At 36.4% G+C, this 288358-nt stretch overlaps 2 protein-coding genes and 2 long non-coding RNA genes across 6 annotated transcripts; 2 read left to right on the top strand and 2 right to left on the bottom strand.

Annotated features, from left to right (window-relative positions):
* The first annotated feature begins 52584 nt into the window (after window positions 1-52584).
* On the top strand, window positions 52585-57857 carry LOC100367035 (E3 ubiquitin-protein ligase TRIM71-like). The gene has a single exon (XM_002741155.4). The coding sequence runs from the start codon at window positions 52856-52858 to the stop codon at window positions 55160-55162; it is 2307 nt and encodes a 768-aa protein (XP_002741201.1). The 5' UTR covers window positions 52585-52855; the 3' UTR covers window positions 55163-57857.
* Window positions 57858-70594: 12737 nt separating this feature from the next.
* On the top strand, window positions 70595-71130 carry LOC144342261 (uncharacterized). The gene is made up of 2 exons (XR_013418732.1): window positions 70595-70667; window positions 70918-71130. It is a non-coding gene; the product is annotated as an uncharacterized LOC144342261 (long non-coding RNA).
* Window positions 71131-79073: 7943 nt separating this feature from the next.
* Window positions 79074-178605, bottom strand: LOC144341991 (uncharacterized). 3 transcript variants are annotated; one of them, XR_014929866.1, is made up of 5 exons: window positions 178483-178605; window positions 176537-176593; window positions 143284-143369; window positions 142331-142435; window positions 79074-79152 (listed from the first exon to the last, which is right to left on the bottom strand). It is a non-coding gene; the product is annotated as an uncharacterized LOC144341991 (long non-coding RNA). The 3 variants fall into 3 exon arrangements; XR_014929865.1 differs by lacking the exon at window positions 142331-142435; XR_014929867.1 differs by lacking the exons at window positions 142331-142435; window positions 143284-143369.
* A 7860-nt stretch (window positions 178606-186465) lies between these two features.
* LOC100378934 (acylamino-acid-releasing enzyme-like) lies at window positions 186466-281381 on the bottom strand. Its single transcript, XM_085500557.1, has 22 exons — window positions 281348-281381; window positions 272961-273196; window positions 272231-272321; window positions 271987-272062; window positions 270856-270986; window positions 270601-270738; window positions 270272-270363; window positions 267438-267478; window positions 267094-267215; window positions 245721-245775; window positions 239899-240002; window positions 237205-237345; window positions 232443-232584; window positions 228817-228903; window positions 228117-228197; window positions 227791-227879; window positions 227362-227472; window positions 226128-226176; window positions 195418-195448; window positions 189916-190018; window positions 188166-188272; window positions 186466-186711 (listed from the first exon to the last, which is right to left on the bottom strand). The coding sequence occupies exons 1-22, from the start codon at window positions 281357-281359 to the stop codon at window positions 186612-186614; spliced, it is 2139 nt and encodes a 712-aa protein (XP_085356683.1). The 5' UTR covers window positions 281360-281381; the 3' UTR covers window positions 186466-186611.
* Window positions 281382-288358: the final 6977 nt, after the last annotated feature.

The raw sequence follows: 288358 nt of genomic DNA, 5'->3' as shown, positions 1-288358 counted from the left end.
TAAAGTAACCGTTTTATCAATTTTTGAAAAATCAAGAAAAAAGTGAAAATTTCCCTTCATGTTACCTTAAGACTTATCCATTCATAGAAAATAGCAACATTGTTACTCTTAACTCAGTCATATGGAATTATAGAAATATTCTTATTGGGGGTAGATCTTTATTCTTACATAAATTTTTTAACCATAACATAATATTTGTTGGACAACTGTTTCACGACACTGGTCGTCTATTACAATGGGAAGAAATTCAAGAAAAGGGTTTTTCAAATAGATATGTTTTACAATGGTTTGGTCTAATACATGCACTACCAGCTGAGATGAAACAAAATACAAACATGAATAATTATAACATACCAGAAGAACACCTTGTACATTTCAACATTGGTACTAATTTCTTCCCATTGTAATAGACGACCAGTGTCGTGAAACAGTTGTCCAACAAATATTATGTTATGGTTAAAAAATTTATGTAAGAATAAAGATCTACCCCCAATAAGAATATTTCTATAATTCCATATGACTGAGTTAAGAGTAAAAATGTTGCTATTTTCTATGAATGGATAAGTCTTAAGGTAACATGAAGGGAAATTTTCACTTTTTTCTTGATTTTTCAAAAATTGATAAAACGGTTACTTTAGACCTTGATACATCATCCCAGGGTTACAAAAGATCGAAATTGCGAAATAACGTTGCTTAACGTTGCATGTATTCAAGACGTTAGCGATTGGATGTCTTGTAATTTCCTACTTTTGAATGTGTCGAAAACTGAATTTGTGTGCATGTCGTCTCTGAGATTCTCACAAGACTCGTGTCCTTTGTCTAGTATCGCAATTGGTGAAGAATTGGTTAGTGCTTCGTCAAGTGCTAGAAACTTAGGTGTCTTGTTTGATTCGCAGCTATCTATGGAAACACACATTTCTACTATTTGTAGATCTGGATATTCCCATCTAAGAAATATTAATCGTATTCGTAAATCATTATCCCAATCTGATACTGAAAAGTTGGTACATGCATTCATATCTTCTCGCTTAGACAGCTGTAATTCATTATTGTCTGGTCTCCCTGTAACTAAGATAAAACCTCTTATTCGTGTACAAAATGCAGCAGCCCGCCTTGTCACTCGTGCTCGAAAATATGACCACATTACAGACATTTTTATTAAACTTCATTGGTTACCAGTTGTACAAAGAATCAATTTCAAATTACTTTTACTAGTGTATAAATCTTTGTATGGTTTTGCCCCAAATTATCTATGTGAATTAATCGAATTTTATGTACCTAGTCGTAGTTTAAGATCTGAATCAAAGTTTCTTATTAAAACTCGTCAGGTGTGTAGTAAAAAGTCCAAGGTGTTATACAAAGACCGTGCTTTTGAAAATTTAGGTCCTAAACTTTTTAATGAATTACCTCTGTCTGTTCGTTCTAGTCCTTCAGTAGACATTTTTAAATCCAGACTGAAAACGCACTTATTTAAATGTGCTTTTAATATTTGACTGATTGTTTATTGTATCAGCGCCTTTGATCTTCATATGTTGGAATTGTTGCGCTTAATTAAATAAAGTTATTATTATTATTATTATTATTACTACTAGCATTAATATTAATGATTGTAATACAAGAAATATATCCAAATCTATTGTGGATTATAATTTTATTACTCCCAGATCAGAAATTGTTTTTGTTAACTTGCTGAATGTAGACATCGATTGCCGTGAGCCAATCTATTCAATGCCATTTCTTTTTACAATTGACAACAAACTAAGCGAATTTCTACTTTACTAACAAATGTTGTGTTATGTAAAAAAAATCATTAAATCGTTTGGCAATATCAAGTGGGATAGACGCTTTCCTGTCGCCATATCTAACAACTTTCGGGACATTACTTTTAGATTTGATGTGACCCCACAAACGTTTAGCGTTATTATTTATACACTCCTCAACATTAGCTTCATATTTCCACGACTTGGCCTTATTAGCAGTGTGAAAGGCATTATGTGTATCGGCAAACTCGTCGTAAACCGATGATAAAATACATTTTTGAATGTTACGTTACGCGAGTAATGAATCAGTAATTAATATTACAAAAATGACTCAATGCACCCTTAAAACTGTTTACAAATGACCATCTTCCTTGGAACAACACTGATTACGACTATTTATTCCATGAATCCGTAGTTGATAGGCGGAAGAATGTCGAATTAGGACGTCTCAATTTTATGTTTTGTTAAATTGTTAAGTGCGAATCTAACTACATGCAATCACTCGAGTTCATTCGTACGTGATATTGAAATCACAATGTGTTTAATGAAAGTGTTAATTACAAATATGTTATAGCAATTAATAAAAGTCAATTTATGTTTAACAAATGGAAATTGGAATCTGAATCTAGGTGTTTTTCACGACGACGACTGCAGTGTCGTGTCAGCAGATTTAATCAGAATTTCATTCAACTTGACTGTTGTTTCATCAATATTCGTGTTATAGAAATTATAGCTCAAATAATTGCTGAAAAGGAATGCGTTATTTTTTAACATCTCTGCATAATTTTTTTGAGTTTTCATCCCTTACATATTTTGATGGATGGGGGTGCAACTGATCAGAAGACTTGTTATGATATGTATTGTAGTTAAATATTAGAGAAAATCCAATAGGACAGTGATCTGATAAATAACTAATATTATAAACTTTGAAATATTGGATTTGTTCATAAAGATTCTTTGTTGTTATGCAATAGTCTACTGTGCTAGATCCTGCTGGGTGATTATTGCCAATTAAATCACCAATTTTCCTACCATTATAAATGACCAAGTTGTTATTTATACAGAGTTCGACTATATGCATTCCCAATCATTTTTTGAGTTTATCTTGCATATGCCTGTTACTAAACATTTCAGCAATATAGTTATTTGGTACTGAGATGTGTTCATCGTCGTCAAATACAATATAATCTGCTAGAGAACCTGTACGACTATTGAAGTCCCCAGCAATTATTATTTCACCTTTATAAGAGAAATTGATGATTTCCTTTTCTAAGATATCAAAATAATCATTGCTAAATGATAATTTGAGTTTTCATTAGGTATGTATATGCATCCCAAATATATGTCTTTGTCTAAAGAAAAGTATTTTTTATCTATTTTACACCAAATGAAATCACTTATTGCAGAATCAATTTTCTTCAGACAATTGTTAAATTTGGACTTAAATAATAAAGCAACCCCCCCCCCCATAATCCCTTCTACTTTTGTTTGATTTCCTTTTTCTATTTGATCTAAAACTACTGTAACCACCTATTTCTAATACATCACTACTACTTTGGCTACCTAACCATGTTTCCTGTAAACACAGAATATCAAAATTGTTAAAAAAAGAAATAAAATCAGTCTTAGCACCAAGACCATGAATGTTCCAACTCCCAAGAATTAGGTTGTGTGGATAACACATCATATATATTCTTTTTGTCAGTAGAGGGTTTAGCAATACAGGGTTGTAGGCAATCTGATTACAATCTTCTGTAGTGTACGGGCTTTAATTATTTTGGCTATAAACTTATTTTAATTTTTATTTTTATTATACTTGTTATTAATTCCTTTTTATTTTACTTTGATTTTGATTTTGTGATTTTTATTTTAAATTCCGCCCTACCTACATCTGAGCCGATGCCTATGTAACGAGATTTCAACGAGACCCACTATCGACGATTTTAGTCAACGAATCACAGACCTCCTTCTATAGCGCACATGATGACGTCACCGGGCAGAGTCAGGTCGCAAACACACTCAAATAAAATGGCGGATTATAGTACCGACGTTAGCGACCGAGAATAACACGGCTTTTCGGTAAGGTTATCATTGTCAAATGCAACGAAAGTCATTTTTATGTTAATATTGGTTCGAGTTTAGATCGTTATTTTGCGTAGTTATTCTGGGAGTGACGATTTTGTTTCCACCGGTTCGACCGAACACCGGTGTCTTTTTCCAGTCGCTTGCCCTGGAGACGGGTGATGTTTTGTTGACGATCGGGCCAAAATTGTCTACGGTATTGAAGCCGTAGCTGTAAATATTCATCAAATTGTATCAACATTTTGTACATTATACAATAACTCTTTATTAAAGTAATTTGGACTGGAATAAAATATTTCTATTTAGAACACATCGCAATTGATCAGGAAATATTTTTTTGCTCCAATTTTCTACGTCGATGCCGTGGGCCGGTGACCGTTATACAAGTTAAAATCAGTTTGCATTGTTTACTATAGCTGTTTACAGTGTTCTAATCATTACAATTTACTTATTTTTTTGCTTCCATTCTAGATAATTATGCTCAGTGTTTTATGTAAAATTGAAGTGATTACTGAATGAACGAACTTTGGCTGGCGAAGATGTATCTGGCCCGGGAATCTGGAAGTGTACACATTTGTTGGAAGTGAAAAAAAATATTCAATGTAATGACAAAAATTGTAAAATGCTGTGGAATTTCTTTTGTAAATAAAAAATATACTAGCAATTTTCTATTAATGCTTTATTCAAGTGGGCAAAATATAATGTACAGAAAGCTTGCCCGTAGAGTATCGCTACACTGAAAAGTAAGCAACCGACAGCCTGTATAAAAAGGGGGGCTGTGATTGGCTGTTACTTACGCGAGATTTGAACGGGACTTACATAGGCGTCGGATCAGATGTATGTAGGGCAGAATTATAAAAAAACACGAACTCAAAATCAAAGTAAAATAAAAAGGCATTAATAACAAATATAATAAAAAATAAAATTAAAATAAGTTTATAGCCAAAATAATTAAAGCCCGTACACTACATCAGATTTTAATCAGATTGGATTGTAGGTTAATAACTTTGTTAATGTATAAATTGATTTACTTATACAATGAAAACAAAACTAGAATATTTAGAATACATGTTTACCAATAGTTTGGCTGATTTGAATATCTGTGATCTTTGTTGTTTAAGTTGCTATTAATGGTACGTTTAATATCTGCTAGCAGACTGGTACCACTCTTCTTTATATGCACTCCATCATCAGTAAACAGATCTCCAACTTTGCTAAGTTTTCTGTGCTCGACATAGATACAGTTCTTAGTTTCATTACATTTGAGTTTGGTTCATTGGTTTACCTCATTTATTGCTGAATTTATTTTCCCTCTGTTAGCACCATGTCTTAGTAATATACTCGACACTGCAAGTCTTGTATTTGTGAACCTTCTCTTGAAGCTGTCAATCATGTTATCCATTTCATTACCAACTCTTTAATGTTCATTGTTAACCAAGTCATTTGTACCCGCATGTGTTATTATCTTGATTTCTTACATTAGCTATGTATGACATTGCTTCTGTAGTTGTTGATGTTTGAATTTTCTTTGTTCTTTGATTTCTGTACAATATTTCAGGGTTAATATGTTTAGTTATAGAGTCACCTATGATAAGAATATCAACATTTCTTAAATCATATTTGGCATTTGAGTAAACTTTGTTGCTGCTGTCTTCTTTATCAGTTTCCTCATTGTCATCTGGGGTACATTCCACTAATGACCGTTTTTTTCAGTGTTCACTTTATTATCATTACTGGTGTTGTCTTCAAGGCCGTACTGTGAACAGACAAACCTATTTTCAGTTGCAAGCGGCAAAGTTTGAATGTCCTTTATCTCCATTCTTATTCCCTGTAAATCTCGTTTTATTTCTTTAGAAATAGCCGTTTGTCTATGTTTCGTTTCAATCTCCATTTCAGTTTGAGCAGCTATGAGATTTCCTTTCCATGTCTCATTGATGTCAATCAACTGCTGTCTCAATTCTTTAATCTCAATGGACATGGCGGCATTGTTATCCTTGAGAGTTATCTCTGCTGTTTCTCTTTTTCTGCAGATTGTTTGCTTTCTTTTTCAAATCCTGATATTTATTCTCTATATTGATGTATTTATCTCCTATACATTCAATTATAACTTCAAATTCAGACATTTCCATGGTCTTACGATGTGCAATTGGTGTACTTGTTGCCTGGTCCACGAACAAGTTCAAGTTTGCTTTTCCAAGATGGCGACTGTCAACTGTACCCTTGTTTACATTACCGTTGTCGCTCTGAATTTGCTCACTACTCTGTCGAATCCTTCGAAGCAGTTACCGGAAAATCCATTTGTTGATTGATGACATTGTTTCCAGTCTGATACAATGCCTGTTTTCCTCCCAACGGTTATTGCATAATAGTTTTTGCTGGTTTTATTCTTAGTTGCACTAACCTTCTTAGACTTCTTTCGTTGTTTCTTTGTACCGGACATTTCTATCTCTGCGCATAGTTGATCCAACTCGTCGTCATAGGTAAAACTGCTGCTTCTAGTTTTCCTCAGGCTGCGTTTGGTTGGCATGATTGAGTGATTTTATAAACTTCGTTGGTTATTTATGGATGGATTTATGATATTTTGCAAGAGCATATCAGCCTACAACCGCTGTATTGGCACGAAACAATAGAGCTCACATAAACACGTGCTTTACCATCATGGCGGCCATTAAACAATGAGACAATACACGCATATCGTCCCCATGTGATTACACTGTGACAAGTGGTCTTCCAATCAAAATATGCCGTTTCACAGAGTGCAATAATCGACATTCGGCGAGTCGCACTATCGCGTAACAGAGCTAGTTTTTAGACCCCCTTACATACATGATGAGACACACTCCTGATAATCACATGATCGTGCCAATGACTGCAGCGATTAGCTGATCGTATGTTTACGCTTCCACACTTTGAAGACTTGACTTTTAACATAGAGAGTTGGGAACCTTTGTAAGAGAGGGAGGATAACGGGAGAACTGGACAGAGAGGGGTTACCTCAGCTGACTGTTTGGAAGAAGGAAGCTTGACTATCTGTAATGAACTAATTGTATTCTTTGGGTCAAATCTGGTATCTCTAGGTGTAAGTGCTATCAGCCAAGCGAGACGAAGGTCCCCTTTCCTCGACAAATCATCTTGAATTTTCAAGGTGAATGTCTCGGCGAAGCACTAGAGGGAGGAATATCCGAACGGAACAACACTGTGCAGGCGGACGATGCGACAAGTGTTCATAACATTGTGTGTGTGGGCGGGGGAGATTCTGCAGAACAGTCCGACCGAAAAAAGTGGCGACGCGGAAAGTCTAACTTGCAATTTTTCTAATTGAATTGAAACATGTTTTACGAATTGCACGCTTTCGGTTGTCAAGTTGTCAAGTTAGTTGTTCGCGCCGCTAGTGGCAGATCAGGTTCAAGCTGCGTAATGAACATACACTTAGGGTTATTTTCAATTTCCAATATGGGAATATAATTGCTAGGATATGGACAATTTTGTTTGGCCGCTGAATGTTATCCAAGTGCATCATTATTAATGCATCCTGCGTTTCTTGTGGAAATGTAATGTCTTGTATGATTTGTTGGCGTAATACTTTATATTGGGAACATATCATAACAAAGTGAAGTTCATCTTCTATTTCATTCTGTGTACATTGTTTGCAGGTATTTTTGGTTGCATATGCCTTTCATTTAATTGCTAAAGTTCTCAGTTTTGTTTTTTCAGTTATATTTTCTCTCCAGAAATTTATATATTTTTGTTTGACAACTTTGCCAATTTGCTGTATTTTCTGTTGTTCTATGATTTCAAAATGTCCTGCATAACAAAGGAGTTTTAAAATAAGATTATACACATCACGCGTTAATGTTCACAAAAAATACGAAATTGGCTTGTTCCGTAATTGTTGATGCTCGATTATTTACCATATATGAACATTTCTCTTATAATATTACGTATCACTCGCTGCTGGGACATTTACTGTGAAATGTCATATTTATAATATATTTATATAGCTATTTCATCATGGCCTTCGGTTTACGTTCGGTTTACGGTTTACGATTAACATTAACCCACGACGCCACTCTTATCAACCAGGTCTGGGAACAAGTGATGAAGGTAACTGTAATGTATACATGGACTTCTGTGATGTGTGGACGCCCTTACTTGAAGATTACCCTTAACACGTGATGTAACCTATTTCTAGTATGACAACATATTGTAATGGCGGCCTGTATGAAACACATTCGTGTGGGCTATTGACAAAACATGGAACGACACAAAACGAGCCAAACAACCCCTAAACGAGCCAAATAACTTTCAAAATGAGCCAAAAACGAGCCAAACGGACCAAAAACTAGCCAAATGAGTCTCACACGAACCAAAATTAAGCACAAAATCAGTAAAAAAAAGGGTGAGTGATCAGTCATTTTGAAAGGATACTGTCATGAATTTGTTTTTGCGTATCTGTTGACCGACTTAATTAGTTGATTATTAGCTGAATTGCTGTGTTATGTCTGTCATCGTTCAGGCCTATTTGAAGTTTTGGACGGAACTTGGCTCAGTGATTTGGAACTAATTACCAGATAACCGCTGCTATTTAGATTACTCATTCTGACAGTTTATATTCATAGTTATTAATGTAGTGAACGATTAATCAAAAGATATGACGTATTCAGTACTTAGTGTGATTGGCTTTATGATTGAAGGTTACGCCCTAGAGTCTTTTTACTGCTTTGTAATTGGTTAGAGTTTTGAAAATGAATAAAGAGAGTTTGAGTTGGTCTTGGCGAATACTCCACGACAGACGCAATCGAAGGCAGTCCTGGAGAGTCTTGGGGCGAGTGTTGACGCAGTCTAAGAGAGTCTTGGGTCAGCCTTGTGATAGTCTTGGGGATTTTTCCCCAGGGCGCTGTGTCTTATAGAGTGCTCGATTGACCGACTAAGACGAGAGCTGAAACGTATTTCGTTGTGTGTGTCTTATTTGACTGTAAAGTATAAGTGACTTTCCCGATCCCATACCTCAAGGGGACGAGATATAGAGACGAGACGAGATTCCCCCCTGACAAGTGTGGAGAACCCAGAGAGAGAAGATTTCCCCCCTGATAAGTGAGTGGAGATCCCGGGCAGGTGTTTAACACACATTGACATCCTGTGAAGAAAAGTGAAATGGCGAAGGTGTGTCTTTCTTGCGAACCGAACCAACTGGCTCGATGGCAGAGACAAAACTGCGCTTGACGACTAACGGCTTTACCCGAACGACACCGATGTACAACGCTGAAGAGATGAAGACTTCTGAACCCCTTCGGAAGGACCAGTATCGTATAGGACTGTATAATAAGAATTGAGCGACATTAAAGACAAGATGAAGAAAAAGAACGACTCGGACTAACGCGACGACAAGAGGAGACGCTTATAGACTATGATTAGAACTTTAGCTATCTGTGTATTGCTTAGAGAACCGCTCGTTGGACACTGTAACTGACACTGTGTAACTCAGGACGTTGAACTCTTTTCCACAATCCCAACACTATTGCTCAGTAATGTAATGTATTGCTTGCTTTTCCTATCGTTTTTACCGTTTCTTTTAGTGATGTTGAATTGTATGTATGTGAGCGCCCAGATTTTTGTTTTGAACTGATATTTAGTGACGTGCGAGGTCCTTTATAACGATTTAAGCGCGCCTCAGTGGACAAGTATTTGCAACACAGTGTTTTGCGTTTTGTGAAGTTTTATGGAGTTTCAATGAGTTTATGAGTACGGATTATGATGGGGAAAGTAATGCCCCAATGAGTTTTTCAGAGTTTTGAGATTTGTCGAGTACAGAGATACCGACGTTTTAAGAGTTGTTTTTGTTTATGTGTTGTTTTCCGGAATACTTCTGACGCTTTTTGAGTTGAGAGCGCTTTGTAACGTTTTTTAATATCTTTTTGGAATGGAGGTGGTGCGCTTATATACGTATTGTTTGATAACGCAAGCTTTTGTTCATGATTGACAGGTTTATATGTAACTCAGTAGTTTCTATCGTTTTGCTTTTCCCCGTCTTTTTGCCAGAGGAGTAATGTGTTATGATAGCTTTGTCTTTGCATTCTGTTTCCACGCCGTATGACTTGTGTTTAGATTAACGACTTGTGAGTTCAGTTGAAGTTTATAAGCGTATATGACAAGAGTTTGATTAATAGCTTTTTTTATTCATTGTTTATTAGTTACCGCTTTGCAATGCTTTAACCAAGAGACACATCCCTGGTAATCACGTGATCGTGCTGTCGACGGCCGCGATTGGCCGATCGCTTGGTTACACCGCCATGCCTTAGTTTTTTTTGACCTTTTGATATAGAGTTTGTAACCTTAGTAACGGAGACAGGGCAGCGAAGGGTTACCTCAGCGAACCGTTTTGAGAAAAGTGAGTCGATTGGTAGCCTTTCCCTTGTTTTTGATTTATAACCATTGATATTTGTAACTTTATAACCATTGTATTTAGACTTTATAATCATTGTACTTAATTAGTGTGTTTTACTCTTTTTTGATTTATACCTTTTATTAGTATTGTATTCAACCTGTATGACGATGAGTAGAGGACGGTATCTTTGATTTATGAACGTATTATGCCAGGAGGCACAATCTCAGTTTGGGTGAAGGGATGTGTCATGAATTTGTTTTTGCGTATCTGTTGACCGACTTAATTAGTTGATTATTAGCTGAATTGCTGTGTTATGTCTGTCATCGTTCAGGCCTATTTGAAGTTTTGGACGGAACTTGGCTCAGTGATTTGGAACTAATTACCAGATAACCGCCGCTATTTAGATTACTCATTCTGACAGTTTATATTCATAGTTATTAATGTAGTGAACGATTAATCAAAAGATATGACGTATTCAGTACGAATTCAGTATTCAGTATTCAGTGTGATTGGCTTTATGATTGAAGGTTACGCCCTAGAGTCTTTTTACTGCTTTGTAATTGGTTAGAATTTTGAAAATGAATAAAGAGAGTTTGAGTTGGTCTTGGTAAATACTCCACGACAGACGCAATCGAAGGGAGTCCTGGAGAGTCTTGGGGCGAGTGTTGACGCAGTCTAGGAGAGTCTTGGGTCAGCCTTGTGATAGTCTTGGGAATTTTTCCCCAGGGCGCTGTGTCTTATAGAGTGCTCGATTGACCGACTAAGACGAGAGCTGAAACGTATTTCGTTGTGTGTGTCTTATTTGACTGTAAAGTATAAGTGACTTTCCCGATCCCATACCTCAAGGGGACGAGATATAGAGACGAGACGAAATTCCCCCCTGACAAGTGTGGAGAACCCAGAGAGGAAAAGAAATTACCCCGTGATAATACTTTGAACTGGAAGCTGGGGCGCTGTTCTCATCTCGCTAATTAGGCGATGTCTCAGAAGTCAACACAAGTAAATAAATAAAAAATCGTAATGAATATATGTACGTATGCAAATAAATTAATAATAAAATGATAAAGATACTAATACACAATTATAATACATCATCAAATAATAAATTGGTCCATGGCTAACTTAAAGGACGGCCAAGTGAAATTATAATGTTTTCTGAAAACAACTAGTATTTGGTTTTTGGTGTAATTTCAATGAATTAATTAGCAGTAAGCAATTAATAGATTTAGAGTTTAGCTGTGATTTTCAAAGTTTTACCTGTAGTAGTGACATTTGTTTTTTTTTAAAAAAAGATTTCTAAATTTTAAAATTTAAAAAAACTACTTCCATGTATAAAAAGTCAACGCAGCCAGAAATCGTCTTATCATTCTCGCATGATACGCCACAACAAGCAACGCTCCTAACATAGCTCATTATTCCATAAACTGTAATTTATATCATGGAATCTAGAATACCCCGTCACGTGTAAGAGATGTTTTATGTCATTCCGTTTAATTCCCGTATAAACACCAATTGCAAACGTTATGAGCATATCTTCTGTTCATATCTAATGCCACATAATTAAAGCATTTTTACTGCAGCACAAAGTATATGTATGGTGTAACTTTTCCCAAATATATTATATAACTGTAAACATATGTTGGTTGACGTTGACTGTATTGTCCAGTATGTGTAATGCACGCAGTAACTATGTCACTACCCTATTGGTAAAACGTTAGGTTAAAGTTTGTAATTGCTGCATTGCATAGAAAATATCACAATATTTGAAAAGAGATTTAATTCAAGCACGCAATAAATACGTCGTACAATTTACTTTCAGGGAAACGCGATATAGGGTAGAAACAACTTATTTTCATTTGCCACCCCCCAGATCTTAGGAATCTAAACAGAAAACATCAGATACGAGTTTCCCGTCATGCCACACGTCAGTCAGTCGCACCCTCAAGTAATGCTGTTTATGTTAAATACCGGAATACCTTATTACCCGAATTGATGGTGTTAATACTAAAGCCTACAATTAAAGTCTTCCCACTTGTCCAGGAAAATGGACTTTGTATGTCTTTTTTTTTGAAATGTCTAACTCTATCTTTAGCGTGTAACGTATATCAGGTTTTATGAGATTAAAGCATGGTAGTTCCTTTTTTCAATTTACACGTATAGATATTTCTTTCATCAATTATAATTATATGGTTTAGTAGAGGGGAAAAGTACTTGTCACCTAATATAATCTGTTTTGCTGACAATTTTCTTGTGCATCCTAGTTTTGTTACCCATAGATTAAAAATTGATGTCCAGGGGATTTTAATAAACTCGCGTTCAACGAAAAGATGCACTAGGTTCTCGGTTGTACCATGACAAAATGAGCATAAATCTGACGATACTAATGGCGAATTCATATGGAATAACATTTCATTTGTGTACAGGATATTGTGGTTTAATTTCCACTGAAACTCCCGTAGTTTGCTGCATAGAGTTACCAAAAAAGGCATGGAATAATGAAATTCCCAATCCTTGTTACCCGGATTACACAAAGTATTAAGAAAGAGTTGACTTTTGGGTGTTGTAAAACCATGGGAGGTGAACAGTTTACGTAATTGCTTTTGGGTGGTATTTTCAAGTACAATTATTTGTTCACCGGTGACCGGAGGCTCTGGTCGTACACAAATTGCACGGCTATTCCTCCAGACAATGCCATACCACTGAAGTAGCTGAACATAATTGAGCCCTAGTGATTGGAGATTAGACCAATTTTTAATTTTCCCATTTGTGTCAAATATATCTGCAATGTAAATTATTTCTGCATTAAAAAACGTTCTGTAAATGATACTTTTATTTTGAATGAGGATATTTTTGTTATTCCATATGATTTCATATTCATGCGAGATGTTTTTATTAGGCCCAACTTCACTCCACTGTTTTAGTAAAGTGTAATAGAATAATGGGAGTTTAACATTGAGTAAGTCAACTGAAAAATTACATTTAAAAATGAAATATCCTCCCACATATTCCAGGTAATTGGTAAAAAATAATTTCCAAGGGTGAAATTTAGGAGATAGGTATCGTTTACCCACCCAACATTAATGTATATCAATCATATCTAAACCTCCTTGACCTATGTCTCCCATCAGTGTGTTGCGTGCTACTCTATCGTGTCCTTGCCATATGAATGTATATATTTTAGTATTTATGAGTTTAATATCCCGTTGTAGAATTGTAATATGGTTGAAAATAAATAGTAATTTTGGAATAACAAAAGTTTTAATAATCTGAGTTCTGCCAATAATTATCAAACTACGTCTAGACCAGCATTGCAACACACTATTTAAGCACTTTATTGGTATATTTATGTTCATTTCATATGCTGCTTTAGCATCATAGGAAAAGAAGACCCCGACAATTTTGATAGGAGACATAGGCCATTTCACCCCGAAATGGAAGCGCTTCTTGGCGGAAGCGCTATCTGCCCAACCAAATTGCTTCAGTTTTGTCATAATTGACCTTTAACCCTGAAACCAGGCAAATTTGTTAAAAAGAGAGAGAATATTTTCGCCCGATTTTACATCTGCAACAAAGCAGGTAAGATCGTCGGCATAGGCTGAGCTTTTAATTTGTTGTCTACCAATAGATATCCCTTTAATCCCGTCACTGTGTTTCTGATTAAGTAATAAGAGCTCCAGAGACAAAATAAACAGTATTGGGGATAAGGGGGTCACCTTGTCTCACCCCCTAGAAAGGCCGAAAAACCTAGTTGATTCACCCATTTTCATTACACAGCTCACCGGATCTGTATGAAAGCATTGCACCCAACGTAGGACGGAAGGACCATAACTAAATATTTTCAGACATTGGATCATATAATTCCAATCTAGGCTGTCAAATGCCTTTTGAAAATCGACTGCAAGAAGTATGCCAGTTTCGTTATTATCCTTCGTGTAGTTCGTCACACCCTCAATTACACGAACACATTCCCCAATTGATCTATTTTTAATAAATGCGGTTTGTGATTCCCCAATTAACTTGTCTAATACTTTTTCAATTTTTTTGGAAAGGATTCTAGCAGCAATTGTGTAGTCAGTGTTAAGCAGGGTAATTGGTCTCCAGTTAGACAGATACTTCTTATCTTTGTCCTTTTTTCTCAATGAGGGTAATAACTCCTTGACGTTGACTACTGGACATGTAACCAAGTTCTGTGGCCGAATTTAGAGAGTTAATTACATAAGAATTACATAAACTCCCATAGGTCTTGGGGATTGTTTGGGTTATTATATTCCTTCTCTCACTTTTGTAAATTATTTTTAATCAATTCAATATATTTATTATTTATTCAATTTTTTGTTGTTCAATTTCCAATATAAATTCCCAAATTCCCCCCACTTGGTCTCAAATATAAGTAGTAACAGCAGAGTGATCAGATAATGCATTGGGCACAATATCACATTTTGATACCGACGTTTGCAACGAATTACTGAAAAGACAATAGTCAAGACGACTCTAAATTAATGTCGGACGTAATCGTCTCCACGTATAACGTCTCCCAGTTGGGTTTCTAATTCTCCAGATATCTGTTAAATCAAATTGTGTCATGATATTTTCCATGGCTTTTATGGAACTTTTCCAGACCACTGGATTACCCCCTGACCTATCAAGTACATTATATAGAGTTAGGTTATGGTCCCCTCCCCAAATAATTTCCAGTTCCGGGTTTGATTGAAAATCTCCCAGAAAAATAGAAAGTTCTTGGAGAAATAGGTGGTGTTCGGCTTTAGAGGTTGGGGCATACGTATTGATAAAAAGATACGATGTGTTTGCTATATTGATTGAGACTATGACTAATCCTCCGTCCTTGTCAATTTTTACATGGTTAATTTGATAGTCTGATAGTTAATGTCCCCTTGCTAGCAGAGCTTCCATGAGAAAATATATAGTGGCCTGGTAAAAGGTTTTGCCAGCTAAGTTCATCTTTTGGGATAGAATGACACTCTTGAAGCATAATGATATTATATTTGCTATCGTTTAGCCATTGGAAAATCTTCTCTCTCTTTTTGGCGTCAGCAAGTCCCCGGACATCTAGGGAAATTATATTTATGTTGGTAGATATTTATCCTTTATGTAGAAAACTATATATGGGTAACTGTATGCTGCATTGTAAGACTGGATGAAAGATGGCTCTGTAAAACTAACAAACAAATAAATAAATAAAGTACAAGTATAAATTGTGCCCAGTTGCTACAACGCCATTGGACACACACAGAATACAATAAACAATAAATACAAACAGAAAAATATTAAAGAAAACTAAAGCCATCAAGGTGCTGTTCTTGAGGTAACTATCTACCCAGCAAATTATACAATATTACATTTAATTAAACATATGCCACTTACTTGTTAAATATTCAGTTTGAAATGGCTAAATAAGTTAATAACTGAATAAGTAAACGACAATGACAATCAATCGATAACTTTTTACCTATATAATTCACCGCGACGTGGACATTAATCAATGGAAATTAAAATATTACCTGTTTCAAGAATAGCATTACCACTGGAGATTCGTATCCTGTTGTAGTGAAACTGCTCTACATGTTGTATGTACTAAACATGTAGTCATGTGACTTATTATGACAGCCATAACACCATGGCATCACCAGTCTGAGCGGCATGAAAGTCACTTTCACTCGCAAACAATCGTTCACCGAGAGCAATACTTGTTGAGAGAGTAACACACATTTTACTTGAGATCTGAAACAATCTTCTCATCTTTTACCATACGCCAGGCGAACTCATAAGCTAACTGCTTCAGATAGTCGCACGAACTGATAAATATCTATACCGTGTTAATTGAGTGCGGAGACTGTAGCCATAATGTGGTAAATACTAGTAGTCTGTGTATCGTATTTAGCATCAGTTGGCATACATGGTATTATATCACTCAACGTATCATGTGGCATAGGCAGATGATTGATTGTGGGGCTAATGTAACACATGACCAATCATCTCATAATGATCGACATTATTTAAGGTAGCGAGACTATTATTTGTGTTGAAAATTACGTTTTTCACATTTATTTATTAATTGATGAAATGCACTATAAACTTTCATATGTCAACATAACATAGAATGTCATGTAAGTTGGTTAAAATGTAGATTTTCTGAAGGGAAGCAAGGCAGCCTCAGTAGTGTTTTCCAAAATCAACAACACAGGTTTAATCTGTGTGCCTATAAGTTTCAAAGATAAACTCAAGAAAAAGCAATGTTAGGATGTGTTATCAGTAGCTATCTGACACACAATGAGCGTTTCCAAACATTTGAGTGGTTTGTTTCCGCCCCTGTTTGTTTCACAGATTAGTCATTTGCATATGAATGTGTCAGACACAAGGTCACACAGCCACTGAAAAAAAATCATTGATTTTGGTTTTTTCATATGCCGAATTTATCCAATTATAGCTATCCCATTCCTATATTTTTTTGGTTTCCAATAGCCTTACACATTTGGATGTCCCTACACATATTAAAACAGACCTTGATGGGAAAACAAATTGATTGTGCCGATAAACAAGCTTGAATATCTTTGCTGTTACTTGATGAACGTTTTCTAGGAGTTTATGTTTTTCAAAATACAAGGTCTTTAACAAAAAATAACGTATACTTATTGTCGTCGGATTAACACCAAATTTTCACAGCTTTAAGGTGACAGTGAGAGAAGCTTGAATGTGTCCAGACAAACTATTTCATCGATTATTTACCAACGAGTTGTGGTTTGAGTTGGGGCCAATGCGACTAAAACAGTAATTGAAATTCAGCACACTATTTTTTAAAAACGCGTTGCATGAATAAAACTGACCAGACACATTCAATTTACCAGACTATTGAACAACTAGGAAAAGTGAAAAAAATACTTCTTATCGCCAGCATAAATGCGTAATTATTTTTTTTACAGAAAAAGTAATTTTTCACCTTTGATTGAGTAACGCGTCGTAGAATGCAGATACGGGCATGCAAAATACACTTGTGAAAAGCTTGAAGTCTGGCGATTCTAAAAATATATACTTTCCTGGGTCTATTTGTAGTCATTTAGTCACAATTAGAAGATGAAAACAAGTATGCAAATAATAGTCCCGCTACCTTAAACACCTTTTATACCTTTGTGTGTTTCGGGTTATATCAATGTAAATCCGGGTATTCTATATTTGTTCATTGTGATATATAAAAATAGTGTTAAAATAATTTCGCTGCACAGACGCATTTATCCAACCAGTAGAAAGCTTGACAAATGGCCGCCACCATATGAGGCAGAAATAATCAACATAACGTTTCACGTGACACCCTTTATTCGTTTCATCGTTTTGATGCGCAATGCGCATATTTGTTTTATCGGAGATTCTCCTTTAAAAACTTGTCAGAAAAAAAATACAGAGAAAATTTCTTTAAAAACAAAACTTTGAAAGAATAACTGACTCCTTTAATAGAGCGAAATACAATATTACAGGTCGTGACAAAATCCAGCTCAAAACTTAAAAATAAAGTAATTGCCTTTCAACATTTTTCAACATTATTGTTCAACTCTTTATTTTTTCCCTATAATGTCATTCACAGTGTTTCAGACAATCAAATGGGCGAGTCCGGATAGTGTGTCAAAAAAACACGCTTGTATGCGTAAGCATTTTGTTGTGATAATTTCCAGGTTGACATTTTAACAATGATTGGTTCTTATTTCCACACCACGTCATATCAATCATTCGTTACTGTGACCAAAATTTACTGGTCGCCGTTATCACAAGTTACAACGCGCGATACTATCCTTTGTAATATCTCTCCATTTTAAGTTACAGGCCGGGCGACACCGAGCAACATAGTAAATATCACAGTTTTTTATTCTTACCAGTCATTGTTATCTTTTGTTTGTTTGTTTGTTTAGTAGTGTTTTTTTTTTTAAGATTTATTTATTACTTAAAATTATTATGCATTAGTTTGTTGATTGTGTTATAATTATTTATTATTTACTCACTCATATTATTGTCATGATTTATCTTTTCATGTATTTCGGTGAGGCCGTTTTTTGCAGTTATGAGCTATTTCCAATGGTGACCCCTGGATAATCCACACCTGCTCGTAACTTGTCATGATCAGGTTCATTAGTATGTTAGGGAATTAGTGATTGGAATAACTGGCTGATATAATGGTCGACTATGGAAGTTGGTTAAGTCAACGAGGCACCGATAAGTATGAGAGTTATGTCGGGGGCAATTAATCTGACATTATGGCGTGTTGAGTACTTTGCGTGATTGGCTATATGTGTGAAGGCCACGCCTTAGAGTCTTTTAACTTCTCTGTAATTGGTTAACAGTTGGAATGTGAATAAAACCGATCTCAGTTAGTTGTGGCAAGCTCACCACAAGGCGGAGAGTCTTGATACGGCCGTGGGAGAGTTACAACGCGGCTGAGACCAAATGTGACACGATTCGATTCTCTGTGTGGCTTTGTTCGATTAAAAGGTGGAGAATTCCCCAAACTTAGTACCTCTGAAGTAAAGGTTTAATAACACATGTAATCGTTCACACTATCATGAGATTTTTATCTGTTTATTGGCGATTCGCTCCACTAGGATTGCCCATATAATCACTTTTGTGGCTTTGTATGTGTGTGTGTCTGTGTGTGTGGTTTCCAGTGTTTTCACGTATTATTACTTCTGTGATTTTTTTGGCTTGGCCGATTTCACTCAAACTTGGCAGGTATGTCACACCTTCACCATAGCTATTAGAAAAAATCTGATAAAAAATTGTGGCCCACCGTTGCCATAGAAACAGCCAAAAAATGGTTTTTGACTACTTTAGCCCCAAATTTATCACCTCCTACCAGTCTTGTAATAGCAGTGTTCAAATGATCATGCTTTTTAGTTAGGCTACGTTGTGCACTGGTCAGAGATCACCGGCGCCAACATTGTCACACTGTATGAACGTAATCCCAACGCAACTTTGAATGAACTGTGAATGCTGCCTTCATTCTAGAAAATACTATCGCAATACGGTTGGAAATAATAAATGTAACAGCAGAATACATGCTAGTAATAAACTAAGTGACTTCTAAGGACTGAATGTTTTTTGCGAACTTCGTATATATTTAGTTATAAACCGACATTAGCTTCACGTTCATGTCCTACCATGGAAACATCCAAAAACATGTTGCTGATTTTTTGAGCGGACGGATCGCCAACCAGCCTACCGGATTGTTCATTTATTATTTACTTTTGTCATTGTGTCGTTCGGGGACAGCGCCCCCAACTGCCAGTTCAAAGTATCCTTTCAAAATGACTGATCGTTCACCTTTTTTGATTTTGTGGCTAATTTTATTTCCTTTGTTACTCGTTTGGGTAGTTTTTGGTTCGTTTTGGGTCGTTCCATGTTTTGTCAATAGCCATTTGAAAGGATGCACACCAAAGGAGACTTTTGATGAAATGAAAGAAACTTATGGCGATGATGCCCCATCATATGACCTTGTAAAACGCTAACATCGTGAATTCAAACATGGCCGGAAGTCTGTGGAAACAGAATAAAATTTATAGTCCCTCTTCTACCTTTGATGAGGCATATGTCCGTCAAGTTGAGGCAGTCATTTTGGAAGATCGACGCATTATTGTTCGCCAAATAGCCCAAGAGGTCAGCTTTGTACAGGGACTGTGGAAACTATCATTCATGACCATTTGCATATGCATGAGGTGTCTGCCAGATAGATTCCCAGGTTGCTCACACCTTTCCAGAAGCAAGAACGCGTCAAGTGCTCGAGGATGAATTTGGAGATGTCCCAAGAAGATGAGTCAAAATTTTTCAAAAGACTGATTACACATGATGAAACTTGGGTGCATCACTATGATCCAGAGACCAAAGCCCAGTCAAGCAGTGGAAGCGTGATGTAGTGATGACAGATTTCCTGGCAAAGGGTATCACAATTATAGGAGCCTATTACGCTTCACTTTTGATGAAACTAAGAGAAGCTATCAAAATCAAGACGTGGGGCACGATATCCTTCTCTTGCAGGACAACGCACCGGTTTTCAACTCGCATATCGCCAGATCAGAAGCACGGGCGTGTGGCTATGAAATCCTCCCCCATCCCCGTACTCTCCTGACCTTGCACCCTCTGACTTTCGTCTCTCCCCAGCCATGGAGTTGTTTTTGAAAGTAAAGCGTTTCCCAGATGATGCAGCCTTGATTTCTGAAGTTACGATGTGGTTGGAGGACCAACCTAGGGGTGTTCTACAAAAACAGTGTCCAGAGCTGCATCAAACGATGGGAGAAATGCATAACTCTGGTGGTTCCTATGTAGAGAAAGTCTAATATCTGTGCCGAGTATCCCCACACTATGGGAAATGGGTCAGGGGCATTACTTATTGAACGCCCCTCGTATGTATGTCTGTCTGTTCCACAGATGTTTTAAGAACCAATTATAGAGTTTTAATAAAATGTGGTACATAGATGCTCTGAAATAATGCTCAGACTTGAATAGTTGTTGAAATCCTTGCATGTTAATTACCTAATTTACATATTAATATGCCAATATTTAGCATTTCCACCAATATCTTAAACATTTAAAATCCATTAATTATTGTATAAATATTAATTAACTTCATGTGTTCTTAAGAAAGCGATAAGAGAAATTTTCATTTTTTTTGCAACATTTTTCAAAAAATTGATAAAACGGTTACTTTAGACCGTGATACAAAAGCTTATCAAAAGATCAAAATGTTGTAAACACGCTGCTTAAACGCTAACACAAATAACTACAACTGTAGTTTTGTGGATAACGGCCAAATAAATACGTGGAATCATTAATGGCTAAGGACCTGGCGTAGAATTGGAAATTACTCCAAATAAACAAATGTCCAATTCAGGAACAGGATTTGGTTATTGATGAAATAGTAGGGCGCCACCAGACGGTCTGGCTTAGCAAGTGCGTCGTGTTTCTCTCATGAAGTTGACGCTGATTGCACACAAAGAAAGCCGCTCATCCCGCCATTGGATGGCGGCACATCGTGTATGTGGTGTTTACAAAGGACGTGCAGATGATCAGTGGTTCATTGTGACCAATAATAAAATGATTGGTTGTCCAACTGTGGGCGTGTTTTTTATTTCTGTGCTAAATGTGCAACACCAGGGACGTAACGACCAACGTATTTTATTTACGAATTGTACAGCTACCAGTCTACAGCCTTTTCAACATCAGCATCCGTTACGTGCACATGTTGGGATCTCGGCACGTGCCGAAATTTTAAGCCTTCATGTTTGGAGAGAATTACAGCACTGGGTTTACGTTTGTCCGGACCCACATCGGGACCTACTCGGCTCGTGCAGAAATCACGCTATCATTCGTCGATCTGTTAGTTGACCCAAACATGGAAAGCGATACACATATGATGAAAACAATAATTGACATATTGAAATTAATTCCTTTTTTGTTATTATAGTATTTATTACGAGTCATCATGCAATCAACGGCTTAGAAGATTCGATTTTTTTGTTTACGTCAATGTAGCATTGCAAGAAAATACCGGTTGCAGCACATGAATATTCGTCGCCGACGACAGTTTGCATTCATTTCATTCATTACTACTGTATCCGATGATATATATAGTTATGTGTTCTCTGAAAATTCACCACTGATTTCGGTTCGTGCCGAGCGTTCAAGTAGATCTCTAACGTGAACGCCACTAATGTGTACTCGAAAGTGACTTGGCTGAGAAATGATTACGTACTACAATATACTAACACTGACACTCTTTTTCTAACTTTCGAAAATAATGGTTTTAAGAAACATTCATTGTGTGTTTTAATCATAGGTTAATCAACAGTATGTTTATAAGTTCAGTCACGGTTTTAGTAACCGTGGTTCAGTCACATCAGACAAAACAAATATCACTTAATGCCACAGTGGTAACACCTCTTTTGTTGTAGAAGTAACACACGTGATTATAAACAATGTATTAACAAACAAGTGTGAGCTGTCTTGGCTGAGTTCAAGTGCAGCCCCTTACACGTTTTTTTTTTCCAAAACGTAAAATATTACGGAACTTCGTTCTATCATACTAGACTTTTCTTTAGATTTTTGAAATGTCATGAAATTGAACTGATAAAGACGTACAAGAAGCGTGATGTATTGGAGCTAAGCACGTCTGGGGGTACATCAATCCTCAAGCCACGACTGTGTTTGTCGTTGATGGCGGGATCATGACGCGGGAGTAATTGTACTTAACAAGCAATTTAAAAACAAGCCGTACGAGGGCGCTATATACGAATATGGAATAATGTTATTATATTTGCTTATGCTCATTTAAATTGTAAACGGTTATACACACCATGTAAGGATAAATATTATAAGGCAGTTCCCGGAAAACGTCAAAATAAATGTAATTTACAATGGGCGTACTCTGCGTACATGACGTGGAAAAACACAAGAATACGCCGGGAACCGTTCACGTAATGATCGGTTACCCAGCTGTATATGTTGTTTCAGTTTCAACGTAAATTGGCGTATATTTTTGCATTTACGTTTCTTCCGTCCAACTTAATCAGCGGTTATTTAAAAGTATACGTTATAAACGTTGAACGGAAATCTGCGGTTTTTCAGAAATTACCGTTGATTTACGTTGGACTGAATGAACGACAAACGTAGCATTTCCGGCTGACGGTTACGCGACGGATATGCCACCCCCATAGTCCAATTGTTACGCGACGGTTACGCGGCGGATTTACTGCATAACCGCCATGTAACCGTTGTGTAACCGTACCGGAAACACGCGATTTCATGCCGTGAAAGTCCCGCCATTTATTTCTCATGGTTGTTCAACCATAGTCGTCTGCACTAGTATCGCGAGTTCTAAGTTTGGTTTACTCAATGTTTACTATGTTGGTAAAACCGCGCAAATTCATTTTACCGCCACTTTACACCAGTTAATTCCGTAACCCAAAGGCTGAAGCAATTTCACATCGACCAGACACGCCCCAAAACAGATGACGAGATTTGACAGGATCGGCCAATGCGCATGCGTATAAAACAGCTGGTACTAATATCCTAATTTCCTAATAACTTATTTTGCACTCGTGCAATGCAAAATACATATTTGATTAGGTTGGTTGGCCATCAGGTACCATCCTATGGCACCCAATTCATATATCACCAATACCATAGTACAGAGTTATGTTGACAGCGAGTCACAAATAAGACTAATATACTAAATTTGCATTTAATTAATTGTAAGGATGAGATTACATTGTGAATTGGCCATGATGTACCACGGATCGCGCGTACATGAGAGTTGTAAACAATATTTATCAGCGCCGTCATCGATGAATTGCATAAGATCGCGTGGTGGCAGAGATATTTTTGTGGAAGCACATTCCATTTCCGACACACCCCGTACCAGACTTCTCGTTCGTGAGCATTATTTATGGTCCTCGTAGTTGACAGTCGAGTGCAAAATAACCACCTCATCATTGTTTTAAATATTACGTAAATTTTATGTAATGGTTTTGAAAAATCTTTATAAATAGTTAAAATACAGAAATAAACCACATTTTTCATGAACATATTGGGGAGAGGAAGTCATTAAAAATAGCGATATTATTGAAAATGTTAATTATTCTTTCTGCAGATTACTCTTGGGGTTAAAAAGAATGCTACTAGGGGAATTGGGAAGATACCCACTTGCCATAAAAATTAACACACAAATAATTAAATCATCAGGTTCAGATCAAAACTCCCAGAGTTAATAAAAAGCACTTTTGATGAGGTCAAAACTGTAAAAACTGGGCGGAAACAAATGTCGACAAAATAATCAGTGACAACAATCTTAATAATGCAATAAAACAACAAATAAAAAAGAAGAAACCACTTCAAACCAAGACTATCTCTGCTTTACTGAAAGAGAATTATATGATAAAATGGAAAGAAGCTATATTTGATGACAGCAGAGCAAATGGTGGAACAAACAAATTGGCAAATTATAGAACATTCAAAACACAGTTTAAAATGCAAAAATACTTAACAACAATAAATAATATCAAACTGAGACACGCCCTATGCCAGTTCAGAATCTCTGATCACAAACTTCATATTGAAACTGGCAGGCATTGCAAAACTCCAAGGAATGAAAGAGCCTGTAAATACTGTGATAAAAAGCAGATTGAAGATGAAATAAATTTCCTTAATGCACTGCAGTCTTTACAATACACACAGAATTGAATTATTCAAGTACTGTAAGGAAATTATACTAAATTTTAGTATGTTAAATGAACTAGAAGTATTCGAGGCAATTATGAAATATTGTTCAGGAATAACTGCACAATATATACAAAAATGTATGCAAATGAGATGTGAGCAACTCCACCAAAATTAAAAATATTCATTCCACAATAATTATGACTCTAATGTGATTTTATTTTTTACCTCAACAATATTAGCTAGTATATTATATTATATTGTATTGTATTGTGCCGTATAAGTTTATTATGATCCTTTGCGTGTTTGTAATATTATTAAGCTTTATTTAGCATTATGTGTAGTTGATTAACTTTACTGTATCTTAGTGTAGTTTAGTTTAGTTTAGTTTAGTTTAGTTTAATAATTTGGGGAGGTGACCATAATTATGCATTGGATATTGTTTTGGATCGTAAAGGGGGGAATCCAAGAGTATGGCGGCGATCATTAGATTGGTATAATAAACTAATGGAAAAATTTAGCCTCATTGATATCTGGCGTATACAAAACCCAAACTCTCGTTGCTTTACATGGAGTCGTTACAGACCTGAACTCATACAGAGTAGAATCGTTTATTTTTTGATTAGTGAATCATTGCAATCTTCTGTATTATCTTCTTCAATGAAACCAGGATTGAAGTCAGATCATTTGGCAATAACTCTCTCCATTTCAATAAAAACATCAAAACGAGGGCCCTCATATTGGAAATTTAACTCTAGTTTAGTGAATGATAGCGTGTATATCGAACAAATCACATACAATTTTCCGTTATGGTTACAAAAATATAACAATCTGAGAAATCCCCTTCTAATTTGGGATTTAATGAAATTTCGTATAAGGGGTCTTACAATTACCTATTCAAAGAAAAGAGCTGCAGAAAAAAGAAAGAAGATTCAGAAACTAAATGTTGAAATACTAGCCTTGGAATTGGAATATAATTCGGATCCATCGGAACAGTTGTTGGATAGGCTTGAAGGCAAAAGAAAATCACTAGAAGAAGAATATGACTATATAACGGAAGGGTGTATAATTAGGTCGAGAGCAGATTGCTACGAATTTGGGGAAAAAAATTCAAAATATTTTTTAGGCCTAGAAAAGACTAACCAGACTAAAATTCAGATAAATAATTTAATTGATATATCAGGAAATATAATACATGGGGAAAAGAATATTTTATCAGAAATCGGGAAATTTTATTCAGAATTGTTCCGATCAAAAGTTGTGACTGATAATACAAACATTGAGACATTTTTGAACCCATTGAGACTTCCCCATTTAAAAGAATCTGACAAAAATTTGTGTGAGGGTCCAATTACATTGAAGGAAGCTTACGAGGCTCTGCAAAAAATTCCAAATAATAAAACACCGGGGAATGATGGTCTTAGTGCCGAATTTTATAAAACATTTTGGGCTTTGGTGGGACCCTGTGTGGTGAAAGCATTGAATTATGGGTATGAGGTGGGTAAATTATCAATTACACAAAGACAGGCAGTGATATCATTACTCCCTAAAGAAGGAAAGGACCTCAGATACATTAAAAATTGGCGCCCCATATCGCTGTTAAATTTGGATTATAAGATTGCGGCTAAATGTGTTGCCTTGAGAGTGGAGAAAGTATTACCCTCCCTTATTTCTGAACTCCAGTCTGCTTTTGTTAAAGGTAGATATATAGGTGACTGTGCACGTCTGATAGATGACCTTATGAACTACACAAAAGACAGGAATATACCTGGAATTTTATTTTGCATTGATTTTGAAAAGGCATTTGACTCTTTGGAATGGCAATACATTTTTGCTGTTCTAAAGAAATATAATTTTGGGGAGTCATTTATTAACTGGATTCATTGTTTCTACTCTGATATCTCAAGTTGTGTAATGAACAAAGGCTTTTCAACTGGGTATTTTAACATGAATCGAGGTGTAAGACAAGGTGACCCTTTATCTCCTGCTTTGTTTATTTTAAGTTTGGAACCTTTACTAAATGCTATATCTGAAAATAATAAAATAAATGGTACTCAGATTGGTCCAAATCAAGTGAAATACACTGCTTATGCAGATGATCTCACCACTTTTGTTAGAGACTTGGCTTCTGCTACGGAACTATTTAGCAAATTGGACTGTTTTAGTACTGTATCTGGGCTGAGGGTAAATGCGGATAAAACGGAAGCAATGTGGATAGGTAGCTGGAGACACCGAAAAGACGAACCTTTAAAATTAAAATGGTGTTCAGATTGTGTTAAAATTGTCGGTATATATTTTTCATATAACGATGATCTTGCGACTTCAATGAATTGTGAAAAATATCTTGTGTCAGTTGGAAAGCTTTTAAAATTTTGGGCTTGTCGTAATTTATCTTTACTCGGTAAAATACAAGTTATTAGATCCTTAGCTATTTCCAAATTACTGTATACGTTTAACCTTATTTCCGTTCCTAAATCAGTATTAGTTAAACTCAACTCGATGTTTTATAATTTCCTCTGGAACGGTCCTGATAAGATCGCCAGAAACACTGTGATTGGTAATATGTTAAAGGGGGGTTTGGCTATGCCGGATTTATTGAGCATGTGTGTTGGAGCAAAAGCAAATTGGGTTAAAAAGTTTTTTGATAAAAATTACCATCCATGGAAACAAGTTTTTGATTGGTATCTTAATTCGGTAGGTGGAGCAAATTTGTTGTTCCAGTGTAATTTTAATAGGGAAATGTTACCGATAAACTTGCCACCCTTTTATGAGTCTGTTCTTCATGCATGGTCGTCAGTAAATTTACATAAACCCCCGGAAAATCTTCAAGAAATCGCAAGTGAGATTATTTGGAACAATCAAAATATTATTATTCAAGGAAAATCTATCTTTTATAGGGAATTGTATAACATAGGTATAGTTTATATTACGGATTTATATGATAAGAATGGTAAAATTCTGTCTTGGGATCTATTGGTTAATCGTTTGGAAGGCACGACAATTTTTTTAAAATGGTTTGGTCTTGTGGATGCAATTCCGAAAACTTGGCATATTAAACGTTCTTATGTTGTTAGACCCACTCTCCCGGTAAGTGTTCCTAGTGATGGTAAAATTATAGTTATTAGCAAAATGTCTACGAGAATATTTTCCCAAATACTAGTTAAAAGGAAATTTACCCCCCCGAAAAGCGAAATATACTACCAAAATTTGTTTCCTACTATAAAAAAAAAAAAAAAAAAAAAAAAAAAAAATAGTTTAGTTTAGTTTATTTAATCTTACACTATTTTATTTTATTTTATCTTTATTATTATATGACCATAGAACAACTCACTGGAGTTCGATTTTTCAACGGGTGATTATGTTAATGAGTGTTCTAATTGACAATCATCTAAGCCAATCACAACGTCTCTTCAACTGACCTCTGACCGAGAAGACGTCGGCTGATTGTAGCAGCCATTTTTGTTTAATTCTACGACCAGTACGAGTTACTTTTTTACACATTGTGATGAATTAGAAATAAAACTACAACAAACTCGAATTTCAACGTGTGCCATGTTGGGTCTGCAGTGTGACCTTGACCATATTGACCTCATTATGCACGTATTTCCCACCTCATTATAATAAGTGCACTCATGAATATTTAATAACAATGAATTTCCTGCAGAATAAACCAGTCGGGGTGATTTCGCGCTAACACCTCCATTTTTTTTAATTTTATTTAAACTACAAAAACAAATTAATCGCCCTGGCTGTGCCAGTCTACGTCTTGCCTTTTGCTCTGAGCATTCCGTGAAGGGAAACATTTTGTGATTGACAGTTCATTTACATTCGAATTAAACCAACGTAAATCATTAAGTGTGAGAGCCTCTAGCACGCATGAATGAAATTTCTTGCATATTCGAATTCTTAATTTTCGAAAAAGAAAAAATGCTATTTCTTGCAAATAAAATAGCAATTAAAAATAGTCATAAGACTCAATTTTCAAGGACGAAGGTTGTTTGGATCGGACTGTTTCTTTGTTACGAGTTTGTTGTGAGTCTAGAGACATAACAACGTTATTTTTATTGAATATAGAATATGTTCTGTTTCAATACAGGATTTTGATAAGCCAATCGGGCAATTTTACCAATTTCTTACTGGAGCGTTTCCTGTTTAATTGGTCCTCTACTCTCCATAAAATGGCAAAGGTATTAGCCCAGAACGGACTTCCTGTTCAGCGCGTCTTTGATTGTAGGAATGTTTACGCCACTGTACGAAAATACGCACACTCGCGATTTTGACAACATTCACATAGGATAGTGGGAATAGATGGAAATACCAGTTACATCACTCAAGAAGACTAATGATTCGATTGCTGGCCGGAATAGCGGTATTTAATATTCATTTCTATGCAATATGTCTACACTCGCGATTCTCAATTTCGATTTGTAAAATCATATCGCTGCTGTGGACGGCGACGGCTGACATTGTTGTAGTTCTGCGCCTTTCTTGGCACAGGCAATTGATTTTTTTCTTTTATTTTACTATTCTGACGTTTACTTTGTCGCATTTTGTATATACCAGTCATACACTGACAGTAAGTAAACGGGCAGGGACATAGTCAACATGAGTCTTTGAAGGCCCCGGAGATCGTCATCGTACAACATTAATGGACGAAAATGACATTACAATCTAGTTTGTTCGAACAATCCGATATTTATGATGGAGAACAAAGTACACAAGTACTGTCTTCGATATACTGCAAAAAAAGTGAAATTTGTCAAAATTTGCAAAATAAACTGCATCTCTACCTTAATATACCTATTTAACCGTTGTTGATTTTTGTACAAAATTACAAGAGCACAGAACAAACAACTTACAACAATCGAAAGATCAAAAACAAATACATTATTAAAGGGCGGCAATCGTCGCGCAGCGTCCTGTTCGATATGGGACTCATGGCGACGTATACAACGCATGTAAAATATATTGTTTATTTACATGAAATTCGAACACGAGGACAAGGATAAATAGTGGTTTTTGTCAAGGCTATATACTAAATTTATGGAGTACATGTATGCATTAAAATATGTATACCCATTAAAATTATCAAAGCTTCAAATGTAATCATAGTACAAATGTAAAGACAATTATCGAGATAAGATTGGATTTGTTGAAAAAAAAACATTGTCTAATTCGTGGTGGGAATCGCCAAGCCAGTTTATAAAATAGTGAATAAACATTTTCGTAAATATTACTGACCGCGAAAAACACCCATCGCGAAGTGTCTTGTTTCTTCACAAAATAATTTTAATAACACGAAGTTGATTACCTGGATGCATGAGTTTGACCCGTTGCACGCTTTGTTTGGAGTTCAAAGTAATGAACATAGTCATAACAAATCATACTTGCTAATTCCGATGACAGAACGTAACATGGATATAGCTTAGTCAAAAACAAGTAAACGTTTCAATTGAAAACTGCAATCTGATGAAGCTGTAACTGGGCGATACTTACCCATCATATTGTATTTCTTTCACCAATTACTCACGAGCAATAACTAAAGAAGGGACTGTTTTCTTGTGATTTCTAAGGCGTCTAGCTATTGTTTCACCGTGATAATAGTTTTATTGGATTTCTTATCAGAGACACTCAAAGTATTAGCTTGTTTGTAAACATTTCGCATGTACAGTGGGACAGTAATGTAAGTCAGAGGACTATCCTTCGTTTTACGTTTGCATAACAACGGAAGCCATGTCTCTCGAACGCTACAAATTATTCGTTATCTGACACGCTTAATAGGTTCTGTGATATTAGTGGTTAATAAGTTTGGCCATTCTTAGTGTATGTTTATAATAATACTGCAAATCTGCATTATTTTACTATCCAAAACTGATTTTCTCGAGTTTAAGTTTTGATTCAGTATGGCTGATTGGGACCACCGTCATATCAAGTGCGTTCGGGCTATGACATTCTAACTCGCACTTATCGTTCAAAAGATAATGACGGTGCGTAATATGTCTGTTTTTTTTTTAGAAAATGCTTTGTCACTGAATAATAGTCTGTAGAATTTGTCAAGCATGAAATAATTAGGGGACAAAAAAACCTGCGTAGAAATCGGAAATATAGGTCTTTTGAATACCGGGGACAGATTTCAATGGACTTGATTACGTACAATGTATGGCGCAAATTTCACCCTGAAACTCCGCAGCGTGCTCTCGCAATCACGGATTTAGTCATTTTTACAAGGTTCGCCATTTTTGTTGTCACATGGTACTTATGTAAACAATGACTGTCCAGTTTGTACAAACTTGCCTGTCTATACTTTTGCTTTTGAATCATATACGCTAAATTGCGGTTCTGAATGAAACAACAGACAGAGAATGCTTTATTCCAAAAACATCATCAAACCCTTCTCGCTACCTTAGTATGCAGTACTGCTGCAATTAGCGACATGCAACTAGTGAAGGTATCTGACAATGTGATATGACTAATGTAACAGATAACCATATATGGTCGTGTGACCCTTATAATATGCATAACTTGAAATATCTTAAGTACTGTTGCAGACAGGGACAAGCAACTGGTGCTATAATTTTGTTTGTCTGACAAGATATATGACCAAAATATCAAGTCATCATATATGGTCATTATTTCATTAAATATTGTTAATTAAATTGTTATACCATAGCTACTTGGAACCATCCTGATCATTGCTTGCAGTTATATTTTTAACTGCCACATTCGCTCTATTAGACGCACATGTACTTACTGTAAATAACAATGAAAAAGACAAGTCTATGTAAAAATGATTTTGCATGCAATAAACACAATTTCCGCATTATGAGTATTGAAGACGTGTTTGTAATATAGTAAATACAGTTTTCCTTATTTATACTTCATGCCTCCAATACATTCAGCACACACCAATTAAAATAGATTAATTATTATTCAATTCTTGAACATGGAGTGAACAAATGGAAAGCTTTCAGAAGAAGTGACATTCAGGAAGATGTATTTATTGTTGTTGTTAGAAGATGGTTCACATGCAACCTTTATACCTGGTCAGCAAAGTAAAGAATTCTTTTCTACGTGCCGATATAAAAAGGAACTTGGGAAGGGTTACCAGAGGATTTTCATGTATCTCTGCACAGAGGAAGATTATAACATCTCTGAAGGAGTATATGAGGTTTCTGGGAAAGAGAATGACAGTGGACCAGATGATGGTTGACTGATAACACAGCAATTGAATGAAAATACAGGAACCCTTGTGGACCATCAGGTGCATATGATAAACATGGTGCTGATGGTGTGTATGCTTTCTTATTTAGAGATGAAGAAGTTTGTCACATACCTGATACAGAAGAAGCTCAAACATCTCAAACATCAGTTGAAGACATACCCCTTGAGGATATATTGAGTAACTTAGCTGAACAAATTAACCATGATACAATATCTAAGTTTAACATTTCAAGAAACCAGCTATTTGATTGTGTCAAAGACTCAAGCGCAAATCATTCAGTCTGTTTAACAAAATCTCTGTTAAATTAACTGATGATGAGGGCTCTTCAGAAGGTGCTGTTGATGAAGGTGGCCCATAGTGGGAAATGTTGACTTTGACTATGAACCATATTGTAGGATCCCATCTGTCTAGATGGTACTTCAACTACCAAGTTTCTTACATGCATTAGTAAATCTGTTGATGAAAATGAATATTATTTGGTAGGCCAAATAATTACTATGACACTGGTACATAGAGGTCCTGCACCCCACTGTTTTGCAGACCTTTTTTTCAATGTAATAGTACATGGAACCGAGTCAGTAAAACCAAAACAGAAGATCTTCATGTAGGTTCTGCAGTGAAAGAAGATTTGTTCAAACTGAGGAATGTTAATGTCGAAGAAGCAAACAGTGTTATAAGCTGAACGCTAGAAAATCTACTAGAACTTGCAGGTACATGGAAGCACATTCAAAGTGAAGATGAAAAGGAAAAAGTTATTCGGGACACTATCAAATAGTACCTATTTGTGATAACAAAAACAGCCCTTGACCATTCAAGAATGGTCCATCTACTCTTGGTGTATTGGCAGCAATCCAAGAGTATCCCTCTGTCTTCAAGCCAGCATTTTGTTATGAGGCTGTACCAATCACTGCTGTGACATTTGCAGTATCCGAGAAAGTTGTTATTACAAGAAGTGAAAATAGATCAACTGCATATAATGTAGAAAGTAGAGTACTTGCCCACAAGATGTGGAAGAAAGTGTAGCTTACTCTTGCACAAATTCTTATTTTCAGCACAGGCTGTTGTGTGTGTTTGTTGTTGTGGAAGTACAATTCCTTCATGAGAAAGAAGCAGATGAAATGCAGTCAAAGTTTCCAAAGGCCAATACTTGTGCTGGTATTCTTAGCTTACCTGTTGTTCACAATACATACGATGAATCCAAGAATGCTATGGAATTTGGTATTGCAAACACCAAAGGTTTTGGTAATGCCTAATATATTTACATGCAGTGTATATAAGCATACTAGAGTAGTTATACTGTATATTTGTTATAGTAGTTAGTAGTTAAATGTTAGATTGTAAGAGTCTATGTTATATCTTTCTGTTGTAGTAGATGGTGTATACAATATGAAGTTAAGACATCATTATCTAACATTTGTAAAGTGAGAGTTTTGTGGATGCATATTTCTACACACAATGAATTCATGATTCACGCTAAAGCTCATTATTAAATAAAACGTGTTAATAATGATTGAGGAGCGTTAATCTCTTCCTAATCACATATGAAACTATAAATGTATGGTGATTCAGATACACAAAATGTCATATCTGTATAAACTATGAATCATAACGCTCTAAGTAAACTACAAAATCAATGATAATTCATGCAGATATTCAAATTCCATTATATGCATAGTGAACTAAATGTTTAGACAATTCTAGTGCTTCTTTCCTGTCATTAGGTTTTGCAAAATTACATGTATTTATTACATATTGAAAATATAAAATATTCCTGGTATTCACATTCTTCCTCCACGTCAATAATCTGGGTATTTGCATACTCCATCTCTGTATCTAGTACAGGTAATGCCATGTGTTCTGCTCCCATGTGGTATTCAGGCAAATAATATAGTGAATCAGGTTTTCCGCTTACAGTGTCGTGCCTTGACCTTCTAATGTAATGTGTATTCCAGTGCTGTAATACATGGTCCAAATCTGTTTAAAGCAAACTTGCGAAACAAAACCACAAACACTTTATGTGCTGTTGGTATCCAACATTCATTGAATCTTTGAATTATTGGAACGTGTAACAAAGAGCCATAGTACTTTTCTACTGTGACCATCTATATAACCGTGAATAGGAAAACCAAATGGCTTCAATTTATCGTAGCCATTGGCATGCCAGGAAAAGTTTGGTCCCGGAAAGATGTACACTCTTCTTTTAAGTCATTGTGCTTTTTGCAGCTCTGTCTCTTCGGGTCCAACTCACGCAAGAGTTCCTGTACTACAATTTGTGGAACTCGGTTACCTTTCAGCTGAAGTGTATGCCACACTAACTGTCTAACATTTGTGCAAAATGTTCCTCCTATTTATATCGTAGTCGGGGGTTCTTCTCCTAAATTCGTATTTCTTAAGTCTTCTCATCAATTTACTCTTGCTTATATTTATATCATAATACTTTGAAAGAAAATTAAGGATTTCGTCATACCGATACCCACTGAAGAAGAAGCACTTTATCGATTGTTCACCGTCAATTTCATTAGAATCGGCAGCTGCATGATAATCATTACCTCCATGTACTGCAGCCATAGCAAGTGTACGTACGATATACCTAAGTGTAGCTGCAGTTCTGTAGCTCGCTTGGTTTCGCTGTCGGTTATTTTGTTCCTCGTGGTGTTAACGCGAAACCAGGGAGCTACAGTTCCATCCTATGCGAGTTACCATATTTTACCGACCTGAAATCAGGTCGGGCCGTAACAGCCGTTTTTTTTTCATTATTTTCGCCTCAAGTTTCTACTGTCGATGGGTCCCGAAACTATTTCATCAATTATTTTGAGGGCGATTGTCCGAAATTGGTCGATTTCACGACGAAAACCGCGGAAAACTACAGCGAAATCCCCGCGTTTGCCGCCATCTTGAATAAGTTATCGTGACGTCACAAAGCGTCACAGTTTTCCCATTTCACGCAGTTTTCGCCGTGAAAACGACCAATTTCGGACAATCGCCCTTAAAATAATTGATGAAATAGTTTCGGGACCCATCGACAGTAGAAAAGTAGAAACTTGAGGCGAAAATAATGAAAAAAAAAATGGCTGTTACGGCCCGACCTGATTTCAGGTCGGTGAAATATGGTAACTCGCATAGGATGGAACTGTAGCTCCCTGGTTTCGCGTTAACACCACGACGAACAAATTACCGACAGCGAAACCAAGCGAGCTACAGAACTGCAGCTAACCTAAGTGATGTGTATACAGTGTAAGTACTACACAAATATGGCTACCAATGCAGTGAATTTTGGGATACATAGCGGTCTTACGTTGTTTATAATAAAAAGGTTTTTGAAATTTAAGTTTTGTATCTTTTTAAAATGTTTGAAAATTTGAGAAATTAAATTTGTATAGTGGAAAATAAAGTTGTGTTTTAAAAAAAAACATGTTTGTGTTTTCATTAAATTAATACTGTGCATGAAATGAAAGTTATACTGTGGGAAATTGTTTTTACGTTTGGTAGATAAAGTGGTGTTTTTAAATTACAGGTTTGTTTGGGGATGTAAATTTGCGTTGTGTGAATTAAAGTGTATATTACGAGCATTTATAGTATTGTTGTGTGAATTAAAGTTACTTTGTCATAAGATAAATTTGTGGTATGTGTTGTGTTGTGAAAAATTAGGTTTCTGTTGCAAGAATTTAAAGTATAGTAAATTAAAGTTTTGTTTTGTAAAATAAACTTGTGTTGCGAGAAAGTTAAGTTTTGTTACGTAAATAAAGTTGTGTTGCGACAAATTTAAGTTTTCTTTGTAGAATAAATTTGTGTTGCGAGAAAGTTAAGTTTTTTTGTAAAATAAAGTTAAGTTTTGTTTTGTAAAATAAAGTTGTGTTGCGAAAAATTTAAGTTTTGTTTTGTAAAATAAAGTTGTGTTGCGCGAAATTTAAGTTTTGTTTTGTAAAATAAAGTTGTGTTGCGAGAAATTTAAGTTTTGTTTTGTAAAATAAAGTTGTGTTGCGAGAAATTTAAGTTTTGTTTTGTAAAATAAAGTTGTGTTGCGAGAAATTTAAGTTTTGTTTTGTAAAATACAGTTGTGTTGCGAGAAATTGAAGTTTTGTTTTGTAAGTTAAATTTGTGTTTTGAGCCACAAAGTATGTGTTACGGGAAATGAAACATGATGTGACACCTGTGGGCTACTATAATATTTCTATTAAATACAACAATTGATAAGTCAGCATACACAAAAAGAAAACAATCCAAAACGCTTCAGTTGCTTCATTGACTTCAGAACAGCGTTTGACCTTCTTTGAGGCTCCTCTCAAAAGTTACATTTGCATACGATCATTTTTTTACTTGAGCACGGAGGAAAATCATTGTTTGTTTACATGAAATTCGAAGACGCCGCGCTGTGCAACGACCACCGTACTTTAGGATCATAAGCACCAATTAGTAGTGAATTAGGTTTATGGATTGCAACATGACATCAAAGGAAATGCCTTGATTTGTTATTCGTCCTCTTCAGTGTCTATAGTTACAGAAGGTGGCGTAATAAACGTCATGTATCTTGTATCATGCAGTACTGCGCCCGCAACGACAGGAATGTACTATTAAACGTCATGTCTCTTGTATCATGCAATACTACGCCCGCAACGACAGGAATGTACTATTAAACGTCATGTCTCTTGCATCATGCAATACTGCGCCCGCAGTATAAATTGTCACTTGTATTTTCTTACATTTTCGTGAGACTATTTGCCTCACGGGAGTAAAAAACCTGGGATAAAGAAATGAACCATGGGGCAAATGTCATATGTCTGGTGAGAACAATAACCTTTTCCAAATTGCCAAAATGTGAATATTTAGAACTTTTTGTAGACTTGCATATAGTATTTTCTTGATAAAACTGTCAAATAATATGCAATGAAGGAACATTTTAACCGTATGAGCAACAGACCACAATAAACAACATGCCATCGAGTAATGTTTTGCTGGTTATTCTATACTACTCTGAATTTACTCATTCTTGTGACATTGCGGTCTCACGTGTAAAGAATAAACTTGAGAAACTTACACAATGTTGTTATAGGATAGCATGAAAGAATATTTTTAAATCATTTGAGCCTAGATACTAACGAAAATAATCATTTGACAATTTCGGAATAAGAGTATTCTCCTGGTAAGTATCTTACAATACTACCCCCACCCTCTCCTGTGATCAACTGATGACGGATAGCCAACGAGGCGTTGTGGCGTTTAACGACTTGTCGTACTACATTCCCGGGAGGGCACTTGAATTGCAACTCGGTACGAGCACTGCAACACATTATTGGTGGTTTAAAAACAGAACGTACGGTGTTTAGGGAATATTTTTTTCTAAAATTCTAAAATAATAAGATAAACGCAAAGAAAGGGTATTTTCAACCTCAATGTATTAATTAATTCGTTTGTAAATCCCTCAGCAATCCCACCGGCGAATCTCCGTAGTGAGTATGTATCCCATCATATATGACATTCAAAATTCGGGGGTATCCCATCGCAGATATTGTTTGTACTTAGAATGGGTTATTTTGTGTGTAGGCATTTGGAGGGTTATTGAAAAAGCCATATTTGAGCATGGGTAGCCGTGCCCTAATTCGAACACCCTACATTACTCATTTACTGTGTGTTTCGTCGCTCATCTATCTCGCGTATTCGGTAGATCCGAAACTTGTCTTCGTATTGTCGTTATCAAAGGTACGTTATATATTGTATAAATAACCAATTTCATATTTAGATCAAATAATGTTGTCTGATTTTTGCACCCACGCAACACACTTGCCGAAAAACCCAGGAACACAACACTGTGTGGTCAACATTCCAATGTGAAGTGCGTGCATCACATATTAGTAGTTTAAACTCGGACTGCGGGGCATTGTACTGTGACTGTTTACGGCAGTGTCAAGTTCAAAAGCAATCCCAAGACACCTATCAATTATTCACAACGACACATCAAGGATACTTATTAGACTGGTCCTTGGGCAGGTGTGATGACATCACTTCCTGTGCATCTTTAGCCAGAGAGATGCATTCCACACATATTGAGCTTACATTATGTTACCGTCAATACTCATTGTTCGTGTTAACCCGAGGGTAAGTCCCGTGCATGACAAATAGAAGGATGTCAACGCCAAAAACACACCCTGTTGACACTGTCTACAAAGACGACATTCCATAAGGTGGCAATTCGGTTTTGTGACACCATGGTCTGTTTCTAATCGGTGTCACAAATGATGGCAGTTATAAATCCAGGCTGGTGCTGCGCTGCCACTGAGTTGCTAGAATTAATAATACTTGTATAAAATAAAATAACTCCATTTGAGAAGGTGAGGTGCAATAGTATTTTATCCCAATTTTACCTTAAGTCTGGGCCAATCTGATTAAAATCTGATGTAGTGTACGGGCTTTAATTATTTTGGCTATAAACTTATTTTAATTTTATTTTTTATTATATTTGTTATTAATGCCCTTTTATTTTATTATTTTACTTTGATTTTGAGATTTTTTTTTAATTCCGCCCTACCTACATCTGATCCGACGCCTATGTAACGAGATTTCAACGAGACCCACTATCGACGATTTTAGTCAACGAATCACATACCTCCTTCTATAGCGCACATGATGACGTCACCGGATGGCAAACACACTCAAATAAAATGGCGGATTATACCGACGTTACCGTGAATAACACGGCTTTTCGGTAAGTTTATCATTGTCAAATGCAACGAAAGTCATTTTTATGTTAATATTGTGACTCGAATGGTTCGACTTTAGATCGTTATTCCGCATAGTTATTCTGGGAGTGTTGATTTTGTTTCCACCGGTTCGACCGAACACCAGTGTCTTTTTTTCCAGTCGCCTGCCCTGGAGATTGCTGCAGTTTAGCAGCTCTTATTGGCCGCTTAAGCTATTTTGATATTACGTTGCGGCCATAGAGCTGCAGATCGCGTCCATTGAGAACCGCACAGTTCGCCGCCCCGGGATCCCGGGGCGCACGCTATTTTTGATGTTATCGAACGATTTCAATGAAATTTAAAACGAATAAAAGTTATCCTTGCAAACACAAACATCTTAGGTATCTACTGACCGAAAATGAAGGACTATTTCTTCTTGAAAAGTATATATTTCTGTGTATAATTAGACCGAACGTAATTTAATCGATTGAACGACGGATTTCAAGATGACCTCTGTCATGTGTCCTGATCACATGACAATGACGAAGCATGCGCAGTTGACATTTTAACTGAAAATTGAGAATGGCAGGTTTTTGTATTCATTGTGGAGATGAGTTTCAGAAAAAAGTTAAAGGGTATCGCAGGCAATCCATTGCATCTAGACTTAAAACCTCAGAAACTGTTGACAATGCATTAGTGAATGTTCTAAAGCTGAAACCCATTACCCCGTTGGCTTGTTGTCTCTTTCCGTATAATATTGAGGAGCATTGGTGGTAAAATATACATCATACTTTTGCCATACCCTGTTGGTAATATGGCCAATGTCAGTATATTATTTAAAATACAAGTAGTACCTTCTACTTGTTGAGCTTTTAGGTCAAATTTAAAAATATCTTTCAGATTCTGGTCAAAAGACTCAACAATTTTGTCCTTTGTGAATTCCATGCTGTCTGCTGTCTGCTCCTGTCACTTGTAACACTCTTTGGCAAGTTACAAGATTATTTTTAGATTTTTCACAATATATAAATAAAACTGCTTGAAAAAAATATTTTTAATAATACATGTACTTTATTTGATTTTTTTCAAAAAAAGATGAGTCACTTAATGGTGAAATGAAATTAAAATTATAAAAAGCCGTCTGCCGTTGTTACGTCACATGAAGCGCTGTCCCAGACAGGCGCCGATGGCCGTCTGCTGTAGTCACGTGATTACACTCGTCACTAAAAGAGCCAAGTCACGTGATAGAGGTCGGCTTCAAAATGGCGGCGTTCAATCGGAGGTTTCACTTCGGCACAGTTTTAACGTGAAATAGTCTCATTTACACGGGCAAATTTGCTTAAAGCTTGCTGTAATCAGTAACAGATATATTTCTGAGAACATATTTGTCTATTTTTTCCTACAAGTCGAGGTAATTTTATTACAATCACAATTTTAATGATACATAACTGGCATATTTAAAAATCTGTGCATTTCTTTAGGGAAGGGAACTGCAGCTCTCTGGTCGCCCGCAACGTATACCACGACCAAGAGAGCTGCATAAACTGCAGCAAGCCCTGGAGATAGCCCTGCGTACAGTGCTGTGTGTAAGGTGACGCGTTTGATTGATAGATGTCCCCACCACAGCCCTGCGTACCTCCATAGACAAAGTCCGGGACTTTGAAAAATATAACTTTTTTAATGAAATAACATGCCCAGGTACCAAAAATGATGATCGATTACCAGATATATCTAGAACACCCAGTTCGGAGTCCAGTTGTGGATGAAATCGGCTACTTGCCCTAAAAACAAACCATTCTCTCGCGTGAATGAAATTAAAAATGGCGGCGTTTGGTGGATAATTCCTCCGATTTACAATTTGTCCGTCTTTACTAGTTGTTATTTAAAGACATTTCAGTTTCAGATAACTTTGTAATGCTTGTTACGGATAACTATCGCCATTTCAACCGATTTCGGCTGGGAAACTACTTATTAAAAGTTATTTTTAACTTGCGCACCAATTACGGTGCGCTCCCGGACTTTGTCTATGGAGGTACGCAGGGCTGTGGTGGGGACATCTATCAACCAAACGCGTCCCCGTACACACAGCACTGTACGCAGGGCTACCCTGGAGACGGGTGATGTTTTGTTGACGATCGGGCCAAAATCGTCTACGGCATTGAAGCTGTAAATATTCATCAAATTGTATCAACATTTTGTACATTATACAATAACTCTTTATTAAAGTAATTGAGCTGATTTGGACTGGAATAAAATATTTTTTATTTGGAACACATCGCAATTGATCGGGAAATATTTGTTTGCTCCAATTTTCTGTGTCGATGCCGTGGGCCGGTGACCGTTATACAATTTAAAATCAGTTTGCATTGTTTACTATAGCTGTTTACAGTGTTCTAATCATTACGATTTACTTATTTTTTTGCTTCCATTCTAGATAATTATGCTCAGTGATGTAAAATTGAAGCGATGACTGAATGAACGAACCTTGGCTGGCGAAGATTTATCTGGAAGTGTACACATTTGTTGGAAGTGAAAAAAATATTCAATGTAATGACAAAAATTGTAAAATGCTGTGGAATTTCTTTTGCAAATAAAAATATACTAGCAATTTTCTATTAATGGTTTATTCAAGTGGGCAAAATATAATGTACAGAAAGATTGTCCGTATACACTGAAAAGTAAGCAACCGACAGCCTGTATGAAAGGGGGGGGCTGTGATTGGCTGTTACTTACGCGAGATTTGAACGGGACTTACATAGGCGTTGGATCAGATGTAGGTAGGGCGGAATTTAAAAAAATCACAAAATCAAAGTAAAATAATGAGATAAAAGGGCATTAATAACAAAAGTAATAAAAAATAAAATTAAAATAAGTTTATAGCCAAAATAATTAAAGCCCGTACACTACATCAGATTTTAATCAGATTGAGTCTGGGCATAATCTCTGTTGTGTCCCTCTCCCTAGGCTTAAATTACACAGACGTAATAGAAAAGCGGATGTGAACAGTGAATGGTGAACATCGCCCCCCACATATTGGTTACGATCATTCGCAAAATAGATGGGGTCTAAACTGCATTCGAGTGCCAAGGTCCAATCCGTGACACGTGGCGGCATTTATTATATAACATACATGGCACATAAAGTAAATATGATTATGCCAAAAAATCATTTCTCAATATTGAAAACGACAACGGAAATTGAATTTTACCCATATTTTCAAATCCGCATTTGTCGAATTGAAATACAAAATATAGAAAATTACATTAGCTGCGGTACATAATACGGCCATTTATTATTTATTTACGAACGTCCCCATAAACATATCACAATATGTGATGAATTAAACATCGTCGAGTCTATACCGCACAAATCTAAATTGAGGTACACGCAAAAGGACCGACATATATCCGGTGGCAGTCAAAACATTGTGGGGATACGTGATGCGGAGTAATTCTCCTGAATACAGCGGTACTGTGTTTACATAATTTTTCTTATCAGTTTGATCTTGATACGACCTTCAATACATTGTTCAATCCCTATGCCGACTAAATTTGTAACTGCGAGACTGTTTTATTCGTAATGTTGTGACTTTGTATTCAGTTTATCAACAACAAAATACAATATAAAACCAGTGTAACAAGTACAGTGCCATATTACTCGCGATCTGTGTCGTACAGTTTTGTTGTTCGACACCTCCACCAGATACATGCTTCGTTCTTCCTTCGCGTTGATATTAACCGACATACTGCACGCACCAACCCCAACCACCGTGACTAGTACGGGCGGGCTTCATGTTATATGCACTGTTTCGTCATATGTCAGTGCAAGTCATGTCGACATATTTCAATTTTCAGCCAATAGAAAACGCCGTAGTATTAGAGGTTTGGCTTAAATGACATTCTACTAACTGTTCACTCAATGTAGATGACTCAATCGTTTAACCAATTAGACTTTTTCAGTTTTCAGCTGGCTTTGGTCTCTGTACGGTTGCTACCTTGTATCAAATCTCACAGGTTGGGTTTTTTGTTTATGTTGAAAACAGGTCAAGACCCAGATGAAATAATGAAATTTGACTCCAATATTCCAATTTTCAATTTGTTGTAGTACGCCCTCAGCCCAATTTAATACATTAAGCTCGTATTTTGAAAGTTTAACTGTGATAATGAGAATAAAATAATGAATGGCCACAGTATGTAGGGCAGATGTAGGGGTAATTTAAAATGGAATAAATCCGCTGTGGCTTTATTACTTGAAACATTAAATATGGACATTTTTCATAGTCTAAGTGTACATTTCAAAGATGAAACATGACGTTTTGCCATAATTCCATCTTGTTTATTTGATACACACAAGAAAAAATGAATGACCGCCAGGTGTCACGGATTCATGGCCAACTGTAAGATTATGTTTCACAATTTTTTAGTAGTATTATGAAATTTACATTTAACATAGTCAAAAATTATTCATACTAGATTGCGTTGAAGACTTAAATAAAGGACACTGACATATATATGATCAATTGAAACATTGCCTATTAGTATTTGTTTCTGATTGTGTACATTATCTAAGAGGATCGTCATAATAGATAAAGCCTCTGGTAAAAAAAAAAAAAAAAAACATTAAAAAAGACACTAGTATGAACGCCAATCTGATCAATAACTGAATTGTATATTTAATTTAATTATATATATTTTATTTTATTTGTACTATAATTGTTTTAGTATCTTTAAGTACATTTTATTTTGTATTATTTTAACGTGATTACTAAAGTTTAAATAAAATAAAATAAAGTATATAGAAAGTATATTTAAAAAACAATTAGAAAAAAACCCAGACGCCGTCAATTATTTGCAATGACAATGTAACTTATTTAGTTTGAATTTTATCCACATTTTATCGTATTTTTATTTTGTTCTTGTAATAACTTGTGTGACAAATTAATAAGTAATTCTTATTATTATTCTATTCTATTCATTGTACGCACCAACACTTGCTGCTGCGTCAGAAACAAAGGATGAGTTCTACGAGGATCTCACAGCTACCATCAGGAACATTCCCAGTGACGAACAACTAGTCCTTCTAGGTGACTTCAATGCAAGACTGGGTGACGATCACTAATCCTGACCATCGTGTCTTGGAATGTTTGGTATGGGCATGGAACTATAAACCCCATGGTATGGGCATGATGAATGAAAACGGACAACGAGTGCTTGAGTTTTGCACATTTCACAACCTGTGCATCACAAATTCATACTTACGTTTTGGTGGTTGTCACTGTCGTCCCTGGAATCTTGCCGATAACGTTTTTGTTCCAATTCACGTAGCTATCGCCGATAAAATTCAAAAAATCATTTAGTAACATACCGGAAATCAAATTAGCATAACAATGCTCTTTACCTTTGTCTCCATTTTTAATTTTCCTCGACACCACAGACAACTAGAACATTTAAACCTTATTAGGGAAATTCACTCGCATTAAATTGCGTTCGCCATGCTAGGCTACAATATGTTAAAGTTCTTTACTTTCTCATGGCATAAACACGGTTTTCACCCTTGCTTACTAAAAGTAAAATATGTTTGGGTCGTAATCACCATAGCTATCGCTGCGGTAAGTAGTCTCTCATTTTCTGTTGGAATGCAACAAATATAATGAGTTGCGTGCCAAACTGTTCAATAAAGCTAAGGATATGATCCCAGCATTTGAAAATAAACCTGCAGAGAAAAAATTCATGGAATTGTTACAGAATGAAAACATTATTATACCAGTAGCACAGTTCATAAGTAAAAGCTTTGAAGTCAGGAAGCAGGGTCTTACTTGACATCTTAATGCCTGCTGTCAATTTTGTAATTTTATATTAGATTGTATTTTAGAGATTTTGTATTATTTAGTAATTTAGTGATTGTATTTGTTATTTGTTATTTAGTATATTGTGTTTTTGTTTTGTTTTTTTATATATATTTCTCCGTGTACTTTGTGGCCATTTTCTTTCCCTCCGGGGATTGTGTAAGAGTCAATAAGTAAATAAATCTCACCTCTTGGTTACAAATTTTGGTTCCCGGGCGCCTCTAACAGATAACCTATATTACCGCTGGGCTGAATCAATTATATATCACCCAAAAAATGAATGATTGGGTGAAAATCGTTTCTTTTTCGCTCGGAAAGGCATTCACGCTAAATTTGGGATCCCCGGGCGCTTCTAATAAATAATCTATCTAAGCACTGGGCTGAATCATTACTACCTTATACTAAAATATGCTTGGATATTTAGAGTAGTAACAAATTCCCACTTCCGGTCTAATTAGACCTAAAATACACCACGAATATACACTCTCGAAATATAATTTTTGGTATGTGTTGGTTCTTGGATATTTCATCTTCGTCATCCTGTACTTTGTTTAGTAATTTGAACTTCCCAGTTTGCGTAAAAGGGAGAGTTTCGCAATTTCAACATCGAAAATGCGTTTGCTTTATTATTTGCTGAGGGACGGCCGCCTAGGTATGTGGGCTGTAACTTGCAGCACATGAACCTAAAAACGTTAATCAAACAAAAATGATGTTGTACTAAAGTCAAAAAGTATGTTAAAGGTCTTCATTTTCTCGTAGCAAAAAAATTATTTGATTTTCATTCCCCTCAAGAGTCAACAATGGTATATGCCTCCATTTTACGTCACAATTCGAAAATTCAAGAATTCTTTCATTTCTTTGTCAACTAATGCCGGAAATCAAATTAGCATAACAATGCATTTGAAGGTTGTCGCCATTTTATTCAACAGCTTTCCATACAAGCGCCACACCACAGACAACTAAAACATTTAAACCTTTGTTTGTTCACGTGCATTAAATTGCGTTTTAAGTCTGGTACCATAAATTGCGTTTTAGAGTCCCTCAAGTTTGTTCCAAAGACTGCAGTCGCACCAGAGATGTTCGTCGTGAAATTCACGTTTAAAAACGTTTTTGACCTTTGTCACCCATACTCCCACCAGCATGAATTACAGCACTAATATTTGTTCCCCAGGAATCTATAATCAAGTAATACAAATGGTGTCACTATGCAATATTTTTGGTGTAACTTTACATTTACAAAACGATTGGGTCGCAGTTACTGTAGCTATCGCAAAGGTCAAAATTCTCTCACCCTTGGATATTATCACTATTTTTTCGTGCCGGAGGGTTTCATATCCCAAATTTTGGTTCCCAGGCGCCTCTAAGTATCCAAATTTTCTGCCTAACATGTTTTCAACGAATTCAATAAGTAGGTAAATAATACAACATATTCCACTAATATAAGTATATAAAACCTCATGGGCCTGAAAACTAGCAAAGACGGGAAATAAAATGTTGCATTATTATCGCCATGTTTATGTATCTTTGACTATTCTCTCACCAGAGAGAATTACATCACGAACGTTTGTTCCCCAGAAGTCTGTAATAAAACTGAATTCACGTGCTAAATTCATAAAAGGTGTGTGTCATTTAGGGCCTCACTGGTCACTACGTTTCCCGGAATCGATTGGGTTGTAATTACCATAGCTATCGTTGAGGTCTCTCATCCCTTGGATACTATCACTATTTTTTGTTCCCGGAGGGATTCATGTCCCAAATGTTGGTTCCCGGGCGATTCTAAGTACTATATATAACAGTCAGACACTAACAAGTAAGTAAGTATAAGTAAACAGCCCGGTCATAATAGGAGTCTGAATCAGTTAGGACCTCGAAATATCGTCATCACACAGTATTCCATTAATGAACAAAGTTCACATAACAATCTTATGCTTACAAATAATCCCATAATTATTGACAAGTTGTTACTACCTTATACTAAAATATGTTTGGATATTTAGAGTACTAACAAATTCACACTTCCGGTCCGATTAGACTTAAAATACACCACGAATATTCACTTTTGAGGTTTTTGGTATGTGTTGGTTCTTGGGTATTTCAGCTTCGTCGTCCTGTACTTCATTTAGTAATTGGAACTTCCCTGATTTCAATATCGAAAGCGCCTTGGCTTAATTATTTGCTGTGGAATGGCCGCTTGGATACGTGCTCTGTAACTTGCAGCACATGAACCTAAAAACGTTAGGTTATCAAATTCACAGAAAGTTGACAATCCCTAATATTGCTAAATCAACAGTTGTGAACTTTATCAGGATTCATGCATGAAGTTACACATTATTCTAGGAAGGAAAAATATTGATTACTTTTGTGCAGGTTATATAATAAAATATGAAATAATTAATATTTCATTTTTTTAGTATATCTTTATTCATTAAAATATGTACACATTATATCTAATTGGGCTTGGTATTGCCAAGCAAGTTTATAAAAGTATAAACAAATATTTTGTAAATAACACTGACCGCAAAAGAGAAGTATTACTGATGTAATATTTTATATTGCAATTTCTTTCCATTTGAATTTGTTGTATTGCAATGCATTAATAATAATGGAAATATATATATACATTTCTTTATTTCATTGTCGAGAGTGAGTTATACATTTTGTTACGTACTACAATTTGTCTATATTTGAAAACAGTTATGGGGAATATTAATTTCAATAAACAATATTCAACTATCCTTTGCAACACCAATATGATCATAAGGGTAATTTTTATTGGTTTTTGAAACTAGAGGCATTAGCAGAGCATGGGTCTTATTTTGGAACTCCTGCCAGGATGGTATTCCCAGATAGCGCCAGTTGTTAAAGAAACATAAAACTTCTCAACAAGGATGAAAGTACCAGTTACTGAGACAAAGCCCTACTTCCCGCGAAACACACCAGATACGAAACCCACTTACCGCGGAAGCTACTCACTGCGAAGCTACTAGTTCATATCACCAGATAAACATGGAAGATTGGGCGAACATTTGAAACGTTGGTCGTGATATTGCATTACTTGCATTACATTGCGTTTTTGTTGTGCGTTGCGTTTTTAGAGTCCCTCGGTCAAAGATTGCATTCGCTCAGAGATAACCAGAACGTTGAAAAGTTCGTCGTGAAATTCACGTGCAATAAATTTTTTTTTGAATTCACGTGCAGTAAATTACGTTTTCGGAGACCCCTCAAATTTGTTTTTGACCTTTGTCAACTATTAAATATACAGACGTGTGAAAATCCACTACATCTATTTATACAAAAACAAATGATCAAATACTACAACCGCGCAATAAATTCGTATAACGCAATAACGACACAATTGAACAACATCAATGAAAGTGGCACAATTAATTTGACAGAATAACAACAACTGCTGAACATACAGTAAATTTAAAAATGAATTCGAGTTAGAAAACTATTTGATATCACTGAAAAATTATGTAAATTTCGACTAAGCAACCACAACTTAAAAATAGAAACAGGACGACATTCCAAACCAAAAACACCTGTAAAAAAAGAATATGTGAACTTTGCACAAAAAGTCAAATAGAAGACGAACAACATTTCATCAAGACTTGTCCGTTTTACAATGACCAAAGAAAATCAATATTTGAGAAATGTATAAAACGAATTAATAATTTTGATAATTTTACAATTGATGACAAATTTACACTGACAATGAGTTATAATTTAACCTCATTACATATCACACTCGGACAATTCATTAAAACTGCCCTGTATCGAACATTTAACCCGAGTGAAGAATGGAAAGACTATCTGTGCCTGAATGCGATCACCTAACCAGCACACACCGTGGAAAACATCCCCCATGGCAGTATCGTCTTAGTACATTGAAAATTAAAAAAAAAAACAATATTTAAGCCAAAATAATTAATCACTTCACCTATGGGAGGGGGGTGGTGGGACTAAATTACTAGTAAAGTCATACACCGAGTTAGCCCAGTTAGCTACGCTTTTCTACAACCTTGACCTGTCTAGATAGACTACTTAGGATTTAAAATTCACATCCGCATGCGAGAATGTCTTATACTTATATCGGGTAAGCGGTTTATTTCAATGTAATAACGATTCCATCTTCCTAGTCGACCCATTATTACAGCAAAAGATACTAATGTTTGCTTGAATGAACTAATTAATAATATTTAGATATTGTTCAAATTCTTGTTTCAGTCCTATCATGGTTCTGTTTTATCTCCATGGTCATATCTAGTTAAATGTCGATCAGCAGTTAATATAATTAAATAGAATAATTTGCAGGTCACCAACATTTGAGTGCACATACTATGCACCAATTTGTCAGTTTTGTAATATAAAATAAGAAAGTCAAGGTAGATCACTTCATCACGTCCAATATGAAAGTGCCATGGGGATAGAAATTATCCAATTACCGATGAAATGAAAGACACAGAAGTGATTATGTAATAGTTCTCTGAACTCATATATATGCTATCCTAAGGCTAAGAATAGATACGTGTGTAATCCCTGCCAGAAGAGAAGTATACAAGGTCGAGAGGTCGTTGACTGCTTCGTATTATGAAACTCACTATGGGCAATATTTATCGCCATTTTAGCTGATTGTTAGTAAATTATTCTTGTATTTACGATGTGTGATAATGTATATAATTTGTTGCTCACACCTATAGGACTCACAAACCGTAGGACCCTGCTCATAGCGACGTAAGCAAAAGGCAATGTTACTACTCGAGCGATCTACGCTCATGTCTTCACACAAAAAGGCTAATATTGTTGATGCCATGGATGTAAATATGTAAATTTGTGCCTCAATGCTGATACTTTGGAATTGAGCAAATAAATGGATGGTGTGGCTACCGAGGCTACCACGGTTATATAAACTCGTGATAGTAATTAGATAGTAATTTTTGCAGAATATGTATGCTTTAAATACGTGTCTGGTAGTTAATGTAACCATTTTAATTCCTTCCGTGGAATTTTAAGTGTTTCAATAAACTAAACCAAACAAACTACATTTGATTCAGGTCAATACGTATCAGGACGAGTTCGCTGAGTATATACTTACATGTTTGACAGTACATATTCCGTCTAATGAAACGCCGTTAGTTGTTCGCTGTCAACACCAGTATGAAAGGTACAGAAAATGTAACATTTGAGAGTGTGAAGAGTACAACCTGCATTTCGACTTGTCGCCAGGCAGCGCAGACCTGACTCTTCGCCAGGCGTAGCAGACCTGACTCGTCGCGGGGCGGCGCATACAGAAGCATGTACAGCAAGCCATTACACTATGTGCGTAACACAATTATTCCCATTATAAAACAGACAACAAATTCGAATTAGTTATCCAAGCGGATACATTATAATATCGAATATCTTCAAATCAACTTAGACATCAGCAAGACAAATTCGTTGGTTTTACGTATAGCAATATTTGTTTTGCGGTGACGTAATCGCGTAGACAATGTATTAAAAAATAGCCATTTGTGTATGATCCCAGCCCAGACAAATTAAACGGTGCACGGTAAAAAGGTTACAGGAAAACGGTGATGGAAAAAGTCACAGGAAAAAAATTACGGGCGAAAAATAATAATATTATGTGGAGATTTGTTGTGAGTTACAAAGTAAAGTATTGAATGGAAATGAAATTATAACAATATGTTTATTCATATATGTGTGCTTTTTTACCAGTTCATCTTATTTCATATAGTATGTTTTTCTAATTCATGGACAGCGTTACATGTTTGTATGTACTAACATTATTTTCGGGATTGCATAATTTAATAAGAAAAATACTGCCTTTCCTTGAGTGGGTGATGGTAAAAGTGATCTGACAGTGCGTTCACATGGTGCGTAACATAATGCTCCGTGACCTTCGGTAATGTTAGGCGTTCCGCGTGCAATGAACACTGTGGCGAGCTGCCGAGCCTTGTCAAGCCAAAGGATGGCGAGTAGACAGCGGGAGACTGTCGAACAAACGGGATGTGTTACATGCAAACAAGTTTAGTGTATCCCAGAATGGTAGAAAGAAATCTACGAATGTTGCGATTGGGTTGGAGATTTCGTTTCACAAGCTGTTTTATTTGTGGGTAGTTTTTTTCCTTTGTGGCACATGTTGTCTGTTTTATTTTGAATGAAGATAAAACAAGATTTAACTTTCTTCACTGTTATATCGTATAGCATTAAACGATAATACTTCTCAAGTGAATGTAGTTAAAGCCAGTTGAAGCATCTACCACTTTTAGCGAAAAGTGGTAAAAATATAGCCACATATGATCACGCACGCTTGTATAAATACCGGTTAGCTGGGCTAATGAGTCGCCATTCATACCAAGTTGTTTTGTTTCCTTTCAGCAACGTCACAAATATTCGAAACAGGTTGAACAACTACTAGTACTATACTTATTACAACTACAGTGTTTTACGGACATTCTTCGGTCTATTGTTCCTCTGTTTCTAAATGTCATGATATAATTGACGGCATCGTCGATGGACGGTAGAAAGCTTTGTGATATACGTGATTGCTGATTACGTATCCGGTAACGGGCATGACTGCTGCTGCTGCTGGCAGAGTTGCGGTCTTTCAGTTTCTAAAGGATGGTCCAAAGGCCTCCTCCCCAATCCATTTAAATAGTTTATTCTTTATGTGTAAAGCAAACTAAAAAAAGCTAGTAAAATATATGATAAAACGTATTCAATGTCAAACGGCAATATACAAATACGGGGATATTTACAAATAAATTGTGTTTTTTTTTGCGTCCACAATGATATTGTACCCGACGTGGTACACGGGAAAGTGATTGTATATAATGTTGTGCAAAGCGAGGACAAACAAAATACTGTAAAACACGTCTTTTAGCTAGCATGTCATTTTAGCTAACCTGTAATTTTGCCAATTCAAGATGTTGCTAATTTAGAATAAAGTATATTCTCACAATGAGATTGTTGCCATTTTAGGTAAATTAAGATTTTGTCAATTCATGTATTGAGTCAAATTCGCTAAAATGGCATGTAGCTATTTCAATGTGTATTACAGCACATGGCGCACTAATGATATCTATCTCAGATACGGTTTTCCGGAATATAGTCTTAGAGATGGAGGCACTACACGTCGGTTTTGGGTGGTCTGAACCATCGTTTCTGAGCAAATGGAAATAAACCCGTGGTTTTTGGTCTAGTATGAGCTTTTCAAGTTGTCACAGGCCCCATCACACGCTGAATTCCTTGTTTTTTGTTGTGAAAAGAAAAGGCTTACCCGTCGTTAAAACGCATTAAAACTACAATTTAACACTGTATCTTCACTGGTCGATTGATTTTTGACATAGACACTACTTTTAATATATGATTTAGAAAATTGTGTTTTCGTTCCATTTAGCAAGAATGCTAGAATGAAATTAATTCTGGTATCACAAAGACTGCGTAATGCTGCTTACGTTAATACATGTATGGTGATATTTTTAAAACACACTACGTGAAAATACGTTACGAAAACGTGACGCGACACTGCTGTGTTGGGCAATAGTACTCGCAACCAGAGGGACTGTGTCGCAACAGACACGCCCGTCCCAACGGGGATTTTACGTTGCATAACACAGTTTTGTTTTCTAACTTTTAAACTCCTTCAGTAGGTTGTTATGAATTAATAAAAATAAATACATGAGCAGTACTATTAACGTAAAAACGACCACGCCCATTTTATAACGAATGCGTGAATGCAAATAAGCGGCCAGATTACAGCCACCCAGTAGCCTATCATACAATATTAAAAATAACAGGTCAAAAATAATACGCGATTCTTAAAAAACGGGACTGCATCCTTAGATACAATTTAATCTAAGTCAAGCCAGCGTTGATCTGACACGCCAAAGTTTGTTTTGACTTGCTCACGTGTTTAGCTGTGCGCTATGTGTATTGATTTGAACAGGAACACTCAATACTCGCCAAAAGAAGGTGGGGAAGGTTGAAAAACGAGACGAGCACAGTCCCTATTTCGTCGTCGTATTACTGTTTCATGGATATGCAACGCTCGACATACCTGTTATTTGACCTAGATATTTAACGGTAATATTATAGAACGTATTATCCAATTCTTGCGTTATTGGTGTCAGTTGACACCACGGCAGGGGCATTATAACGATGAACTTTTGTTGACCTTGTTATTGACTTTGAACTCCACAACCCCTCTCGAGAAGGTATTCGCGGCGTGGAATGATTGACACCTGCTAAGAAGCGACAACGCGCATGTGCATAATTCTTTTGCTGTTAGTTCTCCACCCACTGGCACATAAAGCGACTGGATGACGCCGACAAGAGCGTACAAAGAAACTTCCCTACCTCAGTGCTCAGTGAAAACTGGTAGGTCACACTCTCTATGTACTCCCAGAAACATCGTATAACTGAGGGGCATGTTGGACTTCTGTTAGGGCAGCGGTTGACAAGATATCACGTACAACAGTGAACGGGTTGGGAGGGAAACTCCGGCAGGGACTACAGCAACTCGAACAGCTGAGGCCGCGGGAGTTTCCATGGCTGTGGTTAGAGGCGATTGAACAAGCCGCACAAATTGGACCAACTTTACGCCGGAACAACTGGAATAACTGCGTATCGTCTGTGTCCAACGCCCCGTTTACAATCGACCCATGTTTCATATCATCGATGGCCGCGTTTTCGGACGAGTTGAACGGGCAGTTGTCATGTCCGCTCTGTTTAGACCGATTCAACGACCCGAAAGTACTGCCTTGCCTGCACAGTTTCTGTCGGAGATGTTTGGATGACAGGGCCGCTGAACCCGATATACTGCGATGTCCGACGTGTCATCACGAAGTGCCCCTCGGTGATAATGGGATCGACAGTCTGCCTTCTAACTACCTTTTAAATAATATCTTAGATGTAGTGGGTACGCAAGACGAGGATTTAGAAAATGGATTTGGAGTCGACCGGTTAACCGATAAACAGCGACTATGTAGTTCATGTGATGACATCCGAATCGCCACGTCCCTGTGCCGGGAATGCAACGAACATCTCTGCGATCGATGCGTCTCGGCCCACCAACGTGTCCGTTTGACGAAAGAACACACCATTGTACAGCTCAACGACAGTTTCTCTTTCACCAGATCATCGCCGTTTGTTACATCTCCGCTACAAACTGTTACACAACAATTACCGACTGATCGAGCGCCCAGTTACTGTGAAATCCACGAACACGAGGTGCTCCGTTTGTACTGTGATACGTGTTCCAAAGCAATATGTAGGGAATGTACCATGCAAGACCATCGCGGCCACAGTTGTGTATATTTACAAGACGCTGTACAGAACTGTAAATCAATTACAGGGAGGCTACTTTCCGACGCGAAAATGGGGGTACGTGCGATGGAAGAAAGCATCGCCATGACTCAAAACATGAGTGAACGTGTGGAGGCAAGAACCCAGGCCGTGGCAACTGAAGTTCGCTCTACAATTCGAAGACACATCTTAGCACTGGAAGAACGGGAGAGAGAACTACTACGGAGAGTTGAGAAAATTCGGCAAGTGAAAAGTAAATCGCTACACACACAAGGGGAAGATCTGAGACGGGCGCTGATTAATATGGCACAGTGCATTGAAAGCGTAGAAGCGGCGTTACAGTCAGGCACTGACATTGATGTATTGAAAACCAAAGATAGAATGGTATGTCAACTGCAAGAATTGAAAGCACTTCGCGGACATTTACAACCGCACGAAGACGACACAGTTTTATTCACTCCTCCCGATGCCGCCTTGCACACTGCAATCAACGCACTTGGAATTATTAGCAGCAGTGGATATGCCCCAAATTCTACAGCTTCCGGGGACGGTTTAAAACGAGCTCTTCGAGGGAAAATCTCAGTGTTCATGGTACAGGCAAAAGACCACCAAGGCGAATCGCGTTGCGTGGGTGGTGACCAGGTCAATGTCATTATCCATGGACCGGAAGGTGGGTTATATCATGCAGAAGTCATTGACCGGCAGAATGGGACATACACTGTGAGTTATCGACCTCAAGTTGAAGGCCAGCACATCATATCAGTTACCATTAAGGGGAAACATGTCATAGACAGTCCATTCAATATTGATGTTAAAAGTGGCCGTAATTACTCCAATATTGGAGTAATGATGATGTCATTTGGGATGGAGGGGGAGGCACTGGGTCAGCTTTGTCGTCCATGGGGTGTCTGCACTAGCAAAGAAGGACATATTATTGTTGCAGATCGCAGTAATAACCGTATTCAGATCTTCAAACGTGATGGCACTTTTGTACATAAATTTGGGTCTGCAGGATCACGGAATGGTCAGTTTGACAGACCGGCCGGTGTTTCGGTGGATGGTCAAAATCGCATCATAGTAGCTGACAAAGATAACCATCGTATTCAGATCTTCACTTTAGAGGGGCAATTTTTGTTGAAATTCGGGGAGAAAGGTGTAAGAAATGGCCAGTTCAATTATCCATGGGATGTAGCAGTGAACAGCGATGGAAGAATTCTTGTATCTGATACCCGCAATCATCGCATCCAGTTATTTCAGCCTGATGGCACTTTCCTCAACAAGTACGGCTTTGAAGGTGCCCTGTGGAAGCATTTTGATTCACCACGAGGGGTTGCATTCAATCACGAAGGTCACATGGTTGTCACAGATTTCAACAATCATCGCTTGTTAGTCATTCACCCTGATTTTCAGTCTGCTAGATTCCTTGGTTCAGAGGGAAGCGGAAATGGTCAGTTTCTCCGTCCCCAGGGCGTTGCAATTGACCCAGAAGGCCACATCATCGTTGCTGATTCACGTAACCACCGCGTTCAAATCTTCACTCCGAATGGCAACTTCCTGTGTAAATTCGGCATCCCAGGAGCAAATCCAGGCCAGTTGGATCGGCCATCTGGAATCTGCGTATCACCAGATGGCCACATTATTGTAGTTGACTTTGGCAACAACCGCATTCAAGTCTTCTGAATGAGTTTGTTTAGCTGGTTAGAAATCTCAGGGAAAGTTAGCTCACAACCAGCTTAACAAACACACTTTACAAGTTATACGGGTAATGCAGAGAAGGCTTGGAAGCTGTGGACTAGACTGAGATATTGGGTGATAGAGTGAGTGCCTATGTACTAAGCAGTCATCCAGTCTTAAAATGTAGCTAAAACACAATATTTTTTGTACTGTGCAAAATCCTCATTCATACTTGGCATAGCCATGGTGCAGAAGTTATGCAGGAAATTTTACTATATTCAAAATTAATAGGAAATTACAAACTTCTCAAGTTTTTTTTTTGTTATAATCCTCATTTCAATTTTTCCAGTTAAACTTGGATAAAAATTGTAGCAGCTGCTTGATTTCTTTTTGACATTGAAAATGTCAACGGCTGTTTTAAAATTGTTTTATAAGCTTTGTATTTTGGCATATCTGAATTTTGTTTAGGGGGAGGACGACTAGTGCCTCGGTATTTGTACAGCCTTCAGTACTTGCATGATCAGCCTTAGCCCAGTTCCAAGAACTCTTATTTGCAGTGACTTTTATGAAATCTACTTTTCAGGCAGGTTTTGACAAACCAAAGTTATATATTTTGTAGTTTTGCTATATCAGAGGTCTTTATATGTATATTATAACAGTTATTTTTCTTGCATTTTTTCGGCAAGGAATCTAAATTCTGAAAAAAATGTATTTAGCTGTTTAGACATTTTTTTAGAACAACTACCTCAAATTTCAGAAAAGACCGAATGCTATATCTACCTCAAACCATCCTAGTTTCAACTTAGTCATCGGATGGCCACCGTGCATGTTCAAGATAATGTTGAAAAATGTCCATTTTCCATGATTATCAAACATCTTCTTAACAAATGACAGTTATGAACTGAAGATATTTTGTTACTTTATTGGTTATATATAAATTTTTTGGGTTAGTTAGCAGTGAAAAATAAACCTCCAAAATGATGTGAAATTTTTGTGTTCATATTTTTAAATCAGAACTGAACCCCGATTTAATTTAGTCTCGGCTTTACTATGTGTGCGATATTTCAATTGTGCAATCATCATGCAATAATGTTTTGCTTGGTAGTTGAGATGTCAGCCAAGCGATAAATATCCACAACACTACAGGTAATTTCAGTAGAAATAATGAATATCAAATTTATAAAATGAAATTAACCCAGTTTCACTGTACGCTTCTAAAAAAAGAAAATGTGATGAAAATGCAGGTTAATTTTTGATTTTGTGCATTTTTAAGTAAACAAAAATCAAATATTGTTTTGACACTTGATAAATGAACACTATTATAGTGCGTCTGATTGATGTACATTTTTTGTTTAATTAGATGCATTATTTATGCAGATTTTCTTGAAAATTAAATTATATGCAAGCAGCTTTGGCAGTGGAAAAAAATGCAGTACAGTACATACCTTGATACCTCGTACTTGAATTTACATAAATAAACTTGACATAGTATCATTTCTGACAATTCTATACCTCATTATTTTTTAGATAAATGTTTTTTTTCATTGCTCATAAGCTGCCGTATTATAAAATGACTAAAAACTATTATACCAAAGATTTTAATAGGGTGCTGTTTTACTCAACTCTGTTCTCATAATTTCTAGGGTTTTGAAAAAACTGGTATGATAACAAGATTGTTTCTTTAGTAACTGTTTTTCTCTCGCTAAGGATGCAAACATTTAAAGTTCAATATTTTTTTGTGGTGTTTTTTTGGTAATTTAGTTGCATTTAATGGACAAGTAATCATCCAAATGATTTTTTTGCTCAGAATTGTTAGCTTTTCAAATAAACATGACTTGAGTCAAAGGTCAAAGACCTATCTTTTAAAGAGAAAAATATTACACTAAATTATCCGTTCAAGAAACTCTTCTAGCTCAAAGCGAAGAAAAGATACAATTGATTTTTATCATGTCTGTATTAACTTGCTTATGCTGCAAAGTCAGTCTAAAAGTTTCAACAAAGCTTGGTGTAAAAAATGTATAGTTACAGTGATGCATTTTTAAGATAATCATTGTATGTGTTTAATACTGTTCAAAGCAGAAGTTTGAGATCTCAAAGTACACAATAAGTTTCTACAACATTTATTCCATTCTAAATAATGAATCTTAATTTTTTTTTCATGGAAATTTAAAATAATATAATTGTTGAATGGTGCAAAATTTCCATGTTAATATAAATCTCACAATTCATAAGTAAATGTATGCAAAGCCACTCCAGCAACTGGAACAAATTGTATTTTTTTTTGTTAATTTTTTTTATATATCTATATATATATATATATTTGTGAAATGTTGAATTGTCCTGTTTCAAGCTGAATTGATGGAGGTATAGGAGAAACTGTTGTCATGGTTACATTATAATTCACAAGCTCAGGAATGAATTTAGTGCAAAAAGATAACCGTTCTAGCTCAAGACAAAGTTGGCTTTTTTTGTGGTCAGGAACATGACCTGGGTTGACGCTACAGGGACATGATACTGGGATCTCGCGGGTGGCTGGACTGTTGGGCAGGGCAGGGGAGGGGAGGGGAGGTTAGGGGAGGAGGGGAGGGGAGGTTAGGGTCTGTGCGCGTTTGTGCTTTACTAAATGTAGGTATTGATATATTAAAGTGTGTAATTCTAGAAATGCTATTGCAATTAAAAGCTATTGTCTTCAGGTTGATGATTTCACTTGTATTGCTGTCTTTTTTTGCCCCATCCCAATATACTGCTTAATTAATGTTACCAGTACATTTGGTAATATGCCAAATTTTAAAGAAAATGACTTTAGTTCAAGAGCCTAAGTGAAATGGTGTAACTATTAATTTCTTAATTTACTTCATGAAATTAAAGGACTGTTCTATGGGTGTGCACAATGAGTGGAAGTATTTGAATGCATAATGTGATAATCACCCGTTAATGTGGATTACACTATTCATCCACATGTGGGTTTTTTTTAGCTCCGCTGTTGACTTTGTCATGCAGAGCTACAAGTGATTGTCTGCTGTCGTCCGTGTCAATGTTTTACTTTTTCGGCTTCTTCTAGAAAACTACAAGCCTGAATGCTTTGATATTTGGTGTATATGTACCTTGGGTAGGCTTCTTAGATTTGTTCATTTCGTGGTATCTTCAATTCTCTCATTTTGATGAATATTTTTGTAATTTTTCATAAAAAGTGATATTTTCGACTTGTTAAAAACAGCACATCCATTTCCTTTGATATTACATATATAGGTACTACATGTGGACCTCTCTCAGATTTGTTTATTTCGTGATATCTTCAATTATCTAATTTTGATAAATATTTTGGTGAAAAGTGATATTTTCAAATTTTTGCAGAAAACAGCAAGTCTGATTACTTTGATACTATACATATTGTTCATTTTCTAATGATATTTTCAGTTCTTTAATTGTAAAGTGCATTGCTAACAGCAGAGCTATCTCAGCCGATAGGCTGCTTGTTTTTTTTACATGTGGACTTTGTCTGGAATCACAAATAAAATATTCCCTGCTACAAAATTCCTTGGTCCGACTTGTGCAGTTGAAGTTATTTTTATTTTCCCAGAATGCATTTGCTTTTGGATTTAATTTATTGTTTCTTTAACTTTTGAAGGGTGATATCAACAGTATTGTTACGTTTGACTCATAAAATCTGCAAAATAAAAGTGGTTTACAGTATATAAAATGTGCGCACACTGGTTTGTTGATGAACGCCAAGTAATTTAAACAAATGTTTTCATTTGTTCGGATCAAAGTGACACGAATGGGACTTGAAATTTAGTTTAAATTGTCAAAAATTGATTACAGACCTTGACCCACTTGTACGAGATGTATGTGAGTTCACTGCATGTGATTATTTTGTTCTGTTGTGATGTGTCGCCCTTGTTAGTATGTCATAATCTGCCTACTATACTCATAAGCACTTAGCGTAAAACAAGTTTAACATTTGACCCATCCAGTCTAATCTATGCTAAGGGGTGAACCAATTACATTCGTTTTACATGTCTTGTGCAATATACAGGGGCATGTGCACTAATGATTTGAATATATGTCTTGTGCAATATACAGGGGCATGTGCACTGATGATTTGTATACATGTCATGTGCAATTTACAGGGGCATGTGCACTAATGATTTGTATACATGTCTTGTGCAATATACAGGGACATGTGCACTAATGATTTGTATACATGTCATGTGCAATATACAGGGGCATGTGCACTAATGATTTGTATACATGTCATGTGCAATATACAGGGGCATGTGCACTAATGATTTGTATACATGTCATGTGCAATATACAGGGGCATGTGCACTAATGATTTGTATACATGTCATGTGCAATATACAGGGGCATGTGCACTGATGATTTGTATACATGTCTTGTGCAATATACAGGGGCATATGCACTGATGATTTGTATACATGTCTTGTGCAATATACAGGGGCATGTGCACTAATGATTTGTATACATGTCATGTGCAATATACAGGGGCATGTGCACTAATGATTTGTATACATGTCATGTGCAATATACAGGGGCATGTGCACTAATGATTTGTATACATGTCATGTGCAATATACAGGGGCATGTGCACTGATGATTTGTATACATGTCTTGTGCAATATACAGGGGCATATGCACTGATGATTTGTATACATGTCTTGTGCAATATACAGGGGCATGTGCACTAATGATTTGTATACATGTCTTGTGCAATATACAGGGGCATGTGCACTAATGATTTGTATACATGTCATGTGCAATATACAGGGGCATGTGCACTAATGATTTGTATACATGTCATGTGCAATATACAGGGGCATATGCACTGATGATTTGTATACATGTCTTGTGCAATATACAGGGGCATGTGCACTAATGATTTGTATACATGTCATGTGCAATATACAGGGGCATGTGCACTAATGATTTGTATACATGTCATGTGCAATATACAGGGGCATGTGCACTAATGATTTGTATACATGTCATGTGCAATATACAGGGGCATGTGCACTGATGATTTGTATACATGTCTTGTGCAATATACAGGGGCATATGCACTGATGATTTGTATACATGTCTTGTGCAATATACAGGGGCATGTGCACTAATGATTTGTATACATGTCTTGTGCAATATACAGGGGCATGTGCACTAATGATTTGTATACATGTCATGTGCAATATACAGGGGCATGTGCACTAATGATTTGTATACATGTCATGTGCAATATACAGGGGCATGTGCACTAATGATTTGTATACATGTCATGTGCAATATACAGGGGCATGTGCACTAATGATTTGTATACATGTCATGTGCAATATACAGGGGCATGTGCACTGATGATTTGTATACATGTCTTGTGCAATATACAGGGGCATATGCACTGATGATTTGTATACATGTCATGTGCAATATACAGGGGCATATGCACTGATGATTTGTATACATGTCTTGTGCAATATACAGGGGCATGTGCACTGATGATTTGTATACATGTCATGTGCAATATACAGGGGCATGTGTACTAATGATTTGTATACATGTCATGTGCAATATACAGGGGCATGTGCACTGATGATTTGTATACATGTCATGTGCAATATACAGGGGCATGTGCACTGATGATTTGTATACATGTCTTGTGCAATATACAGGGGCATGTGCACTAATGATTTGTATACATGTCATGTGCAATATACAGGGGCATGTGCACTAATGATTTGTATACATGTCTTGTGCAATATACAGGGGCATGTGCACTAATGATTTGTATACATGTCATGTGCAATATACAGGGGCATGTGCACTAATGATTTGTATACATGTCTTGTGCAATATACAGGGGCATGTGCACTAATGATTTGTATAGGGGCATGTGCACTAATGATTTGTATACATGTCTTGTGCAATATACAGGGGCATGTGCACTAATGATTTGTATACATGTCTTGTGCAATATACAGGGGCATGTGCACTAATGATTTGTATACATGTCATGTGCAATATACAGGGGCATGTGCACTAATGATTTGTATACATGTCATGTGCAATATACAGGGGCATGTGCACTAATGATTTGTATACATGTCATGTGCAATATACAGGGGCATGTGCACTGATGATTTGTATACATGTCTTGTGCAATATACAGGGGCATATGCACTGATGATTTGTATACATGTCATTTGCAATATACAGGGGCATGTGCACTGATGATTTGTATACATGTCTTGTGCAATATACAGGGGCATGTGCACTAATGATTTGTATACATGTCATGTGCAATATACAGGGGCATGTGCACTAATGATTTGTATACATGTCTTGTGCAATATACAGGGGCATGTGCACTAATGATTTGTATACATGTCATGTGCAATATACAGGGGCATGTGCACTAATGATTTGTATACATGTCTTGTGCAATATACAGGGGCATGTGCACTAATGATTTGTATAGGGGCATGTGCACTAATGATTTGTATACATGTCTTGTGCAATATACAGGGGCATGTGCACTAATGATTTGTATACATGTCTTGTGCAATATACAGGGGCATGTGCACTAATGATTTGTATACATGTCATGTGCAATATACAGGGGCATGTGCACTAATGATTTGTATACATGTCATGTGCAATATACAGGGGCATGTGCACTAATGATTTGTATACATGTCATGTGCAATATACAGGGGCATGTGCACTGATGATTTGTATACATGTCTTGTGCAATATACAGGGGCATATGCACTGATGATTTGTATACATGTCTTGTGCAATATACAGGGGCATGTGCACTGATGATTTGTATACATGTCTTGTGCAATATACAGGGGCATGTGCACTAATGATTTTATACATGTCTTGTGCAATATACAGGGGCATGTGTACTAATGATTTGTATACATGTCTTGTGCAATATACAGGGGGATGTGCACTGATGATTTGTATACATGTCTTGTGCAATATACAGGGGCATGTGCACTGATGATTTGTATACATGTCTTGTGCAATATACAGGGGCATGTGTACTAATGATTTGTATACATGTCTTGTGCAATATACAGGGGGATGTGCACTGATGATTTGTATACATGTCTTGTGCAATATACAGGGGCATGTGCACTAATGATTTGTATACATGTCATGTGCAATATACAGGGGCATGTGCACTGATGATTTGTATACATGTCTTGTGCAATATACAGGGGCATATGCACTGATGATTTGTATACATGTCTTGTGCAATATACAGGGGCATGTGCACTAATGATTTGTATACATGTCTTGTGCAATATACAGGGGCATGTGCACTAATGATTTGTATACATGTCATGTGCAATATACAGGGGCATGTGCACTAATGATTTGTATACATGTCATGTGCAATATACAGGGGCATGTGCACTAATGATTTGTATACATGTCATGTGCAATATACAGGGGCATGTGCACTGATGATTTGTATACATGTCTTGTGCAATATACAGGGGCATATGCACTGATGATTTGTATACATGTCATGTGCAATATACAGGGGCATATGCACTGATGATTTGTATACATGTCTTGTGCAATATACAGGGGCATGTGCACTGATGATTTGTATACATGTCATGTGCAATATACAGGGGCATGTGTACTAATGATTTGTATACATGTCATGTGCAATATACAGGGGCATGTGCACTGATGATTTGTATACATGTCATGTGCAATATACAGGGGCATGTGCACTGATGATTTGTATACATGTCTTGTGCAATATACAGGGGCATGTGCACTAATGATTTGTATACATGTCATGTGCAATATACAGGGGCATGTGCACTAATGATTTGTATACATGTCTTGTGCAATATACAGGGGCATGTGCACTAATGATTTGTATACATGTCATGTGCAATATACAGGGGCATGTGCACTAATGATTTGTATACATGTCTTGTGCAATATACAGGGGCATGTGCACTAATGATTTGTATAGGGGCATGTGCACTAATGATTTGTATACATGTCTTGTGCAATATACAGGGGCATGTGCACTAATGATTTGTATACATGTCTTGTGCAATATACAGGGGCATGTGCACTAATGATTTGTATACATGTCATGTGCAATATACAGGGGCATGTGCACTAATGATTTGTATACATGTCATGTGCAATATACAGGGGCATGTTCACTAATGATTTGTATACATGTCATGTGCAATATACAGGGGCATGTGCACTGATGATTTGTATACATGTCTTGTGCAATATACAGGGGCATATGCACTGATGATTTGTATACATGTCATGTGCAATATACAGGGGCATGTGCACTGATGATTTGTATACATGTCTTGTGCAATATACAGGGGCATGTGCACTAATGATTTGTATACATGTCATGTGCAATATACAGGGGCATGTGCACTAATGATTTGTATACATGTCTTGTGCAATATACAGGGGCATGTGCACTAATGATTTGTATACATGTCATGTGCAATATACAGGGGCATGTGCACTAATGATTTGTATACATGTCTTGTGCAATATACAGGGGCATGTGCACTAATGATTTGTATAGGGGCATGTGCACTAATGATTTGTATACATGTCTTGTGCAATATACAGGGGCATGTGCACTAATGATTTGTATACATGTCTTGTGCAATATACAGGGGCATGTGCACTAATGATTTGTATACATGTCATGTGCAATATACAGGGGCATGTGCACTAATGATTTGTATACATGTCATGTGCAATATACAGGGGCATGTGCACTAATGATTTGTATACATGTCATGTGCAATATACAGGGGCATGTGCACTGATGATTTGTATACATGTCTTGTGCAATATACAGGGGCATATGCACTGATGATTTGTATACATGTCTTGTGCAATATACAGGGGCATGTGCACTGATGATTTGTATACATGTCTTGTGCAATATACAGGGGCATGTGCACTAATGATTTTATACATGTCTTGTGCAATATACAGGGGCATGTGTACTAATGATTTGTATACATGTCTTGTGCAATATACAGGGGGATGTGCACTGATGATTTGTATACATGTCTTGTGCAATATACAGGGGCATGTGCACTGATGATTTGTATACATGTCTTGTGCAATATACAGGGGCATGTGTACTAATGATTTGTATACATGTCTTGTGCAATATACAGGGGGATGTGCACTGATGATTTGTATACATGTCTTGTGCAATATACAGGGGCATGTGTACTAATGATTTGTATACATGTCTTGTGCAATATACAGGGGCATGTGTACTAATGATTTGTATACATGTCTTGTGCAATATAGAGGGGCATGTGCACTGATGATTTGTATACATGTCTTGTGCAATATACAGGGGCATGTGCACTGATGATTTGTATACATGTCATGTGCAATATACAGGGGCATGTGCACTGATGATTTGTATACATGTCATGTGCAATATACAGGGGCATGTGCACTGATGATTTGTATACATGTCATGTGCAATATACAGGGACATGTGCACTAATGATTTGTATACATTTCTTGTCCAATATACAGGGGCATGTGCACTAATGATTTGTATACATGTCTTGTGCAATATACAGGGACATGTGCACTAATGATTTGTATACATTTCTTGTCCAATATACAGGGGCATGTGCACTAATGATTTGTATACATGTCTTGTGCAATATACAGGGGCATGTGCACTGATGATTTGTATACATGTCTTGTGCAATATACAGGGGCATGTGCACTGATGATTTGTATACATGTCTTGTGCAATATACAGGGGCATGTGCACTAATGATTTGTATACATGTCATGTGCAATATACAGGGGCATGTGCACTAATGATTTGTATACATGTCTTGTGCAATATACAGGGGCATGTGCACTAATGATTTGTATACATGTCATGTGCAATATACAGGGGCATGTGCACTGATGATTTGTATACATGTCTTGTGCAATATACAGGGGCATGTGCACTGATGATTTGTATAGGGGCATGTGCACTAATGATTTGTATACATGTCTTGTGCAATATACAGGGGCATGTGCACTGATGATTTGTATACATGTCATGTGCAATATACAGGGGCATGTGCACTGATGATTTGTATACATGTCATGTGCAATATACAGGGGCATGTGCACTGATGATTTGTATACATGTCTTGTGCAATATACAGGGGCATGTGCACTGATGATTTGTATACATGTCATGTGCAATATACAGGGGCATGTGCACTGATGATTTGTATACATGTCATGTGCAATATACAGGGACATGTGCACTAATGATTTGTATACATTTCTTGTCCAATATACAGGGGCATGTGCGCTAATGATTTTATACATGTCTTGTGCAATATACAGGGGCATGTGCACTGATGATTTGTATACATGTCTTGTGCAATATACAGGGGCATGTGCACTAATGATTTGTATACATGTCTTGTGCAATATACAGGGGCATGTGCACTAATGATTTGTATACATGTCATGTGCAATATACAGGGGCATGTGCACTAATGATTTGTATACATGTCTTGTGCAATATACAGGGGCATGTGTACTAATGATTTGTATACATGTCTTGTGCAATATACAGGGGCATGTGCACTGATGATTTGTATACATGTCTTGTGCAATATAGAGGGGCATGTGCACTGATGATTTGTATACATGTCTTGTGCAATATACAGGGGCATGTGCACTAATGATTTGTATACATGTCATGTGCAATATACAGGGGGATGTGCACTGATGATTTGTATACATGTCATGTGCAATATACAGGGGCATGTGCACTAATGATTTGTATACATGTCATGTGCAATATACAGGGGCATGTGCACTGATGATTTGTATACATGTCATGTGCAATATACAGGGGCATGTGCACTGATGATTTGTATACATGTCATGTGCAATATACAGGGGCATGTGCACTGATGATTTGTATACATGTCATGTGCAATATACAGGTGCATGTGCACTGATGATTTGTATACATGTCTTGTGCAATATACAGGGGCATGTACACTGATGATTTGTATACATGTCATGTGCAATATACAGGGGCATGTGCACTGATGATTTGTATACATTTATTGTGCAATATACAGGGGGATGTGCACTGATGATTTGTATACATGAGAAATACTCTTTTGAGAAATACCTCCAAATAATTAAAAATCCACTATATCGTGCTGCAATGACTAAACTTAGAATAAGTGCCCACCGTTTACAGATTGAATCAGGCAGATACAAAAACATCTCCATCTCTGATAGAATATGCCCTGTCTGTGATCTTGGAGAAATTGAAGATGAGAAACATTTCCTTTTCACGTGCCAGCTATATGATAAAGAAAGAACCAGCCTTTTTACTAAACATAAAATGCATGGAGAGACATTAATAAACATATTAAATAATAAAAACGATCACATAATTAAAGACATTTCAAAACACATTTATACTTGCTTTATGCTTAGGGAGCAAAAAATCAAACAATAACTTCAGTACCAGCTGCCTCAAAAAAAACCCCCCACAAAACACAGATTTACATTTATTTACATTATATTACAATTATTCATTTATCTCTTATTGTGAGATGTGTATTTATTTCATTCATTTACTGTATTTTTAGTATTTCCTTTTATTTTCGTTTTTTTATTATTACATGTTTTTGACTTTATTGTACTTTTTGTCAAGATCTCAAATGGGATACGATAGCAATAAAGAATTACTTACTTACTTACTTACATGTCTTGTGCAATATACAGGGGCATGTGCACTAATGATTTGTATACATGTCATGTGCAATATACAGGGGCATGTGCACTGATGATTTGTATACATTTCTTGTCCAATATACAGGGGCATGTGCACTAATGATTTGTATACATGTCTTGTGCAATATACAGGGGCATGTGCACTGATGATTTGTATACATGTCTTGTGCAATATATAGGGGCATGTGCACTGATGATTTGTATACATGTCATGTGCAATATACAGGGGCATGTGTACTAATGATTTGTATACATGTCTTGTGCAATATACAGGGGCATGTGCACTGATGATTTGTATACATGTCTTGTGCAATGTACAGGGGCATGTGTACTAATGATTTGTATACATGTCTTGTGCAATATACAGGGGCATGTGCACTGATGATTTGTATACATGTCTTGTGCAATATACAGGGGCATGTGCACTAATGATTTGTATACATGTCTTGTGCAATATACAGGGGCATGTGCACTGATGATTTGTATACATGTCTTGTGCAATATACAGGGGCATGTGTACTAATGATTTGTATACATGTCTTGTGCAATATACAGGGGCATGTGCACTGATGATTTGTATACATGTCTTGTGCAATATACAGGGGCATGTGTACTAATGATTTGTATACATGTCATGTGCAATATACAGGGGCATGTGCACTAATGATTTGTATACATGTCTTGTGCAATATACAGGGGCATGTGTACTAATGATTTGTATACATGTCTTGTGCAATATACAGGGGCATGTGTACTAATGATTTGTATACATGTCATGTGCAATATACAGGGGCATGTGCACTGATGATTTGTATACATGTCTTGTGCAATATACAGGGGCATGTGCACTAATGATTTGTATACATGTCTTGTGCAATATACAGGGGCATGTGCACTAATGATTTGTATACATGTCTTGTGCAATATACAGGGGCATGTGTACTAATGATTTGTATACATGTCTTGTGCAATATACAGGGGCATGTGCACTGATGATTTGTATACATGTCTTGTGCAATATACAGGGGCATGTGCACTAATGATTTGTATACATGTCATGTGCAATATACAGGGGGATGTGCACTGATGATTTGTATACATGTCATGTGCAATATACAGGGGCATGTGCACTAATGATTTGTATACATTTCTTGTCCAATATACAGGGGCATGTGCACTAATAATTTGTATACATGTCTTGTGCAATATACAGGGGCATGTGCACTGATGATTTGTATACATGTCTTGTGCAATATACAGGGGCATGTGCACTGATGATTTGTATACATTTATTGTGCAATATACAGGGGGATGTGCACTGATGATTTGTATACATGTCTTGTGCAATATACACTATGTAATTTGTAATTTATTCATTTAGAACAGTACATTCATAAATGCACAGCATATAGATATAAAATTTAAACATAGAATTAAAAAAATCCACTGCAAAAATGATGAGAACACAATAAAGAAAAACATGAATAGGGTATAAAATAAAATGACTGCGAAAGAATATGATAAAATTGCAATAAAAAAAATGACAATAACATAGCAGTCTGAATAAAACGATAGAATGCATAAATGGGATAAAATATGAATTGACAACAAAGTAGTAAGATAAAATTATACAATATTATTAGCAGCTGTAGCTGCGCGATTTTTAAAAGAGCGACTGTGAGATTTTGAAATATGAAATCGATTTCTGGTGTTGTAAGAATGGATGGCAGAGTTTGAGATGAGAAGGTCAGATAAATATGGTGGGACTAAATATTGCTTGCATTTGTAAATGAGTTTATTAAAGTGTTTAGTTTGTCTGTCTTGAATGGTTGGCCAACCAAGAGCTGATCTTGTAATGGAGACAGGTTCATGTCATTTCAAGCCACATTGGATGCGTACAGCAAGGTTGGTGATACGTTGCAGACTACTTTTTAGTGTAATGCTGCAGTTAGAATACACAGTGTCACAGTAATCAAGTAGTGAGAATACTGTGGCAGAGATAATGTTCTTGCGAGCTTTCTCAGGAATGCAGCGACGAGATCTTGCGAGGTGTGATAGGCGGAATCCACATGTCCTACGAAGGATCCATTCTCAGCTCAAGACAAGTTGTAGATGTAGTTAAGTGAATTGTTTGATCTTTTATAATGAGAGTTTTGATGTGAGCAGGTACTTTCTGTAGTAGAAGTGAATTAGCAGAAAACCACAGTAGAAGGCGGTTACTTTCTTGTTCAATTTCATTGTGAATGCAGTCAAAGTTGGTGTAGGTAGACGATTTGAGGAGATTGAGATCATCAGGGTAGTCATGTATTGTTGAAGTAGATTGAAGCCAAGTTGGCAGATCATTGATATAGATGGAAAATAAAACAGGTCCACATAGACTACCTTGTGGGACACCAGTCTTAACATCTATGAGCTCGGAGTAATGGCTACCAAGTTTAACACACTGAGTGCAATCAGAAAGGTAGCTACGGAACCAATGTAAGGTTGTGGGATGGAAATTGTAATGCTTGAGTTTGTGGAGAAGAATATCATGGTTGACGGAATCAAATCCTTTTGACAGGTCTAACATTAGAATACATGACAGTTTATTATTGTACATGTTTTCGAGAATGTCACCTGTAAGGCATTGTAGAAGTGTAGTTGTTTGCAGACTAGTTTTTCAAGTACCTTTGACAAGGTTGGTAAAAGTGAGATTGGACGATAGTTCTGGAAATCCTGCTTATCCATTATTGCTTTGAATATTGGTGTAATAGTAGCCTTCTTCCACATTGATGGCATAATGCCCTGACTTATAGACATGTTGAAGATATGAGTGAGAGATGGTACAATGGTTAGTATGGATAATTTGATTGATGATTTGTATACATGTCTTGTTGCGCAATGCACCGATGATTTTGCATCCCTTGTATATATGTTTTGTTCCTTATAATATATGAGACACAAGATGGCCGGCCAAACTACTGCTATGTACTGTTCTACTCAAGAGAAACCTATAACCTTCACTTCCAAGGATTAATTTAGGAATCATTGTAATAATTAACCTAGTGTTAAATGTGGACTTTGGTTACTGTACAAGTACACAATGCATTAAGCAGATGATTTCCTTATCTATGCAGCTGGATGAAGACAGATAGATGGTGAGACTAGTTTAGTTATCAGACAGGCATATCTCTACATCTTGGCAATGCTTCTTCAGGCCCCGGAATAGGAAATCAAATATGGAAACAATTTATTATTTATAACATTGGTCTCATTGAAGTGTTTTTTTTTTCTGCTGAATTTTAAGATCTTCAGGCGAGTGTTCCTTAATACAACTCAAGTGCACAATTGTACTTCTGATTTTCTCCGGGGAATTTATTGCACACCACACTTAAGGTGATGATGCAGTTGCATGAATGTAATTTTATTCTTCTATTAGTGATGCAAATGATGTCAATTTTTACATTGTATTTTTGTCCCTCTCTTCACTCCCACATTTCCCACAGAATTCTTCAGCCCACCAGCAGTTTTAAAATTGTGAACCATCAAAAGAAGATCAGAGAAATGGTATTTATAATTATATTGGGATCTTAATTATTACTGATGAGCAACCATCATACAGAATTTCTGAGTTTCCAAATACTGTTATCATTCTATTGGAATCATGTGACCTCTTGGCTTAGATATCTTACAGGTAAATATCTTTACTTATATTGTACTAAATCTACCAGTCAATTGACTTTGGTTACTCACAATTACACGACTTTGTTATTTAATTGTGCAAGAATGACACATGATTTTGATGAATTGTCATTGAAACTACTTGGATTAAGAGAAATTTTTTATTTACATCATTGAAAAGGATACCTTTTGTTGTGAATTGTACCAAAGAAAGTAACCCATTTTTTTTACATGTTACAGTAAAACACTACATTTTGTTCTAGATTGGCTGACCTACAGTAAACAGTTACATTAATTTTATAAGAGAATTTGCAAGGACAACATTCACACAAGTCATGCGACTGTCTTGAAAACCCCAATGCAATCTTTAAGCAAAAATAGTTGATTTTTCACTGACTCTTAGAATTACCCTATTTTGATAACAATGTTAATATTTCTGTAAATAAAATGAATACAACATTCAGTGTTCATTCACACTCCTGCTGTTCAAATGTCATAATTTTAAAACTTTTCAGTCAATTGTAAAAAACAATTAAAGTTTAACACTTTGAGCACCATCAATGATTTCATGCAGCCTGCTCCTCCCAATGTGAAATGTTGATAAAAATTGACAAACCTTTTTATCTATCTAAAATTAAAATCAATATCTGAAATTGTCTGTATGGTACAAAATTATAAAAATTAATAACAATTTTACAAAGTTTGAAAATATTTGCATTGGCGTTTTGGCGGGAAAATATCTGGAACTCAAAAAGTTAATAACCAGAGATCTCTGTCGGCTAAACAAAACCTGTTTAGTAGAAAATTGAAAAGACATGATGCATTTTCAAATATCACAGATGATTTGCTTTGAATGCTAATGAACAACTGCAGCTTTTTTTTTTTTTTTTTCTGTCCCTAGCTAAAAGTTCTACCAAGAAGATAAAAAGCACCAATATCAAACAAATAATAGTTTATTGTATGATTTTCATCATTTCAATCAAGGTTTTTGAACAATTGAAATTACCAACACTAGTTATATTGATTGCCTAGCGTGGTGATAATCTCATCAATTGTTCTTTTAGAAAGGTGTTTAACATCTGCACACTCACCCACATGCATCAGAATATCAGACAAACATGAAAAAATATGCGTATAATCTAAAAGCAGAGAATTACATGTTATGTACTCAGGACCGCATCATATATTCACCTCGGAAACGACTTTGATTTCTTAGTACATACTTCCATCTCTTTAAAATTCTAATCTGTGGTCAAATTTGGAATTCATTGGTGTATTGTGGTTTTAGTAATGTAAGGTGATGCATGGGTGAGGGACGTATGCTAGATTCCTAGACAGCAAGCTGTGCATGTGAGTCATAGTATTGTTATTTTATGAAGCCAGCAGATGGAGCCAGCTACCCGGTACTAGTTGATACAATAGATAAAACACACACAAAGAGAAATTAATTTAAATATTCATATTGCAACCATTGGTTTGCTGATGATAAACCTGTTTAAATTGAACTGTGTGAATGGTAAACCTGTTCATGGAGGTAAAAAAGAAGGAGCAGTGACGCTATTGTTTTCTTTGTGTACTATGATAGTTGGCGATTGTTTATCTAGCAAACAATGTGTTACCCATTTTTCTGTTATCGTTAATGGGGATTGCACGATTCGGAGCATTTCAACAAACTTCGGAAATTATCCGAAAGAGCTGCGCATGTGCAGAACAAGAGTAACAAACATGGCGTCAGGCGTGACATGTGCTCCCGTAGAAATGTGCGATACAGTAGAAGATTTTGCTGCGGAAGAATGGACAGACTTGGCAGTCATTGAAAATGAACTAGCAATTGTTCAGCACTCCTTTTGTATATGTGGTGGCGCAGAATAAAAAAACATTTTTGCATGTGATGACGACTGCACAGTAAAATAGTTTTCATCACGGGTGTACAGGGTTGACGGCCAAAACTATACCATCGCACAAATAATCACGATTTTCGACAACCGCTCGCCGTCGCTCGCCAGATTTGACAGTGGTTTTCAAAACCCGAGGATGCATAGATTCTATAAAAAGTTAAATATTTTTGCGGAATTCTGTGGATCATATGAAGTGTTTCAAAAGCTGACTCGTCAGACAGCATAAAATATATTCAACTACAAACGAGATTAAATGTCCAAGTGTCTAGTTTCCGGTGTGTAGTGTGAATGGTGACCTATTGTTTTCAACAAAGGTCACTGCGCATGAGTAACAATCTCATTTATGGTCTGAACAACTGATTTAATATTTCATGTTTAAACTGAGCTGTGTGGATGGTAGTTAAACCTGTCCAAACTGAACTGTGTTGTGAGAAAACCTGTCTAAACCGAGCTGTGAGGATGGTAATTAAACCTGTCCAAACTAAACTGTGTTGTGGGTAAACCTGTCTAAACCGAGCTGTGAGGATGGTAATTAAACCTGTCCAAACTGAACTGTGTTGTGGGTAAACCTGTCTAAACCGAGCTGTGTGGATGGTAATTAAACCTGTCCAAACTGAACTGTGTTGAGGGTAAACCTGTCTAAACCAAGCTGTGAGGATGGTAATTAAACCTGTCCAAACTGAACTGTGTTGAGGGTAAACCTGTCTAAATCGAGCTATGTGGATGGTAATTAAACCTGTATAAACTGAACTGTGTTGTGGGGGAAACCTGTCTAAACCGAGCTGTGTGGATGGTGATTAAACCAGTCCATACTGAACTGTGTTGTTGGTAAACCTGTCTAAACCGAGCTATGAGGATGGTAATTAAACCTGTATAAACTGAACTGTGTTGTAGGTAAACCTGTCTAAACCGGGCTGTGTGGATGGTAATTAAACCTGTATAAACTGAACCTTGTTGAGGGTAAACCTGTCTAAACCGAGCTTTGAGGATGGTAACAAGCCATGCATGGCACAGTCCCCGTTAGTTATCAAATTTAAGATATATAGTTTTGTTTATAGTAATATAGCTGGAATATAACCATGTCAGGAATATGATTTTTTAACATTAAAATGATTGACACTTGTATATGATTGTCAAACAAGAGATATTGCTCTGGAACAGCATTCAAAATCAGCCATTTTGAATACATGTATATATATATATATATATATAACAGGATGTATAACAAATATATAAAATTTGAATATAATCAGTCAAAGCATTTAAGAGATATGGCTCTCGAAGCCCAATCATTAAAACAAAATGGCTGCCAGTCAGCTATTTTGAATCCAATCTGAAAAATAAATTGACGTGCATCAGGAACCTGTAATGTCTAATGTATGTTATACGTTTGAACAAAATCCATCCATTAATGCAAGAATTCGAAATGCTTGATATTTGAGAATTTTTTTAGCACAAAAATAGCCACCATTTGGCCACTTTGAAAAGGATCGTCAAACCAATATATTTGTATATCTATGACATGATGTATAATGAATATTAAAAATTTGAACATAATCAGTCAAAACAAGTCAGACATATGGGTCTGAAAACCCATTCATTAAAACAAAATGGCCGCCAGACAGCCATTTTGAATCTCATCTGACAAATAAAATGATGTGCATCAGGAACCTGTAATGTCTAATATATGTACCAAGTTTGAAGAAATCCATCCATAAATGCCAGAAATGCTTGATATTTGATGATTTTTTTAGCACAAAAATGGCCACCATTCGGCCATTTTGAATAGGATTGTCAAACCAATATATCTGTCTATCTATGACATGAGGTATAATGAATATTTAAAATTTGAACATAATCAGTGAAAGCAAGTCAGACATATGGCATGAGAACCACATTCATTAAAACAAAATGGCCACCAGTCGGCCATTTTGAATCTAATCTGAAAAACAAAATTATTTGCATCAAGGTCCCATAATGTCCAATGTATACACCAAGTTTAAACAAAATCCATCAGTAAACAGTCCAGAAATGCTTGATTTTTATGATTTTTTTAGCACAAAAATGGCCGCCATTCGGCCATCTTGAATCAGATTCTAAAACAAAATGATGTGCATCAAGGCCCTATAATGTCTAATGTATATACCAATTTTGAACAAAATCCATCTGTCAACAGCCGAAAAATGTTTGATTTTGCCGAAAAATGTTTGATTTTGATGATTTTTAGCACAAAAATGGCCGCCATTCAGCCATCTTGAATCAGATCGTGAAACAAATTGACGTGCATATGTATAATATCATGTATGATGTATGTGTGAAGTTTGATTATGATTGGACTAGGCATTTCTAAGATACGGATCCGAACGCACGCACTGACGCACGCACAGACGCACGCACGCACACACACACGGAGGTCAAAACATAAGTCCCCGTTTTCGGACTGCGTCCGAATGGGGACTAATGAAACCTGTATAAACTGATAAACTGAACTGTGTTAAGGGTGAACCTGTCTTGTGTCAAGATAAATGACACATTTAGCAGATTCAAAACTCTATAAACATAATTAAGCATTAATTACAGCTAACCAAAATTTAATTATCACTTGGATATTAAATAGTAGTACTGTGATTGCAAAATACTTAAAAAACATAATTTATAAAACCAAATTGTGAATCTGTATTATATTTTATATATCCCTTAATTTGTTAGGTTTGTAATTTTGAAACTTTTATTTTGTTTTGTGCGTACTGTGCCCTTACCATACAGCACCCACCGTTGGTGCAGTTGTGTAATAAAGTTATTATTTAATTCTTTCTTGAAAAAAATAACTGATCATTTTTACATGTTTATGCTTTAATTCTGAAACAAAACTTCAAATTCAATGCTCTTTAAGGTAGCGAGAAGGGAAATTTTCACTTTTTTCTTGATTTTTCAAAAATTGATAAAACGGTTACTTTAGACCTTGATACATCACCCCAGGTTTACAAAAGATCGAAATTGCGAAATAACGTTGCTCAAATTAGTGTTTTAAAACACTAGCAGAAAAGACTACAACTGCCGTTTCGTGGATATTTGCATAGTGTTTATCTTTGAAAGGGTTTAAATGATAACATCTTATCTGTATACTCTGTTGTTGACGATTCTGATATAACGGGTGATAAGCTTCCAGTTGCAAACAATGCGTGTTTATCTAACGTCCATTGTCAACATTATTGTCAGTCGAGATTCGTCGGAGCATGGAAGGTACTAACGGACGTTAGTACCTTCCATGGTCGGTGAAACATGGTCATACAGTACTCATTTCGCCCAACCTTTCGCTTTTACATCGACCGCTTATCGCTTAATTTCCGACCACGCGGTCTTGTCCGACCGGAAACCGACCGCATTTTAATCGCGTTTTTGTTTTGTTTTCGCTCGCTTGCTCATTGAAAACATTGACCGCTCGCCCAAACACTGAAAACTGGCACATGGGTGGTCGAAATGGTGGTGTTGATAGTAAAGTGTGAACATACAACTAGTATTAACTATTATTACATTCTGAACGACACTTCAAATCTAATAGTTGTATTACACTTGTATCGTGAAAGCAACTGAACTGGGACCTCTTGTTACGTGTTTTGGGTGCTTGTTCTAGATGTAATATTTTTTTTTTTTATTTTAATGAGACAGTTACGCGAAAAAAGCCTAGGTAACTCCTTTTGACAGAGCAGAGAAACGAGGAAATGTTAGTGATTAATTCCAAAAATAACGATACCGAATCCACATCGGTCCACGTCTGGTAAAATTTGACATTCAATTTTTAAAATTAAGTCACGATCATTGAATGAGCTCGGTCTATACCGTATACGTACCGCAAAAGTGTTCCCACAAAAAATATTTTCGACTAAAAACGGCCACATGCCCTAAAAAAATCGAACAGAGCTTGACATGTATGAATAATTTATTGGGCTTAAAAGAAAAACGTGTCAAATTTAGTTATAGCCATAACTATTTGGTGGCCAGTCGATGAACAATTGAAAATCATCGACGCTACTCTGGTTTACTTTATTTCACAACTTGTAGAGAAAACTGATTCGCGTGAGCTCTAATGTATCTTAACCTAGTATTTTCTTTTTGAACTAAGGTCAAATTCCATCAGTTTGTCAAAATATATGTTTTTCAGCGAATAATTTTGAAGCCTGTCACAGCACAAAAAACTATGTGAATCGACGCCGGTGATTGGATTGTACGACGACCCTTCAATTAGCGTCAAATATGCTTTGTTACAACATCATTGATTAGCTGAGAGTCACCTGATCGGAGCACGAACTGGGTCACAGAACCATATTTGTCCGTATTATCAACATGACTTTGCAAAATAACCACACCCACATTTTCAATCTTTTTTAGCGCGGAAGTTGCCAACAAATGTAAAAAAAATCGTGAATTTCATGGATTCGAATAAAATAAAGCAGGCGATTGATAAGGATGATTATTAATATTTTCCCCGATGCTCTTCGAATTTTTATTTTTTTTTATTTCAAGGTAAGAAATGGCTAGTTGAAGTTGCATCGTCTTCAATGCGGTTGTTTCACCGCGAACAACTCTAGCTCTGTTTTGGGCATGGTTTAGTTTTGCGATGTAAAATAAAATATATATTAAAATAATAATACTTGATTAATTATTTGGGGTTTCAGCCCACAAATTACGGACATGATCTCCATGAATTACGGTCAATGTTTGTCTTCTCTCGGCTGATTGTCACGGTGTTGATCGACGCCCTTCCTAAACTCAGTATGGAGAAACCAACGGGAATCGACATTCCAAACAAACAATCGAAATTATCAACGAAAGACGAGATTTTTCTAGATATTTACAAACATACTGTCATGACAAACATATGTAAAATTAACAAATACACAAAGAGGTGTAATATTAGGTTTTATTTTAGGCTTAGAAATATTTTCTTTCACTCAGCCCATGCATGTAACTGCCATTTAGCTTTACGGTCCTTCAGCATCGGGGGAAAACAACAATAATTATACAAAACACATTGCGAAGACTCAACAATCAGGAAAGAAACCAGAATATTGTTTAAAATAAAATATTCAGTCCAAGCCAAATCGAGGTCAAAGGGTCAGGTTGCGTGCATATAATTATATATAGTTAAAACAAAAAGTATTTGAACTTTTGTCAGCTGTTCAACATCTATAAAAACCAGAAAGACAATTATAAGACAATGTGAACCTCGGAAATTATTTTGTTAGTCCGAATTTTAAATGCGCGCGAGCAGGTGGGCGGTGATATTTCGGGGTTTGCGCGGTCGAAAACAAAGCGGAAATTGTCCGGTCGAATTCAACAAGCGGTCGCAAAAGCGAGAGAACAAGTGATGCGGAAGCAGGCGGGAGGTTGTGCGAAAGGAGTACTGTAACTTTGCACAACTTTCTTTTAAATCGTTTTATTTTCCAAGTCAATATTCTATTTTACTAATACATTTTTTTTCTAACGCAATGGCGAAGAAAAGAAAGAAAGCGTTGACAGACGAGGCAAAGAAAAATCTGCCACTCAGTGTCGCACTCTGACACAGCAATTTTTTTCAAACATCGGCCATTTTGTTTCACCATGAAAACCGTTTCATTAGATGTCTTATCAGAGACACTTGAAGGATTAGCTTGTTTGTAAACTGTCAGCATGTACAGTGAGACAGTAATGTTTGTCAGAGGATTATCCCTCGTTGTTCGTTTGCATAACAATGGAAACCCAAACGTTCCTGGAGTACGGACTCAAATGCCAGCAGTTTTCTTCATTTTTCACGCTCGAGCATGAAATTATTCATTATCTGACACTCTTTATGAGTTCTATGATATCAGTGGTTAATATGTTTGGCCATTTTTAGTGTATATTTATAATAATGCAGCAAATCTACAGTGTTTTATTAACCAAAACTGTTTTTCGCGTTTTTCTCGAGTTGAAGTTTTGATCGAGAACGACTCATTGGGGCCGCCGCCAAATCAAGTGCGTTCGGACTAGGACATTCAAACTCGCAGTTATCGTTCAAAAGATAATGATGGTGTGAAATATGTCTGGGTTTTTAAAGAAAATGCTTTGTCACAGAATAATAATCTGTTAAAGGTGCCAAGTATGAAATAATTTGGGGACAAAAAAACAAACCTGCATAGAAATCGGAATAATAGGTCTTTTGATTATCGGAGACGCATTTCAATGGACTTGATTACGAACAATGCATGACGTAAATTTCACCAGGAAATTCCGCAGTGTGCTCTCGCAATCATGGACTTAGTCATTTTTACAAGGTTCGCCATTTTTGATGTCACGTGATAATTATGTAAACAATGTCTGTCCAGTTTGTGCGAACTTGCACCTCTATACTTAGTCTTTTGATATATATAACCTAAATTACTGTTCTGAACGAGACAACAGACAGAGAATGTTTTATTTAAAAATCTCACAAAACCTTCTCGCTACCTTAAAATGATATTCAACATTTATTCACAAATGTTGTCACTCAGCAATATAACCAATAGTGTTGAAATCTAAAATTTATTTCATTGCTCTGTTCTTCTGCTCTACCCACTACAGATATTCAGCAGCAATCCAAATCTGAAAATAAAGAATAAAAAATCATTTAGTAAAATAAAAGAGAAAGTGAAGCATGTGACTTAAAATTGAAATAAATGATGGTGAAAATATGATGCATGGTCATGAAAGTCTTCAAAAACATAAGGCATTCTGATTGGCTGGATAGTTGTGTATTAGCATTGGGTATAATCTCTAAAATTTCCCATCTTTGCTGGGATAAAATAATGATGGGATTAGGTGAAATGTTATTCATGTCAAAAATAAAGTAATATGGACCAAAAGCATAATTAGTAATTGAGTGAATAATTGGCTGTTCTAGTATCAACAGAAATTAGATGTAATACAATATATATGACTCTTCCAAAATCAAAATATATGGTCAGAAATTAAACGGGATATGCTATTCATGCATTTTTTGTATTCAAACTAAATTTTATTTGTCCAGGCTCATGTACGGAGATATAGTAGTATGGTCAAAAAGCAAGATTGCAGGCAGTCAACCATCTTTAATCTGATTTAATCCGATTGTGCTACTAATTGTCATGAACATGTATGCAAAAATGAATAACATTAAGAGAAAAAAAAACATGTCAGTGATACATTTTGAAAAACACGAATAATCATGGACATGTATCTCAACATGTATAATCTTTGTATCAAATTTGAACAAAAACCAACAAATTCTGTCCAAGATACCACATTTTTCGAAAAAACAAGAAGAATGCCAGTCAGCCATTTTTGATCTGACTATAAACCAAACTGACATGGACATGTATTCCAACATGCATGATGAATGTGCCAAATATGAATGAAAGATCCCTAAACCTTGGAGATATAGTGGTATGAAAAAAAAAGCAAGATGGCTGCCAATCGACCATACTTGATCTGATTATGAATCAAACTGACATGGACATGTAATCTAAAATGTACAATGTATGTAACAAATTTAAATGAAAACGACAAACCAATGTCCATGATACCACATTTTCAAAAAACTAGATGGCTGCTAGTCGTCCATCTTTGATCTGATCACAAAACAAATCGTCATAGACATATATCCTGTAATATTTATATATATATATAATGTATGTACTAAATTTGAACAAAAACTGCATAAGATACCACATTTTCAAAATGGCTGCCAGTCAGCCATCTAGGATTGAATCATGAAACCACTGCATGTGCATATGTCCCAGATTGAGTACTAGGCACATGCAAAGAATGAACAGATTTAGTCCACAGGGTTCTGAAATATAACTCCAGATGGACGGACAGAGACCAAATTATAAGTCCCTGTTTTGGACTTTGTTTGAACAGGGAAAAATAAAATGAAAGAAAGTTTAGAAAGAACTCCTGTGTGCTGAATGTATTGGAGACATGAAGTACAACTAAGTAATACTATATTTACTATATTAGAAACAAATCTTCATTACACATAAAAAGCATTGAATTGAATGCAAAATCATTAAAATATGTCTTATTTTGACCATATACTGGATTCTGCCATAAATTCGTCCTGAGCCATTAAACGGCAGTTTGGGTTTTCAAAAAAATAAAGTGGGACCAAGAAATGGGACCAAGGATGATTTTTCAGCAGTTTTTTATGGCGTTATTTTAATCTTTCCTGGTGCCTAAAAGTGTCATCGTAGTCATTGACGCCTATTCAAGCGTATGACGTTTATTGGGACTGTTATCACTGTAAACAATGTTAAATTATTCTTCAAATGATCAGTTTTTTTTTTTATTTGAAAACAAATCATGCCACTTCCCCATCAAAATCCAAGGCAAAAGGTCGAACAACAACATCGACAAATCTCTTCCGCGTTGCGTTCAATAATATTAACATGTTATTTTTTTGATTGGGTAATTAGCGATTTGACCTGCCAGGTCAAAGAACACCGTCCCAGGTCAAAACATGGCGAATATTCATTTCTACAGCATCGAGCGGTTAAAATGCGACCGGAATCATTTGCTTACGATGAAATAAGTTAAAATTTATTTGCATTTCATAACAATTCAACGAATTTATATTTTGACTGTTATTACTAGATAATAATCAACAACAGCACTCATTTGCTACTAAGCAATGCAGTTGTGTTTGTTTTTATTTAAAACTTCTTTTAGAATACACATGTATACTTTTGTTACTAATAAATAACATAGTTGAACTCTGGTGACCTTGCCCTTTGTTATATAATTCCCTTTATCATAGTTTGTTTCAATATAAATATGCATTGTCATAATTAATTTTGAATACAAACAAGTTTTGGGGTTGAACCAACAGTGGGGAATCAGTCTACCGAATGTCCTTAAAAGATGTAAATATCTTACAAAAACATTGGTGCCTTATTTGTTTAATTATTTTAAGGAACATAATTTCCAGCTTTATTGAAAGTAATTGAGATATTTTAGAATAAAAACAAATGTCTCATTGCAAAAAAAAGTGCTGCATTTAGATGTGAATAGATTCATAAAACATGCAAGATAACAGAAAAATTTAGCTGGCTTTAGTATTTTGTACAGGTGTCTGTCAAAAATGAATGATTCACTGAGACAAATATGAACTGCCTCATTGTGTGACTACTGTATTATATGAAAAGTAAAAAAAAACACCCTTTATGAATAGCTATCATGTTGCAAGCTCTGCTTTGTATGCAAATCAACTTAAATAGTTGGTGTCCAGTGGAGGGAGAAGTCAACAGTACTGTTGCCTCCTGAGAAACTTCATCTTCAAACACTGCAATCTCTGAAGTGCGTTTTTAAACTAGTATTATAAAAACTCTATCATTCTGTTCTAATAGCTGAAACATATTCCTGTGAGTTTTCATTTGTCGAATGAACTGTTTGTCAAATACAGAATACATATATTTTAGAATAATTTTCTTTTTAAAATGTGGATGAAATGTTTTGCTTTTAATGTATTTTTTATGTATTGTTTTTGATTTGATAACTTTTGACTAAACAGATTTTCTATTAGCTTCAGATCTTGATCAAAGTTTGGCACCCAGTTCATAGCAGTGCTTATATTGATTTTCTGACATCTTGTTTTCTGTAAAGATTTTATTGGTAGGTTTGCAAATGTGTATCAGACTGTGCAATCTCTCCATGAGTTGGTTTTGAAACCCAGTATGGGATTCTGATATACATTACCAAGGATATTATTACAAGATAAATCATTTGCTTCATTGAACACATACAACACATACAACAATGCATATTTCCACTGAGATCAGTGACCTTTGATGTGTATCACCAGTGATCAGTCAAGTAGAAACAGTCAAAATATTTTATCAAATTTTCTCAATTTTTGCATGATATTTTCATACAGGACATCTGTTGCTCAAACTCGGGGAAGACTTTATACTGATGAATAAGGTGACCAAGTTTGATAAAGTTTGGAATAGAATTAGTAAAGTTATTATGCACACAATAACAATTATTAACGACGACGACGACGACAACGACGACGACAACGCCGGACAAAATTTTTCCCTTATTATACCTTTCCCCTCCATCTTTGATGGTACGGGCAAGGTAAAAATGAAAAAAATAATTGTATTTGGCGCACAAGGTTCTTTAATGTGATTTTTGGGGAGAGATGCGCTGGGTGACATTGCTATGAAAATTTAGGCGATCTACTTTTTAATCCAGCAAGAACAAAATGTATTAAAATTTTAGATTAGCTTCAGCAATAGTTTCTTTTGTTTTGGGTGGTCCAACTGCCAGCGTTGAAAGTCAGCGTAGGTGGATTTTTCAATCCAAATATGAGTCCCCTGAAAATATTTGATGATAATTTTTTGTAATTTTGAACCTCACCAACTGTAAAACCATGATTTTTCGGATGGGCGAATTTACGGCAGATTCCTTTGTCCTTTATTTTTACAGTAAGCACATGTGCTTCGAATAGAGCAATTGTTGAAGGTGGTTCCAAGCAGCTATGGTTTAACAATGTTTAATGAAATAATGACCATATATGATGGCTTAACATTTTGGTCATATACAACAAAATTAAAGCACCAGTTGCTAGTCCATATCTGCAACAGTACTTAGTACATTACAGCTATGCATAGTAAGAAACACACATGAAACTAATAACAGGTAATTAATATGCATAGATTTCAACCATAAAGTAATCAGAACTGTGGATTATCTAAAAGCATCTTTGTACCTTGTTATGCATTAAAATTTGATCAGTGGTAATCAAGATATCTATGCAAATTAGGTAATTAGTAGGCACAGGTAGGTAATTTAAGCCTAAAGTGAACATGTATATGGCTTATCCCCAAGCATCTACATATGTATGTACCAAATTTCATTGAATCTGATGAGTGATTGAGATGTTGGAAAAGTTAAATATTTTCTAATTTATATGCAAATTAAGTCATTAATATACACAGATTTCAGCCAAAAACTAATCAGGTCTGTACCATGTTTTATCAAAATTTGTTTAAAGGTTCTTGAGAAAAAATGAAAATGCCTAAAACTCAATATGCAAATTAGGTAATTAATATGCACAGGATTTCAACTGAAACTAATCAGTACAGCGCATTATCCAAAAAAATGTACTAAGTTTCACTGAAATCTGTTTAATGATATATAAGAAGTGAAAATGCTTAAAATTGGATATACAAATTAGGTAATTAATATGCATGTATTTCAACAAAAAAACTGATCAAGTCTGCATATTATCTCAGAGCACTTATGTACAGAATTTCATTAAAATTTGTACTATACATGAGAAACAGGTGAAAAAGCGTAAATTTGTTTGATTAATATGCAAATTGCTTGAATTTGATTAATTAATTAATTTGAATTTGATTAATTAATTTGATTAATATGCAAATTGCTTGAATTTTAACCAAAAATCTAATCAGATGTCAAAAATTAATGTTCTCATTTCAATTTAAAGAGGTACGAAAATTTTCTAAACATCTTTGGAAACACAGAAATGAAAGTAGTATGAATTCACCATGAGATCTATTGTCATTTTTATTTTTATTCAGTTGCAGATATGTATGATTTTTTATTTTCTTTTCTTCTTTTATTTTGTTGCTGTTCCAACTATCACCATAAGACTCCTGTCACATGTCACAGTTACAGCAGTTAGTTTTCAAACAGTTTATTAGAAATATAGCAAATCCTCTATTACTCTTTAGCAGGAGGGAGTGAGCAGTTTTCTAATGACATTTTTTTAAATTTCTTCTTTTTATTATTTTATTTTATTTTATTTGATTATGCTTTTAGGTTAGGTGAAGGTCAAACTAATCTGGACAATAACCTTGAGCTAGGCTGTTCTTTTATATAACAGGTTTTATAACCCTATTTCAAACATAGTGTTTAACCTTGAACCTGTATGTATGTATGTATGTATATATATGTAGCATCCAGTGTAGACAAGCAATCTGGATAGATACGTCATATATTCAAGCCGCTCTCAGAATATATAGTGTGTGCATTCAAATTTATGTGGTCATAAGTGCAGCAAACAGAGAAAATCATATTTTTATGTAAGTTTTTTTTAAATGTAATTAATGAATATATAAGAAATCCTTCACCTGTGATCACATTATAAAACTGACTTTGAAATAGTTTAAATTATTTGTTTTTTAAACCAGTAAAGCAGCATGTATGTTGATTATCACATAGCTCAGATACTGGCATGCTCATGGGTTTCAGAATGCATCATGAACTTTGATCCCATTTGATACTTAAAAAGATGTAAGCTTTATGAATTTCTTTACTTATGAACTATATATACTGACTGATTGCATGCATATTAGAGTGAGACTTGTCAGGCACCAATGATTAACACATTTTAGTTTGTTATGTATCCCTGTTAAATGGTTTTTATTCTTTATATATAACTGACAGACAGATTTCTACAAATCCTTAAAAATCTGTGAAAGATAGTGGGAATAGCTTATTTAAAATGTATGTTTAGTTGAACTGAGACACAACTACATGAATATTTATTATGCCACTGTGTCATTTTTTATTTTCTAAAACTATTTTTAGATACTGACTCTGATATAATGAATGCTGGGTTGCTGACAGTGTTATTTAAAATTTCGCTAATGTTTGTTAATATAAACAGAAACACTGTAACACTATTTAACCCTCATTTTCCCACTAACATTTTTATGTCACTTTTTGCCTATTTGTATGTATTTTTTTACGATTTCCTATTGGCTATATTTCTTGATTTCAAAATTGTTGAAAAAATGTATGTATTTTGTGGTTTTCGAAGGATAAAGTATTATTTGTTCGCATATTTATCATTTCTGTAGTACAGTGATGTAACCCAGACCCTGGATTATACACAATTCTAAAACTAAAATCATATTATTTGTCCACATATTTATCATTTTTGTAGTACAGTGATGTAACCCAGACCCTATTCTAGAAATAAAATCATATTTTGCATTTAACAATCACAGTCACAACACTAGAATCTGTTTGTGTATGTGTTGGACATTTCTAAACATTTTCTCAGTAATGTATGTTACAATATTTTGAGTATATTTTTCTTGGTATAGATTTTACGCGATTTGTACAAAACTTTGCAATTTTCAATGTGAATTGTCTTAAAGATTTTTACTGCTATTTTTCGGTTTTCTTCGACATTCAAAATTTGAATAATAAATAGTGTTCTAGTATACTTTATGATTTGTTTCCAGTAGACCTTAAACGTAAATGGCTTTTGAGATCCTGTTGAAGAGATCAAGCCATAAGACATATTTTTTCCATTCTCTCCCAACTTCTCTGTTTATTGTTCCACTAATCTATTATGTAACCATGGTGTTTGGAGAAGTGAACACAATGACATGAGAGAATGGAATATTTAAGGGAAAAAACAAGCTTGAGGCTTTCTTGCTTTCAACATATCTCAGCAGCCATTTGCATTTTGAATCATCAACAGTCTACACAAACTGGGGATCTGTTTAACCTCTTGTGCAGCATAATTTTCTATTAATTTGGTACAACTTTTCACACATATTTGTGTAATTTTCTATTAATTTGGTACAACTTTTCACACATATTTGTGTAATTTTCTATTAATTTGGTACAACTTTTCACACATATTTGTGTAATTTTCTATTAATTTGGTACAACTTTTCACACATATTTGTGTAATTTTCTATTAATTTGGTACAACTTTTCACACATATTTGTGTAATTTTCTATTAATTTGGTACAACTTTTCACACATATTTGTGTAATTTTCTATTAATTTGGTACAACTTTTCACACATATTTGTGTAATTTTCTATTAATTTGGTACAACTTTTCACACATATTTGTGTAATTTTCTATTAATTTGGTACAACTTTTCACACATATTTGTGTAATTTTCTATTAATTTGGTACAACTTTTCACACATATTTGTGTAATTTTCTATTAATTTGGTACAACTTTTCACACATATTTGTGTAATTTTCTATTAATTTGGTACAACTTTTCACACATATTTGTGTAATTTTCTATTAATTTGGTACAACTTTTCACACATATTTGTGTAATTTTCTATTAATTTGGTACAACTTTTCACACATATTTGTGTAATTTTCTATTAATTTTGGAACAAATGGACAGAATTTCAAATTGGTTACTGACCTTAATTAAAATTGTTGACAAAATATAATATATAGATAGATTGATTAGGTTTTAAATTAAACCCAACTGCTAATATAATATAGGTTGTCTCATTTCATTTCTGCATTGTTCAATGTGATTTGAAGAATTCACATTAGGTAGACACACAAAGCTTAAAAGTGAAATTCTCACACAATTTTTCGCACACATATATTAGACCAACATAATTGTTTCTGTAACAGACCTTTTTTTTTTCTTTCATATTATTTTTACATTTTTTACATTTTTTTATAAAAATTTATAGACCATGACGAGAGTCCCCCCATGGACTCTACTGGAACGACTGAACTAAATATACACACGTGGCTATAGTGAGGCATACATAAAACATACAGCTCTGTGAACAAAACAGAACACATTGCACTCTGAAAAGATATTGACTACAGTAACGTTTTACAGTTACACTCAGGATATCACAAAGCAACAATGCATCTGCATTGTGTGCGTTCGCAGCAATCATGGCCCATTGAAATAGACACTGGAAGTGTGTTGCAGACACCCCATTACAGCTTATTACATAAACTCTTTTGTTGCAATGCCACTTTTATACCAATAGGCACACTCTGACTTGAATATATAACCAATTAGGGGCAATACAGGTTACTCAAATAAGCTGTTTTATCAAACACTAACACAATAACAGTATTGACGATGTAATTCAGTGTTTTTGTATACATGGCTGACATTTTGAGCTTTGCTCAGCAGCTTTAATGCTCACCATTGTTCTTGCTTACCTATGCATGGTGACATTTGTTCAAAAGCTGATTTTCGACACTTGTTGTAATTGCACTATCAAAGGAGCCTGCAGCCAACACCCAGTTTTCCATGGATCAAGGAAAACTATAGGTCTGAAGTTTTTAATTAAACTCCTTGGTTAATCCTTTAACACAAAAACAGTTGCTGTGTTAACATATTGTTATTTATTTATTGTCGTGCTGAATATTCTATGAATTTTTAATGAAAAAAATTCACCACTGCTTATCTTGCTTTTTTTAACCCATATTTTTATACATTCTCCAAAATATTTATGTACTAAAAATATTGGAAGGTCATGAACAAAGCATGTTTTTTTTAAATTTGATACTCTCACCATTTGGAACCTCAGAAAACAATGTCTGATTAGTAAGCATTCAAAATGTCCAATCAGAATGGATAAAATCTATAATTAAAAAAACAAACCATCATATTTAAAGCCATATTTTTTACACAGACTGCTAATTGATTAGGATAGACGACTAATTAAATTATGTTCTGTCCTTGGGTGTTAATTATGACATCCAATTAGTTAATTGTCTCTACTCAGCTTCTACAAGATAATTTGTTTGTTAATGAGAGTGACTTCCTTGTGACTTTCTTATGATGTGAATTTTTTTAGGATTAGGTTAAAAACTAAAAATTCACAAATTTTAAGATAAATTTTCTTGTATTAGCCTGGTATTCCTTTGGTACTTGAGTGCATTAATGTTATACCACATGAAACCCATATTCTATTCACAATCCCAATCTCATATAAAAAGTATGAACCACATGAAACATGCCCACATAAGATGTATAATCCACATATCTATGTTCTACACAAGGTGTATATATAAATCTGTCAAATTATTGCTGTCGGTGGTTGCAAACTATTAGTAAATTAAAATTAAAAATTAAAGTCTAATGTTCATCAAAACATACAGAATTCCATCAAGGAAATTATAAGTTGATCAACATTTGTAGCTGTAGTTTTTTTAAAATATAGCCAATGTAATTTGGTGGAGATTTTGCTTTGCATAATAATTTGCATAATTTCACATAATACCAGCAGTCAGAAATCTCCTCGATTTACGCGTCCATTCTGGAGTGAACATTTCAACGTAAATCTAAGTCTAATGACATTTCATGAACAAATAACTCGGGTTGTATTCATTTTTATAAATGAATAAATAATCCTGTTTTTGATATATAGAAAATAGCAGTGTCATATTTCACAGGTGATATCTTATCTTGTGAAATTTATGATTGCAATCACAGTGTCTGCACAACAAGTAAGTGATTAGGAAATCCCGCTTCATCAAAGGTAGACATACGGAGGGATACTGATGTTTTATATTTCATTGTACCTTGTGGCACTTCCCTATTTTCACATAATACCAGCAGTCAAGTTTTGTGTACCGAGTGCCGTAATGTGAATCACTAGGTCCATGCAATTTCAAGTCTGATGCATGCAGTGTCAAAATCTGAATCACTAAAGGGATGTCAAATTGAATTAATTATGAACCAAAAGTTCACAGTTAAATTAAAGGCCTATAACTTCTGGCCCAATTGCAGTGCAGAACTCAATTAAAGGCCCATGACTTGTGGTCTAACTGCAGTGCAGAATTCAATTAAAGGCCTATGACTTGTGGCCTAACTGCAGTGCAGAACTCAATTAAAGGCCTATGACTTGTGGCCTAACTGCAGTGCAGAACTCAATTAAAGGCCTATGACTTGTGCCCTAACTGCAGTGCAGAACTCAATTAAAAGCCCATGACTTGTGGTCTAACTGCAGTGCAGAATTCAATTAAAGGCCTATGACTTGTGGCCTAACTGCAGTGCAGAACTCAATTAAAGGCCTATGACTTGTGGCCTAACTGCAGTGCAGAACTCAATTAAAGGCCTATGACTTGTGGCCTAACTGCAGTGCAGAACTCAATTAAAGGCATATGACTTGTGGCCTAACTGCAGTGCAGAACTCAATTAAAGGCCTATGACTTGTGGCCTAACTGCAGTGCAGAACTCAATTAAAGGCATATGACTTGTGGCCCAACTGCAGTGCAGAACTCAATTAAAGGCATATGACTTGTGGCCTAACTGCAGTGCAGAACTCAATTAAAGGCATATGACTTGTGGCCCAACTGCAGTGCAGAATTCAATTAAAGGCCCATGACTTGTGGCCTAACTGCAGTGCAGAATTCAATTAAAGGCCCATGACTTGTGGCCCAACTGCAGTGCAGAACTCAATTAAAGGCCTATGACTTGTGGCCTAACTGCAGTGCAGAACTCAATTAAAGGCATATGACTTGTGGCCTAACTGCAGTGCAGAACTCAATTAAAGGCCCATGACTTGTGGTCTAACTGCAGTGCAGAATTCAATTAAAGGCCTATGACTTGTGGCCTAACTGCAGTGCAGAACTCAATTAAAGGCATATGACTTGTGGCCCAACTGCAGTGCAGAATTCAATTAAAGGCCCATGACTTGTGGCCTAACTGCAGTGCAGAATTCAATTAAAGGCCCATGACTTGTGGCCCAACTGCAGTGCAGAACTCAATTAAAGGCCTATGACTTGTGGCCTAACTGCAGTGCAGAACTCAATTAAAGGCATATGACTTGTGGCCTAACTGCAGTGCAGAACTCAATTAAAGGCCTATGACTTGTGGCCTAACTGCAGTGCAGAACTCAATTAAAGGCATATGACTTGTGGCCCAACTGCAGTGCAGAATTCAATTAAAGGCCCATGACTTGTGGCCTAACTGCAGTGCAGAACTCAATTAAAGGCATATGACTTGTGGCCTAACTGCAGTGCAGAACTCAATTAAAGGCCTATGACTTGTGGCCTAACTGCAGTGCAGAACTCAATTAAAGGCCTATGACTTGTGGCCTAACTGCAGTGCAGAACTCAATTAAAGGCCCATGACTTGTGGCCTAACTGCAGTGCAGAACTCAATTAAAGGCCTATGACTTGTGGCCTAACTGCAGTGCAGAACTCAATTAAAGGCCTATGACTTCCGACTTTCTGCAGTGCAGAACTCAATTAAAGGCATATGAATTGTGGCCCAACTGCAGTGCAGAATTCAATTAAAGGTCCATGACTTGTGGCCTAACTGCAGTGCAGAATTCAATTAAAGGCCCATGACACGTGGCCTAACTGCAGTGCAGAACTCAATTAAAGGCCTATGACTTGTGGCCTAACTGCAGTGCAGAACTCAATTAAAGGCATATGATATGTGGCCCAACTGCAGTGCAGAATTCAATTAAAGGCCCATGACTTGTGGCCCAACTGCAGTGCAGAATTCAATTACATGCCCATGACTTCCGACTTTCTGCAGTGCAGAACTCAATTAAAGGCATATGACTTGTGGCCCAACTGCAGTGCAGAACTCAATTAAAGGCATATGACTTGTGGCCCAACTGCAGTGCAGAATTCAATTAAAGGCCCATGACTTGTGGCCTAACTGCAGTGCAGAACTCAATTAAAGGCCTATAACTTGTGGCCCAACTGCAGTGCAGAATTCAATTACATGCCCATGACTTCAGACTTTCTGCAGTGCAGAACTCAATTAAAGGCATATGACTTGTGGCCCAACTGCAGTGCAGAACTCAATTAAAGGCATATGACTTGTGGCCCAACTGCAGTGCACAATTCAATTAAAGGCCCATGACTTGTGGCCTAACTGCAGTGCAGAACTCAATTAAAGGCATATGATATGTGGCCCAACTGCAGTGCAGAATTCAATTAAAGGCCCATGACTTCTGGCCCAACTGCAGTGCAGAATTCAATTAAAGGCCCATGACTTGTGGCCTAACTGCAGTGCAGAACTCAATTAAAGGCATATGACTTATGGCCCAACTGCAGTGCAGAATTCAATTAAAGGCCCATGACATGTGGCCTAACTGCAGTGCAGAACTCAATTAAAGGCCTATGACTTGTGGCCCAACTGCAGTGCAGAACTCAATTAAAGGCCCATGACTTGTGGCCTAACTGCAGTGCAGAACTCAATTAAAGGCATATGACTTGTGGCCCAACTGCAGTGCAGAATTCAATTAAAGGCATATGACTTGTGGTCCAACTGCAGTGCAGAACTCAATTAAAGGCCCATGACTTGTGACCCAACTGCAGTGCAGAACTCAATTAAAGGCATATGACTTGTGGCCCAACTGCAGTGCAGAATTCAATTAAAGGCCCATGACTTGTGGTCTAACTGCAGTGCAGAATTCAATTAAAGGCCCATGACTTGTGGTATAACTGCAGTGCAGAACTCAATTAAAGGCATATGACTTGTGGCCCAACTGCAGTGCAGAACTCAATTAAAGGCATATGACTTGTGGCCCAACTGCAGTGCAGAATTCAATTAAAGGCCCATGACTTGTGGCCTAACTGCAGTGCAGAACTCAATTAAAGGCATATGACTTGTGGCCCAACTGCAGTGCAGAACACAATTAAAAGCATATGACTTGTGGCCCAACTGCAGTGCAGAATTCAATTAAATGTCCATGACTTCTGGCCTAACTGCAGTGCAGAACTCAATTAAAGCCTATGACTTGTGGCCCAACTGCAGTGCAGAATTCAATTAAAGGCCCATGACTTGTGGCCTAACTGCAGTGCAGAACTCAATTAAAGGCATATGACTTGTGGCCCAACTGCAGTGCAGAATTCAATTAAAGGCCCATGACTTGTGGCCTAACTGCAGTGCAGAACTCAATTAAAGGCCCATGACTTGTGGCCCAACTGCAGTGCAGAATTCAATTAAAGGCCCATGACTTGTGGCCTAACTGCAGTGCAGAATTCAATTAAAGGCCCATGACTTGTGGCCTAACTGCAGTGCAGAACTCAATTAAAGGCCCATGACTTGTGGCCCAACTGCAGTGCAGAATTCAATTAAAGGCCCATGACTTGTGGCCAAACTGTAGCACAGTACTTTATAGACATGTACGTATTGAGACCCAGATGCAGCACAGATCTCAATTAAAAGCCTGGCCACAAGATTATAAGCCATATTGTTGTGTTCACTTTGCATTTGTCTTATCTTCCATCAAATTTGGGATTTTAACCAAATAAATAGGCAAGGAGAACAGTCCACTTTACAGGAGGGAGGTCGATAAAAAATATATTTTGTATTTTATTTTTGTAAATATAACTTTTCCTACTCTCTGTGGTTATAATGATTCAGTAGATGACAAAGGCAATTTTTGGTTTATATATATATTCACTTTTAAAAGATCAAATCCTATATACTGGATATATCTTGGATTTGTAGATAATGTTGAAACATAATCAAAAGTCTGATAATCTGTTTTAACAGAAGCCATGCAAATGCCTTAAATTTCCAGAAAGGTAGAAGCAAAACTGAATACTAGAAACAATTTCCTGTATCACTAACATTCAATACTGTTGTTTTCTCATTTGACGTAAATGTAGAGATATAATGGTTTACATTACATGTCATTTGTTGCCTTAATAGCCATCATAAATTATTGTTTTGATTTCTATAGAATTTTAAACAATTCATAAGCTTTTTTAAATACTTTTCTTATTTTATAATTGAATCACAAGTATTAACAAGATATAATAGCATTTTAAAATCTTGGTGATGATCAATATTAAACCGTTGAGTGGAAACCCCGGAAAACACTAAACCAGTTGAAAAACACTAAACCAAACCCTAACCCTAACCCTAAACCTAACCCTAACCCTAACCCTAATTTTTTTAAAAATTCCTCGGAAAACAGCACATAACTAAATGTATTTAACCCAGATTTAATACATATAATAAACTTAATAGTTTAGATTACATTGAGGGCGCCCTTGTGAAATCAGCTGCCGTCGTGGGTTCTGTTTCATGTTTTCGCTTTCTTTTAATCAAATATTCACTGGAAGATTATGGTACACCCATAATACACCCTTTACCTCGGGTTTAGTGTTTTTATTGTCAGGTTTAGTGTTTTTCGACAGGTTTAGTGTTTTTCGACAGGTTTAGTGTTTTCCGGGGTTTCCACTCAACGATATTAAACATGATGTGTGTGACAACTGCACAGTGTAGCTGAACTTGGTTCACACACCAATGTTAGCTAATTAATATGCATAAGCAGTATAGGCATGTACATAAGCAGTATAGGCATGTACACAAGCAGTATAGGCATGTACACAAGCAGTATAGGCATGTACACAAGCAGTATAGGCATGTACACAAGCAGTATAGGCATGTACACAAGCAGTATAGGCATGTACACAAGCAGTATAGGCATGTACACAAGCAGTATAGGCATGTACACAAGCAGTATAGGCATGTACACAAGCAGTATAGGCATGTGCACAAGCAGTATAGGCATGTGCACAAGCAGTATAGGCATGTACACAAGCAGTATAGGCATGTACACAAGCAGTATAGGCATGTACACAAGCAGTATAGGCATGTACACAAGCAGTATAGACATGTACACAAGCAGTATAGGCATGTACACAAGCAGTATAGGCATGTACACAAGCAGTATAGGCATGTACACAAGCAGTATAGGCATGTACACAAGCAGTATAGACATGTACACAAGCAGTATAGGCATGTACACAAGCAGTATAGACATGTACACAAGCAGTATAGGCATGTACACAAGCAGTATAGACATGTACACAAGCAGTATAGGCATGTACACAAGCAGTATAGGCATGTACACAAGCAGTATAGGCATGTACACAAGCAGTATAGGCATGTACACAAGCAGTATAGGCATGTACACAAGCAGTATAGGCATGTACACAAGCAGTATAGGCATGTACACAAGCAGTATAGGCATGTACCGGTACACAAGCAGTATAGGCATGTACACAAGCAGTATAGGCATGTACACAAGCAGTATAGGCATGTACACAAGCAGTATAGGCATGTACCGGTACACAAGCAGTATAGGCATGTACACAAGCAGTATAGGCATGTACACAAGCAGTATAGACATGTACACAAGCAGTATAGGCATGTACACAAGCAGTATAGACATGTACACAAGCAGTATAGGCATGTACACAAGCAGTATAGGCATGTACAAAGTTTCAATTCATTTGAGAAAATTGTTTTCAGAATATAAACAAAACATGCTAAGAATAGTAATTAGAATGCAAAATTAACTATTCAAACACATGCTAAGAATAGTAATTAGAATGCAAAATTAACTATTCAAACAGGTTCTATATATGCTTCAAGTATTTTAATCAATTTGAAGAAAATAGGATACAAACAAATTGTGCTTAACATATTAATCGTATGCATATTTCAGCAGGGCACAATCTTGCGATAATAGTGGCATTCACATTACAGATCTTGGCATGTATTGGGACAGAGATAGCATGTGCAAAAACATGCTTGTGTGAATGGTCGGAAACGAGCCAGCATGTTTTGATAAATGATGACACAATGTGAATGCAATTGCTGTAATCCCTCTTCAAACAAGAAGGACTACAAACGTTGGCACATGTCCTAGCACACCTTCTGAGGTTCATGTTCACACACAGCAGAGCTAAAAATACAGATGTACAACATTATCTCCATTCTGCTTCATACATATATTAGCTATTACTGAATTTCATGGTGTTATTAGAAGAAGAACACCAACATGACATATATTACAGCTTCCAATGAGACTATGGTGACATTTTGATAAAATATAGTGATTGTGGTGCTGATGAGATATTAGGTCTGAGTTCATCCCTGATCTTGTTTAGCACAGAAGAGGCAGGTGAAAGGGTTTCTTATGCATTTTGTATTGAAGGAGTCTCCCTGAATTTTTCTATATAAATCTGATCAGCAAGTTCATTACTTGTATGAATGTCAATCACCACATACAAAAACCCAAACAATAATCTAACTGACATCTGAAGCATATATATCCTTTTGAGAGCCATTGTCAACTTTTGGCACCATCTATAAAATAATCTAACTGACATCTGAAGCATATATATCCTTTTGAGAGCCATTGTCAACTTTTGGCACCATCTATAAAATAATCTGACATCTGAAGCATATATATCCTTTTGAGAGCCATTGTCAACTTCATCTATAAAATAATTTTCTACAGTCTGCTTCTCTCCACAAAAAATGTTTATAAAATTTGACAAAGCTTTGGACGAAAAACTAAAATCAATATCAGGAAGCAATTTAGTGAAAATATTGTAACTGAATTTTGAACGGGAAAACTACCTGGCTTTCAAAGGGATATAGTTATTCTGATAGGAGTACATATTACATTACATATTGCCATTTTTGTATTCATTTCTTTTTCTAATCTTTTCATTTATTATTATATCAGTATTTACCAACAGAAAAAATAGTTGAACTCTGGTGACCTTGCCCTTTGTTATATAATATTATTCCCTTTATTATAGTTTGTTTCAATATAAATATGCATTGTCCTAATTAATTTTGAATACAAACAAGTTTTGGGGTTGAAACAACAGTGGAAACAGTTTACCAAATGTTCTTGATAGATGTAAATATCTTACAAAAACATTGGTGCCTAATTTGTTTAATTATTTTAAGGGACATAATTTCCAGCTTTATTCAAAGTAATTCAGATTTTTTATTATAAAAACAAATGCCACATCTCAGAAAAAAGTACTGCATTTAGACGTGAATAGATTCATAAATCATGCAAGATACCAGAAAATCTTAGTTTTTGCCCATTGGCAAGTATTTTGTACAGATGTCTGTCAAAAATTAATGATTCACCAAGAGAAATATGAACTGCCTTATTATATTCATTGTGTGACTACTGTATTATTTGAAAGGTAAAAAAACGCCCTCTATAAATAGCTATCATGTTGCCAGCTCTGCTTTGTATGCAAATAAACTTAAATAGTTAGTTGGTGTCCAGTGGAGAGAGAAGTCAACAGTACTTTTGCCTCCTGAGAATCTACATATTCAAACACTGCAATCTTTGTTTTTAAAGTGTGTTTTTAAATTATTATTATAAAAGCTCTATCAATCTGTACTAATAGCTGAAACAAATTCCTGTGAATTTTCATTTGTCGAATGAATTTTTTGTCAAATACAGAATACCTATTTTTGAGTACAATTTTCTTTTCAAAATGTAGACGCAACGTTTTCCTTATTATGTATTGTTTTTGATTTGATAACTTTGAACTAAACAGATTTTCAATCAGTTTCAGATCTTGATCAAAGTTTGTCACCCAATTCATAGGAGTGCTTATATTGATTTTCTGACATCTTGTTTTCTGTAAAGATTTTAGGTTTGTAAATGTGTATCAGACTATGCGAAAACTCTCTCCATGAGTTAGTTTTGAAACCCAGTCTAGTATTCCCATGGAATTTGGGAGATACATTACCAAGGATATTATTACAAGATAAAAGATTTGCTTCATTGAACACAGACAACAATGCATATTTCCACTGAGATCAGTGACCTTTGAATGTGTATTACCAGTGATCAAAATATTTTATCAGATTTTCTCAATTTTTGCATGATATTTTCATACATTTCATTCATTTTCTGTTGTTCATACTCAGGGAAGACTTTATACTGATGAAGAAGGTGACCAAGTTTGATGATGTTTGGAATAGAATTAGTAAAGTTAATATTATGCACACAATAACAATATTAACAATGACGACAACAATGGCGACGACAATGCCGGACAGAAATTGTCCTTTAATATACTTATCCCTTCCATCTTCGATGTTACAGTACACACAAATAAAGCATTATGTATGCACTACAGATCTTATTTGCAAAGCATTACTGTATGGGAGAGAATTTTCCATTGAATAAAAAGGAATGTCTCTGTCACACTAGAAACATCTTTATTTAAATGTAATGTTTTTTTTTAAATTCATTTATTTTTACGGATTTGTAATTTAAATATTTTGATATTTTTAGAATATTCATTTGGTTTTAAGTTTTGAATTCCCAGTGAAACTTTTTACATGTAAAATCTGGGTACCGGGATTATTTTTATTTATGAGTTAAAACTAAAAGTCCACCACTGCATAATTTCAAGGTGTTTTTCTATTGTTGTCACATCCAAAATATTAGGAATGTTTGCAAAGCCATACATAAATACACTTCACCAAAGAAACTTAATGATGTTGTGACTGTAACCCAAGAAGCCAAATCATACAAGGCAGAATTTGATGTGACAAAAAAACTTGTTGGCAAACAAGCTGCTTATTGATTGGTCTGTCATGTGTTAGGGTTGAGTAGCCAATCAGGTACAATGCAAGCTGCTCTCTGATTGGTCTGACTGTCAGGTGTTAGGGTTGAGTAGCCAGTCAGGCACAATGAAAGCTGCTCTATGATTGGCCTGACTGTCAGGTGTTAGGGTTGAGTAGCCAATCAGGCACAATGCAAGCTGCTCTCTGATTGGTCTAATTGTCCAGTGTTAGGGTTGAGTAGCTAATCAGGCACAATGCAAGCTGCTCTCTGATTGGTCTGACTGTCAGATGTTAGGGTTGAGTAGCCAATCAGGCACAATGCAAGCTGCTCTCTGATTGGTCTGACTGTCAGGTGTTAGGGTTGGGTAGGCAATCAGGCACAATGCAAGCTGCTCTATGATTGGTCTGACTGTCAGGTGTTAAGGTTGGGTAGCCAATCAGGCACAATGCAAGCTGCTCTATGATTGGTCTGACTGTCAGGTGTTGGGGTTGCGTAGCCATTCAGACACAATGCAAGCTGCTCTCTGATTGGTCTGATTGTCCGATGTTAGGGTTGAGTAGCTAATCAGGCACAATGCAAGCTGCTCTCTGATTGGTCTGACTGTCAGGTGTTAGGGTTGAGTAGCCAATCAGGCACAATGCAAGCTGCTCTCTGATTGGTCTGACTGTCAGGTGTTAGGGTTGGGTAGCCAATCACGGAACAATGCAAGCTGCTCTCTGATTGGTCTGACTGTCAGGTGTTGGGGTTGCGTAGCCAATCAGACACAATGCAAGCTGCTCTCTAATTGGTCTGACTGTCAGGTGTTAGGGTTGAGTAGCCAATCAGGCACAATGCAAGCTGCTCTCTGATTGGTCTGACTGTCAGGTGTTAGGGTTGGGTAGCCAATCAGGCACAATGCAAGCTGCTCTATGATTGGTCTGACTGTCAGGTGTTGGGGTTGGGTGGCCAATCAGGCACAATGCAAGCTGCTCTCTGATTGGTCTGACTGTCAGATGTTAGGGTTGGGTAGCCAATCAGGCACAATGCAAGCTGCTCTCTGATTGGTCTGACTGTCAGGTGTTAGGGTTGGGTAGCCAATCAGGCACAATGCAAGCTGCTCTCTGATTGGTCTGACTGTCAGGTGTTAGGGTTGGGTAGCCAATCAGGCACAATGCAAGCTGCTCTCTGATTGGTCTGATTGTCAGGTGTTAGGGTTGGGTAGCCAAGCTGGCACAATGCAAGCTGCTCTCTGATTGGTCTGAGTGTCAGGTGTTAGGGTTGGGTAGCCAATCACGGAACAATGCAAGCTGCTCTCTGATTGGTCTGACTGTCAGGTGTTAGGGTTGGGTAGCCAATCAGGCACAATGCAAGCTGCTCTCTGATTGGTCTGACTGTCAGGTGTTAGGGTTGGGTAGCCAATCAGGCACAATGCAAGCTGCTCTCTGATTGGTCTGACTGTCAGGTGTTGGGGTTGGGTGGCCAATCAGGCACAATGCAAGCTGCTCTCTGATTGGTCTGACTGTCAGGTGTTAGGGTTGGGTAGCCAATCAGGCACAATGCAAGCTGCTCTCTGATTGGTCTGACTGTCAGGTGTTTGGGTTGGGTAGCCAATCAGGCACAATGCAAGCTGCTCTCTGATTGGTCTGACTGTCAGGTGTTAGGGTTGGGTAGCCAATCAGGCAAAATGCAAGCTGCTCCCTAATTGGTCTGACTGTCAGGTGTTAGGGTTGGGTAGCCAATCAGGCACAATGCAAGCTGCTCTCTGATTGGTCTGACTGTCAGGCGTTTGGATTGGGTAGCCAATCAGGCACAATGCAAGCTGCTCTCTGATTGGTCTGACTGTCAGGTGTTAGGGTTGGGTAGCCAATCAGGCACAATGCAAGCTGCTCTCTGATTGGTCTGACTGTCAGGTGTTAGGGTTGGGTAGCCAATCAGGCAAAATGCAAGCTGCTCCCTAATTGGTCTGACTGTCAGGTGTTAGGGTTGGGTAGCCAATCAGGCACAATGCAAGCTGCTCTCTGATTGGTCTGACTGTCAGGCGTTTGGATTGGGTAGCCAATCAGGCACAATGCAAGCTGCTCTCTGATTGGTCTGACTGTCAGGTGTTAGGGTTGGGTAGCCAATCAGGCACAATGCAAGCTGCTCTCTGATTGGTCTGACTGTCAGGTGTTAGGGTTGGGTAGCCAATCAGGCAAAATGCAAGCTGCTCTCTGATTGGTCTGACTGTCAGGTGTTAGGGTTGGGTAGCCAATCAGGCACAATGCAAGCTGCTCTCTGATTGGTCTGACTGTCAGGTGTTAGGGTTGGGTAGCCAATCAGGCACAATGCAAGCTGCTCTCTGATTGGTCTGACTGTCAGGTGTTAGGGTTGAGTAGCCAATCAGGCACAATGCAAGCTGCTCTCTGATTGGTCTGACTGTCAGGTGTTAGGGTTGGGTAGCCAATCAGGCACAATGCAAGCTGCTCTATGATTGGTCTGACTGTCAGGTGTTGGGGTTGGGTGGCCAATCAGGCACAATGCAAGCTGCTCTCTGATTGGTCTGACTGTCAGATGTTAGGGTTGGGTAGCCAATCAGGCACAATGCAAGCTGCTCTCTGATTGGTCTGACTGTCAAGTGTTAGGGTTGGGTAGCCAATCAGGCACAATGCAAGCTGCTCTCTGATTGGTCTGACTGTCAGGTGTTAGGGTTGGGTAGCCAATCAGGCACAATGCAAGCTGCTCTCTGATTGGTCTGACTGTCAGGTGTTAGGGTTGGGTAGCCAATCAGGCACAATGCAAGCTGCTCCCTGATTGGTCTGAATGTCAGGTGTTGGGGTTGGGTAGCCAATCAGGCACAATTTTGTAAGTAGCTTTGCATTGACTCCAAGAAGGTTGTATGAATGCAATCTTGATATTTACTGTAATACACTATTCTTGTATCAAGCATGCCGGCTTGAACACATGAATCTTTAAACCTGCTATCACATCAGTATCTTTGCCAATGAATGCTCTCCCTATTTGAGTAAGTGCAACACAGCCAGAGCAAGGCCCACCTTTTTTTGGGTGTTCACGCCAGATAAAATTTATAGTTTCAGGACAGTTTTTTTTTAATTAAATCTCATATCACATACTCCGTACACCAAAAAAGAACAATTAGGTTCACATTGCAGATTAATAAAACATTGCATTGAGATATGGAGTACAGACAAATCATAAAGATACAATGACAGCTGAGGAATGAAATGACTTCTCGGAAAACCATTGAGACAAGTCAGACCCATCCATAATGATGAATCGGTTGATATGATGACAAAGAATGTTCTGTCTTACAATGTCATCCACAGTATAAACAGATTACACCCCTGTTGGGAAATAACATGTTAGTTTTTAAATGGGTTTTTGTTTTGTCTTTTGTTAGAAGTATATTAAAATTTAAAATGTTTGACAAGAAGTAAAACCTGAGATAACTTGTAGAGTTTATCACCTTGAAAAAAAAACTATGAAGACATCTGTAGCCCAGCATGGCTAAATATCCTAAAATCCTACAAAGATAACATTACTTATTTTCTTGTTAGAACAAAAGTGCATGACGGTGTCATCACAGTCAACGTCTTTGTAATCACCAACTTAAAAAAAATTCTAATTGAAATTTTTAAAACTTTTCATGCTCTAAACAGCATTATTTTTATTCAATTTCAATTCATTTGAATCTTTGGATTTTATATTTTGATTTATAATACATTGAGAGAAAATTTGAATGGCCAAATAGAAAAAAAAATAATTATTTATTTTCTTCAGTTACTGCATGGAGAGATGTACTTGTAGTTAAAGAGCCTTTGATTCTATATACTAAATCCATAACAGTCTTTAGTATCCATGGTGATTAATCAATATTTGGTGAATATACTGGTAGAAAATACACATTAGTAGAGGGTGGGGAGAGATGAAAAAGTGTACAATCTAAAATAACAAAATTAATAAAAGTGTTTTGTATACAGGTTAACATGTCCTACAATACTGGTAAAGCCCAATTACATTGTATTTTGCATCCCAGCTTCAATAACAATAGATTTAAAACCTAAAATATTTTCAGCAATTCTCAAATCAATATCGAACACAATCCTGAATCAATACCAAATGCTACTCCAAAATAAAACAAAACAAAATTATTGTGATTTGTGTGTCAATGTCAAGAGCTCCAAATCATCTCATGCTGCTTTTATATAATACATATAACAACTGGCTTTCCCAATTAATAATGAAGGTCGTAAAGCCTGATTAACTAATTAATATTAGCGCAAATGTCTGTTTCCATGGTGTTAAACAAATAGCTACTCTCCAGCATATTGTCACATTTCATTTCCTTACCTTCTGTTCTAATTTATATTATTTTTACAGATTAAATTATAACTGATGCTCCATCAATTATTATAATTAATGTCCTTCAACTAATCACATTATATCCCCGAACCTGCTTCATATTTTGAATGTTCAACCTATATATATATATATATTCTCCCATTCAAGGTAAGGCATATTGTTAGTCAGGTGACATGCATACACATGTATGTCAATATGCGACAGTACTTACACAGAATATTGATTTGATATTTATCCAGTATGTAAAATATAAGCAACTAAATAGATGGCACAGGATAGCTCTACATATACCATATGGTCATGCCTTTTTTATGTCACATCACAGAACATTGTTTTATAATCTCAACTCACAAGCACTATTAAACAAATATAGAGCAGATGACAACACAATAGTTTTATTTTTACAATACTGGTAGTTCATTTTTTCTTGGATTCATCATACTTTTTCATAAGTTTTGTTGTAATAAGGCAATATAAAGGATCTATTCTATTGTATTGTATTCTATTGTATTCTATTCTATTCATTAAAGCATTTGATTATACCGGTATATTCAGATTGGGTGCCATACATATGAACAGGTTGCTGTCTTTTGATAAGCTTCAACTAACTAGTAATTACCTATAAACATTTATAGTGTCATCTGCACAACAAGCAAAGTCATCTTTGTTAAGATAAAACTCATATCACACTTACAGTCCAAACAAATTCCAAATTCAAGGAAGCTGATTTAAGACTAATTAAAATATATTTGGAGTTTCCGGTAACAAGTTAAAACAATACTGGGTATATGCAATGAGGTGTGCTTTTAGGTAATTGCTAAGAACATAATTATTGTTTATATACAGACATGAAATATGACATCATGGTTAGTTTTCATGATAAATTTCTTTCATTTCCTGCATAGAAGGAAGTAAATAAAATTAATAATTACAACATTGCTGAATGACAATTAATTTGGATAGAAATAAAAAAATCAGCAGATAATTTGCTGAAAACATTTTAAAGTCCTCCAAATAATGGGTAGTTATATGATTGTTGGGAATGTCCAATTTTTTTTTGATTGGCCTAATGAAAAGAAAAAAGTAGTTTAATATAATGTAAAATAACTCCTATAATTGTTTCTTCTCTAAAACTGCAAAGGATAGATTATGGTATGTGATATAGTCAAACAAAATGAAAAAAAGTGGATTAAAGTAGGCAATAGGAATCATTATTTCAGAAATCTTTTGATTAAAGTATTACGTCTTACGATGGAAAGTTTACAAGACTGATCAATTAAAAACAAGTGCAGATTTTCAGCCACGATCAAAGTAAAAACCAGAACTAGAAATTTTGTTTGACCAGTACGCTACTGTTATTGGAATACAAGAATAAATACCATTTACAATTCAAATCATGAATGGCTTGGGCAGTAAATGAAATTGACATTAACAAAAGCGAGATAAAACAAGGCACTGAATGTCAATGTCACTGCAGAAGATTTATAGTCATCTCTCTTATTTTCTTAATGGTGATGGCAATTTACAGTATAAGAGATTTCACTGCTGCAGTGATATAAGGTCTCTGAAATCAATATTGCTTGGGTATAATGTAAAAAACAGTTAAACAATAGTTAAATGACCCAGCAGATTCACCCTTGACCACCTACATTTTATTTTGACCACACCTACCACTTTTAAGTTTTTTGAACACCAACTTTACGTCATATACAGGCACATATTCGTACATTAGCATATCTGGTGATTAAAATCCCAACATTTCTTAGATTGCATCTAAATACTGATCAAAAAAAATTAAGTAGTTTTCTCAGTTAACATTACATTACATTTTCATTCATGTTGGGTTTAGTCCCAAAAAACTTGACTAATTATATTTTAGTTTCACAGAAAGAAGGACAATATTTATGTGTAATTTACAAGTTTGTCAGTTCCACAACCTTTAATAATTAGAAAAGTGTCAGTATAAGTTCTATTCATGCAAATAACATGAATAGATACACTACACGTCAAACGTATTGTCCGAATGCCCACGATTTGAAAAACCTGTAATTATCTTACCAAAATGACAATCAATTGTACATGTATGTAGATGCACAATATAATTAATTTGACACTTCTAACGAACCATTGTCATTATTTTGCACCATCACTCGACCATATGGACAGGAACATTCAATAGTTTTAACAGTGTTTTTTTTACCATTGTTTTGCAACGGCAATTAGCATATCATTGGCATAATAGTGTTCTATTGTTTAACGTTGTAATTTTCTAGCCCATTTTATAAATATTCATGATATGGAGAATTTGTAGTCGCGGATCATGATTCTAGCACGATTCAATCAGGGTAAAAGGGTGGGAATTTCTTTGTTAGCAACTCATGTGATGTGATGTGATGCCGTGTCATTAAGATCCCAGTGAAAACTGATGTGATGCTGTGTCATTAAGATCCAAGTGAAAACCGATGTGATGTTGTGTCGTTAAGATTCCAGTGAAAACCGATGTGATGCCGTGTTAAGATCTCAGGGAAAACTGATGTGATGTTGTGTCGTTAAGATCCCAGTGAAAAACGATGTGATGTTGTGTCGTTAAGATCCAAGTGAAAAACAATGTGATGCCGTGTTGTTAAGATCCCAGTGAAAACCGATGTGATGTTGTGTTGTTAAGATCCCAGTGAAAATCGATGTGATGCCGTGTTAAGATCCCAGTGAAAACTGATGTGATGCTGTGTTGTTAAGATCCCAGTGAAAATCGATGTGATGTTGTGTCATTATGATCCCAGTGAAAATCGATGCTGGTGATGTGATGCTGGTCTTTAAGACCCCAGTAAAATTTTCCATACTACAAAACTTCACAAATTTCTTGACTCACAAAATTCATTAAAATTCACCTCTCTTCAATAAAAAAATGGAATACATTTCAGACTGTATAATCTGACATACAAGTCCACATTGGAGCAATGTGTAAACGGACATACAAATTCACATTGGAGCAATGTGTAAACGGACATACAAATCCACATTGGAGCAATGTGTAAACGGACATACCAATCCACATTGGAGCAATGTGTAAACGGACATACAAATCCACATTCGAGCAATGTGTAAACGGACATACCAATCCACATTGGAGCAATGTGTAAACGAACATACAAATCCACAGAGTAATTAAGTTCAGTATATGACAGTATATATGAGATATATTAAAATACTTTGATTTATGTAGGAAATGAAATAACTTGATTTATAATATTATATATATTTGGTTAAAAGAATGATGACCCAATCTGTATTGGTAAAAAATATATAAATATATATATATCCAATATGCAGATGATTTAGTATTGGTCTCTAAGACTCTCGAAGGTCTACAAAATTGTTTGAATAAACTGGTCAACTATTTTGAAAAATGGAGCCTTTTAGTGAACATAAAGAAACAAAAGTGATGGTTTTTAATACTGGCAACATAATTCTAAAAAGTTAAAATTTGTCAATAAATAACAAAAATATAACAGCAGTGAGTGAATTCTGTTATTTAGGCACTATATTCACACCAAATGAAAAATTTAAATCAAATTTATAAAATGTTCAACAATCAATCTCTCATATCATCCTGAAATGCACAAATCTGAGAGAGGTCAACATGTAGTACCTATATGTATAATATCAAAGCAATCATACGTGTGGTTTTTAACAAGAAGTCAAAAATATCACTTTTTACCAAAAATATATATTCATCAAAATTAGAGGATTAAAGATATCATCACGAAATGAACAAATTTGAGAGAGGTCCACATATAGTACCTATATATGTATTACCAAAGCAATCAGACTCACGTTTTTTCACACGAAGCCAAAAATATTCACCAAAAATAGAGAATTTGAGATTTTGACATGAAATGAACAAATCTGAGAAAGAACCATCCAAGGTACTTGCATATCAAATTTTAAAACATTCTGACTTGCGGTTTTAAAGAAGAAGTTGAAATTGTAAAGTTGACGACGACGATGATGACAGACAATCAGTAACTTTGTCAACAGCGGAGCTAAAAAGTAAATAGTTGACATGAACGAAAAACGTCTACGGACAATCAGCACTCATATGATAAGCTCCACGCAACAAAGTTGACAGCAGAGCTAAAAACAAAGCAATGAAAGCTTTTTTCTCTATACGACAACCATATTAAATCACAAAATGGTATTCCCTTCACTGTGATTTAAGGTATTTGACCAACCAATTTTAATGTACGGGCAGAATTCTGGGCTTGTGATTTAGTAAAAGATGACCATAACCTAGAACAAACCTGTGGTCAATTTTAGCGTTTCATACTTGGTGTATGTAAAATTACATCAGAAATTGGTATTAAAGGAGAACTTGGCAGAACGCCAATAAGAATAAAGGCATCAACATTGCCTACTAAATACTGGTTCAGGCTAAACACCCTACCTGATAACCATGTACCGGTACTTAAATGTGCTCTCGATGAAGCAGTTAAAGTAATTCTAGCTGGATAAAACATATAAAAAATATAATGAGCCACAATGATTTTGAAACAATAAAATTAAACCATAAAGTGAATAACATAGATCAAATATCAAATGTTGTTTAAATAAAATTCACAAAAAAATATGAAAAATTATGGAAAGAAAGCTTAAATTCTCCTCACAGTAAAAATGGTAAAGATGGCAATAAAATGAGAACATATAAATTGTTTAAATCGCATTTGAAAATAGCAACATACTTAACCAAAATAACAAACTTCAGCCTTTAGAGAATTGTGAGTAAATTTCAGCTTAGTGATCATAATTTAGAAATTGAAAGAGGCAGACGACAACAACCAAAAGTTTCTAAATAAAGCAAAACAGAAATCAAGTATATGAAAGCTATCACCTCCACAGTGGGAGAATCCTGTAATTAAGATTAATTTTTTTATTAAGCTTTTAACATCTCTTAATTTTATTTTTATCTTATCATAATTTAGTTCATTTAGCTGCTGTATTTTTTATGATTTGTATTTTATTTTCTTCACCATACTGTGCCCTTTGATGGCAAAGTAGTGTAATAAAGTTATTATTATTATATTCCACTATCCAGGACTCAAATATATGCTTTTGGATGTGCATGACTAAGCTCTCGAATTCTCATGTTTCTAAAAGATACAAAAGCTTGCAATATTTCTCCATATATGCTGGTGCACTGTAAATGATTTGTTTGTGCTATCCAGCATATGAATAACTAAATATGGCATGTGCGTATCAGCACTACCATGTGATCTACTGTAATGGTGTTTTATTAACTAGGACATTGCATATTCAATATGTAATGCCAGAAAATAAAAAGCCACACTGTATATTAATCGAGAGAGAATGAAAATATTCTAGCCGTACATTATACATTTGTATCAACAAAAAGAAAAAGTGTACATGTTGTTGGATAGTGGCCAAGTACAACCACAATATTCATTCCAGACATACACGATCAATATATTAGGTTTATAAAATTATTATTGTATATTTTACAGACACTGAAATAACTGCATCATATAATCTTAAATCTACGAAAAATACCACATCAATCAGCATAATTTTGATTGGTTGGCAGATTGAGTTTTAGATACCTTAAAAAGAAATTAATGATATAGTCCCTGGTGGTGCACCTGGGTGATGTGAATGGCTTTTTTATGGAAATTAAGATGTTACCTTTAGTCGCAGTAGAAGAATATATGGGCCGTAAAAATACATGCAATTTTGCTAAAACCATGACTAACTTATGTATGAATATGGGAATTGTCAAGTCTGTTCAAAGTTTTGTTTAGCGGTAGATTAGGTTCAAAAAACAAAGATTTTTTTTTTACTCTCCACAAAACTGGTTTAATTTGGCCAAATGAAATCTTTTTATTTCCATAACACACTTTATATTCACTGTTTGAAATATTTACACACTCAAGCAATTTTTGACAAGTGTTGACTAGTGGTTGACTAATGACATGTATACTATATTACAGGTTGTAATTTGTTTTATACTTACTTGAACTATGCAGATATTGTGACCAATTGAAAATTAGTCCAGACATTTTGCCAGACATGGTTTGGTGGCTTTATACCGGTAACACATTTTTATTCAGCTGTTATAAACAAGCATAATTCAAGTTTGAACAAATATACAATGTACTACATGATGTTCAAGTTGTATTACATCAACTTGAAATAATGAAGTTGTTTGATGTGTAATATACATAATGTCTAATAAAGTTTTCTGCCAGAGCACCATCTGTACAGATGAATTTATGTTCATTTGATTTATTAATATGATGATTAATTTACAATACACTTGATAGCTATAATGTTGTTCTTTGAGTTGCACTGTAACAAGGAGTTCTCATATTCTGAAATGTCATAAGTCTTGAAACATGATAGTTTAAACTATTTTTAAACAGGTGCAAGCTGATATATGTAAATTAAATGTCATAATTTTAAAATGTTGATAAATGGTAATATACACCATCATTATTCATTTTCACAATTTGCAATTTGCATTTATTATTACAAGAATAGACTGAGCTGCCGAGTGGATTGAACTAGACTAGACCTGATTGAAACAGACTGAACTGGATTAAGCTGCCGACTGGAATAGACTGAACTGAACTAGACTGAACTAGACTGGACTATCAAATGAAATAGACTGCACTGGACAGAACCAACAATAGAATTGAATAGACTGGAAAAGACTGCAATGAAATGGCATAAATTGTACTAGACTTGGACTGGACTGGACTGGGCTGGAATCGACTAGACCCTAATGGTCTGGACCAGGAGCTAAGCAGTGACTAAACAAGGCCAAAATTTGGACTGATATGAAGAGTGGATGGGCCTAGACTGGACTGGCATAGATTGGAATGGAATGGACTGACATAGACTGAACTGGACTGGACTGGCATACACTGAACTGGATCAGCCTGAACTGGACTGGACTGGACTGGTCTGGTCTGGTCTGTACTAGAAGCTTGACAGTAACTGGACCAGACTAAAAGTCGGACTGTGACTGGACTACACTAGACAAGCAGAGATTGGACTGGAAAGGAATGAAATGAACTGAGACTGGCTGGGGAATGGAATGGACTGGAAGTCAGTCTCATTGGACTGAACTGTGGATTGAACACTTAACATAACAGGACTGGGACTTATACTGGAAGTTGGACTGAGCCTGCATGAGTGTTGACTTGATAGACTGGACTTGGACTACATGGTGAAGTTTTTAACATTCTTTTGACTCTTAACTTTGACTGATGTTGAAGCCACCAACAATTGTTTCAGTTTATTTTGTGAAGAACTTACAGGACAATTCTAATTTCATGTGGACAATTGGATTTCCAGACTGGATGGTATTTTTTTTTATATTTTGACCCTTTGAACCTCCCTCCCTCGCCGAGAAAAAACAAATTTTATTTTTTGCCAACAATAATCATGTCAGAACACCACTTTAAAGGATTACATATTATGTATAAACAAATCAAATCAGTTTGTGAGTCATGGAGTCACAATTCATCAAAATCTAGATACATTGACAAAATTTGATACATGATTTTGTAGTTCTGTGCATGCTTTGTAGTTGAGTGCACGCTTTGTAGTTCAGTGGAAGCTTTAATTGTAGTTAAGTGTATGCTTTGTAGCTTAGTGTGTGCTTTGTAGTTCAGTGTATGCTTTGTAGCTTAGTGTGTGCTTTGTAGTTCAGTGCATGCTTTGTAGCTTAGTGTATTTTGCAGTTCAGTGCATGCTTTGTACCTTAGTGTGTGCTTTGTAGTTCAGTGTATGCTTTGTAGTTCAGTGTATGCTTTGTAGTTCAGTGTATGCTTTGTAGTTCAGTGCACACTTTGTAGTTCAGTGTATGTTTTGTAGTTCAGTGTATGCTTTGTAGTTCAGTGTATGCTTTGTAGTTCAGTGTATGCTTTGTAGTTCAGTGTATGCATTGTAGCTTAGTGCACAATTTGTCATTCAGTGTATGCTTTGTAGTTCAGTGTATGCTTTGTAGTTTAGTGTATGCTTTGTAGCTTAGTGCACAATTTGTCATTCAGTGTATGCTTTGTAGTTCAGTGCACGCTTTGTAGTTCAGTGTATGCTTTGTAGCTTAGTGCACAATTTGTCATTCAGTGTATGCTTTGTAGTTCAGTGTATGCTTTGTAGTTTAGTGTATGCTTTGTAGCTTAGTGCACGCATTGTAGTTCAGTGCATGCTTTGTAGCTCAGTGCACGCTTTGTAGTTAAGTGCATGCTTTGTATCTCAGTGCACGCTTTGTAGTTCAGTGTATGCTTTGTAGTTCAGTGTATGCTTTGTAGTTCAGTGTATGCTTTGTAGCTTAGTGCACACTTTGTAGTTCAGTGCATGCTTTGTAGCACAGTGCACGTTTTGTAGTTAAGTGCATGCTTTGTATCTCAGTGCACGCTTTGTAGTTCAGTGTATGCTTTGTAGTTCAGTGTATGCTTTGTAGCTTAGTGCACACTTTGTAGTTCAGTGCATGCTTTGTAGCTCAGTGCATGCTTTATAGTTAAGTGCATGCTTTGTATCTCAGTGCACGCTTTGTAGTTCAGTGTATGCTTTGTAGTTCAGTGTATGCTTCGTCGTTCAGTGTATGCTTTGCAGCTTAGTGCACGCTATGTAGATCAGTGTATGCTTTGTAGATCAGTGTATGCTTTGTAGCTTAGTGCACACTTTGTAGTTCAGTGTATGCTTTGTAGCTTAGTGCACGCTTTGTAGCTTAGTGCACGCTATGTAGATCAGTGTATGCTTTGTAGATCAGTGCACACTATGTAGATCAGTGTATGCTTTGTACCTTAGTGCACGCTTTTTAGCCTAGTGCACGCTATGTATTTCAGTGTATGCTTTGTAGCTTAGTGCACACATTGTAGTTCAGTGCATGCTTTGTAGCTCAGTGGACGATTTGTAGTTCAGTGTATGCTTTGTAGTTCAGTGTATGCTTTGTAGTTCAGTGTATGCTTTGTAGTTCAGTGTATGCTTTGTAGCTTAGTGCACACTTTGTAGTTCAGTGCATGCTTTGTAGCTCAGTGCACGCTTTGTAGTTAAGTGCATGCTTTGTATCTCAGTGCACGCTTTGTAGTTCAGTGTATGCTTTGTAGCTTAGTGCACACTTTGTAGTTCAGTGTATGGTTTGTATTTCAGTGTATGCTTTGTAGATCAGTGTATGCTTTGTAGCTTAGTGCACGCTAAGTAGATCAGTGTATGCTTTGTAGATTAACGCATGCTTTATAGCTTAGTGCACACTATGTAGATCAGTGTATGCTTTGTACCTTAGTGCACGCTTTGTAGCCTAGTTCACGCTATGTATTTCAGTGTATGCTTTGTAGCTTAGTGCACGCTTTGTAGTTCAGTGCATGCTTTGTAGCTCAGTGCATGATTTGTAGCTCAGTGCAAGCTTTGTAGTTCAGTGCACACTTCGTACTTTGATGCATGCTTTGTAGTTCAGTGCATGCTTTGGAGCTCAGTGCATGTTTTGTAGCTCAGTGCACGATTTGTAGCTCAGTGCACACATAGTTCAGTGCATACATTATAGTTTAGTGCACGCTTTGTAGCTCAGTGCACGCTTTGTAGTTCAGTGCACACTTTGTAGTTAAGTGCACGTTTTGTAGATCAGTGCACGCTTTGTAGTTAAGTGCATGCTTCGTAATTTGGTGCAAACTTTGTAGTTCAGTGCATGCTTTGTATCTCAGTGCACGCTTTGTAGCTTAGTGCACGCTATGTAGATCAGTGTATGCTTTGTAGCTAAGTGTACGCTTTGTAGTTCAGTGTATGCTTTGTACCATAGTGCACGCTTTGTATTTCAGTATATGCTTAGTAGTTCAGTGCATGCTTTATAGCTTAGTGCACACTTTGTAGTTCAGTGTATGCTTTGTAGCTTAGCGCATGCTTTATAGCTTAGTGCACGCTTTGTAGTTTAGTGTGTGCTTTGTACCTTAGTGCAAGCTTTGTAGCTTAGTGCACACTATGTAGATCAGTGTATGCTTTGTAGCTTAGTGCACACTTTGTAGTTCAGTGTATGCTTTGTAGTTCAGTGTATGCTTTGTAGCTTAGTGCATGCTTTATAGTTCAGTGTATGCTTCGTAGCTTAGCGCATGCTTTGTAGTTCAGTGCATGCTTTGTAGCTTAGTGCACGCTTTGTAGTTCAGTGTATGCTTTATAGTTCAGTGTATGCTTCGTAGCTTAGTGCACGCTTTGTAGTTCAGTGCACACTTTGTAGTAAAGTGCATGCTTTGTAGCTCAGTGCACAATTTGTAGTTCAGTGCATGCTTTGTAGTTCAGTGCACACTTTGTAGTTCAGTGCAAACTTTGTAGTTCAGTGCATGCTTTGTAGTTCAGTGCACGCTTTGTAGTTCATTGCATGCTTTGTAGCTTAGTGCACGCTTTGTAGTTCTGTGAATGCGTTGTAGTTCAGTGTATGATTTGTAGTTCAGTGTATTCTTCGTAACTTAGTGCACGCTTTGTAGCTCAGTGTATGCTTTGTAGCTCAGTGCACGATTTGTAGTTCAGTGCATGCTTTGTAACTCATTGCACGATTTGTAGTTCAGTGCATGCTCTGTAGCTCAGAACACACATTATAGTTCAGTGCGTACATTATAGTTTAGTGCAAGCTTTGTAGCTCAGTGCACGCTTTGTAGTTCAGTGCACACTTTGTAGTTAAGTGCACGTTTTTTAGATCAGTGCACGCTTTGTAGTTCAGTGCACACTTTGTAGTTCAGTGCACACTTTGTAGTTAAGTACACGTTTTTTAGATCAGTGCACGCTTTGTAGTTAAGTGCATGCTTTGTAACTCATTGCACGATTTGTAGTTCAGTGCATGCTCTGTAGCTCAGTGCACACATTATAGTTCAGTGCATACATTATAGTTTAGTGCAAGCTTTGTAGCTCAGTGCACGCTTTGTAGTTCAGTGCACACTTTGTAGTTAAGTGCACGTTTTTTAGATCAGTGCACGCTTTGTAGTTAAGTGCATGCTTTGTGGATCAGTGCACAATTTGTAGTTCAGTGCATGCTTTGTAGCTCAGCGCACACTTTGTAGTTCAGTGCATGCTTTGTAGCTCAGTGCACGCTTTGTAGTTCAGTGCATGCTTTGTAGCTCAGTGCATGCTTTGTAGCTCATTGCACGATTTGTAGTTCAGTGCATGCTCTGTAGCTCAGTGCACGCTTTGCAGTTCAGTGCATGCTTTGTAGTTCAGCGCATGCTTTGTAGTTCAGTGCACGCTTTGTAGCTCAGTGCATGCTTTGTAGCTCAGTGCATGCTTTGTAGTTCAGTGCACACTTTGTAGCTCAGTGCACGCTTTGTCGTTAAGTACACGCTGTGTAACTCAGTGCACACTTTGTAGTTCAGTGCATGCTTTATAGCTCAGTGCACGCTTTGTCGTTAAGTGCAAGCTGTGTAGCTAAGGGGAAAATATCGTAGCTCAGTGCATGCTTTATTGTTCAGTGCACAATTTGTAGTTCAGTGCATGCTTTGTAGTTCAGTGCACACTTTGTAGTTCCGTGCAAACTTTGTAATTCAGTGCATGCTTTGTAGTTCAGTGCACGCTTTGTAGTTCAGTGCATGCTTTGTAGCTTAATGCACGCTTCGTAGTTCAGTGCACGATTTGTAGTTCAGTGCATGCTTTGTAACTCATTGCACGATTTGTAGTTCAGTGCATGCTCTGTAGCTGAGAACACACATTATAGTTCAGTGCGTACATTATAGTTTAGTGCAAGCTTTGTAGCTCAGTGCACGCTTTGTAGTTCAGTGCACACTTTGTAGTTAAGTGCACATTTTTTAGATCAGTGCACGCTTTGTAGTTCAGTGCACACTTTGTAGTTCAGTGCACTTTGTAGTTAAGTACACGTTTTTTAGATCAGTGCACGCTTTGCAGTTAAGTGCATGCTTTGTAACTCATTGTACGATTTGTAGTTCAGTGCATGCTCTGTAGCTCAGTGCACACATTATAGTTCAGTGCGTACATTATAGTTTAGTGCAAGCTTTGTAGCTCAGTGCACGCTTTGTAGTTCAGTGCACACTTTGTAGTTAAGTGCACGTTTTTTAGATCAGTGCACGCTTTGTAGTTAAGTGCATGCTTTGTAGTTAAGTGCATGCTTTGTAGCTTAGTGCACGCTTTGTAGTTCAGTGTATGCTTCGTAGCTTAGTGCATGGTTTGTAGTTCAGTGCATGCTTTGTAGCTTAGTGCACGCTTTGTAGTTCAGTGTATGCTTTATAGTTCAGTGTATGCTTCGTAGCTTAGTGCACACTTTGTAGTTCAGTGCACACTTTGTAGTTCAGTGCATGCTTTGTAGCTCAGTGCACAATTTGTAGTTCAGTGCATGCTTTGTAGTTCAGTGCACACTTTGTAGTTCAGTTCAAACTTTGTAGTTCAGTGCATGCTTTGTAGTTCTGTGAATGCGTTGTAGTTCAGTGTATGCTTTGTAGTTCAGTGTATTCTTTCTAACTTAGTGCACGCTTTGTAGCTCAGTGTATGCTTTGTACCTTAGTGCACGCTTCGTAGTTCAGTGCACGCTTTGTAGTTCAGTGCATGCTTTGTAGCTCAGTGCACGATTTGTAGTTCAGTGCATGCTTTGTAACTTATTGCACGATTTGTAGTTCAGTGCATGCTCTGTAGCTCAGAACACACATTATAGTTCAGTGCGTACATTATAGTTTAGTGCAAGCTTTGTAGCTCAGTGCACGCTTTGTAGTTCAGTGCACATTTTGTAGTTAAGTGCACGTTTTTTAGATCAGTGCACGCTTTGTAGTTCAGTGCACACTTTGTAGTTCAGTGCACACTTTGTAGTTAAGTACACGTTTTTTAGATCAGTGCACGCTTTGTAGTTAAGTGTATGCTTTGTAACTCATTGTACGATTTGTAGTTCAGTGCATGCTCTGTAGCTCAGTGCACACATTATAGTTCAGTGCGTACATTATAGTTTAGTGCAAGCTTTGTAGCTCAGTGCACGCTTTGTAGTTCAGTGCACACTTTGTAGTTAAGTGCACGTTTTTTAGATCAGTGCACGCTTTGTAGTTCAGTGCACACTTTGTAGTTCAGTGCACACTTTGTAGTTAAGTACACGTTTTTTAGATCAGTGCACGCTTTGTAGTTAAGTGTATGCTTTGTAACTCATTGTACGATTTGTAGTTCAGTGCATGCTCTGTAGCTCAGTGCACACATTATAGTTCAGTGCGTACATTATAGTTTAGTGCAAGCTTTGTAGCTCAGTGCACGCTTTGTAGTTCAGTGCACACTTTGTAGTTAAGTGCACGTTTTTTAGATCAGTGCACGCTTTGTAGTTAAGTGCATGCTTTGTAGCTTAGTGCACACTTTGTAGCTCAGTGCACACTTTGTAGCTCAGTGCACACTTTGTAGTTAAGTGCACGCTGTGTAGCTCAGTGCACACTTTGTTGTTCAGTGCATGCTTTGTAGTTCAGTGCACGCTTTGTAGTTAAGTGCATGCTTTGTAGCTCAGTGCACACTTTGTCGTTAAGTGCAAGCTGTGTAGCTCAGTGCACACTTTGTAGTTCAGTGCATGCTTTGTAGCTCAGTGCATGCTTTGTAGCTCAGTGCACACTTTGTAGTTCAGTGAATGCTTTGTAGCTTAGTGCACGCTTTGTAGTTCAGTGCATGCTTTGTGGATCAGTGCACACTTTGTAGTTCAGTGCATGCTTTGTAGCTCAGCGCACACTTTGTAGTTCAGTGCATGCTTTGTAGCTCAGTGCACACTTTGTAGTTCAGTTCATGCTTTGTAGCTCAGTGCACACTTTGTAGTTCAGTGCATGCTTTGTAGCTCAGTACATGCTTTGTAGCTCATTGCACGATTTGTAGTTCTGTGCATGCATGCTCTGTAGCTCAGTGCACACATTAAAGTTCAGTGCATACATTATAGTTTAGTGCACGCTTTGTAGCTCAGTGCACGCTTTGTAGTTCAGTGCACACTTTGTAGTTAAGTGCACGTTTTGTAGATCAGTGCATGCTTTGTAGTTAAGTGCATGCTTCGTAGTTTGGTGCAAACTTTGTAGTTCAGTGCATGCTTTGAATCTCAGTGCATGCTTTGTAGTTCAGTGCATGCTTTGTCGTTAAGTGCACACTGTGTAGCTCAGTGCACACTTTGTAGTTCAGTGCATGCTTTGTAGTTCAGTGCACGCTTTGCAGTTCAGTGCATGCTTTGTAGTTCAGTGCATGCTTTGTAGCTCAGTGCATGCTTTGTAGTTCAGTGCACACTTTGTAGCTCAGTGCACGCTTTGTCGTTAAGTGCACGCTGTGTAACTCAGTGCACACTTTGTAGTTCAGTGCATGCTTTATAGCTCAGTGCACGCTTTGTCATTAAGTGCACGCTGTGTAGCTAAGGGGAAAATATCGTAGCTCAGTGCATGCTTTATTGTTCAGTGCACGCTTTGTAGTTCAGTGTATGCTTTGTAGTTCAGTGTATGCTTTGTAGCTTAGTGCACGCTTTGTAGTTCAGTGTATGCTTTGTAGATCAGTGTATGCTTTGTAGCTTAGTGCACACTTTGTAGCTCAGTGCACACTTTGTCGTTAAGTGCACGCTGTGTAGCTCAGTGCACACTTTGTAGTTCAGTGCATGCTTTGTAGCTCAGTGCATGCTTTGTAGCTCAGTGCACGCTTTGTAGTTCAGTGCACACTTTGTAGCTCAGTGCACACTTTGTCGTTAAGTGCATGCTTTGTAGCTCAGTGCACACTTTGTAGTTCAGTGCATGCTTTGTAGCTCAGTGCACACTTTGTAGTTAAGTGCATGCTTTGTAGCTCAGTGCACACTTTGTAGTTCAGTGCATGCTTTGTAGCTCAGTGCACACTTTGTAGTTCAGTGCATGCTTTGTAGCTCAGTGCACACTTTGTAGTTCAGTGCATGCTTTGTAGCTCAGTGCACACTTTGTAGTTCAGTGCATGCTTTGTAGCTCAGTGCATGCTTTGTAGCTCAGTGCACACTTTGTAGTTCAGTGCATGCTTTGTAGCTCAGTGCACACTTTGTAGTTCAGTGCATGCTTTGTAGCTCAGTGCACGCTTTGTAGTTAAGTGCATGCTTTGTAGCTCAGTGCACACTTTGTAGTTAAGTGCATGCTTTGTAGCTCAGTGCACTTTGTAGTTAAGTGCATGCTTTGTAGCTCAGTGCACACTTTGTAGTTAAGTGCATGCTTTGTAGCTCAGTGCACACTTTGTATTTAAGTGCATGCTTTGTAGTTCAGTGCATGCTTTGTAGTTCAGTGCATGCTTTGTAGCTCAGTGCACACTTTGTAGTTCAGTGCATGCTTTATAGCTCAGTGCACACTTTGTAGTTCAGTGCATGCTTTGTAGTTCAGTGCACACTTTGTAGCTCAGTGCACACTTTGTAGTTCAGTGCATGCTTTGTAGCTCAGTGCACGCTTTGTAGTTCAGTGCATGCTTTGTAGCTCAGTGCACACTTTGTAGTTCAGTGCATGCTTTGTAGCTCAGTGCACACTTTGTAGTTAAGTGCATGCTTTGTAGCTCATTGCACACTTTGTAGTTCAGTGCATGCTTTGTAGCTCAGTGCACACTTTGTAGTTCAGTGCATGCTTTGTAGCTCAGTGCACACTTTGTAGTTCAGTGCATGCTTTGTAGCTCAGTGCACACTTTGTAGTTCAGTGCATGCTTTGTAGTTCAGTGCATGCTTTGTAGCTCAGTGCATGCTTTGTAGTTCAGTGCACACTTTGTAGCTCAGTGCACGCTTTGTCGTTAAGTGCACGCTGTGTAACTCAGTGCACACTTTGTAGTTCAGTGCATGCTTTATAGCTCAGTGCACGCTTTGTCGTTAAGTGCACGCTGTGTAGCTAAGGGGAAAATATCGTAGCTCAGTGCATGCTTTATTGTTCAGTGCACGCTTTGTAGTTCAGTGTATGCTTTGTAGTTCAGTGTATGCTTTGTAGCTTAGTGCACGCTTTGTAGATCAGTGTATGCTTTGTAGATCAGTGTATGCTTTGTAGCTTAGTGCACACTTTGTAGCTCAGTGCACACTTTGTCGTTAAGTGCACGCTGTGTAGCTCAGTGCACACTTTGTAGTTAAGTACACGTTTTTTAGATCAGTGCACGCTTTGTAGTTAAGTGCATGCTTTGTAACTCATTGCACGATTTGTAGTTCAGTGCATGCTCTGTAGCTCAGTGCACACATTATAGTTCAGTGCATACATTATAGTTTAGTGCAAGCTTTGTAGCTCAGTGCACGCTTTGTAGTTCAGTGCACACTTTGTAGTTAAGTGCACGTTTTTTAGATCAGTGCACGCTTTGTAGTTAAGTGCATGCTTTGTGGATAAGTGCACAATTTGTAGTTCAGTGCATGCTTTGTAGCTCAGCGCACACTTTGTAGTTCAGTGCATGCTTTGTAGCTCAGTGCACGCTTTGTAGTTCAGTGCATGCGTTGTAGCTCAGTGCATGCTTTGTAGCTCATTGCACGATTTGTAGTTCAGTGCATGCTCTGTAGCTCAGTGCACGCTTTGCAGTTCAGTGCATGCTTTGTAGTTCAGCGCATGCTTTGTAGTTCAGTGCACACTTTGTAGCTCAGTGCATGCTTTGTAGCTCAGTGCATGCTTTGTAGTTCAGTGCACACTTTGTAGCTCAGTGCACGCTTTGTCGTTAAGTGCACGCTGTGTAACTCAGTACACACTTTGTAGTTCAGTGCATGCTTTATAGCTCAGTGCACGCTTTGTCGTTAAGTGCACGCTGTGTAGCTAAGGGGAAAATATCGTAGCTCAGTGCATGCTTTATTGTTCAGTGCACGCTTTGTAGTTCAGTGTATGCTTTGTAGTTCAGTGTATGCTTTGTAGCTTAGTGCATGCTTTGTAGTTCAGTGTATGCTTTGTAGATCAGTGTATGCTTTGTAGCTTAGTGCACACTTTGTAGCTCAGTGCACACTTTGTCGTTAAGTGCACGCTGTGTAGCTCAGTGCACACTTTGTAGTTCAGTGCATGCTTTGTAGCTCAGTGCATGCTTTGTAGCTCAGTGCACGCTTTGTAGTTCAGTGCACACTTTGTAGCTCAGTGCACGCTTTGTCGTTAAGTGCACGCTGTGTAGCTCAGTGCACACTTTGTAGTTCAGTGCATGCTTTACAGCTCAGTGCACGCTTTGTCGTTAAGTGCACGCTGTGTAGCTAAGGGGAAAATATCGTAGCTCAGTGCATGCTTTATTGTTCAGTGCACGCTTTGTAGTTCAGTGTATGCTTTATAGTTCAGTTTATGCTTCGTAGCTTAGTGCACGCTTTGTAGTTCAGTGCACACTTTGTAGTAAAGTGCATGCTTTGTAGCTCAGTGCACAATTTGTAGTTCAGTGCATGCTTTGTAGTTCAGTGCACACTTTGTAGTTCCGTGCAAACTTTGTAATTCAGTGCATGCTTTGTAGTTCAGTGCACGCTTTGTAGTTCAGTGCATGCTTTGTAGCTTAGTGCACGCTTCGTAGTTCAGTGCACGATTTGTAGTTCAGTGCATGTTTTGTAACTCATTGCACGATTTGTAGTTCAGTGCATGCTCTGTAGCTGAGAACACACATTATAGTTCAGTGCGTACATTATAGTTTAGTGCAAGCTTTGTAGCTCAGTGCACGCTTTGTAGTTCAGTGCACACTTTGTAGTTAAGTGCACATTTTTTAGATCAGTGCACGCTTTGTAGTTCAGTGCACACTTTGTAGTTCAGTGCACTTTGTAGTTAAGTACACGTTTTTTAGATCAGTGCACGCTTTGCAGTTAAGTGCATGCTTTGTAACTCATTGTACGATTTGTAGTTCAGTGCATGCTCTGTAGCTCAGTGCACACATTATAGTTCAGTGCGTACATTATAGTTTAGTGCAAGCTTTGTAGCTCAGTGCACGCTTTGTAGTTCAGTGCACACTTTGTAGTTAAGTGCACGTTTTTTAGATCAGTGCACGCTTTGTAGTTAAGTGCATGCTTTGTAGTTAAGTGCATGCTTTGTAGCTTAGTGCACGCTTTGTAGTTCAGTGTATGCTTTGTAGCTTAGTGCATGCTTTGTAGTTCAGTGCATGCTTTGTAGCTTAGTGCACGCTTTGTAGTTCAGTGTATGCTTTATAGTTCAGTGTATGCTTCGTAGCTTAGTGCACGCTTTGTAGTTCAGTGCACACTTTGTAGTTCAGTGCATGCTTTGTAGCTCAGTGCACAATTTGTAGTTCAGTGCATGCTTTGTAGTTCAGTGCACACTTTGTAGTTCAGTTCAAACTTTGTAGTTCAGTGCATGCTTTGTAGTTCTGTGAATGCGTTGTAGTTCAGTGTATGCTTTGTAGTTCAGTGTATTCTTTCTAACTTAGTGCACGCTTTGTAGCTCAGTGTATGCTTTGTACCTTAGTGCACGCTTCGTAGTTCAGTGCACGCTTTGTAGTTCAGTGCATGCTTTGTAGCTCAGTGCACGATTTGTAGTTCAGTGCATGCTTTGTAACTTATTGCACGATTTGTAGTTCAGTGCATGCTCTGTAGCTCAGAACACACATTATAGTTCAGTGCGTACATTATAGTTTAGTGCAAGCTTTGTAGCTCAGTGCACGCTTTGTAGTTCAGTGCACATTTTGTAGTTAAGTGCACGTTTTTTAGATCAGTGCACGCTTTGTAGTTCAGTGCACACTTTGTAGTTCAGTGCACACTTTGTAGTTAAGTACACGTTTTTTAGATCAGTGCACGCTTTGTAGTTAAGTGTATGCTTTGTAACTCATTGTACGATTTGTAGTTCAGTGCATGCTCTGTAGCTCAGTGCACACATTATAGTTCAGTGCGTACATTATAGTTTAGTGCAAGCTTTGTAGCTCAGTGCACGCTTTGTAGTTCAGTGCACACTTTGTAGTTAAGTGCATGTTTTTTAGATCAGTGCACGCTTTGTAGTTTAGTGCACACTTTGTAGTTAAGTACACGTTTTTTAGATCAGTGCACGCTTTGTAGTTAAGTGTATGCTTTGTAACTCATTGTACGATTTGTAGTTCAGTGCATGCTCTGTATCTCAGTGCACACATTATAGTTCAGTGCGTACATTATAGTTTAGTGCAAGCTTTGTAGCTCAGTGCACGCTTTGTAGTTCAGTGCACACTTTGTAGTTAAGTGCACGTTTTTTAGATCAGTGCACGCTTTGTAGTTAAGTGCATGCTTTGTAGCTTAGTGTACACTTTGTAGCTCAGTGCACACTTTGTAGCTCAGTGCACACTTTGTAGTTAAGTGCACGCTGTGTAGCTCAGTGCACACTTTGTTGTTCAGTGCATGCTTTGTAGTTCAGTGCACGCTTTGTAGTTAAGTGCATGCTTTGTAGCTCAGTGCACACTTTGTCGTTAAGTGCAAGCTGTGTAGCTCAGTGCACACTTTGTAGTTCAGTGCATGCTTTGTAGCTCAGTGCATGCTTTGTAGCTCAGTGCACACTTTGTAGTTCAGTGAATGCTTTGTAGCTTAGTGCACGCTTTGTAGTTCAGTGCATGCTTTGTGGATCAGTGCACACTTTGTAGTTCAGTGCATGCTTTGTAGCTCAGCGCACACTGTAGTTCAGTGCATGCTTTGTAGCTCAGTGCACACTTTGTAGTTCAGTTCATGCTTTGTAGCTCAGTGCACACTTTGTAGTTCAGTGCATGCTTTGTAGCTCAGTGCATGCTTTGTAGCTCATTGCACGATTTGTAGTTCAGTGCATGCATGCTCTGTAGCTCAGTGCACACATTAAAGTTCAGTGCATACATTATAGTTTAGTGCACGCTTTGTAGCTCAGTGCACGCTTTGTAGTTCAGTGCACACTTTGTAGTTAAGTGCACGTTTTGTAGATCAGTGCATGCTTTGTAGTTAAGTGCATGCTTCGTAGTTTGGTGCAAACTTTGTAGTTCAGTGCATGCTTTGAATCTCAGTGCATGCTTTGTAGTTCAGTGCATGCTTTGTCGTTAAGTGCACACTGTGTAGCTCAGTGCACACTTTGTAGTTCAGTGCATGCTTTGTAGTTCAGTGCACGCTTTGCAGTTCAGTGCATGCTTTGTAGTTCAGTGCATGCTTTGTAGCTCAGTGCATGCTTTGTAGTTCAGTGCACACTTTGTAGCTCAGTGCACGCTTTGTCGTTAAGTGCACGCTGTGTAACTCAGTGCACACTTTGTAGTTCAGTGCATGCTTTATAGCTCAGTGCACGCTTTGTCATTAAGTGCACGCTGTGTAGCTAAGGGGAAAATATCGTAGCTCAGTGCATGCTTTATTGTTCAGTGCACGCTTTGTAGTTCAGTGTATGCTTTGTAGTTCAGTGTATGCTTTGTAGCTTAGTGCACGCTTTGTAGTTCAGTGTATGCTTTGTAGATCAGTGTATGCTTTGTAGCTTAGTGCACACTTTGTAGCTCAGTGCACACTTTGTCGTTAAGTGCACGCTGTGTAGCTCAGTGCACACTTTGTAGTTCAGTGCATGCTTTGTAGCTCAGTGCATGCTTTGTAGCTCAGTGCACGCTTTGTAGTTCAGTGCACACTTTGTAGCTCAGTGCACACTTTGTCGTTAAGTGCATGCTTTGTAGCTCAGTGCACACTTTGTAGTTCAGTGCATGCTTTGTAGCTCAGTGCACACTTTGTAGTTAAGTGCATGCTTTGTAGCTCAGTGCACACTTTGTAGTTCAGTGCATGCTTTGTAGCTCAGTGCACACTTTGTAGTTCAGTGCATGCTTTGTAGCTCAGTGCACACTTTGTAGTTCAGTGCATGCTTTGTAGCTCAGTGCACACATTGTAGTTCAGTGCATGCTTTGTAGCTCAGTGCATGCTTTGTAGCTCAGTGCACACTTTGTAGTTCAGTGCATGCTTTGTAGCTCAGTGCACACTTTGTAGTTCAGTGCATGCTTTGTAGCTCAGTGCACGCTTTGTAGTTAAGTGCATGCTTTGTAGCTCAGTGCACACTTTGTAGTTAAGTGCATGCTTTGTAGCTCAGTGCACTTTGTAGTTAAGTGCATGCTTTGTAGCTCAGTGCACACTTTGTAGTTAAGTGCATGCTTTGTAGCTCAGTGCACACTTTGTATTTAAGTGCATGCTTTGTAGTTCAGTGCATGCTTTGTAGTTCAGTGCATGCTTTGTAGCTCAGTGCACACTTTGTAGTTCAGTGCATGCTTTATAGCTCAGTGCACACTTTGTAGTTCAGTGCATGCTTTGTAGCTCAGTGCACACTTTGTAGTTAAGTGCATGCTTTGTAGTTCAGTGCACACTTTGTAGCTCAGTGCACACTTTGTAGTTCAGTGCATGCTTTGTAGCTCAGTGCACGCTTTGTAGTTCAGTGCATGCTTTGTAGCTCAGTGCACACTTTGTAGTTAAGTGCATGCTTTGTAGCTCATTGCACACTTTGTAGTTCAGTGCATGCTTTGTAGCTCAGTGCACTTTGTAGTTCAGTGCATGCTTTGTAGCTCAGTGCACACTTTGTAGTTCAGTGCATGCTTTGTAGCTCAGTGCACACTTTGTAGTTAAGTGCATGCTTTGTAGCTCATTGCACACTTTGTAGTTCAGTGCATGCTTTGTAGCTCAGTGCACACTTTGTAGTTAAGTGCATGCTTTGTAGCTCAGTGAACACTTTGTAGTTCAGTGCATGCTTTGTAGCTCAGTGCACACTTTGTAGTTCAGTGCATGCTTTGTAGTTCAGTGCATGCTTTGTAGCTCAGTGCATGCTTTGTAGTTCAGTGCACACTTTGTAGCTCAGTGCACGCTTTGTCGTTAAGTGCACGCTGTGTAACTCAGTGCACACTGTAGTTCAGTGCATGCTTTATAGCTCAGTGCACGCTTTGTCGTTAAGTGCACGCTGTGTAGCTAAGGGGAAAATATCGTAGCTCAGTGCATGCTTTATTGTTCAGTGCACGCTTTGTAGTTCAGTGCATGCTTTGTAGCTCAGTGCACACTTTGTAGTTCAGTGCATGCTTTGTAGCTCAGTGCATGCTTTGTAGCTCAGTGCACACTTTGTAGTTCAGTGCATGCTTTGTAGCTCAGTGCACGCTTTGTAGTTAAGTGCATGCTTTGTAGCTCAGTGCACACTTTGTAGTTAAGTGCATGCTTTGTAGCTCAGTGCACTTTGTAGTTAAGTGCATGCTTTGTAGCTCAGTGCACACTTTGTAGTTAAGTGCATGCTTTGTAGCTCAGTGCACACTTTGTATTTAAGTGCATGCTTTGTAGTTCAGTGCATGCTTTGTAGTTCAGTGCATGCTTTGTAGCTCAGTGCACACTTTGTAGTTCAGTGCATGCTTTATAGCTCAGTGCACACTTTGTAGTTCAGTGCATGCTTTGTAGCTCAGTGCACACTTTGTAGTTAAGTGCATGCTTTGTAGTTCAGTGCACACTTTGTAGCTCAGTGCACACTTTGTAGTTCAGTGCATGCTTTGTAGCTCAGTGCACGCTTTGTAGTTCAGTGCATGCTTTGTAGCTCAGTGCACACTTTGTAGTTAAGTGCATGCTTTGTAGCTCATTGCACACTTTGTAGTTCAGTGCATGCTTTGTAGCTCAGTGCACACTTTGTAGTTCAGTGCATGCTTTGTAGCTCAGTGCACACTTTGTAGTTCAGTGCATGCTTTGTAGCTCAGTGCACACTTTGTAGTTCAGTGCATGCTTTGTAGCTCAGTGCACACTTTGTAGTTAAGTGCATGCTTTGTAGCTCATTGCACACTTTGTAGTTCAGTGCATGCTTTGTAGCTCAGTGCACACTTTGTAGTTAAGTGCATGCTTTGTAGCTCAGTGAACACTTTGTAGTTCAGTGCATGCTTTGTAGCTCAGTGCACACTTTGTAGTTCAGTGCATGCTTTGTAGTTCAGTGCATGCTTTGTAGCTCAGTGCATGCTTTGTAGTTCAGTGCACACTTTGTAGCTCAGTGCACGCTTTGTCGTTAAGTGCACGCTGTGTAACTCAGTGCACACTTTGTAGTTCAGTGCATGCTTTATAGCTCAGTGCACGCTTTGTCGTTAAGTGCACGCTGTGTAGCTAAGGGGAAAATATCGTAGCTCAGTGCATGCTTTATTGTTCAGTGCACGCTTTGTAGTTCAGTGTATGCTTTGTAGTTCAGTGTATGCTTTGTAGCTTAGTGCACGCTTTGTAGTTCAGTGTATGCTTTGTAGATCAGTGTATGCTTTGTAGCTTAGTGCACACTTTGTAGCTCAGTGCACACTTTGTCGTTAAGTGCACGCTGTGTAGCTCAGTGCACACTTTGTAGTTCAGTGCATGCTTTGTAGCTCAGTGCATGCTTTGTAGCTCAGTGCACGCTTTGTAGTTCAGTGCACACTTTGTAGCTCAGTGCACACTTTGTCGTTAAGTGCATGCTTTGTAGCTCAGTGCACACTTTGTTGTTCAGTGCATGCTTTGTAGCTCAGTGCACACTTTGTAGTTAAGTGCATGCTTTGTAGCTCAGTGCACACTTTGTAGTTCAGTGCATGCTTTGTAGCTCAGTGCACACTTTGTAGTTCAGTGCATGCTTTGTAGCTCAGTGCACACTTTGTAGTTCAGTGCATGCTTTGTAGCTCAGTGCACACTTTGTAGTTCAGTGCATGCTTTGTAGCTCAGTGCACACTTTGTAGTTCAGTGCATGCTTTGTAGCTCAGTGCACACTTTGTAGTTCAGTGCATGCTTTGTAGCTCAGTGCACACTTTGTAGTTCAGTGCATGCTTTGTAGCTCAGTGCACGCTTTGTAGTTAAGTGCATGCTTTGTAGCTCAGTGCACACTTTGTAGTTAAGTGCATGCTTTGTAGCTCAGTGCACACTTTGTAGTTCAGTGCATGCTTTGTAGCTCAGTGCATGCTTTGTAGCTCAGTGCACGCTTTGTAGTTCAGTGCACACTTTGTAGCTCAGTGCACACTTTGTCGTTAAGTGCATGCTTTGTAGCTCAGTGCACACTTTGTAGTTCAGTGCATGCTTTGTAGCTCAGTGCACACTTTGTAGTTAAGTGCATGCTTTGTAGCTCAGTGCACACTTTGTAGTTCAGTGCATGCTTTGTAGCTCAGTGCACACTTTGTAGTTCAGTGCATGCTTTGTAGCTCAGTGCACACTTTGTAGTTCAGTGCATGCTTTGTAGCTCAGTGCACACATTGTAGTTCAGTGCATGCTTTGTAGCTCAGTGCATGCTTTGTAGCTCAGTGCACACTTTGTAGTTCAGTGCATGCTTTGTAGCTCAGTGCACACTTTGTAGTTCAGTGCATGCTTTGTAGCTCAGTGCACGCTTTGTAGTTAAGTGCATGCTTTGTAGCTCAGTGCACACTTTGTAGTTAAGTGCATGCTTTGTAGCTCAGTGCACTTTGTAGTTAAGTGCATGCTTTGTAGCTCAGTGCACACTTTGTAGTTAAGTGCATGCTTTGTAGCTCAGTGCACACTTTGTATTTAAGTGCATGCTTTGTAGTTCAGTGCATGCTTTGTAGTTCAGTGCATGCTTTGTAGCTCAGTGCACACTTTGTAGTTCAGTGCATGCTTTATAGCTCAGTGCACACTTTGTAGTTCAGTGCATGCTTTGTAGCTCAGTGCACACTTTGTAGTTAAGTGCATGCTTTGTAGTTCAGTGCACACTTTGTAGCTCAGTGCACACTTTGTAGTTCAGTGCATGCTTTGTAGCTCAGTGCACGCTTTGTAGTTCAGTGCATGCTTTGTAGCTCAGTGCACACTTTGTAGTTAAGTGCATGCTTTGTAGCTCATTGCACACTTTGTAGTTCAGTGCATGCTTTGTAGCTCAGTGCACTTTGTAGTTCAGTGCATGCTTTGTAGCTCAGTGCACACTTTGTAGTTCAGTGCATGCTTTGTAGCTCAGTGCACACTTTGTAGTTAAGTGCATGCTTTGTAGCTCATTGCACACTTTGTAGTTCAGTGCATGCTTTGTAGCTCAGTGCACACTTTGTAGTTAAGTGCATGCTTTGTAGCTCAGTGAACACTTTGTAGTTCAGTGCATGCTTTGTAGCTCAGTGCACACTTTGTAGTTCAGTGCATGCTTTGTAGTTCAGTGCATGCTTTGTAGCTCAGTGCATGCTTTGTAGTTCAGTGCACACTTTGTAGCTCAGTGCACGCTTTGTCGTTAAGTGCACGCTGTGTAACTCAGTGCACACTGTAGTTCAGTGCATGCTTTATAGCTCAGTGCACGCTTTGTCGTTAAGTGCACGCTGTGTAGCTAAGGGGAAAATATCGTAGCTCAGTGCATGCTTTATTGTTCAGTGCACGCTTTGTAGTTCAGTGCATGCTTTGTAGCTCAGTGCACACTTTGTAGTTCAGTGCATGCTTTGTAGCTCAGTGCATGCTTTGTAGCTCAGTGCACACTTTGTAGTTCAGTGCATGCTTTGTAGCTCAGTGCACGCTTTGTAGTTAAGTGCATGCTTTGTAGCTCAGTGCACACTTTGTAGTTAAGTGCATGCTTTGTAGCTCAGTGCACTTTGTAGTTAAGTGCATGCTTTGTAGCTCAGTGCACACTTTGTAGTTAAGTGCATGCTTTGTAGCTCAGTGCACACTTTGTATTTAAGTGCATGCTTTGTAGTTCAGTGCATGCTTTGTAGTTCAGTGCATGCTTTGTAGCTCAGTGCACACTTTGTAGTTCAGTGCATGCTTTATAGCTCAGTGCACACTTTGTAGTTCAGTGCATGCTTTGTAGCTCAGTGCACACTTTGTAGTTAAGTGCATGCTTTGTAGTTCAGTGCACACTTTGTAGCTCAGTGCACACTTTGTAGTTCAGTGCATGCTTTGTAGCTCAGTGCACGCTTTGTAGTTCAGTGCATGCTTTGTAGCTCAGTGCACACTTTGTAGTTAAGTGCATGCTTTGTAGCTCATTGCACACTTTGTAGTTCAGTGCATGCTTTGTAGCTCAGTGCACACTTTGTAGTTCAGTGCATGCTTTGTAGCTCAGTGCACACTTTGTAGTTCAGTGCATGCTTTGTAGCTCAGTGCACACTTTGTAGTTCAGTGCATGCTTTGTAGCTCAGTGCACACTTTGTAGTTAAGTGCATGCTTTGTAGCTCATTGCACACTTTGTAGTTCAGTGCATGCTTTGTAGCTCAGTGCACACTTTGTAGTTAAGTGCATGCTTTGTAGCTCAGTGAACACTTTGTAGTTCAGTGCATGCTTTGTAGCTCAGTGCACACTTTGTAGTTCAGTGCATGCTTTGTAGTTCAGTGCATGCTTTGTAGCTCAGTGCATGCTTTGTAGTTCAGTGCACACTTTGTAGCTCAGTGCACGCTTTGTCGTTAAGTGCACGCTGTGTAACTCAGTGCACACTTTGTAGTTCAGTGCATGCTTTATAGCTCAGTGCACGCTTTGTCGTTAAGTGCACGCTGTGTAGCTAAGGGGAAAATATCGTAGCTCAGTGCATGCTTTATTGTTCAGTGCACGCTTTGTAGTTCAGTGTATGCTTTGTAGTTCAGTGTATGCTTTGTAGCTTAGTGCACGCTTTGTAGTTCAGTGTATGCTTTGTAGATCAGTGTATGCTTTGTAGCTTAGTGCACACTTTGTAGCTCAGTGCACACTTTGTCGTTAAGTGCACGCTGTGTAGCTCAGTGCACACTTTGTAGTTCAGTGCATGCTTTGTAGCTCAGTGCATGCTTTGTAGCTCAGTGCACGCTTTGTAGTTCAGTGCACACTTTGTAGCTCAGTGCACACTTTGTCGTTAAGTGCATGCTTTGTAGCTCAGTGCACACTTTGTTGTTCAGTGCATGCTTTGTAGCTCAGTGCACACTTTGTAGTTAAGTGCATGCTTTGTAGCTCAGTGCACACTTTGTAGTTCAGTGCATGCTTTGTAGCTCAGTGCACACTTTGTAGTTCAGTGCATGCTTTGTAGCTCAGTGCACACTTTGTAGTTCAGTGCATGCTTTGTAGCTCAGTGCACACTTTGTAGTTCAGTGCATGCTTTGTAGCTCAGTGCACACTTTGTAGTTCAGTGCATGCTTTGTAGCTCAGTGCACACTTTGTAGTTCAGTGCATGCTTTGTAGCTCAGTGCACACTTTGTAGTTCAGTGCATGCTTTGTAGCTCAGTGCACGCTTTGTAGTTAAGTGCATGCTTTGTAGCTCAGTGCACACTTTGTAGTTAAGTGCATGCTTTGTAGCTCAGTGCACTTTGTAGTTAAGTGCATGCTTTGTAGCTCAGTGCACACTTTGTAGTTAAGTGCATGCTTTGTAGCTCAGTGCACACTTTGTATTTAAGTGCATGCTTTGTAGTTCAGTGCATGCTTTGTAGTTCAGTGCATGCTTTGTAGCTCAGTGCACACTTTGTAGTTCAGTGCATGCTTTATAGCTCAGTGCACACTTTGTAGTTCAGTGCATGCTTTGTAGCTCAGTGCACACTTTGTAGTTAAGTGCATGCTTTGTAGTTCAGTGCACACTTTGTAGCTCAGTGCACACTTTGTAGATCAGTGTATGCTTTGTACCTTAGTGCACGCTTTGTAGCCTAGTTCACGCTATGTATTTCAGTGTATGCTTTGTAGCTTAGTGCACGCTTTGTAGTTCAGTGCATGCTTTGTAGCTCAGTGCATGATTTGTAGCTCAGTGCAAGCTTTGTAGTTCAGTGCACACTTCGTACTTTGATGCATGCTTTGTAGTTCAGTGCATGCTTTGGAGCTCAGTGCATGTTTTGTAGCTCAGTGCACGATTTGTAGCTCAGTGCACACATAGTTCAGTGCATACATTATAGTTTAGTGCACGCTTTGTAGCTCAGTGCACGCTTTGTAGTTCAGTGCACACTTTGTAGTTAAGTGCACGTTTTGTAGATCAGTGCACGCTTTGTAGTTAAGTGCATGCTTCGTAATTTGGTGCAAACTTTGTAGTTCAGTGCATGCTTTGTATCTCAGTGCACGCTTTGTAGCTTAGTGCACGCTATGTAGATCAGTGTATGCTTTGTAGCTAAGTGTACGCTTTGTAGTTCAGTGTATGCTTTGTACCATAGTGCACGCTTTGTATTTCAGTATATGCTTAGTAGTTCAGTGCATGCTTTATAGCTTAGTGCACACTTTGTAGTTCAGTGTATGCTTTGTAGCTTAGCGCATGCTTTATAGCTTAGTGCACGCTTTGTAGTTTAGTGTGTGCTTTGTACCTTAGTGCAAGCTTTGTAGCTTAGTGCACACTATGTAGATCAGTGTATGCTTTGTAGCTTAGTGCACACTTTGTAGTTCAGTGTATGCTTTGTAGTTCAGTGTATGCTTTGTAGCTTAGTGCATGCTTTATAGTTCAGTGTATGCTTCGTAGCTTAGCGCATGCTTTGTAGTTCAGTGCATGCTTTGTAGCTTAGTGCACGCTTTGTAGTTCAGTGTATGCTTTATAGTTCAGTGTATGCTTCGTAGCTTAGTGCACGCTTTGTAGTTCAGTGCCCACTTTGTAGTAAAGTGCATGCTTTGTAGCTCAGTGCACAATTTGTAGTTCAGTGCATGCTTTGTAGTTCAGTGCACACTTTGTAGTTCAGTGCAAACTTTGTAGTTCAGTGCATGCTTTGTAGTTCAGTGCACGCTTTGTAGTTCATTGCATGCTTTGTAGCTTAGTGCACGCTTTGTAGTTCTGTGAATGCGTTGTAGTTCAGTGTATGATTTGTAGTTCAGTGTATTCTTCGTAACTTAGTGCACGCTTTGTAGCTCAGTGTATGCTTTGTAGCTCAGTGCACGATTTGTAGTTCAGTGCATGCTTTGTAACTCATTGCACGATTTGTAGTTCAGTGCATGCTCTGTAGCTCAGAACACACATTATAGTTCAGTGCGTACATTATAGTTTAGTGCAAGCTTTGTAGCTCAGTGCACGCTTTGTAGTTCAGTGCACACTTTGTAGTTAAGTGCACGTTTTTTAGATCAGTGCACGCTTTGTAGTTCAGTGCACACTTTGTAGTTCAGTGCACACTTTGTAGTTAAGTACACGTTTTTTAGATCAGTGCACGCTTTGTAGTTAAGTGCATGCTTTGTAACTCATTGCACGATTTGTAGTTCAGTGCATGCTCTGTAGCTCAGTGCACACATTATAGTTCAGTGCATACATTATAGTTTAGTGCAAGCTTTGTAGCTCAGTGCACGCTTTGTAGTTCAGTGCACACTTTGTAGTTAAGTGCACGTTTTTTAGATCAGTGCACGCTTTGTAGTTAAGTGCATGCTTTGTGGATCAGTGCACAATTTGTAGTTCAGTGCATGCTTTGTAGCTCAGCGCACACTTTGTAGTTCAGTGCATGCTTTGTAGCTCAGTGCACGCTTTGTAGTTCAGTGCATGCTTTGTAGCTCAGTGCATGCTTTGTAGCTCATTGCACGATTTGTAGTTCAGTGCATGCTCTGTAGCTCAGTGCACGCTTTGCAGTTCAGTGCATGCTTTGTAGTTCAGCGCATGCTTTGTAGTTCAGTGCACGCTTTGTAGCTCAGTGCATGCTTTGTAGCTCAGTGCATGCTTTGTAGTTCAGTGCACACTTTGTAGCTCAGTGCACGCTTTGTCGTTAAGTACACGCTGTGTAACTCAGTGCACACTTTGTAGTTCAGTGCATGCTTTATAGCTCAGTGCACGCTTTGTCGTTAAGTGCAAGCTGTGTAGCTAAGGGGAAAATATCGTAGCTCAGTGCATGCTTTATTGTTCAGTGCACAATTTGTAGTTCAGTGCATGCTTTGTAGTTCAGTGCACACTTTGTAGTTCCGTGCAAACTTTGTAATTCAGTGCATGCTTTGTAGTTCAGTGCACGCTTTGTAGTTCAGTGCATGCTTTGTAGCTTAATGCACGCTTCGTAGTTCAGTGCACGATTTGTAGTTCAGTGCATGCTTTGTAACTCATTGCACGATTTGTAGTTCAGTGCATGCTCTGTAGCTGAGAACACACATTATAGTTCAGTGCGTACATTATAGTTTAGTGCAAGCTTTGTAGCTCAGTGCACGCTTTGTAGTTCAGTGCACACTTTGTAGTTAAGTGCACATTTTTTAGATCAGTGCACGCTTTGTAGTTCAGTGCACACTTTGTAGTTCAGTGCACTTTGTAGTTAAGTACACGTTTTTTAGATCAGTGCACGCTTTGCAGTTAAGTGCATGCTTTGTAACTCATTGTACGATTTGTAGTTCAGTGCATGCTCTGTAGCTCAGTGCACACATTATAGTTCAGTGCGTACATTATAGTTTAGTGCAAGCTTTGTAGCTCAGTGCACGCTTTGTAGTTCAGTGCACACTTTGTAGTTAAGTGCACGTTTTTTAGATCAGTGCACGCTTTGTAGTTAAGTGCATGCTTTGTAGTTAAGTGCATGCTTTGTAGCTTAGTGCACGCTTTGTAGTTCAGTGTATGCTTCGTAGCTTAGTGCATGCTTTGTAGTTCAGTGCATGCTTTGTAGCTTAGTGCACGCTTTGTAGTTCAGTGTATGCTTTATAGTTCAGTGTATGCTTCGTAGCTTAGTGCACGCTTTGTAGTTCAGTGCACACTTTGTAGTTCAGTGCATGCTTTGTAGCTCAGTGCACAATTTGTAGTTCAGTGCATGCTTTGTAGTTCAGTGCACACTTTGTAGTTCAGTTCAAACTTTGTAGTTCAGTGCATGCTTTGTAGTTCTGTGAATGCGTTGTAGTTCAGTGTATGCTTTGTAGTTCAGTGTATTCTTTCTAACTTAGTGCACGCTTTGTAGCTCAGTGTATGCTTTGTACCTTAGTGCACGCTTCGTAGTTCAGTGCACGCTTTGTAGTTCAGTGCATGCTTTGTAGCTCAGTGCACGATTTGTAGTTCAGTGCATGCTTTGTAACTTATTGCACGATTTGTAGTTCAGTGCATGCTCTGTAGCTCAGAACACACATTATAGTTCAGTGCGTACATTATAGTTTAGTGCAAGCTTTGTAGCTCAGTGCACGCTTTGTAGTTCAGTGCACATTTTGTAGTTAAGTGCACGTTTTTTAGATCAGTGCACGCTTTGTAGTTCAGTGCACACTTTGTAGTTCAGTGCACACTTTGTAGTTAAGTACACGTTTTTTAGATCAGTGCACGCTTTGTAGTTAAGTGTATGCTTTGTAACTCATTGTACGATTTGTAGTTCAGTGCATGCTCTGTAGCTCAGTGCACACATTATAGTTCAGTGCGTACATTATAGTTTAGTGCAAGCTTTGTAGCTCAGTGCACGCTTTGTAGTTCAGTGCACACTTTGTAGTTAAGTGCACGTTTTTTAGATCAGTGCACGCTTTGTAGTTCAGTGCACACTTTGTAGTTAAGTACACGTTTTTTAGATCAGTGCACGCTTTGTAGTTAAGTGTATGCTTTGTAACTCATTGTACGATTTGTAGTTCAGTGCATGCTCTGTATCTCAGTGCACACATTATAGTTCAGTGCGTACATTATAGTTTAGTGCAAGCTTTGTAGCTCAGTGCACGCTTTGTAGTTCAGTGCACACTTTGTAGTTAAGTGCACGTTTTTTAGATCAGTGCACGCTTTGTAGTTAAGTGCATGCTTTGTAGCTTAGTGTACACTTTGTAGCTCAGTGCACACTTTGTAGCTCAGTGCACACTTTGTAGTTAAGTGCACGCTGTGTAGCTCAGTGCACACTTTGTTGTTCAGTGCATGCTTTGTAGTTCAGTGCACGCTTTGTAGTTAAGTGCATGCTTTGTAGCTCAGTGCACACTTTGTCGTTAAGTGCAAGCTGTGTAGCTCAGTGCACACTTTGTAGTTCAGTGCATGCTTTGTAGCTCAGTGCATGCTTTGTAGCTCAGTGCACACTTTGTAGTTCAGTGAATGCTTTGTAGCTTAGTGCACGCTTTGTAGTTCAGTGCATGCTTTGTGGATCAGTGCACACTTTGTAGTTCAGTGCATGCTTTGTAGCTCAGCGCACACTGTAGTTCAGTGCATGCTTTGTAGCTCAGTGCACACTTTGTAGTTCAGTTCATGCTTTGTAGCTCAGTGCACACTTTGTAGTTCAGTGCATGCTTTGTAGCTCAGTGCACGCTTTGTAGCTCATTGCACGATTTGTAGTTCAGTGCATGCATGCTCTGTAGCTCAGTGCACACATTAAAGTTCAGTGCATACATTATAGTTTAGTGCACGCTTTGTAGCTCAGTGCACGCTTTGTAGTTCAGTGCACACTTTGTAGTTAAGTGCATGTTTTGTAGATCAGTGCATGCTTTGTAGTTAAGTGCATGCTTCGTAGTTTGGTGCAAACTTTGTAGTTCAGTGCATGCTTTGAATCTCAGTGCATGCTTTGTAGTTCAGTGCATGCTTTGTCGTTAAGTGCACACTGTGTAGCTCAGTGCACACTTTGTAGTTCAGTGCATGCTTTGTAGTTCAGTGCACGCTTTGCAGTTCAGTGCATGCTTTGTAGTTCAGTGCATGCTTTGTAGCTCAGTGCATGCTTTGTAGTTCAGTGCACACTTTGTAGCTCAGTGCACGCTTTGTCGTTAAGTGCACGCTGTGTAACTCAGTGCACACTTTGTAGTTCAGTGCATGCTTTATAGCTCAGTGCACGCTTTGTCATTAAGTGCACGCTGTGTAGCTAAGGGGAAAATATCGTAGCTCAGTGCATGCTTTATTGTTCAGTGCACGCTTTGTAGTTCAGTGTATGCTTTGTAGTTCAGTGTATGCTTTGTAGCTTAGTGCACGCTTTGTAGTTCAGTGTATGCTTTGTAGATCAGTGTATGCTTTGTAGCTTAGTGCACACTTTGTAGCTCAGTGCACACTTTGTCGTTAAGTGCACGCTGTGTAGCTCAGTGCACACTTTGTAGTTCAGTGCATGCTTTGTAGCTCAGTGCATGCTTTGTAGCTCAGTGCACGCTTTGTAGTTCAGTGCACACTTTGTAGCTCAGTGCACACTTTGTCGTTAAGTGCATGCTTTGTAGCTCAGTGCACACTTTGTAGTTCAGTGCATGCTTTGTAGCTCAGTGCACACTTTGTAGTTAAGTGCATGCTTTGTAGCTCAGTGCACACTTTGTAGTTCAGTGCATGCTTTGTAGCTCAGTGCACACTTTGTAGTTCAGTGCATGCTTTGTAGCTCAGTGCACACTTTGTAGTTCAGTGCATGCTTTGTAGCTCAGTGCACACATTGTAGTTCAGTGCATGCTTTGTAGCTCAGTGCATGCTTTGTAGCTCAGTGCACACTTTGTAGTTCAGTGCATGCTTTGTAGCTCAGTGCACACTTTGTAGTTCAGTGCATGCTTTGTAGCTCAGTGCACGCTTTGTAGTTAAGTGCATGCTTTGTAGCTCAGTGCACACTTTGTAGTTAAGTGCATGCTTTGTAGCTCAGTGCACTTTGTAGTTAAGTGCATGCTTTGTAGCTCAGTGCACACTTTGTAGTTAAGTGCATGCTTTGTAGCTCAGTGCACACTTTGTATTTAAGTGCATGCTTTGTAGTTCAGTGCATGCTTTGTAGTTCAGTGCATGCTTTGTAGCTCAGTGCACACTTTGTAGTTCAGTGCATGCTTTATAGCTCAGTGCACACTTTGTAGTTCAGTGCATGCTTTGTAGCTCAGTGCACACTTTGTAGTTAAGTGCATGCTTTGTAGTTCAGTGCACACTTTGTAGCTCAGTGCACACTTTGTAGTTCAGTGCATGCTTTGTAGCTCAGTGCACGCTTTGTAGTTCAGTGCATGCTTTGTAGCTCAGTGCACACTTTGTAGTTAAGTGCATGCTTTGTAGCTCATTGCACACTTTGTAGTTCAGTGCATGCTTTGTAGCTCAGTGCACACTTTGTAGTTCAGTGCATGCTTTGTAGCTCAGTGCACACTTTGTAGTTCAGTGCATGCTTTGTAGCTCAGTGCACACTTTGTAGTTAAGTGCATGCTTTGTAGCTCATTGCACACTTTGTAGTTCAGTGCATGCTTTGTAGCTCAGTGCACACTTTGTAGTTAAGTGCATGCTTTGTAGCTCAGTGAACACTTTGTAGTTCAGTGCATGCTTTGTAGCTCAGTGCACACTTTGTAGTTCAGTGCATGCTTTGTAGTTCAGTGCATGCTTTGTAGCTCAGTGCATGCTTTGTAGTTCAGTGCACACTTTGTAGCTCAGTGCACGCTTTGTCGTTAAGTGCACGCTGTGTAGCTAAGGGGAAAATATCGTAGCTCAGTGCATGCTTTATTGTTCAGTGCACGCTTTGTAGTTCAGTGCATGCTTTGTAGCTCAGTGCACACTTTGTAGTTCAGTGCATGCTTTGTAGCTCAGTACATGCTTTGTAGCTCAGTGCACACTTTGTAGTTAAGTGCATGCTTTGTAGCTCAGTGCACGCTTTGTAGTTAAGTGCATGCTTTGTAGCTCAGTGCACACTTTGTAGTTAAGTGCATGCTTTGTAGCTCAGTGCACTTTGTAGTTAAGTGCATGCTTTGTAGCTCAGTGCACACTTTGTAGTTAAGTGCATGCTTTGTAGCTCAGTGCACACTTTGTATTTAAGTGCATGCTTTGTAGTTCAGTGCATGCTTTGTAGTTCAGTGCATGCTTTGTAGCTCAGTGCACACTTTGTAGTTCAGTGCATGCTTTATAGCTCAGTGCACACTTTGTAGTTCAGTGCATGCTTTGTAGCTCAGTGCACACTTTGTAGTTAAGTGCATGCTTTGTAGTTCAGTGCACACTTTGTAGCTCAGTGCACACTTTGTAGTTCAGTGCATGCTTTGTAGCTCAGTGCACGCTTTGTAGTTCAGTGCATGCTTTGTAGCTCAGTGCACACTTTGTAGTTAAGTGCATGCTTTGTAGCTCATTGCACACTTTGTAGTTCAGTGCATGCTTTGTAGCTCAGTGCACACTTTGTAGTTCAGTGCATGCTTTGTAGCTCAGTGCACACTTTGTAGTTCAGTGCATGCTTTGTAGCTCAGTGCACACTTTGTAGTTCAGTGCATGCTTTGTAGCTCAGTGCACACTTTGTAGTTAAGTGCATGCTTTGTAGCTCATTGCACACTTTGTAGTTCAGTGCATGCTTTGTAGCTCAGTGCACACTTTGTAGTTAAGTGCATGCTTTGTAGCTCAGTGAACACTTTGTAGTTCAGTGCATGCTTTGTAGCTCAGTGCACACTTTGTAGTTCAGTGCATGCTTTGTAGTTCAGTGCATGCTTTGTAGCTCAGTGCATGCTTTGTAGTTCAGTGCACACTTTGTAGCTCAGTGCACGCTTTGTCGTTAAGTGCACGCTGTGTAACTCAGTGCACACTTTGTAGTTCAGTGCATGCTTTATAGCTCAGTGCACGCTTTGTCGTTAAGTGCACGCTGTGTAGCTAAGGGGAAAATATCGTAGCTCAGTGCATGCTTTATTGTTCAGTGCACGCTTTGTAGTTCAGTGTATGCTTTGTAGTTCAGTGTATGCTTTGTAGCTTAGTGCACGCTTTGTAGTTCAGTGTATGCTTTGTAGATCAGTGTATGCTTTGTAGCTTAGTGCACACTTTGTAGCTCAGTGCACACTTTGTCGTTAAGTGCACGCTGTGTAGCTCAGTGCACACTTTGTAGTTCAGTGCATGCTTTGTAGCTCAGTGCATGCTTTGTAGCTCAGTGCACGCTTTGTAGTTCAGTGCACACTTTGTAGCTCAGTGCACACTTTGTCGTTAAGTGCATGCTTTGTAGCTCAGTGCACACTTTGTTGTTCAGTGCATGCTTTGTAGCTCAGTGCACACTTTGTAGTTAAGTGCATGCTTTGTAGCTCAGTGCACACTTTGTAGTTCAGTGCATGCTTTGTAGCTCAGTGCACACTTTGTAGTTCAGTGCATGCTTTGTAGCTCAGTGCACACTTTGTAGTTCAGTGCATGCTTTGTAGCTCAGTGCACACTTTGTAGTTCAGTGCATGCTTTGTAGCTCAGTGCACACTTTGTAGTTCAGTGCATGCTTTGTAGCTCAGTGCACACTTTGTAGTTCAGTGCATGCTTTGTAGCTCAGTGCACACTTTGTAGTTCAGTGCATGCTTTGTAGCTCAGTGCACGCTTTGTAGTTAAGTGCATGCTTTGTAGCTCAGTGCACACTTTGTAGTTAAGTGCATGCTTTGTAGCTCAGTGCACTTTGTAGTTAAGTGCATGCTTTGTAGCTCAGTGCACACTTTGTAGTTAAGTGCATGCTTTGTAGCTCAGTGCACACTTTGTATTTAAGTGCATGCTTTGTAGTTCAGTGCATGCTTTGTAGTTCAGTGCATGCTTTGTAGCTCAGTGCACACTTTGTAGTTCAGTGCATGCTTTATAGCTCAGTGCACACTTTGTAGTTCAGTGCATGCTTTGTAGCTCAGTGCACACTTTGTAGTTAAGTGCATGCTTTGTAGTTCAGTGCACACTTTGTAGCTCAGTGCACACTTTGTAGTTCAGTGCATGCTTTGTAGCTCAGTGCACGCTTTGTAGTTCAGTGCATGCTTTGTAGCTCAGTGCACACTTTGTAGTTAAGTGCATGCTTTGTAGCTCATTGCACACTTTGTAGTTCAGTGCATGCTTTGTAGCTCAGTGCACACTTTGTAGTTCAGTGCATGCTTTGTAGCTCAGTGCACACTTTGTAGTTCAGTGCATGCTTTGTAGCTCAGTGCACACTTTGTAGTTAAGTGCATGCTTTGTAGCTCAGTGCACACTTTGTAGTTCAGTGCATGCTTTGTAGCTCAGTGCACACTTTGTAGTTCAGTGCATGCTTTGTAGCTCAGTGCACACTTTGTAGTTAAGTGCATGCTTTGTAGCTCAGTGCACACTTTGTAGTTCAGTGCATGCTTTGTAGCTCAGTACACACTTTGTAGTTCAGTGCATGCTTTGTAGCTCAGTGCACGCTTTGTAGTTAAGTGCATGCTTTGTAGCTCAGTGCACACTTTGTAGTTAAGTGCATGCTTTGTAGCTCAGCGCACACTTTGTAGTTAAGTGCATGCTTTGTAGCTCAGTGCACACTTTGTAGTTAAGTGCATGCTTTGTAGCTCAGTGCACACTTTGTAGTTCAGTGCATGCTTTGTAGCTCAGTGCACACTTTGTAGTTAAGTGCATGCTTTGTAGTGAATTATTCAAAAGTGGCAACTATTCATATCATTTCTCTACTCTGTATGCATGATGAAGTATAATTAGATCATTGTCAATACTTCTACAAGCTGTAAAATGTGATTATACATGTATGTTTTTTCATGAAACAAGCACCCTTAGAATGACTTAGTGCCAACACAGACAACCACTATGTGACTGACTTAGTGCCAGCACAGACAAGCACAGTTAGAATGACTTAGTGCCAACACAGACAACCACCCTTCAGGAACTGCCAGTACATCTTTGTAGCTGTGTTGACCAGGAATTGAAACCATTCAGATATTAACAGACACTGTCAAGTTCAGAGTCAATCAACAGAAAATCATCACTGTGATCACTTTTTGCTGTAAGTTCCTGGATACTCTATGCAAATTGTTATTTATTATTCTGATTCAACATTTATTAGCTTTATAATATTTTGTATGCATAACTAGTAGCTTCACGATGAGTGGTTTTTGCAGTAAGTGGATTTTGTAGCGAGTAGCTTTCACAGGGAGTAGGGCATTGTTGCAGTAACTGACTTTCATAGTCTTCGCGAATTAAAGACTTATGTGTCTTTAACAACTGGTGCTATTCTAGGAATACCATCTTTAGGTGCTATTAATTTGCCCTTTATGATTTGTGCCATTGCTCTGGCAGGAATCCCTAAATAAGACCCATGCTCTGATAATTCTCCTAGTTTCTTAGACTAAGAAACATTTGACATTTTATAGAATGGGCTTTGCATCATATATTCTTTTTATACTTCTTAGTGACACACTGTAAGTAATCTTATTGGTGTTGCAGAAGGATAGTTGAATATTGTTTATTTAAATTAATAATCCCCAGAACAATTTTTCCAATATAGATAAGAAATTATAGTACTAAACAAATGTATATCTCATTCTCAGCAATAAAATAAAGATCTGTATAGATATATTTTGAATATTATTAAATGTATTGCAATACAACTAATTAAAATTAAAAGAAATTGCAATATAAAATATTCTATCAGTGATACTTCTTGAAGGTATATTTTGTGGTCAGTGTTATTTACAATTTTATAAACTGGCTTGGCAATTCCCACCACCAATTAGATATAATGTGTACATATTTTAATAAATACAGGTACATGTACACTAACAAAAAAGAAATATTAATTAGAGAATTTATTATATAACCTTGACAAAAGAAATCAATATATTTCCTTGCCATAATGATGCATTTTTCCCTATTTGTGTAACTTCATGTGAAAATCCTAATAAATTAAATAATAATAATAATAATTAAAGTTCACAACTGACGATTTAGCATATTAGAGATTGTCAACTTGTCCATGTTGGCTGCAGGATTTTGTAAAAAAAAATATTGACAATGCTGATTTGATTATATTGTGTACTTCATAGTTTCTAGTACTGTATTCTCATAATACATAAGATTATTTTTAAGTTTAATATTGTAATGTAAATTTTGTTCATTAATGGGATACTGCATGATGGCACTATTTTCAGGGCCTACCTGTGATTCATGTTATGCATATCAAAATCTTTTATTGAAACAGAACATGTTCTATATTCACCAAAAAACAAAGTTGCCATGTTTCTAGGCATACAATGAACTCAAACAAAATCAAAGAAAGTTTAGAAAGAACTCCCATGTGCTGAGAGTATTGGAGACACATTAAATATAATTTGAAATTACTTAGCTGAAAACTAATTATGCAAATCAGAAAATTAACATGAACAGATTTGATTGTAAAACTAATTAGGTCTGCGCAATGTAACAAAAACTCATTGTACCAAGTTTAATTGAAATGTGATTAGAACCAAAAAATTATGAATTATTATGCTAATTAGGGAAATAATATGAACAGAGTTTTACCCCAAACTAATTAGGTTTGTACATTGTCCTAGAGCATCTTTGTACTAAGTTTCATTAAAATGGAAATTAGTACTTTAGATATCAGTGTGAAAGCTTAAAATTGGTTAATTATGCAAATTGGGTAATTAATATGTACAGATTTTAACCCACAATTATCCAGGTCTGTCTATTGTCCTACAGCATCCATGTATAAAAATTCATTGATATGTGATGATTATTACCTGAGATATCAGTGTGAAAGTTGGAAATTGGTTAATTACGCAAATTAGGTAATTAATATGCACAAATATTTACCAAAAACTAATTGGGTCTCTGCATAATTCTAGATTCATTGAAATGTGATGATTAGTACTTTAGATATCAGTAGAAAAGCTGAAAATTAATTATGCAAATTAGGTAATTAATATGCACAATTATTTACCCTGAAACTAATCAGGTCTCTGCATAGTCCTAAAGGATCTATGTACCAAGTTTCATTGAAATGCGATGATTAGTACTTGAGATACCTGTGGAAAAGCTGAAAATTAACTAATTATGCAAATTAGGTGATTAATATGCACAAATATTTATCCAAAACAATCAATCTCTGCATAGTCCTTGAGAATGTAAGTACCAAGTTTCATTGAAATGTAATGCTCACTACTTATATCAAAAGCTGAAAATTAATTAATTATGTAAATTAGGTAATTATATGTACTGATATTACCATAAAAATTATCAGGTCTGTGAAGTGTCATATGACATCTATGTACCAAGTTTCATTGAAATGTGATGATTAGTACTTGAGATATCAGTGGAAAAACCGAAAATTGACTAATCATTATGCAAATTAGGTAATTAGTATCCACGGATTATTACCAAAAACTAATCAAAACCTAGCATTAGTTCAGAGCATCTATGTACCAAGTTTCATCAAAATCCAATGAGTGGTTGTTTAGATATCAGTGGAACAGTCATGGAACCACTAAAAAATAGCTAATTATCATGCAAATTAATTAATTAATATGCACGGATTTTTACCAAAAAACTAATCAAATCTGCGCATATGTTCAGAGCATCTATGTACCAAGTTTCATCAAAATCCAATGAGTGGTTCTTTAGATATCAGTGGAAAAGTCATAGAACAGCTAAAAATTAGCTAATTATCATTCAAATTAGGTAATTAACGAGCATGGAATTTTACCAAAACCTAATCAAATCTGCGCATTGGCCCAGAGCATCTATGCACCAAGTTTCATCAAAAACAGATGTATGGTTCTTGAGATAGCAGTGAAACAGTCGGACACACATACACACTGACACACATACACACACACACACACACACACACACACACACACACACACACACACACACACACACACACACACACACACACACACACACACACACACATACATACAGACACACTAACTGCAAAGACTCCCATTTTGTGCTTCGCACATGGGAGTCAAAAAAGAAACAGTCCAATGCAAATGACCTGCGTCCTTGAAAATTGATTCAAGGGGCAGCAGTGAAGACCACTTTTTAGTGAAGAAGCAGTGAAGACCACTTTTTTTTCCTTCATAATTGAAGGAAAATAAACATGTGAAGCATAAAAACTGCTTCAAGTTGTAGCATAAAGTAGAGAAATAAACCATTGTTTACCTTTGAGAGGAACGACAATTACTCGCTTTTGAGGATATCATCTATTCATTTTTACGCAATCTGGGAAGTCCAAATTACTACTAAACGAAGTTCAGGACGACAAGGCTGAAATATCCAAGAACCAACACATGCCAAAAATTATATCTCAAAAGTAAATATTTGTGGTATATTTTATGTCTAACTGGATCAGTGAGAATTTGTTACTACTCTAAATATCCAAACATATTTTAGTATAAGGTTGTAATCTTAGATCCTACAATTGCATGGTCTATGGTGTAATGAACAATATAGATTATGAATTTCTGAATAATATGGATATGGAATAATACACTCACAAATTGCCATGAATCCAACATACTTTGTGGTGATGTGAGCAAAACAAACAAGTTTCCCAAAGGTACACAAAAGATATATGAGTGTGTATAAACTTTAGTTACAAAAAATTATGGGTTTTATAGATGAACTTAAATTCACTGTTTAACATATCACCTGCCAACACTTTCAGCAGGCAATGGGTGTTGAACACAATTTACATGTATTGCAAATGTCTAAGTCAAAACTCTAAACAGAATGTGTCTGCAATGATAATAAACATATGCCCAATAATTGCAATTGCATTTATATTTCGCAAGTGTAGTTGTAGCAACCAAGTGGCCAATTAAAAGGTCATTGACAGGTCACTCGTAAGGTTGTCTAAAGGTCAGAGTCACCATGATGGCGCCCTTATTGAACTTTAATTCTGCATGCAGTTTCAATTCACTATGAGGTGACGTTGGTTAAATTGTCTTTTAAGCAAACATTTTGTTTGCATTACTGCATAGAGTCAGTATGTTAATTTATAAGGCTAACTTTCACTCTAGATTGCAATCTCTTGGACCCTGAAGATATGCTCAAGTACTTTTGCTACATATAGTGCCAGTAATTGGACATGGAAAGAAATTGTAATATCTTACCTCCAGGGCACATATTATCTCAGCTCAATTGGATTCCAGTAACTATGCTATAGAGTCCATTATGTATTCTCAGAAAATAAAACAGACTGTGATAGAAACAGATCATAACTTATCTTATTATTTCATTTTATTGCTGAATATTGCAACTCATGAGTTTAGTAAAATTCTTTGGCTGAAACACAAAATCCTATCATGGTTTGATAGCTCTTTGTGCCTGGTTAAAACCAGGTTCAATGATTATTGGTTATTTTAAGAAAACTGCTTAATTAATTAGTCACTTTTGCAACTGAGATGAAATAGAATTAAGTAAGAACAGTATTCAACTTTAAATCTTACTTGCTCTTCATTGTACAAAAACAATTATCATACTAAAATTCAAATTGTTTTTATAAAGCCATTTGGTCTTTGTAGTGTTTATAATGTTGAATTCTTTTTAAATCAATTTTTATATTTCATGTACTTTTATTATTTACTTTATTAATCTGAAAACCTAAAAGGAAATGTTAACTCTTTCTTTACGGTATTAATAAAGCATTATTCTATTCTATTCTATTCTAATGGACCCTCTACAAAAAAAAACAAGATCAGAAGTTCCTTTCAATCTGAATATTGGATTTTATGTCATGTTACACATTCCCAAATTTGATATGATGTGGCTATGTATATTACATCTGGTCCAGTGATTTTATGCCACAATTTTGACACTATATACCAGCACCATGTAGCCTTTAATTCTCCCATGCAGCACATTGCCAAATTGAACATCATAACTGAAAACATACAAAGGCACCACACCTCAAGTTGGTGCAGTACAGAAGTACATGACGCGGTCATTATATGGTTGAAAAGGTTTATTTATAGTAATAGTTCAGAGTTGAATACACTGCATCATTTACTAGAGAATGGCCGAAAGATAGATGGCTCACAGACAGTGTTTTAAACCCAAACTGGTCCATACACTTCTGGTGCCTTGAATTAGCAGTATACATCAAATCTATGTAAGCTTGTGTAATAAGTCACTTACCACTAATCTGATGGGGAGACCAAAGCCACTGTACCCAGTGTAATGAGTTTCTTACCACAGACCTGAATGTTGGCCAAAGCCACAGTACCTAGAGTAATAAGTCTCTTACCACTGACCTGATGGGGAGGCTAAGGCTACTGTACCCAATGTAATAAGTCTCTTACCACTGACCTGATAGGGAGGCTAAGGCTACTGTACCCAGTGTAATAAGTCTCTTACCACAGACCTAATGAGTAGGCAAAAGCCACTGTACCTAGTGTAATAAGTCTCTTAACCACAGACCTGAAGGTTGACCAAAGCCACTGTACCCAGAGTAATAATTCTCTTACCACAGACCTAATGGGGAGGCTGAAACTACTGTACCCAGGGTAATAAGTCACTTACCACTAACCTGATGAGTAGGCAAAAGCCACTGTACCTAGTGTATTAAGTAAATGTTTACTACCTTATACTAAAATATGAAGTTACACAGATATGTCTCATAGCATGGAAAAATAATGCTTTCCGTTGTCCAGGTTATATGATAAATATTTTGAGTATGTACGTATTAAAATATACAATCATAGTACACATGCAAAGTAAACAAAATTAAGTAAATTTGTATTGATGGTGGGAATTTCAAAGCCAGTTTATCAAATATTTTCGTGAATAACACTTAACGCGAATGGCGTTTTCTCATTAGTAGTATCATTTACGCATATAATTACATCTCAATTACATCTCATATTCTTTGTATCATTCTAATTATGCATGGTATTCCCAGATTAACACAGGTTGTTAATGACACATACAACATTAGATTCTCAACTCTGATGAAAAGACAAGTTTTTGCCAATCATCGCGAAAGCCACTAATCGCAAAGCTACTAGTTTAATTATAACATACACGTGTTAAAATAATACATGGAACATCTGCAAACAATTGAATTAATATGTACTCTAATTTCATTGACCCGGGTCCAAAATCTTAGACTACACAAGTGCAACCAAACTACGTCTCATACATGCTCAAGAAACTGCATTCATAAATCTGAGTAAACCTTGATGTACCTTTAAAAAGCCATTGAAAATGACACAGTCCCCGTTAAATTTTTGAAAGTTCTCTTTGTGCTTGCCATATTAAAGTGTAGGGCTTGTCGCAAGCGTGTCCAAAGTGAGTCCAAAGTGGCGTATACAACATATTGTTTATTTACATAAAATTCAAACACATGTTGCGTGACGACCTCTCCAGTTTATGACAGAGCAAAGAAAAACATAGATCACAAGTGAAAGCATGTCCAAGTTATCACGTTTTAAACAAACAAGATGGCCGACTGCTGGCCATATTTGATCAAACTGCAAATTGAATTGACATGTACATGTATCCATTTATGACATGCTAAATATCAATGAAAATGATACATAGGTGACAGGGATATAGTAATATGGCCAAAAATAGAAACAGCCGTTATTCTGCCATCTTTGATCTGATTATGGAACATAATGACGTGTATGAAGTATGTGCGAAATACGAATGAAAATGTTACATAAATCTTGGAAATATAGTAGTAAGGCCAAAAAGTCAGATGGCTGTCAATCGGCCATCCTTGATTCGATTTTGAAACAAATTGTCATGAACATGTATCCTAAGATGTATAAAGTATGTGCCAAATTTGAAATAGGACATTTTCAAAAAACAAGATGGCTGCCAGTTGGCCATTTCTAATCGAATCCCTAAACCACTGCATGTGCATATGTCCCACATAAAGAATTAATGAAACCGGTCCTACGGATTCTGAAATATGACTCCAGACGGACGCACTGACGAACGCACACAGGGACAAACGGAGACAGAATTATAAGTCCCCGTTTTCAGACTTCGTCCGAACGGGGACTAATAACAACTTGCCTTCTTTGTTAATTAAGGTCTTTGTGTATTACCAGGACCTAGGTTTGTTTCATTATTACCACTATAATTCCCATCAAAATTTTCCACTGAGATTGGTAATGGTACGACCTGTCTGTCACTGATTCAGATCAAGGTCATGACATCACTAACAAGAGTTGGCAGAGCCATCTCGATGCTGGGAAAATAATAGTATTTAAAGGTGTGTTTTGGAGCAATGGATTGGCGAACAGGCAGAAAAGCAATTTCAAAAACTTTGACTCTGTTTTAATGAAAACTTGAAGTATACATGAGGGTACGTATTATTATTTATTTATTTTGGAAACTCAATTTTTAACTGAAGGAATTAAACTAAATTAAACAAGTGGCGTATACAACAGATTGTTTATTTACATCAAAACACGTGTTTCGTGTCATAGTAATATGGCCAAAATAAAAACAGCCGTTATTCGGCCATCTTTGATCTGATTATGATATGATGTATGTGCCAAATACGAATGAAAATGGTATATAAATTGTGGAAATATAGTAATAAGGCCAAAAAGTCAGATGGCTGTCAATCGGCCATCCTTGACCAGATTTTGAAACAAATTGTCATGGACAATATGCATCCTAACATGTATAAAGTACATGTATGTGCCAAATTTGAATGAAAACTGACAGAGCACGTCCAAGATACCGCATAAAAAAACAAAAACAAGATGCCTGGCAGTCGACCATCTTTGATCAAATTGCGAAATAAATCGTCATGGACATGTATCCTAACATGTATAATCTATGTACCAAGTTTGAATGACAACTGACAAAGCATGTCCAAAACACAACATTTTCAAAAAACAAGATGGCTGCCAGTCGGCCATTTTGAATCGAATCGCTAAACCACTGCATGTGCATATGTCCCACATAAGGTACTAGGCACATGCAAAGAATGAACAGAATCGGTCCAAGGGATTCTGAGATATGACTCCGGACGGACACACAGGCGCACAGACGCACGGAGACCGAATTATAAGTCCCCATTTTCGGACTTCGTCCGAACGGGGACTAATAATCATGTTAGAAATGACTACTGTTCAACTCCGGACGTTTAATTGTACTTAGCGTATGTTACTATGACAATCAACCAATTTGAGAAAAACAGTCGACAATGACTAAATGCATGGTCACAGCCAAATCGCTGTTTAATTGAAATAAAAAAATCAAAGAAAACAGAGAACTCTAAGACAGGAAGAGAAACACGAGCGATGTATTCAAACAACAGGCATTACGGCAGCCAAGTTTGTTTCACCTTGATCAATGCAGTAATACCCACGATGCACTATTCCCATAAGGGTGGGTATGTGGAAGTTCATAGCCAAGCGTACTGCGGTCAAGAACAAGGTAAAAAATTACATGACAAGACCATCTCGATTTGCCATCGATTTCTGGGTTCGAGTGCATTTCATACAAGAAGATCGATACGAACTACACCGCCGAGCATTACAATCTAAGCTAATTATTTATTCTGAGCATGCAGTAGGGAGAGGTAATTTTGGATGAAAATCTTGAAAAAGACCCACTTAGGATTTTCAGATCTGGAAAAAAAAATTATGTGCATACTCGGCAGAGACTTGTTCATCGATATCTGCTGCAGAATGTTGGAGACGGAAAACAGAAAATGAAAAATGAACACTGACAAAACCTGTTTTAGAAAGTTTCTTCTTTCAGGCTGTGCCTGAATGGGGACAAAAAACATGAAACATGGTCTTGAAGGCAAATAGTATGTGTGTACAGTCATCACTTACACATACCGTAAATGTATTTTACTCATAGCACTAGTAGCTTTGCAGTAAGTGGCTTTCGCGGTAAGTGGGTTCGTATTGGGTGGGTCTCGCGGGGAGTAGAGCTTTGTCACAGTAACGGGTCCTTTCATTGTTGTTGAGAATTAAAGTTTTATGTTTCTTTAACAACTTGCGCTACTCTGGGAATACCATCCTTAGAAGCTATTAATTTACCCTCATGATTTGTGCAGTTGCTCTGGCCGGAGTTCCAAAATAAGACCTATGCTCTGATAATGCCCATAGTTTCAAAGACCGAGAAACATTATCATTATGATCTTATTGGTGTTGCAAAGGATAGTTTAATATTGTTTATTAAAATTAATAATCCCCATAATCATTTTCCAATATAGATAAATTATAGTATGTAACAAAGATATAACTCAGTATCAACAATGAAATAAAGAAATGTATATATTTACATTGTTACTAATGCATTGCAATTCAACTAATTAAAATTGAAAGAAATTGCAATATAAAATATTCCGTCAGTAACACTTATCAAGGGCGTATTTCACGGTCAGTGTTATTTAAGAAAATATTTGTTTATAATTTTATAAATTGGCTTGGCAATTCCCACCCAAATTAGATATCAAAGAAAGCTTAGAAAGAACTCGCATGTGCTGAGAGTATTGGAGACACATTAAAATTAATTCAAAATTTGCTTTTCAAACGAGAAGCTTGGCAACTAATTTTTGTCTGCTATTTGAGATGCATAACAGAAAAAAAATGTGATTCATCGTATCAAAATTTATAATTTATACAGAAAATACAATTGATTTTTCATCCATTGTTTTTAGTCTAATTTATTCCGGAGCACCTCTGCGATGAATTCAATTTAAATCTGATTATTTTAGATGAGCTAATAATAGATAATCAATATGCAAGTTTATCAACATTAAACTAATCATGTCTGTGGATTACCTCAATGAACAAAATGAATTATTATACTAATTAAGCAATTATTATGCGTAGATTTAGGTCTGTATATTGTTTTAGGGTGCACATGTACAAAGTTTCATTATAATGTGATGATTAATTCTAACTAAATTAGTGGAAAGCTAAAAAGTAATTAGTATAATTAGTACAAAATTTGCTAATTATGTAAATTAGGTAATATATATGCGCTGACTTTAATCCAAAACTAATCAGGTCTGTGCATTTTCCTAGAAAATCTATGTACCAAGATTCATTGAAATGGGATAATTAGTATTTGCAATATCAGTGTAAAAGCCAAAAAATAACTAATTATGCAAATTTGTTGATTAATAAGCACACATTTTTACTTAAAATTAATCAGGTCTTTGGAGTGTTCTAGAACATCTATGTACCAAGTTTAATTGAAAAGTAATGAAGTAATAGTGCTTGAAATATTAAAAGCTAAAAATTTATTAATTATGCAAATTAGGTAATTAATATTTCACTTGTATGTCTGTGCACAATGCATCTATGTATCTATGTAGGTATGCAAAGACTCCCATTGTGAGCTTCACACACGGGAGTCCATAATGTGTACATATTTTAATGAATAAAATTAAAGATACACTAACAAAAATGCAATATTTTAATATTTCATTTTAATAATTAAAATTATTTTATTATATTATATAACCTGCACAAAAGTAATCAATATTTTTCCTTGCTAGAATGATGTGTAACTTCATATGGGAATCCTGATGAAGTTCACAGCTAGCGATTTAGCAATACCCGTGTCAGGGATAGTCAACTTCTTGTGAATTTGATTACCTAACTTTTTTAGGTTCATGTGCTGCAAGTTACAGAGCACGTACCTAAGCGGCCATTCCTCAGCAAACAATCAAGCCAAGGCATTTTTGATGTCAAAATCACAATATTCTCCGTAAGTTCGAATTACTAAATGAAGTACAGGACGACGAAGATGAAATATCCAAGAATCAACACATACCATAAACTATATCTCAAAAGTGAATATTAGTGTTGTATTTTAAGTCTAACCGAGCCGGAAGTGGAATTTTGTTAGTGCTCTAAATATCCAAACATATTTTAGTATAAGGTAGTAAAAAAGATATAAGAGACAATGTTGGACATATGGTAGAAAAATGTATATCACAATATTAGTAATCATATTATATCAGTGTGATGTGAAATCAGAAAATAAGGGAAGAGAAGAGAAAAAATGTTTAAACATCCAAAAATATTTTAACCATGCACCAGGATGAAATGAGATGCGTTACGTTGTTATTATTAAGTTACAGAGCACGTACCTAAGCGACCATTCCTCAGCAAACAATCAAGCCAAGGCATTTTTGATGTCAAAATCACAATATTCTCCGTAAGTTCGAATTACTAAATGAAGTACAGGACGACGAAGATGAAATATCCAAGAATCAACACATACCATAAACTATATCTCAAAAGTGAATATTAGTGTTGTATTTTAAGTCTAACCGAGCCGGAAGTGGAATTTTGTTAGTGCTCTAAATATCCAAACATATTTTAGTATAAGGTAGTAAAAAAGATATAAGAGACAATGTTGGACATATGGTAGAAAAATGTATATCACAATATTAGTAATCATATTATATCAGTGTGATGTGAAATCAGAAAATAAGGGAAGAGAAGAGAAAAAATGTTTAAACATCCAAAAATATTTTAACCATGCACCAGGATGAAATGAGATGCGTTACGTTGTTATTATTAAGTTACAGAGCACGTACCTAAGCGACCATTCCTCAGCAAACAATCAAGCCAAGGCATTTTTGATGTCAAAATCACAATATTCTCCGTAAGTTCGAATTACTAAATGAAGTACAGGACGACGAAGATGAAATATCCAAGAATCAACACATACCATAAACTATATCTCAAAAGTGAATATTAGTGTTGTATTTTAAGTCTAACCGAGCCGGAAGTGGAATTTTGTTAGTGCTCTAAATATCCAAACATATTTTAGTATAAGGTAGTAAAAAAGATATAAGAGACAATGTTGGACATATGGTAGAAAAATGTATATCACAATATTAGTAATCATATTATATCAGTGTGATGTGAAATCAGAAAATAAGGGAAGAGAAGAGAAAAAATGTTTAAACATCCAAAAATATTTTAACCATGCACCAGGATGAAATGAGATGCGTTACGTTGTTATTATTAATTGAATTGAATAAAAATGTCCTTGATACTGTTACCATAGTAACTAAACTTTGATAAATGATAAACGAAATCAACTCTTGGTGATTACATTCTACTTTGGATTATGACACAAATTGCATGGCTCTACTCTTTTGGATAACACAACATCATTAGTGGTACGATGACTGCCAGATAATGTATTGTAGATAACTTATAACCTATCAGAAATGAAGGTGACACTTTTATAAAATGTTTCTTTGTTTACTGATCTCGAACAATTTGATCAATAATTTTTAAATGTTCAAACAAATTTGGGAAATGTGCATTTTGGATAAGTATATTACTTTTTCAGACAGGTGGAAATTGGCGAGTTTTAGACAGGTGCACAAGTGCTCATCACTGATTGAACAATAGGAAGTCCTAGAAAGGTGGAAATTTGCAAGTCTTAGACAGGTGCAGACAGACAAGCACTCACCATGGATTGAACAATGGCAAGGCTTAGACAGGTGAATATGCATCACTGATTGGACAATGGTTAGACAAGTGGACAAGTGCTCATCAATGATTGGACAAAGTCAAGTCTAAGACAAGATGACAAGCACTCACCATGGATTGAACATGGCAAGTCATAGACAGGTGTACAAGTGCTCATCACTGGTTGGACAATGGCAAGTCACAGGCACCTAATTGGATAATGGCATTTAATAAACTCATCTCTGATTGGACAATGGTAAGTAGATAAGTGGTAAATGTAGATAAGTGGACAAGCGCTTATCACTGTCAAGTCAGATAGGAAGAACAAAATGCTTGATCACAAATTGGAAAATAATATGTCTTCACAAGTAGACATGTGCTTACTTACAATTAAAGAGTCTTTTAATTATATACTTGGCAATTATATGTATAATAAATATGTTACTGCAAGATTAAACACTAATTCCTAAAACTTTTACAAACAGAACCAATAAAGCAAATCTGCTAGAATTAATACTGCACCGTAATTCCATGAAAACATTTTTATAGTGACTATAGTATATTTGCTCTATTAATATTGCATATGCTTTATATGTAAATGACAGAGGTGAGTATATAGCCAAAACAAGTCATACTTTACAAATCATTGAAAAACATTTCTGTTTGTACTTAATTTTCAAAGTGATCTTTTATGAGTCATAAAGAGGGGAGGGAACATTTCATGCAGTTGCACAAAAAAAAAGCAATAACCAATTCAAATGTGCCATTTGAAGTTGGCATGGTTAGTATAATGTTATATTGCCTCAGTAGAGTAGTGTTAGAGTTAATTCTTGCTGGTGGTATGTCAGAAGAAACAAGACATTCATGTCATCAATTATGACACTCATTTGGCAAATCATGATACAAACTGAAGCCAGTTTGTGGCTTTTTTGGGTGATTTGTGTTGAATGTGTTTGGTCAATGTATTCAGCCTGCTGACAGGAGTTCACATACTCCTCACCAAGTGTTACTAATATGGTCAACTGCCTGCTACATATCACGGCATCTTTTAATTGAATTTTTGTTTTAAATACAGTAATCAAATTTCTACATTTATATTTGGATGAATTTAATAGTAAATAAGGAATATCTATTTATCTTATTTTTTGTCCAGCATTCATTTCCTGTACTACTTTAACCGATTACAGATCACCTGTATAGGAGAGTCCAATACATTACATTAATGGCAGAGTAGATTAGGAACAAAAATAACAGCAAAATACATTATCCCAAAAGGAGCAGGATGGAGAAAGATTAGCATACAGACCAGACACCGAAGGTTACTCATACTTGACCCGATGAAATACACAAGATATGAAACATAATTTTAAAATAATTGATTTGTTTAATAACCACAACATTATCCATTAGCCTGACAGAGAAAGTGCCACATTAATTGGTTTCCATGGAGACAAGATGTTGCCATGGCACTAAAGTTTTTCAAAGCAACCACACCTTGCAGGGCCCCTGGAAGTTGATGGAAATTAATGTGTCTAGAGCGCAACAATTGCTTCAACAAAGAGTTGTGTATGTGTGTGCACAACATAATAATGCTCACGACCTACATATATTTCTAATTTGCCTATATATACATCGCCCAGTATTTTGAATGTTTTCACCACAATAGATGCAGATACTGATACTAGTTATATCACCAAAATTAATCATAGCAAGAAAAAGAATCACATTGATAGTCAATCCTTTATTTCATGCAAGTCTTGTTTACTTATTTTTAAAAAAATAACAAGTGAAGTAATTCTAACATGGTGTCTACCAATCTATGGTTTCCTAAAACTGTGTTTACATGTATGTATGAATGAATAAACTTTATTGTTCCCGTGTAAAAAAAGAGTAGGTTACATAGGGTGTTTGCAACAATAAAGAGTTTTTGTTAACAAGACAATATTTTGAAAATAACTTGAATGAATGTACTTAAAATTCACAAATAAATAAATATGTATAAAAATAAATACACAAATAAATTATTAAAGAAATCTAATCTCTAATTTTGGTCGCAGCTAAAATAAAGTTCGATATCTCTTGTTGAACTAATTTATCTTGATGTGAAAGTAAATATGTGAAACAAGAAATGTTATTGTCAGCCGGGACTTTAATTTTATGTAACAGTTGAGATCTCTGCTGTTCATATTTTTGACAATCTAAAAGGAAATGGATCTCATCTTCAATGCAGTTATTACAAAATTGACAAAGTCTGTTATTTATTGGTACTTTAAGGATAGAATGTCTGCCTTTTTCAATAGCTAAACTATGATCGCTAACCCTGAATTTAGTGAACATTTTTTTATTTTCACCGTTCAAATTAAGTAAATAAGAGCTTGAACAACTTGGTAAACAATCATTGTCAGTGATTTTAATTGGTCCTCTAGTCATACATACTAAACTGAGCCGATTTGTTATCAGCCTCCATGTTTCTTTAAAATACTTGCAATGAATGGAACTCCAGAGCAAGACTGACATTGAGGGCTTGATTTGAATCAGCATGGTCTTCAAACCAGGTTTTTGGCACACATGTGAACAAGGTATTGGTATTATAACAACCAAGACCTTGAAAATCCTAAAATTACATGTCAATCAACGAAGACCTAGTGAGTCAATTATTACCCCAAACGTCCCTATAGTTTGTGATGATTAGTACTTTAGATATCAGTGAAAAAGCTGAAAAATAACTAATTATGCAATTTAGGTGATTAATATGCACAAATATTTTGCCAAAAACTAATCAGGCAATTAGGACAAAATGCTCACTCTTTTTTTCATTGCAAGAACGATAAATTTAGTGAGGTTGCGCAGAATAATTATGTTATTGGATTGCATCAGCAAAGAAAATTTTAAGTGGGATGGATGTTCTTAATAATATTTTAGAATATATTTACTTCTAAGATCACTGGTAGCATAGTGGTTGTTGCATCAGACTCATGATTGAAAGACCTAAGTTCAAATCTTACCTTAGGCTGAACATCAAAAGGGTTGACTCCTACACTGGGTGAGTGTGCCTCAGACTCAATGGGAAGGCCAATTCCACTGGCCAAGATTCATTCACTAACCAATGCGACTTTGGGGGAACCTTGGTTAAGGTTCGCAGGTGCTTGTGTTCGACAGAGCCTGGTTGATACCAGGATAGCGCATTAAAATTGACATTTGATAGAAAGATGGCCACACAGCCCTCTCATGTAGTGGCAAAATACACTATACACCAAGTTCCTCAACACTAGCACTTGTAATTTCCACTTACAAAAAAAAGTCAGGAGGACAACAGTGACACTTAATGTCCAGAACTGTCGCTGTGAAGGTCGGGAACTATGAGTACACTCGGGGAAGTTACTAGGTTGGTTAAAATTACGAGAAAATTTATGTGGGGGTCTGTGGTGTCATATAGCATAGCATAACATAGCATCATAGAGCAAACAATCTTTCTGTATTATTCCACGTAACTTAATTATTCATCGTGTACAGACATGAAATAACCACAAAAACTCAAAGATTTTAGATATACTATGACTACTTAACTTTGAAATAGTAATATTTTTCATAGCATTATAGATTTATATGCTTATAGCGTCTCCTTTGGATGTGACTGAGTTGGCTTATAGATAGAGGTGAATTAAACCAAACAGTTGATGTGAGAAATGGCTGATGCATAGATGACTGTTTAACAAACTGCTCTGAATGTCAAGATATCCAAATGACTTAATAAAATGACTTGTATCTAAACTTATTCAATTTTCATATTATCATATATTGAAATGAACGAATCTAATAAAGAGTAGTTTTCAAGAAGATAATAAAACATAAAAACAAAATGACTGAAAGTGTGTATGTTAGTCTCATAAAGACAAACTAAGCTTTAAAAAAATTAGACAAATTCAATCATGAAAATTAAAAAAAAAATAATCAAAGATATAAATAAGAAACCTTTCAACTGACTGAAAAATATGAAAGCAACCAACAATTACACTGGTTTAAAATATTGTTTCAATTCCCATAAATGAAAAAAAGAATACAATCTTAAGCTAATTTTGTGTGTAAAAATGATACAAATAAACTATGTTGGTTCTTGGATATTTTAATTTTGTCGCCCTGTATTGTCGCCCTAGATTGTGTAAAAAGTGGATAGTTTTGCAATTTCGACACAGAAATGCCTGGGCTAAATCATTTGCTGAGGGACGGCCACTTAGGTATGGTCACGAGAAACTGGATAAAGCTAAAGAACAGTACAATGTAGACAATATTAGCCAGTTTTCAAACATCATGAAAGTGAAATTAAGAGAGCAATACAAACAGTTATGATAGGAGCAGCTAAACTCATTCACTAGTAGTGACAAAAATGAAGGCAATAAACGTAGGACATACAAAAAATTTAAAATAAACTATGAACTTAAAATGTAATTTAAAATTACCTAAATGAAATAAAAAACTTTATCAAAATTCAGGTTCATTGTTCACATTTTGGAAATTGAACTGAAGAGAAGAAGAAAACCAAAACTACCTGCAGCAGAAAGAGTCTGTAAAAAATGTGATCAAGGCGATATTGAAGATGAAAAATATTTACTTTTGAGCTGCTCATATTTTGAAAATAAAATAAAAATCTTACAAGAGAACAAAGACGTAATGTTCTTAAAAATTATGAAAAATAACATTGCTTTTTCACTATATCTAAAAAATACCATATACAAAGCACCGCCTGTGAAACCCCTGGGTAGGGAGAACCTTTATTTTGATTTACTTACTGTATTTTTATTACTTTCTGATTTATTTGTAGTTATTAGACCTTTTAAATTTGTAGTTATTTTTAGTTGTATTACTTATATTTTATTTTACACTATTTTTACCTTTCTGTATCCACAGCAAATTACAGTTGTGTAATAAACTATTATTATTATTATCTAACTTGCAGCACCTAAACCTAAAAGCGTTAGGCAATCAAACAAAAAATGACTTTGTACTAAAGTACATAAAGTACGTTCAAGGTCTTCACTTTTTGATAGCATAAAAATGGTTTTCACCCTCGCTTATTATGACTATGAAAAGCAAGTAATTTCCATTTTCCTTAAGAGTAAACAATGGTATACATAGTCCCCTACTTCACACTAAGACTCACAAGTTTTTTTATGCTTCACATGTTTATTTGCTTTTAATTGCATTTTGGTGGTCGCCACTGTCGTCCCTGGAATTTTGCCTTTTTGCTCCAATTTATATAGCTATTGCAATTACAAAAACAAACTCCATTAGCATAACAATTTTTTTTTACCTTTGTCACCATGTTTTTCTTGTTTTACGATTCACATCCCAAATCTTTGGTTCCTGGGTGCCTCTAACAAATAAATGGGCTGAATTAATGACAACCCCAGAAATTATTGAAAATTAGATAACAATGTAATACAAAATAAATATCAGTGAATAAAATATTTTTAGGACAAGTTGACAATCCCTAATATTGCTAAAGTGCCAGTTGTGAAATCTCATTTATTAGGATTTTTGTATGAAGGGATTCATTATGGCAAGGCAAAATATTGATTTCTGTTGTCCAGGTTATATAATAAATTCCAAACATTGGATAACAATGTTCGCTTCTGTTTGAACAAATATTTTTGAAAATAACACTGACTGCGAAATACGCCCTCGAGAAATGCCACTGATGAAATATTGCAATTTCTTTTTATTTTAATTACATGTAGTTGTATTTTAACACATTAATAATAATTAAAATATATAATACATTCCTTTATTTAATTGCTGAGAATGAGTTATACATTTGTTTCGTACTATATTTGTTTTTTATCTACATTGGAAAATTGTTCTTGAGATTATTAATTTCAATAAACAATATTCAACTATCCTTCTGCAACACTATGCATCAGGGACCCATAATGTCTCATGTATGTATCAAGTTTGAACAAAATCCATCCATAAACGACCAAGATCCGGTTCCACAATGCTAGAAATGCTTTATTTTTGAGGTTTTTTAGCACAAAAATGGCCGCCACTTGGCCATTTGAATCAGATAGTCAAACAAATATATCTGTACATCTATGACATGATCTATAGTGAATATAAAAATTTTGACATAATCGTTCAAAGCATGGCAGACATATGGCACTAGAACTGCATTCATTAAAACTAAATGGCTGCCAGTCGGCCATTTTGAATTTGATCTGAAAAACAAAATGATGTGTATCAAGGTCCCATAATGTCCAACGTAAGAACCAAGTTTGAATAAAATCCATCCATAATTACTTGATTTTGACGATTTTACAGCACAAAAATGGAATCCATTCAGCCATCTTGAATCAGACCGTGAAACAAATTGATGTGCATATGTGTAACGCTGGGATATAAGACACATAGACAACATATAGAGTCCAATCACATATCCGGTTCTTTTTATTTCCTAATTCTGTGTGTATATAACAAAGATATACTACAGAAACCAGATACAAATTCAACAATAATACGGCTGGATGGCAAAGATGACAATTACATTACAGCGGATATAATCTTGCAATAAAGTTGGTAAAATCTTTTGGTAAACAAATATGGCGGAAAACGAAAGAAGTGCGCATGCGCGGAGACTAATGGTTATAACACAGAATTGTGCCCTCACATATGTATAATATGATGTATGTGTGAAGTTTGAATGGAATCAGTCCAGGCATGTCTAAGATATCCGAACACAGGAACACACAAGGTCAAACCACAAATCCCCATTTTCAAACTGCCTCCGAACGGGGACTAAAAAATATCCACAAGTCTGACATTTAGAATCAAATCGCAAAACTATATATCAGTAATGTTCATCAGTAACCTACCAAATACCTGAGAAATGGTTGACAACACATTAAATTTCGATTTTCTGTATTTTTTAGACAAAAATCGATCCAAAAACAAACATGCATATTGGTTCAGGCATGATGTCAGACTGACAAAACCAAAAAGTTCCTGTTTCGTACTTCAGCCGATCGGAACTAATAATGTGATACTTTGTATTCTAACAAGTATTTCTATCGGTATTACCATGTGGACACATATATTTTCATGTTATTTTTATCAGATTTATTTCATTATATGTAATTGTCAGTGTTTATTGCCTCCAGTTATATTATCAAGATTGAGTAGCCACATTTCCTATCTATTTATGCTGTTTTCATGACACGAAGAAACGCACTTTGGCATTTATATCAGTTTATATATGTGTGTTCTCCCTGATTGGCTCAATTAAAACAACCAATCAGATTAATTGCCGCCTAAGATTAAAATTCTTAGGTGTGAATCCATCCCTGTCTTTAAATAGACAAAGAGTGTTAAATTCATTCTTTGTACTTCAAGTGATACATTGTTCTTAATCGTCCTTGCATATGTAGTTTTTCAACTAGCTTTATCTTGCTCCTGTATAACCGAATAAATGCGTGATCACTATTAGAACATTGCACATTGGTATACCGTCTACTGCTTGATGTATCTACAGTCTATCTAGTGAGATTTAAAGACTCTACTGTTTGTGGCAGTCCCCGCAATCTCAATTGAAGTAGAATAAAATATGGTAGAAATATTTGCTACAATTTTATTGTGTTTGCAAGGACAACATTTTGCACAAGTCATTGTGGCTCCATGTCCAGAAAAATATTCATAATTACATGTAAGCTCTTCATCTTCAAAATGAAAATGCTTTGACATGCATTAAAGTAAATTTAGTTATTTATTGAATTACCAGTAATTAGCATACGTTACACTGATCATATACATTTTCCTGCATTTTAACTTCACAGAAATAACAGATGGTCGCAGCTAACTTTTTGGGACATGATCTTCATAAAATTAGATAACTTATTTTTTGTGCTTGCCTATTTTGAATTCTGAAGCAAACATAAGGTTAGTCAAACTAGTGTTTGAATTATGAACCCAAATTGTTTGCATTTTGTACATTTTTTAATACAAAATGGCCGCAAAAATGGGGTTAAACACTACACTTTAATTGCTGTGTTTGGTTTCCCTGATTGATATTTAGTTTTGAATATCACAGCCAAACGATATGATTTAACTTGAATATCACAGCCAAATGATATTGAATATCACAGCCAAACGATATGATTTAACTTGAATATCACAGCCAAATGATATTGAATATCACAGGCAAATGATATGATTTAACTGGAATATCACAGCCAAATGATATTGAATATCACAGGCAAATGATATGATTTAACTGGAATATCACAGCCAAGCGATATGATTTAACTTGAATATCACAGCCAAATGATATTGAATATCACAGCCAAACGATATGATTTAACTTGAATATCACAGCCAAATGATATTGAATATCACAGACAAATGATATGATTTAACTGGAATATCACAGCCAAATGATATTGAATATCACAGGCAAATGATATGATTTAACTGGAATATCACAGCCAAATGATATTGAATATCACAGCCAAGAGATATGATTCAACTGGAATATCACAGCCAAGCGATATGATTTAACTGGAATATCACAGCCAAGCGATATGATTTAACTGGAATATCACAGCCAAGAGATATGATTTAACTTGAATATCACAGCCAAATGATATTGAATATCACAGCCAAACGATATGATTTAACTTGAATATCACAGCCAAATGATATTGAATATCACAGGCAAATGATATGATTTAACTGGAATATCACAGCCAAATGATATTGAATATCACAGGCAAATGATATGATTTAACTGGAATATCACAGCCAAATGATATTGAATATCACAGCCAAGAGATATGATTCAACTGGAATATCACAGCCAAGCGATATGATTTAACTGGAATATCACAGCCAAGCGATATGATTTAACTGGAATATCACAGCCAAGAGATATGATTTAACTTGAATATCACAGCCAAGAGATATGATTTAACTGGAATATCACAGCCAAGAGATATGATTTAACTTGAATATTACAGCCAAGAGATATGATTTAACTTGAATATCACAGCCAAGGGATATGATTTTACTGGAATACCACAGCCAAATGATATGATTTAACTTGAATATCACAGCCAAGAGATATGATTTAACTGGAATATCACAGCCAAGAGATATGATTTAACTTGAATATCACAGCCAAGAGATATGATTTAACTGGAATATCACAGCCAAGAGATATGATTTAACTTGAATATCACAGCCAAGAGATATGATTTAACTGGAATATCACAGTCAAGAGATATGATTTAACTGGAATATCACAGCCAAGAGATACGATTTAACTGGAATATCACAGCCAAGCGATATGATTTGAATGAAATACAACAGCTCCATAATGTGACTTAACTTATCACTGTAATCAACCCCAATTATTGTGATGTGTTTTTTACTGTAAAGCCTTTCCACAGTAATTAAGTAACGGATACCTCTTTAATTCTCTAATATAGGCTGATCAATACAATTCAAAGAAATACATGTGAAAGATTTAATGAATTTTCCATATCAGAATCAATCTACAAAATGAGCAAATGGAGTTTCTCCTCAGAATTCAACAAAGGCTGTAATACTTAACTGTGCAGGTGACAAAAACTAAAAATAACACTAGAGCAGAGAAGAAAAGGAAATTGGATGCAAGTACAACAGTGTTGAATGATACTCTATTAGCATGCTATTAAATCAAGTAGTTAAGGATTTGTAGGAGAACAAATAAACCTGCGGGGGATATACATAATAACTAAATTGTATGGCCAGTTGTCATAGCCAAGGTCAACTAAGGTCATGTTAGGATGAAACAATTCAATTTAGGGTAGATAGGGTTCTAATTGAGGGACTGAAACGTATAATTGCTTTGAACACCTACTTTTATATTTATGGATAGCATATCATTACAAGAAATGGTGTCGTTTTTTTAATTCCATTTTTGTATTCATGCTGTGTATAGTTATATATTGATAGCTTGCAGGCACAATAAGTCTTTGATGTATGCTACTCAATTTGTGTGATTCTACTCACTGACTCGATCCTACCAAGCATATAACAAAGGTCATCAAAAGGATAAATTATATGAGAAATATGTTTGGTAGTTACATGACATATACATATATATTATTGGAAGCATTTATCAGGGGTTTCACAATTGCACTTAATAGCAGGCCATCATCCTGTAAAAACAGACAAAAACAAGCCATGCATGGCACAGTCCTCGTTAGTATGAAATGAAGATATATAGTTTTGTTAATAGTAATATAGCTGGAATATAAACATGTCAGGAATATGATTATGATGATTGTTTAACATTTAAATAATTGACATTTGTATCTGATTGTCAAACAAGTATCGAGAGATGTTGCTCTGGAACAGCATTAATTAAAACAAAATCAGTCATTTTGAATACATGTATAATGAATACATAAAATTTGAACATAGTCAGTCAAAGCATGTCAGAGATATGGCTCTAGAAGTCCAATCATTAAAACAAAATGGCCATTATTCAGCCATTCTGAATCTGATCTAAAAAATAAAATAACGTGCATCAGGAACCCGTAATGTCTAATGTATTTACCAAGTTTGAACAAAATCTATCCATAAATGCTTGATATTTGATGATTTTTTAGCACAAAAATGGCCACCATTCGGCCATTTTTAATAGGATCGTCAATCCAATATATCTGTATATCTGTGACATAATGTATAATGAATATTTAAAATTTGAACATAATCAGTTACATCAAGCCAGAGATATGGCACTAGAACCACATTTATTAAAACAAAATGACCGCCAGTCAGCCATTTTCAATCTTATCTGAAAAACAAAATGATGTGCATCAAGGTTCTATAATGTCCAAAGTATATACAAAGTTTGAACAAAATCCATCTGTAAACAGCCGAGAAATGCTTGATTTTGATGATTTTTTAGCACAAAATGGCTGCCATTTGGCCATCTTGAATCAGATCGTGGAACAAAATGATGTGCATATGTATAATATCATGTATGATGTATGTGTGAAGTTTGATTGTGATTGGTCCAGGCATTTCCAGGCATTTCACGGACGCACAGAGGTCAAAACGTAAGTCCCTGTTTTCGGACTGCGTCCGAACAGGAACTATTAAAAAGGCTCTCAGCAGTGCAAAGTGCTGCACAGCGAGGCCGGCGTAGGCAGAGAGTGGCCAATTTGGGCTTATAGCAGGCCATATGGCCGGTGGCCGGCTCTCAGGATTCACCTTATTACTCACAATAGTATTGGAAGCATTTACAGGATTCACCCTATTATTCACAATATTATTAGAAGCATTCACAGGATTCACCTTATTATTAACAATAGTATTGGAAGCATTTACAGGATTCACCCTATTATTCACAATAGTATTGGAAGCATTCACAGGATTCACCTTATTATTAACAATAGTATTGGAAGCATTCACAGGATTCACCCTATTATTCACAATAGTATTGGAAGCATTTACAGGATTCACCTTATTATTAACAATAGTATTGGAGGCATTTAGAGGATTCACCCTATTATTCACAATAGTATTGGAAGCATTCACAGGATTCACCTTATTATTAACAATAGTATTGGAAGCATTCACAGGATTCACCCTATTATTCACAATAGTATTGGAAGCATTTACAGGATTCACCTTATTATTAACAATAGTATTGGAGGCATTTAGAGGATTCACCCTATTATTCACAATAGTATTGGAAGCATTTACAGGATTCACCTTATTATTAACAATAGTATTGGAAGCATTCACAGGATTCACCCTATTATTCACAATAGTATTGGAAGCATTCACAGGATTCACCTTATTATTAACAATAGTATTGGAAGCATTCACAGGATTCACCCTATTATTCACAATAGTATTGGAAGCATTCACAGGATTCACCCTATTATTCACAATAGTATTGGAAGCATTCACAGGATTCACCCTATTATTAACAATAGTATTGGAAGCATTCACAGGATTCACCCTATTATTCACAATAGTATTGGAAGCATTCACAGGATTCACCTTATTATTCACAATAGTATTGGAAGCATTCACAGGATTCACCCTATTATTCACAATAGTATTGGAAGCATTCACAGGATTCACCCTATTATTAACAATAGTATTGGAAGCATTCACAGGATTCACCCTATTATTCACAATAGTATTGGAAGCATTCACAGGATTCACCCTATTATTCACAATAGTATTGGAAGCATTCACAGGATTCACCCTATTATTCACAATAGTATTGGAAGCATTCACAGGATTCACCCTATTATTCACAATAGTATTGGAAGCATTCACAGGATTCACCCTATTATTCACAATAGTATTGGAAGCATTCACAGGATTCACCTTATTATTAACAATAGTATTGGAAGCATTCACAGGATTCACCCTATTATTCACAATAGTATTGGAAGCATTCACAGGATTCACCCTATTATTAACAATAGTATTGGAAGCATTTACAGGATTCACCCTATTATTCACAATAGTATTGGAAGCATTCACAGGATTCACCCTATTATTCACAATAGTATTGGAAGCATTCACAGGATTCACCCTATTATTAACAATAGTATTGGAAGCATTCACAGGATTCACCCTATTATTCACAATAGTATTGGAAGCATTTACAGGATTCACCCTATTATTCACAATAGTATTGGAAGCATTTACAGGATTCACCCTATTATTCACAATAGTATTGGAAGCATTCACAGGATTCACCTTATTATTAACAATAGTATTGGAAGCATTCACAGGATTCACCCTATTATTCACAATAGTATTGGAAGCATTCACAGGATTCACCTTATTATTAACAATAGTATTGGAAGCATTCACAGGATTCACCCTATTATTAACAATAGTATTGGAAGCATTCACAGGATTCACCCTATTATTCACAATAGTATTGGAAGCATTCACAGGATTCACCCTATTATTAACAATAGTATTGGAAGCATTTACAGGATTCACCCTATTATTCACAATAGTATTGGAAGCATTCACAGGATTCACCCTATTATTAACAATAGTATTGGAAGCATTTACAGGATTCACCCTATTATTCACAATAGTATTGGAAGCATTCACAGGATTCACCCTATTATTCACAATAGTATTGGAAGCATTCACAGGATTCACCCTATTATTAACAATAGTATTGGAGGCATTTACAGGATTCACCTTATTATTAACAATAGTATTGGAGGCATTTACAGGATTCACCTTATTATTAACAATAGTATTGGAAGCATTCACAGGATTCACCCTATTATTCACAATAGTATTGGAAGCATTCACAGGATTCACCTTATTATTAACAATAGTATTGGAAGCATTCACAGGATTCACCCTATTATTCACAATAGTATTGGAGGCATTTAGAGGATTCACCCTATTATTCACAATAGTATTGGAGGCATTTACAGGATTCACCTTATTATTAACAATAGTATTGGAAGCATTCACAGGATTCACCCTATTATTCACAATAGTATTGGAAGCATTCACAGGATTCACCTTATTATTAACAATAGTATTGGAAGCATTCACAGGATTCACCCTATTATTCACAATATTATTGGAAGCATTCACAGGATTCACCTTATTATTAACAATAGTATTGGAAGCATTCACAGGATTCACCCTATTATTCACAATAGTATTGGAGGCATTTACAGGATTCTGTAACACACTGTTCTAAACTGAACAGCTCTGTCACACACTGTTCTAAACTGAACAGCTCTGTCACACACTGGCCTAAACTGAACAGCCCTGTCACACACTGTTCTAAACTGAACAGCCCTGTAACACACTGTTCTAAACTGAACAGCTCTGTCACACACTGTTCTAAACTGAACAGCTCTGTAACACACACTTCTAAACTGAACAGCTCTGTCACACACTGTTCTAAACTGAACAGCTCTGTAACACACATTTCTAAACTGAACAGCTCTGTAACACACATTTCTAAACTGAACAGCTCTGTAACACACTGTTCTAAACTGAACAGCTCTGTAACACACTGTTCTAAACTGAACAGCTCTGTCACACACTGTTCTAAACTGAACAGCTCTGTCACACACTGGTCTAAACTGAACAGCCCTGTCACACACTGTTCTAAACTGAACAGCTCTGTAACACACACTTCTAAACTGAACAGCTCTGTAATACACTGTTCTAAACTGAACAGCTCTGTCACACACTGTTCTAAACTGAACAGCTCTGTCACACACTGGTCTAAACTGAACAGCCCTGTCACACACTGTTCTAAACTGAACCGCTCTGTAACATACACTTCTAAACTGAACAGCTCTGTAACATACTGTTCTAAACTGAACAGCTCTGTCACACACTGTTCTAAACTGAACAGCTCTGTCACACACTGTTCTAAACTGAACAGCTCTGTCACACACTGGTCTAAACTGAACAGCCCTGTCACACACTGTTCTAATCTGAACAGCTCTGTAACACACACTTTTAAACTGAACAGCTCTGTAACACACTGTTCTAAACTGAACAGCTCTGTCACACACTGTTCTAAACTGAACAGCTCTGTAACACACACTTCTAAACAGAACAGCCCTGTCACACACTGTTCTAAACTGAACAGCTCTGTAACACACACTTCTAAACTGAACAGCTCTGTAACACACTGTTCTAAACTGAACAGCTCTGTAACACACTGTTCTAAACTGAACAGCTCTGTAACACACTGTTCTAAACTGAACAGCTCTGTAACACACACTTCTAAACTGAACAGCTCTGTAACACACTGTTCTAAACTGAACAGCTCTGTAACACACTGTTCTAAACTGAACAGCTCTGTTACACACTGTTCTAAACTGAACAGCCCTGTCACACACTGGTCTAAACTGAACAGCCCTGTCACACACTGTTCTAAACTGAACAGCTCTGTAACACACTTCTAAACTGAACAGCTCTGTAACACACTGTTCTAAACTGAACAGCTCTGTAACACACACTTCTAAACTGAACAGCTCTGTAACACACTGTTCTAAACTGAACAGCTCTGTCACACACTGTTCTAAACTGAACAGCTCTGTAACACACACTTCTAAACAGAACAGCCCTGTCACACACTGTTCTAAACTGAACAGCTCTGTAACACACACTTCTAAACTGAACAGCTCTGTAACACACTGTTCTAAACTGAACAGCCCTGTAACACACTGTTCTAAACTGAACAGCTCTGTAACACATTTCTAAACTGAACAGCTCTGTAACACACTGTTCTAAACTGAACAGCTCTGTAACACACACTTCTAAACTGAACAGCTCTGTAACACACTGTTCTAAACTGAACAGCTCTGTAACACATTGTTCTAAACTGAACAGCTCTGTAACACACTGTTCTAAACTGAACAGCTCTGTAACACACTGTTCTAAACTGAACAGCTCTGTAACACTGTTCTAAACTGAACAGCTCTGTAACACACTGTTCTAAACTGAACAGCCCTGTAACACACTGTTCTAAACTGAACAGCTCTGTAACACACTGTTCTAAACTGAGTAGCTCTGTAACACTGTTCTAAACTGAACAGCTCTGTAACACACTGTTCTAAACTGAACAGCTCTGTAACACACACTGTTCTAAACTGAACAGCTCTGTCACACACTGTTCTAAACTGAACAGCTCTGTCACACACTGGTCTAAACTGAACAGCCCTGTCACACACTGTTCTAAACTGAACAGCTCTGTAACACATTGTTCTAAACTGAACAGCTCTGTAACACACTGTTCTAAACTGAACAGCTCTGTAACACACTGTTCTAAACTGAACAGCTCTGTCACACACTGTTCTAAACTGAACAGCTCTGTAACACACTGTTCTAAACTAAACAGATGTTCTAATTGAAGCTTGTGGGGAGGTGGGTGGGTTCCACAAATTTTCTGGTAGGTATGATTAGATAAACAAACAACCCTAATAGTTTACTACATCACCTACCAGAAAATCTGTGGAAATAATAAATTTCATTTATTACTCTTTAGGCAGAGTAGCACGCTCATCGGAGGTGGGGAAGCTCCGAACGCTGAAATGTACATTTTTTGACACAAAAAGGCAAGAAGTCTTGTCCTGGGATACAACCAAACAGGTGACTCTTTAGAGACCGGGTACCCGAGAGTAGCCCCCCCCCCCCAAATTTAGGGAGACTACTGAAGCCGGCTGCCTGAACAATAAAATAGGGCCCAAACAATTTTAATGCATTAAAACAGTATATTGGTTGGGTTCGATAGCACAGATCAAAGCCAGGCACGTCAAGCAAAAAGAGGCTGGTTTCGGCTGAAGACGCTATTGTGCTAACGCTTTCGCGCCCCTTGGTGGTGTGGGCTGGGTCCACGAATGTTGTCTGACCTGTCACCACTGATCCAAAACTGTAGAGACCCTCCTCCAACGCTTGCAGGTCTCGCAGGTAAGTTTATGAAGACATTTTGAGATCTCCAGAACCCTGCTCCACGCACTTCATGACACTCCAAACTGGTCGTTGAAGAAGCCGTTAAATTATATGCTTCCATGGCTGTAACGACAATCAACCGAGAAATGGTGCTTGCCCAGCCCATAACAGACAAACATGCGCTTCTCGCTGCCCCGAGACACCTCGGTGTGGTCACAATACCAGCTCAGAGCTCGCTCCTGACGGTCTTCCTTGCCCACTATGTTAGTGAGGCATGGGATGACAATTGGTTCAGGGTCCATGCCCTGGGATTTGATTCTTGACAAGAAAGCCCATCTGAGTCTTCAAAATAATTTGTGAGTTTATAGAAGAGGCATATCCGTCATTAAAGGACAGTGCCCTTATCTCTGAACACTGCCTACCTGGCGCCAGAGCCAAATGAAAAACTGTTTTCACAGTGGCATACTCCATGTCCGCCTTATCCATAGGCTCAAAGGGGGGGGGGTGTCGTAACGCCGCTAGGACCAACGACAAATCCCAATTTGGAGCATTCGTTAGCCCCTTGGTGCACGGCCTCTTCGAGCGGAAAGAATAAACAGTTGTTGCATAACTGAACTCGAGGCCAGTTTCAGTCCAGCAGATTGTGATAAACTGGAAAGAAAACTGGCCGATATTCAAGAATATGCATGTTTTTCAACATTAAACTAATCATGGATTACCCCAATGAACCAAATGAATTATTATACAAATTAAGCAATTATTATGCATAGATTTAGGTCTGTATATTTTTTACTAATTATGCAAAGTAGATAAATAATATTTAATTAATATTAAACCTATCAGGCAAGTGCATTGTCCTGTGACATCTATGTACTAAGTTTCATTGTAATGTGATAATAACCATTATGCAAGTCAGGTAATTATTATGTATAGATTTTTACCCAATAAAATCTGCGCATTAGCCAAGAGCATCTATGCACCAAGTTTCATTAAAAACTAACATAAGGTTCTTGAGATATCAGTGGAACAGACAGACAGATCGTACCATCGTTTTGACGACACACATTGGATTAACTTTTAATAGTTCCGAACATTGAATGTCACTGTTGTTTCTCCTGCTAGTGCTGATACATTAGTGCATTTTTGCCACAGAAGTTCTATTCATGTTTGGGACTACATGACAGGGCTGTACGGTCATCTTCCTATCAAATGGCAGTTTAATGCACTATCCTGCGTCAACACACTCACCCAGGGTAGGGGTCAACCCTTTGGATGTTCAGCCTGAGGTAGGATTTGAACTTGAGTCTACCAATCATGAGTCTGATGTGACAACCACTATGCTACCAGTGACCGGTTTGAATTAACTTTTAATACAGTTGTGATATGAACTTGATTAAAAGCCTTTTAATTGGAGTTTAATTAAACTAAATTACAGTGCAATACAATGTAGAATTGCGTTTTAATTATCAAATAAAAGTTGAATATCCCGTGACTGAACATAGAAATGTTTGCGTACCTTAGGTTTATTAACGGAGGAAGGTATGGTACAATTATATTAATATTAATACTAGTAGCTTTGCAATGATTGGCTTTCATGGTGAGTGGCAGATACTTGTCTTTTCATCAGAGTTGAGAATCTAATGTTGTATGTGTCATTAACAACCGGTGTTAATCTGGGAATACCATGTATAATCAAAATGATACAAAGTATATGAGATATGTAATTATATGCATAATGATACACCTTAATGAGATTTAGTGTTATTTTTGAAAATATTTGTTCACCACCTATGCAAATTCACATAACTTTGTTCACACTCAAAATATTTATCATATAACCTGGACAAAAAAAAGCATTATTTTTCCATGCTATGAGACATATCGGTGTAACTTCATATTTTAGTATAAGGTAGTAAGAATGCATATACATTAAGGGACGACGTCAAAAGATCGATGTCGGATAAAAAACTTATTTCCTTTATTTTGGGGGTGGGGGGTTTTGACCTCAAAAAGTTTCCATCCTACAAAAACGATTTTATTTTTTAATGAAGTCAAAAAAATCTAGGAGTATTTGTAGTTCGTTTTTTTTCTATCCAATCATGGACAGAAATAACCGAAAAGGGAAAAAAAACAGAAAAATGGTTTGGTTCGAGTGTAAATCTGTGCGTCAAATGAGGTGCATTTGTAAAATCTTTTTACACCCACCCGACAACCAACTGCAATGCAATACTACTGTCCGATTATCAATTTGTATTTAATGGTGAATGTAGTCTGACGCCATGACCAATATTTATCAATTAAGTTTCAGTGGGGGGTAGGGGGGTTTGGAAAAAAACAAAAGGAATTAAGTTTTTTATCCGACACTGATCTTTTGACGTCGTCCCTAACTGGGATGTATATATCCTAGCTAGTTTCTAGTACGCCCTCTCATATTACTTTACAATAGTCTATAAATATTTTGTAAGTTGTAAAATTGGTATATGTTAACTCGGATGTAACAGAAGTAAGTAAAAGTTACATCCCAGTAAGTGAAAGAACTAATGTTTCGTTGCATCTTGCATTTAACTGGTCATAAAAGGGCTGGAGGAGACAATTTAACACTTACAGTCCGTCAATTACTGAGATACAAAGGGTGACAGCCACCTGACTCAAGGTGTTCACAGGGTGTCAAATCGTGACTTTACGTACTTCTTGGCTGGTCTGCCTTTGATATAGCTCTATAAAATTCACTACAATGAGTTGAATCCATGTGGGCATGGAAGCTGTGATGTTTTTCAATAAAGAACACATCTGTGTATATGTGCTAGTTATCCGTTTTCAATGCATGAATCTCCCCTCACGAATCCTGATATGTCACGTTTTTTGTTTGGATTCTGATTAGTGAGGGGTCACTCTACATTATGAAATGGCTTACCAGTAATTCCCACCACCAATTATATACAATGTCACATCATGTTGGCAAAATTTTAACTACCAGTAATCCAAAATCATTCTCGATAATTTTGTTTACTCTGTATGTGTACTATGGTGTGCATGTTTTATCGGTAATACATAAAGGTACACTTTACAAAAATACCCATGATATATTTATTAAAGAATCCATTATACAAGCAGGACAAAAGAAATTTTTATTTTTTCTTGATATAATGATAATGCGTTACTTCATGCGGGAATCCTAGTAAACAAGATTTAAAAAAAAAAAGGATTGTCACATGCCCATTAATGCTGTATGTTGACGCTACCTTCAGGTCCTACCTGTTATGCAGAGTCGCATGTTGACTATGCACCGGATCGTTTACTTACTTGTCAGTGTAAAAAAGTCAGTTGCCCGTGTCAAGAAAGCTTATAGAATCAAAATAGTCTGTCAGCCTTCACTGTCCATACCAGCGATATTTTACACATAGAAATTGAGAATGACATCAATCGAATCATCAGTCTTCATTATTGATTTAACTGATATTTCCATTCATTTGTTTAGTTGTCTGAGATTGAATGTTGTCAAGTTCGAGACTGTTTTTTTACGTACGGTGACGTCAACATTATCGATTACATCACAGTCCCTCAACAATGTGATTATATTCAAGACGCGTTGAAAAGGAAGTTCATTTTGGGCTAGTGCCATTGTCAAATTTCGGAGAGTAGAGGACTTTTTATACTGGAGACGTTCCAATACGGATTTGTTCGATTGGCATATCAAAATCTTTTAAATAACAACGATGCCATGTTTCTAGGCATACAATGAACTTGAGACAAAAGAAATCGTACGATCCAAACGACCTGCATCCTGCATCAAGTCTTATGGCCCTTGTGTTACAGAGTGAAAATACCAGCAAAGATTCCCAGGGTATGTGGGAATAGGTAACAAAGGTAATCAAAGAAAGCTTAGAAAGAACTCCCCTGTGCTGAGAGTAATGAAGACACATTAAAAATTAATTCAAAATTACTTGTACATGAGATATTGATGGAAAAGCTGAAAACTAATTATGTAAATCAGGTAACTAATATGAACAGAACAGAACAAAAAAATTATGAATTATTATGCTAATTAGAGAATTAATATTAATCAAAATTAATCAGGCCTGTCTATTGTCCTAGAGCATTTACGTACCAAATTTTATTCAAATGTGATGATCAGTAATTGAGATATCAGTGTTAATTAATTATGTTAATTAGATGATTAATAAGCATAAATATTTACCAAAAACTAATCAGGTGTCTGCATAATTCTAGAAGATCTATGTAGCAAGTCTCATTGAAATATGATGATTACTACTTGATATATCAAAAGCTGAAAATTAATTATGCAAATTAGGTAATTAATATGTACTCATATTACCCTAAAAACTATCAGGTCTGTGCAGTGTGCTATGACATCTATGTACCAAATGTTATTGAAATGTGATTACTACTTGAAATATCAAAAGCTGAAAATTAATTAATTATGCAAATTAGGCAATTAATATGTACTCATATTACCCTAAAACTATCAGGTCTGTGCAGTGTCCTATGACATCTATGTACCAAGTGTCATTGAAATGTGATGATTACTACTTGAAATATCAAAAGCTGAAAATTAATTAATTATGCAAATTAGCTAATTAATATATACTGATATTACCCTAAAAACTATCAGGTCTGTACAGTGTTCTATGACATCTATGTACCAAATTTCATTGAAATGTGATGATTACTACTTGAAATATTAAAAGCTGAAAATTAATTAATTATGCTAATTAGGTAATTAATATGTACTCGTATTACCCTAAAAACTATCAGGTCTGTGCAATGTCCTATGACATCTATGTACCAAGTGTCATTGAAATGTGATGATTACTACTTGAAATGTCAATAGCTGAAAATTAATTGATTATGAAAATTAGCTAATTAATATATACTGATAATACCCTAAAAACTATCAGGTTTGTGCAGTGTCCTATGACATCTATGTACCAAGTTTTATTGAAATGTGATGATTAGTACTTGAGATATCAGTGGAAAAGCCAAAAATTGATTAATCATTATGCAAATTAGGTAATTAATATTGCACAGATTTTTACCCAAAACTAATCAAATCTGCGCATTAGTTTGGAGCATCTGTGTGCCAAGTTTCATCAAAATCCAATGAGTGGTTCTTTAGATATCAGTGGAACAGTCATGGAACAGCTAAAAATCAGCTAATTATCATGCAAATTAGGTAATTAACCAAAACCTAATCAAATCTGCACATTGGCCCAGAGCATCTATGCACCAAGTTTCATCAAAAACTGATGTATGGTTCTTGAGATATCAGTGGAACAGACGGACACACACACACACACACACTAACTGCAAAGACTTTTTGTGCATCGCACACGGGAGTCAAAAACAAATTTGAGGGAATCTGAAAACGTAACTTTTAATACTGCATGTGAATTTCACGACAAAGTTTTCAATGTTCTGTTTATATCTGTGTGACTGCAGTCTTTGAAACATAATTGAGGGACGGAATGTATGGCACGACAAAAACGCAAAGTAATGCAATATCATGATGAATGTTTTGAATGTTTGCCCATTCTTTCATGTTCATTTGGCAATATGATACACAGTGGTGCCACAATATTTTTACAATGATCTTCAGGCAAAAATATAAATAGCTAATCTGTCTGAAACAGAATTGAAATCAAAACCATGATTAACTACTAAAAATGCACTGATATATTGCCATGCAACAAAAAAGACATGTACTTTGATATAATTGTAAAATATCTATGAGAATAGTGTGATGCAATGGACAAATTGATGACATGACTTCCATAACTTCCATTTGGTGCTCTACAATGCCAAGTGCAAACTAGAAAGAGTTCATGAAATCAACAGGAGTAAAATGAAAGATATAAATCTAATTATGTGTAATGTTTATAATATCTCAGTATCTGTATAAGTTTGGTTGAAGCATCAACTGGGCATCTTTTTCCATGTGCAAAATTTATAGGGCAAAAAATCAGATTCTCAGAGTGACTCACATTGCTACAAGTTCAAGCAAATATTGATTAATGTTTATAAGTTAATAAAAATCAGTTTTAACCAACTCCAGTTTATTTGTTTCAACCCATCTTGCTGTCAAGCAATAAATCCATTCTGACAATATAATAGTCCCAAATCATTACAAGCATCAGATGTAGAAGTATAAAATATACAAAAATAGTTACCATACTAAAAAAACAATAAAATAAAATAAAATAAAATACAAAATATTGAACAAAGACAAATTGAGCAATTAAATTTGTCCTTAACTGTCTTTGACAATATCCTATATATACAGTATATACTAGTGTAGTAGATGTTTTCTGTAAGTAGCACACATACATACTATTGTAATACCTGATTGTAACTGTTCAATGGCGCCTATAATCGCCTGACACAAACCAAAACTGAACGAGCACGCTATAATTGCTACCTTTCAAACAGACCGCCGAAACCTTATATAGTTTAGTTATGAGAGCTCGTAACTTTAAACGCTGTAACCTTTTGGCTTTGTCTGCCATTACTTCACTGACTCACATAATATACAATACAATAGGTCATATGAGTGGACCGTCTGGCTTCTATTTGTATCTCTGTCTAGAACATTAAAACCAGACAGCGATACCCAGCCATGTACACTGTGTGAGCAATCATAAACATTTTATTTTCTCAATAAAACTTACTCTGCTTATTGTATTTCACTGTGGCATTTATATATCTTTTGAATTGTTGTCAAATGTGTTGACAAATAATTTCATTTTTGGCCATCCTCATTAAAAATAAGTATTTTCTCTGTTAAGGTTATTTAAAAAAAAAAAAAAAAAAATCATAATTTTAGTGAAATTTAAATGTCACATAATTAGATCAATGAACTTTACCTCTGTACCATAATGGGAAGTTTTCCTTATGTATGGGTTTTAAATAATGTGTACAACACACAACAATTGGGAACGCTTTAATGACAGCATAGTTACTGCTTAGTATAAAGAATACACATGCACTTAACTGCTTATAATTGACAAAACACTTTCTGTAGAGAATTGTCTCACGAGGGCCCTAATGTGAAACTACTCATTATAGAGCTCTTCATACCCTTTAAATATGTGATTATTGTTTTGAGAGATCATGACCTCGGCAATCAATGACAAATCCCTACTTGGAGCTTAACACAAGCATTAAACTTGTGACAGATAAATATCGAGGAATCTTTTGTGTAAATTTGAATATTTACTTTGAAAGAATATCCATATATCTTCTAACTCCTGTTAAATACAACAGTAAAACATATCTCTGGCACCTCCACAATTCACATGGGCCCAACTAATAAAACGAATATGGTATTTGAAACAAATGACAGAAAAGTTGACATAAATAATTAAGGGCAATTTGTAAACCACAGCTGTTAGGAAACAGATCTATTATGACAAATACAGAAGTAGATAGAGGTGGTAGTGAAATAACAACAAAAATATTCCTTCTGAGGACACAATGATCCAACAGTAAAATAATACTTCACAGAAGCAATACAAAGGCCGAACTGTAGCCGTGTTTTCTTTGAAACACAGTGAGTGAGATTTTGATTCCAGTGGCGTCTCTCTCCTAGCAACATTCATTAATAATAGCACTGAAAAGAGACAACTGTCCTTGAAAACAACTATATCATGGAAAGGTCAAGGAATTATGGGTAATTTGTCTTGCATTGAGTGATTTGTTTTATGGTTGTTCTGCAGCTCCTAGCATTGGCGAGATTGCTTCACACTTTCACAATCAGCATACCTAGCAAAATTGACTGAAAGGCAAAACACTGAATGTCTTAATATTTCATTGCTTTCTTCTTTAAAAAAAATATATGAAAATATGACAGAGGTTTGATAATCACAGTGAGTGATCAATTGAAATACAGAACTATCATTGAATATAGTTATTATTTTAATTTTCTTCTATAGAATAATACAATTATAATTATTGCTACTTTTGACACAAGTATTATTTTAGCCATACATTATTCCCAGTTTAATCTGAACCAACTCTGTGCGTATACAGAAAAAAACACCTTTTAAGCACTAATTTTTTTCCTGCTCAAATTAGCGGTAATTTGTTCAATTATTATTATAATTTTCACTGAATTCAATCTTATTTTAGACCAAAAAAACAAATGTGAAATTACTTATAGTTTTTGATCAAAAAATTTAATCAATGTATTTGGCAATTAGAGGGTTGAATCAAAGAAAACTAGCACTGCAACAACTTAAGATTTAATAAAAATTAGGACAAGACTTTTCCAATACGCAAAAATATTCAAACTTTGTAATTCAGAATCAAATATTGGCTTTACCAAACCATAGATAATCCTATTGTTTATTGGGTCAGTATCATGATTTTTATTCTATTCTATTCTATTCTATTCTATTCTATTCTATTCTATTCTATTCTATTCTATTCTATTCTATTCTATTCTATTAGTGAAATTTGATTTTTGAATTACCTTTTTATGACAATCCTCTTGCTGTTGCCATGACTACGATTCAGCTCAAGGCATAACCTGAATAAAATTAAAAGATTAAACATTGATAAATGAAGATTCTTTGTATATGGTCAGCTGTAAAATAAAAGATTTCCAAAAAAATGCATTTATTTCACCCTGATTACAGGAGGAAACAGTTTCAAATACACAAATTAGAAAATGAAACAATTTTGGGGGGATTTAGTTTAAATAAATAAACAGAGTCTCATATTTTTTTGTTTTAATATGTTTTTATGTATTTTCTCTAATAGAAGTGTATCTTCAATAGATAAACCAAAAATTACATTTTAAACCCACCTCCATACACAAACAAAATGTTCATACAAACCTTTTTGCCAATTCCTAAAACAGTTTTTAACACACATACTGAAATAGTCTTTTGTTGTAGATAATATATTATAGAAGTTTTATCCTGACACTCAACAAAATAAAAAATAAATTTGTCAATTTTGATACCATTTATATGCTTTTTCAGCGATGGAATTGCGCCCTCTAGTGACAATATGACAGATCCTTAAAAACACCAATCATGATTTAATAGAACAAAATAAAAAAAAAACATAATTGCCATCATAAACAAAAACACATGAATGCATGGTTGAAAGTATCAAAATAGTAGTATCAGCAATTATCCTAATAACACAGAGGAGTAAACAAATATACAAGTCTTGGCCAATAGAAAATAAATGGTACCCATATTAATCATACATTTATGGCTAGAAATCTGGGCATAGTACAAATATTAATATGGAGAATCAACATAATTTCACCATTTTGCTGCTTACATATATCCAATTATGTACCAGACTTCTGATCCACTGGACACCCAGACCTCTAAAGTCTGAAGAGTTTACTAAAATGTTGTCTCTCTTGTCAGTGATTGACCAAGACGTTGATTGGATGATAGCATGCTACTAATCTGAATATGTTAATTTGGAACAATGGAAGACATTTATAATACTGAAAGAGAAATACTTTATACAGAATTCACAAATGTACTCCCCACTTTTCAATCAGAAAACAATATAAGCAAATTCAAAACTATTATTAATACAAAAGAAGGTAAATTAATCAAGCATGTGACTGAATACTTAAAACTTTGTTTCAAGAAACATGACACATAGACATGTACTTATCATACATAATTGTATATCACCACACTATCTCAGGCTAATTTGCCATTTTAAACTGCATTTATCTTAATTTTCTTTAACTTCTATTTTTGTTACTGTTTCTCTTTTTAAAATAAATGAAATTATTATTATTATTATTTATACCATGTGCTATATCAACTGAGCAACAAAAGTGTGGCTGCTGATTCTACATGACATTGTAATAAATTTACATGGTTATAATGAGTGAAAAATTTAACAGAATATGCAGACTATAATAGAGAGTAGCTAGTAGGCAACCAACAGGTTTTCTGGTATCCTGGACTAGAACCAATCAGTCTGGTGCCCAGGGCTGAAAGGAACTTGTATGTCTGGTACATCTGGGCTGGAACCATGCAAGCTGTCTGGTCCCAGGGCTGGTACTAGGCTATATATCTGGCATAGGTATTAATGTCTATTAACCACAGACAGGGAGCCGTAACCGATTCAAATGAGGACTCTAAGTTGGGAGAAACTGTTCCCATTCTCGGCAATAGGGGGCGCATATTTATGAATTGCGCCTTTTTGAAAACATGGTCTGCTTCTGTTTAATACAAAACGCCGAAATACAGCGTACATTCGATCAAATAAAGTGAAGCTTTTATCGAAACATAGAGTGTCACTTTGCGGTGGCCCCATTTATATATCTGGGGCCTTGGGGCTGGCAAATTCGCACGGTCTGCTGAGACCCGCGCCCAAGACACATTCAAATACCGACATGAATTGTGAAAAAAGGAAGAAAAAATGCTACTTTACTGTTAATCAAATCAGAGACGAAGACATGTGAACATTCCATGCACACGTACTATTCAGCAGATATAATGCGCTGCAGTGCGTGCGTGCAGACTTCAAGGTCGGCCATTGGATGAGTGCCAGGAAAGACTTGGGTGAAGGGTCATGAAGATGTGACATCTCCTTGACAACGTATGAAAAGATAAATTATGTCTGCTTGTAAAATAAAATTTTAATAAATTATGAAATCGTCTTCAAAGACACAGTGGTAAAAAGACTGCTTTTCTGAAACTAAATATCACAAAAAAGAGTGACAAGGACGCCCTCACAGATTTATCAACTTTCCATACATTTTTTTTAATTTCGTATTCACTCACATAAGTGGATATTATTTATAGTATCAGCGAGTCGGAAATGATAATATGTGCATTGGTTTCTATGGTTTCCAAATCAGGCTTAGTGGCATGGGCTAACAAGTTATATCATATTATTATACTGTTATATCAATCCTAATAATGTTAACATTTTTCAAATTATAATATTTAATTTATTGGCGCGATTTCTTACATTTCATTATATTTAGTAGAAATTATCTCATAATGCATTGTATATTTACTCATTAACATACTCAGGACAACATTTGCATTTGGATTATTCCAAGTTAATACAAGTTACAATGTGAGTACATGTAGTTCATAGAGGGTCCGACATGCTAACACGTATAACAACAGCAGCCTCTCACCTGAGATAGCTCCGCTGTAAGCAAATCACATTTCAACTAAGGAACGGAAGATATCATTAGACAATGAACACATCTGGAAGAGGTCTATCTGAGGTATCTACATGTATCACATCAACGCAATCGTATTTGCGGTTTTAACAAGAAGAATAACAAAAATATTAATCAAAATTAGAGAATTGAAGATATCATCTTGAAATGAACAAATATAAGAGAGGCCTACCTGGGGTACCAATATGTATAGTATCAAAGCAAACAGACTTGCAGTTTTTAACAAGAAGTCGAAAATATCACTTTTTACCCAAAATTACAAAATTATCTATCAAAATTAGAGAATTGAAGATATCATAACCAAATGAATAAAAGCCCAAGGTGTATATATACATCAAGTATCAAAGCAACAAGTCATTGACACGTCCCCATTCCGTTCATATTTGAGTGACATATACATTCAAAGCAGATCATGACCGAAATCTCAGACCACTTTCAGTGGTCTGATCCGAAATGCACTTGCATATGTACAACACATTGTACTAAATCTGAACAAAATCCGTCCATGACTGAGATCCGGTTCCGGAATTGTGAAAATACGTGATTTTGATGCATTTTCGGCCTTAAAATGGCCATCATTCAGCTATTGTTAAGCGGATCATGACACAAATGCACATATCTATTTGTGACATGATGTACCATGTGTGTGTGAAGTTTGAACTCGATCAATCCAGGCATGTCTCAGATACGGATCCAGAACTGAATTCTTTAAAACAAAATGCCCGCCAGTTGGCCATTTCAAACCCGATCCAAAAAAAATGACGTGCATCAAGGTCCTATTATGTTTAATGTATGTACCAAATTTGAACAAAATCCGTCCATGCATAACTGAGATCCGGGTCCGGAATGGTGAAAATGTGCGATTTTGATGCATTTTCGGCCTTAAAATGGCCGCTATTCGGCTATCGTTAATCGGATCATGAAAAAAAAATTGTGTGATGTATGAGTGAAGTTTGAACTTAATCGGTCCATGCATGTTCGAGATACAGGTGATCACAGACTCACGGACGCACACAGGGCAAACCATAAGTCCCCGTTTTATCTCAGGCACTATTGCAAACACAAATATGGAACCAATGTTATATTGAAGACATTGGACAAAAGAATTGACCAACATAGATGATGAGCATATATGGTCAAAGAACTCATTAAATATGCATATCCATAATATCTCGAGTACTTTTAAAGATAGAGACATGTACCCAAACCTATACTAAAGGCATTGGACAAAAGAATTGACCAACATTTTAAATGACCATATATGGTCATAGAACTCATTAAATATGCAAGTCTCTAATATCTTAGACACTGTTGCAAGTAGGAACATTGAATCAATGCTATATTAAAGACATTGGACAAGAGAATTGACAAACATACCCGATGACTATATATGGTCATGGAACTCATTAAATATGCATGGCTATAATATCTCGGACACTATCACATATACAAACATGGAACCAACGTTAATTTTGAGGGCTATTGCAAACAGTCATACATGGCCATGCATTGCATGTGACTTCGCCATGTGCCATGGTCTTGAAAACCGGTGATTGCTGCTATGCAGCTATATTTTCATTTTGTTTTAATTAAATGTGAAATTACATTTCGTTTCAATGTTTAGGTAATTATCATGTTCATGACATTGTAGAGTATTCACCACGCATGTCCAATAACCGGCTTTATTTTACCATTACAGCTACATAATTCCCGCCAAATTCTAGTTATTTGATTGTAAATTGTTCAATAAATGAACACAATTTTGATTTTTAAATCTGTATTTTACTATTTTGTTTTCAATTAACTTTTACTCCATTCATGCATTTTTACTTTGGTGTCGATCAACGTTTTCGTCTTTTTTGCACTATATAGCTTGTTTAATTTTATATTAAAGGATAGTGGTCCTCGCATTCGAATTTCATGTAAACAAACAATTGATTTTACATGCGTTGTGTACGTCGCTGCGAATCCCATATCGAACATGACGCGGCGCGACGACCACCGCCCTTTAATTTTTAATCTCCATGATGTGCATGAAAAACAATCATGAATGTACTGTTTGAAATGAATAAATTACAATATCTACTCAGTATATATTTTGTTAAAATTGAAACGTCAGCACACATTCTAATCAAAAATTAAACGTCGTGTTTTATGAATTATGATTTTCTCGTGCAAAAATATACATTCAAGTCAATCAGTAAGGCTTGAATCGCAGGACACACTGTCGTCAGTTTTGCAATAAATAATCTAGATTGCCGTTATGATGTCTAAAAGCAACGCCTATTTGTTAAAACGTGTGTAATAAAAAAAGATGAGACGCGCCTTTCATATTTTTTAAATGAGCTGATATGATGAAGATGTAATGTGAGACGTGTTAAATAAATCCGGAACTTGAAAGATGGGAATCTCGGCTAATGGAAAGTGATTTTTTTTCTTTAACATGTTTGGCCAAGAATCATCTGTCTGTCCCTAAGAACAGATTGAGATTGGGCAATTTTGTATTCGCAGAAAATGGTAGTAAGTAATCGTAGTCCTAGGTAATTATTCTATGCAGCCAGACGTTTCGAATAAGATCACTCTTCTCAATGATAGAAATGAATATAATACTTTGAAAACAGTAATTTGTCCAAAACGTCTAATATATATGCATCTGTCCACATTGTTTGCACTGGTATGATGGCAGACGACTGAGGGCATCTGCATTAGAACCTATTATTATATTTATCGGTCCTAGCGGTTTCATCAAGTTTGTATTGGTAATCGTTTCGAACAATAATCAATTAAAATGAACCTGCTTGTCATATAATAGTGGGTGGCGCTCTATTTCCTTTCTTTTTTGTCAAATGTACAGCAGTATTATTGCTTTTATCAATAATATACTAGTATGACTTTTTCATCCAAGAAGAAACATTTCGAGATATGATGAAATAATATAGAAACCAATACAAAAATGCATATTTTGATAATTTGCTATTGGGTTTCGAATAGTATGATAAACGTGGTAGGTTTTGTGTACCGCCGATACCCCAGTTCATGTCATTCATGATATCCGTGGTCACGTTACCAGCTCAATCACTTTGAGGATGATTTGTCGATCTGCACTGAATTAGCGCACCACGCATATTTTGGTTTTTAACGTGAATTGTTATATTTCTGCTATCATAATGCGCGAATCTAAATAAATAAACTGGGCACCACATTGTCTGGTTGTACGTATATAGTAAATACAGTATACTTTTTTTGAACATGTATCGCCAACACGTGCCGATTACGGCAAAAAATACATGTACGACGTTGCGACATGCATTGCGCCTTCCTCTGGTCAACATGACACTGGTAGTAAGTGCGCCATATTACTAGTACTGTGGCACCGACAGAGAGAAGTTACATTTTTGACCTGTTCAAGAAAATGCTTATTCGAAAGATGCATTCATACCTCTCAGCATGGAAGCCATGTTATCTATAACGTTCAACATAATATGTGTTAATAAAATTACCCGTCATTCACCGTTTCTTGGATTATTTTTAAAAAATTCTACAAAATAAGGTGAATGTGCACGGTCGCTCAATTCTATTGAACTGGCCTCAAAATAGCTTGTCTTTTTCATAGTATTTATCCAATTTGTAACATGCAAGAGAATGGTGTTTATCCTTTGACAATGCCAAAAAGAACAGTTATAAAAGTTGTTTGCAAATTGTCATGCTATGAAAACATTTCACTTGTACATAGCTTACAGTGACGTGATAAACATTGATTTCCTCTGTGTTCAGAATACAAAATTTCAACATGCGTGATACAACGACCACGGCGTCCAAAAAAGATTTATAGTAATTGTACGCATGTATATTGTTCCAAAAAATACATTTCTATTAAATTTATCTAGCTATGAAATCAATTTCTTTATGCCTCCGTTCTTCATTTTTTTTTTTAATCATAATTGTACATATAAAAATAAAAACAAGAACATTTCGTGCCGCTACTGTTTTAATGTGACGTCACAAGCTGTGTACGATGATTTGGTTAACATTATTTCCATTATCATACTGCAATACCAACAGGACTTGTCTTGTGCGGCCATTTACCGGCTTTCCTTGAAAACATCAGAACCTAATTCTAATATAACTGATGAACAAGATTTAAGCAAATAAACTAAATTTTCCCTAATTTGTCCTAGAGTATTTGTCGTTCAACCGTGACTTCCTACAGCCTGCCGACTTCAAATTCCCATTTTTAGAGACACATTTTATAATGTGCCGTGTTTTTCTACTTCCCATAAAACTGCCTCTTCTTCCAAAGCAACTTCATAAATACACAGACTTCTTAGTAGCAAACTCTGTGGACGACTATTCTGTATATTCACCACGATTTCTCTATCTTTTGGAAAATACTGTTCAGATTTCCAACGCATAGACGAGAAAACCGCTCCCAGGAAATGTTATTTGGAACATCGGGAAAATGTTTGAAATTTCCTAGTACAGCAAGTTATATCGGAAGTCGAAAACATTATCTACTTGAAGTTATCTGGAAATTTTCTGGAGAAAAAAACGGGGCAGTCAACTGCATAATCCCGAGAGTTCTGAATGTGTCATTCCAAGCAACATTTCTGACATTCCAATTTAAATCTCTTACTTTGCAAAGATTTTTCTTCAAACTTGGAAGACGATCTAGTCTTTATAAGCTACTTATTTCACCGAACTTTGCAGAAGACGATCCAGTATTCATAAGCTACTTTTTTCTAATCACTTTCAATTGCGTTCGTGTCGAAACAATTTAGAAATCCCAGGCAACTATCTTACGCGTCATCCAAACTATCTTTCTTCACTTTGTGGACGTCGTTCCCGACAACTTTCACGTAATCACATATAATATTTTTATCACAACACTTCCAAGTTTCGAATTTGTAAATACAAATATTTTCTTTGTCAAAACTATTTTTCAAACATTCTCGATTTGCCAAGCAACATTCCGTCTATGCAAAGAACACTTTGAACTTTTCAACAAATTATCATATTCATGTATCTGCAAACTAAATTTAGGACTTTCTAGACAAATGCCGACGTTCAATACAACTTTCTTGAAGATTTCCAAGCCCCTCTCATGGAATCTCTTCGACGTTCATGATACCACCGTATCTACCCTTCAATTCTATTCTTTCAGAACAAATTTGAGAGCGTTGAAGTTTCTGATTTTGTAGACGATTTTTCGTTCTTGCAATAATGAAATCAACTTTCGTCGTTTTAAAATATAACATTCTAGCAAACGACTGATTGAAGTACGTTTTTCCCTTTGAGCCCAAAAAACAAAGAGATGCCAGAGTTATAAGCCACCACAAGAGGGCGGGGTAAATGATGTTCAAACCATGCGCACGCTTTTCCGTTCAACTTGAGATGCTAGAAAAAGCTTCTAGATGAAGTAAATAACTCGTCAGCCTTTCAAAAATACTTTCCTTGCTTCCAAGAAAAATGTTCTAACTTTGTTCACGTTCAAAACTTGTGCCTTTTAACAGGACTGATTTTGTAGGAATACTGATTCAAACTAGAATCCCTAAAAGACAAGTTGAGTTGCTTATTGACTACTATGTATGTGGCTATATGGGTAACGTGAGACACAAACAAATATGTTGTTACCCTGATTTGTGATGTGAATTTTGTCAAATTACAAAAGTCCATTTAAGATGTTTTTCAAGATCACTATATCAATATATGATTTTCTGTTGCAACAATGATGTACTAGTGTATTAACACAACTATTTTGTGTTGCAGAAAATCTTTGTGAGTCAATTGTGCATATCCCATTGTAAATTCCATGCCATTCTTCTGCCTTACCAATCATTTCTACTCACCCAACCTTCTTTTTCAAGACATGTTTTTTGCAAGACAGGAATCGAGCCTTTCAAATAAACTTGTCAACAAACCCAAGAAACTAATTGTAACTAGACAAAAAATTGTTCTTCCCAGCCACACAGCTATATCTCTTTCCTGTATATATGTGGAAGGCTGGAATTTTGACTGGAAATGTAAACAAGATCTAGAAGGCTGAAATATTGAGAGAGAAATGTGGTCTGTCACTCATATTTCACTTACCAAAACAATTCAGTAAGAATTTTTAAAACAGTAATTTTCTATAGATGTACATTTTATTTGTGAACATTTCATAAAATTTCAATCTTTGCAACATCCCTATGGTGTCATGGTGTCATGCAATGATGACAACTAACATGTAAATTCTTCTATCCGTATGGTGTCATGCAATGATGACAATTAACATGTAAATTCTTCTATCCGTATGGTGTCATGCAATGATGACAACTAACATGTAAATTCTTCTATCCGTATGGTGTCATGCAATGATGACAACTAACATGTAAATTCTTCTATCCGTATGGTGTCATGCAATGACGACAACTAACATGTAAATTCTTCCATCCGTATGGTGTCATGCAATGATGACAATTAACATGTAAATTCTTCCATCCGTATGGTGATAATTAACATGTAAATTCTTCCATCCGTATGGTGTCATGCAATGATGACAATTAACATGTAAATTCTTCCATCCGTATGGTGTCATGCAATGATGATAATTAACATGTAAATTCTTCCATCCGTATGGTGTCATGCAATGATGACAATTAACATGTAAATTCTTCCATCCGTATGGTGTCATGCAATGATGACAATTAACATGTAAATTCTTCCATCCGTATGGTGTCATGCAATGATGACAATTAACCTGTAAATTCTTCCATCCGTATGGTGTCATGCAATGATGACAATTAACATGTAAATTCTTCCATCCGTATGGTGTCATGCAATGATGACAATTAACATGTAAATTCTTCCATCCGTATGGTGTCATGCAATGATGACAACTAACATGTAAATTCTTCCATCCGTATGGTGTCATGCAATGATGACAATTAACATGTAAATTCTTCCATCCGTATGGTGTCATGCAATGACGACAACTAACATGTAAATTCTTCCATCCGTATGGTGTCATGCAATGATGACAATTAACATGTAAATTCTTCCATTCGTATGGCGTCATACAATAATGACAATTAACATGTAAATTCTTCATCCGTATGGTGTCATGCAATGATGACAATTAACATGTAAATTCTTCATAATTTACTTTGGATGCAACATTGTGTATAATTTTATGCATATTTTATCATTTCTTCATTAATTTTGGAACCAATTAACTATAGTTGGGGAAAAAAATGTGCAGGTTTATTTTGTTTGACTAAAATTGACTTTTGGAAAAGCTTAACTATATTTTATTGGCTGTGTTTTGACATTGAAATTATACCAAAATGACCCCGCCCCACACATTTGTCTTCAAGTGCTTTATGACTTAGATATTTTCCATATACCACTGATAAGTGTTGATGAACGCATCAGCTTCTGCATCCACTTTTGCTATTGGGTGATTGTTATCTGGGTAAAGCAGTAACCTAATACAAGAAAAAATGGAGAACATTCTAAACAACTGTGATAGTACTTTACAGCATACTGCTTGAAAAAGATAGAAAGTTGCCTTGAACAATGGCAGCAAGAATGGAGATGATTTCTAGCTTGCAAAACAAGCAAGCAAAAACCCCTCTCCCCACACACACATGCAGGTGTAACTGTAGTTGTAACGCCACACATTGGATTAACTTTTAATATAGTTGCGATATGAACTTGATTAAAATGCAGTTTAGTTAAACTCAATTACAATGCAATACAACATAGAATTGCATTTTAATTAAGTTTAATTAAATAAAAGTTGAATATCTCGTGACTGAACATAGAAATGTTTGCGAAGCTTAGGCCTGACTTTTTTTATTCCTTGTTTCTTGAGTTTTCATAAGGCAATTTTTTTGAGAAGGGCGGAAAATAAAAAAATTAATTCTTTTTTTCCATTAGATTTGTGTGATTCTCAAACATTTTTAAGTGAGATCATTGATCGGAGAGAAAAAAAAAATGTTATTCCATGTATAACCTTGTTTCTCATCAGCGCGAGACTTCGGTGCTTTTATCATGATACTCCCAGAAATTACGCTTTATTCATTTTTTTATTTCATTTTCAGCTTCTATTCATTCGCCGGGTTTGTGAAACAAAGGATTATAAAGGTCTGGCCTTAGGTTTAGTAACAGGGGAAGGTATGGTACAATTATATTAATATTAATATAAATTGAACCATACCTTCCCCCTTTACTAAACCTAAGCTTCGCAAACTTGATTAAATCGATTAAATATTAACATAATTTATGAAATATTGTGACTCCCCATGTTTGAGGCTCCTCTTCTACTTCTATACAAACACACACACATGCAAGGGTATCCGTAGTTGTGAAGCCACACATTGGATTAACTTTTAATATAGTTGCGATATGAACATGATTATAATGCGTTCCTATATAAGGTTGCGTTTTAATTAGAGTTTTCCAATGCAATACAACGTAGAATTGCATTTTAATTAAGTTGAATATCACTTGACTGAACAGCGAAATGTTTGAGGCTCCACTTGTACAAAAGGCTCCACTTTGTTGGTGTGTGTCCGAACCACTGGCTCCACTTTTACTTCTATACTAACACACACACAACATACACCCACTCGCAATCACACAAACACACACACAACATACACCCACTCGCAATCACACAAACACACACAAAACATACACCCACTCGCAATCACACAAACACACACACAACGTACACCCACTCGCAATCACACAAACACACACACAACATACACCCACTCGCAATCACACAAACACACACACAACATACACCCACTCGCAATCACACTAACACACACATACATACATACACATAATTTCAAAATGTTCATTTGATATTGGGATAATGTGAATCATTAAATCGGTGTGTATATTCCTCAATGATACAGTATAGTCTTACTTAGTTTTAACTCCTCTTGACTTTAAAGCTTTATACAATTCATGACCTTGTTTAGGTGGCACTCTGATATCAACAGCACCCAACAAAATCAATGTTGGTGTAATCATCTATAGTATGAGAAAGATAAACAGATATTCGTAATCAGAATCATATTTGTCAAAAAAATCACATCACAGATACGCAGGACTGCGGTATTTCATTTTCTGGAATCGAGTGGATCATTACATCATTCTGTATGACAAAAATTATTTTCAATTATTTACAATATATACATTATGCAAAAAAAGTGAACAAATGTGATCAGACAATATTACTGGCAATACTGTTAGAGTTGTAGTATATTGAGGTGTCCAGCAATATGGATACATATGTCATAGTTTCTGGGGGTGTACAGCAATATGGGTACAGGTATCATAGTTTCTATGGGTGTCCAGCAATATGGGTACTGATGTCTGTTTTGTATTGATGTCCATCAATATGGGTACATAAGTAAGTAATGCCTTATTGAAATCATATCCTGTTCAATACATATGTCATAGTGTCTGGGGTGTCCAGCAATATTGGTGCAGGTGTCAGTTTTGGGGGGTATACAGCAATATGGGTACAGGTGTCAGTTTTGGGTGGTATACAGCAATATGGGTACATATGTCAAAGTGTCTGGAGATGTCCAGCAATATGGGTACTGATGTCATAGTGTCTGCCAATATGGGTACAGGTGTCAGTTTTGGGGGTGTACAGCAATATGGGTACAGGTGTCAGTTTTGGGGGTGTACAGCAATATGGGTACAGGTGTCAGTTTTGGCGGTATACAGCAACATGGGTACAGGTGTCAGTTTTGGGGGGTATACAGCAATATGGGTACATATGTCAAAGTGTCTGGAGATGTCCAGCAATATGGGTACTGATGTCATAGTGTCTGCTAATATGGGTACAGGTGTCAGGTTTGGGGGTGTACAGCAATATGGGTACAGGTGTCGGTTTTGGGGGTGTACAGCAATATAGGTACAGGTGTCAGTTTTGGGGGTGTACAGCAATATGGGTACAGGTTTCATAGTGTCTGGGGGTGTCCACTAATATGGGTGCTGGTGTCATAATTTCTGGGAGTGTACAGCAATATGGGTACAGGTGTCAGTTTTTGGGGGTGTACAGCAATATGGGTACATGTGTCAGTTTTGGGGGTGTACAGCAATATGGGTACAGGTTTCATAGTGTCTGGGGGTGTCCACTAATATGGGTGGTGGTGTCATAATTTCTGGGAGTGTACAGCAATATGGGTACAGGTGTCAGTTTTGGGGGTGTCCACCAATATGGGAACAGATGTCATAATATCTGGGGGTGTCCAGCAATATGGATGCTGGTGTCTTAATTTCTTGGGGTGTACTGCAATATGGGTACAGGTGTCATAGCTTCTGGGGGGTGTCCAGCAATATGGGTACAGGTTTCATAGTGTCTGGGGTTGTACAGCAATATGGATGCTGGTGTCATAATTTCTGAGGGTGTACAGCAATATGGGTACAGGTGTCATAGCTTCTGGGGGTGTCCACCAATATGGGTACAGGTTTCATAGTGTCTGGGGGTGTACAGCAATATGGGTACAGGTGTCATAGCTTCTGGGGGTGTCCACCAATATGGGTACAGATGTCATAGTTTTTGGGGTGTCCACCAATATGGGTACAAGTGTCATAGTTTTTGGGGTGTACAGTAATATGGGTACAGGTGTCAGTTTTTAATGAGATCATATAGTTATTACCTTGTCAATGTACTTAATTGGAGATCTTGACAACATTGCTGCATAAACATCTAAAGTTGGAACATTCCCATAATCAAACTGAAGACCAGCTTCTACATAGCTCCTACAGTATTAAAATTAACTAACATATTGCTATTTCACATATAAATTCTAACAAGGACTATCCTTGCCCATTCACATTCAAATTTCACATATGTTTTGTGATCTGATTCAAGATAGTTGAATGGGAGCAATTTTGTCAAGCACTTTGTTTTATGGGTCTGATTCAGTTGACTTACTGCTGATTACTCCTAGACTTTACACAGTCATACTTATGCACATAGCATACATTCATGTAGTGATATGATACAATATGATCAGCTGAGGACAATTTTCATAGTATACATTCATGTAGTGATATGATACAATATGATCAGCTAAGGACAATTTACATAGCATACATTCATGTAGTGATATGATACAATATGATCAGCTAGGGACAATTTTCATAGCATACATTCATGTAGTGATATGATACAATATGATCAGCTAGGGACAATTTACATAGCATACATTCATGTAGTGATATGATACAATATGATCAGCTAGGGACAATTTTCATAGCATACATTCATGTAGTGATATGATACAATATGATCAGCTAGGGACAATTTTCATAGCATACATTCATGTAGTGATATGATACAATATGATCAGCTAGGGACAATTTTCATAGCATACATTCATGTAGTGATATGATACAATATGATCAGCTAGGGACAATTTACATAGCATACATTCATGTAGTGATATGATACAATATGATCAGCTAGGGACAATTTTCATAGCATACATTCATGTAGTGATATGATACAATATGATCAGCTAGGGACAATTTTCATAGCATACATTCATGTAGTGATATGATACAATATGATCAGCTAATGACAATTTTCATAGCATACATTCATGTAGTGATATGATACAATATGATCAGCTAGGGACAATTTTCATAGCATACATTCATGTAGTGATATGATACAATATGATCAGCTAGGGACAATTTTCATAGTATACATTCATGTAGTGATATGATACAATATGATCAGCTAAGGACAATTTTCATAGCATACATTCATGTAGTGATATGATACAATATGATCAGCTAGGGACAATTTTCATAGCATACATTCATGTAGTGATCTGATACAATATGATCAGCTAGGGACAATTTTCATAGCATACATTCATGTAGTGATATGATACAATATGATCAGCTAGGGACAATTTTCATAGCATACATTCATGTAGTGATATGATACAATATGATCAGCTAAGGACAATTTTCATAGCATACATTCATGTAGTGATATGATACAATATGATCAGCTAATGACAATTTTCATAGCATACATACATGTAGTGATATTATACAATATGATCAGGCAGGGACAATTTTCATAGCATACATTCATGTAGTGATATGATACAATATGATCAGCTAAGGACAATTTTCATAGCATACATTCATGTAGTGATATGATACAATATGATCAGCTAGGATCAATTTTCATAGCATACATTCATGTAATGATATGATACAATATGATCAGCTAAAGACAATTTTCATAGCATACATTCATGTAGTGATATGATACAATATGATCAGCTAGGGACAATTTTCATAGCATACATTCATGTAGTGATATGATACAATATGATCAGCTAAGGACAATTTTCATAGCATACATTCATGTAGTGATACGATACAATATGATCAGCTAGGGACAATTTTCATAGCATACATTCATGTAGTGATATGATACAATATGATCAGCTAGGGACAATTTTTATAGCATACATTCATGTAGTGATATGATACAATATGATCAGCTAAGAACAATTTTCATAGCACACATTCATGTAGTGATATGATACAATATGATCAGCTAGGGACAATTTTCATAGCATACATTCATGTAGTGATATGACACAATATGATCAGCTAAGGACAATTTTCATAGCATACATTCATGTAGTGATATGATACAATATGATCAGCTAGGGACAATTTTCATAGCATACATACATGTAGTGATATGATACAATATGATCAGCTAGGGACAATTTTCATAGCATACATTCATGTAGTGATATGATACAATATGATCAGCTAAGGACAATTTTCATAGCATACATTCATGTAGTGATATGATACAATATGATCAGCTAGGGACAATTTTCATAGTATACATTCATGTAGTGATATGATACAATATGATCAGCTAGTGACAATTTTCATAGCATACATTCATGTAGAAATATGATACAATATGATCAGCTAGGGACAATTTTCATAGCATACATTCATGTAGTGATATGATACAATATGATCAGCTAAGGACAATTTTCATAGCATACATTCATGTAGTGATATGATACAATATGATCAGCTAGGGACAATTTTCATAGCATACATTCATGTAGTGATATGATACAATATGATCAGCTAGGGACAATTTTCATAGCATACATTCATGTAGTGATATGATACAATATGATCAGCTAGGGACAATTTTCATAGCATACATTCATGTAGTGATCTGATACAATATGATCAGCTAGGGACAAATTTCATAGCATACATACATGTAGTGATATTATACAATATGATCAGGCAGGGACAATTTTCATAGCATACATTCATGTAGTGATATGATACAATATGATCAGCTAAGGACAATTTTCATTGCATACATTCATGTTGTGATATGATACAATATGATCAGCTAGGGACAATTTTCATAGCATACATTCATGTAGTGATATGATACAATATGATCAGCTAGGGACAATTTTCATAGCATACATTCATGTAGTAATATTATACAATATGATCAGCTAAGGACAATTTTCATAGCATACATTCATGTAGTGATGTGATACAATATGATCAGCTAAGGACATTTTACATAGCATACATTCATGTAGTGATATGATACAATATGATCAGCTAGGGACAATTTTCATAGCATACATTCATGTAGTGATATGATACAAAATGATCAGCTAAGGACAATTTACATAGCATACATTCATGTAGTGATATGATACAATATGATCAGCTAAGGACAATTTTCATAGCATACATTCATGTAGTGATATGATACAAAATGATCAGCTAAGGACAATTTTCATAGCATACAGTCATGTAGTGATATGATACAATATGATCAGCTAAGGACAATTTTCATAGCATACATTCATGTAGTGATATGATACAATATGATTAGCTAAGGACAATTTTCATAGCATACATTCATGTAGTGATATGATACAATATGATCAGCTAAGGACAATTTTCATAGCATACATTCATGTAGTGATATGATACAATATGATCAGCTAGGGACAATTTTCATAGCATACATACATGTAGTGATATGATACAATATGATCAGCTAGGGACAATTTTCATAGCATACATTCATGTAGTGATATGATACAATATGAACAGCTAAGGACAATTTTCATAGCATACATTCATGTAGTGATATGATACAATATGATCAGCTAGGGACAATTTTCATAGTATACATTCATGTAGTGATATGATACAATATGATCAGCTAGGGACAATTTTCATAGCATACATTCATGTAGTGATATGATACAATATGATCAGCTAGGGACAATTTTCATAGCATACATTCATGTAGTGATATGATACAATATGATCAGCTAAGGACAATTTTCATAGCATACATTCATGTAGTGATATGATACAATATGATCAGCTAAGGACAATTTTCATAGCATACATTCATGTAGTGATATGATACAATATGATCAGCTAGGGACAATTTTCATAGTATACATTCATGTAGTGATATGATACAATATGATCAGCTAAGGACAATTTTCATAGCATACATTCATGTAGTGATATGATACAATATGATCAGCTAGGGACAATTTTCATAGTATACATTCATGTAGTGATATGATACAATATGATCAGCTAGGGACAATTTTCATAGCATACATTCATGTAGTGATATGATACAATATGATCAGCTAAGGACAATTTTCATAGCATAAATTCATGTAGTGATATGATACAATATGATCAGCTAAGGACAATTTTCATAGCATACATTCATGTAGTGATATGATACAATATGATCAGCTAGGGACAATTTTCATAGCATACATTCATGTAGTGATATGATACAATATGATCAGCAAGGGACAATTTTCATAGCATACAGTCATGTAGTGATATGATACAATATGATCAGCTAGGGACAATTTTCATAGCATACATTCATGTTGTGATATGATACAATATGATCAGCTAAGGACAATTTTCATAGCATACATTCATGTAGTGATATGATACAATATGATCAGCTAGGGACAATTTTCATAGCATACATTCATGTAGTGATATGATACAATATTATCAGCTAGGGACAATTTTCATAGCATACATTCATGTAGTGATATGATACAATATGATCAGCTAGGGACAATTTTCATAGCATACATTCATGTAGTGATATGATACAATATGATCAGCTAGGGACAAATTTCATAGCATACATTCATGCAGTGATATGATACAATATGATCAGCTAGGGACAATTTTCATAGCATACATTCATGTAGTGATATGATACAATATGATCAGCTAAGGACAATTTTCATAGCATACATTCATGAAGTGATATGATACAATATGATCAGCTAAGGACAATTTTCATGCTCAAAAATCATCAAAATCAAGCATCAAAATCTCAGGCTTGCATGGACATACATAGAACATAAAAACTAGCTTTAGTTTCCATACAACATTTTGTTTCACGATTATTGTTGGATTTCTAAAAGAAGTAATCTTCTGTCAATCACTCACAAATCTGTAGTCACATGTGAGCACCCCAAATTGTTATGCATATTGTTGGATTTCTAAAAGAAGTACATTTTGGGAGAATTAATCATCTGTCAATCACTCACAAATCTGTAGTCACATGTGGGCACCCCAAATTGTTATGTATATTGTTGGATTTCTGAAAGAAGTACATTTTGGGAGTAATAATCATCTGTCAATCACTCACAAATCTCTTGTCTCATGTGAGCACCCCAAATTGTTATACATATTGTTGGATTTCTAAAAGAAGTACATTTTGGGAGTAATAATCATCTGTCAATCACTCACAAAGCTCTAGTCACATGTGAGCACCCCAAATTGTCATACATATTGCAATCATGGAAATATGTCACATAAATCTCCCTAGGTAAGAGGCAAAAACACAAGAAGAAGAAACTTGGGGGGCTTGTCTCAAACAAAACCAAATGATTTCCTGAGGAACCTAATAATATCTCAAATACCCTGAGGAAGGGTGCAAGCTAGATGCGCAGTTTTCAGAATGTTAACATGCTCAGTATAATATTACAGCTTTTGATATTTATAGAATCTCCTTATCCATGTTAAATAGTAGCTAACCCAATATTCACACTTACCAGTCAGGAATGTCACTAGCACCAACTTTAGCTGTGAATGAAGCAGAAAGAAAGATGTTTTCAGGCATGTGAAGCTCAGAGATGAAATAGAAAGAAAGATGTTTTAAGACATGTGAAGCTCAGAGATGAAGTAGAAAGAAAGATGTTTTCAGACATGTGAAGCTCAGAGATGAAGTTGAAAGAAAGATGTTTTCAGACATGTGAAGCACAGAGATAAAGTAGAAAGAAAGATGTTTTCAGATATGTGAAGCTTAGAGATGAAGTAGAAAGAAAGATGTTTTCAGATATGTGAAGCTCAGAGATGAAGTTGAAAGAAAGATGTTTTCAGACATGTGAAGCACAGAGATAAAGTAGAAAGAAAGATGTTTTGAGACATGTGAAGCTCGGAGATGAAGTAGAAAGAAAGATGTTTTCAGATATGTGAAGCTCAAAGATGAAGTAGAAAGAAAGATGTTTTAAGACATGTGAAGCTCGGAGATGAAGTAGAAAGAAAGATGTTTTAAGACATGTAAAGCTCAGAGATGAAGTAGAAAGAAAGATGTTTTAAGATATGTAAAGCTTAGAGATGAAGTAGAAAGAAAGATGTTTTGAGACATGTGAAGCTCAGAGATGAAGTAGAAAGAAAGATGTTTTCAGACATGTGAAGCTCAGGAATGAAGTAGAGAGAAAGATGTTTTCAGATATGTGAAGCTCAGAGATGAAGTAGAAAGAAAGATGTTTTAAGACATGTGAAGCTCAGGGATGAAGTAGAAAGAAAGATGTTTTCAGATATGTCAAGCTCAGAGATGAAGTAGAAAGAAAGATGTTTTAAGACATGTGAAGCTCAGGGATGAAGTAGAAAGAAAGATGTTTTCAGATATGTCAAGCTCAGAGATGAAGTAGAAAGAAAGATGTTTTAAGACATGTGAAGCTTAGAGTGAAGTAGAAAGAAAGATGTTTTGAGACATGTGAAGCTCGGAGATGAAGTAGAAAGAAAGATGTTTTAAGACATGTGAAGCTCAGAGATGAAGTAGAAAGAAAGATGTTTTGAGACATGTGAAGCTCAGAGATGAAGTAGAAAGAAAGATGTTTTCAGATATGTGAAGCTCAAAGATGAAGTAGAAAGAAAGATGTTTTCAGATATGTGAAGCTTTGAGATAAAGTAGAAAGAAAGATGTTTTCAGATATGTAAAGCTCAAAGATGAAGTAGAAAGAAAGATGTTTTCAGATATGTGAAGCTCAAAGATGGAGTAGAAAGAAAGATGTTTTAAGACATGTGAAGCTCAGAGATAAAGTAGAAAGAAAGATGTTTTCAGATATGTAAAGCTCAAAGATGAAGTAGAAAGAAACATGTTTTCAGACTTGTAAAGCTCAAAGATGAAGTAGAAAGAAAGATGTTTTCAGATATGTGAAGCTCAGAGATGAAGTAGAAAGAAAGATGTTTTCAGACATGTGAAGCTTAGAGATGAAGTAGAAAGAAAGATGTTTTCAGACATGTGAAGCTCAGAGATGAAGTAGAAAGAAAGATGTTTTCAGATATGTAAAGCTCAGAGATAAAGTAGAAAGAAAGATGTTTTCAGATATGTAAAGCTCAAAGATGAAGTAGAAAGAAACATGTTTTCAGACTTGTAAAGCTCAAAGATGAAGTAGAAAGAAAGATGTTTTCAGACATGTGAAGCTCAGAGATGAAGTAGAAAGAAAGATGTTTTCAGATATGTAAAGCTCAGAGATAAAGTAGAAAGAAAGATGTTTTCAGATATGTAAAGCTCAAAGATGAAGTAGAAAGAAACATGTTTTCAGACTTGTAAAGCTCAGAGATGAAGTAGAAAGAAATATGTTTTAAGACATGTGAAGCTCAGAGATAAAGTAGAAAGAAAGATGTTTTCAGATATGTAAAGCTCAAAGATGAAGTAGAAAGAAACATGTTTTCAGACTTGTAAAGCTCAAAGATGAAGTAGAAAGAAAGATGTTTTCAGATATGTGAAGCTCAGAGATGAAGTAGAAAGAAAGATGTTTTCAGATATGTGAAGCTTAGAGATGAAGTAGGAAGAAAGATGTTTTGAGACATGTGAAGCTCAGGGATGATGTAGAAAGAAAGATGTTTTAAGACATGTAAAGCTCAGGAATGAAGTAGAGAGAAAGATGTTTTCAGATATGTGAAGCTCAGAGATGAAGTAGAAAGAAAGATGTTTTAAGACATGTGAAGCTCAGGGATGAAGTAGAAAGAAAGATGTTTTCAGATATGTCAAGCTCAGAGATGAAGTAGAAAGAAAGATGTTTTAAGACATGTGAAGCTTAGAGTGAAGTAGAAAGAAAGATGTTTTGAGACATGTGAAGCTCGGAGATGAAGTAGAAAGAAAGATGTTTTAAGACATGTGAAGCTCAGAGATGAAGTAGAAAGAAAGATGTTTTGAGACATGTGAAGCTCAGAGATGAAGTAGAAAGAAAGATGTTTTCAGATATGTGAAGCTCAAAGATGAAGTAGAAAGAAAGATGTTTTCAGATATGTGAAGCTTTGAGATAAAGTAGAAAGAAAGATGTTTTCAGATATGTAAAGCTCAAAGATGAAGTAGAAAGAAAGATGTTTTCAGATATGTGAAGCTCAAAGATGGAGTAGAAAGAAAGATGTTTTAAGACATGTGAAGCTCAGAGATAAAGTAGAAAGAAAGATGTTTTCAGATATGTAAAGCTCAAAGATGAAGTAGAAAGAAACATGTTTTCAGACTTGTAAAGCTCAAAGATGAAGTAGAAAGAAAGATGTTTTCAGATATGTGAAGCTCAGAGATGAAGTAGAAAGAAAGATGTTTTCAGACATGTGAAGCTTAGAGATGAAGTAGAAAGAAAGATGTTTTCAGACATGTGAAGCTCAGAGATGAAGTAGAAAGAAAGATGTTTTCAGATATGTAAAGCTCAGAGATAAAGTAGAAAGAAAGATGTTTTCAGATATGTAAAGCTCAAAGATGAAGTAGAAAGAAACATGTTTTCAGACTTGTAAAGCTCAAAGATGAAGTAGAAAGAAAGATGTTTTCAGACATGTGAAGCTCAGAGATGAAGTAGAAAGAAAGATGTTTTCAGATATGTAAAGCTCAGAGATAAAGTAGAAAGAAAGATGTTTTCAGATATGTAAAGCTCAAAGATGAAGTAGAAAGAAACATGTTTTCAGACTTGTAAAGCTCAGAGATGAAGTAGAAAGAAAGATGTTTTAAGACATGTGAAGCTCAGAGATAAAGTAGAAAGAAAGATGTTTTCAGATATGTAAAGCTCAAAGATGAAGTAGAAAGAAACATGTTTTCAGACTTGTAAAGCTCAAAGATGAAGTAGAAAGAAAGATGTTTTCAGATATGTGAAGCTCAGAGATGAAGTAGAAAGAAAGATGTTTTCAGATATGTGAAGCTTAGAGATGAAGTAGAAAGAAAGATGTTTTGAGACATGTGAAGCTCAGGGATGATGTAGAAAGAAAGATGTTTTAAGACATGTAAAGCTCAGGAATGAAGTAGAGAGAAAGATGTTTTCAGATATGTGAAGCTCAGAGATGAAGTAGAAAGAAAGATGTTTTAAGACATGTGAAGCTCAGGGATGAAGTAGAAAGAAAGATGTTTTCAGATATGTCAAGCTCAGAGATGAAGTAGAAAGAAAGATGTTTTAAGACATGTGAAGCTTAGAGTGAAGTAGAAAGAAAGATGTTTTGAGACATGTGAAGCTCGGAGATGAAGTAGAAAGAAAGATGTTTTAAGACATGTGAAGCTCAGAGATGAAGTAGAAAGAAAGATGTTTTGAGACATGTGAAGCTCAGAGATGAAGTAGAAAGAAAGATGTTTTCAGATATGTGAAGCTCAAAGATGAAGTAGAAAGAAAGATGTTTTCAGATATGTGAAGCTTTGAGATAAAGTAGAAAGAAAGATGTTTTCAGATATGTAAAGCTCAAAGATGAAGTAGAAAGAAAGATGTTTTCAGATATGTGAAGCTCAAAGATGGAGTAGAAAGAAAGATGTTTTAAGACATGTGAAGCTCAGAGATAAAGTAGAAAGAAAGATGTTTTCAGATATGTAAAGCTCAAAGATGAAGTAGAAAGAAACATGTTTTCAGACTTGTAAAGCTCAAAGATGAAGTAGAAAGAAACATGTTTTCAGATATGTGAAGCTCAGAGATGAAGTAGAAAGAAAGATGTTTTCAGACATGTGAAGCTTAGAGATGAAGTAGAAAGAAAGATGTTTTCAGACATGTGAAGCTCAGAGATGAAGTAGAAAGAAAGATGTTTTCAGATATGTAAAGCTCAGAGATGAAGTAGAAAGAAAGATGTTTTCAGACATGTGAAGCTTAGAGATGAAGTGGAAAGAAAGATGTTTTCAGACATGTGAAGCTCAGAGATGAAGTAGAAAGAAAGATGTTTTCAGATATGTGAAGCTTAGAGATGAAGTAGAAAGAAAGATGTTTTGAGACATGTGAAGCTCAGAGATGGAGTAGAAAGAAAGATGTTTTAAGACATGAGAAGCTTTGAGATGAAGTAGAAAGAAAGATGTTTTAAGACATGTGAAGCACAGAGATAAAGTAGAAAGAAAGATGTTTTGAGACATGTGAAGCTCAGAGATGAAGTAGAAAGAAAGATGTTTTCAGATATGTAAAGCTTTGAGATAAAGTAGAAAGAAAGATGTTTTCAGATATGTAAAGCTCAGAGATGAAGTAGAAAGAAAGATGTTTTCAGATATGTGAAGCTTTGAGATAAAGTAGAAAGAAAGATGTTTTCAGATATGTAAAGCTCAGAGATAAAGTAGAAAGAAAGATGTTTTCAGATATGTAAAGCTCAAAGATGAAGTAGAAAGAAAGATGTTTTCAGACATGTAAAGCTCAGAGATGAAGTAGAAAGAAAGATGTTTTCAGATATGTGAAGCTCAGAGATGAAGTAGAAAGAAAGATGTTTTCAGACATGTGAAGCTCACAGATGAAGTAGAAAGAAACATGTTTTCAGATATGTGAAGCTCAAAGATGGAGTAGAAAGAAAGATGTTTTCAGATATGTGAAGCTCAGAGATGAAGTAGAAAGAAAGATGTTTTCAGACATGTGAAGCTCACAGATGAAGTAGAAAGAAACATGTTTTCAGACTTGTAAAGCTCAAAGATGAAGTAGAAAGAAACATGTTTTCAGATATGTGAAGCTCAGAGATGAAGTAGAAAGAAAGATGTTTTCAGACATGTGAAGCTTAGAGATGAAGTAGAAAGAAAGATGTTTTCAGACATGTGAAGCTCAGAGATGAAGTAGAAAGAAAGATGTTTTCAGATATGTAAAGCTCAGAGATGAAGTAGAAAGAAAGATGTTTTCAGACATGTGAAGCTTAGAGATGAAGTGGAAAGAAAGATGTTTTCAGACATGTGAAGCTCAGAGATGAAGTAGAAAGAAAGATGTTTTCAGATATGTGAAGCTTAGAGATGAAGTAGAAAGAAAGATGTTTTGAGACATGTGAAGCTCAGAGATGGAGTAGAAAGAAAGATGTTTTAAGACATGAGAAGCTTTGAGATGAAGTAGAAAGAAAGATGTTTTAAGACATGTGAAGCACAGAGATAAAGTAGAAAGAAAGATGTTTTGAGACATGTGAAGCTCAGAGATGAAGTAGAAAGAAAGATGTTTTCAGATATGTAAAGCTTTGAGATAAAGTAGAAAGAAAGATGTTTTCAGATATGTAAAGCTCAGAGATGAAGTAGAAAGAAAGATGTTTTCAGATATGTGAAGCTTTGAGATAAAGTAGAAAGAAAGATGTTTTCAGATATGTAAAGCTCAGAGATAAAGTAGAAAGAAAGATGTTTTCAGATATGTAAAGCTCAAAGATGAAGTAGAAAGAAAGATGTTTTCAGACATGTAAAGCTCAGAGATGAAGTAGAAAGAAAGATGTTTTCAGATATGTGAAGCTCAGAGATGAAGTAGAAAGAAAGATGTTTTCAGACATGTGAAGCTCACAGATGAAGTAGAAAGAAAGATATTTTCAGACATGTGAAGCTTTGAGATAAAGTAGAAAGAAAGATGTTTTCAGATATGTGAAGCTCAGAGATGAAGTAGAAAGAAAGGTGTTTTCAGATATGTGAAGCTTAGAGATGAAGTAGAAAGAAAGGTGTTTTCAGATATGTGAAGCTCAGAGATGAAGTAGAAAGAAAGATGTTTTAAGACATGTGAAGCTTAGAGTGAAGTAGAAAGAAAGATGTTTTGAGACATGTGAAGCTCAGAGATGGAGTAGAAAGAAAGATGTTTTAAGACATGTGAAGCTTTGAGATGAAGTAGAAAGAAAGATGTTTTAAGACATGTAAAGCTCAGGGATGAAGTAGAAAGAAAGATGTTTTCAGACATGTGAAGCTTAGAGATGAAGTAGAAAGAAAGATGTTTTGAGACATGTGAAGCTCAGAGATGGAGTAGAAAGAAAGATGTTTTAAGATATGTGAAGCTCAGAGATGGAGTAGAAAGAAAGATGTTTTAAGATATGTGAAGCTCAGAGATGAAGTAGAAAGAAGGATGTTTTCAGACATGTAAAGCTCAGGGATGAAGTAGAAAGAAAGATGTTTTGAGACATGTAAAGCTCAGGGATGAAGTAGAAAGAAAGATGTTTTCAGACATGTGAAGCTTAGAGATGAAGTAGAAAGAAAGATGTTTTGAGACATGTGAAGCTCAGCGATGGAGTAGAAAGAAAGATGTTTTCAGATATGTGAAGCTCAGAGATGAAGTAGAAAGAAAGATGTTTTCAGATATGTAAAGCTTTGAGATAAAGTAGAAAGAAAGATGTTTTCAGATATGTAAAGCTTTGAGATAAAGTAGAAAGAAAGATGTTTTCAGATATGTAAAGCTCAGAGATGAAGTAGAAAGAAAGATGTTTTCAGACATGTGAAGCTCAAAGATGAAGTAGAAAGAAAGATGTTTTCAGATATGTGAAGCTTTGAGATAAAGTAGAAAGAAAGATGTTTTCAGATATGTAAAGCTCAGAGATAAAGTAGAAAGAAAGATGTTTTCAGATATGTAAAGCTCAAAGATGAAGTAGAAAGAAAGATGCTTTCAGACATGTAAAGCTCAGAGATGAAGTAGAAAGAAAGATGTTTTCAGATATGTGAAGCTCAGAGATGAAGTAGAAAGAAAGATGTTTTCAGACATGTGAAGCTCAAAGATGAAGTAGAAAGAAAGATGTTTTCAGATATGTGAAGCTCAGAGATGAAGTTGAAAGAAAGATGTTTTCAGACATGTGAAGCACAGAGATAAAGTAGAAAGAAAGATGTTTTGAGACATGTGAAGCTCGGAGATGAAGTAGAAAGAAAGATGTTTTCAGATATGTGAAGCTCAAAGATGAAGTAGAAAGAAAGATGTTTTCAGATATGTGAAGCTCAGAGATGAAGTAGAAAGAAAGATGTTTTCAGACATGTGAAGGTCAGAGATGATGTAGAAAGAAAGATGTTTTAAGACATGTAAAGCTCAGGAATGAAGTAGAGAGAAAGATGTTTTCAGATATGTGAAGCTCAGAGATGAAGTAGAAAGAAAGATGTTTTAAGACATGTGAAGCTCAGGGATGAAGTAGAAAGAAAGATGTTTTCAGATATGTGAAGCTCAGAGATGAAGTAGAAAGAAAGATGTTTTAAGACATGTGAAGCTTAGAGTGAAGTAGAAAGAAAGATGTTTTGAGACATGTGAAGCTTGGAGATGAAGTAGAAAGAAAGATGTTTTCAGATATGTGAAGCTCAAAGATGAAGTAGAAAGAAAGATGTTTTCAGATATGTGAAGCTTTGAGATAAAGTAGAAAGAAAGATGTTTTCAGATATGTAAAGCTCAAAGATGAAGTAGAAAGAAAGATGTTTTCAGATATGTGAAGCTCAAAGATGGAGTAGAAAGAATAATGTTTTAAGACATGAAAAGCTCAGAGATAAAGTAGAAAGAAAGATGTTTTCAGATATGTAAAGCTCAAAGATGAAGTAGAAAGAAACATGTTTTCAGACATGTAAAGCTCAAAGATGAAGTAGAAAGAAAGATGTTTTCAGATATGTGAAGCTCAGAGATGAAGTAGAAAGAAAGATGTTTTCAGACATGTGAAGCTTAGAGATGAAGTAGAAAGAAAGATGTTTTCAGACATGTGAAGCTCAGAGATGAAGTAGAAAGAAAGATGTTTTCAGATATGTGAAGCTTAGAGATGAAGTAGAAAGAAAGATGTTTTCAGATATGTGAAGCTTAGAGATGAAGTGGAAAGAAAGATGTTTTCAGACATGTGAAGCTCAGAGATGAAGTAGAAAGAAAGATGTTTTCAGACATGTAAAGCTCAGAGATGAAGTAGAAAGAAAGATGTTTTCAGATATGTGAAGCTCAGAGATGAAGTAGAAAGAAAGATGTTTTCAGACATGTGAAGCTCACAGATGAAGTAGAAAGAAAGATATTTTCAGACATGTGAAGCTTTGAGATAAAGTAGAAAGAAAGATGTTTTCAGATATGTGAAGCTCAGAGATGAAGTAGAAAGAAAGGTGTTTTCAGATATGTGAAGCTTAGAGATGAAGTAGAAAGAAAGGTGTTTTCAGATATGTGAAGCTCAGAGATGAAGTAGAAAGAAAGATGTTTTAAGACATGTGAAGCTTAGAGTGAAGTAGAAAGAAAGATGTTTTGAGACATGTGAAGCTCAGAGATGGAGTAGAAAGAAAGATGTTTTAAGACATGTGAAGCTTTGAGATGAAGTAGAAAAAAAGATGTTTTAAGACATGTAAAGCTCAGGGATGAAGTAGAAAGAAAGATGTTTTCAGACATGTGAAGCTTAGAGATGAAGTAGAAAGAAAGATGTTTTGAGACATGTGAAGCTCAGAGATGGAGTAGAAAGAAAGATGTTTTCAGATATGTGAAGCTCAGAGATGAAGTAGAAAGAAAGATGTTTTCAGATATGTAAAGCTTTGAGATAAAGTAGAAAGAAAGATGTTTTCAGATATGTAAAGCTTTGAGATAAAGTAGAAAGAAAGATGTTTTCAGATATGTAAAGCTCAGAGATGAAGTAGAAAGAAAGATGTTTTCAGACATGTGAAGCTCAAAGATGAAGTAGAAAGAAAGATGTTTTCAGATATGTGAAGCTTTGAGATAAAGTAGAAAGAAAGATGTTTTCAGATATGTAAAGCTCAGAGATAAAGTAGAAAGAAAGATGTTTTCAGATATGTAAAGCTCAAAGATGAAGTAGAAAGAAAGATGCTTTCAGACATGTAAAGCTCAGAGATGAAGTAGAAAGAAAGATGTTTTCAGATATGTGAAGCTCAGAGATGAAGTAGAAAGAAAGATGTTTTCAGACATGTGAAGCTCAAAGATGAAGTAGAAAGAAAGATGTTTTCAGATATGTGAAGCTCAGAGATGAAGTTGAAAGAAAGATGTTTTCAGACATGTGAAGCACAGAGATAAAGTAGAAAGAAAGATGTTTTGAGACATGTGAAGCTCGGAGATGAAGTAGAAAGAAAGATGTTTTCAGATATGTGAAGCTCAAAGATGAAGTAGAAAGAAAGATGTTTTCAGATATGTGAAGCTCAGAGATGAAGTAGAAAGAAAGATGTTTTCAGACATGTGAAGGTCAGAGATGATGTAGAAAGAAAGATGTTTTAAGACATGTAAAGCTCAGGAATGAAGTAGAGAGAAAGATGTTTTCAGATATGTGAAGCTCAGAGATGAAGTAGAAAGAAAGATGTTTTAAGACATGTGAAGCTCAGGGATGAAGTAGAAAGAAAGATGTTTTCAGATATGTGAAGCTCAGAGATGAAGTAGAAAGAAAGATGTTTTAAGACATGTGAAGCTTAGAGTGAAGTAGAAAGAAAGATGTTTTGAGACATGTGAAGCTTGGAGATGAAGTAGAAAGAAAGATGTTTTCAGATATGTGAAGCTCAAAGATGAAGTAGAAAGAAAGATGTTTTCAGATATGTGAAGCTTTGAGATAAAGTAGAAAGAAAGATGTTTTCAGATATGTAAAGCTCAAAGATGAAGTAGAAAGAAAGATGTTTTCAGATATGTGAAGCTCAAAGATGGAGTAGAAAGAATAATGTTTTAAGACATGAAAAGCTCAGAGATAAAGTAGAAAGAAAGATGTTTTCAGATATGTAAAGCTCAAAGATGAAGTAGAAAGAAACATGTTTTCAGACATGTAAAGCTCAAAGATGAAGTAGAAAGAAAGATGTTTTCAGATATGTGAAGCTCAGAGATGAAGTAGAAAGAAAGATGTTTTCAGACATGTGAAGCTTAGAGATGAAGTAGAAAGAAAGATGTTTTCAGACATGTGAAGCTCAGAGATGAAGTAGAAAGAAAGATGTTTTCAGATATGTGAAGTTTAGAGATGAAGTAGAAAGAAAGATGTTTTCAGATATGTGAAGCTTAGAGATGAAGTGGAAAGAAAGATGTTTTCAGACATGTGAAGCTCAGAGATGAAGTAGAAAGAAAGATGTTTTCAGACATGTAAAGCTCAGAGATGAAGTAGAAAGAAAGATGTTTTCAGATATGTGAAGCTCAGAGATGAAGTAGAAAGAAAGATGTTTTCAGACATGTGAAGCTCACAGATGAAGTAGAAAGAAAGATATTTTCAGACATGTGAAGCTTTGAGATAAAGTAGAAAGAAAGATGTTTTCAGATATGTGAAGCTCAGAGATGAAGTAGAAAGAAAGGTGTTTTCAGATATGTGAAGCTTAGAGATGAAGTAGAAAGAAAGGTGTTTTCAGATATGTGAAGCTCAGAGATGAAGTAGAAAGAAAGATGTTTTAAGACATGTGAAGCTTAGAGTGAAGTAGAAAGAAAGATGTTTTGAGACATGTGAAGCTCAGAGATGGAGTAGAAAGAAAGATGTTTTAAGACATGTGAAGCTTTGAGATGAAGTAGAAAAAAAGATGTTTTAAGACATGTAAAGCTCAGGGATGAAGTAGAAAGAAAGATGTTTTCAGACATGTGAAGCTTAGAGATGAAGTAGAAAGAAAGATGTTTTGAGACATGTGAAGCTCAGAGATGGAGTAGAAAGAAAGATGTTTTAAGATATGTGAAGCTCAGAGATGAAGTAGAAAGAAGGATGTTTTCAGACATGTAAAGCTCAGGGATGAAGTAGAAAGAAAGATGTTTTGAGACATGTAAAGCTCAGGGATGAAGTAGAAAGAAAGATGTTTTCAGACATGTGAAGCTTAGAGATGAAGTAGAAAGAAAGATGTTTTGAGACATGTGAAGCTCAGAGATGGAGTAGAAAGAAAGATGTTTTCAGATATGTGAAGCTCAGAGATGAAGTAGAAAGAAAGATGTTTTCAGATATGTAAAGCTTTGAGATAAAGTAGAAAGAAAGATGTTTTCAGATATGTAAAGCTCAGAGATGAAGTAGAAAGAAAGATGTTTTCAGACATGTGAAGCTCAAAGATGAAGTAGAAAGAAAGATGTTTTCAGATATGTGAAGCTTTGAGATAAAGTAGAAAGAAAGATGTTTTCAGATATGTAAAGCTCAGAGATAAAGTAGAAAGAAAGATGTTTTCAGATATGTAAAGCTCAAAGATGAAGTAGAAAGAAAGATGTTTTCAGACATGTAAAGCTCAGAGATGAAGTAGAAAGAAAGATGTTTTCAGATATGTGAAGCTCAGAGATGAAGTAGAAAGAAAGATGTTTTCAGACATGTGAAGCTCAAAGATGAAGTAGAAAGAAAGATATTTTCAGACATGTGAAGCTTTGAGATAAAATAGAAAGAAAGATGTTTTCAGATATGTGAAGCTCAGAGATGAAGTAGAAAGAAAGGTGTTTTCAGATATGTGAAGCTTAGAGATGAAGTAGAAAGAAAGGTGTTTTCAGATATGTGAAGCTTAGAGATGAAGTAGAAAGAAAGATTGTTTTCAGACATGTGAAGCTCAGAGATGAAGTAGAAAGAAAGATGTTTTCAGATATGTGAAGCTTAGAGATGAAGTAGAAAGAAAGATGTTTTCAGATATGTAAAGCTTAGAGATGAAGTAGAAAGAAAGATGTTTTCAGACATGTGAAGCTCAGAGATGGAGTAGAAAGAAAGATGTTTTAAGACATGAGAAGCTTTGAGATGAAGTAGAAAGAAAGATGTTTTAAGACATGTGAAGCACAGAGATAAAGTAGAAAGAAAGATGTTTTGAGACATGTGAAGCTCAGAGATGAAGTAGAAAGAAAGATGTTTTCAGATATGTAAAGCTTTGAGATAAAGTAGAAAGAAAGATGTTTTCAGATATGTAAAGCTCAGAGATGAAGTAGAAAGAAAGATGTTTTCAGATATGTGAAGCTTTGAGATAAAGTAGAAAGAAAGATGTTTTCAGATATGTAAAGCTCAGAGATAAAGTAGAAAGAAAGATGTTTTCAGATATGTAAAGCTCAAAGATGAAGTAGAAAGAAAGATGTTTTCAGACATGTAAAGCTCAGAGATGAAGTAGAAAGAAAGATGTTTTCAGATATGTGAAGCTCAGAGATGAAGTAGAAAGAAAGATGTTTTCAGACATGTGAAGCTCACAGATGAAGTAGAAAGAAAGATATTTTCAGACATGTGAAGCTTTGAGATAAAGTAGAAAGAAAGATGTTTTCAGATATGTGAAGCTCAGAGATGAAGTAGAAAGAAAGGTGTTTTCAGATATGTGAAGCTTAGAGATGAAGTAGAAAGAAAGGTGTTTTCAGATATGTGAAGCTCAGAGATGAAGTAGAAAGAAAGATGTTTTAAGACATGTGAAGCTTAGAGTGAAGTAGAAAGAAAGATGTTTTGAGACATGTGAAGCTCAGAGATGGAGTAGAAAGAAAGATGTTTTAAGACATGTGAAGCTTTGAGATGAAGTAGAAAAAAAGATGTTTTAAGACATGTAAAGCTCAGGGATGAAGTAGAAAGAAAGATGTTTTCAGACATGTGAAGCTTAGAGATGAAGTAGAAAGAAAGATGTTTTGAGACATGTGAAGCTCAGAGATGGAGTAGAAAGAAAGATGTTTTAAGATATGTGAAGCTCAGAGATGAAGTAGAAAGAAGGATGTTTTCAGACATGTAAAGCTCAGGGATGAAGTAGAAAGAAAGATGTTTTGAGACATGTAAAGCTCAGGGATGAAGTAGAAAGAAAGATGTTTTCAGACATGTGAAGCTTAGAGATGAAGTAGAAAGAAAGATGTTTTGAGACATGTGAAGCTCAGAGATGGAGTAGAAAGAAAGATGTTTTCAGATATGTGAAGCTCAGAGATGAAGTAGAAAGAAAGATGTTTTCAGATATGTAAAGCTTTGAGATAAAGTAGAAAGAAAGATGTTTTCAGATATGTAAAGCTCAGAGATGAAGTAGAAAGAAAGATGTTTTCAGACATGTGAAGCTCAAAGATGAAGTAGAAAGAAAGATGTTTTCAGATATGTGAAGCTTTGAGATAAAGTAGAAAGAAAGATGTTTTCAGATATGTAAAGCTCAGAGATAAAGTAGAAAGAAAGATGTTTTCAGATATGTAAAGCTCAAAGATGAAGTAGAAAGAAAGATGTTTTCAGACATGTAAAGCTCAGAGATGAAGTAGAAAGAAAGATGTTTTCAGATATGTGAAGCTCAGAGATGAAGTAGAAAGAAAGATGTTTTCAGACATGTGAAGCTCAAAGATGAAGTAGAAAGAAAGATATTTTCAGACATGTGAAGCTTTGAGATAAAATAGAAAGAAAGATGTTTTCAGATATGTGAAGCTCAGAGATGAAGTAGAAAGAAAGGTGTTTTCAGATATGTGAAGCTTAGAGATGAAGTAGAAAGAAAGGTGTTTTCAGATATGTGAAGCTTAGAGATGAAGTAGAAAGAAAGATGTTTTAAGACATGTGAAGCTCAGCGATGAAGTAGAAAGAAAGATGTTTTCAGACATGTGAAGCTTTGAGATAAAGTAGAAAGAAAGATGTTTTCAGATATGTGAAGCTCAGAGATGAAGTAGAAAGAAAGATGTTTTAAGACATGTGAAGCTTAGAGTGAAGTAGAAAGAAAGATGTTTTGAGACATGTGAAGCTCAGAGATGGAGTAGAAAGAAAGATGTTTTAAGACATGTGAAGCTTTGAGATGAAGTAGAAAGAAAGATGTTTTAAGACATGTAAAGCTCAGGGATGAAGTAGAAAGAAAGATGTTTTCAGACATGTGAAGCTTAGAGATGAAGTAGAAAGAAAGATGTTTTAAGATATGTGAAGCTCAGAGATGAAGTAGAAAGAAGGATGTTTTCAGACATGTAAAGCTCAGGGATGAAGTAGAAAGAAAGATGTTTTGAGACATGTAAAGCTCAGGGATGAAGTAGAAAGAAAGATGTTTTCAGACATGTGAAGTTTAGAGATGAAGTAGAAAGAAAGATGTTTTGAGACATGTGAAGCTCAGAGATGGAGTAGAAAGAAAGATGTTTTAAGATATGTGAAGCTCAGAGATGAAGTAGAAAGAAGGATGTTTTCAGACATGTAAAGCTCAGGGATGAAGTAGAAAGAAAGATGTTTTGAGACATGTGAAGCTCAGAGATGGAGTAGAAAGAAAGATGTTTTCAGACATGTGAACATCTCTGATGTTGAGAAAATGAAAGGGTAATCACTAGAGAATACAGGAACAGGCAACTGTGGCAAACATCAAAGAAAAGAAAATCTGTGCAACATCTCACAATGCACCATGTTCTATTGTGTTACAACAGCCATTACTTGCTTTGAGTCACAGAGAAATTGTTCTGCTAATCACTCAAAGCAGTTTTGTAACCTTTTTTCAATAACATGATGTATCAAATTTGTTCAAATTCTTTGTCTTACTGCTAATAATCTGTTGTGTAGGCATTGTTTTTGAAATTTTTCCATAATTTCTTGGATTTTGATGTGTGATGCAGTTTGGAATATTTTAACATGATCTTGCGTGTTGAATATTCAAATTTAAAAGAATGATACAACAAAGAAAAGACTAATGTTCCCTGTCCATGTATTCTCTAGTGTTCTCTTTGCATAGAAACACAAATAAGTGAGGCTACAAAACAAAGGGTTAGTGTTCATCTCAGATTGTTTTATTCATGGTTCCTACTTGACTATAGGGTCGATTTTTTGCCCCCAGGTATGCTACTTTCTCAGTTCTTCATCTTAATTGTAATTTTTTTCTTAAATCAATTTAAAAAAGGGATATGATTTTGAATTAAAGATTATTATTATTATTATTAATTTACCAAAAATAGTAATCAAACACACCTCTATGTCATTTGTTTCTTCTCAGTTTAATTCAAGTTGTGAACAAGGTATCAATAATTAAAAAGTATGTTTTATATCATATGGTTAGATAATTTAGGTGTGATAAAATAATTTTGAAAGTAATATATATTATCTCAAATTCAAATTACAACATGGCTTTGTGAAATTGTAACTTCATGAACACAGAGTGACAATTCAATTATATGTATTAAAACAATTTGTTTACAATTACATTATGACGTTGTGCATGAGAAATTGACATTGAATTCTATTGACACTGAATGCTAAAAATGTAAAAAATAATTTACTTCCGTGTTCATTTTTTCGGGATTTAAAGATAAGTTTGCATCAGAGTGAATTCATCCGTGAGGGCACAGTCTCTATTGCGGACTCAAGATCTTTACACTTTATGTACTCTTCACATCATATAATGTTTTGTTTGTCTTTAAAGGGCCATGAAAGTTACATGTACTTAAAAAGAAAATGGTACCCGTGCTGACTGACCTATAAACTGTCTTGATTATCAACTATGGAATGTTCCTCACTGTAAATCTCTTTCTAATTCAATGGGTACAAATGGGTATGAAAGATGAGTGCCTAGTGTGAATATATAACTCATGTTTCTTAGCTGCAGTGCTCCATGAGCATCTACAGTGTCAGATGACCATATGTAGGTACACCACTAATGTATCAAATTTATTTTGGACATTAAAAATGTGTCACAGTTTTTCAAAATGATTCTTCTCTAATTGTTTCAAATATTTTTTGAAAACTAGTGACCAGCGTAATCCAATACAGTGATGCTTATGAAATGCTTATTAAAATAAAACAATGTTTACTGAGAAATGCAAAATTGGACATCTAAAAACTAATAATAATCTATCAGTCTATGCTCGTATAATGTTGAGGGCAGAATACATGAACTGGAATATGGCTGGACAAAGAGAGAAAATTGATTGAGTGAGTGGTATATTGGCTATCGTACAACAATGCCATACCAATATTATTTGCATGTAGTTTTTAAGGACGAAAAAAATGCAAATTAGAAGCACATTCACTTGTATAAATGGCTTGTAAACAAGGTAGCATGGACAGGTGAAGGTTTGGTGTACTTAAAATACTAAAGCAATGGTAGCATGGACAGGTGAAGGTTTGGTGTACTTAAAATACCAAAGCAATGGTAGCATGGACAGGTGAAGGTTTGGTGTACTTAAATACTATCAAAGCAATGGTAGCATGGACAGGTGAAGGTTTGGTGTACTTAAAATACTATCAAAGCAATAGTAGCATGGACAGATGCAGGTTTGGTGTACTTAAAATAATATCAAAGCAATGGTAGCATGGACAGGTGAAGGTTTGGTGTACTTAAAATACCAAAGCAATGGTAGCATGGACAGGTGCAGGTTTGGTGTACTTAAATACTATCAAAGCAATGGTAGCATGGACAGGTGAAGGTTTGGTGTACTTAAAATACTATCAAAGCAATGGTAGCATAGACAGGTGAAGGTTTGGTGTACTTAAAATATCAAAGCAATGGTAGCATGGACAGGTGAAGGTTTGGTGTACTTAAAATACCAAAGGAATGGTAGCATGGACAGGTGAAGGTTTGGTGTACTTAAAATACTATCAAAGCGATGGTAGCATGGACAGGTAAAGGTTTGGTGTACTTAAAATACTATCAAAGCAATGGTAGCATGGACAGGTGAAGGTTTGGTGTACTTAAAATACCAAAGCAATGGTAGCATGGACAGGTGCTGGTTTGGTGTACTTAAAATAATATCAAAGCAATGGTAGCATGGACAGGTGAAGGTTTGGTGTACTTAAAATATCAAAGCAATGGTAGCATGGACAGGTGAAGGTTTGGTGTACTTAAAATATCAAAACAATGGTAGCATGGACAGGTGCAGGTTTGGTGTACTTAAAATAATATCAAAGCAATGGTAGCATGGACAGGTGAAGGTTTGGTGTACTTAAAATACTATCAAAGCAATGGTAGCATGGACAGGTGAAGGTTTGGTGTACTTAAAATACTATCAAAGCAATGGTAGCATGGACAGGTGAAGGTTTGGTGTACTTAAAATATCAAAGCAATGGTAGCATGGACAGGTGCAGGTTTGGTGTACTGTGGAATACTTTATTTTCGCTGGAATTAATTTTCGCTGAAAAGGCTTTTCGGGCATTTTGTATGGAATTTATTTTCACTGATTTTTGATGAGTTTAATGTAAAATATAGGAAAAAAAGTATATTCACTGAATTTTATTTTCACGGAATCATCCCTTCAGCGAAAATAGCGAAAATAAATTCCAAGCGAAAATAAAGTATTCTACAGTACTTAAAATACTATCAAAGCAATGGTAGCATGGACAGGTGAAGGTTTGGTGTACTTAAAATACTATCAAAGCAATGGTAGCATGGACAGGTGCAGGTTTGGTGTACTTAAAATACTATCAAAGCAATGGTAGCATGGACAGGTGAAGGTTTGGTGTACTTAAAATACCAAAGCAATGGTAGCATGGACAGGTGAAGGTTTGGTGTACTTAAAATGCCAAAGCAATGGTAGCATGGACAGGTGAAGGTTTGGTGTACTTAAAATACTATCAAAGCAATGGTAGCATGGACAGGTGAAGGTTTGGTGTACTTAAAATACCAAAGCAATGGTAGCATGGACAGGTGAAGGTTTGGTGTACTTAAAATGCCAAAGCAATGGTAGCATGGACAGGTGCAGGTTTGGTGTACTTAAAATACTATCAAAGCAATGGTAGCATGGACAGGTGAAGGTTTGGTGTACTTAAAATACTATCAAAGCAATGGTAGCATGGACAGGTGCAGGTTTGGTGTACTTAAAATACTATCAAAGCAATGGTAGCATGGACAGGTGAAGGTTTGGTGTACTTAAAATACCAAAGCAATGGTAGCATGGACAGGTGAAGGTTTGGTGTACTTAAAATGCCAAAGCAATGGTAGCATGGACAGGTGCAGGTTTGGAGTACTTAAAATACTATCAAAGCGATGGTAGCATGGACAGGTGCAGGTTTGGTGTACTTAAAATATCAAAGCAATGGTAGCATGGACAGGTGCAGGTTTGGTGTACTTAAAATATAAAAGCAATGGTAGCATGGGCAGGTGCAGGTTTGGTGTACTTAAAATACTATCAAAGCAATGGTAGCATGGACAGGTGCAGGTTTGGTGTACTTAAAATATAAAAGCAATGGTAGCATGGACAGGTGAAGGTTTGGTGTACTTAAAATACTATCAAATCAATGGTAGCATGGACAGGTGCAGGTTTGGTGTACCTAAAATACTATCAAAGCAATGGTAGCATGGACAGGTGAAGGTTTGGTGTACTTAAAATACTATCAAAGCAATGGTAGCATGGACAGGTGCTGGTTTGGTGTACTTAAAATATCAAAGCAATGGTAGCATGGACAGGTAAAGGTTTGGTGTACTTAAAATATCAAAGCAATGGTAGCATGGACAGGTAAAGGTTTGGTGTACTTAAAATATCAAAGCAATGGTAGCATGGACAGGTGCAGGTTTGGTGTACTTAAAATATCAAAGCAATGGTAGCATGGACAGGTGAAGGTTTGGTGTACTTAAAATACCAAAGCAATGGTAGCATGGACAGGTGAAAGTTTGGTGTACTTAAAATATCAAAGCAATGGTAGCATGGACAGGTGCAGGTTTGGTGTACTTAAAATATCAAAGCAATGGTAGCATGGACAGGTAAAGGTTTGGTGTACTTAAAATATCAAAGCAATGGTAGCATGGACAGGTGAAGGTTTGGTGTACTTAAAATATCAAAGCAATGGTAGCATGGACAGGTGAAGGTTTGGTGTACTTAAAATATCAAAGCAATGGTAGCATGGACAGGTGAAGGTTTGGTGTACTTAAAATACCAAAGCAATGGTAGCATGGACAGGTGCAGGTTTGGTGTACTTAAAATACTATCAAAGCAATGGTAGCATGGACAGGTGCAGGTTTGGTGTACTTAAAATATCAAAGCAATGGTAGCATGGACAGGTGAAGGTTTGGTGTACTTAAAATATCAAAGCAATGGTAGCATGGACAGGTGAAGGTTTGGTGTACTTAAAATACCAAAGCAATGGTAGCATGGACAGGTGCAGGTTTGGTGTACTTAAAATAATATCAAATCAATGGTAGCATAGACAGGTGAAGGTTTGGTGTACTTAAAATATCAAAGCAATGGTAGCATGGACAGGTGCAGGTTTGGTGTACTTAAAATAATATCAAATCAATGGTAGCATAGACAGGTGAAGGTTTGGTGTACTTAAAATACTATCAAAGCAATGGTAGCATGGACAGGTGCAGGTTTGGTGTACTTAAAATACCAAAGCAATGGTAGCATGGACAGGTGCAGGTTTGGTGTACTTAAAATAATATCAAAGCAATGGTAGCATGGACAGGTGAAGGTTTGGTGTACTTAAAATACTATCAAAGCAATGGTAGCATGGACAGGTGCAGGTTTGGTGTACTTAAAATACCAAAGCAATGGTAGCATGGACAGGTGCAGGTTTGGTGTACTTAAAATACCAAATCAATGGTAGCATGGACAGGTGAAGGTTTGGTGTACTTAAAATAATATCAAAGCAATGGTAGCATGGACAGGTGAAGGTTTGGTGTACTTAAAATAATATCAAATCAATGGTAGCATAGACAGGTGAAGGTTTGGTGTACTTAAAATACTATCAAAGCAATGGTAGCATGGACAGGTGCAGGTTTGGTGTACTTAAAATACCAAAGCAATGGTAGCATGGACAGGTGCAGGTTTGGTGTACTTAAAATAATATCAAAGCAATGGTAGCATAGACAGGTGAAGGTTTGGTGTACTTAAAATACTATCAAAGCAATGGTAGCATGGACAGGTGCAGGTTTGGTGTACTTAAAATACCAAAGCAATGGTAGCATGGACAGGTGCAGGTTTGGTGTACTTAAAATAATATCAAAGCAATGGTAGCATAGACAGGTGAAGGTTTGGTGTACTTAAAATACTATCAAAGCAATGGTAGCATGGACAGGTGCAGGTTTGGTGTACTTAAAATACCAAAGCAATGGTAGCATGGACAGGTGCAGGTTTGGTGTACTTAAAATAATATCAAAGCAATGGTAGCATGGACAGGTGAAGGTTTGGTGTACTTAAAATACTATCAAATCAATGGTAGCATGGACAGGTAAAGGTTTGGTGTACTTAAAATACTATCAAAGCAATGGTAGCATGGACAGGTGCAGGTTTGGTGTACTTAAAATAATATCAAAGCAATGGTAGCATGGACAGGTGAAGGTTTGGTGTACTTAAAATAATATCAAAGCAATGGTAGCATGGACAGGTGAAGGTTTGGTGTACTTAAAATACTATCAAATCAATGGTAGCATGGACAGGTAAAGGTTTGGTGTACTTAAAATACTATCAAAGCAATGGTAGCATGGACAGGTGCAGGTTTGGTGTACTTAAAATAATATCAAAGCAATGGTAGCATGGACAGGTGAAGGTTTGGTGTACCTTAAAATACTATCAAAGCAATGGTAGCATGGACAGGTGAAGGTTTGGTGTACTTAAAATATCAAAGCAATGGTAGCATGGACAGGTGCAGGTTTGGTGTACTTAAAATAATATCAAAGCAATGGTAGCATGGACAGGTGAAGGTTTGGTGTACCTTAAAATACTATCAAAGCAATGGTAGCATGGACAGGTGCAGGTTTGGTGTACATAAAATACTATCAAAGCGATGGTAGCATGGACAGGTGCAGGTTTGGTGTACTTAAAATATCAAAGCAATGGTAGCATGGACAGGTGAAGGTTTGGTGTACTTAAAATACCAAAGCAATGGTAGCATGGACAGGTGCAGGTTTGGTGTACTTAAAATACTATCAAAGCGATGATAGCATGGACAGGTAAAAGTTTGGTGTACTTAAAATACTATCAAAGCGATGGTAGCATGGACAGGTGAAGGTTTGATATACTTAAAATACTATCAAAGCGATGGTAGCATGGACAGGTGCAGGTTTGGTGTACTTAAAATATCAAAGCAATGGTAGCATGGACAGGTGCAGGTTTGGTGTACTTAAAATACTATCAAAGCAATGGTAGCATGGACAGGTGAAGGTTTGGTGTACTTAAAATACTATCAAAGCAATGGTAGCATGGACAGGTGAAGGTTTGGTGTACTTAAAATATAAAAGCAATGGTAGCATGGACAGGTGAAGGTTTGGTGTACTTAAAATATCAAAGCAATGGTAGCATGGGCAGGTACAGGTTTGGTGTACTTAAAATACTATCAAAGCAATGGTAGCATGGACAGGTGAAGGTTTGGTGTACTTAAAATACTATCAAAGCAATGGTAGCATGGACAGGTGCAGGTTTGTTGTACTTAAAATATAAAAGCAATGGTAGCATGGACAGGTGAAGGTTTGGTGTACTTAAAATACTATCAAATCAATGGTAGCATGGACAGGTGCAGGTTTGGTGTACTTAAAATACTATCAAAGCAATTTTGTTTTTGGCTAACATGCATTCATGTGAACTTAAAATACTATCAAAGCAATGGTAGCATGGACAGGTGAAGGTTTGGTGTACTTAAAATACTATCAAAGCAATGGTAGCATGGACAGGTGAAGGTTTGGTGTACTTAAAATACTATCAAAGCTATGGTAGCATGGACAGGTGCAGGTTTGGTGTACTTAAAATACTATCAAAGCAATTTTGTTTTTGGCTAACATGCATTCATGTGAACTTAAAATACTATCAAAGCAATGGTAGCATGGACAGGTGAAGGTTTGGTGTACTTAAAATACTATCAAAGCAATGGTAGCATGGACAGGTGCAGGTTTGGTGTACTTAAAATACTATCAGAGCAATGGTAGCATGGACAGGTAAAGGTTTGGTGTACTTAAAATACTATCAAAGCAATGGTAGCATGGACAGGTGCAGGTTTGGTGTACTTAAATTATTTCAAAGTAATGGTAGCATGGACAGGTAAAGGTTTGGTGTACTTAAAATATCAAAGCAATGGTAGCATGGACAGGTGAAGGTTTGGTGTACTTAAAATACCAAAGCGATGGTAGCATGGACAGGTGAAGGTTTGGTGTACTTAAAATATCAAAGCAATGGTAGCATGGACAGGTGCAGGTTTGGTGTACTTAAAATACTATCAAAGCAATGGTAGCATGGACAGGTGAAGGTTTGGTGTACTTAAAATACTATCAAAGCAATGGTAGCATGGACAGGTGCAGGTTTGGTGTACTTAAAATACTATCAGAGCAATGGTAGCATGGACAGGTAAAGGTTTGGTGTACTTAAAATACTATCAAAGCAATGGTAGCATGGACAGGTGCAGGTTTGGTGTACTTAAATTATTTCAAAGTAATGGTAGCATGGACAGGTAAAGGTTTGGTGTACTTAAAATATCAAAGCAATGGTAGCATGGACAGGTGAAGGTTTGGTGTACTTAAAATACCAAAGCGATGGTAGCATGGACAGGTGAAGGTTTGGTGTACTTAAAATATCAAAGCAATGGTAGCATGGACAGGTGAAGGTTTGGTGTACTTAAAATACTATCAAAGTAATGGTAGCATGGACAGGTGCAGGTTTGGTGTACTTGAAATACCAAAGCAATGGTAGCATGGACAGGTGAAGGTTTGGTGTACTTAAAATACCAAAGCAATGGTAGCATGGACAGGTGCAGGTTTGGTGTACTTAAAATACTATCAAAGCGATGATAGCATGGACAGGTGAAGGTTTGATATACTTAAAATACCATCAAAGCGATGGTAGCATGGACAGGTGCAGGTTTGGTGTACTTAAAATATCAAAGCAATGGTAGCATGGACAGGTGAAGGTTTGGTGTACTTAAAATACTATCAAAGCAATGGTAGCATGGACAGGTGAAGGTTTGGTGTACTTAAAATATCAAAGCAATGGTAGCATGGACAGGTGCAGGTTTGGTGTACTTAAAATACTATCAAAGCAATGGTAGCATGGACAGGTGAAGGTTTGGTGTACTTAAAATACTATCAAAGCAATGGTAGCATGGACAGGTGAAGGTTTGGTGTACTTAAAATATAAAAGCAATGGTAGCATGGACAGGTGAAGGTTTGGTGTACTTAAAATATCAAAGCAATGGTAGCATGGACAGGTGCAGGTTTGGTGTACTTAAAATATCAAAGCAATGGTAGCATGGACAGGTGAAGGTTTGGTGTACTTAAAATACTATCAAAGCAATGGTAGCATGGACAGGTGCAGGTTTGGTGTACTTGAAATACCAAAGCAATGGTAGCATGGACAGGTGAAGGTTTGGTGTACTTAAAATACTATCAAATCAATGGTAGCATGGACAGGTGCAGGTTTGGTGTACTTAAAATACTATCAAAGCGATGGTAGCATGGACAGGTGAAGGTTTGGTGTACTTAAAATACTATCAAAGCGATGGTAGCATGGACAGGTGCAGGTTTGGTGTACTTAAAATACTATCAAAGCGATGGTAGCATGGACAGGTGAAGGTTTGGTGTACTTAAAATACTATCAAAGCGATGGTAGCGTGGACAGGTGAAGGTTTGGTGTACTTAAAATACTAAAGCAATGGTAGCATGGACAGGTGAAGGTTTGGTGTACTTAAAATACTATCAAAGCGATGGTAGCATGGACAGGTGCAGGTTTGGTGTACTTAAAATACTATCAAAGCAATGGTAGCATGGACAGGTGCAGGTTTGGTGTACTTAAAATACTATCAAAGCGATGGTAGCATGGACAGGTGAAGGTTTGGTGTACTTAAAATATAAAAGCAATGGTAGCATGGACAGGTGAAGGTTTGGTATACTTAAAATACTATCAAAGCGATGGTAGCATGGACAGGTGCAGGTTTGGTGTACTTAAAATACTATCAAAGCAATTTTGTTTTTGGCTAACATGCATTCATGCATTTATGTGAACTTAAAATACTATCAAAGCTATGGTAGCATGGACAGGTGCTGGTTTGGTGTACTTAAAATACTATCAAAGCAATGGTAGCATGGACAGGTGCAGGTTTGGTGTACTTAAAATATCAAAGCAATGGTAGCATGGACAGGTGCAGGTTTGGTGTACTTAAAATATCAAAGCAATGGTAGCATGGACAGGTGCAGGTTTGGTGTACTTAAAATATCAAAGCAATGGTAGCATGGACAGGTGCAGGTTTGGTGTACTTAAAATATCAAAGCAATGGTAGCATGGACAGGTGCAGGTTTGGTGTACTTAAAATACTATCAAAGCAATGGTAGCATGGACAGGTGAAGGTTTGGTGTACTTAAAATACTATCAAAGCAATGGTAGCATGGACAGGTGCAGGTTTGGTGTACTTAAAATACTATCAGAGCAATGGTAGCATGGACAGGTAAAGGTTTGGTGTACTTAAAATACTATCAAAGCAATGGTAGCATGGACAGGTGCAGGTTTGGTGTACTTAAAATACTATCAAAGTAATGGTAGCATGGACAGGTAAAGGTTTGGTGTACTTAAAATATCAAAGCAATGGTAGCATGGACAGGTGAAGGTTTGGTGTACTTAAAATACCAAAGCGATGGTAGCATGGACAGGTGAAGGTTTGGTGTACTTAAAATATCAAAGCAATGGTAGCATGGACAGGTGAAGGTTTGGTGTACTTAAAATACTATCAAAGTAATGGTAGCATGGACAGGTGCAGGTTTGGTGTACTTGAAATACCAAAGCAATGGTAGCATGGACAGGTGAAGGTTTGGTGTACTTAAAATACCAAAGCAATGGTAGCATGGACAGGTGCAGGTTTGGTGTACTTAAAATACTATCAAAGCGATGATAGCATGGACAGGTAAAAGTTTGGTGTACTTAAAATACTATCAAAGCGATGGTAGCATGGACAGGTGAAGGTTTGATATACTTAAAATACCATCAAAGCGATGGTAGCATGGACAGGTGCAGGTTTGGTGTACTTAAAATATCAAAGCAATGGTAGCATGGACAGGTGAAGGTTTGGTGTACTTAAAATACTATCAAAGCAATGGTAGCATGGACAGGTGAAGGTTTGGTGTACTTAAAATATCAAAGCAATGGTAGCATGGACAGGTGCAGGTTTGGTGTACTTAAAATACTATCAAAGCAATGGTAGCATGGACAGGTGAAGGTTTGGTGTACTTAAAATACTATCAAAGCAATGGTAGCATGGACAGGTGAAGGTTTGGTGTACTTAAAATATAAAAGCAATGGTAGCATGGACAGGTGAAGGTTTGGTGTACTTAAAATATAAAAGCAATGGTAGCATGGACAGGTGAAGGTTTGGTGTACTTAAAATATCAAAGCAATGGTAGCATGGACAGGTGAAGGTTTGGTGTACTTAAAATACTATCAAAGCAATGGTAGCATGGACAGGTGAAGGTTTGGTGTACTTAAAATACTATCAAAGCAATGGTAGCATGGACAGGTGAAGGTTTGGTGTACTTAAAATACTATCAAAGCAATGGTAGCATGGACAGGTGCAGGTTTGTTGTACTTAAAATATAAAAGCAATGGTAGCATGGACAGGTGAAGGTTTGGTGTACTTAAAATACTATCAAATCAATGGTAGCATGGACAGGTGCAGGTTTGGTGTACTTAAAATACTATCAAAGCAATGGTAGCATGGACAGGTGAAGGTTTGGTGTACTTAAAATACTATCAAAGCAATGGTAGCATGGACAGGTGCAGGTTTGGTGTACTTAAAATACTATCAGAGCAATGGTAGCATGGACAGGTAAAGGTTTGGTGTACTTAAAATACTATCAAAGCAATGGTAGCATGGACAGGTGCAGGTTTGGTGTACTTAAAATACTATCAAAGTAATGGTAGCATGGACAGGTAAAGGTTTGGTGTACTTAAAATATCAAAGCAATGGTAGCATGGACAGGTGAAGGTTTGGTGTACTTAAAATACCAAAGCGATGGTAGCATGGACAGGTGAAGGTTTGGTGTACTTAAAATATCAAAGCAATGGTAGCATGGACAGGTGAAGGTTTGGTGTACTTAAAATACTATCAAAGTAATGGTAGCATGGACAGGTGCAGGTTTGGTGTACTTGAAATACCAAAGCAATGGTAGCATGGACAGGTGAAGGTTTGGTGTACTTAAAATACCAAAGCAATGGTAGCATGGACAGGTGCAGGTTTGGTGTACTTAAAATACTATCAAAGCGATGATAGCATGGACAGGTAAAAGTTTGGTGTACTTAAAATACTATCAAAGCGATGGTAGCATGGACAGGTGAAGGTTTGATATACTTAAAATACCATCAAAGCGATGGTAGCATGGACAGGTGCAGGTTTGGTGTACTTAAAATATCAAAGCAATGGTAGCATGGACAGGTGAAGGTTTGGTGTACTTAAAATACTATCAAAGCAATGGTAGCATGGACAGGTGAAGGTTTGGTGTACTTAAAATATCAAAGCAATGGTAGCATGGACAGGTGCAGGTTTGGTGTACTTAAAATACTATCAAAGCAATGGTAGCATGGACAGGTGAAGGTTTGGTGTACTTAAAATACTATCAAAGCAATGGTAGCATGGACAGGTGAAGGTTTGGTGTACTTAAAATATAAAAGCAATGGTAGCATGGACAGGTGAAGGTTTGGTGTACTTAAAATATCAAAGCAATGGTAGCATGGACAGGTGAAGGTTTGGTGTACTTAAAATACCAAAGCAATGGTAGCATGGACAGGTGCAGGTTTGGTGTACTTAAAATATCAAAGCAATGGTAGCATGGACAGGTGAAGGTTTGGTGTACTTAAAATACTATCAAAGCAATGGTAGCATGGACAGGTGCAGGTTTGGTGTACTTGAAATACCAAAGCAATGGTAGCATGGACAGGTGAAGGTTTGGTGTACTTAAAATACTATCAAATCAATGGTAGCATGGACAGGTGCAGGTTTGGTGTACTTAAAATACTATCAAAGCGATGGTAGCATGGACAGGTGAAGGTTTGGTGTACTTAAAATACTATCAAAGCGATGGTAGCATGGACAGGTGCAGGTTTGGTGTACTTAAAATACTATCAAAGCGATGGTAGCATGGACAGGTGAAGGTTTGGTGTACTTAAAATACTATCAAAGCGATGGTAGCGTGGACAGGTGAAGGTTTGGTGTACTTAAAATACTAAAGCAATGGTAGCATGGACAGGTGAAGGTTTGGTGTACTTAAAATACTATCAAAGCGATGGTAGCATGGACAGGTGCAGGTTTGGTGTACTTAAAATACTATCAAAGCAATGGTAGCATGGACAGGTGCAGGTTTGGTGTACTTAAAATACTATCAAAGCGATGGTAGCATGGACAGGTGAAGGTTTGGTGTACTTAAAATATAAAAGCAATGGTAGCATGGACAGGTGAAGGTTTGGTATACTTAAAATACTATCAAAGCGATGGTAGCATGGACAGGTGCAGGTTTGGTGTACTTAAAATACTATCAAAGCGATGGTAGCGTGGACAGGTGAAGGTTTGGTGTACTTAAAATACTAAAGCAATGGTAGCATGGACAGGTGAAGGTTTGGTGTACTTAAAATACTATCAAAGCGATGGTAGCATGGACAGGTGCAGGTTTGGTGTACTTAAAATACTATCAAAGCAATGGTAGCATGGACAGGTGCAGGTTTGGTGTACTTAAAATACTATCAAAGCGATGGTAGCATGGACAGGTGAAGGTTTGGTGTACTTAAAATATAAAAGCAATGGTAGCATGGACAGGTGAAGGTTTGGTATACTTAAAATACTATCAAAGCGATGGTAGCATGGACAGGTGCAGGTTTGGTGTACTTAAAATACTATCAAAGCGATGGTAGCATGGACAGGTGAAGGTTTGGTGTACTTAAAATACTATCAAAGCGATGGTAGCGTGGACAGGTGAAGGTTTGGTGTACTTAAAATACTAAAGCAATGGTAGCATGGACAGGTGAAGGTTTGGTGTACTTAAAATACTATCAAAGCAATGGTAGCATGGACAGGTGAAGGTTTGGTGTACTTAAAATATCAAAGCAATGGTAGCATGGACAGGTGCAGGTATGGTGTACTTAAAATACTATCAAAGCAATAGTAGCATGGACAGGTGCAGGTTTGGTGTACTTAAAATACCAAAGCAATAGTAGCATGGACAGGTGAAGGTTTGGTGTACTTGAAATACCAAAGCAATGGTAGCATCGACAGGTGCAGGTTTGGTGTACTTAAAATACTATCAAAGCGATGGTAGCATGGACAGGTGAAGGTTTGGTGTACTTAAAATACTATCAAAGCAATGGTAGCATGGACAGGTGCAGGTTTGGTGTACTTAAAATACTAAAGCAATGGTAGCATGGACAGGTGAAGGTTTGGTGTACTTAAAACACTATCAAAGCAATGGTAGCATGGACAGGTGAACGTTTGGTGTACTTAAAATACCAAAGCAATGGTAGCATGGACAGGTGCAGGTTTGGTGTACTTGAAATACCAAAGCAATGGTAGCATCGACAGGTGCAGGTTTGGTGTACTTAAAATACTATCAAAGCGATGGTAGCATGGACAGGTGCAGGTTTGGTATACTTAAAATACTAAAGCAATGGTAGCATGGACAGGTGCAGGTTTGGTGTACTTAAAATACCAAAGCAATGGTAGCATGGACAGGTAAAGGTTTGGTGTACTTGAAATACTATCAAAGCAATGGTAGCATGGACAGGTGCAGGTTTGGTGTACTTAAAATACCAAAGCAATGGTAGCATGGACAGGTAAAGGTTTGGTGTACTTGAAATACTATCAAAGCAATGGTAGCATGGACAGGTGCAGGTTTGGTGTACTTAAAATACTATCAAAGCAATGGTAGCATGGACAGGTGCAGGTTTGGTGTACTTAAAATACTAAAGCAATGGTAGCATGGACAGGTGAAGGTTTGGTGTACTTAAAATACTATCAAAGCAATGGTAGCATGGACAGGTGAAGGTTTGGTGTACTTAAAATATCAAAGCAATGGTAGCATGGACAGGTGAAGGTTTGGTGTACTTAAAATACCAAAGCAATGGTAGCATGGACAGGTGAAGGTTTGGTGTACTTTAAATACTATCAAAGCGATGGTAACATGGACAGGTGCAGGTTTGGTGTACTTAAAATACTAAAGCAATGGTAGCATGGACAGGTGAAGGTTTGGTGTACTTAAAATACTATCAAAGCAATGGTAGCATGGACAGGTGAAGGTTTGGTGTACTTAAAATATCAAAGCAATGGTAGCATGGACAGGTGAAGGTTTGGTGTACTTAAAATACCAAAGCAATGGTAGCATGGACAGGTGAAGGTTTGGTGTACTTAAAATACCAAAGCAATGGTAGCATGGACAGGTGCAGGTTTGGTGTACTTAAAATACCAAAGCAATGGTAGCATGGACAGGTGCAGGTTTGGTGTACTTGAAATACCAAAGCAATGGTAGCATGGACAGGTGAAGGTTTGGTGTACTTAAAATACTATCAAAGCAATGGTAGCATGGACAGGTGCAGGTTTGGTGTACTTAAAATACCAAAGCAATGGTAGCATGGACAGGTGCAGGTATGGTGTGCTTAAAATACTGTCAAAGCAATTTTGTTTTTGGCTAACATGCATTTATATTGGAAAATTTTCAGTTCTCTGTGCGTCATTCAAACAGCATTCTGGCCAATAAAATGTCCATCTTAAAAATCTGACAAGCTATGTGTTTCCAGTCACTAGTAAATACAAAAATATACTTTGGATACTTAATATGGGTGTTCTTGATTGAATATACTGCAAGAAAGAGCCGGTCATCTTGTTAAAATATTTGACATGTCAGAAACCAGTGCAAAATTGATATAAAACAGAAAACAGTGCAAAGATCACTGTACATTGTCTGACTATATTCTAATGTTTGATTGTGGAAAGAAGAATTACACTAGAGACAATCAACACAATCTTAGCCAATCAATGTAATTCTATTAGCCAATCAGTGTTATCTTGCACAGCGTCTCTCCATTGTTTTAGCCCATTCATGAATTGTGTCATTCATTCTTTGATGCAACTCGTTTGCGTGAATGTTCTTGTCGACTAACCCACCAACCATCCCCATCTTACCTCCTCTTCTGGTCATTTTTCACCCCACTATTGCGCAAAGGACTTCATCCTGTCCCTCATTACAAGGACGAATGCCCACTTTCTGGCTTTTCCTTTATATGGCATGGCAATTTATGAAAAGCTTTGCCCAATGCTCACCAGTGGGAGTTTTGAAGGGTGACCCCTTGCCCAATTTTTTAGTGTGTATTTTTTATTGTGTAATCTTTCCATTAGTAGTTATGTTAACGCATGTATTTTATTTCTTTATAGCTGACTAGTTTTAATAAATTGTCTTACTTTTAATCTGGTGTGTAGTGTCTTTACAAAATAGCATTTAAAACTACACACATTGCAAATCAGCTGATTCACTGCAAACCATACTCAATTACAACATGTTTTTTGTATTATATCCATCTACTCACTACTATGGTACTCACATGCAATGTTGACAACAGGATTTCTGGTTGCACACGCTTTATAAAATCTCTGAAAATCAAAAGCCAATTTATCATTTTATACTTACATGACATATTTGTAACAGGGTTTAAAGCAACACAACCTTTATAGCATCCCTTAAATAAAAAGAAAAATAATCAAAGAAATTAAAGTTTCGAAAGACCTCATGTGTGCTAGGGGAATTGGAAGCATGAAGTACAATTAAAGAATACTGTATTTACTATTATATCAGAAGCACATCTTTAATTACACATAAAGTAAAAATTGTATTTATTTCATGCAACATCATTGAATATGTCGTATTTTGCCTTAGTCTGAGATATTACAGTTATGCATATTAACATATGACCATATATTAGTTATGTATATTTAGGTCACATTACCATACATGGTCATTTGATAATAATAATACTTGTTTATTATATCTTTAGAAATATATTTCTTTCAGTATTTAGCAATAGAAATAGTAATCAATACAAATAAAATATAACAAGTTAGTGAGAAGAATATTAAAAAGTAAATAAAATATAAGTTAAAATCAAGTATTTTATGTGCATTGTTTGAATGAAGATGAATTGTCTTTGAGGTTTTGTCATTAAAATAATAATTACAAAAACTATGTCCCTGACAATAAGTCAAATTTAATATATGACAATTTAAAAAGTACAAATATGTCTCGCAATAAATTGCAAAGATCTCGCATTATTAGTGTCTGACAACATTACGTACTCTATAAATAAATGTATGCGTGTCTGTCACTCATATATTCGTGTATATTGGGACGTCCAACTACTGGGTATGCCAAATAGTCGTATTAGCATAGCACTGCATAAAATGTCAAGTAAAATCTGAATCTCTGTACAAAATTTGACCTTGAAATTTGCAATGAATAAAATGACAGAAAAGTAACATTGAAACAGTATTAATTTTAATGATGAAATAATGAGTACCTATTGTGGGAATTTTACATGTTTACATGTTTTTAAATTAGTGGATTTTATTTATCAGGGAAAATGAAAATTCAATCAAAAATTTACTTTTATAGTAAACATCCACATGAACTCACTCATCTTCACCAGCAAACATCAATTCAATCACTGATTGTTTGATCACTATACCTCAACAATGTTTTATTACCATCGCCATAAGCCAAGACAAATCCATTAAGGGCACGATTAACTAGAGGCATGTCCAATCAAATCTATGTATTCCACTGAGCTCAAATACACAAACACTCAGTAGAATCATGGGAAGCACATTCACTTCTTGTTTGCAAAACCAATTCAGGTGATGATACTTACTGGGAATTGACCAATAAGATGTGCTACTAAAAATCCACCGTGTGATCCTCCACATAAAACCAGCCTGTCTTTATCGACTTGTTCTTCCTCTAGAACAGTTTCAACAGCATTCTGTGAATAGACAATTAATAACAAACGTTATATTTGAACAATGATAGCACAGTATATTCCAATTTAGCAATACTGGTTGTGTCAATATGTTTCCTATGTGAATTTATGGTGCATATTTGGCACAAAACCTTTCAGATTCTAAATTTGTAGGTGAAAATTAACCTACTTCTAGACTGGACTGTATCATAAGAAATATGTTTTAGAAGTATTCAAACAATCAACCGTTGATGGAATCTAAATTTACAAATTATGGAGAGACAACTGTATACTGTGATTCCTTCCAAATTCACACCTTATCTGTGTACATATTGTACCTACCTGTACATCATACACGTCTTGGCAGCCAACATTGCTGGGCAGAGAAAATACATTTGCTTGACCAAAACCTAATGACCCACGGTAATTCACTGAAAAATTATACAACAGTTGGCTGACAAATCAAGGTATCAAAGATATCACAAATACAAGTAATATTTCACATATAAGAAATACCAACCTTGGAGTTTCAGAATCCCTGGTTGCTCAACTACCATTTGTGATGAAGAAAATGTTTGTTAAATACTGAAAATAAGTGTACCGGGGTAACTCAAAACTGTCTATTGCTCAAAAGTGCCACAATAACAGCACTGCATGTCACTACATACCTAATAGTACTGCAAAACCAAGTCTGCACAGAGCCACAGGGAATAATAGAAACTCAGCAACTAATGCACTATGTGGTCCACCTAAATTCAACAAAATAACAATTGTATAAATAAAATGTAATGTGTTTTATTTGCAATCATCCTTGACACCAATAGTTCAAGATACCTTTATTTAAGCACCACAGCAATTATACATTTGAAAACAATGTATTGTATTTTGCCAACAGAAGCGCACATGAATCAAAAATATCATATATTGTACGTCTAATGATTGAAATACATCTTACTTTGTCCATAGACTCATCTCTGTCATTAGTGCAAGCACTTTTCATAAAACAATGTGTTTTTTTAAAAGCCATGTGGGAATGAACATCGCAGTGTTAGGATTGATGTTTCAAAGAAATTGAGAAAATAAATACCATAATGCAATGCAATTTCTACATGTATATTCACATGGTTTCAACAACACTATTTATCTAATCTCACACAACTTGCAATGTTTCACATATTATTGATCTGATGTTAATGAGCGATATTTGTTTTTATTCTCTTCTGTTCAAAGAAGCTTAATACAAATGTACGTATACCATTTTTTGGTAAAATAATTATTTTATTACTTTGTACAAAACTGACATAGTTTAATTTATAAATCTGCAGCTATTTCATAATGAGCCTTTGATGAAGTCAATCCCATACATACCATGTGGCCATACAATCATTGGCAATGAACTCTTTGAGTCCAAAAGATTTGCTGGTTTCAAAAGAATAGCTTCATAATCAAGCCCACCTACATGTAATAACAAGAAATGAATGCAATTTACTAGGTATAAATCACTGTACTGACACAAGTAACATTCTTTGCAGAGTTGAAGAATCTAAGAAGTATATATCTATTGCACATATCATATGGTCTTTACCCCTCACCAGTATGTGTATATCTATTGGACATATATGGTCTTTACCCCTTACCAGTATATGTATATGTATTGGACATATATGGTCTTTACCCCTTACCAGTATATGTATATCTATTGGACATATATGGTCTTTACCCCTTACCAGTATATGTATATCTATTAGACATATATGGTCTTTACCCCTTACCAGTATATGTATATCTATTGGACATATATGGTCTTTACCCCTTACCAATATATGAATATCTATTGGACATATATGGTCTTTACCCCTTACCAGTATATGTATATTTATTGGACATATATGGTCTTTACCCCTTACCAATATATGTATATCTATTGGACATATATGGTCTTTACCCCTTACCAGTATATGTATATTTATTGGACATATATGGTCTTTACCCATTACCAGTATATGTATATCTATTGCACATATCATATGGTCTTTACCCCTTACCAGTATATGTATATCTATTGGACATATATGGTCTTTACCCCTTACCAGTATATGTATATCTATTGGACATATTTGGTCTTTACCCCTTACCAGTATATGTATATGTATTGGACATATATGGTCTTTACCCCTTACCAGTATATGTATATCTATTGGACATGTATGGTCTTTACCCCTTACCAGTATATGTATATCTATTGGACATGTATGGTCTTTACCCCTTACCAGTATATGTATATCTATTGGACATATATGGTCTTTACCCCTTACCAATATATGAATATCTATTGGACATATATGGTCTTTACCCCTTACCAGTATATGTATATTTATTGGACATATATGGTCTTTACCCCTTACCAATATATGTATATCTATTGGACATATATGGTCTTTACTCCTTACCAGTATATGTATATGTATTGGACATATATGGTCTTTACCCCTTACCAGTATGTGTATATCAATTGGACATATATGGTCTTTACCCTTTACCAGTATATGTATATCTATTGGACATATATGGTCTTTACCCCTTACCAGTATATGTATATCTATTGGACATATATGGTCTTTACCCTTTACCAGTATGTGTATATCAATTGGACATATATGGTCTTTACCCTTTACCAATATATGTATATCTATTGGACATATATGGTCTTTACCCCTTACCAGTATATGTATATGTATTGGACATATATGGTCTTTACCCCTTACCAGTATATGTATATCTATTGGACATATATGGTCTTTACCCCTTACCAGTATATGTATATCTATTGGACATGTATGGTCTTTACCCCTTACCAGTATATGTATATCTATTGGACATATATGGTCTTTACCCCTTACCAATATATGAATATCTATTGGACATATATGGTCTTTACCCCTTACCAGTATATGTATATTTATTGGACATATATGGTCTTTACCCCTTACCAATATATGTATATCTATTGGACATATATGGTCTTTACTCCTTACCAGTATATGTATATGTATTGGACATATATGGTCTTTACCCCTTACCAGTATGTGTATATCAATTGGACATATATGGTCTTTACCCTTTACCAGTATATGTATATCTATTGGACATATATGGTCTTTACCCCTTACCAGTATATGTATATCTATTGGACATATATGGTCTTTACCCTTTACCAGTATGTGTATATCAATTGGACATATATGGTCTTTACCCTTTACCAATATATGTATATCTATTGGACATATATGGTCTTTACTCCTTACCAGTATATGTATATGTATTGGACATATATGGTCTTTACCCCTTACCAGTATGTGTATATCAATTGGACATATATGGTCTTTACCCCTTACCAGTATGTGTATATCAATTGGACATATATGGTCTTTACCCCTTACCAGTATATGTATATTTATTGGACATATATGGTCTTTACCCCTTACCAGTAATTGTATATCTATTGGACATATACATTGTATGGTCTTTACCCCTTACCAATATATGTATATCTATTGGACATATATGGTCTTTACCCCTTACCAGTATGTGTATATCTATTGGACATATATGGTCTTTACCCCTCACCAGTATGTGTATATCTATTGGACATATATGGTCTTTACCCCTTACCAGTATGTGTATATCTATTCGACATATATTGTCTTTACCCCTCACCAGTATATGTATATCTATTGGACATATATGGTCTTTACCCCTTACCAGTATATGTATTGGACATATATGGTCTTTACCCCTTACCAATATATGTATATCTATTGGACATATATGGTCTTTACCCCTTACCAGTATGTGTATATCTATTAGACATATATGGTCTTTACCCCTTACCAATATATGTATATCTATTGGACATATATGGTCTTTACCCTTTACCAGTATATGTATATCTATTGGACATATATGGTCTTTACCCCTTACCAGTATATGTATATCTATTGGACATATATGGTCTTTACCCCTTACCAGTATATGTATTGGACATATATGGTCTTTACCCCTTACCAATATATGTATATCTATTGGACATGTATGGTCTTTACCCCTCACCAGTAAGTGTATATCTATTGGACATATATGGTCTTTACCCCTTACCAGTAGGTGTATATCTATTGGACATATATGGTCTTTACCCCTTACCAGTATATGTATTGGACATATATGGTCTTTACCCCTTACCAATATATGTATATCTATTGGACATGTATGGTCTTTACCCCTCACCAGTAAGTGTATATCTATTGGACATATATGGTCTTTACCCCTCACCAGTATATGTATATCTATTGGACATATATGGTCTTTACCCCTCACCAGTATGTGTATATCTATTGGACATATATGGTCTTTACCCCTCACCAGTATATGTGTATCTATTGGACATATATGGTCTTTACCCCTCACCAGTATGTGTATATCTATTGCACATATCATATGGTCTTTACCCCTCACCAGTAGGTGTATATCTATTGGACATATATGGTCTTTACCCCTCACCAGTAGATGTATATCTATTGGACATATATGGTCTTGACCCCTTACCAGTAAGTGTATATCTATTGGACATATATGGTCTTTACCCCTCACCAGTATGTGTATATCTATTGGACATATATGGTCTTTACCCCTTACCAGTATATGTATATCTATTGGACATATATGGTCTTTACCCCTCACCAGTAGGTGTATATCTATTGGACATATATGGTCTTTACCCCTTACCAGTAAGTGTATATCTATTGGACATATATGGTCTTTACCCCTCACCAGTATGTGTATATCTATTGCACATATATGGTCTTTACCCCTTGCCAGTATGTGTATATCTATTGGACATGTATGGTCTTTACCCCTTACCAGTATATGTATATCTATTGGACATATATGGTCTTTACCCCTCACCAGTAAGTGTATATCAAATTGATTATACTCACTAAATCTTGGGTCAGTGTTGTCAACTTTAGGTGTAAATGATTTGATTTTCCAACTGATATCTTTGAATTGTATACAATCCAAATTAAATGGTGTCCATTGTATACCACCCTCATGTCCATGACTGGGCAGTTTACCTAAAACCTAGAAAAAATACATTTAAACTGTAGAATTTCTGTTTACCTAAACTAACTTCCTAATAAATTAAGTGATTATAAGTGAAATGAGAAACTTCTGAAATTAATTTTGCTTTTTGGCAAGACAAAAGTACAGACCAGACATTTGATCATTTTTGTAATAAAAAAAAAACCAATTCAATGTGACATTATCTGTGGTCGTTAAAATAAATAAATCTAAGATGACCTAGTGCATTTTCGTCTAAATGAATTAGCTGATTTGTGTAGTTGGATATCCAGCAAAAGAAAATGAAAGAGTTGGTACTGAGATCGTGGGACCCTTTATCTATTTCCAACAACATTGAGGATTTATATGCAAGTATAAGAGAAGCTTGGAGACAATTCCAAGTGAACATGTGTCGGAAACTTGTTGATGCCATGCCAAAACGACTCTGAGAAGTCATCCAGCGAAGAGGTGGACACACGCATTATTGACAATCGTCGCATTCTATTACGTCATGAGATTTTTTTTCTTCATAGAAAATTCAAAAAAACTTTTCACTATTTATTTTGAGCTGTCGTTTTCGTTTCTATCTTACATGAAAATTGAAATTTTCTTCTGTTTGTGTCCAAAAACACGCGTTTGATATATAAATATATTTATTCAAACTGTTATTGAATTTATTTTATTGACTGATATTATAGGTAGTAACTACATATAGTGTGGTGGGTCTGTATATTGAACAAATTGCTAGAAATGCATGCAAATAATTATTATGTGCAGTGTATGTGACTCACCATGTGATGTGGTGTGGACGGTGTACCATTATTATGTGCAGTGTATGTGACTCACCATGTGATGTGGTGTGGACGGTGTACCATTATTATGTGCAGTGTATGTGACTCACCATGTGATGTGGTGTGCACGGTGTACCATTATTATGTGCAGTGTATGTGACTCACCATGTGATGTGGTGTGGACGGTGTACCATTAGTATGTGCAGTGTATGTGACTCACCATGTGATGTGGTGTGCACGGTGTACCATTATTATGTGCAGTGTATGTGACTCACCATGTGATGTGGTGTGGACGGTGTACCATTATTATGTGCAGTGTATGTGACTCACCATGTGATGTGGTGTGGACGGTGTACCATTATTATGTGCAGTGTATGTGACTCACCATGTGATGTGGTGTGGACGGTGTACCATTATTATGTGCAGTGTATGTGACTCACCATGTGATGTGGTGTGGACGGTGTACCATTATTATGTGCAGTGTATGTGACTCACCATGTGATGTGGTGTGGACGGTGTACCATTATTATGTGCAGTGTATGTGACTCACCATGTGATGTGGTGTGGACGTTGTACCATTATTATGTGCAGTGTATGTGACTCACCATGTGATGTGGTGTGGACGGTGTACCATTATTATGTGCAGTGTATGTGACTCACCATGTGATGTGGTGTGGACGTTGTACCATTATTATGTGCAGTGTATGTGACTCACCATGTGATGTGGTGTGGACGGTGTACCATTATTATGTGCAGTGTATGTGACTCACCATGTGATGTGGTGTGGACGGTGTACCATTATTATGTGCAGTGTATGTGACTCACCATGTGATGTGGTGTGGACGGTGTACCATTATTATGTGCAGTGTATGTGACTCACCATGTGATGTGGTGTGGACGGTGTACCATTATTATGTGCAGTGTATGTGACTCACCATGTGATGTGGTGTGGACGGTGTACCATTATTATGTGCAGTGTATGTGACTCACCATGTGATGTGGTGTGGACGGTGTACCATTATTATGTGCAGTGTATGTGACTCACCATGTGATGTGGTGTGGACGGTGTACCATTATTATGTGCAGTGTATGTGACTCACCATGTGATGTGGTGTGGACGGTGTACCATTATTATGTGCAGTGTATGTGACTCACCATGTGATGTGGTGTGGACGGTGTACCATTATTATGTGCAGTGTATGTGATTCACCATGTGATGTGGTGTGGACGGTGTACCATTATTATGTGCAGTGTATGTGACTCACCATGTGATGTGGTGTGGACGGTGTACCATTATTATGTGCAGTGTATGTGATTCACCATGTGATGTGGTGTGGACGGTGTACCATTATTATGTGCAGTGTATGTGACTCACCATGTGATGTGGTGTGGACGGTGTACCATTATTATGTGCAGTGTATGTGACTCACCATGTGATGTGGTGTGGACGGTGTACCATTAGTATGTGCAGTGTATGTGACTCACCATGTGATGTGGTGTGGACGGTGTACCATTAGTATGTGCAGTGTATGTGACTCACCATGTGATGTGGTGTGGACGGTGTACCATTAGTATGTGCAGTGTATGTGACTCACCATGTGATGTGGTGTGGACGGTGTACCATTAGTATGTGCAGTGTATGTGACTCACCATGTGATGTGGTGTGGACGGTGTACCATTAGTATGTGCAGTGTATGTGACTCACCATGTGATGTGGTGTGGACGGTGTACCATTATTATGTGCAGTGTATGTGACTCACCATGTGATGTGGTGTGGACGGTGTACCATTAGTATGTGCAGTGTATGTGACTCACCATGTGATGTGGTGTGGACGGTGTACCATTAGTATGTGCAGTGTATGTGACTCACCATGTGATGTGGTGTGGACGGTGTACCATTAGTATGTGCAGTGTATGTGACTCACCATGTGATGTGGTGTGGACGGTGTACCATTAGTATGTGCAGTGTATGTGACTCACCATGTGATGTGGTGTGGACGGTGTACCATTAGTATGTGCAGTGTATGTGACTCACCATGTGATGTGGTGTGGACGGTGTACCATTAGTATGTGCAGTGTATGTGACTCACCATGTGATGTGGTGTGGACGGTGTACCATTAGTATGTGCAGTGTATGTGACTCACCATGTGATGTGGTGTGGACGGTGTACCATTATTATGTGCAGTGTATGTGACTCACCATGTGATGTGGTGTGGACGGTGTACCATTATTATGTGCAGTGTATGTGACTCACCATGTGATGTGGTGTGGACGGTGTACCATTATTATGTGCAGTGTATGTGACTCACCATGTGATGTGGTGTGGACGGTGTACCATTAGTATGTGCAGTGTATGTGACTCACCATGTGATGTGGTGTGGACGGTGTACCATTATTATGTGCAGTGTATGTGACTCACCATGTGATGTGGTGTGGACGGTGTACCATTATTATGTGCAGTGTATGTGACTCACCATGTGATGTGGTGTGGACGGTGTACCATTATTATGTGCAGTGTATGTGACTCACCATGTGATGTGGTGTGGACGGTGTACCATTATTATGTGCAGTGTATGTGACTCACCATGTGATGTGGTGTGGACGGTGTACCATTATTATGTGCAGTGTATGTGACTCACCATGTGATGTGGTGTGGACGGTGTACCATTATTATGTGCAGTGTATGTGACTCACCATGTGATGTGGTGTGGACGGTGTACCATTATTATGTGCAGTGTATGTGACTCACCATGTGATGTGGTGTGGACGGTGTACCATTAGTATGTGCAGTGTATGTGACTCACCATGTGATGTGGTGTGGACGGTGTACCATTAGTATGTGCAGTGTATGTGACTCACCATGTGATGTGGTGTGGACGGTGTACCATTATTATGTGCAGTGTATGTGACTCACCATGTGATGTGGTGTGGACGGTGTACCATTATTATGTGCAGTGTATGTGACTCACCATGTGATGTGGTGTGGACGGTGTACCATTAGTATGTGCAGTGTATGTGACTCACCATGTGATGTGGTGTGGACGGTGTACCATTAGTATGTGCAGTGTATGTGACTCACCATGTGATGTGGTGTGGACGGTGTACCATTAGTATGTGCAGTGTATGTGACTCACCATGTGATGTGGTGTGGACGGTGTACCATTATTATGTGCAGTGTATGTGACTCACCATGTGATGTGGTGTGGACGGTGTACCATTATTATGTGCAGTGTATGTGACTCACCATGTGATGTGGTGTGGACGGTGTACCATTATTATGTGCAGTGTATGTGACTCACCATGTGATGTGGTGTGGACGGTGTACCATTAGTATGTGCAGTGTATGTGACTCACCATGTGATGTGGTGTGGACGGTGTACCATTATTATGTGCAGTGTATGTGACTCACCATGTGATGTGGTGTGGACGGTGTACCATTATTATGTGCAGTGTATGTGACTCACCATGTGATGTGGTGTGGACGGTGTACCATTAGTATGTGCAGTGTATGTGACTCACCATGTGATGTGGTGTGGACGGTGTACCATTAGTATGTGCAGTGTATGTGACTCACCATGTGATGTGGTGTGGACGGTGTACCATTATTATGTGCAGTGTATGTGACTCACCATGTGATGTGGTGTGGACGGTGTACCATTATTATGTGCAGTGTATGTGACTCACCATGTGATGTGGTGTGGACGGTGTACCATTATTATGTGCAGTGTATGTGACTCACCATGTGATGTGGTGTGGACGGTGTACCATTATTATGTGCAGTGTATGTGACTCACCATGTGATGTGGTGTGGACGGTGTACCATTAGTATGTGCAGTGTATGTGACTCACCATGTGATGTGGTGTGGACGGTGTACCATTAGTAGCTAAAAGATAATCATTGTAAACATCTAACAGAACCCAGGATCCTATTTCATCATCATCAGTCAGTCTGGTCACTTTAGAAGTTTCAGTATTGACCAATATCAATTCCTGAAACAAGATATTTGATATTTGACTAGTTTAAGTAATCATACAAAACATGGAATCATACAGTACAGTTATTATCTGAATGTGACTGGCTATGGCAAGTCTGAAGAAACAACAATTTTATTTTAGATTTTGAATTATGAACCTCAATTGACATATAATTTGAAAATGTTTTCAATTCAAAATTCATTCACTTGATTCATTCATTCATTCATTCAGTTGGCTCAGCAAAACCATAATGCCTTGTGCTACTGAAAGTGAATGCTTCAACACTGATTAAAGGGGAACTAAATAGAGCCTATTTTGGTGTTTGTATTTATCAAGTTATGTATATTGATTATAAATTTGAAAAAATAAAATAAAAAAAATGATTATCTTCAGAGTTATGATGATTTAAATATGAGAAACCATAAACCTGCGAAGGACTTTCGTTTGCGCCATCTTGCCATAAAAAAAACGCCCTCATGAGGTATAAACAGGTAAGGTAACAAAGCATGATGACAAAATAGTATCTGATTAAATATAAGCAACTTAGGGAGCCATAGCTGGCTGGACTGGTGAATTGACTTCTAGTCTAGGTTGTTTCGACTTTTACGTTAATGTTATTTACAAGCATATCAACATTGATTGCGATTGATCGAGACAGGCATTTTGTTTTGTTTTTTGTCTAACTGTCTAATAAATGCTGTTTCCAGTACTGCACTGTGCGGCGTGCAAATTATTCAAAGTATGGATGCTGGAGTATGAAATCTTGAGTTCGTAGGGTGGTGGTGGAAACATTTTCGTCCATGTATTCACGGGGCTGCACTGGCAAATCATGGGACAAGTGTCACAGGAACACCAAGCAGATTGTTCACAGACTTCCGTGTAATTTGAAATATAACTTTCATCCGAACAAGGGGCATCGTCGACGATATACTCTCATTACTCACACTGGACTAATCTGAATCGTCACAGTATACCGTACTTCCCAGATCATAAGCCCGTAGGCATGAACACGTAAAGGAAAGGTAAGGGATGAGCTTGTACTCGAGGACCAACTCAGAAAAAATGATTTTGTTTTGGGGTTAAACACTGTAACCATCTTGCAAACAACGAAAAATTATCCAAAAAAAATATTCGTTCACCACGCCGGGCTCGGGAAAATAATACTTATTTTTGAAAAAAATGCGTCATTGATTTGAACGATACTTACAATGAAGAAACAAACATGTTCATAAAAAACACACACATTTTATTACAATACGATTTACATACCGTCTGAATTTACGGTGAAATAATGGGTAGGGTCTGTGAGGAAACAGTGGATGAAGGCATTTATCATTATCTTCGTTTTGGTATGTTTTCGATCGTACGCAAACTCTCGACACAAAACAATTTTCCACCATGAGGTTTTTCAGCACGATTTGACCTGGAACAACTTCCTTTGACATAACAGGTCATGTCTTTCATTAACCAATCAAAATGATGTGTCGTAATGATGAAATTTTCCGATTATTGACGATGATTTTTTAGCGCAATGCGGAAGTGAATTACCGCAATGTTAAAATGCGATCTGTAGCACTGAAAAAACGATGATTTTTTTCCCTAAAAACTGGCGATTCGTAATTTCCGAAATATAAACGACGGTTAATAGTAACCGTGGGTAAACTGAGTGTGGAGGAAGAATTTAAACACCTTTCTTGGTCGCCAACATGTCTCATCGTTCAAACCCTAGGCCTTTCATGATAGTCTCAAAGTAAACCATGCCCAATAACCAGGTACACGCCTTGACGATCACATTTTTGGTTTTTCGAAGGCTACTACTCAAAGAAATATGGATTACTCCAGAATTGCAACATCGATGTTCATCCTGAGTAAATGACAGAATAGAAACGATGCGAATCACGTTGTGTACGTTCGCCATGCACTCTGAACTTGAAATTAATGCGAGTTTTCTCATAAAACTAAATACATGAACCAAACTAACATGCCAATCACGATTATTATGAAATGAAACACACCATTTACACGCATATTTTAAAGAATATCGTCGACGCCCAGTAAAAACACACTGGGCTCATAATCGTGAATGCCCTCAACTCGATAAATACAAAGTAAAAACATAGAAATTGGCTTCATACTCGGGAGGGGCTTACGATCGGGGAAGTACGGTACTTTAACGCAATTGGGCTTTCACTCTCAGAATACTGTGGTTCAAACGCATAAGGCTCTAACCCAAGTTTTAAAAAGCACATTGTGCATATAAAAGTTGAGTTTATACTAATAGTACACAATGCTTGGCAGCACGAATGGCTATGTACAATGGCGTATACGAATGCGATCAGATACTAAAACGTCATAGCTTTGAAAAGTACCCGGATGTTAAATATGTTCGTTCGTTAATTATTCCCCTCCATGAATGGCCTCCATGGCAAGCACTTCAAATGTCTATCCAAGCTACAGTTATAATTAAAACAAAATTAAACCACTGCAATATTATTTCGAATACAGTTTAGAATATACACAACTATAAATTAAGGCCGCATTCAGGTTCGCTTTAAAAAGTAGACATACCCTTTTACTTCTCCAGATGGAGCTCAGTACCAATCTTTTACTATCACTTGTCCAGCATCTGAACGATAGATTGGTCAGAAACAAACCTGGAAACTCACCATTCCCTGTAATAAATTACAATGTATACAATGATTATATCGTGGCAGAACAACCATGTAAACAAGCAGCCTATCGGCTGAGATAGCTCCGCTGTTAGCAAGGCACATTTCAATTAAAGAACTGAAGACATCATTAGAAAATGAACAATATGAATAGTATCAAAGCAATCGGACTGACAGTTTTTAACAAGAAGTCGAAAATATCACTTTTTACCAAAAATTACAAAAATATTCACCAAAATAAATTAATTAGAGAATTGAAGATATCATCACAAAACGAACAAATCTGAGAGAGGTCCACATGTAGTACCTATATATGTAATATCAAAGCAATCGGACTTACAGTTTTCAACAAGAAGTCGAAAATATCACTTTTACCAAAAATGACAAAAATATTCACCAAAATTAGAGAATTGAAGATATCATCACAAAATGAACAAATCTGAGAGAGGTCCACATGTAGTACCTATATATGTAATATCAAAGCAATCGGACTTGCGGTTTTTAACAAGAAGTCGAAAATATCAGTTTTTACCAAAAATGACAAAAATATTCACCAAAATTAGAGAATTGAAGATATCATCACGAAATAAACAAATCTGAGAGAGGTCCACATGTAGTACCTATATATGTAGTATCAAAGCAATTGGACTTGCGGTTTTTAACAAGAAGTCGAAAATATCACTTTTCACCAAAAAATGACAAAAATATTCACCAAAATTAGAGAATTAAAGATATCATTACAAAATGAACAAATCTGAGAGAGGTCCACATGTAGTACCTATATATGTAATATCAAAGCATTTGCACTTGCGGTTTTTAACAAGAAGTCGAAAATATCAGTTTTTAGCGAAAATGACAAAAATATTCACCAAAATTAGAGAATTAAAGATATCATTACAAAATGAACAAATCTGAGAGAGGTCCACATGAAGTACCTATATATGTAATATCAAAGCATTTGCACTTGCGGTTTTTTAACAAGAAGTCGAAAATATCAGTTTTTACCAAAAATGACAAAAATATTCACCAAAATTAGAGAATTGAAGATATCATCACGAAATAAACAAATCTGAGAGAGGTCCACATGTAGTACCTATATATGTAGTATCAAAGCAATTGGACTTGCGGTTTTTAACAAGAAGTCGAAAATATCACTTTTCACCAAAAAATGACAAAAATATTCACCAAAATTAGAGAATTAAAGATATCATTACAAAATGAACAAATCTGAGAGAGGTCCACATGTAGTACCTATATATGTAATATCAAAGCATTTGCACTTGCGGTTTTTAACAAGAAGTCGAAAATATCAGTTTTTACCAAAAATGACAAAAATAGTCACCAAAATTAGAGAATTAAAGATATCATTACAAAATGAACAAATCTGAGAGAGGTCCACATGTAGTACCTATATATGTAATATCAAAGCATTTGCACTTGCGGTTTTTAACAAGAAGTCGAAAACATCAGTTTTTACCGAAAATGACAAAAATATTCACCAAAATTAGAGAATTAAAGATATCATTACAAAATGAACAAATCTGAGAGAGGTTCACATGTAGTACCTATATATGTAATATCAAAGCATTTGCACTTGCGGTTTTTAACAAGAAGTCGAAAACATCAGTTTTTACCGAAAATGACAAAAATATTCACCAAAATTAGAGAATTAAAGATATCATTACAAAATGAACAAATCTGAGAGAGGTTCACATGTAGTACCTATATATGTAATATCAAAGCATTTGCACTTGCGGTTTTTAACAAGAAGTCGAAAATATCAGTTTTTACCAAAAATGACAAAAATATTCACCAAAATTAGAGAATTGAAGATATCATCACGAAATGAACAAATCTGAGAGAGGTCCACATGTAGTACCTATATATGTAGTATCAAAGCAATTGGACTTGCGGTTTTTAACAGGAAGTCGAAAATATCAGTTTTTACCAAAAATGACAAAAATATTCACCAAAATTAAAGAATTAAAGATATCATTACAAAATTAACAAATCTGAGAGAGGTCCACATGTAGTACCTATAGATGTAATATCAAAGCAATTGCACTTGCGGTTTTTAACAAGAAGTCGAAAATATCAGTTTTTACCAAAAATGACAAAAATATTCACCAAAATTAGAGAATTAAAGATATCAACATGAAATGAACAAACCTAAGAGAGGTCTACCCAAGGTACATATACACCAAGTATCAAAGCATTTAGGCTTGTAGTTTTCAAGAAGAAGTCGAAAAAGTAAAACATTGACACGGACGACGGACGACGACGGATGACGACGACGGACAATCACTCATATGATAAGCTCCGCTCGACAAAGTCGACAGCGGAGCTAAAAACAGGGTCCAAAGTTGTGGACAACCATGTGAAAGACAGGGTCCAAACACGTGGACAGCCATGTGAAAGACAGGGTCCAAACACTTGGACAACCATGTGAAAGACAGGGTCCAAACACTTGGACAACCATGTGAAAGACAGGGTTCATACACTTGGACAACCATGTGAAGCACATGGTTCATACACTTGGGCTACCATATGAAAAACGGGGTTCATACACTTTGACAACCATATGAAAGACAGGGTACATACACTTGGACAACCATATGAAAGACAGGGTACATACACTTGGTCAACCATGTGAAAAACAGGGTTCGTACACTTGGACAACCATGTGAAAGACAGGGTTCATACACTTGGACAACCATGTAAAAGACAGGGTCCATACACTTGGACAACCATGTGAAAGACAGGGTTCATACTCTTGGACAACCATGTGAAAGACAGGCTTCATACACTTGGACAACCATGTTAAAGACAGGGTTCATACACTTGGACAACCATGTAAAAAACAGGGTTCATACACTTGGACAACCATGTGAAAGACAGGGTTCATACACCTGGGCAACCATGTGAAAAACAGGGTCCATACACTTTGATAACCATGTGAAAAACAGGGTACATACACTTGGACAACTATGTGAAAGACAGGGTTCATACACTTGGACAACCATGTGAAAGACAGGGTTCATACACTTGGACAACCATGTGAAAGACAGGGTTCATACACTTGAACTATGTGAAAGACATGGTTCATACACTTGGGCAACCATGTGAAAAACAGGTTTCATACACTTTGACAACCATGTGAATCAAAGAAAGCTTAGAAAGAACTCCCATGTGCTGAGAGTATTGGAGACACATTAAATATAATTCGAAATTACTTAGCTGAAAACTAATTATGCAAATCAGAAAATTAAAATGAACAGATTTGAGTGTAATACTAATGAGGTCTGCGCAATGTAACAGAAAATCTATGTTTCCAAGTTTAATTGAAATGTGATTTGAACCAAAAAATTATGAATTATTATGCTTATTAGAGAATTAATATGAACAGATTTTTACCCTTAACTAATTAGGTTTGTACATTGTCCTAGAGCATTTTTGTACTAAGTTTCATTGAAATGGAATAATTAGTACTTTAGATATCAGTGTGAAAGCTTAAAATTGGTTAATTATGCAAATTAGGTAATTAATATGTACAGATTTTAACTCACAATTATCCAGGTCTGTCTATTGTCCTACAGCATCTATGTACATTCATTGATATGTGATGTTTAGTACCTGAGATATCAGTGTGAAAGTTGGTTAATTATGCAAATTAGGTGATTAATATGCAAAAATATTTACCGGAAACTAATTGGGTCTGCATAATTCTAGATTCATTGAAATGTAATGATTAGTACTTTAGATATCAGTGGAAAAGCTTAAAACTAATTATGCAAATTAGGTAATTAATATGCAAAATTATTTACCCTAAAACTAATCAGGTCTCTGCATAGTCCTAAAGGATCTATGTACCAAGTTTCATTGAAATGCGATGATTAGTACTTGAGATACCTGTGGAAAAGCTGAAAATTAACTAATTATGCAAATTAGGTGATTAATATGCACAAATATTTATCGGAAACAATCAATCTCTGCATAGTCCTTGAGTATGTAAGTACAAAGTTTCATTGAAATGTAATGCTCACTACTCATATCAAATGCTGACAATTAATTAATTATGCAAATTAGGTAATTAATATGTACTGATATTACCATAAAAACTATCAGGTCTGTGCAGTGTCATATGACATATATGTACCAAGTTTCATTGAAATGTGATGATTAGTACTTGAGATATCAGTGGAAAAAACGAAAATTGACTAATCATTATGCAAATTAGGTAATTAGTATCCACGGATTAGTACCAAAAACTAATCAAAACCTAGCATTAGTTCAGAGCATGTATGTACAAAGTTTCATCAAAATCCAATGAGTGGTTCTTCAGATATCAGTGGAACAATCATGGAACGGCTAAAAATCAGCTAATTATCATGCAAATTAGGTAATTAATATGCATGGATTTTTACCAAAAACTAATCAAGTCTGCGCATATGTTCAGAGCATCTATGTACCAAGTTTCGTCAATATCCAATGAGTGGTTCTTTAGATATCAGTGGAAACGTCATAGAACAGCTAAAAATTAGCTAATTATCATGCAAATTAGGTAATTAACGAGCATGGATTTTTACCAAAACCTAATCAAATCTGCGCATTGGCCCAGAGCATCTATGCACCAAGTTTCATCAAAAACCGATGTATGGTTCTTGAGATAGCAGTGAAACAGTCGGACACACATACACACATACACACACACACACAGACACACTAACTGCAAAGACTCCCATTATGTGCTTCGCACATGGGAGTCAAAAACAGGGTACATACACATGGACAACAATATGAAAAACAAGGTCCAAACACTTGGACAACCATGTGAAAGACAGGGTTCATACACTTGGACAACCATGTGAAAGACATGGTTTACACACTTGGACAACCATGTGAAAGACAGGGTTCATACACTTGGACAACCATGTGAAAAACAGGGTTCATACACTTGGACAACCATGTGAAAGACAGGGTTCATACACTCGGGCAACCATGTGAAAGACAGGGTTCATACACTCGGACAACCATGTGAAAGACAGGGTTCATACACTCGGACAGCCATGTGAAAGACAGGGTTCATACACTTGGACAACCATGTGAAAGACAGGGTTCATACACATGGACAACCATGTGAAAAACAGGGTTCATACACTTGGACAACCATGTGAAAAACAGGGTTCATACACTTGGACAACCATGTGAAAAACAGGGTTCATACACTTGGACAACCATGTGAAAAACAGGGTTCATACACTTGGACAACCATGTGAAAAACAGGGTTCATACACTTGGACAACCATGTGAAAAACAGGGTTCATACACTTGGACAACCATGTGAAAAACAGGGTTCATACACTTGGACAACCATGTGAAAAACAGGGTTTACACACTTGGACAACCATGGTACAAACTTATAATTAATGAATACATGTACAATGCTATTTCCTAAATAACTGAATAAATAAACAACTATGACAAGTGCATCCGAGTTGGCTTTGAATACACTTTAACTACGGTAACCATAATTTTGGTACAAAATTTTCAAGTATTTTTCTGGAATTTCTTTGTTAAAACAGGACATAATGAACATAATTTCTCATTATCTGACTTAAAAAATTCCAGGAAAAAATAGGATTAAAGGTGACAAAAGTTGACTGTTTCATTCATGTGAAGTGAGATCAATATAACATATACTAAGTGAAAAATGAATCTTACCTGGCTTTTCTACAATGGGTACAACTGTTGTTGTTTCTTTGCTTTTCATATTGTACTAAGAAAAGAAATTTGGAAATGTTTGTACAATAGGCCACCCAGATCTCATTCAGAAAAAGAGAGTCACAATAATTGTATTCATCATCAATTTTATCAATGGCTGTGTGTGCATGTTGAAATTGTATATAAACAATTAACTAAAAACATTTCAAAAACTCCTAAAGTAAGTAGTGTTTGACCACAAAACTGCGCAAATGAGAAGTACACCTCATTCAATTATACATATTATATTGTTTTACATTTCTGAGAAAAAAAACAGGGGATATATTCACAATAAAGCATTTAAATAATTGAAGATGTTATATGAGTATGAGCTTCTGGAATTACTAAAATGACTCATGGTTTTCCCACTAACACTCCAAATAGTTAATATAAATGCCATTGCCTACATGTTATCTACTGCTAAATTCAAGCAAATATACTCACAATATGTTACAATAGCCACTACATGTGAACTCACACTAATTGAGATGTTACAGTAGCCACTACATGTGAACTCACACCAATTGAGATGTTACAGTAGCCACTACATGTGAACTCACACTAATTGAGATGTTACAGTAGCCACTACATGTGAACTCACACTATTTGAGATGTTACAATAGCCACTACATGTGAACTCACACTAATTGAGATGTTACAGTAGCCACTACATGTGAACTCACACTAATTGAGATGTTACAGTAGCCACTACATGTGAACTCACACTAATTGAGATGTTACAGTAGCCACTACATGTGAACTCACACTAATTGAGATGTTACAGTAGCCACTACATGTGAACTCACACTAATTGAGATGTTACAATAGCCACTACATGTGAACTCACACTAATTGAGATGTTACAGTAGCCACTACATGTGAACTCACACTATTTGAGATGTTACAATAGCCACTACATGTGAACTCACACTAATTGAGATGTTATAGTAGCCACTACATGTGAACTCACACTAATTGAGATGTTACAATAGCCACTACATGTGAACTCACACTATTTGAGACGTTACAGTAGCCACTACATGTGAACTCACACTAATTGAGAAGTTACAATAGCCACTACATGTGAAATCACACTAATTGAGATGTTACAGTAGCCACTAGATGTGAACTCACACTAATTGAGATGTTACAGTAGCCACTACATTTGAACTCACACTAATTGAGATGATACAATAGCCACTACATGTGAACTCACACTAATTGAGATGTTACAGTAGCCATTACATGTGAACTCACACTAATTGAGATGTTACAGTAGCCACTACATGTGAACTCACACTAATTGAGATGTTACAGTAGCCACTACATGTGAACTCACACTAATTGAGATGTTACAGTAGCCACTACGTGTGAACTCGCACTAATTGGGATGTTACAGTAGCCACTACATGTGAACTCACACTAATTGAGATGTTACAATAGCCACTACATGTGAACTCACACTAATTGAGATGTTACAGTAGCCACTAGATGTGAACTCACACTAATTGAGATGTTACAGTAGCCACTACATGTGAACTCACACTAATTGAGATGTTATAGTAGCCACTACATGTGAACTCACACTAATTGAGATGTTACAATAGCCACTACATGTGAACTCACACTATTTGAGATGTTACAGTAGCCACTACATGTGAACTCACACTAATTGAGAAGTTACAATAGCCACTACATGTGAAATCACACTAATTGAGATGTTACAGTAGCCACTAGATGTGAACTCACACTAATTGAGATGTTACAGTAGCCACTACATTTGAACTCACACTAATTGAGATGATACAATAGCCACTACATGTGAACTCACACTAATTGAGATGTTACAGTAGCCATTACATGTGAACTCACACTAATTGAGATGTTACAGTAGCCACTACATGTGAACTCACACTAATTGAGATGTTACAGTAGCCACTACATGTGAACTCACACTAATTGAGATGTTACAGTAGCCACTACGTGTGAACTCGCACTAATTGGGATGTTACAGTAGCCACTACATGTGAACTCACACTAATTGAGATGTTACAATAGCCACTACATGTGAACTCACACTAATTGAGATGTTACAGTAGCCACTAGATGTGAACTCACACTAATTGAGATGTTACAGTAGCCACTACATGTGAACTCACACTAATTGAGATGTTACAGTAGCCACTACATGTGAACTCACACTAATTGAGATGTTACAATAGCCACTACATGTGAACTCACACTAATTGAGATGTTACAATAGCCACTACATGTGAACTCACACTAATTGAGATGTTACAGTAGCCACTACATGTGAACTCACACTAATTGAGATGTTACAGTAGCCACTACATGTGAACTCACACTAATTGAGATGTTACAGTAGCCACTACATTTGAAATCACACTAATTGAGATGTTACAATAGCCACTACATGTGAACTCACACTAATTGAGATGTTACAGTAGCCACTACATGTGAACGCACACTAATTGAGATGTTACAGTAGCCACTACATGTGAACTGTCACTAATTGAGATGTTACAGTAGCCACTACATGTGAACTCACACTAATTGAGATGTTACAGTAGCCACTACATGCGAACTCACACTAATTGAGATGTTACAGTAGCCACTACGTGTTAACTCACACTAATTGAGATGTTACAGTAGCCACTACATGTGAACTCACACTAATTGAGATGTTACAGTAGCCACTACATGTGAACTCACACTAATTGAGATGTTACAATAGCCACTACATGCGAACTCACACTAATTGAGATGTTACAATAGCCACTACATGTGAACTCACACTAATTGAGATGTTACAGTAGCCACTACATGTGAACTCACACTAATTGAGATGTTACAATAGCCACTACATGTGAACTCACACTAATTGAGATGTTACAGTAGCCACTACATGTGAACTCACACTAATTGAGATGTTACAGTAGCCACTACATGTGAACTCACACTAATTGAGATGTTACAATAGCCACTACATGTGAACTCACACTAATTGAGATGTTACAATAGCCACTACATGTGAACTGTCACTAATTGAGATGTTACAGTAGCCACTACGTGTGAACTCGCACTAATTGAGATGTTACAGTAGCCACTACATGTGAACTCACACTAATTGAGATGTTACAATAGCCACTACATGTGAACTCGCACTAATTGAGATGTTACAGTAGCCACTACATGTGAACTGTCACTAATTGAGATGTTACAGTAGCCACTACATGTGAACTCGCACTAATTGAGATGTTACAGTAGCCACTACATGTGAACTCACACTAATTGAGATGTTACAGTAGCCACTACGTGTTAACTCGCACTAATTGAGATGTTACAGAAGCCACTACATGTGAACTCACACTAATTGAGATGTTACAGTAGCCACTACATGTGAACTCGCACTAATTGAGATGTTACAGTAGCCACTACATGTGAACTCACACTAATTGAGATGTTACAGTAGCCACTACATGTGAACTCACACTAATTGAGATGTTATAGTAGCCACTACATGTGAACACACACTAATTGAGATGTTACAATGTTACAATAGCCACTACATGTGAACTCACACTATTTGAGATGTTACAGTAGCCACTACATGTGAACTCACACTAATTGAGAAGTTACAATAGCCACTACATGTGAAATCACACTAATTGAGATGTTACAGTAGCCACTAGATGTGAACTCACACTAATTGAGATGTTACAGTAGCCACTACATTTGAACTCACACTAATTGAGATGATACAATAGCCACTACATGTGAACTCACACTAATTGAGATGTTACAGTAGCCATTACATGTGAACTCACACTAATTGAGATGTTACAGTAGCCACTACATGTGAACTCACACTAATTGAGATGTTACAGTAGCCACTACATGTGAACTCACACTAATTGAGATGTTACAGTAGCCACTACGTGTGAACTCGTACTAATTGGGATGTTACAGTAGCCACTACATGTGAACTCACACTAATTGAGATGTTACAATAGCCACTACATGTGAACTCACACTAATTGAGATGTTACAGTAGCCACTAGATGTGAACTCACACTAATTGAGATGTTACAGTAGCCACTACATGTGAACTCACACTAATTGAGATGTTACAGTAGCCACTACATGTGAACTCACACTAATTGAGATGTTACAATAGCCACTACATGTGAACTCACACTAATTGAGATGTTACAATAGCCACTACATGTGAACTCACACTAATTGAGATGTTACAGTAGCCACTACATGTGAACTCACACTAATTGAGATGTTACAGTAGCCACTACATGTGAACTCACACTAATTGAGATGTTACAGTAGCCACTACATTTGAACTCACACTAATTGAGATGTTACAGTAGCCACTACATGTGAACTGTCACTAATTGAGATGTTACAGTAGCCACTACATGTGAACTCACACTAATTGAGATGTTACAGTAGCCACTACATGCGAACTCACACTAATTGAGATGTTACAGTAGCCACTACGTGTTAACTCACACTAATTGAGATGTTACAGTAGCCACTACATGTGAACTCACACTAATTGAGATGTTACAGTAGCCACTACATGTGAACTCACACTAATTGAGATGTTACAATAGCCACTACATGCGAACTCACACTAATTGAGATGTTACAATAGCCACTACATGTGAACTCACACTAATTGAGATGTTACAGTAGCCACTACATGTGAACTCACACTAATTGAGATGTTACAATAGCCACTACATGTGAACTCACACTAATTGAGATGTTACAGTAGCCACTACATGTGAACTCACACTAATTGAGATGTTACAGTAGCCACTACATGTGAACTCACACTAATTGAGATGTTACAATAGCCACTACATGTGAACTCACACTAATTGAGATGTTACAATAGCCACTACATGTGAACTGTCACTAATTGAGATGTTACAGTAGCCACTACGTGTGAACTCGCACTAATTGAGATGTTACAGTAGCCACTACATGTGAACTCACACTAATTGAGATGTTACAATAGCCACTACATGTGAACTCGCACTAATTGAGATGTTACAGTAGCCACTACATGTGAACTGTCACTAATTGAGATGTTACAGTAGCCACTACATGTGAACTCGCACTAATTGAGATGTTACAGTAGCCACTACATGTGAACTCACACTAATTGAGATGTTACAGTAGCCACTACGTGTTAACTCGCACTAATTGAGATGTTACAGTAGCCACTACATGTGAACTCACACTAATTGAGATGTTACAGTAGCCACTACATGTGAACTCGCACTAATTGAGATGTTACAGTAGCCACTACATGTGAACTCACACTAATTGAGATGTTACAGTAGCCACTAGATGTGAACTCACACTAATTGAGATGTTACAGTAGCCACTACATTTGAACTCACACTAATTGAGATGTTACAGTAGCCACTACATGTGAACTCACACTAATTGAGATGTTACAGTAGCCACTACATTTGAACTCACACTAATTGAGATATTACAATAGCCACTACATGTGAACTCACACTAATTGAGATGTTACAGTAGCCACTACATGTGAACTCACACTATTTGAGATGTTACAGTAGCCACTACATGTGAACTCACACTAATTGAGATGTTACAGTAGCCACTACATTTGAACTCACACTAATTGAGATGTTACAATAGCCACTACATGTGAACTCACACAATTGAGATGTTACAGTAGCCACTACATGTGAACTCACACTAATTGAGATGTTACAGTAGCCACTACATGTGAACTCACACTATTTGAGATGTTACAATAGCCACTACATGTGAACTCACACTAATTGAGATGTTACAGTAGCCACTACATGTGAACTCACACTAATTGAGATGTTACAGTAGCCACTACATGTGAACTCACACTAATTGAGATGTTACAGTAGCCACTACATGTGAACTCACACTAATTGAGATGTTACAGTAGCCACTACATGTGAACTCACACTAATTGAGATGTTACAATAGCCACTACATGTGAACTCACATTAATTGAGATGTTACAGTAGCCACTACATGTGAACGCACACTAATTGAGATGTTACAGTAGCCACTACATGTGAACTCACACTAATTGAGATGTTACAGTAGCCACTACATGTGAACTCACACTAATTGAGATGTTACAGTAGCCACTACATGCGAACTCACACTAATTGAGATGTTACAGTAGCCACTACATGCGAACTCACACTAATTGAGATGTTACAGTAGCCACTACATGTGAACTCACACTAATTGAGATGTTACAGTAGCCACTACATGTGAACTCACACTAATTGAGATGTTACAATAGCCACTACATGTGAACTCACACTAATTGAGATGTTACAATAGCCACTACATGTGAACTCACACTAATTGAGATGTTACAGTAGCCACTACATGTGAACTCACACTAATTGAGATGTTACAATAGCCACTACATGTGAACTCACACTAATTGAGATGTTACAGTAGACACTACATGTGAACTCACACTAATTGAGATGTTACAGTAGCCACTACATGTGAACTCACACTAATTGAGATGTTACAATAGCCACTACATGTGAACTCACACTAATTGAGATGTTACAGTAGCCACTACATGTGAACTCACACTAATTGAGATGTTACAGTAGCCACTACGTGTGAACTCGCACTAATTGAGATGTTACAGTAGCCACTACATGTGAACTCACACTAATTGAGATGTTACAGTAGCCACTACGTGTGAACTCGCACTAATTGAGATGTTACAGTAGCCACTACATGTGAACTCACACTAATTGAGATGTTACAGTTGCCACTACATGTGAACTCGCACTAATTGAGATGTTACAGTAGCCACTACATGTGAACTCACACTAATTGAGATGTTACAGTAGCCACTAGATGTGAACTCACACTAATTGAGATATTACAGTAGCCACTACATGTGAACGCACACTAATTGAGATGTTACAGTAGCCACTACATGTGAATTCACACTAATTGAGATGTTACAGTAGCCACTACATGTGAACTCACACTAATTGAGATGTTACAGTAGCCACTACATGCAAACTCACACTAATTGAGATGTTACAGTAGCCACTACATGCGAACTCACACTAATTGAGATGTTACAGTAGCCACTACATGCGAACTCACACTAATTGAGATGTTACAGTAGCCACTACATGTGAACTCACACTAATTGAGATGTTACAGTAGCCACTACATGTGAACTCACACTATTTGAGATGTTACAATAGCCACTACATGTGAACTCACACTAATTGAGATGTTATAGTAGCCACTACATGTGAACTCACACTAATTGAGATGTTACAATAGCCACTACATGTGAACTCACACTATTTGAGACGTTACAGTAGCCACTACATGTGAACTCACACTAATTGAGAAGTTACAATAGCCACTACATGTGAACTCACACTAATTGAGATGTTACAGTAGCCACTAGATGTGAACTCACACTAATTGAGATGTTACAGTAGCCACTACATTTGAACTCATACTAATTGAGATGATACAATAGCCACTACATGTGAACTCACACTAATTGAGATGTTACAGTAGCCATTACATGTGAACTCACACAAATTGAGATGTTACAGTAGCCACTACATGTGAACTCACACTAATTGAGATGTTACAGTAGCCACTACATGTGAACTCACACTAATTGAGATGTTACAGTAGCCACTACGTGTGAACTCGCACTAATTGGGATGTTACAGTAGCCACTACATGTGAACTCACACTAATTGAGATGTTACAGTAGCCACTACATGTGAACTCACACTAATTGAGATGTTACAATAGCCACTACATGTGAACTCACACTAATTGAGATGTTACAGTAGCCACTAGATGTGAACTCACACTAATTGAGATGTTACAGTAGCCACTACATTTGAACTCACACTAATTGAGATGTTACAGTAGCCACTACATGTGAACTCACACTATTTGAGATGTTACAGTAGCCACTACATTTGAACTCACACTAATTGAGATGTTACAGTAGCCACTACATGTGAACTCACACTAATTGAGATGTTACAGTAGCCACTACATTTGAACTCACACTAATTGAGATGTTACAATAGCCACTACATGTGAACTCACATTAATTGAGATGTTACAGTAGCCACTACATGTGAACGCACACTAATTGAGATGTTACAGTAGCCAGTACATGTGAACTCACACTAATTGAGATGTTACAGTAGCCACTACATGTGAACTCACACTAATTGAGATGTTACAGTAGCCACTACTTGCGAACTCACACTAATTGAGATGTTACAGTAGCCACTACATGCGAACTCACACTAATTGAGATGTTACAGTAGCCACTACATGTGAACTCACACTAATTGAGATGTTACAGTAGCCACTACATGTGAACTCACACTAATTGAGATGTTACAATAGCCACTACATGTGAACTCACACTAATTGAGATGTTACAATAGCCACTACATGTGAACTCACACTAATTGAGATGTTACAGTAGCCACTACATGTGAACTCACACTAATTGAGATGTTACAATAGCCACTACATGTGAACTCACACTAATTGAGATGTTACAGTAGCCACTACGTGTGAACTCACACTAATTGAGATGTTACAGTAGCCACTACATGTGAACTCACACTAATTGAGATGTTACAATAGCCACTACATGTGAACTCACACTAATTGAGATGTTACAGTAGCCACTACATGTGAACTCACACTAATTGAGATGTTACAGTAGCCACTACGTGTGAACTCGCACTAATTGAGATGTTACAGTAGCCACTACATGTGAACTCACACTAATTGAGATGTTACAGTAGCCACTACGTGTGAACTCGCACTAATTGAGATGTTACAGTAGCCACTACATGTGAACTCACACTAATTGAGATGTTACAGTAGCCACTACATGTGAACTCGCACTAATTGAGATGTTACAGTAGCCACTACATGTGAACTCACACTAATTGAGATGTTACAGTAGCCACTAGATGTGAACTCACACTAATTGAGATATTACAGTAGCCACTACATGTGAACGCACACTAATTGAGATGTTACAGTAGCCACTACATGTGAATTCACACTAATTGAGATGTTACAGTAGCCACTACATGTGAACTCACACTAATTGAGATGTTACAGTAGCCACTACATGCAAACTCACACTAATTGAGATGTTACAGTAGCCACTACATGCGAACTCACACTAATTGAGATGTTACAGTAGCCACTACATGCGAACTCACACTAATTGAGATGTTACAGTAGCCACTACATGTGAACTCACACTAATTGAGATGTTACAATAGCCACTACATGTGAACTCACACTAATTGAGATGTTACAATAGCCACTACATGTGAACTCACACTAATTGAGATGTTACAGTAGCCACTACATGTGAACTCACACTAATTGAGATGTTACAATAGCCACTACATGTGAACTCACACTAATTGAGATGTTACAGTAGCCACTACATGTGAACTCACACTAATTGAGATGTTACAGTAGCCACTACATGTGAACTCACACTAATTGAGATGTTACAATAGCCACTACATGTGAACTCACACTAATTGAGATGTTACAGTAGCCACTACATGTGAACTCACACTAATTGAGATGTTACAGTAGCCACTACATGTGAACTCACACTAATTGAGATGTTACAGTAGCCACTACGTGTGAACTCGCACTAATTGAGATGTTACAGTAGCCACTACATGTGAACTCACACTAATTGAGATGTTACAATAGCCACTACATGTGAACTCACACTAATTGAGATGTTACAGTAGCCACTACATGTGAACTCACACTAATTGAGATGTTACAGTAGCCACTACATGTGAACTCACACTAATTGAGATGTTACAATAGCCACTACATGTGAACTCACACTAATTGAGATGTTACAGTAGCCACTACATGTGAACTCACACTAATTGAGATGTTACAGTAGCCACTACATGTGAACTCACACTAATTGAGATGTTACAGTAGCCACTACGTGTGAACTCGCACTAATTGAGATGTTACAGTAGCCACTACATGTGAACTCACACTAATTGAGATGTTACAGTAGCCACTACATGTGAACTCGCACTAATTGAGATGTTACAGTAGCCACTACATGTGAACTCACACTAATTGAGATGTTACAGTAGCCACTAGATGTGAACTCACACTAATTGAGATATTACAGTAGCCACTACATTTGAACTCACACTAATTGAGATGTTACAGTAGCCACTACATGTGAACTCACACTAATTGAGATGTTACAGTAGCCACTACATTTGAACTCACACTAATTGAGATATTACAATAGCCACTACATGTGAACTCACACTAATTGAGATGTTACAGTAGCCACTACATGTGAACTCACACTATTTGAGATGTTACAGTAGCCACTACATGTGAACTCACACTAATTGAGATGTTACAGTAGCCACTACATTTGAACTCACACTAATTGAGATGTTACAATAGCCACTACATGTGAACTCACACAATTGAGATGTTACAGTAGCCACTACATGTGAACTCACACTAATTGAGATGTTACAGTAGCCACTACATGTGAACTCACACTAATTGAGATGTTACAGTAGCCACTACATGTGAACTCACACTATTTGAGATGTTACAATAGCCACTACATGTGAACTCACACTAATTGAGATGTTACAGTAGCCACTACATGTGAACTCACACTAATTGAGATGTTACAGTAGCCACTACATGTGAACTCACACTAATTGAGATGTTACAGTAGGCACTACATGTGAACTCACACTAATTGAGATGTTACAGTAGCCACTACATGTGAACTCACACTAATTGAGATGTTACAATAGCCACTACATGTGAACTCACACTAATTGAGATGTTACAGTAGCCACTACATGTGAACTCACACTATTTGAGATGTTACAATAGCCACTACATGTGAACTCACACTAATTGAGATGTTACAATAGCCACTACATGTGAACTCACACTAATTGAGATGTTACAGTAGCCACTACATGTGAACTCACACTAATTGAGATGTTACAGTAGCCACTACATGTGAACTCACACTAATTGAGATGTTACAGTAGCCACTACATGTGAACTCACACTAATTGAGATGTTACAGTAGCCACTACGTGTGAACTCACACTAATTGAGATGTTACAGTAGCCACTACATATGAACTCACACTAATTGAGATGTTACAGTAGCCACTACATGTGAACTCACACTAATTGAGAAGTTACAATAGCCACTACATGTGAACTCACACTAATTGAGATGTTACAGTAGCCACTACGTGTGAACTCACACTAATTGAGATGTCACAGTGGCCACTACATGTGAACTCACACTAATTGAGATGTTACAGTAGCCACTACATGTGAACTCACACTAATTGAGAAGTTACAATAGCCACTACATGTGAACTCACACTAATTGAGATGTTACAATAGCCACTACATGTGAACTCACACTAATTGAGATGTTACAGTAGCCACTACATGTGAACTCACACTAATTGAGATGTTACAATAGCCACTACATGTGAACTCACACTAATTGAGATGTTACAGTAGCCACTACATGTGAACTCACACTAATTGAGATGTTACAATAGCCACTACATGTGAACTCACACTAATTGAGAAGTTACAATAGCCACTACATGTGAACTCACACTAATTGAGATGTTACAATAGCCACTACATGTGAACTCACACTAATTGAGATGTTACAATAGCCACTACATGTGAACTCACACTAATTGAGATGTTACAGTAGCCACTACATGTGAACGCACACTAATTGAGATGTTACAGTAGCCACTACATGTGAACTCACACTAATTGAGATGTTACAGTAGCCACTACATGTGAACTCACACTAATTGAGATGTTACAGTAGCCACTACATGCGAACTCACACTAATTGAGATGTTACAGTAGCCACTACATGCGAACTCACACTAATTGAGATGTTACAGTAGCCACTACATGTGAACTCACACTAATTGAGATGTTACAATAGCCACTACATGTGAACTCACACTAATTGAGATGTTACAATAGCCACTACATGTGAACTCACACTAATTGAGATGTTACAGTAGCCACTACATGTGAACGCACACTAATTGAGATGTTACAGTAGCCACTACATGTGAACTCACACTAATTGAGATGTTACAGTAGCCACTACATGTGAACTCACACTAATTGAGATGTTACAGTAGCCACTACATGCGAACTCACACTAATTGAGATGTTACAGTAGCCACTACATGCGAACTCACACTAATTGAGATGTTACAGTAGCCACTACATGTGAACTCACACTAATTGAGATGTTACAGTAGCCACTACATGTGAACTCACACTAATTGAGATGTTACAATAGCCACTACATGTGAACTCACACTAATTGAGATGTTACAATAGCCACTACATGTGAACTCACACTAATTGAGATGTTACAGTAGCCACTACATGTGAACTCACACTAATTGAGATGTTACAATAGCCACTACATGTGAACTCACACTAATTGAGATGTTACAGTAGCCACTACATGTGAACTCACACTAATTGAGATGTTACAATAGCCACTACATGTGAACTCACACTAATTGAGATGTTACAGTAGCCACTACATGTGAACTCACACTAATTGAGATGTTACAGTAGCCACTACGTGTGAACTCGCACTAATTGAGATGTTACAGTAGCCACTACATGTGAACTCACACTAATTGAGATGTTACAGTAGCCACTACGTGTGAACTCGCACTAATTGAGATGTTACAGTAGCCACTACATGTGAACTCACACTAATTGAGATGTTACAGTTGCCACTACATGTGAACTCGCACTAATTGAGATGTTACAGTAGCCACTACATGTGAACTCACACTAATTGAGATGTTACAGTAGCCACTAGATGTGAACTCACACTAATTGAGATATTACAGTAGCCACTACATGTGAACGCACACTAATTGAGATGTTACAGTAGCCACTACATGTGAATTCACACTAATTGAGATGTTACAGTAGCCACTACATGTGAACTCACACTAATTGAGATGTTACAGTAGCCACTACATGCAAACTCACACTAATTGAGATGTTACAGTAGCCACTACATGCGAACTCACACTAATTGAGATGTTACAGTAGCCACTACATGCGAACTCACACTAATTGAGATGTTACAGTAGCCACTACATGTGAACTCACACTAATTGAGATGTTACAGTAGCCACTACATGTGAACTCACACTATTTGAGATGTTACAATAGCCACTACATGTGAACTCACACTAATTGAGATGTTATAGTAGCCACTACATGTGAACTCACACTAATTGAGATGTTACAATAGCCACTACATGTGAACTCACACTATTTGAGACGTTACAGTAGCCACTACATGTGAACTCACACTAATTGAGAAGTTACAATAGCCACTACATGTGAACTCACACTAATTGAGATGTTACAGTAGCCACTAGATGTGAACTCACACTAATTGAGATGTTACAGTAGCCACTACATTTGAACTCATACTAATTGAGATGATACAATAGCCACTACATGTGAACTCACACTAATTGAGATGTTACAGTAGCCATTACATGTGAACTCACACAAATTGAGATGTTACAGTAGCCACTACATGTGAACTCACACTAATTGAGATGTTACAGTAGCCACTACATGTGAACTCACACTAATTGAGATGTTACAGTAGCCACTACGTGTGAACTCGCACTAATTGGGATGTTACAGTAGCCACTACATGTGAACTCACACTAATTGAGATGTTACAGTAGCCACTACATGTGAACTCACACTAATTGAGATGTTACAATAGCCACTACATGTGAACTCACACTAATTGAGATGTTACAGTAGCCACTAGATGTGAACTCACACTAATTGAGATGTTACAGTAGCCACTACATTTGAACTCACACTAATTGAGATGTTACAGTAGCCACTACATTTGAACTCACACTAATTGAGATGTTACAGTAGCAACTACATTTGAACTCACACTAATTGAGATGTTACAATAGCCACTACATGTGAACTCACACTAATTGAGATGTTACAGTAGCCACTACATGTGAACTCACACTAATTGAGATGTTACAATAGCCACTACATGTGAACTCACACTAATTGAGATGTTACAGTAGCCACTAGATGTGAACTCACACTAATTGAGATGTTACAGTAGCCACTACATTTGAACTCACACTAATTGAGATGTTACAGTAGCCACTACATGTGAACTCACACTAATTGAGATGTTACAGTAGCCACTACATTTGAACTCACACTAATTGAGATGTTACAATAGCCACTACATGTGAACTCACATTAATTGAGATGTTACAGTAGCCACTACATGTGAACGCACACTAATTGAGATGTTACAGTAGCCAGTACATGTGAACTCACACTAATTGAGATGTTACAGTAGCCACTACATGTGAACTCACACTAATTGAGATGTTACAGTAGCCACTACATGCGAACTCACACTAATTGAGATGTTACAGTAGCCACTACATGCGAACTCACACTAATTGAGATGTTACAGTAGCCACTACATGTGAACTCACACTAATTGAGATGTTACAGTAGCCACTACATGTGAACTCACACTAATTGAGATGTTACAATAGCCACTACATGTGAACTCACACTAATTGAGATGTTACAATAGCCACTACATGTGAACTCACACTAATTGAGATGTTACAGTAGCCACTACATGTGAACTCACACTAATTGAGATGTTACAATAGCCACTACATGTGAACTCACACTAATTGAGATGTTACAGTAGCCACTACGTGTGAACTCACACTAATTGAGATGTTACAGTAGCCACTACATGTGAACTCACACTAATTGAGATGTTACAATAGCCACTACATGTGAACTCACACTAATTGAGATGTTACAGTAGCCACTACATGTGAACTCACACTAATTGAGATGTTACAGTAGCCACTACGTGTGAACTCGCACTAATTGAGATGTTACAGTAGCCACTACATGTGAACTCACACTAATTGAGATGTTACAGTAGCCACTACGTGTGAACTCGCACTAATTGAGATGTTACAGTAGCCACTACATGTGAACTCACACTAATTGAGATGTTACAATAGCCACTACATGTGAACTCACACTAATTGAGATGTTACAGTAGCCACTACATGTGAACTCACACTAATTGAGATGTTACAGTAGCCACTACGTGTGAACTCGCACTAATTGAGATGTTACAGTAGCCACTACATGTGAACTCACACTAATTGAGATGTTACAGTAGCCACTACGTGTGAACTCGCACTAATTGAGATGTTACAGTAGCCACTACATGTGAACTCACACTAATTGAGATGTTACAGTAGCCACTACATGTGAACTCGCACTAATTGAGATGTTACAGTAGCCACTACATGTGAACTCACACTAATTGAGATGTTACAGTAGCCACTAGATGTGAACTCACACTAATTGAGATATTACAGTAGCCACTACATTTGAACTCACACTAATTGAGATGTTACAGTAGCCACTACATGTGAACTCACACTAATTGAGATGTTACAGTAGCCACTACATTTGAACTCACACTAATTGAGATATTACAATAGCCACTACATGTGAACTCACACTAATTGAGATGTTACAGTAGCCACTACATGTGAACTCACACTATTTGAGATGTTACAGTAGCCACTACATGTGAACTCACACTAATTGAGATGTTACAGTAGCCACTACATTTGAACTCACACTAATTGAGATGTTACAATAGCCACTACATGTGAACTCACACAATTGAGATGTTACAGTAGCCACTACATGTGAACTCACACTAATTGAGATGTTACAGTAGCCACTACATGTGAACTCACACTATTTGAGATGTTACAATAGCCACTACATGTGAACTCACACTAATTGAGATGTTACAGTAGCCACTACATGTGAACTCACACTAATTGAGATGTTACAGTAGCCACTACATGTGAACTCACACTAATTGAGATGTTACAGTAGCCACTACATGTGAACTCACACTAATTGAGATGTTACAGTAGCCACTACATGTGAACTCACACTAATTGAGATGTTACAATAGCCACTACATGTGAACTCACACTAATTGAGATGTTACAGTAGCCACTACATGTGAACTCACACTATTTGAGATGTTACAATAGCCACTACATGTGAACTCACACTAATTGAGATGTTACAATAGCCACTACATGTGAACTCACACTAATTGAGATGTTACAGTAGCCACTACATGTGAACTCACACTAATTGAGATGTTACAGTAGCCACTACATGTGAACTCACACTAATTGAGATGTTACAGTAGCCACTACATGTGAACTCACACTAATTGAGATGTTACAGTAGCCACTACATGTGAACTCACACTAATTGAGATGTTACAGTAGCCACTACATATGAACTCACACTAATTGAGATGTTACAGTAGCCACTACATGTGAACTCACACTAATTGAGAAGTTACAATAGCCACTACATGTGAACTCACACTAATTGAGATGTTACAGTAGCCACTACGTGTGAACTCACACTAATTGAGATGTCACAGTGGCCACTACATGTGAACTCACACTAATTGAGATGTTACAGTAGCCACTACATGTGAACTCACACTAATTGAGAAGTTACAATAGCCACTACATGTGAACTCACACTAATTGAGATGTTACAATAGCCACTACATGTGAACTCACACTAATTGAGATGTTACAGTAGCCACTACATGTGAACTCACACTAATTGAGATGTTACAATAGCCACTACATGTGAACTCACACTAATTGAGATGTTACAGTAGCCACTACATGTGAACTCACACTAATTGAGATGTTACAATAGCCACTACATGTGAACTCACACTAATTGAGAAGTTACAATAGCCACTACATGTGAACTCACACTAATTGAGATGTTACAATAGCCACTACATGTGAACTCACACTAATTGAGATGTTACAATAGCCACTACATGTGAACTCACACTAATTGAGATGTTACAGTAGCCACTACATGTGAACTCACACTAATTGAGATGTTACAGTAGCCACTACATGTGAACTCACACTAATTGAGATGTTACAATAGCCACTACATGTGAACTCACACTAATTGAGATGTTACAGTAGCCACTACATGTGAACTCACACTAATTGAGATGTTACAGTAGCCACTACATTTGAACTCACACTAATTGAGATGTTACAGTAGCCACTACATTTGAACTCACACTAATTGAAATGTTACAGCAGCCACTACATGTGAACTCACACTAATTGAGATGTTACAATAGCCACTACATTTGAACTCACACTAATTGAGATGTTACAGTAGCCACTACATTTGAACTCACACTAATTGAGATGTTACAGTAGCCACTTTGTGTGAACTCACACTAATTGAGAAGTTACAATAGCCACTACATGTGAACTCACACTAATTGAGATGTTACAGTAGCCACTACATGTGAACTCACACTAATTGAGATGTTACAATAGCCACTACATGTGAACTCACACTAATTGAGATGTTACAATAGCCACTACATGTGAACTCACACTAATTGAGATGTTACAGTAGCCACTACATTTGAACTCACACTAATTGAGATGTTACAGTAGCCACTACATGTGAACTCACACTAATTGAGATGTTACAATAGCCACTACATGTGAACTCACACTAATTGAGATGTTACAGTAGCCACTTCATTTGAACTCACACTAATTGAGATGTTACAGTAGCCACTACATTTGAACTCACACTAATTGAAATGTTACAGTAGCCACTACATGTGAACTCACACTAATTGAGATGTTACAATAGCCACTACATGTGAACTCACACTAATTGAGATGTTACAGTAGCCACTAGGTGTGAACTCACACTAATTGAGATGTTACAGTAGCCACTACATGTGAACTCACACTAATTGAGATGTTACAGTAGCCACTACATGTGAACTCACACTAATTGAGATGTTACAGTAGCCACATGTGAACTCACACTAATTGAGATGTTACAGTAGCCACTACATGTGAACTCACACTAATTGAGAAGTTACAATAGCCACTACATGTGAACTCACACTAATTGAGAAGTTACAATAGCCACTACATGTGAACTCACACTAATTGAGATGTTACAATAGCCACTACATGTGAACTCACACTAATTGAAATGTTACAGCAGCCACTACATGTGAACTCACACTAATTGAGATGTTACAATAGCCACTACATTTGAACTCACACTAATTGAGATGTTACAGTAGCCACTACATTTGAACTCACACTAATTGAGATGTTACAGTAGCCACTTTGTGTGAACTCACACTAATTGAGAAGTTACAATAGCCACTACATGTGAACACACACTAATTGAGATGTTACAGTAGCCACTACATGTGAACTCACACTAATTGAGATGTTACAATAGCCACTACATGTGAACTCACACTAATTGAGATGTTACAGTAGCCACTACATGTGAACTCACACTAATTGAGATGTTACAGTAGCCACTACATGTGAACTCACACTAATTGAGATGTTACAATAGCCACTACATGTGAACTCACACTAATTGAGATGTTACAATAGCCACTACATGTGAACTCACACTAATTGAGATGTTACAGTAGCCACTACATGTGAACTCACACTAATTGAGATGTTACAGTAGCCACTACATGTGAACTCACACTAATTGAGATGTTACAGTAGCCACTACATGTGAACTCACACTAATTGAGATGTTACAGTAGCCACTACATGTGAACTCACACTAATTGAGATGTTACAGTAGCCACTACATGTGAACTCACACTAATTGAGATGTTACAGTAGCCACTACATGTGAACTCACACTAATTAAGATGTTACAGTAGCCACTACATTTGAACTCACACTAATTGAGATGTTACAGTAGCCACTACATTTGAACTCACACTAATTGAAATGTTACAGTAGCCACTACATGTGAACTCACACTAATTGAGATGTTACAATAGCCACTACATGTGAACTCACACTAATTGAGATGTTACAGTAGCCACATGTGAACTCACACTAATTGAGATGTTACAGTAGCCACTACATGTGAACTCACACTAATTGAGAAGTTACAATAGCCACTACATGTGAACTCACACTAATTGAGAAGTTACAATAGCCACTACATGTGAACTCACACTAATTGAGATGTTACAATAGCCACTACATGTGAACTCACACTAATTGAGATGTTACAATAGCCACTACATGTGAACTCACACTAATTGAGATGTTACAGTAGCCACTACATGTGAACTCACACTAATTGAGATGTTACAGTAGCCACTACATGTGAACTCACACTAATTGATATGTTACAGTAGCCGCTAGGCGTGAACTCACACTAATTGAGATTGAAATTAATCTGTGTACTGCTGAGAAAACACGAACATGCTAATTTACTCACTATGACCAAATTTGTGTGTACACCCAACAACGTATATTGATGAATAAAATCACAGAAATCAAAGAAAGATTAGAAAGAACACCCATGTGCTGAGAGTATTGGAGACACATTAAAAATAATTCGAAATTACTTGTACTTGAGATATTGATGGAAAAAGCTGAAAACTAATTATGCAAATCAGAAAATTTATATGAACAGATTTGAGTGTAAAACTAATGAGGTCTGCGCAATGTAACAGACCATCTATGTACAAAGTTTAATTGAAATGAGATTAGAACCAAAAAATTATGAATTATTATGCTAATTAGGTAACTAATATGCACAATTTTTTTACCAAAAACTAGTCAAATCTGCGCATAAGTTCAGAGCATATATGTACCATGTTTCATCAAAATCGAATGAGTGGTTCTTCAGATATCAGTGGAAAAGTCATGGAACAGCTAAAAATTAGCTAATTATCATGCAAATTAGGTAATTAATATGCATGGATTTCTACCAAAACCTAATCAAATCTGCGCATTAACACAGAGCATCTATACACTAAGTTTCATCAAAAACCAATGTATGGATAGCAGTGGAACAGATGGACACACATACACATACACACAGACACACTACCGGTAACTGCAAAGACTCCCATTGTGTGCTTCGCACATGGGAGTCAAAAATAGAACAAATAAAAAGTTGAATCTAATTGCAAAACAATGTGTTACAGCTACCACCATGTTTTATATTCATACTGGTTCAAATGGGTCTGTGTATCACTGCATGACTACAACACTGTAGTGTAGCTGCTTATTCATTTGACCCACAAAAGCATGGACTATTCATACTCCAGCATAGAATATGACTTGAAGAAAATTGAAAATGACACAGCCCCATTGGTAAGTGATGAGGTAGACACCAAAGAAAAGAGTTGATTACAGAGGAAACAATGATTACCTACATTGTATTTATACATGTCAATTTAAGTTGTGGCAGTATGATGGTAGATTACATCAGTACAGTGGTGTTACAGATTGTGTTGATTGTATGACGGCCAATACAAGACATTCATGTCTCAACTATCTTTTATGACTGATATTCATATGACAGACATGGTACAAACTCATGTTGCAAGAAGGAAGATGAGAATACTTTATGTTTAAATGTAGTTTTGTTGATACACATAGAAACATTATGAGTGGTGAAGTAAGTGAAAATTTCATGAGGAAAATTGAAACAAATCTATTGCGAGAAATTAAACAAGATGAAGAGCTAAATAAATGTTCATTCTCTTAGGAAAAATAGCAATATGATTCAAATCTGTGTAAGGTTAATGATAAAGAGGTCAACCTTATTTTATTGCAGACAGAATTTTCTATCCCAGTAATTATTTGTATGAAATTTGTACTAATACCAAATTTTGTTTTAACTAATATTATTAACATCAGTCTTAAACTTGAATCTATCAAGCTATGTAATTTATTTAACAAGATGTGTATTCTGTTATTACAAGGCTTTGTATTTAGGTACAAGTTTTATACAGCTCCTATTCTTGGTAGATTTTTGAGAGCCTGTTATAAATGGTCAGCAACAAATAAATAAATATGTAAATTAACGGTGAGATATGTAGACCAATGACCAATGTAGACTGACTGATTTACCTTTAGCAGACTACTACACTGCATATGAGGTCCCAGGTATTGATTTTTTAAATACACCAACTGAGTTTGATCAGGACTTAATCTTGGTGACCTTACTGCATTGCAGTCATCACTTATCATTTCTGTGAATGACAACCAAAAAGATATAGCACATTAATACACCAACTGATTTTCAACAGGACCACTTGTATGTAAACAAGTCTGTAACCGTATATCATATCTGCGCTATTAGCATTGCATGCACATATATTAATTCCAGTGAGATTTCTTTCTAAGGTCTATGGACAAAATGTTTACATGTGCTTCTATTGGTGAAGGGCTTCTAAGGGAGTTTTAATACTTACCACATTTCTTGGTTTCAAGATTAACACAAAAGATTGCACTCCTACAGAGTAAAATACATCAAGTCAAGTCATGTGTACAAAGGTATGTAACTTACGAGGTATGTAAATTAGTGTCTGTGCGGTAGTTGTGCATATGAATGTGAACATACATAGTCATGTATACAAGTGTAAGTATAAAGTGTGCAATATGAGCTCACTTTAGTCTAATTAATAATTAAAACAAGTCATTGAAAATGACACAGTCCCCGTTAAATTTTTGAAAGTTCTCTTTGTACTCGTCATATTAAAGCGGAGGGGTTGTCGCGAGCGTGTCCTTGATACTTGAGTTCCAAGTGGCGTATACAACAGATTGTTTATTTACATCAAAACACGTGTTCCGTGTAGTAGTAATATGACCAAAAATAAAAACAGCCGTTATTTGGCCAACTTTGATCTCATTATGAAACACACTGATATGCATGATGTATGTGCCAAATACAAATGAAAATGGTACATAAATTGTGGAAATATAGTAGTAAGGCCAAAAAGTCAGATGGCTGTCAATCGGCCATCCTTGACCAGATTTTGAAACAAATTGTCATGGACATGTATCCTAACATGTATAAAGTACATGTATATGCCAAATTTGAATAAAAACTGACAGAGCACGTCCAAGATACCGCATAAAAAATAAAAAACAAGATGCCTGCCAGTCGACCATCGACCATGTAGTATCTATGTACCAAGTTTGAATGACAACTGATAAAGCATGTCCAAAAAACAACATTTTCAAAAAACAAGATGGCTGCCAGTCGTCCATTTTGAATCGAATCGCCAAACCACTGCATGTGCATATGTCCCACATAAGGTACTAGGCACATGCAAAGAATGAACGGATCGGTCTACAGGATTCTGAAATATGACTCTGGACAGACTGACGCACAGACAGACGGACGAACAGACTCAGGAACTCACAGATGGTCGGGGACATGTATCCTAACATGTATGATCTATGTACTAAATTTGAATGAAAACTGACAAAGCATGTCCAAAATACGACATTTTCAAAAAACAAGATGGCTGCCAGTCGGCTATCTTTGATCCAATTGTGAAATAAATCTTCAGGGACATGTATCCTAACATGTATAATCTATGTACCAAGTTTGAATGAAAACTGAAAAAGCATGTCCAAAATACAACATTTTCAAAAAACAAGATGGCTGCCAGACGGCTTATATGAATCGAATCGCTAAACCACTACATGTGCATATGTCCCACATAAAGCACTAGGCACATGCAAAGAATGAACCAAATCGGCCCAAGGGATTCTGAGATATGACTTCGGACAGACGCACGGACGGACGGACGGAAACCGAATTATAAGTCCCCATTTTCGGACTTCGTCAGAACAGGGACTAAAAAATTCATTCACATCCAGCACTGCTGGAGTGCAACATGTATAGTAAGTGAATTCATATATTAAACTTCTATAGATTTAAAAAATGTGCCTCATTTGTTATGTTTTTCATTTTGCATATCTGTGTATTATAACATGTAGTAGACTTTCGTTGGGCAAAACAGAAAAAGCTTGATAAAAATAATAATAATGATTAATGACTAACAATTTGTATTCAGTTATTTTTTTATGTTTAAGATAGCTATTGTGTTGGTTTTATAAAAATCAAATCAAACCATTTGGTACATGGCCGATAAAGTTATTAAAAAATTGATAATTTGAAAAAAGCAACGTGAAAACGAAGTATGGCCGCCCTTGAATAAACAGTGTAATCCAGTTATCAAATTTAAGTTTATTTGCTTGACAAGCTTAGTTTCGAGTGTTATCCAATATCACAACAAACTTGACAATTGCTATGCTTTTTATTTTTACTAAATATCGGCGATGACACTTTTGTTGTTGAATATCAATTAAAAATCATAATTGAAGTAAAAAAAAGGCCTACTATTTGCTGACTGAATCCGCTTGGAAGTCAGTCAAGATTGCCGACAGGACTGCTGTGAATTACAGTGCGGTGGAGCAGATGCCACTTGGGTTTTCACTCGACTTGTCTGTTGTCGACTCGTCCGACTTTGTTTTGTAGAGGGACTGTGTTTCGTCATAAAAAATATGGTTTCTGCTATTCAGAAACTTGCAGGTTTCGCCTGTCATTGGAACACTCTTTTTCCAATTGTTTGCCTGTGCCATTTTTCAAAATAAACTTGGTCAAAACAAAATAAATGAACAGTAATATATAGTAGAGAAAAGCGATGCGATGAACTATCAGCAACGAGTGAGTGGATCCGGTCATTTGACTGGACGCGTACACGCGATGTTTATTTGCGGGATTAAGCTAATTACAATGTTATTGTTTTGGCTCAGAGGGGCTTAGCTAAAGTGCACATTCCCGGGGTTTCTGTTAATTGTAAATTATTTTTTATTTTTTAAAAAGCCGTTTTTTTCTTGAAATGAAAACGTGATTTAATAAAAAAGCAAGGTCATATGGCTGCCTATATGTATAAGTCACCATTTAATAAAAGAAAAAAAAATGAAGAAAAAAATCACCACGAAAATCTACTACATCCTTAATGCAATTTGACTTACATTTGACCTCCACTAGCTCCAGACAAGCATAGTGCCAGAGTGAGCTTTGACAATCACATTTTGCTAAAACATCTAGTTTCATTATCATAACAACCATCCACACTATGTTTTGTATGTATTTCAGTCAAAATCAGAATAAGGACATGAATGGACATGGACTATTATGCTACTGGATATTTTTTACTTTGCTGGTCAAACAGGCCGTTACATTGAAAGCCATCACCTACACAACCACTAAACCATATGGCCATCTTACCTTCTGTTAGTACAATATATAATACCTAGTCTGTAAGGCTCATGCCACCAACCTACAAATATCACACATTTGTCACCATTGCTCCAAATTGCCTACAAATAAAATATATTGATTTCATTTTTTATTTCTGAATTATAAATGTATAGGACTAATTTAAAATGTGTGAGACACATTTTGATCATACAGGGTTAGATCACCAGACAATCTGTTTACTCACTAAATTCGTTGGTCAACAAAGAAGAAGATTTTGAATTACATGCAAAGATTTTGAATTACATGCAAAGATTTTGATCAGAACACTTTATCATGAAATAGATCCAGATTCTTACTTGACCGGGTGAGATGTCATGTGGAATCGATTCCAAAATGGTCACTTCTTCTGACTCCAGATCCAGAATGCATAAAACAGGAAAACTCTTAGAAACCAACTGTTCACCCCAGTCTCCATGGAAAACAAACTGATTTCCCTGAAAGAAAGTCATTATATTATATTATAAAGGAAAGATGTCCAAAACAATTACTATATCACAACATCATTATAGCAACCATCATCACTAAGTATGATTGTATGAGGATTGACATACTGGTACAGTCTCATCTTTGTTGTTATCTTTTACTTTCTTGTCAAAAAAAGATGATGTCTTTGGTAGTTTCTTCTCAGCCACATACAATAATTTTTTCTCATCTGAGGACCATTCCAGACAACCAAATTGATCTGTAGAAGAATAATTTTGGTGTTAACGCACTAGAAATGACATAAGAGACTGATATGCGAAAAAAGTAGGGGGATCGAGAGCCTCACCGTGTAAGCGTCTTAGCCGTCTATTCCATGATATTGGTCGCCTTTGACCAAAATCATGGTAAGGACGACGTGGTACTTGAGTGAGGGCGCCCCATAAGGGTACTCTGTGTGTAGGCGTCATTGAGGCCTATGTCCTGCGACGAGTTGTAACTTTCAACTCATCTTGGAGCAAGTGCGACGTGTTGCCCAAACAGAGTATGGATTCCCTGTGTGACAATCCCCCCCCCCCTAGCTGTATTTATTGATAAATAACCAAAACATGAAATAAGCACAGAGGAAAAAAAAAAATTACAAAATGATGAAGCAAACTGTAATGATGGGAGGGTGGGAGGAAACTTGAACGATACTCACTGTGTGAAAGCAGGAACTGAATGATGCGATGAGAGTAGCCAAGGCTAAGGGACGCCGTGGATGCACTAACGTGATTAGCTAAGATGGCAAAATGTAAACACATGATGGTTCATGGGATACTAACTAAAATACTGTAGAATACTTTATTTTCGCTGGAATTAATTTTCGCTGAAAAGGCTTTCTGGGCATTTTGCCTGGAATTTATTTTCACTAATTTTTGATGAGATTAATGTGAAATATCGGAAAAAAGTATATTCGCTGGATTTTATTTTCACGGAATCATCGATTCAGCGAAAATAGCGAAAATAAATTCCAAGCGAAAATAAAGTATTCTACAGTAGCACAAACTGGGGAATGATCTATAAAGTAAATACAAGTTACATAATCAAGGGTGGAAGTGAGCTAGCTGACTGATAAAGGTCAAAGGAGTGGGAGACAAAGAGTGCACATTTCAGTGCGTTAAAATACAATTACAAATGTTTTGTAATAGTCACATTACTCAGCAACCAACCTATTTAATCAAACCCAGAGATATGATCAGCAAATTCAGAAATATACTTACCATCCTCATAAACACTTCCATGCTTCTCAAGTGCAAATACATCAATATTTTGAATTTTGTGATTGCTGTCCCAAACCTAACAAAGAAAATTAGTGACTATTGCAAATTTATTCCATAAAAGTATATGTTGAGTCTATTTCACAATTATAAACACCAGAAAAAAAAAACATGATTTCCTTCATTAAGTCCTGACCTTTGACACACATGATGAGAAAAGCAATATCTGCAAATACAAAATCTTTACCTCTACATAATGTTTGTCTTCTCCTTTCTTCAGTGTTATCTTTCGAATCACAGCCGTAAATTTACCAGATGGGGAGGTTTTACTGCGTAATCTGTATTTATCACAAAATGAAAACAAAACAACTGTTCTGATGTAAGTTTTGTATCACATGTCATCTGGAATGTTTGTATTATTAAATTGACTTAAAGGACAGTGGTTCTGTATGTAAACAGACTTAAAGGACAGTGGTTCTGTGAACAGACTTAAAGGACAGTGGTTCTGTAAATTGACTTAAAGGACAGTGGTTCTGTAAATTGACTTAAAGGACAGTGGTTCTGTAAACAGACTTAAAGGACAGTGGTTCTGTAAACAGACTTAAAGGACAGTGGTTCCGTAAACAGACTTAAAGGACAGTGGTTCTGTGAACAGACTTAAAGGACAGTGGTTCTGTAAATTGACTTAAAGGACAGTGGTTCCGTAAACAGACTTAAAGGACAGTGGTTCTGTAAACAGACTTAAAGGACAGTAGTTCTGTAAACAGACTTAAAGGACAGTGGTACTGTAAACAGACTTACAGGACAGTGGTTCTGTAAATTGACTTAAAGGACAGTGGTACTGTAAATTGACTTAAAGGACAGTGGTTCTGTAAACAATACATTTTATACACATTCTATGTGCGATACATTGAACACAATTATCACGTTATTAAATCAGGTAATGGTACATGCCAAACACAAACCATAGTACTTACACTGAATTTAGTTCATTAGGAGCACCATTTATGAAAACATTCTCTACTTTTCCATCTTTGTGTAATACAGTATAATTTCTCTCAAATTTGACATTCTCACTCCGTTCCAGATCTCTTTGACTGCATATTGAGCTGACATTGAAGTAAGATCCCTTATCACATCCAATATATGCACTCACTATAGACGAAGCTTGACAACATTCTCTATAGACCTTAACTGCAGCATCAAGTAGCAACTAAAATATAATACAACTATTTAAATATTCAGGATATATTGATTGGATTTAATGTTTATACCTCCATGGTTTAACAGATTACCGGTAAATGCAGACAATGTGAGCAGGCAATAAATTTACTATGTAACTCAAATTATTGCTATTCATGTCTAGACTTGCATACAGCCTTCTTTGTGTTTTTGGGTGTCTGTTATGTACCCCATATATAAAATGTTTTTTTAAAATCAGTCTCTCACCCCTTTGGCTATTATAACTGATTTTTCATCGATGGAGTGATTCACATTGCAAATGTTGGTTTCCCAGGTGTCTTTAATAAATAACCTATCTAACCGCTGGACTGAATTAATGATATTATCAATTGGTATATCTAAATTTTTAGAACATGTTCTATATTTACCAAAAAAACAATGTTGCTAAGTTTCTAGACTAAAAACTGAATCAAAACAATAGGAAATACTGCAGAACACTTTGAAATAGCCACATACCGTTTTAGCGAATTTGACTCAATGCATGAATTAACTGAATCTTAATTAGCTAAAGTACCAATAATCTCACTGTAAGAATATACTCTTTTCTAATTAGCGACATCTTAATATAGCGAAATTGTGAATTAGCTAAATCAGCTAAAATAACATGCTAGCTAAAAAGACATGTCTTACTGTAGTCTGTACTGTAGTACGACCTTCACTCATTAAAATTCCTGATTCCGAATTACGCTATGAAAAGAACGCAAGTTAACAAACAGAAGGATTCATCCCACAAGATGATTCGTTCCAAGATGATTCATCCCACAAGTTAATTTGTCTCATAATTGTTTGTTACACCATTTTGTTTTTGCCTACGCTGGGTTATACCACAGTTTCTAGTAACCCTGGTTATACAATTTGAATCATCAATTTAACTACAGAAACGAAGTCTGTCGTCAACTCATCTTGAGTAAATAAGTGAACGCAATGATGAGTTCAAAAGAAAAAAGACTTGAAACAAAAGGCTTGAAACAAAAGAGTTAAATCTTAATTAAAACTTGTCTCTTCCCCTACTATCTTAAATGCATGGAGCATGTTTCCGCAACATATATATTTATATTCCATCGTTCACGCCCTTGGAGTTGTATATATTTATAAGATAAATAAAATGTCATATTAAAACAAATCACACCAAATTTTGTGGATATATTTAAACGTGAAAATAAAATTTGAAAGTTACAGACTAAGTTACATCTGAATATTCCTCATGTGAACAATAAACTATTAATATTGTACATTCAATTCGGAATAAGGCTACACTAATTTCTGACTATATTGTAGAACATAATATTGATGCACTTGCAATCACAGAGTCATGGCTGAAAGCCAGTGGCGATGAACCAATCATTAATGAAGTTACACCAGCTGGATACACTTACCGTCATTTTCCGCATGTGAAATCAACTGGTGGAGGGATTGCATTTATATTTAAGTCTAGTATTACAGTCACCACCTGGAAGCCACTACAGAATGTTACTACCTTTGAAGCTGTTGAAGTCACTCTGCGTTACCATGGAATTACTTTTAAAGTCATTATTGTGTATCTCCACCTCCCAACACAAAGAACAAATTCACTGTCTCTAAATTCCTCAATGAATTTGGAGATCTTCTTGAATCTTCATCTACATACACTGGCAATTTATCTATTATTGGGGATTTCAATTTTCACTGGGCAAATGTATCACCGGATTCTAATACTCACAAATTTCAAGAATTACTGGACTCGTGTAATTTAAAACAGTGGGTGAACACTCCAACACACACTCATGGTCACACACTTGATCTGGTCTTCACAAATCCTGACCTAATCCTCAATGTCACTGTTTATATTTCAGATCATTTTCCAATTTATATACAAGTCTTACTACCTAAACCTCCATTAGTTCAAAAGGAAATTAAATATCGTCGTATTGCAGATATTGTTGTGGAAGATTTTGAATGTGACATTAAGGATGCTCTAATCCCCAGCCAACCTTCAGCAGATGAGAACCTGGCTGTTTCTCATTACAACTGGTGCCTCAGGAAACTACTAAATAAACATGCACCGCAACGTAAACAACTTATCACTGTGCGCCCTAATGCAGATTGGTATACAACGGACATAATGGTAGCTAAGAAAACAAGCAGATTTCATGAAAGGAAGTGGCGCACTACGAAACTAGAAATAAACAAGCAAATTTACCGTACCCATTGTTGTAAAGTTAACAAGCTCATTCAGAATGCTAAATCTAAGTACTATTCAGATATAATTGAAGAGAACGCTCACAATCAAAAAGCACTATTTCAGTTATCATCTAATCTAACCACTGATAAAACATCACCACTGCTAACTCATTCTTCATTCAATCAACTCACAGAAACATTTAGTGAATTTTTCACAAACAAAATCACCAATATTCGGCATGGTTTAGATTTAGACAGACAGGGTGATAATAATCCAGTCATTTCTACTTCAAATGCTATATGTACATCTGAACAACTTTCAAGTTTCCAGCCTACTACTATACAGGAACTCAAGAAAATCATTAAGGAATCACCATCTAAATCATGTTGCCTCGACCCAATTCCCACATATTTATTCAAGAAAGTTCAATCACAGATCATACCCTGGTTCATGTATCTCATTAACCTATCTTTCCAACAAGAACTTGTACCAGCTAATCTGAAGTCTGCAGTTGTCATACCACTGCTTAAAAAGAAAACACTTGATCAGCAAATACTCAATAATTACCGACCTAACTCTAACCTACCTTTCCTTTCAAAAGTTCTGGAAAAAGTCGTCGCCAGGAGACTAAATGACTACCTTGCTAAGAACTCTCTTCTAGAACCTCTCCAGTCTGCATACAGGAAATTTCACAGCACCGAGACAGCACTCATCAAAGTCCACAATGACATATCAATGTGTATTGATGCAGGACAATATGTTATCCTTGTCCTCCTAGACCTGTCTGCTGCCTTTGACACAATCGACCGTGACATCCTTCTTGCACGGCTAGCAGATATGGGCATATGTGATCTCGCCTGGCAATGGCTAGCTTCATATCTCACCAACAGACATCAGTCAATTGTCATTAATGGTCATTCATCTAAAGAAACAATGCTTCATTATGGAGTTCCCCAAGGATCAGTACTCGGTCCCCTGTTATTCTCAATTTACATCTCATCACTTGGTCAAATTATTCGTCACCACAATCTTCATTTTCACCAATACTCTGATGACAATCAACTTTACCTTTTTTTCACTAAAGATAACATTTCAGCTGCCACATCCCAAATTGAAAATTGCCAATCTAACATTAAGGCTTGGATGGTTAACAACAAACTACAGCTAAATGATGGTAAAATAGAGATATTGCCAATCCGTTCAAAATTTGACCTATCTCCAAACCCCTTGCATGTTATCAACATTGGATCAACACTTGTTAAACCGGTTAAAGCAGCTCGCAACATTGGTGTCATCTTCGATGATTCACTTCAGTTCAGTAAACACATCATCAGTACATGCCAAAGAATATACATGCATATCAGATGCATAGGACTCATTCGCCAACATCTATCTGAGCATACCTGTCTTAAACTCATTTACTCTATTATAACCGCTAAACTGGATTACGGCAATGCCTTACTATATGGCTTACCAAAATAACAGATACACATGCTTCAGAGGGCTCAAAACTGTGCTGCCCGTCTAATTACACGTACCACAAAATTTGATCATATCACTCCTGTTCTTTGTAAATTACATTGGCTGCCAGTTCACTATAGGATACACTTCAAAATTTTACTACTCACGTACAAGTACCGACCTTATTCACAAAAATCAAAACCAGAGAACCCTTCGCTCAAGTAAGAAACATACACTTACCATACCTCGACCATAAGCAAGAGGGGAGACACACGTAATAGTTTAATTGAGCTTAGGACTTTTCTCGCCAGTTACTAAGCATGAAGCTATGGCAATATGTATGTTTTCAGAAAGCTGAAATATAGTAGAATACGATCATGTATGCTTTATGTTAATATTTGCTCAGGGGATTAGATTATGATCGTTCATGTGAACCTCTTATATATAGAGAGTTTTTTTGAAGGATTGGTCGTTTCTCTGTTTTCCTTTTTTCTATGTTTCTGATTTTCATGGACTAAATTTAGTGAATGTCCCCGAGTTCTTGTGGCAGTAACTCAATGTCAACGACTCACATAAACGTCCATGAGACATCATATTTTAGACCATTTTGTGGCGAATAGATTGTGCAATTTATACATCGTTAGCGTTAAGAAAAGTATTAAAAGAAGACAATTTGGATAAATACATGTAGCTAATTAATTACCAAATGTCTACCATTTCGATCATACTTTATAAATATACAAGTATCTGATCTGTGAGGACTATTATATCATGAACAATTGGTTGGTTGTTTCTTAAAAAGTTACAAAACTAAAAGCTAACTCGAACAAGATGGTGTACCGCGCAATTATTTTAATCAAGGCCCTTTGTTGAACAGCCTCAACAGTGCAATTGGTTCTCCAAACACAGGGCAGCCATCATGACAGCATATATTTACTTACGGGATATACATGCCTTCAAGTACAGATATGTTTGCATTACTCTCAGCCTATGGAGAGTGTACCGTTATCGGGTTTGTTATAATCAATTAGTCAGCACTGTTTTTTTCTCTTGATGAAAATCAAAATGTGGCGTTGGCCATACTCATAGAGAACCATGATGTTGAAGTGTGGTTCCAGATAGAGGAGGCAGTATTTCCATGTTACTACTAAGTTTACACATTGCGTGACGACGCTTTCCAATGCTACGAGCTGCGATCACCAGCTTACAGTTTACATCTAAAGAATGTCAACTCTTTTTCAACGCCAAAAAAATGTAAGTCGTGGAGTTGCATTTTGGATTCATACACTTATAAATAAAGATGACTCCTCCAGCCATAGCGGATGTTCGTGTTTTATGCCAAAACGACATTCCCTCTTTTACATTAATGACACATCAATATATATACAGCGTCTGTATCCAGGATTTCTATCTCCTCCTCGTCTGAACTGTCGGTGTCACTGTGACAATCACTCAGGAAAATTTGTGCGCAGAACTTTTGTTATAACTGTCAATAAGCTCATCTTCAAACCACTCTGTGGGCTGACTATAATATGAGCCCAGGTCACTTTCATTTAGATGTCTATTAACCGCATCGAATATTTTTCGGCGGCCAGGTTTTTTTCATTTTAGAATTCCTTTCCATGACATATGCCATAAAACACACAGAGAAAAGCTTAATGTTTGTCTGTGTTTCCATTGCGATCATATAACGGACACTACAGGGGGGGGGGGGGTCGTATGTGAGGGTGCTGTTCAAAAGGGTGCTACAAAACTATTGCTAAACTACTGTTCTACATAACTCTGAAAATATCTACATTATGATGGTAACAATCAAAACAGTAGCACGAGGTAATGTTTGCATCGCCATATTTAAAGTGGTCTGACATGACCTACACCGGAAGACCACAATATGGCCTCGGGGGAAACAGCTAGTCACGTGATTTCACGCATGCATTCAGCACTGAATAAATAAAAATGCATACTAATTAGGCAACATTGCCAACGGCTTGAGCAATCTTGAGCAATAATACCAATAGTATGGTACATTACCCATCTACAATATATGAGAAACTTGTTCATTGCAACATCGCCATAAACAAGAAAAGTGCCAAGTCTCGTCACAATGCCCGCCATAATCGGCGATTATTCGTACCGGGGAAAGTGAGTTAACAAACACAGGCCTGTAAATTTTTTACATTTGCAACATTTATTAAGCATTTAATATAAAGCAGAACATGTTTTTGCCAGTATTAACAACTTTACTGGCCGAAATTTATGTATTTTTCTACCTGATGAATTATTCATGTATATTAATAACGTCGGGAAAGGACCAATTACGTCATGCGACACCCCCCTGGGACACTATTTATAGAATAAACAGGATATAATAAAGCTGGATGGTCAACAAATCTGTCACTTAACACGATATGTAAATGTATGGAGGATATGTTTACCTACAACTGAATTTGTAAAAATAAACTGAAATTATGCACCAAAGGCATCGCAGACAGTAAATTTGGACCAAAGATAAAGAAAGTACACAATATAATGTTTCATAATCTGAAATGTTTTGAAATTTTTTTTTTTTAGTTTTTCCCCTCTCGCTACCTAAATTCAGCTGAGAAAAGTGGATTTCCAGTGGAAAAAGATAATTTTCCAGTGTGTTCGCAGAGTAAATATGACCATGACATAGTTTTTCAACTCCCAAAATACCCACAAAAAAATGAAAATATTACGATATAGCCAAAGATAATTTACATGTTTGTTATTCTTGCAGAGGCTGAGTACGAGTTGGTTGAAAGATGATGGCAGTCCTATTTCTGGGGAATTTTTACATTGCAATTTGGAAACAGCAGTTTACTGTAACTCTGCATGTTCGGAACATTCAAAATCTGTCCTATCTTCCGGTTCATTGATCTAAGGTCACAAAACATGCACAAGCACAAATATTTTTTTTAATATTTTTAATATTTTTTTTATTAGACGCATAAAATCCTTAGGAAAGGATAAAAAGGGTCTTACAGAAAGAAATTAAAACAAACTACAATCTAAAAAATAAAACAAAAAATAAAAACTTTTCTAAAAAAATAAAACAAATCAAAAACAATAAAGACAATTTGCAGCCAATGGTGAATACAGAATATAGAATGAACACAAAATGTTGCCTAATACACTGATAGTTGTTGCTGTTTTGTTCCATAGCTGTTTTTTAGGAAGACTGCTAAGGCTGGTGCTAGAGTATGGTTTGCCATAATCAAAATGAATTTATTCTATTTTCTTTATCAAAATTTGGAACTTTATTTTGTACAGTCAGGAATAATTTGTCCCTATGGTGACTGTAAGCTGGACATTTCATTACAAAATGTTGCTCATCCTCAACTATATTTTGGCTGCACATATCACATGTTCTTTTATCCAGCGGCACATTATTATGTCTGCCTTTCTCAATTTTAAGGTCATGGTTGCTTGTCCTGAATTTTGCAATTAACCTTCTAAGACCATGGTTCTGCATATTAATTAGGTAATTTTCAATTTTTAAATCTTGTTTGAAAAGTCTGTATGTTCTTAGTTTGTTTTTAGCCAAGGTTTGTTTTCTATTATCATTATGCATGTCTAAGATCCATTGGTTCTCAAATGATTTGTTTATTTTTTTATGAATAAAGTCTAAATTTTTCTTAATTATTTTTTCACTTGAGTTTACAATGGTGACAACATCTATATCTTGCATCTATATCTATACCGGTATCTTCAACAAATGATGAACGCGCAAATGCATTCAATTCAGGAACCAAGAAGTTGCATCACCTTTGTGTTTCCAAAGGAAAAAAACTTTGAGGTAAAAAAACAACCAATTTTTGCTCAATCTTCTATGATTTTTTGATAAAATCATTATTTCAGTCTAGCAGTTAGATGAGAGATACCCAGGGAACCAAGTTTGGGATGAAAATCACTTCAGCAATGAAAAATGAGTGACAGACTGCATTTCAAAAACAAGTATATTATATAATAAATAGCGAAAATCACGAAAACCATTTATACATTCACATGATATTGTATTTGTTTTGCGGTAACCTAGTTTTCACGATAACCAATTACCTTCTATGGAGCAACTGTGCTCAACTTTGGAAATGTACACATTTTCATTTCTCACAACAGACCAATTAAAGTTTGTGAATCACGAAAATATGGATTTTACTCCTAATATTTTTTTTATAATACCGGTAATGCACATCGACTCGGACCGCAATAGCAGCAATTTTGGTATATTTTCGTTATAATTTAGACTTTGGCCACTATAATTTCACAATGAGATCGACATACCAATCTGATTACGATTTTATGTGTTTTTGTTTTAGAACCTCAAATTAGTAGGCAAATTCATAATCATGCATCACTAATGGCGTGAATCATTCTACCAACCAAACGCGCCTTGTCCAGAATAGTCCCGACAAAACTGTCCCATTCACATTGAAAACAATGCGGCACGATTGTTCAAAATCAAAAACACAGGGAACTTACCTTAGTGGCCATTTTGAATGGGCGCCTCTTACGGTGACACAAATTTTGATAGGTATGTCAAGGGTCAACTGATTGCTTTTTGCCAATGAAAACAAAAACATTCGACTGAATCCCGACTTGGTCGCATTGTTTTCTCTTCTCATTTTGAGTTTTTGCATTTTTGATTTTTCAGCTTGATACTTTTTCTTGCGTTGATGTTTTCATTGTTTGTTTCTGCGCGACTTTTTCCACCTATTTCATAATTTCACTGTATGCCCACTTTCACATTTGGGAGTTGGGATATTTACGTCAGGCAAGCAGACGATAATGATTTCAGAGGGTCGGCAAGGGGTTTTTTCGTAAGCTGTAATCAATTGTTTTTATTTTCGTAATAATGTAATTTGAATAAACAAAAAACGTAATTTCGTCTTCTAGTTCCTTTCAATTGGTGATTCCACGAACACCTCAAAAATGACCACGTATTTTTTTTTTGTACCAAACAGGGAAAGATATTTTCAAAAAATAGAAAATAATTGATATCGTCACAAGATGAAAAAAATTACAGAGATACCTATATACCCACCAAGTTTTAAATCAATTGAGCTGGTAGTTTTCAAGACGTCGTCGAAAGTAGCTGTTTTGACCAAAATACAATACTAGTATTTATACAAAATCTGAGAGAGATCCACCAAAGGTACTTGTATACTAAACAACAAACACTAAGACTACTGGTTTCCAAGAAGATGAAAGTGCAATTGTTAATCGATGACAGCGGAGCTAAAAAGTTAAAAAATGTTAGTATTCTAGTCGCAAATAAAAATAATTAATGGTTATTTTGTCAATAAAATAATGTAATCAAACAATACAGCAACGTATTCGACATGTTTCCCATTGCTGCGTAAATAGTGTTTGGCTGGTTTGTACATTCAATATTATTTTATCAAATTGACTTACAACAGACCATGATTATCCTTTTTTTGCCATGTATAGTATATTTCTGTTATTTTATCTTTAAACACATTGTTTTTGGCACCAGACAAGTCTGTCACTATACATGTAATACTTATTTTAATAACTTGCTTCTACATCTGCTAAAGTAATGTACCATTTACGTTCGAAGTAAACAGGACATTCCCAAATATTTTAACAATGACATGTAGGAAATAATATCTAATATCAATACTCGACAAGCATTGTTCTTAGTAGAATACCGGGAAGTATATCACATCGGAACTAATATCGCACGTTGTTTCGTTCATGCGCGTCACACACATACCCAGAAGATTCGTGGCAGCAGAAGAATTGTCGCAATGAAATGCATGCAAGAAAACTGAAATGCGTGTAATGCATGTGCTGAGAATAATCATGGTGGACAACAGTAATTCATTAAGTGCGGTTGAACGGGTTGAACAGAGGATTATTCAATGTGTGTCTGAGATTAATAATAATAATAATTTCATTTATTACACCATAATGAAAGTTAACAAATCATTTTAGGCTGTTATGTAACAAATTTAAAAAAAAAAACAGTAACAAAAATAGAAGTTAAAGAAAATTAAGATAAATGCAGTTAAAAATGGCAAATTAGCCTGAGATAGTGTGGTGATATACAATTATGTATGATAAGTACATGTCTATGTGTCATGTTTCTTGAAACAAAGTTTTAAGTATTTAGTCACATGCTTGATTAATTTATGTTCTTTTGTATTAATAACAGTTTTGAATTTGTTTATATTGTTTTCTGATTGAAAAGTGGAGAGTACATTTGTGAATTCTGTAAAGAGTATTTCTCTTTCAGTATTATAAAAATCACACCTTGTTACAAAATGTATTTCATCTTCAATTTTTGATGGAGTGCATTTTTTACAGATTCTTTTTTCTGCTGGTATTTTGGCCTTTTATGTCTGCCAACTTCAATGTGAAGTTTATGGCAGCTCAATCTCAAGTGTGACATGATGTCTTCTCTATTATGTAATAAATGCAGATAGTGTGACGTACTGATATCATTTTTAAGGAGGCTGTATGTTCTAAGCTTAGAATCTGTTCTCTTAATATCGCTAATCCATGAATCTGTGTAGTGGTTCTTAGTTTTCTCTAAGAATGACTTTTTTGATATGGTAATAGGATTTATATTGTAAATGTCCCTAATTTTGTGTATGCCTTCAATCCATGAGTCTTTATAACAATGTTGTTCAAGTTCCCTAACTGCATGGTATGTGTAACTGATAGAACCATTGTTCCTAATACTTTGGTAATATTTAACAGATTGTAGCTGTATATTTGAGATTAATGGTAATCTCCCGAGTTCAAGTCTACAACCAATTGTGCTTGTTCTATTGTTAACATTTAGAATGTGTCTACAGTATTTTATGTGGTATTTTTCAGTTTCAGTTTTGTCCCACTTGTCTGGTTTAATTGTTATTCCCCAAATTTCAGATGCATAGAGAAGTATTGGCAGTTGGACTGTTTCAAATAGTTTTGTCTTAAGCTTAATGTTGTTTGTATTGTTCTTGTAAATGTTTGATAGCATATACTCTGCTTTATCCGAGAATCTGTCCATGGTGTTGATTAAGGAGCCATTTGAGCTAAAAGTTGCACCCAGGTACGTGAATTTGTCAGTTTTTTCCATTGTAGTGTCACCATATCTGAATGATGATACATCTGTTTTGTGGCTATTTTTTGAGAATATTAGAATTTTTGATTTCATCGTGTTCACTTCCAGTCCCCATTTATTGGTGTAGTTATAAAGGTTGTCAAGTGATGACTGCAGACCAGTCTTCGATGTTGAGGTGAGTACAATATCGTCGGCAAATAGTAAGCTTGATATTGGTTGGTTGTCAAGTTCCGGCTCATCAACTGCAGTGACATTTAACAATTCGACCAAGTCATTGATAAAAATGCTAAAAAATGTTGGACTGAGTGGGCATCCTTGCTTTACTCCATTATTAGTCATGAAGGTTGGTGTAATTTTGTCTTTCAGTTTTACATGGAAAATAATGTTGCTGTACATGCTTTTGATTATCTTGTATATGTGGCCATTAATGTTGTTCCTTTGTAATTTGTATAGTAGACCAGTTCTCCACACTGTATCAAAGCATTTTTTTTCATATCGATGAAGCAACAATACAGGTTTTTATTCTTTGATTGGTATTTTTTATCATGGTGTGTAGTGTTAGAATATGGTCTACAGTACGGTGCTTTATTCTAAATCCTGCCTGATTTTTATGAATAATATTGTTGTTTTCTAAATATCTGTTTATTCTGTTATTCATAATCATTGCAAATAGCTTCCCGATGGTGCTGCTAGTAGAAATGCCTCGATAATTCCCAGGATTTAAGGGGTCATCTTTCTTATGTTCCAAGTATCTGGGTACTGTCTTTTGTGTAATATGTCCTTTGTGTAATATATAGCTTTTGAAGTGCTGTTACTAGCAGTGGACCGCCAAATTTTAGCATCTCCGCTGGTAACCCATCTATCCCTGAAGATTTTCCCATCTTTAAATGTCTAAAACAGACCATGATTTCTTTGACTGAGATGTCTTCGTTTATAATTTCATTCTGAATGTTGTTTTCCTCCTCAGAAGTCAGCTGTTTGTCTATTTCTTCTTGTCGGCTGATTGGTATGTTAGAATTTTTACCTATGGACTGAAAATGGTTTATCCATTTGTGATATGGTATGTCTGGTAGTTGATTTGTATTGTTCTTATTGGTGTATTTTCCAATCAATTTCCAGAATTCCTGAGTATTAGTCTTGGTGTTCAAACTATTAATCTTGCCCTGCAAAGTTATCCACTGTTGTTTTTGTAAGGTCTTTACATATTTTGGGATTTTCTGTGTTGTTTTTTTCACAATTAAACAGTCCTCTGCAATTGTTTCTATTGTTTGCTGGAAATTTCTAGCGATTTCATCAGTTGTAAGTGTAGAGAGATCTTTTTGTATGAACTTATTGATGTTATCATGACCTTCCTTGGTTTTTAGATAAAGTGTATACAGATTTTTGGATTCTCTTGACCACTTGTATTTTCCTGGAGTATTTTCTAAATGCTGATTTAAGTTAGTGTTTTTCTCACTGAATCGTGGTAATCTGATCACAGTCGTTATTTGGCAATGGTATGATGCAATAGTGGGTTCATGTACATTGAAGTTCATGACATGTTGTTGTAGCTGGTTGTCACAGATTGTATAGTCCACTGTACTTGCACCATTCTATTCATAGCATGTGAGTCTTCCTAATCTGTCTCCTATTCCCCTTCCATTTAAAATGACCATCTAATTGGACCTGCACATTTTTATCAAGTCTTCTCCAAATGTATTTTTCTGGGTGTCCATGTTATGTCGCTTTTTGGTTAGTGTATCACATGTGTAAATACCGGGTGTTGGTATATAGTTGTCCTCATCGTCTTCTATAGTGTCCACTAAGTTGGCTGTTCGGGCATTGAAATCTCCTTGTAGCATGACATAACCATTTTGTTTGTAGGTGTGGATTTCTGATTGTAATATACTATAGGGGTCTGTATTTTTCTTTTCATAATATGATGAGTTGGATGGTGGGATGTAGACTGTACACAGGTAAATATCCTTTTCCAATTTGAAAAAGTTTATACATAATCAGCACCACAGAGTAAAGTCACTTGTTTGTTGTTGAATAGTTACACCAAGAATGAAGATGGTGATGCCGCCTGAGTTGCGCAATGCTTTGTTTGGCTTTTCCCTAATCTTATGGAAAGCGAAGTATCCTTCTGAAGTTGGTATAAGGTTGATGGAATTATTATCTAGCCAGGTTTCCGTGAAACCATGAATGTGGTATTCTTGGATTGTTGTTTGCATATTCAGCAATTGTTTTGTCTTGTTGTCTTGGGCTGATGTATTAAGTATATAGTTGTAACGTAGTCCTTGTGAGTTTAATTGACCAATATGTAATAGTTGGTGTTTAATTCTTGTATTTGTTGTACTGCCGATAATTATTGCTTCGAGTCTGATTGCAGTGATTGCAGTTGAGTTTCAATGAATTTCACTCTGGAGATTATCATTACCAGTTTTTCTCCAAACTTGTTGGAAGTTGTAATGTTTTCCAGGTGTTGCAGCAATAGCTGAGTAACTGGCATCTTTTCTGTCAGTTGAAATGGTGTATGATGGTTTATACATGTATATATTTTTTTCTTCATGATGGCTGATTTGATGTTGTTAATAAGGATGACTGAACCCTCTTCTTTACTCACATTAATGCCATCTTTACTTAGATGAGACTGACCAATGTTTGACATACTCATTGTGAATCTAGTGGTCTTGTTGCACATTCTTTCAATTGCTTTGTTGACTGCTTCATAAGATTCCATTGTTTTCCTATTCCAAGTACTTCTTATAGTAACATCACATAGAAATAGTTTGGTATTTGGTAGTTTCTGTTGTACAGTAGATATCAAATCTTTGTAATTATCAATGATTTGTTCTATGTTGCTTCCATTATCTATGTCATTACCTACAATATTAATAGTGAGACTCTTTATGGAAAGTGGAATGTCATTTTCAAGAAAAGCATGTCTCATTGAATCAATGGTTGCTCCTCGATAGGTTAACACCATCTGATTTTTTGCTAATCTGGCATTACTGATGTTGGATGTTTGGGAATCGCTCAAGATCAAATGTTCAACTCTCCTAGGGATGTTGCGAATATAACTGTGGTGAGTCTTGTTTAGTGAACTATAAACAGGTGGTACTAAAGCAGGGGGCCTCTCTTTTTGGGTAGCTGTCACTGGAATTGGTTTACCTGTTTTTCCTGATTTTCCTGGGTGAGACTACTGTTGTCCAGCCTTTCACATTATCAGCATTCTCATTTATGGTTATTGCAGGTTTGCTGTTATTAATGGTATGCGCTGGTATCGTTTCCTTTCTTATCGCTTCATCTAAATAAGTGTGTAATTTATCAAATCTTTCGTCGATGAAATTGAAATGCTTCTTATCAAGTTTACTTCTGAGGTTATTATTCACTTTTGTCTTATTAGATAGTTCTTCTTTCATTTGTGATAACTGTATTACGTTTATATTATTATCAACAATGTAATTGTTCTTCTTTCTGTTCTTTGCCCCTCGATGTGTCCTTAAGGTTGTTGATCTCCTGTTTTTGTGTTTTAATTTCTTTTTCTAGAGCAGTAACATCATGGTGGTTACACTTACTATGATCTAGTGATGTCAGATTTTTAAGGATCTGGTTACAACCTTCAGTGATCTTTGAGTCTAAATTTGTCACCATTGATGCTTGTGTTTGTTGTATATGTTCAAGTAGACTCATGATAACATGAAGTGAAGACTGTGGTAGATGTGATTGTTGTTGAAGTGGTGAACTCAGTAATTTAGGATTATTCCTGACTGGTATTCTGCTTGGAGTAACATCCTTTACTGTAGGTCTTCTTGTGTCAATTTTAAAAGATGTATGAATGGTATCTTCATCTTTACATGACTTGCTAGGTTTTTCTTTGGAGTGTCTGTTGGTCTTGCTAGTTTGTGCTACAGTGTTTGCAATTGTTTTCAGCTTCTCCTTTGTCTTGTCTTCATTTTTCTTTGATATCCTGTCCACATCTGTCGTCTCTAAAGCAAATCTGTTGCTTTATAACGTGAGGTTGGCTGTCTTATACTCTGAGGTCTTTAAGCTATCATTTGTGACACTGTAGGTTGTGTTACCTTTAATTTAATATCTAATAACTGACTAAGTTTTTGAAAGAAAATGTTTCCTTCATTAAGAATCCAATTAAAGTAATCAGTGCTCTGTATTACAACTGCACCATTCTTGTATATCTTAAATGTTACAGTGCTATTATCAAAGTTAATTAGATGAAGTTGTTCACTGCCCTCATTCTTTTTTATACAACAATTCAACTGTTCTACTGGGTAAACAGATTTGAGAGCCTGGATCCAAATATCCCTGAAATTTGTAGATGATTTAATGCTAACACTACATTTATTAAAAATTATATCTATTTCACTACCTATATACTTCTCAAGAAAATCTTTAACCTGATCATAATTACTTAATGG

Source organism: Saccoglossus kowalevskii, chromosome 6, assembly GCF_978046115.1.
Source record: "Saccoglossus kowalevskii chromosome 6, keSacKowa6.1, whole genome shotgun sequence".
NCBI lineage: Eukaryota > Metazoa > Hemichordata > Enteropneusta > Harrimaniidae > Saccoglossus > Saccoglossus kowalevskii.
The sequence above is the reverse complement of the archived record's forward strand: the minus strand, read 5'-3'. Positions and strand labels throughout refer to the sequence as shown.

Bases quoted from the DNA above. Each gene is read 5' to 3' on its own strand.
- LOC100367035 (XM_002741155.4), top strand. From the start codon at position 52,856: ATGGCCGCGTTTTCGGACGAGTTGAACGGGCAGTTGTCATGTCCGCTC.
- LOC100378934 (XM_085500557.1), bottom strand. The intron at 270,987-271,986 runs GTAAGTATATTT...ATTCTTCTACAG, and splicing joins TGGAAGTGTTTATGAGGATG to ATCAATTTGGTTGTCTGGAA. The intron at 195,449-226,127 runs GTAAGTATAAAA...CTTCATTCACAG, and splicing joins CCCTGTTACAAATATGTCAT to CTAAAGTTGGTGCTAGTGAC.